The sequence below is a fragment of the Patiria miniata genome, unplaced genomic scaffold, assembly GCF_015706575.1.
Source record: "Patiria miniata isolate m_02_andy unplaced genomic scaffold, ASM1570657v1 HiC_scaffold_29, whole genome shotgun sequence".
Classification (NCBI taxonomy): domain Eukaryota; kingdom Metazoa; phylum Echinodermata; class Asteroidea; order Valvatida; family Asterinidae; genus Patiria; species Patiria miniata.
The window spans coordinates 18,249,113-18,520,797 of record NW_024037068.1 but is presented as its reverse complement, the minus strand read 5'-3'; the positions used below and the strand labels follow the sequence as shown (position 1 = coordinate 18,520,797).

At 41.5% G+C, this 271,685-nt stretch overlaps 10 protein-coding genes, 1 long non-coding RNA gene and 1 other non-coding gene across 24 annotated transcripts; 4 read left to right on the top strand and 8 right to left on the bottom strand.

Annotated features, from left to right (window-relative positions):
* Positions 1-2,508: 2,508 nt before the first annotated feature.
* On the bottom strand, positions 2,509-27,576 carry LOC119735717 (fibroblast growth factor receptor 3-like). Its single transcript, XM_038209614.1, has 17 exons — positions 27,000-27,576; positions 19,120-19,236; positions 16,785-16,907; positions 16,191-16,313; positions 15,234-15,368; positions 14,699-14,797; positions 13,777-13,875; positions 12,410-12,511; positions 11,172-11,270; positions 9,119-9,282; positions 8,318-8,549; positions 7,718-7,828; positions 6,892-7,091; positions 6,026-6,260; positions 4,498-4,594; positions 3,625-3,724; positions 2,509-2,641 (listed from the first exon to the last, which is right to left on the bottom strand). The coding sequence occupies exons 1-17, from the start codon at positions 27,049-27,051 to the stop codon at positions 2,549-2,551; spliced, it is 2,181 nt and encodes a 726-aa protein (XP_038065542.1). The 5' UTR covers positions 27,052-27,576; the 3' UTR covers positions 2,509-2,548.
* An 8,554-nt stretch (positions 27,577-36,130) lies between these two features.
* LOC119735425 lies at positions 36,131-57,160 on the bottom strand. Its single transcript, XM_038209126.1, has 10 exons — positions 56,696-57,160; positions 51,491-51,607; positions 49,954-50,071; positions 46,937-47,118; positions 43,851-43,960; positions 40,112-40,222; positions 39,778-39,853; positions 38,432-38,536; positions 37,050-37,214; positions 36,131-36,598 (listed from the first exon to the last, which is right to left on the bottom strand). Exons 1-10 carry the CDS (start codon positions 56,745-56,747, stop codon positions 36,582-36,584), a joined length of 1,053 nt encoding a protein of 350 aa, XP_038065054.1. The 5' UTR covers positions 56,748-57,160; the 3' UTR covers positions 36,131-36,581.
* A 1,014-nt stretch (positions 57,161-58,174) lies between these two features.
* LOC119735714 (tyrosine kinase receptor Cad96Ca-like) lies at positions 58,175-87,184 on the bottom strand. 8 transcript variants are annotated; one of them, XM_038209602.1, is made up of 17 exons: positions 86,785-87,184; positions 82,689-82,802; positions 80,856-80,978; positions 75,439-75,558; positions 73,237-73,350; positions 71,468-71,581; positions 70,757-70,873; positions 70,378-70,494; positions 69,244-69,419; positions 68,236-68,437; positions 66,975-67,085; positions 66,372-66,565; positions 65,260-65,382; positions 62,173-62,284; positions 61,493-61,589; positions 60,624-60,723; positions 58,175-59,821 (listed from the first exon to the last, which is right to left on the bottom strand). In XM_038209602.1, the coding sequence occupies exons 1-17, from the start codon at positions 86,837-86,839 to the stop codon at positions 59,735-59,737; spliced, it is 2,076 nt and encodes a 691-aa protein (XP_038065530.1). In that variant the 5' UTR covers positions 86,840-87,184; the 3' UTR covers positions 58,175-59,734. The 8 variants fall into 8 exon arrangements, with proteins under 8 accessions (XP_038065530.1, XP_038065531.1, XP_038065532.1 ...); XM_038209603.1 differs by having other exon boundaries at positions 59,397-59,821; positions 71,468-71,575; positions 86,785-87,183; XM_038209604.1 differs by lacking the exon at positions 70,757-70,873 and having other exon boundaries at positions 59,397-59,821.
* Positions 87,185-90,948: 3,764 nt separating this feature from the next.
* Positions 90,949-107,736, top strand: LOC119735755. Of its 2 annotated transcripts, none has more exons than XM_038209674.1 (4): positions 90,949-91,182; positions 92,446-92,511; positions 98,906-99,097; positions 107,410-107,736. In XM_038209674.1, the coding sequence occupies exons 2-4, from the start codon at positions 92,463-92,465 to the stop codon at positions 107,661-107,663; spliced, it is 495 nt and encodes a 164-aa protein (XP_038065602.1). In that variant the 5' UTR covers positions 90,949-91,182; positions 92,446-92,462; the 3' UTR covers positions 107,664-107,736. The 2 variants fall into 2 exon arrangements, with proteins under 2 accessions (XP_038065602.1, XP_038065601.1); XM_038209673.1 differs by lacking the exon at positions 90,949-91,182 and adding an exon at positions 91,255-91,338.
* Positions 100,959-102,642, top strand: LOC119735757. Its single transcript, XR_005272223.1, has 2 exons — positions 100,959-101,331; positions 101,749-102,642. It is a non-coding gene; the product is annotated as an uncharacterized LOC119735757 (long non-coding RNA).
* An 8,623-nt stretch (positions 107,737-116,359) lies between the features above and the next one.
* Positions 116,360-159,672, bottom strand: LOC119736305 (fibrillin-1-like). Of its 2 annotated transcripts, XM_038210348.1 has the most exons (22): positions 159,541-159,671; positions 158,168-158,275; positions 156,577-156,696; positions 147,286-147,386; positions 144,799-144,897; positions 143,334-143,459; positions 141,747-141,875; positions 140,028-140,147; positions 139,593-139,721; positions 138,321-138,440; positions 135,893-136,018; positions 134,767-134,889; positions 133,860-133,973; positions 132,066-132,188; positions 130,283-130,390; positions 125,677-125,805; positions 123,713-123,853; positions 122,686-122,729; positions 121,336-121,426; positions 120,608-120,664; positions 118,620-118,774; positions 116,360-116,904 (listed from the first exon to the last, which is right to left on the bottom strand). In XM_038210348.1, the coding sequence occupies exons 2-22, from the start codon at positions 158,233-158,235 to the stop codon at positions 116,899-116,901; spliced, it is 2,229 nt and encodes a 742-aa protein (XP_038066276.1). In that variant the 5' UTR covers positions 158,236-158,275; positions 159,541-159,671; the 3' UTR covers positions 116,360-116,898. The 2 variants fall into 2 exon arrangements, with proteins under 2 accessions (XP_038066276.1, XP_038066275.1); XM_038210347.1 differs by lacking the exon at positions 116,360-116,904 and having other exon boundaries at positions 117,984-118,774; positions 159,541-159,672.
* Positions 159,673-162,722: 3,050 nt separating this feature from the next.
* On the top strand, positions 162,723-166,937 carry LOC119736304. The gene is made up of 2 exons (XM_038210346.1): positions 162,723-162,908; positions 164,571-166,937. The coding sequence occupies exon 2, from the start codon at positions 164,643-164,645 to the stop codon at positions 166,047-166,049; it is 1,407 nt and encodes a 468-aa protein (XP_038066274.1). The 5' UTR covers positions 162,723-162,908; positions 164,571-164,642; the 3' UTR covers positions 166,050-166,937.
* Positions 166,938-169,767: 2,830 nt separating this feature from the next.
* Positions 169,768-204,030, top strand: LOC119736302 (glycerol kinase-like). Of its 4 annotated transcripts, XM_038210342.1 has the most exons (17): positions 169,768-170,203; positions 172,050-172,123; positions 172,941-173,125; positions 173,512-173,591; positions 175,594-175,731; positions 176,981-177,090; positions 180,422-180,524; positions 182,265-182,332; positions 183,336-183,459; positions 185,064-185,142; positions 185,758-185,854; positions 186,447-186,531; positions 187,052-187,172; positions 189,606-189,743; positions 192,282-192,368; positions 202,505-202,540; positions 203,325-204,030. In XM_038210342.1, exons 1-17 carry the CDS (start codon positions 170,129-170,131, stop codon positions 203,390-203,392), a joined length of 1,668 nt encoding a protein of 555 aa, XP_038066270.1. In that variant the 5' UTR covers positions 169,768-170,128; the 3' UTR covers positions 203,393-204,030. The 4 variants fall into 4 exon arrangements, with proteins under 4 accessions (XP_038066270.1, XP_038066272.1, XP_038066271.1 ...); XM_038210344.1 differs by lacking the exon at positions 202,505-202,540; XM_038210343.1 differs by lacking the exons at positions 202,505-202,540; positions 203,325-204,030 and adding an exon at positions 192,995-193,223.
* Trnas-aga lies at positions 183,679-183,751 on the bottom strand. The gene has a single exon. It is a non-coding gene; the product is annotated as a tRNA-Ser (tRNA).
* Positions 204,031-213,009: 8,979 nt separating the features above from the next.
* Positions 213,010-222,363, bottom strand: LOC119735240. The gene is made up of 6 exons (XM_038208945.1): positions 222,132-222,363; positions 219,452-219,505; positions 218,019-218,399; positions 216,596-216,900; positions 213,968-214,142; positions 213,010-213,644 (listed from the first exon to the last, which is right to left on the bottom strand). The coding sequence occupies exons 1-6, from the start codon at positions 222,361-222,363 to the stop codon at positions 213,157-213,159; spliced, it is 1,635 nt and encodes a 544-aa protein (XP_038064873.1). The 3' UTR covers positions 213,010-213,156.
* A 4,538-nt stretch (positions 222,364-226,901) lies between these two features.
* LOC119736301 lies at positions 226,902-247,144 on the bottom strand. Its single transcript, XM_038210341.1, has 17 exons — positions 247,040-247,144; positions 242,658-242,711; positions 241,210-241,593; positions 239,787-240,082; positions 238,776-238,950; positions 238,040-238,459; positions 237,151-237,323; positions 236,503-236,614; positions 234,822-235,038; positions 234,525-234,712; positions 233,696-233,836; positions 232,664-232,810; positions 231,878-232,095; positions 231,321-231,483; positions 229,876-230,005; positions 228,816-228,986; positions 226,902-227,327 (listed from the first exon to the last, which is right to left on the bottom strand). The coding sequence occupies exons 1-17, from the start codon at positions 247,077-247,079 to the stop codon at positions 227,189-227,191; spliced, it is 3,168 nt and encodes a 1,055-aa protein (XP_038066269.1). The 5' UTR covers positions 247,080-247,144; the 3' UTR covers positions 226,902-227,188.
* Positions 247,145-251,521: 4,377 nt separating this feature from the next.
* Positions 251,522-271,417, bottom strand: LOC119735237. Its single transcript, XM_038208943.1, has 17 exons — positions 270,986-271,417; positions 268,700-268,756; positions 266,170-266,550; positions 264,156-264,460; positions 263,381-263,555; positions 262,645-263,064; positions 260,865-261,037; positions 260,210-260,315; positions 258,558-258,780; positions 258,261-258,448; positions 257,879-258,019; positions 257,252-257,398; positions 256,472-256,689; positions 255,914-256,076; positions 254,493-254,622; positions 253,430-253,600; positions 251,522-251,941 (listed from the first exon to the last, which is right to left on the bottom strand). Exons 1-17 carry the CDS (start codon positions 271,125-271,127, stop codon positions 251,803-251,805), a joined length of 3,279 nt encoding a protein of 1,092 aa, XP_038064871.1. The 5' UTR covers positions 271,128-271,417; the 3' UTR covers positions 251,522-251,802.
* Between the last annotated feature and the right edge of the window lie 268 nt (positions 271,418-271,685).

Sequence of the window (271,685 nt, the reverse complement as noted above, 5' to 3'; positions counted from 1 at the left end):
ATCAATTCTGGGCCTATTTACAGGTCTGCATCATGGGATCGGGGCTGGCCATGTGAAAAAGCCCGCCCTCTCGTGGATATGAAGGCGGTATCACTGCAGTAAGGTGTGAACCAATAATTAAAGTCTAGTTGTGTGTGACATTTCTAGTTGTTTGTGACATTCATTTCGAGATCATCAAAACAAATGTTTGTAATTGTTGACCAAGTAAGCTGTCTTTCGATATAGTTTCGAATGTCGTGGTATTCATTCGTTCAGTCATTCATTCTTTTATTTTCCACATAATAAATCTTGGGTTTTTTAGCCCACATCTGACGCGACAGCCATTTATATGTTTCGAGTAGTGGGAGTGGAATAAGTGTCATCTGTTCAGCGGAGCTGGGCCGCGAACTTCACGACGAACTGAATGTGCACCTCGGAATACTTTACGCGACACTGCACTTGCAAACCAGAGCTGCAGTAACAAATCATGAGGCAGTCTAATATTTAAAAGTGTCGACGGCTCTTGGTTGGACGATAGCTCCCCCCCCCCGAATAAAAATTGCTTCTTTGTCATTTCCAAAGCACAAACGAAATTAATACAATTTTGCATGAGCAATACACAAACCGTAAATAGCCTCACAATAACAAGCTTTTTTTCATCAGAATGTGGATTTCTCTTTTAAATGTTCTGTTGGCCCAACCATGTATGGTTTCAAACAAACGGTTCCAAAACATCAAAACAAACACGTTTCACTTTTTTCTTATCTTTTATTACAGAACATCAAATGACTATCAAACATCTGAGTATACAAATAAAGACAATACATGTATAAGTAATAACAACCCGTCTCGGAAGTTTGCGTATGTATCCCTAAAAGCGACGTCAATGAGAATTTTTAAAACAAATTTTATTATAAGCTTTACATGCATAATTAAATAGAAAGCGAAGGCAGTTAAAGTAAAACCACACAAATGAGAACTGTTTATAATATTTATTTAAATTCAAATAAAAAAGGTGATTTCGAGGCAAGTAAAGGCCTATCATTTCCATGGTAGAGAGTACACTAAATCAACTTTAGTTGGCAATGGTAAGGCAAGAACAGGACCCCATTTCCTGGCTCTGCTTACCTTTAGTGGAAAATCCCTGCTTACTGTAGCAGAACATTACATGCTTAAGGTAAGCATATTTCACGGGTTAGCAAGAATCTTTGCTTCTGCGCATGCGTGCATCCCGCAACTAAGGATTGTGTGCTTACAGGGTTAGCGCAGAACTTTTTTGCTAGCGCGGTTAGAAAAGAGTGACGTCATCAGTACAGAGGCTTATTAAGAATGTGTTGTAGAATACCATTGACAATGCGGCAACTTTATTTTGTGTGTGTCCTGTAACGCAGTGATCATGTGACTAGACTCTGTTAAGATGGATTATTACGATGACGCCTCACCCGCTATAGAGAAAATATTGATAAAATGATGTAAATTCAATATTGGGTGTTTTGCCCTTCACCGACGTGTTTTGTTAACACTTTAGGACCTATACTCATTTGTCCCGAGTGGCTATGTGAATCTGATCACAAACTCCACCTTCTACAGTGAGCAGGATGTTGTTGGTTCGAGTCCCACCCGTGTAGATTGTGATTTTTTCTTCACAATCACTCGGGACAAATCTGAGTTCACAGTGTTTATACGTTGGTAAAGGGCTAACCCCACTATATTGAATATTGAATAAAAAAATACTTTTAAAGCTAAATGGAAGAGAACCTCGTAACTGTCAGTATTAAGTCTTGTAAAGACTGAATGTTCATAATCTTATTAATTATCATGTCTTTCATTTCTGAGTACTGTAACAAGCGCTCACATTTTTTGTTCTAAAAAATGTCAGCACCTTCGAGTACTTTGGCACTACAGGCATTACGGGCCTTATTCACGAGTTGGCCATTATTGCCTAGTTCTCTGAACTTATATTATGAAGTGTTATCTGTTCAATGGGATGGCGCCAGACTATTTATGCAGGCACAATGCAGCCATATTTTACTGTCTTTCTTTTAATCTAGCTTTAAACATCAGGGAATTTTTAATTTTCCAAAATTTAAGATTTTATCTCACTTTCAATTCAATATGGCCGACTCGTAAATAAGGCCCATTGGAGCATTCGTTTTTATAAACACTTACCTTTTCGGGGTAAAAATATAAACAAAAACTATGCTACTCGATTTAATACTAGATACTTTACATTCCTAATAAAACGTACGTGTTAAAATCGTAAGTTTCAAAAACAAAAAGGCCACATTCTTGATTAATCTAATCTATAGCGCCCTCAATATCCGGAATAATCAACCCTTAACTATACAATAATTCCTCATATACTTCCTCTAATAAAAGTTTGGATTAACAAAAATACACTGTAAACATTTCAACATTTTTACACACTGCATACAGGAAGTGCTTTTGTGCGCCATATTTCGCAAATCAAATTCTTATATCATTTTGACAGTTAAAACTAAACTATTCACCTTGCATACGAAATATTTGTTTTTATGTTGACAAATATATACATGTACATTCAATGCTTTCAGTAGTCATCAGCCGTGTTGACACTCTTAGTCTGATTAGGCTCAAGATATAAGTAGTCGTCCCTGTTTAGATCCGACATGACGAGGTAGCCCTAAAATAAGACAAAAAAATTAAATGAAGAAAAGGTCATAATTATACCAGTGCCTATGGGATTTCATACATTTTGAGAATTGTGAATTGTGTAATTGCTCACAATTTTTTATTATACCTTGATATGAACGAATTTGAGCACGTGATCACTCTGCACACACGCGGCCCCCACCTATGGCAGAAGCATTGTGCAAAGCTTTGCTACCCATGACTGATCACCTGAACAATAGCTAGCACAAGGTTTCCGCCATTGATGGGGGTCTTCCGTGATAGAATTGATAGCGTGCCGAATTTGTCTATGTATTGCACGTTTCTCGAACGGTGTTCAGTGTTACTTTAAATAATGAAAGGTTTGCGGAAACACCATGTGCGAATAATTTCTCAACTAAGAGAATGATTCTGAAAAGAACCAGAGGTATAAACTCGACGTTCCGGTCAGTATGCTCTGACGTCTTCTCCTGAAGAAATTATTCGCACATGGTGTTTCCGCAAACCTTTCATTATTTAGTATCTCCACCATGCAAAGCCTCAAATCTTACTTGTTACTTTAAAGTTGTAGCAATGAATGCACCAAAAACCTACTCACGCCTTTCCAAGTCATAAGCAAATTTTGCCCATTAACCCCGCCTTAATGCATGAGGTCTAGAGATACTCAGGCTTTTCCTATAGTAGTCATTCTAATTTCACCCTTTCATAAAAAAAATGATTCCAAGCGACCAAAATATCTTCAGTCTCCAAAATTGTGAGTTCAAAATGTTCAAAATGTCTGAGATTTGATAAACTTCGTCACAATTCACATCCTCACGAGGACTTTGCAGCATGTCCTTTTTTTCTGTTTTACTTTTGCATTTTTTTCTTGTTTGCTTCTTCAATTTGCCTGTTTGCCTTTTCGTGTTTGTTCGTTTGTCTGTTTTAAATGAACGGCAATGTCTTTTGGTCAGTTGTTTGGTGTAAACAGAGGTGAATGCATTATAATATACTTACACTAGCGTCTGCTAGCATGTTGTTTAGTAATTTACATATTTCAGTGAAGGTTGGTCTGTCCGCTGGATCTTTGTTCCAGCACCGCTTCATCATGTCATATCTATAGAAAAAGAATAAAACACGGCGACCATATTAGTATAATTATTCAATTCAGATAGGAATTGCAAGGAAACCCTAGTCCGAGTATCATCCGTTGTCCAATAGACCTTTTCCAATTGCTGCCATCTTGATTTTACCCATTCAAATCAAAGTAAACAAAGCGAGGCAAGGAGGAGAAATAGTCTGGTTCCTTTTTTGAACGAGCCATTATCATTCAGTACTGTTATTGGATACAGGCAACATGATAAAGGTCCATGGAGGCCTCTTTGTCTCCAGTCCAAGGACTGATATATCGAAGCATGCAAATCTATGCAACCCGCGCGCCAGCCAATCAGAGTCGACTTGACGTCATATCATACCGAAATTTGGACAAAGCTGTTGATTGGCAATTGAATGCCATGTTTTAGTAACACAACAACAAGCACGGAGAACCCGGCATTGTCTTTCAAAACGGGTTACCGAAGACCCGATATAGAAGGCGCCCGCTGAATGGTCAGAATCTCGAGGGCATGACGCAGTCTAGTTGCCTAATTTATCGCCCAATCAGTTCGGATATCATAGGCCCTTACTGCGTAAGGGGATATTCCATTGGCCACGCCGTTTAGTGCTCTACCACCTGAAAAGCAATCGACAGCCATGAGGGCGCATGGCCAACGCTGCGCACACATGGTGGCGTCCATGCTAGGAAAAGACATGAGTGTGAATGCACGGCAGCATTATAACTCCTAAAGCTAGCAGATGGAATGATTGGGGTTTTTTTTTCGTTTGACTTACATTTCTTCGCTGCAGCTTTCTGGTTTAGGCAGACGGTATCCGGCACTTATTTCGTCAATCACCTTCTTCGATGACATGCCCGGGTAGGGATGGGAACCTGCAACACAGGGGAAAACATATAAATGATAAAGATGATGTAAATATTCCCGTTTTACTCTTATGTTTCATTGAAAAAAAATCAATCCATTACGACACCATCTCTCAGAGATGTAGTCGAGTCCATCACAAGTCCAGTCTCAAGTACATATAATAATCACAATTCCACTCACAAGTAACACTGATTAACACTTACAACAGAATGCCTTTGTCGAAGCTCATTTGAATAGCTTGTGATTTGAATTTGAGATCCCGTGATGGATATGCAGGGACTTGTGGTAGACATCGATCCTGACCCTACAGATTTTCCACATAGGCCTATATACTACGATTGTGGGCACGTCTGACCTAGCGGTAGCGCACAGGCCTCTTGATCATGAGATTGTGGGTTCGAGCCCCGCCGTGGCCATGCTTGTTGTGCCTTTGAGTAAGGTGCTTTACCTCAATTGCTCCTCTCAACCCAGGTGTTAAATGGGTACCGGCACTATTCAATGCTGGGAAGGTACCAGACTCGCTGTGGAGGAGGTGGCGATTCCACCCACATCAGCAGCATCACATTAAGTCTGGCCCAATTGCTTTGAAAGAGAACTGAGAACACAGGTTCGCCCCTTACCTTTACCTTAAAGGGAATATACATCATTTGCTTTTGCTGTAATTTTCAGAAATGGATGGAATTGGGGGGTTGGAAATATATAGCAAATATCGTTACACTGACTTTTTTGAGGTTTTGGGTTCGAAAATGCTATAAAAACCAAGAAAAACAATCATTTTCCTGTAGTCTGGCTCCCTGACTCCATTTAAGAAGAAACAGAGCAGTTTACATATATTGGGGAATTGTAAGGTCAGGGAACCAGTCTAGCTGGCTTGTACCCGTTCATAGGTGTGTAACCGATTGCAAACAAGTGCGATGGTCAACTGGGGCCAGTATTTGGAAAAAAAAACAGTTTTTTCCAACGCTGATCGGCCGATCAGCGTTGGAAATTGCTACAAAAACACCACTTTTCTTGAAAATGACATTATACCAGGTGCCATGATTTTACAGGATGCTTTACACTGTCATTCAATAACAGTCAAGCAAGGTATTTCAAAATGATTTGGTAGTTTTATTTTTTGATGTTTGCAAATGTTGTATTTTCCCTTTAAACTACTCCATGCTTGTTTGTAACCAACAGCCAAATCCTAGACGGGTTGTCTCGGTAACGCAAGAAAGTACCAAAAGCTAGTCTTGCTTTCAAAGTGTAATTTTGAACGTAACAGACAGTTTTGATTTGAAGTTGGGTATGGCTATTTGAAGAGCTTCCTTTCTTTGAAACTTGGGGCTCATTTTCGTGGAGCACTAAAACATAGTGGCAATCAGGATTGTGTTTTTTGTGATAGGCCCAAAGTGGAATTAGATAATAAAGTCAGTTCCGTTATTGATAAGAGTACCTACCCAAAGTCACCAGTTCCCATAGCAACACAGCAAACCCCCAGACGTCACTCTTGCTGGTGTAGATGTTGTCCAGCAGCGACTCGGGCGCCATCCACCGGACTGGTACCCGGCCATGTGACTTCATCTCATACTGGCTCGAGTCCTGAATGTCCCGGGCGAGTCCGAAATCAGACACCTTGGCAACCAGGTCATCACCAAGGAGAATGTTGCGCGTGGCGAGGTCACGATGAATACACTGAGATTTTTTAAAAGGAAGACAAGTTCAATTTGCAATTTACTAAAGAAAACAATTGTCATATTTTAAAATTATCATAAATAGCCTAATTATAGTTCGGCACTCGGCAGTACCAGCTTCAACGCACGCAAGCACTATAGCATGTTTGTTTATCATGTAAACCGAGGATTTTCTCTTGTTCCTCTTTCATTTTCCTTTGTTTGTACTCTAACTTTTTCGCAACAGCTCTCATTGGTTTTGTTCACGTTTTTTAATCGAGGTCGTCCTCGAGTTGGTTCCTGTCCTGGATTCACCGATGATATTGTACGTGTGTGCCCTCGATTTACACCATAAACAAACGCATCCAAACACAGTTTGGCCGCGGATACTTGTTTTCATTTGCAAGTAGAAACTGCGCTTACCAAATCTGGGCTTATTTTCTATTCGGCGTGAAGTCAATACGGCCCGTGTTCCAGCAAAATGTCCTACTTCCCAGCGAATCAAAGCTTTCAATGTGTTTGCTGCAACTAATATAGCAACGATATATTTGAATGTAAGACACGTGATTGCAGAGTCATTAGATGTCCGATGCAGCTTGGTGTGTGTTTTTTTCCCGAGGACAATATTCAAAGCACAACAGCCAAACACTAACCGATTTGGAGGCCAGAAACTCCATTCCATCAGCGATCTGGATGGCGAAGGACAAGATCTCGTCGGGAAGGAGAAAATTCCTCTTCTCTTCCCGGAGTTCCTTGAGGGCGAAGTACTGCTCCTTGGACCCAGTCCGTATGTGCCGAAGGTAGGTCTGCAGGTTGCCGTTTGATAGATACTCCATGATCAGGTAGAACGGTTCTAAAGTGACCCAGATTCGTACATAAGTAGTTTACATTACACATTTGAATATGGTCCAAATACATGGCAACTGTTTGCTGTCTGTCAAAGTTAGGTTTTGTAGAAGTCGGTCGACTGCAAACAGCCGTCATTTGAGCTTGCTGACTGCAGGGTTTATTTGACAGGATGATTGACCCGGATTCGTGCATAAATATTTTATTTTGATGTGTTTTGGTAACAAGTGCGCAACACTATCATTTTTTAACACGGTCTCACGGTCGTACTGTAAACTGCAGTAAACGTTTGAAAGGGTCCAAATACACTCCAACTGTTTGCTGTCTGTCAAAGTTCGGTTGTGTAGTAGTCGAACGACTGCAAACAGCCGTCACTTGAGCTTGCTGACTGGTTTCCTTGACAGGAGGATTGGTTATCATTGCCCTGCGAGGATGCATGATAAACTCATTATAATAATTTTATGACACAACCATTATGGTTGTTGTCAGGGGCTGCTGTTTGGCTGGGATTTTCACGGTCGATTTTTGTTCAATTTACTTTGAAGGGGTATTCACAAAGGTAATTGGCTAGGTTTGAATGAAGAAACTTGTGAAATATATAATTCTTAAAAAGTTCATTCTCTTTTTATATACCTTTCTCTGTGCAGAAGCCCAGCATTGTGACCACGTTGGGATGACTGCCCAAGGTCAGGTACATACTCCTCTCCTTCTCAAAGTCACTCTTGTCTCCTTCCGACGCCGTGGCTGTCGAGATAAAAATGACAGATTAAATCAAAACGGATGCAGACACACATTTAAATAAAACTAATTGTTATACCTTTGTCTTGAATACTGTATTTTCATTGGCCTAGAACGATCACGTGTTAAGTTTATAAAAAGTAATGGCACGTGATACCCCACAGGGAGTGTGCTGTATGGTACGTACGGTGTGCAACGCTTGTATCGTTGGTACCCACGCCACTTTCACATGTTTTCACACATGAGTGGGAGCATCGAGCTGGCAGATGATCAACTGTTCCGAGCACGGTGCGCGACATGCATGTGAGTTCACGTTCGATTGTCATGAGTGTTGTGTTTACTGCTGTTTATTTTCGTGTTTCAAAGTGCAAAGAATCCAAGACAGAGGTATAACAAAACGATTGATGACTGCTGTGATGTGGGATATGACGTTTTGAACACCCGAGGGCGCATAGCACGTTACAAAGGAGAAGAAACAAACACATAATTATATACTTTTGAGCATCTTAACGGCAACTGTTGTCATGCATCCCTTCTTGATGATTCCATCGGCTTCGGCCCTGTGGACAGTCGCGAACGAGCCTGCTCCCAGCTGTTCCATCACGTGGAGCCACTCCCTCGGAAACTCTTTGGGCTTACTTCCCGGTTCGTAATTCAGCTCGTTGGGTCGTCTGGCCACCGGGGGTCTGTCCCCGTCATTAACACCGACGTAGGAGTTACTCCCCCTCTATGAAAACAAAATACGAATATTAAAATAATTGAAAAAGCACTACCAAGACAATATAATGAAAAAGTTATTAATGATAAAATTGATTAAAATTGATCTCACAAAAACGAAGGCATTTGAGATCGTGTACCCCAGACATGGCGGAAGTAGGGGGAGGCTTAATATAGGTCCATTTTGTAAGTCATCAAAATAATATTCCATGGAACTTATTCACGAGAAAGCCATTTTGGTCGGGTTCCCTGAATGTATTTTACTCATTGTGAACTATTGAATTTGATGGTGCCAGACTATTTATACATTCTAACCTCTCTTTCCTTTTTTGTGGCTTAAAACATTAGGGTATGTTTTATCACAAATTTAAAATTATTCATTAGAGCAGACAGGTATTATGTGTAATTATCATGTCATTGCTTTCATTTCTCTTTCCAAGTTCAAAAAATGAAGATTTTACCTCACTTTCAATTCAATATGAACAAGGCCCATAGTTCAGAGTATTTGAAATTAAAGGCTTCCTACAGTAAATATTGATCAAACTATTTCCAAATCAGTCAATATTGGCAATGGTTTACCACATTACGGCCGCCCAGTTCCAGTTCCCCGTTCACTCTGTTTCTGCGGAGCCTCTTCATGGCAAGACGCCTCCTCAACAGCAGAAGAACAATGACGATTATGAGCAGTAGGATTACTACGACGGCAACAACGGCGACAATTATAGTCACGTTTGATGCAGGACCTATAAGAAGAAAATAGAAATGCACTTCGAATGTCAATTGGCGTGTCATCTATCATACCGACAAGAAGAATAATGTATGCATTTCTACTTTTATGGTCACCAAGGGCGGATCCAGGCGGGGGGCCAAAGGGGCCAGCCCCCCCCCCCAAACGAAACCAATTTTTTTTTGTTTATGTGACATCGCAATAAAGGCAGGCAATGAGTACACCACCATCTTTTCCTCAAAAAAACATTGGTTAAAATGGTCAGAAATTGCCTCAGATCGCACCACAGAGCATCTAGAATCCAAGCGGGCCCCGAACCCCACGCCGTAATTTTTTTGACCCACCTTTTTGGGGGACCAAATTTTTTTTTGGCCCCCCAAAAAATTGTGTTCTGGATCTGCCCTTGATGGTCACCCCATTGTACTGCTTTTTGATATACCTGTCTTATGCAGGACCCACATTGCTGCCGTTTTAACTGTCTACAAGATAAAGGTTAGGACAACAAAAAGTACATCAGTGCCTTCACAAAATTTGTTTATTGTTTGGATTATATCAATACGCATGGTGAAGACATAAATAGGGATCTTTCTTGCCAAACCTTGCATCAATTAAAGGAGATGTTTTTAGTTAGCTTGTTTAATGTACAAATGTGTTCATGGGCTTGCACCTAGCAGACTATGTGATGATATTGAAATGTATTTTGCTAGACACGGTATTAACATAAGAAATGCTGATTCCTTAAATGTACAGGGTGAGTAAAAAGAAAAAAACGAAACCCAAATGTCGGGACTGTTGTTTTATTGACGTTCTGCATGTAGCACTTTCAAAATCTAGGATATGAAAGCCCAATTCATAAGCTCTCTTTTAGTACATGTACAAGAATCATTCAAATCACTCATGTATTTTTCAAGTTACGGATTTTTTAAACGCAACCACTGTTATAAAGTTCTGTCCACGGATCACAAAAAAGTGTGCGTTCTTTCAGCAAAACGAAAACAACTTACACACACCCATATGTGATTTGTTTTCGTTTTGCTAAAAGAACACTGAACTATTAGTGATCATTGGACAGAACCTTAAAACGGTGGTTGTGTTTGAAATTCTGTAACTTAAAATGTACTTGAGTGTTTTGAATGATTTTTATACTAAAAGAATTGAATTGGGCTTTTATATCCTAGATTTTGAAAGCACTACATGCAGAACTTCACTAAAACAATGGTCCCAACATTTTGGTTTCTTTGTTTTTGACTCACCCTGTAGTTTGTCCTAAACCAAAAGTGGAATGTTTTAAACAATCATATAAGTATGCAGGTACTAAAATTTGGAACAATATTCAGTAAACAAATCAGAATGCTCCCTCTGTTGATAATTACTCTCTTTTTTGTGTATAAGAAGCCGCCATGTTTTAAGTAATCGATTTTGTCTTCTTTTGTCGTCATTGTTTGATTAAAAACGAATGCTTAGGCATCCGTGGCCACAGATACACAATCAAAGTGTCACTTGAAAGAGGACACATTGGCGTTTTACATGATATCTATTTTATTTGAAAATATTTAATTGATTTGTTTTGGTAAGTTACAGTTACATTTTAGTTTCTTTTTTTATACAGCGTGTAGACTGAAATTCATTCAATACAATAGATCGAGGTTTTATAAGAGTCTCAACAGCAGTGTTTTTTTTTGTTTTGTTTTTGGTGCAGAGTATTTGAATATAGAGTGATTCTCACTCAAAATCGTCCACAGTCCCTAGCTTAATTGATATCGCCGTTTGCAAGTTAACCACGCCCCTTAGACAACCCTATGGAGTTTTTGTACACTATGTTTTGTTGTACAAAAATGCCATAGGGTTGTCTAAGGGGCGTGGCTAACTCGCAAACGGCGATAGGTCAATGGTTTAGGATCTTACCGTTTTGGCACCTGGAGCCCGTATAACTGTTGACGCACTCACACACTCCAGATGCTTCGCAATGTCCACCATTCTGGCAGTCGCTGTCAGTCGCACAGGCTGTTAATAATTGATAGAATGATCAATTAAAGGGAATATACATCATTTGCTTTTGCTGTAATTTTCAGAAATGGATGGAATTGGGGGGTTGGAAATATATAGCAAATTTAGTTACACTGACTTTTTTTTTTAGGTTTTGGGTTCAAAAATGCTATAAAAACCAAGAAAACAATCATTTTCCTGTAGTCTGGTTCCCTGACTCCATTGAAGAAGTAACAGAGCAGTTTAAATACATTGGGGAATTGTAAGGTCAGGGAACCAGTCTGGCTGGCTTGTACCCGTTCATAGTGTGTGTAATCGATTGCAAACAATCGCGATGGTCAATTGGGGCCAGTATTTGAAAAAAAGCCAGTTTTTCCAACGCTGATCGGCCGATCAGCGTTGGAAATTGATACAAAAATAGCACTTTTCTTGAAAATGACAGTATACCAGGTGCCATGATTTTACAGGATGCTTTACACTGTCATTCACTAACAGTCCAGCAAGGTATTTCAAAATGATTTGGTAGTTTTATTTTTGATGTTTGCAAATGCTGTATTTTCGCTTTAACAATATCCAATCGTTGATATCGATGGCAAAGTCATTCGAAACATTGCAGAGGTACATTTTGATGAATGGAAGTCGTTGGTCTGAATCAGACCAGTAAATGACTTATTACAAAAAAAATGAACATAAAACGATGGCTGGTAAACCTTGACCTAGGATTGTAGGTTTTCCAGGGGAAAAGGTTAAGTGGTTATTAAGGTACTCGAGAAAACTTTTAGGCAATTTCATTCACAAGCCACAGTCTGCCCCTGAGATTGTTACAAAGAGTACATTAGGCTGGCACTCTGGGACCTGCAATCAATAAAGATTACTCGAAAACAAAAATACTTAACCACATCATCATTTCATAAACAAGCCCAATATCTACAGACTATTTCAAATTGATTACGAAGCATGTCCGTGAAAACCTTAGCGTATTTCCAGTTTTTTTTACAAAATGTTTAGGATAATATTGTGTGAAGATGTTATTATCTGTATAGTAGTTTAACTTCGCTCTAACCACTACGTTACATTTCACTTTGTTATACAAAATAACTCTTCCCGTGTATCGTTTAAATGAAAGCCCCCCCCCCAAAAAAAAAATAATTCTTTACCAATCTCGCAATTGGGCCCTTCATGGTTGGCTACGCACTCGCAAGTTCCATCTGCATTACAAGTGCCTCCGTTCAAACAATCCATGTTTGCTGTGCAAGGCTCTGAAAGAAAAACATGCACCAAGAAAAAAACGATAAGTCAATATTTGTTCCAATGGATACATTTCATGTTTGTTTTTGTTTTTGGTTATTTAATTTTCTTTTTGTGCTATTTTTATATTTGATTTTATGTTTATATTTTGTAGCTGTTTCGGTGTACACACCGCCGAAACAGCTCTTGTTTTCCTTAAAGTTTTTTTTTCTTTTTCTTTCCTTTCAGATTGCTATCCCTACGCTTTGTACATGATTTTCTTCTACCCATACACCTGGGTACTTTCGTAAGTCCAATCAACTTCACATTTGGCAGACACTTTGACAACCACCCGAAGATGGAAGCCGAAGATTTTCGTCACGATGACGTCAGTCGGTGTCAAGTCACGTTACATTAAAGGTGCATTTTCCATTGACCTCAAAGCCACTAGAGTTTGCTTGGACTGTGGTGGAGAGGTCTTAAAGTTAATTTCCAACAGAGACAACTAACTGCACGCTGTACTTGGAGAATGGTTTGCCCATTCAAGGCTGATGTGACGTCACTTTCACTTGGGTTTTCTTTACTTTGGCCTTAATCATTTATGTTTCATGGACTATAGTCCAATTGCCTTGAATTTGTGTGAGCACACTTTTAGTCAGGGAGTTCTTTGGAGTTCTTCGAGTCGTTTGTCTTTCCAAAGGTATCTGCTGGTATGGACCATCTGTTGGTTGTTCAGTTGAAAAAAAACCGTGAACCTATGTATACGGGTGTGTTACAGACGTAAATCCAACTGAATTCAATCATTTCAAACATCTGAAACAGCTTGTGTTTGTTCACAAACAATTTTCTAGTTCTTTTTCTTCAACTATGCACAACTGAAAAATAAGACTGGTTTTAAACAGTTCAACTAAAAATCAATTTATTTTCTTGTTCAAGGTGATTCTTGCGCAGTATTATCTCTGTTATGTACAATGTTTTCGGTGCTGATGCTTCAGTATTGCTTCCTCTCAATAAGTTCACAAATGGGTGTCATCGTCTTTTTGTCCCCTTCATAGTTGTCATTTCGTCAATGTCGTTTATGTCATCAATCTCGTGTGTGGTTGTCAATATCTTTAAAATGGTCTGGTTGATCATCCTGCCCCACATATTACTGTTTAATTACGTTTCACTCATGCCCATGACCGTATTACCGCTTTTTTGGTTCTTGGACGTCGCTAATGTCACAGATATTGCTCCATGGCATTGTCAATTTTCGTTGTAACTGACTGTTATTTGTTGGGGTTAAAAATTTACCTACCCAATGCACACTTGGTCCCGCTGAAGCCATCTGGGCACATACATGCACCCGCAGCCGAGCAGGTTCCCCCGTTCATACACGGAGATGCAAGCGAACAAACTGGCAGAAATTAAAGAGAGCAATTGTGTCTTTATTAAAGGTATATAGCTTCATTTGCATTTATCCCAATGGTCGCCTTATTAGAAAGCAAAGATCGTATTGGTACCAAACACCCCACCCCCCCCCCCCATGTTTCGGCCTTGCTTGCTGTCGTTAATAGAAGAACGCAGGAAAAGGACGTGATGTTTCCAACGATCAGTCATTTGACTGATATTTGGAATTAAAGAGTTACAAGTCAAAACCTCGGCCTATGATGAACAATCCATATATACAATTTCAAATTTTAGTACAAGGATAATCAATGTGGACATTTGAGATGCCCTTTCTTATTCTGCATTGTATGTTATTGCCACGCTGGATACCTCCAGACGGCTTGCATAAGCAAAGACTAGACAAGTCTAGTAAAGCTGGGCCCAGAGCCATTTGGTCTTAGAAGTCAATGTAATAACGTGAGTCAAATTTGTAGGTCAAGGTGGTACTTATGCAAGTCTAATTCACATGTGACCGTCAGTTAGTGAGTCAGTGAGGTAGGTATAAAGAGCAGTAGGCTGGCCCTCTGGGACCAGCAACAATAGACCATCATCGTGTTGCGGCCATCTGGGTTGTTTTCCCATTTAAATCAACGCAACCAAAGCGAGGCTGGAAGGACAAATAGTCTGGTTCCTTTTTGCACCAAAATAGTATCATTCAGTATTGTTAGTGGATACAGGGAACATGACTGAAATGGTGGCAGCATGATAAAGGTCTATAATTTCACCAGCTGATGGAATGGGTAAAGTCTTTTGGGCGGGGATAAGAGGAAATGGGGGGGGGAACAACTCACCTCTTTCGCACAGAACTCCGACGTATGGGTTGACACAGTCACAGGTCCCGGCCCTACACGTACCGCCATTACGACAAGTATTAACGCCTGAGCATATATCTGGGTAAAACAAAAACAAGAAGATACAAAAGTACAAGCAGATTCAGACTTTAATAGCAGGACCTCGGATGTTGATGCGTTATTTTAAATTGACAAACAATAATCATCAGATGTTATACACTAATCCGATTTTGAAACTACAGGGAAGGTTCTGGTGACCATTATGCGTCCATGCCCGAGAGTCCATCACACAGCTCTGAACACGTCACCTAAGATGACTTTGGGAGGAAACACGCAAGTGAGCTTTGAAGTGTCGAAGAATTGGCAGAAATCCAGTCAAGTTATCTCCAAAAGTTGCGAACTTCGCATAATGACGGGTACCCATAACAGACAGTCCCCCTTACAATGTGGGCATCCCTGAGCCCCCCCCCCTCCCCCTCGCCGCCCGCCCCCTCTCCAGTTGAAAATAAAGCGAAACATTGAATAGAGGCATTACCGTATAATTCGCAGAGAGGTCCTACGTAGTTGTCCGGGCACTCACACATGAAGCCCTGATTTGGCCCCATCCGAGGCATACATGTGCCCCCGTTGAGGCAGAGTCCATCCACCTGCCCACATAATTCGCCAAAAGCTGACCGGTAAAAAAAGGTCGAAAAGGACGAACAAATGTCATTAAAAACACAGAGGCATTGTTATCAGTCTTGTTGGACGAACACAGCAAGAAAGCGCAAAATTTGGCTTCAAGTTTATTCAAAACTATTGTGTGTCCCAAAAGTGTTTTAGTCTCTATTTAATTTCAGGTTTTACCCAATGACCGACACAATTATTATTTCATTAATGTTCATCTTTGTACGAGTGCTTCGAGTTTCACTAGTCCACATATATTTTAGATTTTCGAAAGTGAGAGGTCAATTTTTGGCACGATATTTCTCTTTCAAGTCTTTCGAATCTCTGTTTCTATCAATGGGCCTTATTCACGAGTTGGCCATTTCTGTCGAGTTCCCTGAATGTATTTCATTAATCGTTGTGTATTTCATTAAACTGTTGAATGGGATGGCACCAGACTATTTATGCAGGCACAATGCAGCCTTATTTTACTGTCATTTTTTTTTAATATGGCTTTGAACATTAGGGAATGTTTAATGACAAACTTAAAATTATTCATTGAAGCGGACTGGAATTTATGATTAATTAACTTACTTTCATTTCTCTTCGCAAGTTCCTAAAATTTAAGATTTTACCTAACTTTCAATTCAATATGGCCGACTCGTGAATAAGGCCCATTGAGATGCTAGTGGCAAGTTTCCAAATGCCTTTTCCATGGGTACTTTTCTAATAAAAATGTATGTTTAAAACATTTTATTTAAAAAAATCCGACTTTTACAAGCTTATTTCCTCAGGCTTTACTCGCATTATTAACTGGTGGCCTTGCCTCCCATACGTGTTCACTTACGAGTTTGGCATAGTGGACCAGCGAACCCATCCGGGCATAACACGCATTCAGAGTCCAGAGCCGATGACGTTGATGAGTAATTCATGCATTCTCCGCCATTACAATCCGCGTCTACTTCGCACACTATAATTTATAGAAAAGAACTTGTTTTAAATGGAATGCATACGAAAGGTGGAACGCCTGGTAATCCGTTATTAAAGTGGAAATTGTGGTTAATTGCTGCTGTTATTGTCGTTACAGTTGGTGTTGTTGCACTTGTTAACGTTGCCCAATCAGATTTCGTTGTTGTTGTTGTTGTCGTTGTTGTTGTTGTTTTTTTATGATCGTCATTGCTTTTGATGTTATTGTTGCATGATGCTTGTGTACGGTTGTTGTTGTAATTGAGGGCTGGATCTAATTCCCCCGCCACTACCCTTTGGTTTTGTAATCGTTCTTGTTTGTTTCTTTGCTTTTCTTTCGAACAGAAAACCGCGTGGTCTCTCCAAACTTGGTATGATCATCAACCCTTATACGGAGATGCTTATATAAGTGTGACATCATGATGACGTTATCATAATATCAAACTACAAGTTCAAAAAGCACCTGAACACTAACCATCTGTTTCGCAGAAATACCCTGTGAATCCATCGAGGCATGCACAGACGACATCTTCTGCTATGCCCGGGCAGACTCCACCATTCATACACATTGACGGCTCGCACCTTTCCTCGCCGGTTACTGTAATGATGAGAAAATCGGAAATTTGGGGGTTGAATCATGAATTGTCACATCTTAACGTGAGCAACAGCGGCGGCGGAACGGTTTTCAAAGGGGGGGGGGGGGGCAGCATCAAAATGGGATGAGTCCTCAGTGAAAAGCAACTTCCGATGTGCAGCAGCGTATCCAGCATTTTGGGTTTTTTTTGTTTTTTTTTGGGGGGGGGGGGTGGGGGGCACATCCGTGCTGAAAAGTCGACACGTTTTTCACTGGACACTTGGCCTCCGTAAAATCAGATGGGTGTGTGTGTGGGGGGGGGGGGGGCGGCGCTGGTACCATCTTCCTAAATAGGGGGTGCTCTTCAAAACCGGCCATTACACAAACGTAATGGCCGGTGTGCCAACTTTTAGGGCGCACTGTAAGGGCTGGGGCTTATTTTTCGTATTCCTCGTTCATATCACAACTCTCTATAACATTTTGGGAACGATTACTGAAAAAAATATCCGAAATGTTATGGCAAGTTCTGTTTTCATCTGGAGGGGGCACATTTATGTCCACACAAGGGGCACTTGGGTATATCGGGGAATGGGAGGGGCCTGTCCCCCCCCCCTCCGGTTCCGCCGCCCCTGGTGAGAAATAAAAAGAGGATATAAAGCCCGAAGGAGAAAGCGACAGCGCATCAATGTTTTCATGCGATTATTTAATCCTTTAAAGTTTATTCACTAGTGTGCTTGTTATTGATTAAACGAGGCTATTATACTGACACATCCGTGCGTGGGGCGCGTGATATTCGTAAAAGTATCTTTACTTATACACAAATTGCATTTCTGCTAGAGCTGTGCAATACATAATGAAGTTTAAAGGGAATATACATCATTTGCTTTTGCTGTAATTTTCAGAAATGGGGGGTTGGAAATATATAGCAAATATAGTTACACTGACTTTTTTGAGGTTTTGGGTTCGAAAATGCTATAAAAAAACAAGAAAAACAATCATTTTCCTGTAGTCTGGTTCCCTGACTCCATTTAAAAAGAAACAGAGCAGTTTACATACATTGGGGAATTGTAAGGTCAGGTCAGGGAACAAGTCTAGCCGGCTTGTACCCGTTTATAGGTGTGTAATCGATTGCAAACAAGTGCGATGGTCAATTGGGGCCAGTATTTGAAAAAAAAGCCAGTTTTTTTTCCAACGCTGGCCGGCCGACCAGCGTTGGAAATTGATACAAAAATACCACTTTTCTTGAAACTAACAGTATACCAGGTGCCATGATTTTACAGGATGCTTTACACTGTCATTCACTAACAGTCCAGCAAGGTATTTCAAAAGATTTGGTAGTTTTATTTTTTGATATTTGCAAATGTTGTATTTTCCCTTCAATTATCACCGTCATTATCATCATCATCACCATCATATAGCCGAGAGCCTTTTTGCCCGTAGACGCTTCGAATAGTCTGTGACAGACGATATTAAATTTGGGTTCTCTGCAGTGCAATGGCCTTTAGTTCATCAACTGAGAGGCCTCTCCATATCATTAAGTTGGCTACCCAGCTAGCAGGAGGTTGGCTGTGTCCTCTCCTGGTGTGCACCGGGAGCGCCGCGATCACTGCAGCTGGGAGACCGCCGCATCGCACGGCGAGCATGATGATCGCACCAGCTCGACTTGCGCGCAAATAGTGTGTCACAGGAAAAAGGTTCAGCGACCTCCTGTGTGTCGTTCTAAACAGTGCCGTCCCGGGGGGGGGGGGGGGGAGGGGGGCATTTAGGCACCCCCCCCCCCCAGGTTGTCTTTTTTTAAAATTTATTTTTTAATCCCACCATTTGATCTTGGTGATATGTGTATGCGGCATATTTTCAAGTAGTATAGGCCTAATCGGGGTGTAGGCCTAAGAGGCACCACCAACGTTAAACGCCCCCCACCCCAAAAAAACCACATTTTTTTCTGCGGCCAAAAATTTGTGGGCAAGATTTTTGAAAATAAATTAACTTCAAAAACTTGAAAACAAAACAATTGTGAGCCTCCTCCCCCCCCCCCCCCCAGCCAAATCCTGGGTGCGCCACTGATACTAGATCCTCGTTTGTTACCATGATGATAACGTCAAAACACAACATTGCCGAAAAAGTGACTTGCGGTGTTGTGATGGCATGATTTCGGCAAACTTGTGTCAAAAATTATAGAATTTAAAATCAAATAAAAAAACTTGACCGGTATTTTGGCGAGTAATTTCATACTCACGTGTTATTTCGCAGTAGAACCCAGCGAAGCCGTCCGGACACACACAGCTGAGTGGATCATCGTCACATGTCCCGCCATTCAAACACCAGCGAGGAGAGCAAGTCCCTTGCACACTCACTGTTGGTTGGGAAAACACGCGTCAATGCATATCAGGAATAATTGGATAGATTAATCAGCCTTTTCACCAACACAAAAATGTAATTATTTTTGTATGCACAAAGACCGGTTCATTCTCAGCGCGAAAGCGAATGTGAACACAAATTTGTGACGTCAGGGCAAGTATTCGCGCTGCGATCTCGAAAAAAGTTGAGCACATTTCAACTCAAGCGAATTTTGCAGCGAATATTTCAAGACTTCAAATTCGTTTCGCATTTCGCGTGGGGAACCGGCCTTAAGGCAAGACGCGAAAGCGGGCCGTTGAAAATGTACAGGGTACAAACATTCTGGTCATTTTCTCTCAATTTGTCCAAGAGTTCTCACTTTTTTTCTTCAGTAAAAGTCCCTAAAATCATCACACACATTACTTGATGGCCTAAGTAGGTTGTTTGTTGTTGTTGTTGTTGTTGTTGTTGTTGTTGTTTGGGGGAAGGTCACATAATGAACAATAAATATGACCTGTCATGATGGCATAATGAGGAATAACGCCCACATTGACTTTTCAAGTAATGCACATCACGATAAAGTGCAAATTGTTGGCTTTCCAATGGTACCAAATTTATTTGTGTAGCTTAATTTATTCCAAAGATATCACGCAGGAACTTCAACGATGTCCTGCCAAGTTTTCTCTAACCTCATTTCATCAGCAGTGAAAAACTTGCTTCAGTTTTTCCACTTTTGTGGGTATTTTTTTTTCCAACAAAAACGTATAGTGTGAATCTTGGATACCTTGGGTACTCAAAAAATACAAAACAATCAATATCGATTTCACGATTTTTCTACTAACTAACCAACTTCCGGCGTCGGTTACCCGAAACAAGGTTTTGGGGGACATTCCTCATTTTGCCTCCGTAGGTAAATGTAATCACTTTTGTCCTATGCGCACGAAGGCAAAGAAAATAAGCAGGGCTGCTTTCCGCTTGAGTGAAAAAAACCTGTTCACCATCCATTAATTAAGTACGAGCCGAATCGCGGTGCTGATTCGCGTGCTGAATCACGGGCTGCGGGCCTCAAAAATGTTTCTCCTGAAGTAAATGTCGTCAAATCTGGACTTATTTAGGGGCAACTTAATACCGAATTGGGCAACAAACGGAACACATTCCAATGCGTATTCATCGAATTCCATGAATTCATCGAATTCCAATTTCTGACTTAGAAGACTAACACTAGCAGCAGCTGTGGGTTTGCGCATTTTCCCCAAAATACTTTCAAATTAATTTTCTCACAATTAGCTAGTCATAAGGCCAAAAAAAGTCTCCGGTTTCTGGTATGCGCGCGCGTCGCCGTAGCCATGCGCGTCGGCAAAATGAAAAGGTTTTTTTTTTCAATAAAAGATGATGTCTCAAAACCGCCAAACTCACTGGTTTGACTAGAATCCTGCTGCTGCACAATTTTAACGTGTTTTTAGATTGGGTTATGGTCGAGAATAAGCTTTATGTGGCCTCTCTAGACTCCCATAAATTTGCACTAAGTTTAGTCGGGCACCATTTGCAGTCATCAGCCGACATTTGAAGCAAAAAAATCAGGTAAGAAAAAAAAAGCCGCGTCGCCGCACCACTTTTTGGGCAAGCTCCATACCAGAAACCGGAGATTTAAAAAAAAAATTTGGCCTAAACTGACTACACACTCAAACCGTCGCTATGCCATTCGTTTTCCTTGCAGATCCGACGACAGTGCACAGACACTCCAGACCGGGTAAAACAAAATGAGCATGACCTTAATAACTCCAATGGGCCAGGAAGGAAACCGGAGGTATTCAATGGCCTCGGTAGAAAGACATATCTCCCACTCTCTCTGGGACTAAATTTCATCGGAGGTAGTACGGTTGGAATGTGTCTTTGCTTTTGGCGATGGGTGTCATGCATTGTATGTATACCTTGAATATTCAGTTGAGAGGCCAAAGTACAAACATTATAGTCAAGGCGCGTTCCACCTGGTCGCCTTGGCCCGTATTCGTCGCCCTATGGAATGATTTCTAACGTAACCGCTGCAAGAAACATTCATGATTCATGAAATGTTAACTTGATATTATTCACGCAAAATTGATAAAACAAGATATCATTTGGTGTTGGGTAAAAGCAAATTTCATTCAGTACGACCTTTCACATCTGGCATTTCGCTATCATTCCTCGTTAACGTTGGTTTCACATCGCGTACTTTGGTTGAAACATTGGTTTGAAATTACTTCATTGGGTTGATTTGGTTAGAAATTGTCCAACTATTGGGGAAAAATTGCCCAAGAGTTTAACCTGTTGGTATGTTGACCAGCACTGGTTCATATCAACCAATTTTGCCCAACGTTTTAACAGTGATGTAAGAAAAGTGTGTCTTGTTGCACAATGTGAAAATAAGCAGGACCAATTTTCTTGAAATCATAGTTGACCGTTAAATGTGATAATAGACTTCATAAACGTTGATGAAAAGCCAGTGACCAATTCATGAGAACATACAAGACACCATTGTTGTTGAAGTATAGTTGACCATTAATTGATTGAGTAAAATGTTCCATGTATTGGTCAAAGCCAACATGCCACGTAATTGTGTAAGATAATTTGACCAATAAAATGGAAATTATTACTTGACAAACTAATTGGGAAAGGCTGTCTGATCATCAGCTGGTCATCTTTATTTCTTCTGGTCAAAGTGGCCTTGCGTTTTTCTGGATTGATTTTTATAAGAAATCAGTGTACAAAAATAATTGCAAATCCTAGACCTTTTTTTGCATGTTAATTTTCCCATTCAAGGGTTCCAGACGCGCGCCACCAGGGGTCAACGTTCAGGCTCTATATCCAAGGACGCTGGCGACCTCTATTTTCTTTGACCTCTCATTGGACACAGCGTATAAATGTTACTCATCCGGTATATAACCCAGATTCCAACTTCCGTGTGCATCGAACGTGGCAGTAAACTACCCAGAATGCACTGCGACGTCGGTGTAACCTTCACCAAATCGTGTGGAGAAGATAAGAGGGCGGTGGGTGCGAATTGCCCAATTCTTCGTCAAATTCAAAATAGTACATGGCTCACAAAACTTTCGCCCTTCGTACAATCCGAGTGCATACTTGATGCATAATCGCGAAATCAAGTGTTCAAAATGCAATGCATATTAATTATCAACTCATAGTTAAACATGTTTAATAAGCAAGAGTTCTAATAATAAAACCTATATTGTACTCGGAAATACTCGGGCGTTATCCGATTGTCGACCAAACGAATTCGGCAAACTTTCCACATTTTCGGAAAAAGGAGAAATTCCTCCCGTTTTTGTCACATTTCTAATACAATGTATTACTGACGGCTACCTAACCTAAGATTCATCAGGAATAGTCAGAATATTGTGGTCTGGGAACCAGACTAGCCTCCATCAAAAACAAAGCTCCCAGTTTGTTCCGCAGTTAAAGGTCACGCGCAATTCTTTAAACGTCCTTCAATGTGCTCAAGGTGTTAAGCCTTGAGCACAAGGCTTTATCTCAAGAAGTTAACCATGATTTGATTTCTTTGAAGTGAAATTGTGTGCACGATCACCCATGTGCTTGAATATATCATTATTCCAAGAATGAAAGGTTATCTTGTTAAGAGGTGTTATGTCACGCCCTTGCGAGTATTTACTGATCGACAATTAATGTTCCTGAAAATATCGCCTGCAGACCAATAAACTGATCGACGAAGAAGCATATTTTGAATTTAACCCCACATCTCTAAAGACCTTTTATTTGGGGTACCAGGTACATCAGCGAGGGCGTCCTTTAGCATCACTAGACAAATAGCTTTCGTGTGTCTTTAGGGTTCTGAAAAGAACCGAGGGAAACGCGAAGTTTGAAAGGTATACTCTGTCCTTCGTCGACTTTGATAAAGAACAGTGAATTACGGTGTTCTACACATTTGCCGTGGTACATGGGTTCGAACCCTCACGGGAAATATGGTGCTTGTGTTCTTGGGCAAGAAAATCTACTAAAACTGCCTCTCTCCAACCAGGAGTATAAATCTAATAAGCACAAATACCCCTCTCGCAATAATAATAATAATAAGTAATAGAGAAATTTATAAAGCGCAGACAATCGCAGAAAAATCCACCTCAAGGCGCTTAAACAAAGAATAAACAGGAGTATAAATCTAATTAGCACAAATACCCCTCTCGCAATAATAATAATAAGAAGAACAATAATAATAGAGAAATTTATAAAGCGCAGACGATCGCAGAAAAGGCGCTTAAACAAAGAATAAACATACAAACTGTATTATTTAAATTAAAAAAACTAATTCCGATAGAACCTTAAGACAAAACAAAAACAATTCAAAGAGCTGCACGGGGGCCTTCAATCTAAAATTTAAAAAGCGATTTACAACACTCAAGCAAACATACTAGATAAAAACAGGAATAAAAAGGTATTTGCCAATAAAATACAACGATCAAACCTTTGTACATGGAAAACACCAATACTACTACTAATTCACTGCATTAAAATACTGTTTAAAAAGATGAGTCTTGTGCTCCTCTCGAGTTGGGAAATTGGCCATCAAAAACAATAGTACTCCTCTCGGGTTAACTTCTCAAGATGGAAAGTTGCACCTCGGAAGCCCCGCTCGCAACATTAAAAATTGTGCCCCCTCTCAACATGGAAAACTGGCCCCTAAAATATAATGGTGCTCCTTATGCGAATAAAATGGTCAATGGACGAGCCATCAAAAGCAACAGTGCCCCTCTCGCGATAAAAACATGGTATCTCCCTACATAACTAGGTCTCGGGTATTACTGAAACACAAAGAGCAAGATGGACAACGGATTCATAATTTATTCCTCGTCATAATAGGTTTATAGCGAAATGAACGGAACCATACTTTTCCTCCACTTTCACACCAACGGAAGGTGCCCCTTTTTTTGAGCAAGTGCTATTTTTGGTGTTGCTTCCCCCCCCCCCTCCAGTTTGAAAAGCCGCCGCCCATGCATGTTGCCACCCTGTTGTAACAAAATATTACAGCGCGGGTGATGTGTGTTTTGCAATATGTGCAATTTTCACGAAGAGCCACATATCTTTGTTACATTTTCAGCTGACGCGCGCCTATGGGAGCATACCTGCAAATAAACTCCCATAGACACTAGTGCTAAATGTCCATACTTCAAAATTCTTTTAAAAATACTCAAAACTCTCACAGGTATTCAAGCTGCACAGAAAAATGATGATCAATGTGTCATCTTTCATTTTCTTTTCAATTTATGGTGGGTTGACCATTGACTTTTCGAGATATTTTCACGCAAAGAAGACGACCCCTATTTTCCCCAAAGCGGAAAAGTAGCCATCTTGAAAAACGATCCCTCTACAACATGGCAAAATAGCGCCACTTTCGAGCCCAATAGCATCCAAAATGCTCAGAATTGGAAGCCCCAAGTCCGGGCCAGAGGTTCACTACCGTATCTCTTCAATTCCCCAATTTTACGGCGCTCAGAACTCTCTAATATAGAATATTTTGAGGGTATAACTTTTATTCATGAGCTTGACGGATCGATTTACCGGTGTGTACCCCTATGGGAATACACATTGAACAGAAAGGGCCAATAATATGTCGGAAACCTGAATTTGCGTTTTCACGAAGAGCCACATATCTGTAATAATTAATTTTCACTAATTAACTGCTGAATTAAGTCTTATTACTGGGTTCATGTAAAAATTCAGCTCACACAGAATAGTGTGATGGTTTCCTTGCTTCACAAAGTTGTTGCAAAGTGGTATTTTTTGCAGTTTTAAAATATGAGAAACTTCTTTTGCGATTATCTCGAAAACGCTTTTTCTTCAAAATCGACATATGTGGCTCTTCGTGAAAACGGTGACGATTTGTGGACCACTAAAATCGCACAACTCTTCCGCTATTGTAGGGGGCCTCCGCAAATGTATAGAAAGCCCAGATCGATTACTTTAATATTATTGTGTATTTACCAATCCCGCACGGTTTCAATTCTGTCACGATGGCCCCCTTTCAATGGCGCAAACAAAGCATTTTGCTAGCTTTTGTGCAGACAAACAGTCGCGGGCAGATTTGGTTTTGTACAATAACGTCCACAATAATGGTGTTGATCACCAGGGGGCCTAGTTTAATTGTGAGTGTACATGCAACGATATACTTGAAAACAATTCAACTTGAACATCAAATACATGTATATGATCCGTGTACCTGCTTTGCCCTATTACGCTGTGTGCATTTTGTTGGCGCACCGTGTACATGTGTACTACTACTCAGTACTACGGTGATTTCTTGTTTCCACACGATAGCCCTGACCTCATGTCACACGTTTTGTGTTTGATTTCCTTTGTGCTAAGGCCTTGCCGAGGTCATTGCATTTCCATGCCATATAGATGCCTGTTTGTAACTTTGTGAGTCGTGTCAAATCGTAGGCGTAGACTGTCGTTATTTTCATGAATAAATTTCAATCTGAACGGCAGATATAATAACCTATTGGCGAAGGTATAGGGAAAGTGCATTGATAAACCCACACGAACAACTTTTATAAAACCGTTGTCGTGATTCGATAAAACTTTAACGTATAGAAAGAAGTGTGTGTGGGTCGTGAATATAAAATTGTTTATATATTTGCGCGTGAAACATGCGTTCACCTACACTACCATTGAATTCGACATCAAATATTTAAGGTATAGCACTTTAAATGACTAACTACAGTGAAAGTATTAAGCTGTCGTAGCTATACAACTTCTTCATCAGATGCAACTACACCATGCATTGACATGTGAACAACAATATGATGGAATTGTGCGCTCAGTACATAATAATTCTAACGAATTAATGCCATGTTTTATGCACGACGACGATCTGTTCAAGCTAACAAAAGACCCAGAACTTCCGAAGTGTCATAGAGGATTCCGTTCAAAATACTGACGAGATATGTCCTGCCAGTCAAAACGATGACTTAAGCTCCTACTGTCGATTTTTGATCTTGTAACATCATGAGAATTTATTTTCTGTGCTCGCTGGTTTTATTTTTTTGGGGGGGGGAGGTGAAACTTTCACGTAGCTAGATAAATTTAAAACATTCATTCAATTTAATTGATTTTCGAGTCTTAATTATTTTAATAATTTCAGACTGACACAGTGACCACACCATTTCTTTGTCTTCACATCATTTTGTCATTTTTTTTTTACTATTGATATATACCAGTGAAAAAAATAATTAAGGTCAATTGTAATTTAACATCATTTTGCAATTATCCAAAAGCAAATTGATACTAGCAGCAAACCTGTGATCACAGATAGTACTGGTAGTTTCGTACCAGGATAAATTGTGCAAAAAATCCATTTTGCCTTTCGCCATTTCAAAAACTGGGCAATCTCCTTACATATGGTATCATCTTTTGTGAATTATTTTGTCTCGGTAAACGATTTATAGTCGATTTGCTCTCACGGACACAAGGATGTCAGAAACTTTGCCGATATCTAGAAAGATTCTTGAAATATAGATTGAGGATTTATCTTCAAGTTGGCACTATATGTTCGTGCAACGTGCAAAGGTTTATGCACCATCTGGTAAGGGACATTCTCATCATGGCCTTCAGAACATATTGACCGAAAAGTAAAATCCCATGAACATTTTTCCACATCACATATACTTCATCCGCACATACATTCAAAGTTTCTTGAGTTAATAAAAGAAAACTCATATGAAAACGTAAATCATTTTATAAACTATTAAAAGTGGAATGGAAGAGTGCACTTACCTAAACCGATGAATGAAAACACTACTATAATTGCATAAAGTGAATGGGCCATCCTCCAAAAAACAAACACCCAGAAACTTTTACAGCTGACGCAGAAAGTCTGGTGCACTCAATCGTGAACCCTAGTAGCTCTCCAGTCAATTGTAATCCAGTGCGTTCGTGAATAGTGTTCACTGTGAAATGCAGGTTGTCAGTTGGGTGCGGTGTGCGCTACTCTAAAACCGGACGAATGTCAATCCTTGAAAATGGAGTAGTCCAGTAGCTACCGTCCAGTACGCGGAGGTATGGTCAACACATCGGGAAGGAAGTTCACACAGCTTTGAGCCAAGTCGTGTTGCAATATCTCTGGAAAATCTGCACAAACAAAATTCACTCTTATGGGTACACTTTTCCTGTCCGCCAAACGTGTTTCCGGTCTCACTGTGAAACCACAGAACTATATAGTAACTATTTGCCAGTCTTCATGCAAAACACCCTCATTCACAAACGTGACTCGTGTTCAGAGCGATTCCCGTTTATCAAGGCCGTTTCTTTGCTGACGTCACGCGTTGGCCATTGTTGGCCCAAATCTGACCTTCTTTGTATGACAAGCTGTAGTATTAAGCGGTCTCGCCGTTTGTGAGACACAAAACAGCGCCTGGATTTACTACCCCGTTCATAATAATAGGCGTGTAACCTAAGCCAAGTACACTATTCATTTTATGGGAGGGGAGTATTTCTGAAGACTTGCATGAGTCAGGCATATCGGCACTTTTATCAAACATGCAAAGTCATGCCGCGTTTGACACTCTTCATGCATGGCGTCAGAGTGACGTCATCTCGCTGGTTTTCTGAGAAACAGCAATACTTGGAAATCGAAAATTCAATATAAAAAGGCACTATATACTGCTAAATTCCGATGAACATTATTCTTTAAAAATAGTTGACTAATAATACCCTTCCACCCCAAAATTGACATCATTCCAATCAGATCACCAGACAGACGACACAGTTCTGAATTGTTTTTATAAAAGTTTTTAATGTCGGATATCCATCCACGTGACTTGTACATTTATTATAGAAAAAGATGCTTGTAATCTATTCACCATCGTTTTTCTTTTCACTAAACTTCGGGTTTTTATTTTTTTCATTTTAGTCTATCATGTAGTATAGGTTTTCTCGGTCAATTTCGGCAAATGAGCAGCCAATTTAATTTTCGTGCGTTCGAATTGAAGCTATTTTGCCTCTCCAGTTGTTACTGCGTTTCAAATTCAGAATTCGGCCATTCAATTTCGTTTTGAGGCATTCAAATTCCTTTAGCACTGTGTTCAATTTAGCATATCGTCATTCTTTTTCGTGACACACAATCATCATTCAATTTAGCAAAGCTGGTTCGACTGGAGATTTTACTGATTTAATTTTTTTCAATTTCGTAAAGAGGCAATCAATTTCGCTTAAAGAGAATTCAAATAAGTACGACTAAAGAAATACGAATAAACAGATAAACTGTACTAGGCAACTGTTTCGTATCTTCACTTTAATTCAGGCAAACCTTGTTTTCTTTATTTATGCTTCCAGTAGACTTTACATGGAGCCAATGAGGTTTTTTCTTCTTCTTTGTTTTCTTCTTCATTCTTTTTTTTTTGGGGGGGGGGATCTTTATTGGTTAACTGACCAAGACCTAATTTTGTATTGTGTTTGAATGGGGTGTTTCTTTATGTTTTTCCTGGTTTTTTATTGTTTACGTTTCTTCCTCAACCATCAATCTGTTGGCGTGCCAGACATCTTGGCATATATGTTTGGGTATGGTTGTACCACTGCATGCACTTCACTTGGGTGATGACATCAACGCTCTGGATGGCTGCTTGTTGAAGGAGATCGCACCTCCACTGCTGCATGTTCATTCCTGCTTGCTGGGCAGCCTGTCTGTCTCCGACACGTTGTTGCCACTCAGGTAACCCAAGGATGCGTTTAACTGCAGCCTTGAATGCAGAGTGTGCCATCTCCGTGCTGTTCAGGAATGGGGAGTAGGGAGGGAGGCGCTTCAGCTGGATCATTGGGCTGGCACCTTCAGGGAGTTGGGCTCGCACATGAGGCCTCGCATTGTCGTATATGAGGTAAATGGGTTCGTCGTCTGGGAAAACTGCATCACACTCTTGAATTGTGTCCGCAAGAAACTCCTCGAATCTCTCTCGCGTCACAGTTTTGAATGCGATTCGGTGGTGCACCAAGCCTACTTCACTAGAAACAGCGAAGGTGACATTGCAATTTCTCCCTCGTTGTCTCGACGACTCGTCTTGCAGCGATCCCTCGTGGAGCTCTACCCTGGGAGCGTCGAGTCCAGACGTTATAACCTGTCTCGTCAATGAAGACTAGATGCGCCAGAACACCATGCTGCAGGAACCACTCACCATACTGGACGCGTTGATTAAGAACTTCAGGGGAATTTCTTGCATCAGGGACGTCCTCCACTAGTTTCAGTGTAATCATCATCCCATCCAAGGCCCTGGCTATGGTGGCAGTAGAAACCTGGGGCTTCTCTGGCAGATGCTCACTCAAACTAGCCTTCATTTGTTGAAGTGTCAAGACGGGATTAGCGTCAAGGATGCCTTGCAGATGGTTTCGCATGTCATCATCCATCTTGCTGTGGGTTGCTCCTCCTCTTGCCAGCGTCTCTCACCTTCCAGTCCTCAAATATGTTGCAACAATTGATCTGGCTGTGGACTTGTTGATGTTCAAATTGACCGCAAGCTGAAGGTAGTCTTGCTCGTTTCCCTCGCGAGCTCGAAGGCCTCAATCAACCTTTCTCGATCTACCTGGGCCACTCTAGCGTAGCGACCACGAGCTGCCATTTCTAGAAATATGCGTGTAAAACTGTAGCGAAAGCTCGTCTTCGAAGTACATCGGCAAAGTGACTCAAGTGCCAAAAAGTGAACCGTATTTATGCCTTCAACATTCTTAAGGAAACAAAAATTTAACAAAGCGTTTTTTAGATTGCCCAAATTCCAGAAATGACTGCCCAAAAATGAATTTGAATGACTAAACACACGCCTCAAAAAGCTCCTGCGAATTTGAATGCTGCTTTGTTGAATTGTTAAATTGCATGATTATTTTGTTAAATCGAATGACGCAACAGTACATTTGACTGGTCATAAAACGAAATCGAATGACCCTTTTCAGTAGCATTTGATTTCGCGCGAAATAGAATAGCGTAGTGGTTAAATTGGCTGCTCATTTGCCGAAATTGACCGAGAAAACCTATATAATTGTCACCTATTGGTCGAGAGCACGTCAATGAACAGGTGCGGATCCGGGGGGGGGGGAGTTGAACCCCAAGACTAATTTAGGGTTTTTTTTCATAGAAATGTATTAAAAATAAGAAAACCCCGGCCCCACCCCCACCCAGGGGTGTTAATCCCGGGGGTGGGGACATATATCCCCCCCCCCACTTTTAGACCAGGTGGAGATGGGCTATTGAATCATCCCCCCACTTTTTCGTGATGGGAAAACAAAATGCGGATTTTGAGGTATTTTTCGAACATCCCAACAACCCAAATGTATTCAATGGCATTGAAAAGTGAAGAAACAAAGTACAAAAGCTTTAATAATATGTGCTGTTTTGATGTATAAGCGCGAATATACATGTTGATCCAGAAGAACCCTAGTGTGATCTGGTGTCCAGACACCCCCTCCCCCCCCCCCCCCCCCCGCCCGCTTTTCAAATTTCCACGGCCGGGCAATTTGAGGATTTTGGACATCCCCCACACCCCCTGCACTCGCCGGCAAAGATTTACGCCACTGCGCCCACACCCACCCCCGAATGGATGTGACACCCAAACAAATTATGACAACTTGTAAAAATGTCCGCCTGTGCACAAAATCGGACGGAGCCAGCTGTGGTACGGGGATATGTGTACACTATTCTGTAATACCATGTAAAGTGGTCGTTATCGTCGTATTTGAACAGCGCCCCCATTGAAAGTTAGTCTGAGTATCGCCCGTTATCCACGGAGCCAAGTCTGTATAACGTCTGATATGTCAAAGCATGCAGATATATGCGATCTCGCGCCTCAGCCAATCGGAGTCAACTTTACTAAATAGTGACGTCATTTCATTCCCAAATCAGGACTAAAACTGTGATTGGTCAATTCGAAAGCAGTGTTTTGAAATACAACAACAGTCGGGCGCGTGTCGCGCAACATAATACAGAGCGCGTGACCACACCATTTGTTGGTGTGTCGAGGGTATTTTTTCTATCCATGTCTATGAAGCGACAACGGTGAATGACCAAAGACCCGATAAAGAAAGCGCCCGCTGATTGGTTAAAACCTAAAGGTCAATATGCGGTTGTGTTGCATAATTAATCAGCGAATCTGCTCAAATGTTAAAGACCATGGCGCAAAATAGACTAATTGAAAGTATGGTAAGCGCCCTCCCTCCCCCCCCCCCCCCCCCCCCCATCCCACCCTATTGTTTTGACGGAGGCCAAGTGTCCGCAGAAAACAAAAACTTTCTACATTTCAGCATTGATTTGCTGATAAACACCAACACTCCCTGCAGAAATTCCTGGATCCGCCCGCCGCGCGTGTGTGATTTTAAACAACCGCGTGTTCCTATGACCTGATTCGGTGAGTAGATTGTATGTAGCGCCCTCTACTGACAGTCAGAAACCAACAATCTCGTGCTGAGTTCCTGCTGCTGTATACACCTTATTCAAGAGGAACCCATTTTTTATCATATTCCCTGAATTATTTATATCATTTGTAAACTGTTGAATTGGAACCATCCAGACTATTTATGCGTTACAAGCATCTCTTTCATTATTTTCAAAATGTGGCTTAAAACATTAGGTTATGTTTGGTGACATATTTTTAATTATTTATCAGAGCAGACTGGCATTAATGTTTAATTCATGTTACTATTCGCAGGGCATCGATTCGCAAGGCATCAAAATACGCGTCGATTCTTTTGATTTAAAATAAATACTAAGTTAAATTACATTCATTTTATGGCACTGTCAGAGAATAAATTTTTTCAGCACAGGAGTGCGAGCTCTATATATTTCTCTAATATTTTCATGAAATTACGCCCTAAAATCGCTCTGTTTTGCAATGGAGCGCAGGCATCATTTTTCAAAATGACGATGGGCCACAGGACTACTCTGGTGATCATTGGATGGAATTTTATGTCAAAAGCTAACGGAACAAAACTTGAACAGAAAATGAAAGATTATGAAAGGTTTTGATGGATGTGTCGAACACCTTAGAGAGTTGTGACTATTTCTATTGATTTTTTGAAAGAACGCATAGTTATCACTAAAGTCTATGGGAGACAATTTGCAGGTCCTCATCCGAAAGGATGGACACTATCAAAACCAGAAACTTTAAAAAGCGCGCACTAGCTCATTAATATTTTGTGATCCAACTGGTAATTCTGAATAAGAGGACCATACCTGGGCATGTTGTAGACATTTTCTGGAGATCAAGAACTGATGACTTGTGGCTGCCAACTTTGGTGATTTCGTTTACAAAAAGCCTGAACTAGTGGGCATATCTCGCATAGAGGCGGGGGCCTACATTCAGACTTTGGCCTTGAAATAGGCCACCATTTTAGGGGCGGTTCGGGGGAGGGGAATATAAAAACAAATACTCGGCTACCACCAAGTAAGTTGAAAAGAAAAATGTCCTGGGGTCGCAATCTTTAATTATTATCTTTGAATTATTTGTGACTCTAAAACCATGTTATCAATGATTCCAGATAATCTAATTTGTAAAACAGCTCACGATGTCAAGATGAGAACTGTTGAACAGGTCTCTCACGTATTCAATTTCACAAATACATTGCGTGGTCCGATTTAGTTTGATCACATATTCCACCAATTTGTCAAATATTTCAATTTTTCACACCTTCACTTCTTAATTATTCTTAAATTCTTCAATTTCTCGATTTCAAAAATTTTCTTTCAAATTATGTTGATCTTTAAACTCAATTACTCAGTTTTTGAAACTTGGTGTTTTATTTACCACCGTAATCATTTTCATTAACATTAACTTCCAAGTTATAACAATTCACAACTTCAAATCACTATTTAACTCGTGGCGTTTCAAATGTTCACTTCTTAAGTGTCAATCACTAAATCCCAATGCCATATATTCACAATTCGTTCCTTAGATCTACATATTAATCACCGGATCTCCATTTAACATCAATATTCACAAGTAGAACTTCAATTAAAAATTTGATCAAATTTGTCTCATGTTCAAGTTGAAACCTTTCTGTTTCTATAGAAATCACACTTTACTTTTGTTCAAACACTTTTTTTCAATTTTTGTTCAATCACTTCTTTTAAATTTTGTTCAAACACCTCTATCCATTTTGTTCAAACATTTCTTTATTTTTGCGCTAAAACACAACTTTAAGTTTAAGCTACTTTTTCTGAGTAAATGTCTCTTCTTTAAATTGTCTTATGTAAAACTATTTTCTCGGTATCTATCACACCTCTTTAACCCTAAAAGGGCCGGGTTATTTTGACCATATCTCAGCCGGAGGGGGAGGGCGGATTTCGCCCCCCCCCCCCCAAAAAAAAAGATCTCAGCCATCCAATGACGAAAAATTTTGAAACTCAGTACATGCACAAAGCAATTCATCATAAATATACCCAAGAGATTACATGACCATAGGTCAAAGGGTTTTGGAATTATGGCTAATTAATTATTCATATGTACGAATGGTAATTTGCTCCGTATACACGACGTATATGGTAAAATTCAGTTTTCACGGCGCCGGAATTTTTTTTAATGTTTTTGGTATCAAAAGATGCGCAAGGCTCGAGGCTAAAAAGTCATAACAGCTCGGGTCGCGAAAAAAAAAACAATTCAAAGCTATTGCGGAAAAAGTTGAGGGTTCCGCCCCCCGCCCTTTTAGGGTTAACTTACCAACCTTTTCTTTCTGTATTAATATTACTTCGTTAAAATTGTGCATTACACATCAAATATTTATCTTCTGGAAAATCCAATCGTCTTATAAATCCATCCGTCAATCTTGTTGATTCAAACATTATTTACAACCTTACATTCAAAATCCGAACAAAACTGTGTAATTTGTTTACGTAAATTTAATACACAATTCAAAAAAAGAAATCAGACTGCCGCCAGGTCCTTGTTAGCCTATGCGAAATTACTTTGCAGCACCACTTGGAATTCCAAGGAGTCCTGTATAGAGTTAGGGATCCTAAACAAGAGCTGTGTAGTTCTGAGGCTCACTCTACTAGGTGGTAATATCTCCCAATTGTTTGTGCCATATGTAGTTAGCATCTTTGTAAATCACTTGGAATGCAGACAATATATTTTTATACAGACCACAGGCTTCCAGTGTAGAACTGTGGTTGTTGGCTGTTCAGGCTTAAGCTGGCAGTAAATCAGGGTAGATCATAATTATTTCTTCAGGACTAAATAGGTCTTCTCTCTAGCGTGTCTGGCGAGCAAATGGCTGTATTTCTGTAGTAGCTTAACATAGGCAAAACCCAAGCCACTCCCTTGCAATGGATTTTGAAGGCATTTGGAAAATTGTTCATATTCTACCAAGCACTGATACTGCTAAACTACGGCACACACGGGTAACAAAAGCAATGGACCGATCCAGTAAGCACCGCCCCATGGTGTTCTGACCAATCACAGCCGTCATCTATGTCCGACGTGCGTGCACTAAAGTCCGACATGCGTGCACGCGCGTATGATGCGCGCGGAAGGAAAATGCAGCGTGGCAGTGGAGAGGAGCGCGTGTTAATTTGCCCACGTGCGCACTGGGCGGAGCTTACTGGATCGGTCCATTGCCTTGGCATAGCCACATACTCAACACAATTACTCTATATTCATCACTGAAACTTCCAACCTATCACCGAATCCTCCCCCCCCCCCCCCCCATACACACAAAGTACATACGAAGAAACTTCATACGAAAGCCCTGTAGTGCCATCAAGTATATATTTTGTCCAAGTTCGTTTTTATGAGATATATTTTTCCCAAAGTTCGTTTTTATGAGATACATTTTGTCGAAGTTCGTTTTTATGAGATATATATTTCCCAAAGTTCGTTTTTATGAGATATATTTTTCCCAAAGTTCGTTTTTATGAGATACATTTTGTCGAAGTTCGTTTTTATGAGATACATTTTTCCCAAAGTTCGTTTTTACGAAATACATTTTGTCGAAGTTCGTTTTTATGAGATACATTTTGTCGAAGTTCGTTTTTATGAGATACATTTTGTCGAAGTTCGTTTTTATGAGATACATTTTGTCGAAGTTCGTTTTTACGAGATATATTTTCTCGAAGTTTGTTTTTACGAGATACATTTTGTCGAAGTTCGTTTTTAAGAGATAATTATTTTCGGGCGACACAGGATATCTTTCGGAGCCCCTAAAGGGACATCCAAAATTATTTTTTATCTCGTGCGCACGACATATATCTCGTGCGCACGAGATATTATGCCGTGCGCACGAGATAATTATGTCGTGCGCACGAGATATATGTCGTGCGCGCGAGATATTATGTCGTGCGCACGAGATAAAAAAATAATTTTGGATGTCCCTTTAGGGGCTCCGTAACTTCGAGAAAATATATCTCATAAAAACGAACTTCGACAAAATGTATCTCATAAAAACGAACTTGGAGAAAATATATCTCATAAAAACGAACTTCGACAAAATGTATCTCGTAAAAACGAACTTTGGGAAAAAGGTATCTCATAAAAACGAACTTCGACAAAATGTATCTCATAAAAACGAACTTCGAGAAAATATATCTCATAAAAACGAACTTCGAGAAAATGTATCTCATAAAAACGAACTTCGAGAAAATATATCTCATAAAAACGAACTTTGGGAAAAATGTATCTCATAAAAACGAACTTTGGGGAAAATGTATCTCATAAAAACGAACTTTGGGAAAAATGTATCTCATAAAAACGAACTTCGACAAAATGTATCTCATAAAAACGAACTTTGGGAAAAATGTATCTCATAAAAACGAACTTTGGGAAAAACATATCTCATAAAAACGAACTTCGACAAAATATATCTCATAAAAACGAACTTGGACAAAATATATACTTGATGGCACTACAGGGCTTTCGTAACTTCATTTGTATCCTTGTGGATACATCGCTTTGAATGTTTCCAAAAAAATGCTACCTTGTGGGGAGTCGGGTGTAATACGGAACAAAAAACTGTAAATGTCTCCATCAGAAGGAAATGTCTAAAGGTGAATATGTTTCCACTGGGATTTCACGAAATAGATGGATTTTACTCAAAATCTAGGAACTTCCAAGGTATACTTATCGGTCGCAAATTAAAGTGTTTTATGTAAGGGATATTTGGTCAGAAATTTGACCCAGGAAAGTAATTCTGGTTAAAATAGGAGCTTTTGGAAAATATCTTTTGATTCTCTAACCATTTTGTACACGAGAACAGACACTAAAAACTACTCCACCAAATAAATCAGTTCACGTAAGAAGTGAATAACCAATGCGAATATATACAGTCACACTTGTTACATCCTTGTAGGGTTCACTAGACTCCGAGGCCGATGCTTGAAGATTGTGAATCCCATCAACATTCGACTTTCTCTACAAAAAAAAAAAGGCCAATTTACTTTATTATTAGTTACAATATGATAATTTCTTTGTATGCATTTTGTTTATGTTTCTTTTAATAACTTTATAACGGTTTCCGGATTAAGGTCGGATCGCACTTTGACGACGTGCAAAACTTTCGCGTTGAGAGTCTGCAAAACGTCCAACTAGTTTTGCATTTGCATTATAATATTGGTAACTGGCCTTTACAAGGCATAATCATGCTGATTAAGAAAATGCGCAACATAACTTTATGGCATATTTACCGAAAATATTGTTGGACATCTTAACAAGAATTATAAGGGTGTCTTAAATGACAGGATGTCACTTGTCGCTCTCACATCTTGTTTGCGTTCTTGTCTTCTTTCTGTTAGAAACTGCATTTTGAAAACTGCGAAGCTGCAAATGATTTTCTGATCACTGTTATTTGGATTTGAGTAAATACCTTTTTGTGAGCTCCTATCCACCCTATTTTTCGAAAAAAGCAGGTTGACCGCCTCTGCGCTTGTGCTGTGAACTTTGACGAAGCACACCACGACAATCAGAACGACGATGACAGCGACCAAGACAATAATGATCGCTGTGGTGTTTGAATTAGCTGCGTCTACATCTTAAACACAAACATCATAATCGATCAGATTTCAATTTCAACAAGTTCAAAATATTGGGTTTTTATTTGCCTTTTTTGTTTTAATAACTTGATGGAGTACAACCTTAAACGTCCCATGTCAGAGTTAAACAAGCATCCGGATCATATTTGACGTGACACCTCTTAGGCTAAAAATGACACTTCCTGGGTCAAATTGACCCTTAATATTTCCGGGTCACAATGACATAGACAATGATCCAGAGAAGTGTCATTGTGACTCGGAAAAGCGACATTCCGACCCTGAAATTTAAGTATAAATCAACTTGGACTCGGTTCCAAAAAAAATATCTGACCCTGGATATTTAAAGAATGTACAGAAGCTTTTTTTTTTCTTCACAAAGGGGATTCCAAACATAGTTAAATGACTATGGCCTAGTATACCGAGGGGGATGTATTTTACTCACTTTGACAGCGTTTTACATGTTGCATAGTGGCATGAACTGTTCGCCATTCTGGCAAGGTCAGGCATACAAGGGTTTTCTGAATCAAAATCTGAAATGTTTGCCAACTTGGACGAAATCCTAAGCCATGTGCACAATGACCAACGGAAAGATATATCCAGCCTGCTTCAAACATACTAGCGAATTTGTTCTAACAAGCCAGGCCGTACGTCGGTAGCAGTTCATGATTATGATGTAGGAAATTCAAGATCTATGAAACAGACACCCTACCGACATAACGTGACAAACTATCAAAGGTTAGACAAGATAGCCTTCAGATCATGACATTTTAGAACCTATAATCAGATTTATTGGAGTTCTCCCATTGTAATGGTACCGAAGCCCGATTTGTTTTGATTATCGAAACTGACCGATTCGTATTCATCCCAAGGTTGGAAGACTGAGTTGATCGAGTGGGTCAACTGAGAAACACTATAAAGTCTCTGATCAGATTTGACCCGGAATCTGGGTTCTATGGGGCCTGACAATTTTCCAGGTCAAAACGATACTTCTTTGACTCAATTCTGATAGTTTTGACCCGGAAAAGTGTCATTTTGACCCGGAAATGTTTCAGGCCCCATATAGAACCTGATTCGGGGTCAAGTCTTTTAGACTGCATTATGGGTTAAATTTGACCCGGAAAGGTGTCCTTTTGACCCGGAAATGTGTCAGGCCCCATAGAACCCGGATTCAGGGTCTTTTAGAGAGCAATCTGCATTAGCATTATAGTGTACTCACTTTGGCAGTTTCTTCCACTGACGACTTTGCAGTCATACAAATTACTGTTGGTCGGTGGAATACATGCGCCGGCATATTGAAAGGGGTTCAGGTTACATTTAGTATCTTGGCAAAAAGAAAAATACGGATTCAATCGACACAAATGATAGCAGCACACTGAAATGCCTATAATCACAAAAAAGTGATCTGACTACGTGCAACCTACACAATACGGTAATATAATGCCAAAATGCGTGTTTTGAACGTTCATTTTCAATCTTTAAGTACAGGGTTATTAAAAAAAAGTGACCTTTATTGAAGAAAAACAAGTCGGGTGATTTTGTTCAACAATTTTATTTCATGCTTTTTTTCGGGACACCCTTCTAGCTATATTACGGTTTATATAACAGACGTACAGATCCTTGTCATTCGATTGGTGGAACGCACATCACGTGACATTCAGTATTGCTTCCTTTCACGTCGAGGCTCATAAAGTCCCATTCGCCCATGGTGAATGGGATTTACTTTTCAATTAGGATCGTCCTTGTTCCATGGCGCGGTATTTGTATGAAAACGTATGCTGGTGTGGCGGCGCGCGCTATAGAGTTGGATTCAAACATTTTCGTGAGAGAGAGAGAAAAATCCAATTTCCACCAATTTTGTATTGAAATAAAGTTCAAATATATCAAATGACAAGGATCTTTATGTCAGTTATATAAAACAAATATTGAGTGGCCTTAAATTGAGAAATGGGAGCAATATTATCGCTCGGTAAAATGTGGAATTTTCCAGTTCACACGGCTTCGACCTCGTGAAATGAAAAAGCCAGATTCCAATCTGAGCCACTCAATATTAATTTTGTATAATGTCCAGTGTACCGAGTGGTGGCACACGCGCATCGCACGTACTGCGCGATATGTAGCGCAGAGCGCAGTTGCAGTCTATGCATTGTGAATTTAGGACTATGAAATAACCACTACTTGTAGTATTGTGCATGCCTTCATGGGGATTGTGAACATCCGAGCAATAAAACGGAAAAAGGCACTGGATTTCATAGGAGTCAAAATTTCAGGTGACACTGCATGGAAAGGTGTTTCCGGCCACGTGACGGGCTCTTGACCAATATGAATGGGTAATCTGACTTCGGTATTTTATGAATGTGACATCAAGTTGCATAAGATGATGTAATCGTGTCATTGCTCTGCACATATCTCCAATGCATGGCCCATGCATGTGTCAACATTGGAGTATTCATCATAGTGCCCAGCATTGTGGGTAAGTGAAACAATCTTAAAGGAAGAATTAAAATGGGAAAACAACCAATTTTACGAAAACAAAAACAATATGCCTTTATAAAGAAACTTTACCGTGAGGGTTGGTCGATGTGAATATATCAACTATGGTAGAATCGGGGCCTGGTCCGTAACGATTTACTACCTGCACCTGCGATTAAAAAACAAATGGTTTGCATATCAGAACACCAGCCGATGACCCCTTTGGGCAACTGTTGAGGTTGAGGAGACTGAGCGACCTGGAGTCAGTTTGAAGACATTTTGGCTAAACAGAATGTTTTGACTTTCTGCCAGTGTCAAGTTCTGCTTTTTTTTCAATGTCAGATTCTGCCATCCTAATAACTCTCGCCCGTGCTGGTTTTTAAAATTGACATCCAATTGAGGGTAAAAACTGAATGGATACTGTTACCTTAAACCTGTAGAATGTGTTGGCAGTGAGGCCTTCAATGAGAGTTGACCGATTGTTGTACCAGGTGTACTTTTCCGTGTAATGTACGCTGGTTTTCATCCTGTACATGACCTTTTATAACAATAATAACAATACTAATGATGACATTTTTATAGCGCCATATATCCCAATCAATTTTGCTCATAGGCGCATTACAATCAAGGTAAAATCAAGTTAAAGTTTAACATTAAAATTAGGAATTAAAAACATGTCAGATCACACAGAAAAGAGACAGACCGACCACCACAGGAAAACCAACCAAACAACTGACCGACGACCAACAAACCGACCAACGAGAAAACAACCAACTGACTGACGGACCAGCCGTCAATAAATAAAAGTTCAAAATTACTAAGCACATCAGTAAAACGTTACTTTGTCGTCAAAGCAATTATTATGTCATGCACTGGCCCCGTCTGATTTGTGCTATTCGGTAAGATGAAGTAAAGTTCAAGGTCCTTATTCATTTTATACTCGACGCCCCACAGGTGCCTAATTTGCGGCGGCTTATTTGCTGTTCTCAGTCCCTGCTGCACAGTGCACCAAGGCTACGACTCGTTACAGTCGGCGATTGTTTTTCAGCATTTGTATGTAAATTTATGCTGTCCATCAGGCTGCCACTTAAAATGGCACGCCCCGGCACGCCCTGGCAAGCCATGAAGATAATTTAAGTGAGACTGGGTACTAGCTCATGAGACTTTGTATCAGTCCGTTCTTACCAAATTCTACGTCAGAGAGGCAATAGTATACAAATATTGAGTGGCTCAACGTGGAATGGGAGGAACATTATCGCAAGGTAAAATCTGGACTTTTCCATTTCACGAGGCGAAGCCGAGCGAACTGGAAAAGTCCAGAGTTTACCGAGCGATACTATTCCTCCCATTTCACAATTTAAAGCCACTCAATATATGTTTTATATAACTGACATATAGATCCTTGTCATTTGATATATTTGAACTTTTTTTAATACAAAACTGGAGGAAAATGTATTTCTCTCTTCCAAACCACCCCTTCACAAAAATGTTTGAACCCAACGCTATAGCGCTGGCTCTTTGGAACAATACGCGCTACGCGCAACGCTGAACGCGCACACCAGCATGCATTTGCACACAAATACCGAGTCATGATCCTAACTGTTGAATAGTATTATGTTATTCAACAGGTTATTACTTTGCTTATCATGACAAGAATTGATTACTGTAATGCATTGTTTGCTGGTCTTCCCCAGTCTACCCTAGCCCCCTTACAAAGAGTCCAAAACTGTGCCACCAGGATTCTCTCAGGTACTAGAAAGTTTGATCACATAACTCCGGTGCTCATGGAACTTCACTGGCTCCCAGTTAAGTACCGAATTATTTACAAACTGTGCTTGCTTGTTTATAAATGTATTAACGGTCAATGTCCTGACTACTTGAATGAATTAATTTGTAGTACCAGATCCGTCTCCCTCAGAACCACTCGCCAGTCCCAAGATGCAACAAGGTTGCACTGTCCAAGGAGTAAGTTGTCCCTGTATGGTGACAGAGCATTCTCATCGGTTGCCCCACAGGAGTGGAATAAGCTGAATATGACCCTAAGAGAAGTTGAATCTCTCGGTAAATTTAAATCAGGGCTAAAAACTCATCTTTTTAATCAAGCGTTTTTAACTTAACTTAATTGTCCACATGTCTTGTTCTTGCATATACTGATTTCTAAAGCTGTTTTTATACTTGTGTATTATTTTGCTTATTGCTATCGTATATTGTTCTAAGTATATACTGTTTTAGCAAACTGTTTGTGTAGAATGGTTTTAAATTGTTTAAAGCCGGTTCGGGCAACGCGTTGATGCTGGGGCGAGGCGGGGTTCCGTTTCTTTTTAAGTTTACATGTACATCTCGTTGTATTTTTATCTGTGTATGAACCGGGCTTCAATCTTCTTAAGTATACATTTCATTGTAATTTTATCCTGTGTCTTAACTTGTTATATAGAAAGCGCCTTGGAGCATGATTTTCTTCATGGACGGGCGCTATATAAATTTTAACTTATTATTATTATTATTATTATTATTATTATTATAGTATTTCCCATTCCCCATGGGCGGATAGTACTTTTGGAATTTGAGCCGCGGCGTGAATGGGAGCAATAACGAATGTAACGTGATGTGAGTTCCACCAATCAAATGACAAGAATCTGTACGTCGGTTATATAATAAACAAAATTTGAGTGGCTCAGAGTGAAATGGGAGGAATATTATCGCGAAGGTAAAATCTGAACTTTTCCATTCCACGAGACGAAGCCGAGTGAACTGGAAAAGTCCAGATTTTACCGAACGATAATATTCCCCCGTTTCACAATTTAAAGCCACTCAATATTTGTTTTATATAACTGACACATAAATCATTGTCTTTTTTTTCAATACGAAATTGGTGGAAAATGTAATTCTCTCTTCCAAACCACCCCTTCACGAAATGTTTGAACTCAACCCTGCAGCGCTGGCTCTTTGGAACAATACGCGTTACGCGCAACGCTGAACGCACATACTAGCATGCATTTGCACACAAATACCGCGTTATCAATAAACAACAAAAATTGGATAGTATACAAATATTGAATGCTTCGAGTGGTGTAGTAAAACTAGCCTCCCATGGTGATCCATGGACATTCTATTTTCCCGAGGTGAAGCCGAGGGAAAATAGAATGCTCCATGGATCACCGATTATTATATATAAAAGCATTCAATATTTGTTTTATAACACTTCACCCACAGATTCTGCTTGGTTTTAATATTTTAAATTATTTAAATCTGAACACAGATGAAATAAACTTCAATTTCAATACAAAAATGGTGGAAAATGTATTTCTCTCTTCCAAACTACCCCTTCACGAAATGTTTGAACCCAAGTCTGCGGCGCGCTCTCTTTGGAACAATACGCGCTACGCGCAACGCGCAACGTGCACACAAGCATCCATTTGCGCACAAATACCGCGCTAATGGTATAGTACTTTGGTTGCTACGGGTATAGTACTTTTGGCCGTGCACAGAAAGATAGCAACATTAGAAAGTAACATGTGACTCGCTCTCGGCCAATCAAGACACAGAATCTGTGGGTGAGGTGTTATAATATTTCCCATTACCTATGGGCGAATGGGAGCAATAACGAATGTCACGTGATGTGAGTTCCACCAATCAAATGACAATGAAGATCTGTATGCCAGTTATATAATAGTTAAAGGGGCACTAGGTCCTGAAATCCCCGAAAATTTCATGTTTTGGATTGTTTATTATCCTATTTCAAACATCTGGATGAAAGGAAACCAACCTTATGTCTTACCATTCCCGAGAAAAGACGGAAAAACCCGGTTATTTACATCGGACATGTCGCGGTTATAATACGTTTTTCCTGTCGTTCAGTGTACGATATACACGTTGTGTTTGTGTGTCTATTATAACGTACGTATACAGCACCGTGCTCGCGGACAGTGGTGACCAAAAACCAATGCACAAAATGTGGTTTCGTCCATGTCCGGAAAAAGCGACCGCCCGAAACAGTCCCCTCTATTTCTAATTTGTGCAAACGATGTAATTTGCACATTGTAAAATATCAATTAACATGTTCCAAACTACTTATAACCGAGAAATTAGGTTGCCACTAAAAAGTTAAGACGAAACTGCACGTTACAGGCTTTGGCCCTCGGCCTAGCTGGCAAGTTCACACATACCCGAAAATTTTCGACGTATTCACTCCCTTGTGCTTCCCATGTCCAGGAAACGTGAACCATGTTTGGTGATTTGACCTCAACTCGCACATTTGTTGGAGCGTGAGGCCCCCCTATGGGTATAAACACAATACCAACATTGAAGTACATTAGAGATGCGCTCACTTCAGGCTGTATGAACTCTTCAAATGTAGACTCGGCATCTCCACAAATATGCACTTAACCGACACTACAGACAATGCACATTCTTCAAACTGTATTTTCAAGGTACTGCAAATTTCACACTCCGTATACCATACTATAGGGTGGTTCCACAAAAAAAGGAAATCCAACTTCAAAGAATGAGTATGGACAGACGATATGCTTACTGGCTATAAAACTGGTATCATCTAAAAGCGTAATGCTTTTCTATGCTTTTCAATGATAATGCATTTAGGTTTTCTGAGTCATGCATCAGTGAGCATCATGTCTTGAAAACTGGATGCAAAAAATGCAGTTGGTTCACTTTCATAAAAAAAAAAAAACACTGGGCACGGTGTACGTATTGTTACGAAGATGTCTGTGAAATGGCTTGAAAATGCCTCGGGAAAATGGCACATTGTTTTCAGCCAAGGGCGGATCCTGGGGGGGGGGGCAAAGGGGGCCATCCCCCCCCCCCCCTCCGCAAAACGAAAGCAATTTTTTTTTTTATGTGACATCGCAATAAAGGCAGGCAATGAGTACACCACCATCTTTTCCTCCAAAATAAATTGGTTAAAGTGGTCAGAAATTGCCTCAGATCGCACCACAGATCATCTAGAATCCAAAAAATTTTCGGGGACCTTAAGCGGGCCCCGAACCCCACGCCGTAATTTTTTGGACCCATTTTGGGAGGGACCCAAAAAAAATTTTGGCCCCCCCCAAAAAAATTGTGTTCTGGATCCGCCCTTGTTTTCAGCGTGGCTTGGTCAAAACGAGAAATTCATGACTAACAATAAAATCCAGTTTTGAAACCAACCCGACTTGTTTTTTGGTTTCTTTTTATGCACTCGTGTCTTCTTCTTGACTATAACATATTCTCATGCACACCATGCCTATTGTGGTTGACATGAAAAGAACCAACTGCAATTTTGCATCAAAATTTCATGACAGTGGCGGTCAGTGATGCATGAAATGCAAACAAGGTATCATTGAAAAGCATATAGAGATTACGCTTTTCAGATGATACCAGTTTTATAGCCGGTAGTGGTTTTCAAAGTTGGGTTTCCTTTTTTATTGAAACACCCTGTAGAATAGGTTTACGGACCCAATTAACGCGCGCTGCAGACCTTGCAGACTTTGCAGTGTCAGCAGACTACCGTTTACAGACACTAAACAGTCAAAATTTTACACTGAACAGTCAATCTGCAGCTCAGACTTCAGATTTTACACTGAACGGTCAAAATCTGCAGCCAAGCCGACTTAGATTGCCCTACATATAGTGGACGGCATCTATGGAGTTGCAGGGTCATAATTCGTCACCGACACCACGAACTGACACCCGGTGGTCAGCGTTGCAGAAATACAAATCGGAAAAAAAACGCTTTAAAAGGTTTGACACAAATTTACTCAGTAAGATATTCCATATATATTAGATGTTTTAATATCACTTAAAGGGAATGTACACCATTGGCTTTTGCTGTAATTTTCAGAAATGAACTATTTGAGGGGTTAGTATAATAGATCAAATATTGTTTAACTGGCATGTTTGAAGTTTTGTGTTCGAAAATGCTTGAAAATCCAAGAAAAACAATAATGTTAAAGGAGTCTGGTTCCCTGACTCCACTAAAGATAAAATCGATTAATTTTATAGATGTCGGAAATTTGTAAGGTAAGGAAACCAGTCTAGCTGGCCTGCACCCGTTCATGAACATGTAACCATAAGCAAACAAAATTTGGACTTAAAACTTTTTTTGGAAATTTGGAGCAGTAGTTGAAAAACAGTTAAGTTTTTCCAACGTTGGTCGGCACAAATACCAAAATTGACCAATTTCTTGAAATTTCATTAGTAAAATTTGCTCATTTTAGATGATTTCAGCGATTTTAATTTCGTCATGTTAAACTTCATGATACAAACTGCTAATGTGTGCAAAAAAAGAAATTTGAATTTTTAATTTTTTTTTACACATGTGATGCAGAGGGTGTCAGTTCGTGGTGTCGGTGACGAATAATTGGGGGATAAAAATTTCTTCAAAAGGGCACTTGCACATCCATGCTGAAATGTAGGCACCTTTTTTTTCCTCCGGACAAAAAGTCGGGGGTGGGGGTTGGAAAAGGGTGTGGGAGTGCTGGTACCATCTGTCGATGGGGGCGATGTTGAAAACCGACAATTATGTACACTGTCGGAGAATGGCACTTACAGGGCAATATATACATGCGCGAAATGCAAAAAACGGCACCCGCAACGGCCAATGACACAAAAAGGGCATGACTGTTATTTTTAAGGGCACCTTTTTAAGAAAAAAGGCACTTAATTTAACAAAAGAAGGGCACTGTTTGCAAATATTGAAGGAGGTTAAAAAGGGGAATTTGAATGGGAATAGGCAGTCTTTACAAAATATTGTGTGTGTGTGGGGGGGGGGGGGGGGGGTAAATACCCCCTTACCCCCAGCCCTTGCTGGGTACGCCTATGGGTTCCCTTGGGTTTGTTCTTTTGATATATTATGAGATCTTTATCTACGGATCTCTGCTCACCTGGCAAAACTGTCTGGCTGTCTAGAGCTCCAATGGCAACACAAAGAAGCAATTATTATGTGTGCATTATAGTTGCGCACAGTAAAGTCGTGAAGAGCTACTTATAACAGCTACATTGAACACGTGTCTACAGTTTACCCTGATGACCACTCTGCAGGTAATCTGTCGGTGATATTGAGTCTTGTTGACTTATTAATAGGAGCCGTTGGACCCGGCTCAGTAACCTCTCTGCTTTAGCCGGCTCGGCCTAACAGAAGAAAAGGATCCAATATGGGAAACCCGAGAGGTGGAACCACAGTGAACTTGAGGGTTACCAAGAGGTTGAGTAAAGATATGCCCTCTAATTATGAAATGTGAGGTAATTTGGGAATTCTTACCATAGGGCAGAGTGACAAAGACGGGGCCAGATTTGTTGTACAACATATCATCCTGGGGCACATATACAGCCACACTGAACCCATGACGACCTGATCTCAGGTTGTGGATAAAGTAAACTGTCTGGGGACCCTCACTTGAAACATTGCCTATCATCGTCCCTGGCACACTGTAGTGAATCATCCTGGGGGGGGGGGGGGTAATATGTGAATCCAAATTAAATAATGATATAGTATTTGTAATCACAAAGTCATCACAAAAAAATTGTCATGGAATGGTCACAAATCAGCAGCAGCAACATTCAAAAGTCATCAAACGTATATTTTATATCAGGCCAAAACAAAAATATTCGGTCTCTGGTCAGACCAAAGTTCCGGAATTGACGCGGCGATGCAGCTTTTTTTTTGGCTTTTTTTTTTCTTCGAGCTTGGATTGTACAGACAAGGTGGGGTACTATTTTGCTTTTTTGGTGTCCTCATGTACATTGGTGTCCTCCATAATTTGCCTTGGTGCTCTCGATCATTTGCCTTGGTGCAATTTTCCATTCTTTGGTGCTCTTTGGTAAAAAAAAAATTGAGGAGGTGCGGCAAAACAGGGCGCTGTTGGAGCTACCGCAGAACATTTTGGGGAAAAAAAGATTGACGCGCATGATTAAAATCGACGCGCGCGCTGACCAGAGACTGACTTATTATTTTTTTTTGGCCTAACCGACATACAGATCCTTATCATTTGATTGGTGCAACTCACATCACGTGACATTCGTTATTGCTCCCATTCACGCCGCGGCTCAAAAAGTACCATCCACCCATGGGGAATGGGAAATACTATTAAACAGTTCGGATCATTTTTGTTCCATGACGCGTAGCGCTTATTGTTCCAAAGAGCCAGTGCTACAGAGTTGGATTCAAACAGTTTCGTGAAGGGGTGGTTTGGAAGAGAGAAATACATTTCCCATCAATTTTGTATTGAAATAAAAATTCAAATAATATCAAATGACAAGGATCTATTTTGTTGGTGTTAGTTATATAAAACAAATATTGAGTGGCTGAAATTGTGAAATAGGAGGACTATTATCGCTCGGTAAAATCCGGATTTTTCTAGTTCACTCGGCTTTGCCTCGTAAAATGGAAAAGTCCACCTTGCGATAATATTCCTCCCATTTCACTCTGAGCCACTCAATATTTGTATACCAACAGAACATTTGAGGCAATTCCTGGTTTCGCTCGCTTACTGTGCCTGCACCACGCACGCATAGGACATACACGAACGTCCGCACAGTACTGCGAATGGACTGATCCAGTAAGCACCGCCCCATGGTATTCTGACCAATCACATCCGTGATTTATGTCCCTGTGTACAAAAGTCCGACATGCATGCACGCGAGAAGGATGCGCGCGGCAGGAAAATGCCATGTGGCATTGGAGAGGAGCACGTGTTAATTTGGCCAGTGCGCAGTGGGCGGGGCTTACTTGATCGGTCCATTGAAAGCGCTATGTAGTACTGATCTGCATGAAAGATACTAGAGAACTGAAGAAAGGACAGTCCGCTTAAAAAAGGGGGTAAAAGTGTTTGGTTTTTTTTTTAAACAGTATTATGCTAATAAGCAATCTTTTTGGTTAATTAATTGTCGAATTAATTAAATTTATCTAATTGATTAAATTGATTATTTAAATTATTAATGAATTTGCAATTTTTTAAAGAAATGAGGGTCATTCCATGTCAGACCAAAGCACGTTTCTACAGTATGTCTCCCGATTTTGATAAAAATTGCTGTGCTTGTAGGTCCTGATGAGCAATGAATGCACACCAATTTTAAGCCCGCCCGATCCGACCTACCGTGTCGTCAGGGCAGAACATTAATGTGTTTGTTCTTATATACACAAAGGCCTATTTTAAATAGGCAAATGAAATGTTATAAGAGTGCACGGGACAGTAAAGGGAAACTTCACGTGGCACATAACATGGGATCTGGGCCCTTATTGGTTGGTTTATTTGTCTTAACAATGGGCTGTTTGGCACGGGCACAGCATGGTTCTGTGTGAATGTTCGTGTGACAATCATCAAAGTACGTTGAAAATGTTAATATGTAAGTTTTGGATGTGTATAATCCTACTTTATCAGGCAGTATTGGAATTCCCACATTGCCCAACCAGACAAAGTGGGAATTCCATCTTTGCACGGATTCCCACTTCGCCCGCGACAATTGCGTGTGTCTGTTTGCGTGTTCAAACACTGCCTTATGGGGTGCCGGAACAATGGGAGGTACCCCATAAGGAATGCCCATCGACTTGCGGGGTACCGTTTTGGTACCCCACAAGGAAATTAACTATGGTTAAAATAAGAGCATTTTGACATAAGTGTGCGACGTAGCAAAATTTTAGTACACGAGAACAAAGGAAGTACCCCACTTCTATGCCTGTGACCACAAATTCGTAGCCTTGTAGAGACTCACACACAGTACGGAACAAAACATTATAAAGGTCTCCACGGGGCAATTTCTATAGATGAATAGGTCTCCACGGTTTTCACGAAATAGATATATGGGTTTTGCTCCTAAACTAGGAATTTCCAAGGTGGGTTGATTGGTAGCAAATGGAAGAGTTTTAGAAAAGGGATATTAATTCCAAATTTCAGCCAAGGAAACTAATTCTGGTTAAAAAAAGAGCATTTTGAAAATTCCTTTCAAAATTGAACACTTTACTACACGAGAACAAAAAAATGTCTCCACAGGGATACAAATTTTGGAATGGGTGTGGGTGTGGGTGGGTGTGTGTTTGTGTGTGACTTTCCATGGGAGAAATGTTATCGTGCCTGAAGAATGGAACAAAAGATGTGAACCCACCGGAAGGGGTAACAGTATTTTGTTATATGCAAGCGCAGGGCCGGGCAAAACCAGGATCTTATTTGCATAAACTATATTGTTGTTTTAAGAAAAAGGTTAAGTGGGAGGATAGGCTCGGAACTGAATAGTTCGCCTCGTCCAATCTCTATAACAGAATACGGCCCAAGCAGAACTTACGAGTAGATGTAGTAATTATAGACACCTTGTGGCTCGGGTGAGGGTGCATTGAAGACAAGTCGTACTGTCCAAGTTGATTTCACGATACGGCCATCTAAGTTTCTAACAAGGAATTGGTCTGTCGGTAAAATGATGAGTTCCATAGATGTGATAATAATTCCCCAAATACCGAACTCATAACATAATCAGTGCTCATAAAATCCACAGAAAAATATAAAAGAACATTAACAAAATACTGCAAGTCAGTTAGTACGGATACTTGTCAGTGTCTCCAACCAAAATCGAACATTTCCATTGTTTTATCAAAAGTGGCCTTGACTTTTGGCCTGTCACCCCCAAAAGCAATAGGCCTGATGAGACTACCAAGACGAACCCACAAACCAAATTTGAAGTTCTTAAGCAAAGTATTTTGAAAGTTTTTGCACCAGCTGTGTTTCTATTGTTTTAGCAATAATGACCATTAAATTTAACCTGTTGGCCCCAAAAGCGACAGACTTCTACAGACTAGACTATCAAAAGTGGCCTTGACTTTTGACCTGTCAACCCCAAAAGCAATAGGCCTGATAAGACTACCAAGAACAACCCTCAAACCAAATTTCAGGTTTTTAAGTAAAGTATTTCTCAAGTTCTCGCGTTGACAAGATTTCCATTGTTTAAGCAATAGTGACCTTGACCTTTACCTGTCGGCCCCAAAAGCAATAGGCTTCTTAAGACTATGAAGAACAAATCACAAACCACATTTCAAGTTCGTAAGTAGAGTATTTCTCAAATTATCATGCTGACAAGAGTTAACCTAACCAAAACATAACACACGCACAGTACACAAACTAGCAGACAGATAGAAGGAATACGCTATCGCAATATCACCCTCCGGCTTACGCCAGGGTATAACAACTGAACTTGTGATCTTTCTGATGTATGTAGAGAAAGGGAGAATTATGCTTTTTGTTTTTCATACCAGCGAGTATGGAAGGCTAACTTATTAAATACAACAAGTCTGGTGTGTTGACAAACACTAAAGACCAGCCCCAACATGCTTCTTAGGATTACCAAGAGCACTCCACAAACCGCAGTTGAAGTTCATATATAAAGTATTCCTCAAGTTATCTCACTAAGGCCAAAACAAGTCTCCGGTTTCTGGTATGGAGCTTGCCCAGAAAGTGTTGCGGCGACGCGGCTTTTTTTTTTTTTTTACCTGATTTTTTTTTGCTTCAAATGTGTGCTGATGACTGCAAATGGTGCCCGACTAAACTTATTGCAAATATATGGGAGTCTAGAGAGGTCACATAAAGCTTATTCTCGACCATAACCCAATCTAAAAACACGTTAAAATTGTGCAGCAGCAGGATTCCAGTCAAACCAGTGAGTTTGGCGGTTTTGAGACATCATCTTTCATTGAAAAAAAAACTTTTTCATTTTGCCGACGCGCATGGCTACGGCGACGCGCGCGCATACCAGAAACCGGAGACTTTTGGGGGGGGGGGGGGGGGCTAATCGATCTGACCGGGGAATTGTTTGAGAGTATATTTATGTATACCATTGCAATACTGTCCGTTCCATCCGTCCACAGCGCACGTGCACACAGCATTTCCCGTTCCGTCCATGCATGTTGCACCATTCTTGCACGTATCGGGCATACAACATTGAGCACGCACTGTAGAAAGAAATAAAATAAAATGCAACACTCATGAACGTAACAACGTTTCAGATCAAAGTTGTTTTGAATTAAGTTCGATAAGAAATAGGTAGAGGTAAAGCGGCGAATGTTTTTCCTTCGGTTTGCCATGTAAATTTTTGGCAACCATTTGGGTTGTCGTCAGGGATTATATAAGAAGAAAAAAAATATGCTCTTTTTTTTGAGTATTTGTATTTATGTTTTTCTTTATTTTTTAAGCTTTAGTAGTCACATGTTTTCACTAACTTTGAGATATGCTAACACCCTTTAAAAAATCACGCTGTTTTTTGTTTGAAATCGAGCTTGTTTACTGTTACAAAAACTGAGAGTCGTCCTCGATTTGGTTCCTGTCCTCGAATCACCGATGATGTTGCACGTGTGTGTCCACGATTTACGCTATAAACAAACGCATTCCTTATATACCCTATGTGGACATTTCTTTGTTTTGGCACAGTTAAGGAAAACCGGAGGACAAAATATTTTACTTACAGTGTGAGAACTCTCTCAACCCAAGTTTTTTTTTTCTATGATTTCCTTGAGTGTTTCTCTTCATTTTGCGACGGATAAACCTAACCCAACAATGCCTCTAAACCCGTTTTCCAGAGAGGGGGGAACCTTATGTGGACCTGGCTTAGTCCACACAAGTGCTAGGTGGATTCATGAATGAGTCAGACATACATGTTTAGCCTACACCAGACTGCTCCGGGAGGTCTGTAAATTTATTTTTTGGAAAAGACGTATAGGCCTAACTTGACGAAAGTGGTGTCCTACCTGTCCTGATTAGCGCCCACTATCTTGTTTACGGTCTTCACAATTGGGAAGCCAGTGTTGTAGTCGAGTACTTGTTTTCCCGAGTACCGAGTACTGCCGAGTATGTTGCTGAGTACTAGTACGAGTACTTGTACTTCCGAGTGCAATTACAGGTCTCCGAGTACGAGTACTTGTACTTCCGAGTACGAGTACGAGTACGAGTACTTCTGAGTACGACTAAGAGTGCAAGTAATTATATTCCGAGTACGAGTACTTATATTTCCGAATACGGGTCGGGTACGAGTACTAGTACATTGTGCTTGAAGCCGAAAATATGTGTACTATTTATTACTTGTGAAGTTGTGATACAACATTGTTTTCAATAATTTGAAACATTATTTTTTTGGGGGGGGGGGTTAAATCTGCAACAGTGGTCTCTTAGGCCACTCTGCACGACAGTGAATACGGACGACATATTTCGTGATTTTTATCACAAGCAAGATACCACTTGGGCACAAAAGTGCTACAAATTCTTCACAGACCGACAATTTTTGACCGAGCGAACATGGACGGTTCAATGTGCAACGTGGCAGATTCGCGGTAACGTGTACGTGTACTACGCATGTAATAAAATTCTGCTTCAATGACGTGACAATAAGCCTGTGTGTTTATGCCTGTGGGCCTGACGCCGGAACCAGATTAGGGACCGTTTTTCCAAACCCCGGCTTCGGCTCTATTCATGCAGGTTGGCAATGGGGCTGGACCCGGATAGGGCCCCGAAACCAGTAGAAAAACGGCCTTGCTCCAATCACCCAGGTTAATCGAACGACCATTTTGAGGAACACCTCGACGATTCGCGTACATGATTGGCCATTGTGCCCACAATTCCGCTACCAAATCAACCATTTCAAACTGAAAGTATCGATAAAATGAGCTTTTGCAAGTCAAGCCATACCATTTTTTCGAGGACTGCTATTCGAATACGAGTGCCTTGATAATCGAGTACAATTTCGACATTTCGAGTATGAGTTCTTTCCTACCGTCGTTTCGAGTACGATTACTTTGACATTCGAGTAGTACGAGTACGCTAAAAAAAAAAAGTACTCGAGTACTAGTACTCGAGAACGAGTGCCGAGTACGAGTACTACAACACTGTGGAAAGCCCCCCCCCCCCCCGTTACATCTGATAATGTAGTTACCAACGGATAATGTATCACCAACTGATAATATTGTCACAAAAAAATTAACCGCTACTGTATCACTAACCGATGACGTAACAAAAATTGACTGATAGTGTAGTACAATTTACTACACTATCGGTCAATTGTCGTTACATTATCGGACGTGACCGATAATGTAACAACAAATGACCGATAGTGTAGTAACATTTATACTATCAATCAATTTTTGTTCCATTAGGCCTATATCGGTATTAAAGTGAAACAATATTGGTCAATTAATGTGACACTATCGGTTGGTAATACATTATCCGTTGGTTAATTACTACATTATCAATTGTAACACTCCCCCCCCCCAAAAAAAAAAAAAGAAGGCCGTTCAAATAACTTGGGTGGTTTAAAGATATCGACAATGGTGCTTTTCAAGACGGCTAATTACCTAATTTCATCCCCCATGGGAACATGTCCTTAATTGTAATCATGTTAATGAAGCATGGTCAATGTCACTCTCTGTTTATGAGCATTATTATTAAACCATACACGAGTGAAAGCATAACGAATTCGTAGTGCAATCCGTAGCAAGAAAAGCGAATACTTTAAATCAACCATCGAAGAAAATAAAGACAACTCATCCATTCTGTGAAAAAGTACCTAAAAGAGGTTCTCCCGGACAGAGAATTAATTCTTTTCTTTCTCAAGATTGGGAGTTCGTTGATGATCTCACCGAAATTGCTGGTACATTGAACAAACATATTTCAGCAATCGGAACACGCATAACAAAGTCTTTTTTCTTTCGTACGTGTCTATATACAGTGGTTTGCCACTGCTGTACACATCGTTGCGCCATTGTCTGGGGATGTATGCCACGTACAGTCACATGCTGTTGTACTTGTACCCTCAATGTTTAGCAAATCTGTACAGTGTCACCTTTGACCGCCCAACACTACTAGTAGCTCGTAGTCGGTTGAGGCACAATGAATGACTGTGCCAAAGTCTTGGTAAGGTCCGTAATAACAACCCATGCAGCTGGGAATACCACAATAAATATACAACAAAGACCCAGACAGCTTATTCGCTTCACTGCACGCGGTGGCTATCGAATTTGCAGGAGTCTGCGCTTGATCTGGTATATTTGGGTATATTTCTATTTTTTATATTTTTGTTAAGTGTATTTTGGGGATTCTACTTACATATCTTTACTTAAATAACATTTTTCAACGCATATAAGTGACTGAATAATTATGAGGATTATAGTAACGATCCAAAATGGCTACTATTATGCCCTAAACTTGCGCGCATTTACCTTGTCTCCCGATATCATCAATTAGTCTTGCCAAAGCATTGATGAACTTTAAATTCACCAAGTAGCTTACTGGTACAGTTACCCTATTAAAACCTTATGCAAAATCATGTGAACAATGATAACATTGTGATATTTAGCCCAGAAAACAAAAACTGGGAATAAAACGAGGTGTCCATAAATTAGGCCAACAAGTAGGTGAAGGGTTGCCTAACATGGAACACTGGAACAAGTTCAAGGAAATTCCCAAAATTATTGTTGAGAAAACGTTTTGGCGTAGACAAAATTATTGTAAACAACAGTAATCTCTTATTTAGGGGGATTTCGTTGAACTTGTTCAAGTCCCCACGTAATTACCCTTCCCGTACTAGCCCAATTTACGGACACCACATTTTCTCCCCTTTTCTGGTCTTTTGGGCTAAACATTAAGATGTTATCAATTTTCACTTGATTTCCCACTTATTTTTGTTAGGGTAACTATGCCAGTAAGTAACTTTGTGAATTTGAAGCTCATTAATACCCACCTTCGGCGAGACTAGTTGATGATATCTGAGGAAAAGGTAAATGCGCGTAACTTTAGGGTAAAATAGTAGCAATGTTGGTTCTTTACTATGTCCTCCTAATTATTCAGTCACTTATATGTTTTACAAAATGTTATTGAAGTAAGAATATGCAAGTAGAATCACCAAAATACACTTTTCAAAAAAAATATAAATAAAATATACCCAAATATGGGAATAAATATATTACACGGCAGGGATTAACGATTTATGCAAATTAGGCACCCTTCCCAAAAGAATTTCAGGTGTCACTCCTTCTAAATATCTTCTGTAGGGCTATAAGATTCTATCTGCCAAGTTTGGTGCTTTAGACTAGTCGGTCACGATTCCGACCATATGCCACCTGACTATAGTACTCCCAGCACGAAATGAGACGGAGGGGTATCCCCCCCCCCCCTCCAATCTACATATATACCATATTGTTACCTAAAACACATCCCCCGATATATCTCAAAAGAACTGTTGAGATTCTGGTAACACAATGATCAACACAAAGGAGGGGGGTGTTCCCTTCGTCTCATATCGTGCTGCATATGTGATCTGGGGGTATCGAATTCTGCTAAGCCAGCTAATTATATTTTGTGTATATTCATGATCTTATAATTATAATAAGCACTTTTCACCAAGAGTTTTTGGCCATTTTCTTTGATGCAGTCCTGTTTTGATAATGTTTTGTTGTGACTGCCTCACACAGCAAAACAGGAGGAAAAGTGGCTTCGCTGTTTTGGGGAACTTAGAATAATATGGAAAGCTGACTGTCTATTTTAAAAAATTTTTTGGACTGCTTTGGGGGGTTTTAGGACATTTTTGAAAACTGTTGGGTTTTTGGTATTGTTTTTTGTATGACTTCGATAAATCCATATAATTTATGACTGTTTTCTTGCTGTTTCCGGAGAGGGATCCTTTTATCCTTGATGACCTTGCATGGACTGCTGGGAAATTTTAATTCAGCTACTTTTGTGAGTTATTTGGTCTCGGTGAAGGTATTAGGCCTAGGGCAGATTTGCTCTCACAAAAACTTTGCCGACATTTAGAAAAGTTATTGAAACGTAATTTGAAGACTTCTCTCTCTTGGCACCGGATGAAGAGTGCAACCTTTCAAAAGTGTACAAATGCATCATCTGGAAGGGAGTAAATTTATCCTGATAGATGTTAGAGCATATATGTATTGACCGAAACATCGAATTAATGTCCGTAATCGTTTTTTTTTCTCGTACGAAAAAGTAAATCGTGAGTATAATTGCTGAAGAGGCCTGGAAGAGTCTCTGTATACACTTACCTAAACCGATGAATGAAAACACTACCGCAAGTGCGAAAAGTGAATGGGCCATCCTCCAAAAACGAACACACGGAAACACCTACAGCCGATCCGGAAAGTCAAGTGTACTCAATCATGCAACCTAGCGCACCAGTTGATTGTAATCCCAGTACGCTCGAGAATACGATGAGTTCACTGTAATATGCAGGTTGTCAGGTGTGGTGCGCTACTCTAAAACCGGACGAATGTCCAACCTTGAAAATCGAGTAGTGGCAGTAAGCAGTGGTATGGTAAACACATCGGCAAGGAAGTGAGCATTCAAGACCACGGTGAACACCAAGGACCAAACAACCCCTGATTTTGGTTCACAAAAATGGCGCTGGAATCAAAACTACTGAACCGAATCGGGAGTGCCTGGTATAATTTCCTTCTAACAAAAGTTCATAGCCATACATATCAATGGATTAGGTCCCTGCAGGAAATTGGAAGAATGGGGTTGCGTTTTTGTTTGTTTGTTTGTTTTTTACCACCCTGTATATAAGGCCAAAAAAAAAAAATTCGGTCTCTGGTCAGACCAAAGTTCTGGAATTGACGCGGCGACGCGGCTTTTTTTTTTCTTCAAGCTTGGATTGTACAGACAAGGTGGGGTACTATTTTGCTTTTTTGGTGTCCTCATGTACATTGGTGTCCTCCATAATTTGCCTTGGTGCTCTCGATCATTTGCCTTTGTGCAATTTCCCATTCCTTGGTACTCTTTGGAAGAAAAAATTGAGGAGGTGCAGCAATCGAGGGCGCTGCTGGAGCTACCGCGGAACATTTTGGGAAAAAAAGATTGAGGCGCACGATTAAAATCGACGCGCGCGCTGACCAGAGACCGACTTATTTTTTTTTTGGCCTAAAGGCACGTAACCAAAGTCATGTACACTGTACTGTATTTATTTCAGGGGAGGGGAATATTTCTGAAGGTTGCATGAGTCAGGCACATCGGTTCTGTCAACATGCAAAGCCATGCCGTGTTTGACAGTCTTCGTGACGTCATTGTGACGTCATCTCGCTGGTTTTCTGAGAAAAAAAGAAAATACCTGGGAATCGAAATTTCAATAAATAAAAATTTATTGATAAATTCCGATGAGTATTATTCACAAACTTCGTTGATTAATGCCCCTTTCATCCATATCAATGACATCATTGCAATCAGATCACCCGTTTAAAATGAGATTTATTTTGGTTTGATGAAAGTTCTTAAATGTGGCATATTCATCCACGTGGCTTGCACTTCGATTTGAAAAAGAAGCTTGCAATCTGCTTGTAATCTGTTCGTAATGCTCTAAATTTTTCTATTCACTTTTTTCCAGGTTAGCCTTTTCTTATGGTCGAGAAAACGTCTCATGAGTGATTTAGAACAACACGCATTCCAATAACATGACTCGATAAGTAGCCTGTATGTAGCGCCCTCTCCTGACAGTCACAATCCAACAATCTCGTGTTACTAGTTCCTGCGGCTGTGTATTGTATTGGGATCGTCCTGAATCCAAAACAAATAAAGGCACCGCGATATCTTTGATTTAAAATAACTCTTCAAAGAGTTTATTTTTATGGAGCTACAAGCGAACACATTTTCCCCCACAAAACATCATGTGACTAATTGCTATAAGACCATTATCATGCTGCCACTATTTCAGGCATGTTCCCTGTATCCAACAACAGTACTGAAAGATAATGTGTTTTTTGTGCAAAAAGGAACCAGACTATTTTTCCTTCCAGCCTCGCTTTGGTTACATTGATCCAAATGGGAAAAAATCAAATGGCTGCAACATGATAATGTTCTATTGCCTGGTTCTCACATGACATAAATATTAAGCCTTTTCGGTGCGATTTCGTCAATAACATCGGGACCGTGTCCAGGCATTTCAGCTAAAGCTGGAAGGAGTACCGTGTATAATTATATCACTTCGAAAATCGAACATAAACAATACCTTATTACTATTAAGAGATTGAGTAACCAGTGGTGTAGCCAAGGGGGAGCCTAGGGGGCACGTGCCCCCACAAATGTATACTCCTGGGGAGAGAGAGGCAAGTGGGGGTGAAGTGGCGTGCCCAAGGACACAATGTATGGCCAGCAATTGGATTAAAACCCCTGAACCTCTGACCATGCCACAAACCGTAACCGCTTCCCCAGCACGGCTTTATGAATGTTAAGAAATTTTTTAGGAAAAGACCTCCTTCTATCGTCAAAAGAGGTCCAGTGTTCATAATACAAAGAGAAGTTTAAGAATATAAGTGCATCTTATCGACATACTACATGTACAAGAAAATGAGAATGTTGGTTATAAAGTTGTAGGACATCAAACTACTTTAAAAACAATTAAAAAAATATGTTCAAGTTACTGAAACTTACAATGATTTGTTAATTTGTACATGTACAAGAATATAAAATGCTTCGGTATTTTAAGAATAATCATAATTCGAATGCAAAACATACATACTTTACAAATAATTTCATTACATGTGACATACTGTACAATGCAGCCACTCAATTTACATGAAAAGAGACCAAGCAGAATTAAAAACAATGTCGGAATAGTTGATAAAAAGTTTGATGATTAAGACCTGATAATACCGCAAATTAAATGAGTTAACAATAAAACAAAATTAGGAAATCAATCAATCGTAATTAATCATGCTCCGCTGAGCAAATCTATTTAATGAGTTCCTTTTAAACAAAAAGTGTTACGAAACTAAATGTACAAAAAGTATTTTAGAAGCTTAAGCAAACCTAATACACCCTGTTATTTATTTGGTCCTGCAACTTTACAGGTGTCAATATAAAACATAGCGAGGAGATCAAAACTAGCGCGAGAACCTGCTGTGGGGTCCGCTTGCCAAAAGTCGGCTCTATAAGTGCAACTATTGGCCTTGGCTTCATCTAGGAAAGACAGTCGAAGTATGGTTAACTGCAGTTCTCACTCGAACTTGCCCTAGGGCATTTCACACTGAACCAGCGATATTGTACAAGTCTCACACCACTGTGAAACTTGTGAATGTGCGCGATCTCATGTCTTACGCGGACTCGTTGCTACTCGAACTTTGGCCAGGTTCCAAGTACACGTACTCATCTTGGTTAAGATTGCCCATCTCGAGATAGCCCTGCACGAAAAATAGGTATTAAACCAAAGAAAAGCAAACCATAGTTAAAGGCAGTTTCAGCTCAGTGAATAAGGCACTTTTGTGAAAGCAGGGGGGGGGGGGAAGGCACAAATGTTTGGGCACTCTTTATTCCTAAAATCAGTAAATTATTGACTGATCGTTGGAAATCTTCCACTTTTTTAAAAAACAAAATTCTAAATGATAGCACGCCGGTCGGAATAATTCACTGGGTGTTTTGTACCAGAGAAGACATTCAATCCTAGTAAACGTTTTTGATAATTATTTGGTAGGTTACTTTCAGGACAGACGTAAGTGATCCTAATAAATACTTCTCAAACATTGTTTGTGCAACTCAAAACAATACAGTGCGCCACCAAGAGCGCCACCAAGACATTATTTTGTTACGGCGCATTATGGAAAAATCTCAACATCTCGCCGATGAACATTTTTTTGGCACAAGGAAACTGCACTTGCTCCTTTTTCGCATGATTTAAGGTACAGTTTATTGGTTCGTGTAGAACGATGAATTCACGTACGAGGGTTTCAAATGCATTACATGCTTGGCTCATACTTCACATCAACAAGGAATTATTTACCCTACGACTTGACAGTATTATGCAGAAGTCAACCGTGAAGTTGAATCTGAGATAATTGCCACCTCGGTCGTACTAACTGGAATTGCTTATTAGATTTAATTTCCTGAGTGTGTTCAAGTTTGCAGAGCGAACAGTATAAAGGCAGAAAGTATGGAGAAATAAAATAACAGGTGATCAGTACACCTGCTTGGAAACTGAATACCCACCGCTGCATCTGCAAGGATGTCGTCTATGGTGGTGTGAAGACCAGCGAAATCCGGCCTGTCTTCAGGTTTCTCCTGCCAGCAGTCCACCATTACCTTGTATCTGAAAAGAGCGTCGCGTTCAAGCTTACGTCAGTGTATACCAATTAGGAAACTGATCCCTGATTTACAATAGAAACGGAAGAGGGAGCGCTTGTTGCAATGTGACGTGGGTGGTGATTGTGTCTGGCAGTGGTGCTGAAAAGAACCTGACGGGTTAACCCGACATTTACTGTCAGTATAACAACTGACTGCCATCGAGGGCCGGTCCTCCCTTTGATGACTAGGTCGACTAACAATCATTTGTTCTTCTCAGAGCCACATCTTGTTTTACAAATGTATTCACTTTCCATAGTTTTTGCAAACTTCCCACAGGTTGAGTCCACCCTGCAAAGTCTTTTGTTTTAAAGCGCACTACCGATATCGAGTGGTGAAGGTGTGCCACAGCCTCAATAACCCTCAGTAACCGGCAGCAAATATTCCCAAGATCATCTATCAGATCCCTGACTAGTATACAAGCTATATGGTGCTGATTCGGCAAAGGTAATAATAATCTCTGGCCACACAGGTTCCCATTATTATCCTCGTCCCAGATGTTAAGATTATTTAAAACGATGTGCAGCTACGCAAACGTTCGTGAAATCGATAGTAAGTTTATTGGGCAGCTGCGCAACAAAATGTGTTGCATGGCACAAGCTACGCACTTTTCCGTGAAGTCGGCTGCAGCAATATTTTTAATAGCTACAAAAAATCGCAACCAATCGCAGATAATTAGCGACTGCTTAAATACATCGTTCGGGAGTTAATGACCCAAATTGACCTCTTAGACTTACATGTCGTCACTGCAATGCTCTGGCTTGGGTAGTCGGTAGCCCTTCTTGAGTTCATTGATGACTTTCTGCGATGACATGCCAGGATATGGATGCGATCCTGATGAAAACAATTAAGCATTGTAGTATAAAACGGTACCTGAATATACTGTCACATGACTATAGACGGATCCAGGCACGTGATCATTGCACACTCACGAGGCCCCCTTCAATGGAGAAACCATTGTGCATGCTATTGTACAAAGTAATTTCCCCGTGAGGGATTATCTGAACAGAAGGTAGCGCAATGCTTTTGCCAATGAAGGGGACCATCGTTACAGAATTGTTAACGTGCTCGAATTAGTCTTTATAGTTCGTATTGGCAATTTGTTGAGGGCGCTGTTACGACTCCATATTGGGGTGAACTAGACCTGAATTCAATGTAAGTGATGTCAGTTTACATTTTGCTAACAATCAATAGTTGTTTTTCTTAACTTTTCGAAAGGACCTTGAGTTCCTTAGGAAGTTTGCTTCAACTTAAAACGTGACGTAGCCTAATGTACTGTTTATACCCCTAAAATGTAGTCATTCATGGAGGACAACCTCATTTGAAACTAGATGCAGTATAAACATAAGAGAACGGACCCCCCCCCCTCCCCCTCAGAAAATATATATAACACAGAATTTGAAGAACATTGACTCACCTAATGTAACAAGTTCCCACAGAAGAACACCAAAAGACCATACGTCACTCTTGCTCGTGTACATATTACTAAGCAGTGACTCAGGAGCCATCCAACGAACTGGTACCCTGCCCTGATGAGTACGAATAAACAACAGTCTGATGAAGATCGTTCCATACCTTGATGGTCGGAAAGAACGAGTATTCGAGTGCTGATGTTGAGATATGTTTCTCCCAAATCGTTTGTTGTTGCCCCTCCCTGGCCTCCTAGTTTTTGGTTTCACTGTGATGTGATAAGGATATATTGTGATGATGTGACGAGTGATTTTGAATAGGTTTGTAATCTGGTGGTTATCACGTCTCACTTGGATCGAGAGTGTTTCAATTTAAGATTGTCAGCGTGTTAATCACACTACTGTTTCTTGAGTAAAGTCACCACAAACAAAATCTTGCATCTCTCCTGGGAAACTTCTCAAGAGATAATATGTGGTTCACTCTGTATGGATTCCAAGCAGTAATGATATATTCCAGGACTGGTCGCACAAATGTGAAGTAGAACCTCTCTTTGATTGGATTTTATAGAACACAATGTGGAAATTATACCTAATGAAGTTCAGAGCCCTTGATGCTTTTGTAACTGCATGAGGGGCACCATCGTTGGTTTTTTTTTTATTACTTACGTGCCTCTCTGGAGATTTCATGAAGTGAATATTACTTAACTAAAACTTTCGGAATCTGCGCTGACGGCTTCCCCTATTATTTCTGGATGTATCAATGGAAAGCCGCAAGGCGCCGGCGTACGCAGGATTTTTTCAAGGGGGGTGTTTCAAAATTGGATGTCGTCATTTATGACGCTAGAAATGAAGATGGTAAATCAGTGGGCTAAACTTTACGCTAAAATAAAAGTCAGGAGTTTGTGTTGGCGCCAGAAATAAAAGAGGGTATATTTGGACGGGTTAAACTCGAAGGGCCGGGAACCCACGACCATCAGTTATCTTTTTGAGCTAAAGCATAGTAAATCGGGAAAAAAATGTTCTGTGTCTTTAGAGTATGATGAACATATGAGTAAAGGGGTCAATGTGGGCAGTCCCCTCCCTCAACAGCATTTAAACAAAAAGAAGAAGAAATTCAAGAAAAAAAGTGACACGGGCTGCGGAAGTGCTATGATCTGTTCTTGTTATTGGCTAAAATCACTCAGCTTCGTCCTCTGGATTTAATGATTCTCATCCGTTGGGAATCTTAGTGTAACCGCCCCCACCCCTAAGGCCAAACTTCAGATACAGGATACATATGCGCTCTGGTCACAGGAGCGGATTCAGACTGCCATTTGCCGGGGGGCCTAGAATTATTGTAATGAAGGGTCCAGGACCTGCGAAGGCCTTACGGCGTGGGGTCCGGGGCCCGCTTAAGGGCCCCGAAAAAATTTGGATTCAAGATGCTCTGTGGTGCAATCTGAGGCGATTCCTGGCCACTTCCACCGTTTAGAAAACGTTTTAAACATCGAAAATTCCATTTAAATTTGTTATTTTTTTTTTTTGGTTTATAAAGTTTGTTACGTACTCAAAGTTGAGAACCATGTTCCATCTCCGTATTTTTTCACAATTTTCTATTTTGGAAAGGGATTTATGCCACTTGTAGAGCCATTCGCTGCTGAAGGTACAAAATGGTGGGGGCACCGCTAGGGTGAAATTATAGCATAGAGGGAATTTGAACCCGGGACATACCGTTATTTCGTTTTATCGTTTTGGATTTCTTCAAAAACAAAAACAGTAAACGAATCATCGACCGTTTTGTCGTTTTACAGTGTTATAAAACGACAAGCGGTATTAAGATAAATACGGTTTCTCCGTTTTATAAGTTTAGTAAAATTCATTATAGCATAACGATCAATGATTTTTGTTTTACAGATTACACAAATACAGACTGTTTTTTTTATTCCAGTGTCATGGTTAACAGTCCGTGGTGCATTTTGTGGCGGTGGGCAAGGGGTTGGAGGGGGACCATGTTTTACACGAAGAAGTGTTACCTCGGCATAATTAATGCGTGATGTGATTCCTGGCGCGGACCCTGACCCCTTTCTCATGCGATTCAGTCAAGTTGGTGGGGCTTAAAGAGTTCCAAGCAAAATGGCGCTGGAAAACTTCAAGGGAGGACATTACTTTTCACAATGGAAACAGGATGGTAATAAGACATTTGATGAAGTTGCAGACATTTTGAAGGAAACTGGGGTTCAAGTCGACGCGGCTCTTCAATAGCCAATTCGCAAATTTTGTCGTGAGAACGAAATGTAAGGAGCGGGGCCCAGGCAATGACTCGATCCCAAGGACGCATTAATTAACATTCCGGTGCATTGCTTAATTGCCGAACCTAAAATAAAAAAAAAAAGGTCGGCAAGACTATTGACCGTTTTGTCATTGTCATGATTTTGTAAAACAACACTCTAAAAATAAAGCAACTAACCGTTTAACGCTTTCTACAATTAAAAACAACAACAAAAAGTATTTTTTGTGTGTGACTTAATACCGTTTGACCGTTTTTTACAAAACTGTTAAACGAGAAAACGGTCAATGGTTCGTTTACTGTTTTTGTTTTTGAGGAAATCCAAAACAGTAAAACTAAATAACGGTATGTCCCGGGATTAATTTGGCCGGAGGACCAATGCAAGCGCGGAGCGCGAAGCACTTACGGCGTGGGGTCCGGGGCCCGCTTAAGGGCCCCGGGAAATTTTGGATCGTAGATGCTCTGTGGTGCAATCTGAGGCGTTTCCTTGCCACTTTCCTCTGTTTTTTTTAGCAGAAGTTTTTTAAATTATGAGGGGATATTTTGTTTCACTTGTTTCAAATACATATAGGCCTATATACTCTTGCTCTTATAAAGTGTCTTCTGTATTCAAAGCTTAAAGTTGAGAACATGCACATAATTTGTAATTGTTCCGCGCTCGGTCACATAACTCTCTTTTCCCTCCATATTTTTACATGGCAAAGGGGGGTGTTTAACAGCCAAAACACCCCCCCTGCGTACGCGCCTGCGCCAACCTGATTCCTAGTAAGATCCAGCCACCAGAGGGTGGCCTCTAAAGTGCGTGTACTGAATGATAAATGTTGTATACCTGTGATTGCATTTCGTACTGGCTTTTCTCGGCCACGTCTCGAGCCAGTCCAAAGTCGGACACCTTGCATATCAATCCCTCGCCAAGGAGGATGTTACGGGTCGCCAAGTCCCTGTGGATACACTGTGAGAAGACAAGAGAATCAAATACATCAGACTACGGACTCAAGAAAATACATAGGGAAAAATCAATTTGGAGCATGATTTGGTTGAAATAAGTTATCGCGTCATGTGGGCATGTAGAGCGATCAGTTTGAGAGTGGATCTGCGTTGAAGAGAACTCGTCATCAGAAAAGTATGCCAGGATTTTAGAAACTGAAGGAAAGTTTTGAGTGGTGCGAAATAATCAGTTGAGAACCATGAGCTGTAGTTGATAGAGGGTTCCCAGTACGTTGCCAAGACTTTGACTTTGGTAAAACGTAGAGTGGGCCTAGTAACACTGCGATCAATAACATCTGTGTTGAAAGGGTTCAAACATATAAATTTCATACATGTAAATATCTTGGCGTTATGTTCAATAATAAACTTGATTGGAGTGATCACTTGGATTACATAATGAACAAGCTTAACTCTCGCATGCATTTTGTATTCAGTGTTCTTCCCTTTTTATAAGCTTTGCGAACCTTGTAATGTCTTCATCTGGAGATTAATGAAGTTTTCTTTTGTCTTATTGTTTTCAGGGTTTTCCCTGATATTTCCCTGAGAAAGTTTCAACAGTCAAGGCGGTTGAGATGTCTGGAGAGGTGTGCAATACTCACACTGCAGAAACACTAAGAAGCCACCATAGCCAGTCAGTCAATGGACACAACTTGGACACGTGGCCAAAGACACATATACGCAAAACTGGCCAAAACCTTTCCCTTCTTGGTCACTTTAACTTTAAGTTTTTCCAAATTTTTCGCATTTTGTCAATATTTCCATATTCTCGGTTCTCGGCTTCTTGTCGGTTCTGATTTGGCAAAATGTGGTTTTTTTTCACCCAAAAGAACAGCTGCTGGACGCAGAGAACTAAAACAGCATCACGGTGACGTTTACTCGACATTAAGGAAAAGTATTGGTGGCGCACTGTACACTGATTTATCCCCATTTACTTTGTTCTGCACGCGATCTCACCTGTTTCGATGCTAGGTACTCCATCCCCCTGACCACCTGAGATGCGAAAGTCAGGATCTCAGTCGGTGTCAGGTCCTTCTTCTCCTTGAACCCCGCCTTGTTCAAGTAGATGGGTTCCATGCCCGTCCGAATGTGTCGTAGGTAGGTCTGCAGGTTACCATGGGGAACGTACTCCAGGATTATGTACATCGGGTCTGTAGAAAGACATCAACTTAAATGAAAACGTTGAGTCCCTCCGGTTCTTTTCAGAACCACACATACTCACAAAAGAGATTTATTCACATGGTGCTACCGCAAACTTATCTTGTCTTAAATGAGTTTTATAAAAGCATCTCGGCTGCATGCCACCTGTTGGTGAATTCGCAGGGATGGACAAGGAATTTGAAAAACTGCTCTCACACACAGATTCATTCAAATAGTACACGTATTCACAAGTTAAAATAGACGCTTCGCATGACAGTCAATGTGATTCATTTAACTGTGTGGGTAACATACTCACTCACGCCACTTGACAGCGTATTTGCAGTCATCAGAGCTATATTGTTTTCAATCTTGTCAAAACTTATCAAATTGGAGATTCAACTTTTTCACATGTAGGCCTACCTTTATCAGTGCAGCATCCGAGCATAGACAGGACATTGGGGTGCTGGTCCAGCATGGAATACAGTTGCAATTCTTTCTTGAAATCACTCTGATCGTTGGGTGTAGCAGATTCTGAAACGGCAAAGGAAAAGCAATTGGAGATATTCTGTGAAAGCAATACATGTAGGGTATGTGCGCTTTGACGTTTTCACATTTGAAGGTACGGTGTGCAAAGTATATGATAAGTTCGATTATTAAGCGCCACTGACCCATGTAATGACGTACGTTTTGGCGGAGCGCTGTGTGCGGACGTTTCAATTTTTGAACGATAATGATCAAACGTTCCAAAATACTTCAATCCTGCTGACATTGCTTAAACTCATGATGCGCGGTATACAACCATCGGTATGACTAACCTCGGTAAGCGGGGACCGAATTGGAGACAAGACCAATCCAACCATTGTCGAGCGAGCGTGCGTTCAATTAAAATACACCACTCCGGATTTTGGCCATAAACTCGGCCCACCTTTGATTTGTGTACATTTCGCACATGTGACTGAAATTTGGCCGAGCTACCATGGTCACCTGTTCTAAAGACGTGATCTGATTGGTCAATGCGCCTAGTTTGATTGGCAGATAGGTATATCTAAACATAATAGAGCTCACAGGGCCTTCATCAAGGGCCTACGTAATGTACATTTCTTAATGCAGTCCCTGTCAATGCATCTTTGTGATTAACCTTATTTTGAATTTTGATATGGCCAGATTTAAGGTCATGTTGATGCCTTTTTGGCTTTCATGCTTAGGCGAATTTTCATTTTTACCAGCAAAAGTGTGAGCAGAAACCTCAATGTTACAGCCATTTCAGCACAAAAAAAAATTACCAGAAATTCTGAACATTTTGTTGTCGTAAATGTTTTTTTCTTTGGTAATTCGTTGCCAGTTGTTTCAGTACATTACAGTATAGGCCAATGAACAAACTTTTGCAATAAATGTTTTCAATGATTATGATTTTGGGATCACGATTTGAACAGAAAACCCCGAAACTGAACAGTGCCTTCTTGAAATGACGTCACGGCAACAGCGCCCTCATTTGTCAGGAAAAGCATGAACATTTTTATATGTTTAACGAAGTACACTTTTGCTAAGATTAAACAAAAGGGATGTTATATACTTTTCATACATTTAAGAGGAGTCGAAAATTTCTCAAAATATGCCCCCAAGTAAAATTCATGTCATGTATAGACCCTTTAATTACACTATTCTTACAGCAATGCCGTACCTTTCAACATCTTGACAGCCACCGTCGTATTGGTTCCCCTACGGACGATTCCCTCTGCCTTGGCCTTGTAGACCACAGCAAACGAACCGCTGCCTATCTGACCAAACATGTGCAGTTTGTCTCGCGGGAACTCCTTGGAGGGCACATTAGACTCCGAGGTCGATGCTTGACGATTGTCAATCCCATAAACATTCGACTTTTTCTGCAAATCAAAATAGGCCAATTTACAATAGGATCGTTTCTTTTGATTGCACTTTTTGCCAGTCCATTCAAAATCAAAAGACGGAAGTTCCAAACCTAGCATGTTGAAGTGTCAGCTCACTGGATATCACACTTCTCGAGAAAACAGTGAAAAACCTTGCACAACCTTTTGTTTAAAAACATGATTTCGTCCATGGAACTCTTTCTTTCCACAAATAAGTCAATGAACTAATCGTTGAAAATCGCCTAATTTTCTTGATTTCTTCTAAAGACAGAATAATTTCACGAGGTGTTTAGTATCAGTCAATGGACTAATTGTTGATACCAGAACGTACGATCTTTAATCCAGGTAAGCTTTTGATAACAAATCGTCAGGTAACATTTGGGGAAAACTGCGAATGACCTTATGTGCCTTTATAACGGTGTTCGAATTAACTTGGTCGGATATCACTTTCAAGCGTGATTTTTTTTTGACGACGTGCAAAGTTTTTGCGTTACGAGGCCGCAAAGTGCCCAACCAATTTCAATTACGGCGAATTTCGCTTTCGCATTATGAAATAATTATTTAAAACTGGCTTTTACAAGACATAATCGTGCTGATTAAGAAATATACGACATAACGTCTGGCATATTTACAAAAAAAAATTGTTCGACATTCTTACAAGAATTACAGGGTGTCTAAATGACAGGATTTAAGTTGTCTCTCTCACACATTATTTTGCGCTGTTGTCCTCTTTCTTTTAGACATTGCATTTTAAGTACTGCATATTTCTGCAGATGCTTTTCTGATCACTGTTGCGTGAATACCTTTTTCGTGAGCTCCTGTCCATGTCCTCCTTCGACAGCAGACGGCCGGCCACCTCTGCGCTTGCGCCGTGACCTTTTGACGATGCAAACCACGACAATGACCAGCACGACAATCAGGACGACGACGACAACGACCACGACAATAATGATTGTCGTGGTGCTTGAATTAGCTGCGTCTGAAGTATAGAAAAAAATGGTTTAGATTTCACTTCCAAAAATTTCTAAATATTGCATTTTTATTTCGCATGCTTTTTTTGTATTGGAGTACACTCTTATAAGTCCAGGGTCAGACTTGATCAGGAACCCGGAAAATATTTGACCTGATACTTTTTTTACACTTAACCGGGTCACAATGACACATATTGTTGATGTCTCCCAACGTGACCCCTTTATAATGGGAATAGGCCGCCACAAAAATGTGCAATTCCGAGGTGATGAGCTTCGATTTTTGCTGAATTCCAAGGTGTGTCTGGCAAAATCAGTAAAGAGAGGGAAATCACTGTTCAGTATTTAAAAACCCAGTATGCAGTTGAAATGCTTGAAAGTTGCCCTCAATATATAGACGATTTTGCTTGCTTTATGTGGTAAGACAAGAGTAAAAAAAATTGACAACCATGTGTTGAATCACTGTTCACGCGCAAAGCTAATAAGCAGCGATTCAAAAATAAACAATCATGATGTGCGCGCGCAGAGGTGATCCAATCAATGGCGTATTTTTTTCCTGGGAGAGCTGTGGGGGCAAAGTCATGCATAATTCAGTTTTTGAATTGAATCAGTGCAACCCTTCAATTAAATCTATCTCAAAGATAAATTTAGAGAAGAAAATAGTCGATGAAAAAGAGCAGCCACGACGTGGATTCGAACCAGGGATCTTTGAATCCATAGCTCATCTCGTTATCCACTAGGCTACTGTGTGGTAGTTTGACGACGACCGTACTTTAAAATGCTTTAATGTAACTGGTTGACTAAATAACAACAATGCTCTTGATATCATTGTTCTAATCTCATGAATAAACATGCTGGCCCCATCGAAACTACTGAATTATTCAATCGCCAATTGTCCTGGGAATATAAATTACGGCAGCGGTCCCCATGTTTTGCAGGAGGGAGGGGGTTGGTAAACAGTCCACTCACTTTGACAGTTGTTGCCCGTTGCGCCATTTTGGCACGTACAGTCATACGAGTTGCCTTGCCTCGTGCACTGTCCGCCATTCTGACAGGGGTTGGGCATGCAAGGGTCATCGGCTGAATCTAATTTAAAAAGGTAAGAAGTTTAGGTACATCGTAAAAGAGAACAAGGCTACGTCATTTTAATTATAAGAGGGGAAAATTGTCGTTTTCGAGAAGGTAACATTTTCCAAGGACTTTTCACCATAACAAGCACACTGACAGGCTACTGTGATGGAAGAAGAACTTTACTGTCACCAACTGTATATGCTGAAAGCACATCGAACATGAACATTTGTATTTATCGACAGTGTTGTAGGAGGCGCAGGGGTGCTACGCTACTTACTTTGACAGTTATTACCGGTGGCGCCATTTTGGCACGTACAGTCATACGAGTTGCCTTGCGGCGTGCACTGTCCGCCATTCTGGCAGGGGTTGGACATGCAAGGGTCATTGGCTGAATCTAATTTAAAAAGGTAAGAAGTTTAGGTACATCGTAAAAGAGAACAAGGCTACAAGGGCGGATCCAGGACACAATTTTTTGGGGGGGCCAAAAAAAAATTTGATCCCCCAAAAAAGTGGGTCCAAAAGATTTACGGCGTGGGGTTCGGGGCCCGCTTAAGGGCCCGGAAAATTTTTTGGATTCTAGATGCTATGTGGTGCGATCTGAGGCAATTTCTGACCACTTTAACCAATGTTTTTTTGAGGAAAAGATGGTGGTGTACTCATTGCCAGCCTTTATTGCGATGTCACATACAAAATAAAAAAATTAGTTTCGGTTTTTTTTGGGGGGGGGCATGGCCCCCTTTGCCCCCCCCCCCCGGATCCGCCCTTGCAAGGCTACGTCATTTTAATTAAGAATAAGCGGGGAAAATTGTCGTTTTCGAGAAGGTAACATTTTCCAAGGACTTTTCACCATAACAAGCACACTGACAGGCTACTGTGATGGAAGAAGAACTTTACTGTCACCAACTGTATATGCTGAAAGCACATAGAACATGAACATTTGTATTTATCGACAGTGTTGTAGGAGGCGCAGTGGTGCTACGCTACTTACTTTGACAGTTATTACCGGTGGCGCCATTTTGGCACATACAGTCATACGAGTTGCCTTGCGGCGTGCACTGTCCGCCATTTTGGCAGGGGTTAGGCATGCAAGGGCTGTCTGAATCTAAAATAAAAAGGTGAGAATTTTAGGTAGATCAAGGAGAAAAGTACGTCAAATAAAGCATCATCAACTCTGTCCCCTAGCTTAAACCAAGCGATTACAAAAATGAAAGAAAACGTTTCCTTTTAGAGAAGGCAAGAAAACATTTTTCACACACTTACAGGCAACATGCATGTACATCACTGAAAAATTGCCTGGGTTAATTTTACCCAAGCAAGGGTAAAAACTGCAACTACCCAAAATTGGGTTGTCCTTTACCCAATCGTTTGGGTTGTCCTTTACCCAATCGTTTGGGTTGAATTTCAGTTAAATTCAACTAAAACTTGCGGGCATACCAGACTAAATTTAATTTGGTCTTGTATGACCCCAAGTTTTGGTTGGATTGAACAGAAATTCTAAACCAAACAATTCGGTAAAGGACAACCCAATTTTGGGTGGTTGCAGTTTTCACCCTTGCTTGGGTAAAATTAACCTAAACCCGTTGCCCGATTCACTGGTACATGTATTACTCCCCTTGCTTACACAGAAGAAGGGCACCCTAAGAAGAGTTGCAGCCAGTCTTATAACAGTGTTGGTCAGACTTCACCTAGAGTCCGAATTCTATTTGGCCAAACACTTTTCCGTGTCATAGGAACTCTTTTCCGGGTCATGATGACACTTTTCAAGGTCAAAATTACACTTTCCGGAACATGGTAACATTTTTCGGGTCAAAATTACACAATCTCGGTCGAAATGACCTTGAAAATGAGTCAGAGACGTATCAGTTTGACCCAGAAAAGTGTCCTTTCACCCGGGAAAAGTGTCATTTTCACCTTGAAAATTGCCACCTTGACCCGGAAAAGTGTCAGGCCAAACAGACCTTGACTTCTTGTGAAGTCAGTTACGTCGGGTAAAGTCATAAGAAACAGAGTGCGAAGTGGTTGTGTGTTTGTGTTGACAGTTCATTGGAATTACAGCTTGTCACTTCATTACAGAGACTGAACGACTTGTGAGCGACTTTTGAGTATTTCTGATGACTTGTAATGATTTGATTATAATAAGTAGGCCTAGATGTAGCCCCATAAATGTGGCCTATTTACTGGACTGCCTCCGTAAACATAGGCCACACGTCCACATGTACAAAAATCGTGTCGACTTTGCCAAATTTTGATTTTCACATTTAGGCTTAGTTTGAAGGATTGTTTTGCTTTAGAAGCATACTCACCCACTTTATAGGCTAGTCAGAAAGTGCTACCTTTTTCAGATGTATATTTTTCGTGAAATTTCCAGATTCATTTTTACACGTTTGCGTATCAAAATTTCAACATGAAATTTCACAAAAATTAGCCATCTGAAAAAGGCAGCACTTTCTGACTAGCCTATAAAGTGGGTGAGTATGCTTCTAAAGCAAAACAATCCTACAAACTAAGCCTAAATGTGAAAATCAAAATTTGGCAAAGTCGACACGATTTTTGTACATGTGGACGTGTAGCCTATGTTTACGGAGGCAGTCCAGTAAAAAGGCCACATTTATGGGGCTAGCCTAGATGTTGACCTTGTGAAGTCCAAATTAAATGTGACTGGTAGTTTGAATCATTTCAAGAAAGGTAACAATCGTGATTATCCTATATCTTACACATAATGTCTTTTTTATTTCTTCCATAAAACTATGTACTCACTTTGGCAAACCCCTCCACTAAAACCGGCGGAGCAGGAGCAGTTATAGAAATTTCCGATGGTATCTGGGATACATGTGCCGCCATTGTGGCAGGGGTTTGGGTTACAAACATTATCTATAGGTACAATGAAAAGACTGATTTAAATGCCACAAACTTTGATGAGAATCATAGCCAAGAAATTTCACGACGATAGTTTAAATGGTTTAGGAATTATTGGCTAATTAATTATTCATATGCACCAATCGTGTGGTAATTCTGCTTAGCGTACACTACATGGTGGGACAATTTTTCAGGGCGAGTCAAAAAAGCGGAACCCAAACCCCCAAAAGTATGTTTCATATTAAAACAAATATTTAGCACCAAACATATATAATACTGACTGGAAAGCCAATTTCATAAGCTACTTTTAGATGAAAAAAAATACTGAAATTGCTGAATTCGTTCAAAGAATATCACCATTTAAACACAATGAACCTAAAACCTCTTTCGTCCAAAAATGCTATTTCATGAATCGTCGTCACAATTGTCTTCAAAAATCAACAGCGATAAAATCTCATTTTAAAAGTTAAAAATATTCAACAAAGTCCTTTTGAAGGCCCGTCTTTAAAACAAAAAGTGGATTTAATAAATCATATTGTTTAATGCCTAACCGGGGCTGTTAATAAAGATATTTTGTACTGCAGTTGTTGACAGTTTTGAAACAAGTATTCTGTGTCATTTTCTTTGTTGTTCCAAACAGTCAGAATACACAATAAACTGCTTTTTGGACGAAACATGTTTTAGGGTCATTGCGTTTAAATGGTGATATTCTTGAACAGATTCAGCAATTCCAGTATTTTTTTCATCTAAAAGAAGTTTATGAAATTGGCTTTCCAGTCAGTGATATCTTTGGCTACACATTTTTTGAAATATGAAATATATTTTTGGGGGGGGTTTGGGTTCCGTTTTTGACTCACGCTGTTTAACAGTAGGACCTAAAGTTGATCACAATATTAAACCAAAGTTACTTATTATAACATTAAAGTCTGGAAGCATGTATAATATATAATATTATGTTATTTAACAAGTTACAATTCACACATACAATCTCTGGCGCGTCCCCCTAAAAAAAAAATTAAAAAAATACAATAGCCCAACGAGCACAAAACAAAACAAAAACAAACAAACAAACAAACTCCCCCTTCCTTCCACTGCCCCCGCCCCCCCCCCCCAAAAAAAAACCCCAATCAATGATTGATGAAACTAGTACTATTGTGTCTTTGATGAAAAGAATACAGGTAAAATTACACCTCGGTTGTAACCCCTCAGTGATGCGTGACTTTCACTTCGTTCAATATAAGACTGCACCTACATCAACCTATTTTTGCTTGCTTAGCATTGAGTGTGTGTCATTGTCGATCAGATTGCAATCGTTCAAGTACCCTTGTTGCGATTTCATTTTGTTTAGTGTCCCCAATACTTGCTAATGGTGCATTACAAGACACAAAGTGAACCTACGAAAAGGCCATGTTCAAGTGATTGACTTGCTGGGCAAAAATACAAGTGGAATGCTAAAGTTTCTTTTTTTTTTTTTACTTAAAATGCAGGAGAAAGCATTTGGGATTTCAAAAAATGTTGGGGGGAAGCCATACCCCTTCCCCCTTTATATCAACTCCAACCCCGTTGAAAGCTAAATCCGTCCCCGACTTTTAGCCATTACCTTCTTTAATCCAAGTAAGATAATTCGGTAGTACTTTGGGGATAAATGAAATGATCCTAAATGTATGCCTTAAATCCGTCCGTAGGGCGGTGTTCTTATCAGCAGCACACATCGTCAATGGATCCTGATTATTCAGCTAGTTCGATACTTATTCATCAGAAATAACAACGAGGTCACACCATTGCTATTACTCAGTCATGCATGTACAGTCATAGCTGCCACAGTGGCCTAGCTAGTGGAATGAACTATGGATCGCAAGATTTGTGGTTCCAACCTATGTCCATTTTCATCAAATATGTTTGTTGGTTGGGATAAGTTTAATTGAAGGGCAAACACTACGCGAACATAAGTGCCTTCCATCCACACAGCCTGATAAATATTCATGTTAGCCTAGGGTGATGTGATTGGTTAAAATACGTCCAGAGGCAAGCTCATTCCATTCATTTCCCGCCTTCTTACGGACTGTGCATAGAGGTTCATTATGTCATACGCAGTGAACTCACCTGAACAGTCGGTGCCCGGATCGAAGCCCGGCGGGCAGATACACTCGTACATGTTCCCTGAATCCTCTCGCATGCACGTTCCACCATTGTGACATCGGTTCGGGTTGCCGCATGCATCCACTGTTGGTGAAACGGGAAGAATTTGGTGGAATATTATCAACATGGTTATCACAATAAACTTATGTTTGATAGTACAACCGCTAATCACTGTCATTGTGACTGTGTTAATTAACGGACTCTCCATTGACACCTTGTTTTAACCCCTGCGGCATGACTGAGAATCATTGATTTAAAAACATTGGCCCAAAACTTTTGGCGAAGTTGGCCTGGTGTCGTTTTTATTCAAATGTATTGTTGATATATCGTTTTCTGAGGACACTGGGACCGTTAGGATTGCGAGACCAAGATTTTCATTTTTGAACTGACACCTGAGACAGAGCACTATTTTTAATTTCATGGTAGTTTCAGCAAATTAAGTTCTTTGGATTTCCAATTTGGAAATGGGTGCTTGGTGCGCACGAGAGGTATTTTGCTTAAAGCTATATCGTCCATCATTATTTTGCAGCTATCCGAAAAGTAACTGGCGTAATTATTGTTCGAAAACATACTTGGTTGAAAGATAGTAAGGGGACTAAGCTCCCTGTGAAATTATTCTTTCTGGGAAGCTGTCATTTTGAAGTAATCAACGAAAGAAGGCCTTTCCAACGGTGCTTCTTTGTTATTCGGCGAAGCGCGCCGCAACCATTTGCACGACGCACACGCGCGCACGGTTGCTATAATTCGTCGGATCAGTGCGCGACATCGCCGTAGCTGCAATCGGCTCAGTGAGAATGCGTCTCAAACTATTATTCAGCAATTTTTGATTTGAAATTTAGATCCTAGACTGCTGTTTTGCTCAGAATATACAGCTGAAGCTGAGCTGAAACTTCATCAGGTTAGTTGTTCAGCACCCTTCTTTAGATTTTGAGCATTTTGTTGCTTCAAACGAACAAAATGCACAAATTACAAATGATGGACTATATCTTTAATATATTCAGTTGATGGAGAAGGCTGTCAAATCGCTCAGTGTCTTCAGTAGCGGACTCCTTCAGCTGTAACACAACCACTGATTTTATTCCTGACAGCGTTTTTCTATAAACAGCAGGTGCGAGATCACTTTGTCTTTATTATTTCCTCGCTTCAGTTATGTCAGGTAATGACAGTTCAATCGCAACGGCACCAGCGTTGGCTGACTTGGGACAATTTGAGTTGAGTGTGGATATAATTTGCTCTGATAAACGCTATCAGCCAACGTGCGAGTTGTAACAAAAACTCTGAATATATCGGAGATACATTGTTTTCTGTTCAGAAGTTCCATGTGCATTAATGAGACTTAATTCGGCTAATTTATGAGCTTCATTAACAGGACGGTAGGGACAATTAAGTATCAATAATTCGTTCGATCGGGCCAGTATGTTTATTCATGAGAACAATGATATCAAGAACATTGTTGTTATTTAGTCAACCAGTTACATTAAAGCATTTTAAAGTACGGTCGTCGTCGAGCTACCACACAGTAGCCTATTGGATAGCGAGATGAGTTATGGATACAAAGATCCCTGGTTCGAATCCACGTCGTCGCTGCTCATTTCCTCCATAAATTTATTGTTGAGATAATTTTAATTTAAGGGGAAAAGAGAACAAGAACCTAAGTGTCTCGCAATGATTTCAAAAACTGAATTATGCGCATGACTTGGCCCCAACTCTCCAAGGAAAAAAAACGCTGCCCAGCCAATGTCCGACGGAACCACGCATGCGTTATTATACAAATAACGAATGTTTGTGAGTGCGATGGTAAGAATAATTTCATGAGGTGACAGATTGAATGTTCTATTCCACGAGGCGAAGCCGAGTGGAATAGAACATTCAATCTGTCACCGAATGAAATTATTCTTTCCATCGCAAGAACGTAAAACATTCGTTATTTGTTTTATACAACACCTGAATAAATTCTCGTCATTTGATTGGTAAATTATAAGCTACAATTTATTTTGATTTTAAAGATGTTGAACTACCCCTTCACGAAAATGTTTGAACCCAACGCTGTATCGCTGGCTCTTTGGAACAATACGCGCTACGCTGAACGCGCACACCAGCATGCATTTTGCACGCAAATACCGCGTCATGGAACAAGCGCAAAGTGAAACGGTATAACGCATGGGTATAACGCATGGTCGCACCGTGCATTATACCGAATAATAATATGTCACGTGATCTACAATTCACCAATCAGATGACGGGGATTTATTCAGGTGTTGTATAAACTCACATACGCCCCTCTGAAGCTGGCGCCCCTGCACTGCATGAGTGAGTACATGGTACATACGGAATGCATATGGTAAACAATAATACATGTACATAATTTAGCGGTTGAATCTATAACTTGGGTGACGGGTGACGGGTGTTTCCCTATGTTTTCGCATGGGTTTGGAGCGTGTGCATCATCTCATTATGAAATCAAATTAATGAAGGGAGAATAGTTCTACATGAAACACGAAGCTTCGAAATCTGAGACGAGAATTGCGCGCATCACGCACTGATCCAAGGCACGGCCATTATGCCGTAGATAGCTTAAAGGTGATATGCAACAAAAGCAAACAGCAAAAACAAGACTACCAAATTATTACGTAATACCTTACTTGAGTATAATTCGTAATAGTCTCAGGTATCCTGTGAAATATTTACACCTGGTGTGCTGTTATTTTCAAGAGAAGTGGCATTTTCGTATCGTTTTCCAACGATGGTTGGCTTAGTATCGGTGGGGGAAAAACTGGCTTTATTTCAAATTCTGCCCGCAGGTCACCAAATTTAGTTAGTCCACATGTTGTTTGCAATCGGTTACACATCCGAGAACATGTGCAAGCCTACCAGTCTAGTTCCCTAACCTGACAGTTCCCTGACGTAATTTGTTCCGTTTCGTTTTAAACGTCGGATCAGGGAACCAGACTACAAAAATAGCCCTTTTTCCCCAGCATCCATGAACACAAAAATTTAAGCAGGTCAGTTAAAGGGAATAAACAACATTTGCAAACATCGAAAAATAAAACTACCAAGTTTTTACGAAATACTTTATTAGGATGTTGGTAAATGACAGTCTAAAGCATCCTGTAAAATTATGGCACCTGGTGTCAAGTCATTATCAAGAAAATGGTATTTTTGTATTCATTTCCAACGGTGGTCGGCCGACCACCGTTGGAAAAACCTAACTATTTTCCAACTACTGCTCCAAATTTGCAATTTTTTTCAGTCCGAATTTGGTTTGCTATTGGTTACATGTTCATGAACGGGTACAGGCCAGCTAGACTGGTTCCCTTACCTTACAATTTTCCGACATCTATAAATTGATCCATTTTATCTTTAGGGAACCAGACTACTTAAACATTTTAGTTTTTCTTGGTTTTTCAAGCATTTTCAAACACAAAACTTCAAACTTGTCAGTTAAACAATATTATTTTGATCTATTATACTAACCCCTCAAATAGTTCATTTCTGAAAATCATACAGCAAAAGCAAATAATGTACATTCCCTTTAAACGATATTTGGTATAACAAACTACCCTCCCTCAATCCATCAATTTCTGAAAATTACAGCAAAAGCAAATGTTGTACATGCCTTGTATATTACTTTTTAGCATAATGCCCGACGGAAAAAAACTAGACTTGTTCGTTATGGTAATTATGCATTAATCGCCCTCGAAATTAACTTCTACCATTGACAAACCGTCGGAACAAATTGCTTTACTTTACCCGAGCAAAACTGAAGGCCAATCATAAGCCACATTCACAATTCATTGCACTTGTCTTTATCTTTTCCATTCATTATCGCTAACTACCTTTCGCAAGGTCCAATCCAGTTTTGCAGGAAATATTGATCCGCTGTGAAAACAATTTGATGGATGTATTGATTGAATGACGCATGTCAAAACATAGTGTCAAAGCCGACGGCGGAAATTAGAAGGCACGAGGTTTGGGGTCAATGTTTGTGTTAGATGGTATATGCGGGCGTGGATATCCGGGATAGTCTAACGCCAACAGCGGAAAGTTAAAAGGCAGAATCATTTTCTTGAAACTCAATAGTTCTTGAGACGGGGCCGTATCATAAGTCCGACGCCTCATAGGTCCGACGCCTCATAAGTCCGAAATTTCGGACTTATGAGGCGTCGGACTTACGAGGCTTAAAATTTATTTATTCCGCCTCATAGATCCGACGCCTCATAAGTCCGACGCCTCATAAGTCCGACAACGGAAAAACGAGACGTTTAATTTGTCGGACTTACGAGGCGTCGGAGCTATGAGGCGTCGGAGCTATGAGGCGTCGGACTTATGAGGCGTCGGACCTATGAGGCGTCGGACTTATGGGCCTTTATTTGTTTGGGGATGCGATTTTGTCGGACTTATGAGGCGTCGGACTTATGAGGCGTCGGACTTATGAGCGGACCCCCTTGAGACTGGAGTGCTGAATGGATGCCCACAGCCCACGCCTGTATATCCTTCCGCCGATAACCACCAGACCAAATCACGTCTATGCAGTGTGTACTTTATTTTGGTATATCCGAAAAAGGGAAAATTATAAGACCTGATTTGATGAGAATCGAAATTTCAGCCGGAGAGTCAGTCAGTCAGCCAGACGGTGTCCGCTCTTAAGTCCGACGTACGACGCCTCATAGTTCCGACGCCTCATTTAGTCCGACGCCATGGCTCCGACGCCACGTAGGTCCGACAAGTAAACTTACTTTTATTTCTGTCCATAAGTCCGACGCCTCATAAGTCCGACGCCTCATGATGTCCGACAGCCATTATTAATTAATACAAACATTGCGTTAAATGTCAGACTGTTAGCGCCTCTAATTGTTAGAGTTAGCGATTAAACATTGACATAAAGGGATGCACCAGCCCCCCCCCCTCCCAGATTTACGTCCGTAGCATCACCCCTTGCGCCAAAAACTGTGCGCTGGCGGACTGATCTGCGGTCAGTTAGTTCATGCTATATGCACAGTGAGCCGTTCGTAAGTAAACAACCTAGAGGACTTTAAAATCGTAATTTTTTTTTTTTATCTCGTTCTTGCCTTGTCGGACATTTTGAACCTTCTCTGGTGCGGTCCATAGCTCCGACGGCTTATAGGTCCAACGCCTCGTTTTTTTCCGACGTCGGACCTATGAGGCGTCGGACTTATGAGGCGTCGGACCTATGAGGCGTCGGACCTATGAGGCGGAATAAATAAATGTAATGCCTCATAAGTCCGACGCCTCATAAGTCCGAAATTATGAGGCATCGGACTTATGATACGGCCCCAGTCAGACAGGCAGTCAGAGAGACAGGCAAAAGAGGACACTGGGCCGGCCCTCGGGGACCAGCATAAATCTGCAAATGTACTTACTCTCGCAATCCCTTCCTGAGAAGCCAGCCGCACACATACATTCGTACATCATCATACCCATCACTGGCATACAGCTACCGTTATTTTGGCACGGGGTGTTTGAACATGCATCTGGCATTGCATCTAAACAGGGAAGAATCCATCAAGAGACGCGTTATCGTTCACAACAAATATACACCGGTCAATAGAAAAAAATATAGTACAGAGGGACCCATTTCACGGAGATGCAAAGCGCAGGGTAACCAGGCAAAATGTCATTAGATACTACTTGCTTTTGACTGGTACTCAGCTGAGATTTGTTAAGACATTAAGTCGTTAACAAAACTTATCTGCTTAGATACTCCATCCATTGGGCTGTAAAGCTGAAAATATTACAAAGCAATTGTGACACGTGTGCAGCTATTCCAGCTAACCACGGTCGATCGTCTGATATATCCTAACATGCACATTTTTATGTGAGCCGGCGCGCCAGCCAATTGGAGTCGACTTTAAAAACTGTGACGTCATTCCAAGCAGAAATGTGGACTTAGCTGTTGATTGGTCAATATTTGGATGCCTTGTTTTGTGAATACACCGTCGTTTGTACCACTGATCCCCGTGTACATGTAAATACATTTGGATATCCCATTGGCTAGCTGTTAGAAGTGAAGTGACCGTCCACCATATTACCGGTGTTGCATGAATTTAGGTTTTAAGAAATACGAACTCATTGGTAGTATTGCGCATGCTCATGTATAGATAATTAGGAGAGGGACCGGTCACGTGAGAGGGTTTAACCAATAAAAGAGATAAAGAGTCCGATTTTCATTCGAGCCCGATTTTTATATGACACCGGTACTACTCCGAGAACAATATAAAACAATATCTTATTCAACTGGCATGTACACTTTTGTTTACTCAACGTACTATTTTGTGATTGTAATAAAAAAAAAATTAAATGTCAACAAAACATATATACATTTTCTGTTCAGACAAAATGGTGTACTTTAAGGCTTTATGGCCAACGAGCAATACCGAATTTTGTTTTTACATAGAGATCAGCAATATGTGATTATCAAACGATCACAGTGAACCAGTCACGTGTATTTGCATTGCATGGCAGTTTGGTTGGTTAGCTGTTTTTGTCAAGCCAATATTTCCCGTGTTTAGCCACTTTATGAGCTGTATTAGCATCTAGGAAATTATTTGCCACAGTGGTATAGGCCTACCTCCGCGTTTTCCCTGTTTATGAGCGGTGTCCGAATCCCTCTAAGGAATTTCAGTCCGCTCTCTTCCCCACCTGAATTGTTCCCAGTAATCTTTCCCTTGTTTACCCCATCTCTATATCTGATTTGGCAACGTTGCAGGCTTCCAAATGAGAGTGCAATTGTCTTTTTCAATAAATAATAAATAAATGCAATCTTTTTTTTATGATGAGCATGTTAACTTGGTTCCATGTTTGTTATTTTGTTCGGGCATGTTAATGTTACTTGATGAGTAATGAGTAATGTTACTTGATGAAATCACGACTTAGAAATATAACTTAACATTGAATTATTCAGTTCAGTTCAGTCGATTTTTTATGAGGCAAACAAAACAAGTCCATATACCCTAAAAAGTCCCTGGTCAGATTGACCTAGAGTCAGGGTTCTATTTAGCCTGACCCTCTTCCGAGTCAAAATGACACTTTTTGCCATTGTTACCGGGTCAAAATGACACGGAAAGTCCCATTTTTGACATGAAAAAGTGTCATGTTTGACCTGGAAAGGGGTTAGATCAAGCACTGACAAACAGGATCCGGATTTGATTTGTGACAATGGCATCGTTATTGTGTATGCTGTATATAGGGCCTACCTTCGCAATTCTGCCCGGTCCATCCCATAGCGCACGTGCACACAACACCTCCCATTCCGTCCATGCATGTTCCACCGTTCATGCACGTATCGGTCATACAAGATTGAGCACGTACTGTGGCATACAAATAAAAACAAAATACAACTGTCATCAATACTACAACAAATATTGGCGTTGTTTTGAATCGAGCTCGACATAATTATTTGAGACACTTTGGAGCAAAATTGTTGCAGTCATTCGTAACGACCCTTGGGTATAGTGTGTTGACAATAACACAAAGTTCTTTTGGCTGAAACAAAGTTGACTGGAGTTGCTGTAGTTTGCTTCTTTTTCCCCCTTTTTTTTGCTCGACGCGAGACATGGATGTCAGAGACGAAAAGAAATAATTATGTACACGCTCAGCCTATGAAATCATAATCACAAGCTTGCTCGTATATGACTCGAACCCACGACTCTGCCTACATCGGTAAAAGGAAAATCACACATTACAAATTTATATCGCCCCTATTGGGAAAAACACTAAAAGTATTAATATACGCAGTTGCTTCACATTCCGATTCGAAAGTAGACCTGCGCAACTTGGTTGAGCAGTTAGACGTCTACACTATAGTAAACAGGGGGTCGTTGGTTCGTATCCCACCCGGGTTGTGATATTTTTTTTTTGCTGGCAAACCCCCACACTGTGCTTATACGAAATAATTTGCATATTCAATTTATATCTCCTCTACGCCGAAACTCCATCACTGGAATTCACAACAAAATAGCTGCTATCACAACAAAATGGCTCTTAACTCAGACACTGGCAAACTGGGTGACTGGTTGGCAACACGCCTGCACATGTTTTCTATACAGTGGCGTATGAGGGGGGGGGGGGCGATTGTTTTGATCTTCTTCTTTTTTTAGTGAGTATTTACATGGTTACAGAGTTATGACATCAACCCAAACAAAGAGAACCATGCTGAAAAACCTTTACAATGCGCCATGAAAATCGGCATGTCCAGTATGCATAAAAACGGTCAGTTTTAAAGAGCGGCCCTATTTGGAAGATGGGTGCCAGCCCCCACCACCCCCCACCCCCCCCCCCCCCCCCTCCCTCACCCCCTTGATTTTACGGGGGCCAGTGTCCGAGAAAAAACATGTCTACATTTCGGCGCGGATATGCGCAGTTCCCCCCCCCCCCACATCAAAAGCTGGATACGCTACTGGTATAGGCCTTATGCACAAGTTGGTAATTTTTGTCGTGTTCCATGATTGTGTTTCATAAATTGTGAAATGGTGGTGGGATGGTGCCAGACTATTCATTTTAGCCTCACTTTCATTTTTTTTTTTACAATGTGGCTTAAATCATTAAAGTATGTTTAATTACAAATGTTAAATTATTCATCAGAGCAGACTGGTATTAGTAACGTCATTGCTTTCATTTCTCCACACAAGTCCCAAAATGAAGATTTTACCTCACTCCCAATCCAATATGGCCGACTCGTGAATAAGGCCCATTCGAATTGACATAATTATCAAAACCAAAAACAAACAACAAACAGTCAACGGAAATTATGGAGAACTTGAAACCGACGTACGAAATATTTTAACCTATATATGAGGAATACTATAGAGATATATTCTGGTTATTTTTAAGCATAATCGCCACACAAAAGTAACTGCTGCTTGAACAGCCCATCATTCTAAAACATTATCCACAATATTCGCTTTCAAACCAGTAATCTCATTTAAAACTTCACCCTTTCCATCCGCCAAATATTTACTCTCTAAAGATTGAACATGCAGGGAACAATCACAACCTCTACTTGCACTTCATTTCCCATGGACCATAAATCTCTAACCTTTCATTTCACTTCATCGTTATTTTCACAAATAGATTTATTTTTCTACGTGCCTCCTAACAATAGAAATGGCAAGCTTGCTCGGCCAATCGTGAAATTGGACGTGGGAGTAGGAATATTACAGTCTATATGTGGAGCTCGTTTGCATCGGCGTGGGAGCCATTACAATCGCGGGATACCGAAGTTGTGTTCAACTACAGGGTGATTCAAAAAAGCGGAAACCACACCCTCAACACATATATTTCATGTTTAAAAAAATATATGTAGCGCCAAAATAATAATGACTGGAAAGCCAATTTCAGAAGCTACTTTTAGATGAAAAATAAATGACTGAAATTGGTCAATCCGTTAAAAATTATCACCATTTAAACACAATGACCCTAAAACCTGTCTCGTCCAAAAAAATTGTGGTCTCAAGAATCGTCGTCGTCGCAATTGTCTTCAAACACCATCAGTGATAAAATCTCGGTTTAAACGTTAAAAATATTCAACAAAGTCCCTTTGAAGGCCCATCTTTAAAAATAAAAAAGAGTAGATTTTATAAATCATATTGTTTGCCTAACCAGGGTCGTTAATAAAGATATTGTGTACTACAGTTGGTGAAAGTTGTTGAAACAAGTATTCTGTGTCATTTTCTTTGTTGTTTCAAACAGTCAAAACACACAATAAGTTGCTTTTTTTTGGACGAGACAGGTTATAGGGTCATTGTGATTAAATAAAGATGTTCTTTGAGCGGATTGAGCAATTTCAGTAATTTGTTCATCTAAAAGTAGCTTATGAATTAGCTTTTTTCAGTCATTAATATTTTGGTGCCACATTTTTTTAAAATATGAAATACTGTATATTTTGAGTGTTGGGGTTCCGGTTTTTTTGTTTTTTTTTACTCACACTGCATTATGATCGTGCAACTCTCGACGGAATTAGCGTACCTGCAGATGACGTCATCGGGACAATTGGCGGTACAACATGATACCAGTTCAAGCGAGGACAATAGCTATAATGATCATTCAACCATAACTTCACTCGAATGCAGATTGGAAAGCTCCAGTCGACCATTTTGGAATCGGGGCCATGGGAGCGGTTCCATCACTGGTTACCAAGAACCGCGGGCATAATAATGCACAGCAGGGAGCCACGATTCAGGTGCTTTCGTTCAATTACGTTTTGGCCTTCATTTTGACTGGAGGCGTTCACAAGTTGTTGAGTGGTCCCCCAAATTGTATTGCTCTTTTTCAGACGCAGATTTCTCAAAACTGGGGAGACGCATTGAATTGTTTTATGTATGCTCTTAACTAAAAGGTCTTTGTGGGATATTGTGAAGATGGCATTGCAAACTAGCCTTCACTAAGAAATGACGGCCATTAACAGAGAAACGGTCCAAAACCAGTTTGTCCACATGCAAGTACATGTATATAAAACTTGGTCAACACAGTATACCAACGCGTGCACAAAGTAGGTCTACTGCCATAACGATGACCATATTTCATACACATGTGGACACACTGGGGTATTTTTTTTACCATTTGATGAAAATGGCCGTCATTTCTAAATTTAGAGGCTTGTACCATCTGTCGATGGGGCGCTGTTCAAAACCGACAATTATGCACACAAAGGGCCAATATATGGTGCTTTCCAGGGCGAGTATATGTGCGAAATTCTGATAAAGGCACCCAAAACGGCAGATTCCACAAAAAAGGGTACCACTTCTTTTTTGAAAAGGGCACTTGTTCAGAAAAAGGCACTTCGTAAAAAAAGGCACTCTTTACAAATTATTGGCGGTAAGCCCGTTAAAAAAAAGGGCACTTGAATGGAAAATGGCAGTCTTTACAAAATATTGGGGGAGGGGGAATACCCCCTTACCCCCCCCCCCCCCCCTCCCCCGCTGGCTACGCCTATGGTACCTGCGTAGATGTAGATGTAGAAATGTACGTGCATTGCAAATATACATCCCTGCCTAAAGTTTAATTGCATGCATATGTACACGACGATGGAGGATATTAAAGGAATAATACACTGAAAAAACTGTAGTGCTAATTTAACACCATTCGGTATCTATATAGGACAACACCAGTAAAATTAAACACCAGATGGTCCTATATATATATACCAACAGTGTAAATTTAACACTGCAGTTTTTGCAGTGTACCAATCTAGATCGAGGGACTACTTTACGCTGCCCATCATGAAGCTATAAATCAAAATAAATGATCGCATGGAATGAAGCCCAATCAGATCATCTCTTACATCAAACTCACCTGAAGGAACCGCTACAAAAAGCATAAAGAACCACAATATAATCCAAATCGCCATCCTCGTACGTATCGTGTGGTCCAAAGCACAAGTGGGAAAGTTCCAAATAGCTTTCGCCGGAAGTATCGAGTCAATTGTCGAACTTCTAAAGTACCACCTGCCACAAATACTAGCGGTTTGGACAGGTGTATAAGCAGATCAACAATACAAGGAATCCACGACAATACGATCTTGAAATGACATCGCCAAGTGTCAGTAATTAACACTACTTGCGGCTACTCAACTTCGCTGTTTCCGTCTGTACAACTACAAGATACATACATTTGGCACAGGAAAAAAAATCCTATTTGACTTGCATGTTTACATAGGGTTAAAGACTCCTCTGCCTAACACGGCTATCCAACTTTGATACGCATGGGTAAGCCCATTGTACCTTTGCGCCATGAGTTATGAATTATGCATAACTTTGGGTGTGTTCGTCGTGACGCAATGACTCGTGCTGCCTGGCGCGACCTTGCTTTCTTTGTGTGATTCCAATACGTACTTACTGGAGTGCAGCTGCTCAATGGGGGCGCTATTCTTGACATTATTGGCTTTAGGGGTGCGCGCCTGCAAATAAATTCCCATAGACACTAGTGCTAAATGTCCATACTTCAAAATTCATTTAAAAATACTCAGAACTCTCACAGGTATTCAAGCTGCACAGACAAATGATGATCAACATGTCATCTTTCATTTTCTTTTCAATTTTGGGTGGGTTGACCATTGACTTTTTGAGATATTCTCACCCAAATAAGAACACCCCTAAAACGAATGATGTTTCCCGAACTGGAAAAGTAGCCATTTTGAAAAAGAATCCCTCCACAACATGGCTAAATAGCGCCACTTTCGGGCCAGATTGCATCCAAAATGCTCAGAATTGGAAGCTCCAAGTCCAGGCCAGAGGTTCAGTGCCACATGTCTTCAATTCCCCAATTCCATGGTTCTCAGAACTCTCTAATATAGAATATTTTGAGGGTATAACTTTTATTTATGAGCTCGGCGGACGGATTTTTGGTCTATTTACAGGCGTGCACCCTTAGCCACCCCTGGAGTTAGAATTATTTGGATATAAATGTTATCATATCCAACTTTATGGCGTGAGCTTAATAAGACCGCACACACGAGTTAAATATGAGGACAGGCAACGGCCTTGTACTTCTGGTATCTTAGGTGTTATTACTAGCGGCGTAGCCAGCGTTCTTACAATAGGAGGGTGGGGCGAGTGAGAAGGGGGAGAGGCTAGATGACAAAGAGGGGGGGGGGCACCCATAGCATCCGGCATCCGGATGAAATTCGTCCTAAATTTAAATGGTCATTTAATAACTTTTTCTTGGGACCACCTTTTTGTGCAACTCGTTGTTACTCCTATACATGTAAGGAAATTATCTGGCATCCCTTTTTGATTAAAGGGAATATACAACATTTGCAAACATCGAACAGTTTTTACGAAATACCTTACAAGGATGTTGGTAAATGAAGTCTTAAGCATCCTGTAAAATTATGGCACCTGGTGTGAAGTCATTTTCAAGAAAATAGTATTTCTGTATACATTTCCAATGGTGGTCGGCCGACCAGCGTTGGAAAAAACCTAACTATTTTTGCAACTACTGCTCCAAATTTACCCTTTTTCAGTCCAAACTTTGTTTGCTATTGGTCACATGTTCATGAACAGGTGCAGGTCAGCTAGACTGGTTCCCTTACCTTACAATTTTCCGGCATCTATAAATTGATCCATTTATCTTTAGTGGAGTAAGGGAACCAGACTACTTGAACATTTTTGTTTTCTTGGTTTTTCCAGCATTTTCGAACACAAAACTTCACACATGTGAGTGTAACAATATTTGATCTGTTATACTAACTCTTCAAATAGTTTATTTCTGAAAATTACAGCAAAAGCCAGTGATGTACATTTCCTTTAATTTTGAGTGAACTTCATTTTCTAATTCTCCAAGCTTTTCCGGACAACTGAGGGTGCTGTTGCTGTGATGTCATTTCAACAGGGCAAGTTTAGGGGTTTCTGCAGGCGTGGTTCAAGAGCCTATATGGGAGGGGGGGGGGGCTACCAGGGGTGGATCAAGAAATTTTTGCTGGGAGGCGTGCTGAAATGTACATGTAGACCTTTTTTTCTATACGGACACCGAAAATCAATAGGTGGGTAAGGGGGGGGGAGGGGGCTCGTATTACATCATCAATGGGGAGCGCAGATAAAATCCTACAATCAAGCACACTACATTATGTACAAATGCCCCTTCTCATAACTGTTTTTTTTTTTGGGGGGGGTGAGACATGATTCGCAAGTGACAGAGACTTCTAAAATTGGCTACTGCCATTTTTGTAATGAATTTTTTTTTGGGGGTGGGGCTATAAACACAATTTTTTGGGTGGCTAAAGCCCCCCCCCCCCCCCCCCCCCCGTCGAACGCGCCTGTTTTTCGGTGTTCTAATTGCGAACTCAAAATTCGCTCATTGAAAACATTAAAGGTTTGCTCATTGACTTGGTGCCATATGCTGACACGACAGCGGATCACCCCCCCCCCCCAAAAAAAAGAAAATTTACGACAGCAAAACACCCAACAGCAACTTTATGTGCTGAAATAGCTGTATAACATGACGTTTTTAAGTAGCCCGGAATAATGACTCACAATTTTGCTCATGAATAATTATGGAAATTTGCATTAAAAAAAAGGCACCAAAATCATTTTACCCTTGAAAATGGTGAAACGAAAATTTCAAATAATATTAAATGGGACACAAAGGTGCATTTTCAAGGGTTGCATTTAAAAAAAAAGACCTTGCATGAGTCTTTTAAGGACTATACAGATAAGGTGGTGGCCTATGGCGATGCAACATAGGAGGCACTGACATGCCTATATTGATACCAGGATCCTCCAAATCGACCACATAGAAGCATTTTTATGAGAAAAATAGTTCTAAGGGGTGCACACCGGTAAATAGGCCTGAATCCATCCGCCGAGCTCATGAATAAAAGTTATACCCTCAAAATATTCTATATTAGAGAGTTCTGAGCGCCGTGAAATTGGGGAATTGAAGAGATATGGTAATGAACCTCTGGCCCGCCAATTCTGAACATTTTGGATGCTATTGGGCTCGAAAGTGGCGCTATTTTGCCATGTTGTGGAGGGATCGTTTTTCAAGATGGCTACTTTTCCGCCTTGGGGAAAATAGGGGTCGTCTTCTTTGGGTGAGAATATCTCGAAAAGTCAATGGTCAACCCGCCAAAAAATGAAAAGAAAATGAAAGATGACATGTTGATCATCATTTTTCTGTTCAGCCTGAATACCTGTGAGAGTTCTGAGTATTTTTAAAAGAATTTTGAAGTAAGGGCATTTAGCACTAGTGTCTATGGGAAATTATTTGCAGTGTTGCACCCTATAGGGGTCATTTTGGCGGCCATCTTAAAAAATGGCCGCCATCTTGGATTTTCAAGTGGCCAATCGGGCAGATTTGTGAAGTATACCCTAGACTCATTGTGCCGAATTTAGTGCTCGTATCGCCATTTGCACGATTCTGCTCCACCAATAGCCATGCTAACAAAAAGCTCAAAAATTATCACCGCGATGAAAACTTTAAAGTTGCGTTACTGTGCTCTATAACAAATTCGATTGTTTTATCTTTCAATACATTTTCAACTTGTAGCCTATGTCATATCCCTCCCCGCTTTTTGCGCGAGCATGCAGACTAGCTACCGGTCCGTGCGTTATCGATATTGATTGTAGGGCGGGAACCAGGCAGCCTTCACCGCGAGAAATTTGAAAATGATAATGCACATATGGGCCGGGTTTTTTTTTCAGTCGATGACTCATACAAAAGTGAATATAACTTTTGCATTTCAATATTAGGTTTTGCCCTTCGCTGACGTGTTACCTCAACTGGTAATATACATCCCCCGACCCAAATTCTTTTGTATTGCTAGAAAAAAAATCAAGCAATTAAGAAAAGAAATCCAAGTTTCGGCACGGGGAACGGTACGCAAGTCACCGCAAGTTCGCCACTCATTGTTGCGTTAACGGCCCAAATCCACTGAAGCCAAATCTGCGGACGAAGCAGACGATTGAATAACACCCGGTGGATAATCTGAAGAAGCGAACCACATTGAGGGCGCCATAACGTGCGGCCTGCTATGCTGATAGTTGTGCACATTTTATTTGGCTAACGTGAAAAAGCTGTCGTACAATTACAACAAGACTGGGGTGGAGGGTTATTTATGAACGTTTGAGCGCACTTGACCTTCCGTCGTTCTTTGTGTTTATTTGTAGTAAACACATCACCAGTGGGGGTATAGGCCTACATAAATTGAAATGTTTTGAGTGCAGATAACTACACCCAGTACGACTCGAGTTGGTAAGTTGCTCATCTTGATCTTGTTGCTGGACGTATTCTATTTCTAGTTATTGCGGGTGTAATCTACTACACTAATCACTATGTCCTTCATGTTCATTGTTCTTTGCAAGTTGACACTGTTGGACCATGGTCTTTTTGGAGGTGTTATGGACCATGGTTAGACTATTGAAATATAGTATGCTCTATTAATTGAATAATTACATTTTTACAAATTTGTTATTTCTGGCCAATTTACTGGATTAGGCTGAGGGAGGCTAATTTATTAACAACATGTCGCGTAATGGATATTTCAAAACAACTTGTAGGTAGCCCCATAAATTAGGCTTAAATACTGGAGGTCCTTTGCCTAGGGTAGCACTAGCAGTAAGTAAAATAAAAATCTAAACTATTTTGTCACTTTATCATGTTTATAATCACCAAAACCAATAGTGAACTGCTTATTAGCCCCCAAAATGTTGAAATCCGTACCTTCAGAGGTCTAGTTATCCAGTAATGTCGGGCAAAAGTTGGAAGGCTTTCGGGCAGAATAGAAATTGTACGTAGCGTCATGCCAGTAATCAGTTTGGGTCCTGAAACTCGTGGTTTCCACAGCATGCATCAACTTTTAACCAACGTGCATCGATAGCTAATGACCAGTCAATTCTGGTCACCAGCGCATGCAGTGGGCGCACTTCATCAGACCATGGAGGAATAAGAACACATGATTACAGAATGACAGGTAACAGTGGGTGCATACCTATGTCTCCCAATACCGATGTTCCCCCATGCCTAATCGTACTTCTAGAATTAGAAGGCTTCTCTCCGTCAGAGAAACCTTCTAATTCTAGAAGTATCCTAACCGTAACCCTAACCCTAAACCTAAGGATTTCGGGGAACATCAGTATTGGGGAACATTGCCCCCCCCCCCCTCAAGTATTGGGGAACATCAGGTAGACCCTGTAACAGTTTATGCATGCGCAGTGGAAATCCAGTCTAGGAAAGATTTCCATATAGGAAGTTCACTAATTTTCCTCTGTATTGACTAACAAGCCCCCAGATAGCAATTTCATGTCATCAAAGTCAATTTGACCAGTGAGAAAATACAAGCATTTTCTTAGAAAACATTTAGAAATTTTTCAGTCCAATCTCATAGGGTTTGTACACAGGGTGTTGAGTGAACTTCGTATGTATGGAAATCTTTCCCCAGTCTAAACTTTTTTCTTTTTTTTTCCGATCAAACAAACGTTTTATACAAGTGGCTTGTTTGTGTTTTTGTTGAAACAGATGCATGTAAATCAAAGATGACATTCCTGCTGCTGTGTGCCTCAGTATTCATTCTCTCAGGGAAAGGTAACCATTGTTATAAGTAACTTTCCTTAACCCTGCTGAATCCAACAGGATCCAACTATATCATAAACTCGTTGGAGCCTGTTGGATTGGGCAGTAAACCCCTTGTACAAATGTACATATTCAGAGTCGGATTCTGTTGGGTACTGATAAATAACGCCAAGTTGGACTCTGTTGGCTCCAGCAGACAACTAAAAATTAGGCACAGTTGGATTCTGTTGGATTGAGCAGGAAGTAACTGTTGGACCCTGTAGGATTTAGCAGGGTAGTCCTCAGACTGGGACCGTGAGTGCATAAAAACGTGCAAAATTACTACTGACGTTTTTTTACTCACCATTAGGCTAATTAATGCCCACACAACACATACATCAAAATGATAAAGTTGCAAGCATGTCATCTGCGAAATTTGAGACCTTAAATCCAATTTTAAGGCAAGTTTTTGGCAGTTCAAAAACCATCCACGTCAATGCTCTGGAAATGGGTGTGTGATTCCCAATGTATTCTGGGTAGGTGTAGGTAGAGCCTTGCAGCTTACTTGTTTTTTAATTGATGGCCAAATGAACACAGCGCCCTCTGGTAAAAAATGAAACATTCTACATTCACTCAGATCAACAAGAGGGCGCTGCTTTATCTACAAGATGAAAATGTTCTAGCTAGGGAGTTTTTTTGCACAATGCATTGCAGTACACATCAACGTGATGTCTCACGTTTGGATTTAGATAACTCTCTGCAAAATTAGAATTAAAAGCTGAATTTTTGGTGATGCAATGCTCACAACAGCAACTTTGCGAGGCAGAAGTTTTGGGGATTATTGAGGAAACTGTAGTGAGTAAGAAGCTTGCAAATTTGATTCACACTGGTTTTATTATGCAGCACAAACTTTTGCATGATATTGATACATGTACCTTAAGTTTTGGGACTCTCATACACAGTATTGAGAGTCCCATATTTTCGGACTAGGTAGTCCTCAGACAGGGCTCTGGAGTGCTCTGAAACGTGCAAAACTAAATCAGGCCCACTTTACTCACAGTTTAGCCAGCAAATTTCTCCAAAAATTCCACTGGGGCAAAGAAAATGTCCTCAGTATTTCACCAACCAAGTTTGCAGACTCAATTCAATTTTTAAAGGAGACTTTCCTTCAACATTTTGCATATGATGAGAGGGAAGTCAAGTGATTTCAAAATGGGGCTAAATACTAGACTGGTACATGTCCATCCATGGTCCAACTATTTGAAAAGACTGACCTCTTCATTCAGTGTCAATAGTCTGGTGGCTTGACTACATGGACTATGGAGAAATGTGTAGTAAAATGAGACTAGTTCCCGCTTCATGCCGCATGTTTCTTCAATTCTATTGGCATGGTTGATTGATGCAGTACTGAAGCTGTGTTGGACTGGTTGTTTTAGGTGCCAGTCTATTTTCTTGTTTTGCATGTTTTCAGTTAGCCCGACTGCGTCTGGCCGTACAGTACTATCGCAAGCTCTGTAGTACGGCCAGACGCTGAATGCTTCCAAAAAGACTGAATTTTTTTGGCCGCCGATGTAGCGATGTAGCGTGTTTTTGGACGTGCGTGCGGCGGGGCCGTACGTCCAAAAACACGAGGTCGTACGTCACAGACTGTTTATGCATATTGTGGCGGTCGCGCCGACAGCAACCCCGAGTCGTCCTCGGCCGACGTCAGCGAGCGGTCAATTCTGAGAAGGCCAAGGGAGCAGGCCCGTTTTGGGGCAGTCTACCGCCAGGCGCAGCAGGGGAACAACTTTATTCGCGGGCGGTTCTTACGCCAGCAGCTCTCGCGCCAGCTCACACGGGAACAGGGCAGGGGAAGGGAAACGGGGCACCTCCAAATCAAACACGGGACTCTTCTCTTTAGGTTGACATTCCTTTATTATAATCTACTCAGACAGACTGCAAATCATCTCTAGACCTTGACAGGTGTTGATCACCTTCCCAGGTGCCTCCCCTAAACAGGTGCGGGTTTCCTTAACAGGTGCGAGTTTCCTAAACAGGTGCGAGTTTCCTGTACAGGTTATAAATCTTCCACACTAAGTTAACGTCCACTCACCACTACGGCCTCGCTACCTATTCCCGTGGACGGAGTTCCTCCCCTCTTCAACTGACCGAACAAGCCCCCGCTAAACTTATCCCAGTAAGAGCCTCACTTACGGACACAGCTGCCTACTACCGCTAATCTGCACGGGCGAGGGACTGAATAAACACGCTCAGCAACTGCGACGCACTACTGGTCACCCGTGTCTCTCTACTCTGGTACGGGACTGGAACGGTACTGCAACGGAACTTGAGGAACTGCCGCACTGAGCGCGCGCTCGCGCTTTTATACCCACGCGGCAAATAGACTGGCGCCGCGGCGCATTACGCGCAACAGCCCTGGCTGACGTCTAGGTCCTTGTCTACTTTATAGGTACGATAGCCCCTGGCTACCACCAAACTGCTATTGCGCCACACAGCCGCGCCTTAAGTTTCGGTCAGTCCCTTGACCGATTAAACTTACAAAAACTAAAAAAGCAATACAGTTTGTGCCTAATAAGGTGCACAATGTTTGTCCGCAACACTTTTAAACTCGAAAAGTTATAAAACTTGAAAACTAGAGCACTTTATAAACTGTTACAAACTTTAGAAACTTTTCAAAACTTTACAAAACTTTATAAAACTTTAGCTGAAACCTCTCAGGCGCAAACACTTCAATAACTTATATTTACAGTTAAACCAATAAGGGCTTCTTAATGGTTCCTTAGAAGGTGTTATAAGCTGCTGGAGTTCTTTACTTGTTCACGGCCACCCCGGCAGTGAATGCGACTTCGTACACCCGTGTGGTCTTGTCCTTCATGATTTTCTGATCATCCTGGTACACCACTCTCGATGAGGTTTCGGTGACTCTGGTGACCTTCCCTGCCATGGCTTGTTCCAGGCCTTCTTTACTGTATTTCCCCCGGTCTCCTCCACAGGTGTTACTGGTACATCCACCTCGGTTGACACCGTCGAGCCGCGCCTAGCTGTGGTCCCTCCGGTGGAGCTCCCTCCACTTGTCTCGTCCGTGTTGGACTATGCGTCACAGGTGTCCCCTTCTCAATCCACATCTCTGGCGTCTCACCTAAGTAGGGTTTAAGCCGATCAAAACACACCACTTTCTTGCCCCTCGGCTTCCGCTGTATCCGATAGGTGACATCTGACAACTTGTCAACAATCATGTATGGTCCCTCCCAGCGCCTTTGCAGCTTCGGCGATAAGCCTTTCTTCTTACTGGGATTATGGAGCCATACTAATTGTCCTGCGTCCAGCATTGTTGTCATTGTCTTCTTATCGTAGGTCCTCTTTTGTCTTCTTGCTCTTGCTTTCAGGTGCTCTCTCGCCCGCTCATGGGCCGACCGCATTGCTTCCCTCAGGCTCGAGTTTCTCATAGACTGCAACGGGGATATTTCGCCTTCCCTCAGGCTTGCATCTCTCATAGACTGCAACAGGGATATTTCGCCTTCCCTCAGGCTTGCATCTCTCCTAGACTGCAACGGGGATATTTCGCCTTCCCTCAGGCTTGCATCTCTCCTAGACTGCAACGGGGATATTTCGCCCTCCCTCAGGCTTGCATCTCTCCTAGACTGCAACGGGGATATTTCGCCCTCCCTCAGGCTTGCATCTCTCCTAGACTGCAACGGGGATATTTCGCCCTCCCTCAGGCTTGCATCTCTCCTAGACTGCAACGGGGATATTTCGCCCTCCCTCAGGCTTGCATCTCTCCTAGACTGCAACGGGGATATTTCGCCTTCCCTCAGGCTTGCATCTCTCCTAGACTGCAACGGGGATATTTCGCCCTCCCTCAGGCTTGCATCTCTCCTAGACTGCAACGGGGATATTTCGCATTCCCTCAGGCTTGCATCTCTCCTAGACTGCAACGGGGATATTTCGCCCTCCCTCAGGCTTGCATCTCTCCTAGACTGCAACGGGGATATTTCGCCCTCCCTCTGGCTTGCATCTCTCTTAGACTGCAACGGGGATATTTCGCCCTCCCTCAGGCTCGAGTCTTTCATCTCACGCACCTCCGCCTGTAGCTGCAATACCAAATCTGCCAACCGACTTGTTTCCTCCCTGTAGCTCTGAAGTTCCGTGGATTCTCCTTCGACATCTACCACCACGTCATCCAGCGGCAGCAGTCCCCTTCCTTCCATCGAGTGCTGACCCATGGCTAAAAACTAGTTGTTCTACCCACGACGCCTATCCCACTTCTGACACCATTTGTGGCGGTCGCGCCGACAGCAACCCCGAGTCGTCCTCGGCCGACGTCAGCGAGCGGTCAATTCTGAGAAGGCCAAGGGAGCAGGCCTGTTTTGGGGTAGTCTACCGCCAGGCGCAGCAGGGGAACAACTTTATTCGCGGGCGGTTCTTACGCCAGCAGCTCTCGCGCCAGCTCACACGGGAACAGGGCAGGGGAAGGGAAACGGGGCACCTCCAAATCAAACACGGGACTCTTCTCTTTAGGTTGACATTCCTTTATTATAATCTACTCAGACAGACTGCAAATCATCTCTAGACCTTGACAGGTGTTGATCACCTTCCCAGGTGCCTCCCCTAAACAGGTGCGGGTTTCCTTAACAGGTGCGAGTTTCCTAAACAGGTGCGAGTTTCCTAAACAGGTGCGAGTTCCCTGTACAGGTTATAAATCTTCCACACTAAGTTAACGTCCACTCACCACTACGGCCTCGCTACCTATTCCCGTGGACGGAGTTCCTCCCCTCTTCAACTGACCGAACAAGCCCCCGCTAAACTTATCCCAGTAAGAGCCTCACTTACGGACACAGCTGCCTACTACCGCTAATCTGCACGGGCAAGGGGCTGAATAAACACGCTCAGCAACTGCGACGCACTACTGGTCACCCGTGTCTCTCTACTCTGGTACGGGACTGGAACGGTACTGCAACGGAACTTGAGGAACTGCCGCACTGAGCGCGCGCTCGCGCTTTTATACCCACGCGGCAAATAGACTGGCGCCGCGGCGCATTACGCGCAACAGCCCTGGCTGACGTCTAGGTCCTTGTCTACTTTATAGGTACGATAGCCCCTGACTACCACCAAACTGCTATTGCGCCACAATATTCATGATTTGCGTGGGCGCGCCTGCATGTTGCATACATTACAGCGCGGCCGCCATTTTGAAATCGCATGGGGGATCGCATGGGGGACGATATTTGTGGAATCTGATGACTGAAATTCGTCTTGTGGCCAGATAGATGAAAATATTGAGACCAAACAACGTTTTTTCAAAAAGGTATGAGTTGCTCTACGACTACAAACCTTAACTTTGGACATTTGTGTCCTGGATGAAAAGATAATTGCGATCGAAAGATGTAGCAAAATCGCTACATCGGCGGCCAAAAAAATTCAGTCTTTTTGGAAGCATTCAGCGTCTGGCCGTACTACAGAGCTTGCGATAGTACTGTACGGCCAGACGCAGTCGGGCTAGTTTTCAGTACCTTAAAGGGAATATATACATCATTTGCTTTTGCTGTAATTTTCAGAAATGGATGGAATTGGGGGTTGGAAATATATAGCAAATATAGTTACACTGACCTTTTTGAAGTTTTGGGTTCGAAAATGCTATAAAAACCAAGAAAAACAATCATTTTCCTGTAGTCTGGTTCCCTGACTCCATATAAGAAGAAACAGAGCAGTTTACATACATTGGGGAATTGTAAGGTCAGGGAACCAGTCTAGCTGGCTTGTACCCATTCATAGGTGTGTAATCGATTGCAAGCAAGTGCGATTGTCAATTGGGGCCAGTATTTGAAAAAAAAGCCAGTTTTTTCCAACGCTGGTCAGGGGGGGGGGGGTGATTGATAAGGCCAAAAAATAAGGCCTTGTATTTGGGGGGTGGGGGGGAGGGGAGAAAATCCAAAACCATCAATAACTAGCTTTTACCCTTGAGTACATGCAGACACCCAAATATGATGAACACAAAACAAATTCCCTACCCTATTTTCAAATGCCATGTAATCGGAAGCAGAACTACTCTTTTTTTTGGGGGGGGGGGGGGGCTAAGGTAGAATGAGATGAGCTATACAGTTTTGACTGATATTGTGTGCAGTTCAACTCGTTCAATGATTTCACAGAAAGTTTCAAGTTATTATCTTGTCCAACTCTGGTGAAATTGCAATGAATATTTCATGACATCAAATATGCTCTGCATTTGTATATACACGTCAAGAATAACCCAGGTAATGTGAAATTCTGTATGAAAATGGACTGCATATGTCACAGTCGACAGAACTATAGAACAGATCAAGTGTCAAAATACAATGTAGATTTTAAATCACTGTTCATTTAGTACATACATGTTTGTTTTGTCCCGAAATAGCCAGCTGTTCTTTATCCCCCATCCATATTACAGTAGTGTTTGCCTTACAATGTCACACATGTGCTGACGTCAACCGCCACACCGGCCAGGCCTCGCTAACCTGCGATGATTTCTACGTGAAAAATCACACCAAGGAGCTGTTACAAGGATGCAGCGATCCTCCCTCTGGGCACACCGTTCGATGCACCAAATTTGGCGGTCATGCGCAAAAAATGGAAGACTCTGGTATGTTGGTGATTTCTAGTTCCTAGGCAGATTTTGGACAATAACAAAGGAATGCATCCGTCACAATTCATGTACATAGTGTGTCACTATGGGCGTCATGTAGCTAAATTTGGACTCCTCCGTTGCGTACACGCGGCAGAGTCCAGAGTATGACAGTAAAAAAATTACAACAAATATTGCTTATATTTTTACCTGATTGAGGAAACTGAAATTTTGTTTACGTATTCCTTGTGTCTAGAATTACAAAGATCCTTGGCAGGCTCGAAATATCCACTGGACCGTGTCTAGTGATTTCAGTGTCGGTCTAGTGCTGTGTGTGACTGCACTAGTCCGGCTGTCTAGTGTTTTTTTCTTGCACTATATAAACAAAGTGACACCCAAATATACTAGCAGTTGAGGTCTGCGTGCTTTGAGTTCATTACTTGATTGATTAATATAACCGACAAAAAATACAAGCTAAATCCCTGTAAAGACCGTGCCCGCTGGCAAGAGAATGAGACTAATTTTCCAGGGGAACTTCCCAAGTGCACACACATGAAATGGGTGACTCGTATAAAATAGCATTTTGTTGTATTCCTGTCACATAGTGCAAAATGTTGTTTTTTCTTATGACACAGGTCTTGTAAAAGTAGTTCAGGTCCAGTAAGATTCTTCAGTTACTAGACCTGCTGTCTAGTGTTTTTATGCCCCGCGGCGAAGCCGAAGGGGCATACTGTTTCCGCCTTGTCCTTCCGTGGGTGGGTGGGTGGGTGGGTGTGTGGGTGTGTGTGTGGGTGGGTGAGCTTGTCTTACATACGCAGTGTGGACTTCCGAACAAAAGACGTCCACATAATGTAGGTAGCACCGACGTTGTGTGGACTTACCCCACGTCCACACAGTGTTTCCCCATTTCTGGAAAACAGGTTTAGAGGCATTTTTGGGTTAGGTTTATCTGTAGCAGAATGAAGAGAAACACTAAAGGGAATCATAGAAAAAAAATTGGGTTGAAAGAGTTTTCACAGTTTGAGAAAAATGAGTTTTTTCACTGGTTTTTCTTAACTACACGAAAGCAATGGAAAGTCCACACTAGTCATGTGAAACAAGTATGGGTGGGTGCAGTCAGCGCGCAGCGTGCTCGATAATGAGGCACACAGCGAAGTTTTATTTGCAGCGAGTTGTACGGTCTCGGACCTTCGAGAATTCACGAGGTTTCGCGAGCGTTCGGCAGTGCCCCTGGAAGACGGACAAGAAAACCCGTTTTCGCGGCAGTGTTGGGCCAACATGGAGGGGTGAGTGAAAGATTATTATTTTCGGCGTCGAATGATACCATTTTTTAGTGATTATATTGTTGTAAAGGTGATTAATTAGGCTTGCGAAATGAGGTATGAAAACCCTTTTTTTCAATACTACCTGCACGTTTTGAGTGATCCTGACTACCTCGGGATATTGTTGGATACAATTTGTCGATTCCTGGACTCTTGAAAAGTTATGCTTTCGAGCCGTACTATTCCCATCTCTGCAGGTTTCGTGGGCGATTTATATTTTGATGCGAAATATACGCGAAAATTGCATGATTTTGGTCGGCAACGTCTGATTCGGATGACGTCACTCGTGTATGCAGTGTGTATTACTAACCGGCACTGTACATGTTCGTACGTGGGTGCATCGCGACCGATGTCGACAATAGGTTCCTACCCGTTACTTTGCATGTCGCATCAAGTACAAAACAAATACATCCCATGTGCATCTAGGCTATGCATTAGGAAAGAATGTAGTATCCAGGCGCCACTTAATTCAGCGGTTGTGTACAAAGTCTATGAGTGTCAAGTATGAGTGTGAAGAATCAAGAAAATTAATTTTCTAAGTATTTCCTATGCCAGTACGGGCGCACGCACTAACTCGAGGATTGTCCCAGTCTGTAGAGAATGTCCCCCAAAACAGGGACAGTCGACCCCCGAATTTATTTTGGAGCAGCGCTGTCTCCCGATTTGGATACTGTCCCCCGATCGGGGGACAAACGTTTTGAGCGTGGTGTCCTGACTTAATTGACCTGTATGTCATAGTAGGTTTAGTTAGGCTGGAGAATAGCCTTGGGCACGGCAGATTCGTGTTTTGTTTTGCACGATGTGAATGTTCCGTTCTTAAAATTGTTTTCTTCATATTTAGCACCTTTTGTGAAATCTTTTGAGTGATGACATGGTTTTGGGCTAGTCTTTACAGATGACCTTGTTGATTGTGTTTGAATTTGATGTTGGGTGAGTACAGGATTGGTTTCAATTTCAGAACTTTTTAAGTTTTAAAATAATTTTGCATGCTCATGATGACCGAGAATGCTACCCAACTCACCCCCAATTATATGATACATGTAATTTATAAACCAATATTATTCAGGCTAGATTGTTGAAAATGAGCTGTATAATTTTTTCTGCTTTTTTCATTGTTATAAATAAATGTGACTAAACAAATTAGGGACAGGCAATAGTTGAAAAGATCAGCTGCTTTTTAGAAATGAACTCCTTTTGCTTAACCATTAAATTAAAAAAAAAATGTTTGATAAGATCAAAGTTGGCCAAATTTTACTCATTCGTTCATTGATAAAGTGGTTCATTGTAACAATTAATCAGTTGTCATTTGTTCCGACTTACCTTTATGTGTTTTTTTTTTCATTCTAGGATTACCAACCTTCCAACGGTGCTTCTGTGATGGCAGTGCTAAATTCAATGCATCAAAGAGTGAACAAGCTGCTAGATATTGTTTTGGCTTTTGTTCAGAAGAATGCTAATTCAATATTACTTTGAAATTATTGAAGAAATATGAAACCTGCTTTAATCATGTTCAGGCATGTCAGGAGAATTTTTGGCACAGAAAAGTTCCCTAAAATGCTTCAAAATGCTTTATTTGTAAGGACTCATTCAACCAAGTAATTTCTGTAGGTGAAAGAATATTATACCAAAGGACAATATTGTTGACATCGTTGTCGGACAAATTCATGATCGTGATATGAATCTTATTGCTTTAAAAGGAGGAGTTAATATGTGTTACAAGTTTCAACTCTACTGGTTAGAATGAAACCTACACAAAACTGAAATAAGATGTACTGAATGGAATTAATTACAAACAACAAAGCAATGTTGTAGGCAGAAAAACTATACAAAAGCAGCATCGGAGAAAACAAAACACATTACATATTCCATAACCAATATATATAGTTGGTAGATTGACAAATACATTGAATGTAATTAGATGTAATCCCTTGTGATTAATTTTTGAGTGCCAAAAAAGAAGGAATATTTAGTCATTTCTCTTGTATTATTTTAACTGTTAGTTTGATTTTTGAATCGAAAGAATAAATACAAATAGAGCCAACAGGGAAATACTTTTAAAATTTGTGAATACTGGTCTTTAATTTTAAATACAATGTAGTTTTATTTACCATCAGATAAGACAGGAATAAGTATCTTCACTTGGCATCTTCACATGTTGATTTATGTTTATTCAACTTTCATGCATTAAAATGTAGAGATTGCGCATCATAATGAATTAGAATCGGATATAATAAAAAAAAAGTCATAAAAAGGCAAGCAGTCGTCAGGCATCTGAAGTATTCAGGTAAGTTCATTAAGAGCCATCTACACTAAAGTGGTTAAATAAAATAACTTTTCACGCCAATTTGAATTTTGTTTAATCACAGACATGACAGAGAACTGCCAAATTACAAAATGCCCATCCATTAAACAGCGGTATTTAATAATTTCCCACTTGGTGATTTTGTCCAACTTCCCTCTGCAATCACCACTGACTGTGCTTGCTTTTCCTCATTGGTCATCCTCACCTGACAATATGGATATAAACAGTTAATTTAGTAATATAGAATTATGTGACTAGCCCAAATTAAAGTTGGGGAAAAATATTGTTTAGTTCGTCATGACAATTCATTTTATGTACAGGTAGGTTGGTCTATGGTCGAATGTCGCACGTGCAAAACAAAACAAACTTTACCGTTTTCGATACCAAAAATCGATTCTTTGCATTGTAATATTCGACTTCAACAATGCTGTACCAATGGTACTGCCAGTATCGATACTATTGATATATTTGGTATCGATACTGGAACCATGAGGTTTGCAGCGCTGGAGGCCGAAATATTCTCCGGCCTGTAATTCGAGATTTATACATTGGATTACGTAAGTGAAACACTGGAAAGGGGTGTCTTTCGACAAGGAATCCGATTTTAGCATCCTTGACATGCGCCAGACATCCCCTGAGGGCGCAAGATCTTATCTTCGAAAACTGTCCCTATAAACAGAGACATTCCGTGTTTACAGGGACACATTTTGTCCCCCGATCGGGGGATTTCCGCGTTATTGAGGACAATCCGCGAGTTGGTGCGTGCGCCCGTACTGTATGCCTAACATGCCTAACAAAATTGGAAATAATTCTCACTTTAATCTCAGTCCCAGATTCATGTCTTTTATTTAACATTTTTGCAATGACTAACCTAATTTAATATTAGGTCTTTCCCTGTAAATGTACATTTATATTGATTGATTATAATTTTTCTCTCCTTTCTCTTTTCTTCAATATACCCTCTAGGTCAAGTACGCAAAGTGATTTACCCATTTTCCCTGTCAAGATAGTTGGAGACAACATCCGCACTGGAAGATGAACATGACCAATTTCAATGGAACTCTATTATTTTACCATGGATTGAACTTTACAATTTTTGTGGTACAACCAGATTTTGCATGTTTAATTCAATGACGTGTGATCAACAACTCATAAACTGATGAATCAGGCGCCGGGGATTCTTACGCCATGTCGCATGGAACATTGCATGTATTGTTCGTTGATAAAAACCTGAGGAATAAGCACTTTCATGGTACATTTAATATGCGCCATCTTGTTCACATAGCAAGAAGAACAAGCATTGCTAGATGCGGACACATTTTGTAATGTACACATTTTGGAATGAACGCATGATGACTTGGAAGCACAAAAGGTTTTGTTTGATGACGTGTAGACTGCAACGCATGTAAATTTGCCTGGTAAGAAAAATGACGCATAACAGTGAAAAAAAATAATCAGTTCAATCAAATTTCTCTAAATATCAACTTCCAGTTTTATTTCACAAATTAATGAATTTGTCAGTAGCCTTTATGCTGTATATTGAAAACCGATAATACAATACAAACCTCTGCGAACGACTGTACACTGCACTCGACGTCCATATCGATGTTCTGAAAATACGCAGACTGCGTAACATTATGAACCAATGGCAACTTTGCTGATCGTCTGCGAAACAGTTTGCATCTGTCTGAGTTGTCGGCGACACTTCCAGATGAAATATTTCCATATTATCTGTTCTGCAGTTTTGGTCCCTTTTTTTTTGTTTCACTTTGCGTTTCTTACGTTGAGATGGAAACTAGCCAGAACAGAATTGATTGCTTGTTAGTTTGTAACCATTGCAATCTTAAATATTTATTATTTGTTCTTATATGCCTGCATTCTTACCCTTGTAATTATTAAGAAATACAATTTATTGTTATTGCCAAGGGCTGGTGCGGTTGAATAATCTTGCATCAAAACAAATTGCTGACACGTGGAATTTTATAAGCTCGTGGTCTATACATGTCGCAAGAGTATAGTTACTTAACATGTAAATGTACATTGCACATCAGTGTTTTCCAGAGCATTAAAAACCTTACCCAATAAAGAAAATGTGCCTTAATTTTCATGTTCACTTTTTTCAGATCTATATTTGTAAGTCATTCCATGTTGTGAGAAACTTTCATTTGTAAAGTTTTTTTTCTTGGAAACTGAAAGTGGTTCAAATATTAAAGTGTTTCAGTATACCTTAATGTTTAACTAAATGCAGCTGAAAGTATGTAATTGTGATTTCATGAATAAAGTGTTTCCCAGAATTTCAGTCAAGAAAAGAGACGACTTGATTCTTTATACATGTTTTGTATTTGTTTTCAGGTTTATGTCCACTTTCCTACTTAAGATAAAGCCAAAAATATAGTTTATTTTGCGAATTTGTACTCCCCCACCCCTCCCAATAAATCCCCACAATGATTAAGAAATAGTTATTGCATTGCCAGCATAAACACTTAGTAGGACCCCCCCCCCAAAAAAAAAACCGACGAAGTCTTATTTTTAATGGGTTTACATGAAACATCGTTTTACTTCCCTGTTTCGAAAAGACACGCAACCAGTTTATTATAGTCGGGTGCCTTTACTCCGCGTTTACTTATTGTGATCCTGTGTACGTGTGGAGCAGGGCACGAAACCGCCGCGCACTTGCTTTCAGAGCGGTGTTATTTTCGCGACCTGGGCACTCGGAATAGACATCCTTTTTGAGTGATCCTGACTACCTCGGATACTCAAGAGAACCAAAGTTATAAAATAAAGGTAGCTTAATAATGTCGCTTTTCATCAAATTGTCAAAACATTCTGCCCAACTTCGTTTGGTATAGATAAAAGGACGATTTTCACCGACCGTAAATTCACCACAACAACGGTCATATTTCCTTCCCCATATTTCACAAAATAGTTGCTTAAAACTTAATTATTATCATTTAACAATTAAACTATACCCTTTTTAATCTCTATTTCAAATAAAATCCTACTTTTAAAGACACGTTAAGCGGAAAATGAATTTCGAAGATTGGATCTCCTATCTCATGAATATTCATATTTCCAGTGTGTTCGTGCATACGCTGCAAATAAACGAAAGCACTTTCGGGCATGCTGCGCGCTGACTGGGTGTGTGGGTGTGTGTGTCCGGACAAATCTTGTCAGCGCGATAACTTGAGAAATACTTAACATATGAACTTCAAATTTGGTTTGTGGATTGTTCTTGGTAATCCTAAGAAGCCTTTCGCATTTGGGGCCAAAAGGCCAAAGGTCAAGTTCACAGTGGCTAAAACAATAGAAATCTTGTCAGCGCAATAACTTGAGAAATACTTTACATGTGAACTTCAAATTTGGTTTGTGGATTGTTTTTGGCAATCCTAAGAAGCCTTTTGCATTTGGGGCCAAAAGGCCAAAGGTCAAGTTCACAGTGGCTAAAACAATAGAAATCTTGTCAGCGCAATAACTTGAGAAATACTTTACATGTGAACTTCAAATTTGGTTTGTGGATTGTTCTTGGCAATCCTAAGAAGCCTATTGCATTTGGGGTCAAAAGGTCAAGTGTCAAGTTCACAGTGGCTAAAACAATAGAAATCTTGTCAGCGCGATAACTTGAGAAATACTTAACATATGAACTTCAAATTTGGTTTGTGGATTGTTCTTGGTAATCCTAAGAAGCCTATTGAATTTGGGGCCAAAAGGTCAAGGGTCAAGTTCACAGTGGCTAAAACAATAGAAATCTTGTATTTATTCTGAGATTATAGGGATTAGGGATTAATTCATATAAAACGTACAGAAGACACTAATGCTGACAATGAATGTTCCATGTGACCAAGGTACATGTAAGTTGATGTTAAAAGAGTGGTGTTATGTCATGGGAACAGTCACGGTTGCGGGGCATTTGTGTTTGTAAACACACCTGACTTGTTTTTTCATGAAATTTGAGCCCTGCTTGGTTTAGAAACAGTTAATATGTACATGTATGTGGGTGACGTGTTTACCCAAAATAAATCACAGATCCACGCTTTCGTCGTAAACATCCTCAGTACAAACTTCTCGGTGGGAAGACTTAAGCGCGCATATGTGATTGACTTGTGATTGACTTGTGATCGACTTGTGATTGATTGTAATACATTGCGATGACTGATGACTTGATGACAAGGAGGGCTGTGCATCGGAACCGGGTACCCGAGTACCCGACCGTTGGTGTCAGGAACCGGTTCCAGATTATGAAACCAAGTACCCGTAACCAACTTGACAAAATACTTTGTAACTTCTCAGTCAAGGAAAAAAGAAATGTTTCGAATGTCGGTGGGAAAATTACAAAATGAAAAACAGGATACATGGAAAACCAAAGCCAATTTCACGTTTTATGATGCTTGCGATAACTGCAGTTTTCACCACATAGCTAAAGAGCTCACTGTACATGTATGCACCCTATCTTGCTGTATTGTTGCACCGATGTGGAAGTATTATCATGCGGACCTTCATGTACAATCTGAACAGCAACTTCCCAGATTCGAGCTTTTAGTTTGGGTTTCTTTAACGGGTACCCGTATTTTTTTCAATCGGGTACCCTGTCCTGAACTACTCATAAGTGCACATCCCTAATGACAACTGTGTTCTGCATCAAGATTTATAATCAAAAAATAGCTGCCGTGTATATTATCCCGATATATTTTGTTAAACTATTCCTCCAGGATCCAGCATTCTCATGGATGGCATTTCCAGAGGTTGCGTCACCTTCAAGGAAAACAGTCTTCCCCGGAGTACGTGCTACTATGGAAAAGAGGCTAGTCCCTGGCTTTCATCCCTGGTTCCCGGCACAGAGGGTGCATCAGTCAATGGCCTTATATGTTTCTGTGAGGAGACCGGTTGCAATGGTGTAGCCTCCGTCCAGCCGTTCGTTTCACATTTGCTATGCACACTGATTATACTGTATGCAGTTTTGTAAATCGTTAATTGTCAACACGGAATCATCTTGAGGAAAGTCTCAGAAAACGTTGCTGATTAAATTATCCAAAAAGGGCGGATTTTTTTTTTCCAAAAAATTTATCCTATCTCGGGGGAATATTGCAAAAACTTTGTGGAAAACCCTAACTCCCTAGGCATTTTTGCATACAGTCTCAAACCTGCAAAATCCTCCGTTTATTTCTTGAATGTGTTCCTTGGAGGGGTGACCACTGCCTCAATCCTGCAAAATCCTCCGGCAATCTCTGTCAATATGTTGAGGCAGAGCCAGTGACATCCTGGAGCAGTGCGGAGGATTTCAAGTATAATCTCCATGTAGGCCTAAATTTATGCGAGGCCGAGCATAAACAATACGTGGTTCGGTCCAAGACCTTGACACAGTGCAATCCTCCAAAATCAGCTTCACATTTTTTTTCCAAATAGCCTCAATCCTGCAAAATCCTCCATTTTGCAAAGAGAAGGTTAAGGTTAAAGTATGCATAAGAGATCTCGGAAATCGTCGCCCGTCAATACAATAAGCCCATTTTTATTGGGGGGGGGGGGGAATTTCTCTGCAACTTTTGCCAGATAATTTCCGAGATGATTCTTTAGGTTTCTGGTATGGAGCTTGCCCCAAAAGTGGTGCGGGGACACAGCTTTTCTTTGTTTTTTTTTCCTTTTTTTCCCCTTCAAATGTCGGCTGATGACTGCATATGGTGCCCGACTAAATTTAGTGCACAATATATATGGGAGCCAAGAGAGGCCACATAAAGCTTATACTCGATCATAACCCCATCTAAAAACACATTTAAATTGTGCAGCAACAGGATTGCAGTCAAACCAGTGAGTTTGGCGGTTTTGAGACATCATCTTTCATTGAAAAAAAAAGTTTTTCATTTTGCTGACACGCACGGCTACGGCAACGCGCGCGCGCATACCAGAAACCGGAGAGGTTTTTTTTTTTAGCCTTAGTAGGTTATTTTTTTTGTTCTTTAATGAGGTGCGTGTAGGGTTTTCAACTCTATTTCAGGTTTGACTTGAGGCCTTATTTATTATGCATGAACAAAATGAAAAGAATGACGACAGCAGTTGATAGTTAACTACTGTGATGTTAAACTCTTTTTTTTCCCCCACAATTTCATTTTTCCAATCCGGAAAAGGAAATTGCAGAATCTAAAATCTATAACCGACAATTGTCACATTTGTTACCGTAATACTACAATTTATCATTCTAGATCGTATTGAAAATCAAACTGACTTCTTGTTTTGACAAGACCTAGTCCGTCTGAAAAAAAAAAATCATCTGAGCAGTCTAAAAAAAAAGGTTTCTAAGTTCCTAGTTTTATCTTCTTTTTACTTTCCTCTACAGGGTTCTTCTTACAAACATTTTCCAAGTATCAGTATTGAATTCTCAAAAAGTGTGAAATATAGGCCTAGATATTTTTCTATTTCCTTTATTTTCAGTTATCTATGTTTTTTTGTATCATGCTTTCCCTCCCTTGGATACTAAATCAAAGGCTTTTTGTGCCTGTTTTTCCAAGCCATTTGAAGAGCACCCTCTGTTTACAGAGGGTGCTATCACTATGCAATAAATTAGAATGGGGGATTTTTCTATAAATCATTGCATTTACATTTTCTTATACATTACTATACTGTGCTATGAAATAACGCACACATTTTGTTGAACTGTTCATTGAAACATTCCTGCCTTGTAAGGATCAAAGGCGATGTACATGTATAATGACCAAATATGTGCTGCAACGTCGCCCGATGTTAAAGATCATTTACCCCGTGAATTTTTTTGCCAACGAATATTCAATTTGTATGTACTGTTTAAACGATAAACTATTTTATTCCGATTTTTTTGCAAAATGTGGCCCCCTCCATCCCAGTTGTCATAATGCTTAGGCCACATTGACCAAAATCTTAATCATGTGGATTTTGTCTGATATAAAGTTGTCCATGTATACTCTGATATCATTTGAAATTGAAAGCAATACTTGTAGTTAAATCCATCACCAGTCAATTTACTAAGAAACTTGGCAAAGTTCATTTGAATACAGTCGAGTCTCGTTATAACAAACTCCTTCGGACCTAGCCAAATTGTTTGTTATATCAGAATTTTGTATTAAGAGGAACATCAGTCCCATTCATCGTGCACATAAATGCACAGTCGAGACCAAGGCTTTATGTTTGTTATAACCAGAAATTTGTATTAACAGAGTTTGTACTAACGAGAGTCGACTGTAGATTGTGATTGGACTTGGGACTGCAGGACTTATGATTGACTTGTGATGACTGAATTGTGATTGACTTGATAACTACCAGTATAAGCCTCTGTACCGATGACGTCATGCTTTGTTTTCTGTGTGCGTTCTTACGGGAGCTTGGTGGGGAACACGGTTTCGTCGCCCCATAGAAAAGGCACCCCCCCCCCCCAAAGTTGGTCTCTGGTCAGCGCGCGCGTCGATTTTAATCATGCGCTTCAATCCTTTTTTTTTCCCCAAAAATTTCCGCAGTAGCTCCAACAGTGCCCTCTATTGCCGCACCTCCTCAAATTTTTGTACCAAGGAGCACCAAGGAATGGGAAATTGCACCAAGGCAAATGATCGAGGGCACCAAGGCAAATTATGGAGGACACCAATGTACGTGAGGACACAAAAAAAAGCAAAAACAGTACTCTTACTTGTCGGTACAATCCAAGCTAAAAAAAAAGAAAGAAAAAAAAAGAAACGCGTCGCCGCATCAATTCCCGAACGTTGGTTTGACCGGAGACCGAGTATTTTTTTTTTTTTTTGGCCAAAGCGCACTTAAGCAAACAAAGTGTGACGTCAACAGTGTAGAAGCCTATTCTGACAGCAAATCAGTCGGGTTTATGGTCCATACATTGTATTGAAATAGGGTTGAGACATTATGACATATCACGCTTTGTTTACATGTTCGCTTTCTTATGTGAGCGTGTGGCTCTTGTCCGCACTGGCTCCCGTCCGCACTGGCTCCCATAAGTAAGTGCACTTGTTAAAAGCGTGACGTCATCATGTCTCGGGGCGATTCAAATAGGACATCAGCACCAAGTATTAAACTTAAAAGAGGCTTCAGAATTCCATTATGTTTTGTACATAATATAAGTCACATTAATGTAGAACTTGTCTTCACTATGCACTAGTCACAGTTCATGAAATATACCATCAACGAAGCTAAACTTGACTGCATCAGTGTGTTTTGTATACGAATGGAATCCTTTACCCAGTGTCCGTTTGTTAAAGAGAATATACATCATTTGCTTTTGCTGTAATTTTCAGAAATGGATGGAATTGGGGGGGTTGGAAATATATAGCAAATATAGTTACACTGACTTTTTTGAGGTTTTGGGTTCGAAAATGCTATAAAAAACCAAGAAAAACAATCATTTTCCTGTAGTCTGGTTCCCTGACTCCATATAAGAAGAAACAGAGCAGTTTACATACATTGGGGAATTGTAAGGTCAGGGAACCAGTCTAACTGGCTTGTACCCGTTCATAGGTGTGTAATCGATTGCAAACAAGTGGGATGGTCAATTGGGGCCAGTATTTGAAAAAAAGCCATTTTTTTTTCAACGCTGGTCGGCCGACCAGTGTTGGAAATTGATACAAAAATACCACTTTTCTTGAAAATGACAATATACCAGGTGCCATGACTTTACAGGATGCGTAATTTACACTGTCATTCACTAACAGTCCAGCAAGGTATTTCAAAATGATTTGGTAGTTTTATTTTTTGATGTTTGCAAATGTTGTATTTTCCCTTTAAGTGTATAACCATATTGGTCAGATGGCAGTTTGCGATTTGTTCTGGCTGGCTTATAAGCCCGTTACAAAATTTGACGAATCCATCAGGCCACGCCCCCAGCAAACATGTGCAACAACACATGCACCTTTGTACTTTCAAGTGGTGCGCGTCATACGCATGTGCACATGTCAGACACGTCAGGGATCGTTCTGTTGGCGATTGGATTACACACATACGCGATTTCGTGGCAACGACTTTCTTGCGCAGACATGTCACGCTCAGACATGTCACAGACTTGCACGTTTCCAACCGTACCCACACATCACACGATTTTTGAAATTATCTCACAGTTGCCAGTGAAAATAGTATGTGACGTTTTGTGTCGCGCAATACAATCACTTCAGATTTAAATAATGAAAGGTTTGCGGAAACACCATGTGCGAATAATCTCTCAACTAAGAGAATGGTTCTGAAAAGAACCAGAGATATAAGCTCGACGTTCTGGTCAGTATGCTCTGACCGTCTTCAGGAGAGTGAAGACGGTCAGAGCATACTAACCAGAGCTCCTGAAGACGGTCAGAGCGTACTGACCGGAACGTCGAGCTTATACCTCTGGTTCTTTTCAGAACCATTCTCTTAGTTGAGAGATTATTCGCACATGGTGTTTCCGCAAACCTTTCATTATTTAGTATCTCCACCATGCAAAGCCTCAAATCTTACTCACTTCAGATTTGTTTTAAAAAAAAACGTATGATAAGCCACGCAACTTTGTTGCGCATATGTGATGCGATCAAGCTAACTGAGTCGTTTGTCGACCCTGGTCAATTTGTGTTTTTATTACAGATTTGGAAAGAGCACAATCTCAGCATTACTGCTGTGAAAACCGCATGCTGATACCATCTTTAGTTCAAAAATTATGGAAGTGGGAACACCAAGAGATGTAATGAAGTGATGTGATGAAGTGGCCCTATTTTGGCCTGTATCTCCAAATGAAAATTCCTGACAAATGACTCATTTAGCCTGATCGCATCACATGTACACACATGTAGACAAGCACAAACATAATAAGACTCATGAGAAGTTTTTTTTTCCAATTGCAGTATTTATTTATTAAAGCTGTTTGCACTGACATACATGCTCTGTCTGTTATCTCCAAGTACATGTTTATCAATTACTCTTCGCACATTTAGTCTTACGCTATATACCAATGAGGGTGGATAAAATCCCAACTTATATAGACCCCATGCATTAGAGCACCCTCACTATGGACAAGTCTTTGGTCCACTGTGATGCACATGAGAAAGACACCCTTGTACTTTCATTGTCATTGAATCGATGAGTAAAACCCATTTTCCATGGGGCCCTTGTTCATTTCTGCATACAATGTATATGTTTATATACATGTAGATGTTAACCATTTCACTTAAAACTGCATCACTTGCACTTAAATAATAAAAATGCATTTTTTCCCCTCCTAATTATTCAATCTTTAATGTTTATTTTTGTAAAAAAAAAAAAAAAAAACATCTTTTTCCAAATGTTTAACGGCTTACGTTTTGAACATTGTTCTTTGGATTTTGAGTGGTGTTATTATTAGAAACAAACAAAATGCATGAAAAGCAAATGATCCTAGAAATTCCTACAACCAGAACAATTCACCAAATTTGGTTTTTCGTCAAAGTGAAACTCTCGTAGCGACCGAAACTTGACTACAAATACTAATAAGTCAATCTTGTTCTACAAACCACCACATTGTAAAAGGCAAAACTGCAGTTTGCCACATATTCAAGCAAAAACATGATGGTATTCCTACGAAAATTCTTTTGTCTTCGGAGACACACTTTGTAGAATTGTAGTAAATTCTTTGACATTAGGAAGTCACTGGGCATTTGAGAGACATTTGAATGTCCCTTTGTATTTTAACGACCAGATCAAATTTTTATTTGCATGTTGCTTTAAACGATTGCTTGGGTCGAGGATGGTATTAAAAAGTTCGGGGAGTATTTTCAAATGGATTTATGAGATGGTTTTTGCTTGTGAACAAGTCTATGGGAATGTCTCCTTATGATGATCCAATGATTACCATGATACACAATAAAACATACATCTTAAAGCTACACGTACACCATATGTCTTGCATGCATTTTTAAATATTCAAAACTAGAACCAACTTCAACAAGAAAAACTAATTTTTTAAAAATCGTTAAATATTAAGTGCATTATAAAAACTTTTAAACCATAATATTTCAATAAGGAAATTACAAGTATTTGGAAATACGCATTTCAGTTTTTTTAACATGAAATTAAGCATGCAACTTAAGGCATTTTTTTAGGCCAAAACTTTCAACTAAAAGTAGAAACAAACAGTTTCACTCTTTATTTGCTTCTTATAAAAACCTGTGGTTGAAAATGATCTTGGTAATTTTTGTTAGACAACACAGAGAGCTTAAATCTACAGTCCTCTTAGTAATGACAGTCAGAATCTCCTGCTCCTGCCCCCCCCCCCCCTCCCGCCATACCCCCTGCTCCCCATACCCCACCGGCGAAAGAATGTTTTTGGTTCCTCTGACACAACCCTAGCCAAAACGTGCCTGACTGTGCAGCAGAGGGCGCCCGTTCACCGGCAAGTCAAGCCCGGCGGACCACTGAGCCAGTGATGGTAAACGTGCTCAATTATCCACTCTTTTTACCTCAAAAGATCCGCATACCGGTGTGGACAGTTACACCAGCTTAACAAATTTGGAGCGCTTTAAAAAGTTTTACTGTGGATGTATGTTTTTCACCATCAAAATAGACCTTTGAAAACATTAGGTCTTTTCTAGCCATTTGAAGAGGTTCGTGTACACCATTTCATGACTGGCTTTATAAAAGGCATCATAATGCTATAAGTTGCCCAAAAGAAAAAGATAAAATAGTTTTTGTCGGACATGTCAGATGTAGCCTATTGCAAACACACTATGTAATTACTGTAAGGTGGCAAGTTGGGCAATTCTGGTTATACGACACGAAAAAAGTCTTTACAATTTACCCTTATAGACTCTTGAATGTGCGGAAATCACCATGTATTAGCGCAAGCCCTTTCACATGCAAATGATACGCAGAATGCACAACATTTGTGTGTACGGACCTGCCGCGTCCTCATGTAGGCGCCTGGCGTAAAGGCCTGGTTCACACTTCACGCGAAGGTGAAACAAATTTCAGGACGTAAACAAAGTTTCATTGTGACATTTGCTGTTACTCTGACGAATTTGCTTTGCACAGAAATTCGTGTGAAGTATGAACTGGTGTGGTGTGAAATATGAACTCTCATGAAAAACGGGCTCATGGTTGTTTTGCCCATGCCTCGGTCAGTGGACAGAAATAGACCAGTTGCTAAGTCACGGGTCAGGGTTACATTCCATATAAGGTAAAAGCAACCAGATTTCACAGGAGTCCAAATTTCAAATGACACCGGCCCTGAAGGTTCATACTCTGCACGATAAGTACGAATGCAAACGGGCGGGAAATTTGACGTCCCGAAACATTCGCTATAAAATTCGCAACAGATGAAAAGTGTCCACTTTTGCAAATTTGTAGCGCAAAAACTTGTCATGACTTCATAAATTCCCGTTCGCATTCACTTGCGCGCTGAGTATGAACCTTACGGCTGGAAAGGCGGCATAACGTGATAGTACTTTTGAACAGAGTCCAAAGTCTTGAAACAAATCCTACATGTATATATTCATTATTTTTTCAAGTTAATATAATTCTATCCAACTATACCAATTTAAACTATTGATTGACAAGCCTTGCGAAGATACTCTACAATCACAGTATCGTGATAGATCATTACATTTTAAAGCTAGCAAATTTCAAGTCAATATGAAAATTTCGCATTTTATATTAATTGATGTAATTAAAACAATCAATAATCGTATAACTTGACCATCCTTCTCCTTGTGAATTTAACCTTGTCTAATTTTATTTTTATTTTTTATAATGCATGCAGGGCCCCAATGGAAACCAGTTTTTAACTGTTCGGGCATACCCTGGGTAACGAAATGTGGCCTATCTCTCTGAGTACATGACCATCAATACACAAAAAAGATACATATTTCATGTTCAGGTCAAGAAGCAAAACATTGATTGGATCTCTAAAGGTTATGGACACTGTTTGCCAAAAAAAAAAAAATGTGTTGCCAATTCGACAATTCAATAAATCTGAAGCAGGTTATTAAAAAAAACTAACCTGTAAAACTTTCAGCTCAGTAGACATTTTTTTGAGAAAACTGAAAATGCTTCTTCAGTTTTCCTGCTGAAAGCATAGTTTTCCTTTGAAAGCGCGATGGCTTGGTCCTGACCATCGCAAGGAAATGATGGAAATTCCTTTTTTTCTCAAAAATGACAGCATGCTAGGCGCAACGATTTTGCAGGATGCTTGATCACGTTATTTACTTAAAATCTATTAGGATGTTTCATGATTGTTCACAGTTTCATTTTTGACTGTTTGCAAAATGTGTCCATAACTTTAAACATGTGAAATGACATGCCAGTGAATAAATAGCAAAAAAAAGTAAAATGCACAAGGCCACTGTAAAGTAATTACTATCTAAGCAATACTGAGTTTCTGTTGTATTCTTTGCACTATCGCGCATGAGCCAGTTCGGCATTCCAACTGCGCCAGAGCAGATCACGATCTGATGATGTTCATTTGGCCCCCTCTATTTGGCCCCCCACCCCACTCCCCCCCCCCCCCCTCCTCAAAAAAAAAGGCCTCTCATAAATGGTACATCTATGGTGAATCGGTAACCAAATCTGCATGTTTGATGCATTCAATAAAAAGATAGAAACCTTCATTCGCACTTGAGAATAAGCAATTATTTTTGGAGTCGGGGGCGGGGGGGGGGGGGGGTTAATAAAAGATTTTTTTGTTTATCTATTTTTTTTTATATTAAAATGTTGCGAATTTCCCTCGCAGGCCAACAGCTACAAAACTAAAATACTCGAGCATTCTCGCCCCTCCCCTGGAAATTTGATTCTGGTTCCGCCCTAAATGTTTGGAGTTTCATTTCAGTTATACCTCTCCCATATTGTTGGTACCGGCTGTAATTTTTTACACGTGATGAACTGTTTATCCGGAAAGGAAACATTGTGAAATCTTGATGAGTGAACGCGCAGTTGGAAAAACCGAATTGCCGTCACCCATTGCCATGAGAATACTCCACTGAAATATTAAATGAGCATTATTTGGTACAATGAGATACAAACATATGAGCAAACTACCAAAGCACAAGCACAATGTCACAGACTTTGCTAATAACATTCAACAATTATGGCTGTAAAGTACACTGCGTAACATACAATGCGAAAGCACATGCGTTATATGGCTCAGTAGAAAGACGATTAAAAAATTAGTCACTATAGAAAGACGTTACATACCTACGCCGGCGTTATTGACAGGCGAAACCATACCGATGCTATGGCCATCAAATTCACATCTGAAACGGATCAAAAGCTGAACTAAGACTGTGATTGTTCGCAATTTTTGTTCGCACCCAGATCTATTGACGTAGATCTACGATGATTTGTAAAATTGATGTAATGACAATGCAGGCAATAAATCAAGTCTCCATGCCAATGGCAAAAAGTGGATTTTCATTTCCATCAAGTTTCTACACCACCTTATACATGATGAGTAAAAAAAAAAGAAGAAACCCAAAAGTCACGACCCTTGTTTTAGTGAAGTTCTGGGGTGGATTGCAATAACCGGTCTTAAAGCTGTCTATGCGCATTAGACGGTCTAAAAGTTCTGGCTGTCAGTCAGTCTATAAGTTAGACCATTGCAATGACATGGTATAAGTATTAAGACAGTCTTAAAATAGTTAGCCTGGGTAGGGCTGGCTTAAAATGGTCTATAGTTGGGATTTTTGGAATTCACTGGTGTGTTGAATTATTCTTTCCTAACATGTTTTTTTCAGTTGATGATCAGTGTGTGATAATCTTAAAAAAGAAAAAAGAAGAGAATACTGCTTGGAGGGAGGATTCTCCAGGATAGAAGGAATCTTCTAGAATTTTTTTTAATGACACCGAGTTGTACTGCAAATGCAATATTCTCTCAACATAAAATCTTGGAATTGACAGATTTGATTTCGTATGATTTGAATCACACAAACCTACAAAAAAATGTGTGCAGTCTCTCCGGTACTTGCTCGTAACTATGGAATGTTTGTTTGTGAATCATTACTCTAAGCGGGCTTTGTAAAGACCAGCTTATTGCAATGGGCTAAGTTTGGTGTCTTAACCAAGACCGTCTAAGAGCAATAGCAGGCTAAAATCGGACTGGTTTAGCCAGCCGACTTAGACCGCGTTATTGCAATCCGCCCCAGCATGTAGCACTTTCAAAATCTAGGACATGAAAGCCCAATTCATAAGCTTTCTTTAAGTACAAGAATCATTCAAACCACTCATGTAATTTTCAAGTTACGGAATTTTAAACACAACCACCGTTTTAAAGTTCTGTCCACGGATCACAAAAAGGTGCAGCAAAACGAAAACAAATCACATAGGGATGTGTATGAATTGTTTTCGTTTTGCTTAAAGAACGCACACCTTTCTTGTTGAAAATAATATCGTCAACAACAAGATTTATGAAAATAGTATCAACAGTGGTGATCAATTCCAAAGATACTGAACACAAGGTGCACATGGATGTCAGAAACTATGAAGGACATTCTATTAAAGACATTCAGGAACTTCTGAAATCTCTTTATCTTGTTCCCGGACCAATTTTCACAAAACTGAACAGTTCTTGATGAGTCGGGATTGCTGAACCAAACACGTAGCAACCAATGAAACACGTAGCAAACGATTAAAACGCACGTGCTACTGAAAAGAGTTTTGTCGCCAGCTTACGTAATGCCGCGCTGCCCTATCACCCCATCATTTCTAAGTACAGGTCTTCGTTGTCCACGGCTGCCGGTGGAATTTCGTAGCTTTCATAAAGCTCCGTGCCTTCGTTATTCGGTTTGGATTCTGGCGCCCCGAATTCCTCAAACAGATAATGCGGTTCGTCATCTACCACCGCCGCACTCGGGACAGGTTCTTTGGGAACTGATTCCAGCGTGCCACTGACTGAGTGTAAGGCAGTCGGTACCTGGTACACATCGATGTCGTCTGCCACTACCGACCCTGCCAGGACCCTAGTACCACGTACCTGGCCTACGGTGTTAGGGGTGTAGACGGCGTCATCATTCATGGGATCTGCTGCCCCGCCGCCCGGCTCTCGGCTGGGAGTCGCCATGTAGACGTTGGATTGGCCACCTCCACTGGAGCGGCTACGTGTCACGCGACGCTGAAGCGAACGCATCGCTGAAAAGAAAAACCAAAATGACACAGACTTGCGCTTAAATCAACCCTGCTATGCCCAGTGCAGTTGGCAGAGAATTATCAGACCTTTCAAAACATTTTAAGTTTGCCTGACTAAAAGGGTTTTGAAAGGTGAAATAGTGCTGGAACTTTGAAACTTTTCGAAAGGTTTCGGAAGGTGAAGCAACTCTGTGGGCAAATTCAGTTAGTTGCCTTTCAATACCTTTCGAAAGGAATTGAAAGGTGTGGTAGTGCAGTAACAATAAATTCTGGAGGATTTTAAAAGGTCCTGCATTTTTGTCCTCCTATTTGCCAGAACCCAGATTTTGAGGTGTTTTGAATGGTCAAACCACAGGAGAGTTAATACATCTCTCCGCTGTGGAATTGAGCTCTAAAACAAAAGACTCATTTGCTTCATATTTGAATTATTTTTTCGGCACTAAAATAATCAAGTTCCTTCTTGAAACCGTATGTTGAAACATAGCCAGATAACACTGTGAGTGCCCCTTTGAGGTACCTCTAGCTGTTGACCCTCAAAATCCTAGCCAAACAACAATCCCTCTAGCAACCACGTAATATTATTTGTGTGATAAAATCCTTACGGTGAGTTTGTTGGGGTGTTTGGTTGTTTGTTTTATTTCCATTCATACATGTACATACATAAGCAACAGTTTACATAGTTTAATATAAATAAATGTAGTCAAATAATAAGCAGAATTGAAGTATGAATGGGGGTGCCATCCAGAGAAGGACTAGCCTTCTGTAATCGGAGCACCCAAAACTGTCGTCAACAATCATCATTATGGTCACATAGCATTTCAATATACAAAAAGTAATTATAGTATAGGAAAGGTGTATCAAGAGGACAATCTAAATGATAATAAATGTCTACAAAAATTAGACTAAATACTGCCTCGCTGATTGAAGAAATGAATAGCAATTGGGTTTCCTACACACAAAATTTGCATATTTTGACAAATAAAATTCCTTGATATGTTTGACAAAAACAATTCTAGAAGAATTAACTTAATTTCTAACATCCTGAGGTAGGGAATTGAAAAATTTCAGGCAAATTGTATTGATAATTAGCAGATACAACATCCACTCCACAAGAACTGGATGTGAATTTTCCTGTCATGACTGCAACAGCCTTTCAAAGCCAGAGCCAATTAAAGGGAATATACATCATTTGCTTTTGCTGTAATTTTCAGAAATGGATGGAACTGGGGGGTTGGAAATATATAGCAAATATAGTTACACTGACTTTTTTGAGGTTTTGGGTTCGAAAATGCTATAAAAACCAAGAAAAACAATCATTTTCCTGAAGTCTGGTTCCCTGACTCCATATAAGAAGAAACAGAGCAGTTTACATACACTGGGGAATTGTAAGGTCAGGGAACCAGTCTAGCTGGCTTGTACCCGTTCATAGGTGTGTAATCGATTGCAAACAAGAGCGATGGTTAATTGGGGCCAGTATTTGAAAAAAAGCCAGTTTTTTTCCAACGCTGGTCTGCCGATCAGCGTTGGAAATTGATACAAATATACCACTTTTCTTGAAAATGACAGTATACCAGGTGCCATGATTTTACTGGATGCTTTACACTGTCATTCACTAACAGTCCAGCAAGGTATTTCAAAATGATTTGGTAGTTTTATTTTCTGATGTTTGCAAATGTTGTATTTTTCCCTTTAACACTAGCTCAAGTACGTGTAATAGGCTTTGACGTTTCAAGTCAGTGTCAATGAAAGTAAAAGATTTCCATTCTTGCCGTCACAGAGGAACAAAGACCTGTCCTCAGTGAGGGCGCTCTACGTAAATTCTATGAAAATGCTCACCGTTCAGTGGCACGTCTGTCCCGTGTCGGAATCGTTCAGACTTGTTCCTCCCGACAACTTCAACATAGAATAGTATTTAAGAATAAATCTTTAAAGGATGTTTCTGTTCATTGTTTCTTGCAAAGTTAGATACACATGCGGCCATCAAAACACTTCTTTTTTTTTCATTTGTGGTTCAACAATCACTATTTGTCTCTGAAGAACAAAATTTGTCACCGGGCACGGTTCAAATTCATGCAGATGGCTGCACGTGAAATAACACTCAAGGTTTAACGTTGCATTCCCCGCGCTTCAAGAAAATAGATTCCTTTACTTTAGCAATACAAAAAGTTCGACACTGAATCCCCAAAAAATCGGCCAAAATTTCAACAGTGATTGAATTATTAGCCTACAATTTCAAATTATTGGGTTATTTGAAGCGAGATACGACCTTTTGACATTCTAAAACTCACGTTTTGCATTCATTACGCCATTCTGCAACAAAGTCGTATCTTGCGCGAATACGCTCCGTGAAACAAGGTCGTATCTCGACGTCCACTGACTTTGTGTGTACATCCGGGTTATTTTAAGCGAGATACGACCTTTCGACATTCCAAAACTCGCGTTTTGTGTCGTTCATGCCAATTTAGGAGATACGACCCTGTTGCACTGACGCGACGATGCGTCTGGATTAGTCAACATGGTCAAGTAAATCGCAGAATAGATTTTTCATCCATGTTGATTCTTACCTGTGATAGCAATGATGGCAATACCACAGACCATGCCAAGCGGGAACAGCCAGCCTTGCGATGACACACTCATGGACGACGACATTTCCATCTGGAACAGAAAGCAACAAATTATTTTGTTAAAGGGAATGTACATCATTGGCTTTTGCTGTAATTGTAAGAAATGAACTATTTGAGGGGTTAGTATAATAGATCAAATACTGTTACACTGACATGTTTGAAGTTTTGTGTTCGAAAATGCTGGAAAAACCAAGAAAAACCAAAAATGTTCAAGTAGTCTGGTTCCCTGACCCCACTAAAGATGAAATGGATCAATTTATAGATGCCGGAAAGTTGTAAGGTAAGGGAACCAGTCTAGCTGGCCTGCAGACGTTCATAAATATGTAACCAATAGCAAACAAAATTTGGACTGAAACTAAATGGTAAATTTAGAGCAGTAGTTGAAAAATAGTTAGGTTTTCCAACGGTGGTCGGCTGACCACCGTTGGAAATTTATACAAAAATACCACTTTTCTTGAAATGACTTCACACTAGGTGCCATAATTTTACAGGATGCTTTAGACTGTCATTTACCAACATCCTAGTAAGGTATTTGGTAAAAATTTGGATGTTTTGTTTTTCGATGTTTGCAAATGTTGTATATTCCCTTTAATACCTATAAAAGGGAAGATACATTTGCAAACATCACAAAACGAAATGATCCAATTATCACAAAATACCTGACTTGATTGTTAGAGAATGGCAGTCTAAAGCATCCTGTAAAATTGTGGCGCCTGGTGTGCTGAGATTTTCAAGAAAAATTGTATTTTTCCAACGCTGGTCAGCCGTCCAAAGGGCGTCCAAAGGGCGTCCAAAGGGTGTCCAAAGGGCGTCCAAAGGGCGTCCAAAGGGCGTCCAAAGGGCGTCCAAAGGGCGTCCAAAGGGCGTCCAAAGGGCGTCCAAAGGGCGTCCAAAGGGCGTCCAAAGGGCGTCCAAAGGGCATCCAAAGGGCGTCCAAAGGGCATCCAAAGGGCATCCAAAGGGCATCCAAAGGGCGTCCAAAGGGCATCCAAAGGGCGTCGAAAAGTTTTGCGAGTGTCATCTGTGGGGCCTTAAAATGCACATAAACTGGACTTCTGTTTTGGCTTTTCATGTAGCCTGGTTTTCATATTGAAAATTCTCGACAAATGGCATTCAAAATATTTCTTTTTTTCATTGTCTATGAAGTTTCTTAGTAATTTGTTAAGTTGGTTACGGGAACCTGTTCCCATAATCTGGAACCGGTTCCTGACACCAACTGTCGGGTACTCAGGTACCCGGTTCCAATCCACACCTCTAGTAAACAAACATTTTTTTTTGAGGATTCCATACCGGTTCATCGAGTCCCTCCTCCAGTGAAAGCGCTGAGTAGGCCTCTGCGATAAAAGGAAAAAAATCAGAGGGAAATTTGTCCTGGTGTCATCCTCAAAGGTTAAGCTTTAACAGGTAGTGACTGGATCATGATTTTCATTCTCAAATGAAAATGGAGATTAGAGAATGGTAATTGGCAAGTCATGATGGCTGCCATAGAAAGGCACACTTACTTTGTCACACTCATTGTGCCATTTGGCAGATTCATCTTCCCATTCGGTGAAATTGTTAATCTATTCAGCTAATAACGTCAGTCAATTTTGGGAATTTTTGTGGAGTGGAGTGCCGAATTGGCCGAATAGAGTGATGAATTTGCCCAATGAAACGATGAATTTGCCATGTGTACAATGATGAATTTTCCCGATGGAATGACGTTTTTGCTGTGTGTAGGAATGATAAATTGCCAAAGAGAATTAGAAATCTGTTGAATGGAATGATGAAATTGCTATAAATGGAATGATGAATTTGCCTCTGTTGATTAGTTGGAAGGACAAATTTGCCGAATGGAATGATACATTTGCTGAATGGAATGATCATAAATTTGCCGCATGGAATGATGAATTTTGCAAATGAATTTGACAAAGCAAGTAATATAATTTACAGCTAAGGTGTTCCATAGACTGACCGCAGGGGTTTAACTGTTTCGATCAAAAAGATCAAGGGTGAACATTCTGTGTCCGCAACCGGGGACAATATGATGAAAATCATTCTTACATTGTATCTACCAGAATCAGACATTTATAAAACATGATGTTACTGATCAGCGTTGGTAGAACTCCAATGGCTGCCTGAACAGGCTATTTTCAAGATGGCCGCCAGCTTTATATGGGCTAGATGCAACAGACAAAGAGGCCAGAATGATGGCACTGTTTAAAATGTATCATATTTTCGTATTAAAATTTTTTTTTTTTAAAAGCGGCGGCCTCCAAAAATTAGGAAGTGGCGGGGATGCTAAACATGTTTTTTTTAAATTTGGCCTAGCACTCACCGTAGAGGCCCATACGCATGCGGCACGTGTAGCCGTCTGGATCCAGCATGAAGCCCTCCACACATGTGCAGGAGTAGTTGCCAACGTTGTTCATACACAGATGGTTGCACAGGGCTGTTTCATCATGACACTCGTTCACGTCTACACATTTCAGTTGCAAACATACATGTAATAAGAAATAATACTTTGGGCCAAAAAAGAAAAGTCTCCGGTTTCTGGTATGCGCGCGCGTCGCCGTAGCCATGCGCGTCGGCAAAATGAACAAGTTTTTTTTTTAACGAAAGGTGATGTCTCAAAACCGCAAAACTTACTGGTTTGACTGGAATCCTGCTGCTGCAAAATTTTAATGTGTTTTTAGATGGGGTTATGGTCGAGAATAAGCTTTAGGTGGCCTCTCTGGACTCCCATATATTTGCACTAAGTTTAGTCGGGCACCATTTGCAGTCATCAGCCGACATTTGAAGAAAAAAAAACAGGTAAAAAAAAAAAAAAAAGCCACGTCGCCGCACCACTTTTTGGGCAAGCTCCATACCAGAAACCGGAGACTTTTTTGGGGGGCCTTGAAGCGGGCTTTTTTCTTTCACACAAACGCATGAAGGGCTGCTTCTTCTCCTCTATGTACATGTAGCTCTTGCATACGTCGGCAATTCCACACTTATGGGCCAATTAGATAACTGTATGGACGTTGCATATAAAGAGTAAAACATGAGCCAGTGTTTTCTTTTAGTTTTTTCCTATACCTTGCTAAAGTTGAAAGTGACTAGGACAAGACGAGACAAAAGATGATATCTTTTTTATTTGAGAAAATAACAGGCATCTTTTCTGTGTGATACGTATGTAACGTGGACAGACACACTGCTAGGAAAAGGGTGCTTAGGACAAAATCAGTTTCTAATAGGCACTTTCAGTGACATTATTAAGCCATTTTACATTGTTATCAATAGAAAATATGTGAGTAGGGTTACGTACGAACAGGGACAGCCATTTTGTGACCAATGTCCAGTCTGTTCGTTTACAAAAAATATCCACTATATTTTCTAAAATACAAAACCAGTTATATCATTTGAAGGTGAGGATATTCTCAAATATCACACTTTTGGGCCCAATGGTGTGGAATTGCTCACATATTTAAATTATTGCGAGAGAACATTAGCAAGAGTATCAGTACGACTACAGGTACTAACTGTCATGAGTATGAGTATGAGTACCTCCTTCCGAGTATGAGTACAAGTACATCATATCAAATCCTTTGTGGTCAAAAGGACCCCGTGTAAACCGGCCAAAGCGCACACCCAGATGACCTTGGACACATAGAGATAAGAGCTCCCGGGCTCTGTGTATATACAGTAGCGCTGCCTAGCACGTGTACAATAAACAGATCCATGAGCAACAGCAAATTTTATTGGAGTTTAGATGAACAATTCTTTTGTAAATGAATACACGCGAGCAAAAACCTCAACCAATCACAAGGTCTGTATTGTTGAAAAGCTGACGAGACGAAGACAAATAAGTCGGGAGATCTAAACTCCCAGGTGGCGCTATTGAACGTTGTGACTATATTAATGGACCAGTTCTTGGCTGAACGCGTGGTTTATCACAAAACAGGGAGATTTTTGACTAAAAATGCAATGTTTAACATCATTTCGTGAGTGAAACTCAGTGTTTTATTAAGTTTTTCTTTCATTTTCTCTCAGAGTATATTGTTAGGGTCATACTGTAGTGAGATCTAAGGTATACTCTGAATAATGAAGTGGTGGCGACAAATGTGAAAAAGGGCCCATTTGTAATGATTTTTTCGCCATGTTCTCTCATAGAGGTTGCACACAAAAACCTGCCCGGTGGGTTAGTTCCCCAAAGGAATCCATATGTTCCACAAGTACGAGTACAGGTACCAAAGAAAATGTACTCGCATCGTTACAGCGCCCAAACTCACAGAAAGATATGACATTTTGTCTTTTCCTCACCTTTGCAAGTTCCGTTGACGACGTCCTCCCTGATGTAGCCCTGCATGCATGTGCAGTTGTACCCTCCGATGGTATTCACGCAATTCTCCATCTCGGTGCAATCATGGATCATTTCCCCACATCCTCCTCCTGGAAAAGAAACGGCAATTGAAGCAAAACTGAAATGGGAATCATAATTCCATAAAGTTAAAGTAGATTTAGTGGAAAACAAGTCAGGTGTGTTTACAAACACAAATGCCCCGCAACCGTGACTGTTCCCATGACATAACACCACTCTTTTAACATCAACTTACATGTACCTTGGTCACATGGAACGTTCATTAATTGACAGCATTAGTGTCTTCTGTAGGTTTTATATGAATTAATCCCTAATCCCTATGATCTCAGAATAAATACAAGATTTCTATTGTTTTAGCCACTGTGACCTTGACCCCTGACCTTTCGGCCCCAAATGCAATAGGCTTCTTAGGACTGCCAAGGACAATCCACAAACCAAATTTGAAGTTCATATGTAAAGTATATCTCAAGTTATCACGCTGACAAAATTTCTATTGTTTCAGCCACTGTGACCTTGACCCTTGACCTTTCGGCCCCAAATGCAATAGGCTTCTTAGGATTACCAAGAACAATACACAAACCAAATTTGAAGTTCATATGTAAAGTATTTCTCAAGTTATCGCGCTGACAAAATTTCTTTTGTTTTAGCCACTGTGACCTTGACCCTTGACCTTTTGGCCCCAAATGCAATAGGCTTCTTAGGATTACCAAGAACAATCCACAAACCAAATTTGAAGTTCATATGTTAAGTATTTCTCAAGTTATCGCGCTGACAAGATTTCTATTGTTTTAGCCACTGTGAACTTGACCCTCGACCTTTTGGCCCCAAATGCAATAGGCTTCTTAGGATTACCAAGAACAATCCACAAACCAAATTTGAAGTTCATATGTTAAGTATTTCTCAAGTTATCGCGCTGACAAGATTTCTATTGTTTTAGCCACTGTGAACTTGACCCTTGACCTTTCGGCCCCAAATGCAATAGGCTTCTTAGGATTACCAAGAACAATCCACAAACCAAATTTGAAGTTCATATGTTAAGTATTTCTCAAGTTATCGCGCTGACACGATTTATCCGGACACACACACCCACACACCCACCCATACTTGTTTCACATGACTAGTGTGGACTTTCCATTGCTTTCGTGTAGTTAAGAAAAACCAGTGAAAAAACTCATTTTTCTCAAACTGTGAAAACTCTTTCAACCCAATTTTTTTTCTATGATTCCCTTTAGTGTTTCTCTTCATTCTGCTACAGATAAACCTAACCCAAAAATGCCTCTAAACCTGTTTTCCAGAAATGGGGAAACACTGTGTGGACGTGGGGTAAGTCCACACAACGTCGGTGCTACCTACATTATGTGGACGTCTTTTGTTCGGAAGTCCACACTGCGTATGTAAGACAAACTCACCCACCCACACACACACCCACACACCCACCCACCCACCCACCCACCCACGGAAGGACAAGGCGGAAACAGTATGCCCCTTCGGCTTCGCCGCGGGGCATAAAAATTATGTCAAAATTCCTAAAGTAACAAGTGCTTGTGCTTGTTTTTTGCAAGTCTGACTTAAAACAAGTCAGGTGTGTTTACAAACACAAATGCCCCGCAACCGTGACTGTTTCCATGACATAACACCACTCTTACATCAACTTACATGTACCTTGGTCAAATGGAATGTTCATTGACAGCATTAGTGTCTTCTGTAGGTTTTATATGAATTAATCCCTAATCCCTATGATCTCAGAATAAATACAAGATTTCTATTGTTTTAGCCACTGTGACCTTGACCCTTGACCTTTCGACCCCCAATGCGATAGGCTCCTTAGGATTGCCAAGGACAATCCACAAACCAAATTTGAAGTTCATATGTAAAGTATATCTCAAGTTATCACGCTGACAAAATTTCTTTTGTCTTTGCCACTGTGACCTTGACCCTTGACCTTTTGGCCCCAAATGCAAAAGGCTTCTTAGGATTGCCAAGGACAATCCACAAACCAAATTTGAAGTTCATATGTAAAGTATATCTGAAGTTATCGCGCTGACAAAATTTCTATTGTTTCAGCCACTGTGACCTTGACCCTTGACCTTTCGGCCCCAAATGCAATAGGCTTCTTAGGATTACCAAGAACAATACACAAACCAAATTTGAAGTTCATATGTAAAGTATTTCTCAAGTTATTGCGCTGACAAAATTTCTTTTGTTTTAGTCACTGTGACCTTGACCCTTGACCTTTTGGCCCCAAATGCAAAAGGCTTCTTAGAATTGCCAAGGACAATCCACAAACCAAATTTGAAGTTCATATGTTAAGTATTTCTCAAGTTATCGCGCTGACAAAATTTCTATTGTTTCAGCCACTGTGACCTTGACCCTTGACCTTTCGGCCCCAAATGCAAAAGGCTTCTTAGGATTACCAAGGACAATCCACAAACCAAATTTGAAGTTCATATCATAAGTATTTCTCAAGTTATCGCGCTGACAAAATTTCTATTGTTTCAGCCACTGTGACCTTGACCCTTGACCTTTCGGCCCCAAATGCAAAAGGCTTCTTAGGATTACCAAGGACAATCCACAAACCAAATTTGAAGTTCATATGTTAAGTATTTCTCAAGTTATCGTGCTGACAAGATTTGTCCGGACACACACACCCACACACTCACACCCACACACACACCCACCCACCCACCCACGGAAGGACAAGGCGGAAACAGTATGCCCCTTCGGCTTCGCCGCGGGGCATAAAAAACCTACACACTCTCAGGAATTTTGTTGATGACAGAATAAGATTTCAAATCACAGGATATTTTCCATTTCAAAGTTCTCATGTGAGACTCTCAGTGAATCAGTCAGTCGGTGAGTAAGTCTGTCAGTCAGTCAATCGAACAGTCAATATTAAGGAAATAAATATGTGTTTCGGAGGTATTATAACACTCTGTTTAAAACCGGTGTGAGTCTGGATGAGTGATAATTACCCGAGGCGAAGCCGAGGGTAATTATCTCCCATCCAGACTCACACCGGTTTTAAAAAGAGTGTTTAATACCGACCGAACACATATTTATTCCCATTCATAAATACCTTTTGGTCAAAAAACAAATCTTTTCGGTCCAAAAATCAAAACAAGTCAAAAACTAGACGTTGTTAACCATTTTGTTCAACATTTAACTTCATGTTTTACAAAACACCCCTCTGACTATAATATGGAATGCCCCTTCACAATTGCGTGCACGTCGGACATTCCACCTCCATGGTTGCGCGTACTGCGCAATGTCGAGCAAAACGCAGTTGGGCTGGTGTAGTGTGAATATCGGACTATGAAATAATCATTCACTGGTAGTATTGCGCATGCATACGTGGGGAATTTGAACGTTCAACCAATGAAACGTGAAAAGGCACCGGATTTCATGGGAGTCCAAATTTCATGTGTCACTGCAAAAGTGTTTAAGACCAGCCAGCCATGTCTTTATCATCTGTTTAAGACCGGCCACGTGACGGGCTCTCGACCAATAGGAATGCCTAAACTGTCTTAGGTATTTATGAATAAAGATTAGGGCAACTGCAGCGTTATGAAAGGAAATATATGTGACAGATAATGTAATTAATGATTCAGAGAAATGATCCAAAACTCCTAGTCTGTGATCTCCGTGATCGTTGCTGAGCTCTTAAAAGTTCTGTCATGAACATTACATGAGGCCAGCCACACTTGCGAGCTACGTACTGAGCAAAAAGTCATTCCAGGCCGTTTGGTCAGCAGCTCACAAAATATCCCTGTGTGCGGTGAATTTTTGCTGAGTTTTCTGCCTTGAAAGGCTGTGAGGCAAATACCTCGCCTGTTTGATTTTTTTCACGCGAGGCGAAAAAAATCACCATGTATGTGTGCGGGCAATCTGAGCTGTGTGCTGAGCCAAAACAAATAACTAGCCAATGAAATCATGTACTCTGTTCACGTGATTTTATGATTTTTTTTTTTCTGCAATTCTTCTAAAGACTTCTGGTGACCAATATGTGATGTGATCAAGCTAAATGAGTTGTTTGTCGGGAACTTTCATTTGGAGATTCAGGCCAAAATAGGGCCACTTCATCGCATCACTTCATCACATCTCTAGGTGTTTCGACTTCCATAATTTTTGAACTAAAGATGGTACCAGCATGCGATTTTCACAGCAGTAATGCTGAGATTGTTTTCCTTTCAAATCTGTAAAAAATAAATTGACCAGGGTTGACAAACAACTCATTTAGCTTGACCGCATCAAATTTAAACAAGAATACATGTAATGTGCTTTCGTTGGCTATATAGTTAATCTTTTTAGCTCAGCACGTAGCTCAGATTGCCCACAGGAGAGTGTAGATATTTGCCACACAACACCGCGAGGAAGCAAATTTGACCGCACACGGGAATGTTTTGTGAGCTACGTGCTGAGCAAACGGCCTCGAATGACTTTTTGCTCAGCACTTACGTGTAGCTCTTGAGTGCAGTGGACTTAATGCTGATACTGGCACAAAGAGGGCGCTGTGCTGGCTCTCTCGATCGGACAAGAGAAATTGCTTACCTTTGCAAGGTTCGTTGGCGGCGTTCAGAAAGAATTGCCTGTGGCAGGTGCATGTGTTCTCATCACTGCATACCCGCACACCGCCCTCACACAGGTCGCAATTATCACCTGTCATGAAAACATCACCAAATCGTTAATTGAGTTTTCGCACAAATCTTTTGAAACAACAACCGGATGAACGGTTGTGGACACAATTTGCAAAGCATTCAAAAATGAAACTGTCAAAATATTATACAAATATTGAATGCTTCGAGTGGTGCAGTAAAACTAGCCTCCCGAGGTGATCCATGGACATTCAAATAGAATGCTCCATGGATCACCGAGGGAGGCTAGTTTTACTTCACCACGAGATAAAGCATTCAATATTTGTTTTATAACACTTCACCCACAGATTCTGCTTGGTTATAATATCTTTAATTATTTAAATCTTAACGCAGTTGAAATAAACTTCAATTTCAATACAAAATTGGTGGAAAATGTATTTCTCTCTTCCAAACTACCCCTTCGCAAAATGTTTACTCTGTGACACGCTCTCTTTGGAACAAAACGCGCTGCGTGCCACGCATAACGCGCACACCAGCATGCATTTGCACACAAATGCCGCGCCGTGGAAATAGTACTTTGGTTGCTAATGGTATAGTACTTTGGTTGCTACGGGTATAGTATTTTTGGTCGTGCACAGAAAGATAGCAAAAATAGAAAGTATCATGTGACTCACTCTCGGCCAATCAAGACACAGAATCTGCGGGTGATCGAGGTGTTATAACATGAAATATCCTACTGGAATGTTAGTCAATAATAGGATCAAGCATCATGTGATGAAACCATTCCTAGTATGTTGAATTACCATCACATTCTTGCGACAGCTTGAACCAAACCATCGCACTTTCAATCGACGGAAACCTTTGCGTCAAGAAAAACAAATGAAGATGCATTTTCACATTTTTCTCAAAAGGTATTTCTACTGAGCTGCAAGTTTGGCAGGTTAGTTCTTTAACAACCTGCTTCAGATTTATTGTATCGTTCTTCCTTTGATTCAGCAAAAACATATTTTGTTTTGAAAATGGTGCCTGTTACTTTTAAATCTGGGCCCATTTTCATGATGCTACACGCAACTTTCTGTTTTAACAGAGCCTCCATCTATCTACATGTACTTGACAGAGGATATTAAGCAGTAAGCACAGCAAAAAAATGCATGATGAGGCCACACAAAAAAAATAGTCGGTCTCTGGTCAGACCAAAGTTCTGGAATTGATGCGGCGATGCGTTTTTTCCCTTCTTTTTTTCGGCTTTTTTTTCCTTCAAGCATGGATTGTACAGACAAGGTGGGTACTATTTTTTGCCTTTTTGGTGTCCTCATATACATTGGGGTCCTCCATAATTTGACTTGGTGCCCTCCATCATTTGCCTTGGTGCGGTTTCCCTATTCCTTTGTACAACAATTTGAGAAGTTGCGGCAATAGAGGGCTTTGTTGTAGTTACCGTGGACAATTTGAAAAAAAAAAAGAAAAAAAAAAAAAAATTGACGCGCATGATTAAAATCGACACGCGTGCTGACTAGAGACCGAGTATTTTTTTTTTGGCTTAACAACAGAGGAATTTTCTTTAACAAAATAGTATTTGTTACAAGAGAATTAAATGTCCATGTGCATGTAACCCTTAGCATGTAGTGAAATACATTGTACAATTTGGCCCTTGCTCTAAAAGCTGCTGTGGTATAACTTTAAAATTTCTGTAAAATTAGTTTCCTCTTATGCCTGCCTGAATTTTGGTTTTTATTTACCGCCACACTCTTGGAGCGTTCCCTCCACGCACTGGCATTCGATGGTCCCGTTGACGTTGGTCTGACAAATCTGGACCGTTCCCTCCGGACAGTTCATGTAGTCAGTCGAACACTCGTCAATATCTGCAAGTGGACAAAGCAAAAAGCCCATGCTGATCTCCAGCTGCTTTTTGTTTCCAATAATTGAAACTCGGAACCACAACTCAAGTGAAAACATGATTGAATAAATTACACTCCAAGTGTCTGGTCCCTAGTCTCAATGGTGTGGAGTACATTTTCCTTGAATGTCCCTCCCAGTGGTCCCCCCAACTCTCCCTTTGTAACCGATGAAGGGGTACTTGTGCACGCAACCCATTTGAAGGTTTTATATCTTTGTGCATGGGCTCCGTGCGCCAACAAAAGAGGGCGCGTTTTTACCTCTTTTGAGAGCTCCGTGGACGGGACACACAGCATGCGCGTACTGTACTGTACTGGTTCGCGCGCAAAGTACGCATGACTTCCTGAATGTGTAAAAGCTATAGCCACCGTGTCTTCGTGTGAGCGTCAGGTGTCGTCGGCGCGCGATACCTTTGAATTCAACTTGTGATGGTCTCCGAGACCAATCCCCACCTCCAATAACTCGAGACATTCAAAATATGCAGTGGATGGATCAGGAACCAGTCCTTTTCTGACCGTTGATGGGGTGCTTGTGCACAGAGCCCATCATCTGTCCTTTTCTGAATTTCACTTGTATAATAGACGGCCTTTCAGTATATATATATACCACTCAACAGAGCTGTATGACTCGTGACTCAGACATTTTCCATGACTCAGACTAAAACTCGAGTCACGATGACAAATGACTCAGACTCAAACTGAATGACTCGGGACTTTACCAAAAATACCACAAACTACCTATTTTTTTCAACAACATGATTACAAATTATTTTGAAAACGATCCTTTCCCTGAGCAAGCGCCGTGTGGTACAGAAGAAACACATCTATGTACTGCATATACATTGTACACATGGCTTGTTTTTCAATATATTGTACTTAAATGTGACTTATGTCTCAGACTCGGACTTGACCTTTGTGACTCGTGACTCGGACTCGGACTCGACCTGCATGACTCAAGACTCAGAAGAGGTGACTCACACTCGGGCTCGATGTCTGGCGACTCAAATACAAGTCTGCCACTAATAGGCCTATGTGCATGATATATGCAGATAGTCAATGAAAACGCAATTGCAATTAACTGTTACTGTGCAAGATTTGTTTTAAAAAACTAGTTCCGAGTTCTGACAAATGGCGAATCTTTTAGTCAGGTTTGGTCACATTTATATTACCTCCATTTCTCTGTAAAGGACAATCAATGAAATTCAAAAGGGCAATTCCACGGTTACTCATCAAGTTACAAAAATGTAACGTGAGTAACCGATTTTGTGCATCTTGCTTATCATACATGACACATTTTTCTGGATGCCATCTTTGGTGCTTAGGTAGGTCTAGGTCTACTCTATCTACCATGGGGATAACGGTTGTTAAACCTTTTCAGTAAGGTAATTATAGCCCAAGGAATCTCAAAAGTACATCAAAAATGTAACGTGAGTAACCGTGGAATTGCCCAAAAAGGAGATCATTTTTTTTATCCAATAAACCTCCCTGCCTTTATTTCAAAGTGAAGTTCTCAATTTCACAAAGATCAGCAAACATTTGCTTATAAGAGAGTAGCTTTGATCAACAGCAGTTTTACTCTAAAAATGTTTTAGATTTCTTTAGAATTTTCTTGGCAACACACACGACCGCGGCTCTTACCATCGCATTCCTGGGTGTCGTTGTTCATGATGTAGCCAGCTTTACAAGGACATTCATAACCGCCCACCGTGTTTCTACAGACTTCCATCTCCGTGCAGTTATGTTTAATCCCGTCTTGCAAGAAGGAAAAACACCAGAATGTTATCATCAATCAGGTGAGCAATTAGTAAACAATGTTCTTCCAAAAGCATAGTGGGATACGATATGTAAAACTTCACTTTTAGAACTGAAAAAGCGGGCTCGTTAATATTGTAATATTTTATCAGCATCTCAAAAATGACCTTAAGTTTTATGTTTGTTTTTAGTTTCAACCAAAGCCGTAAAACAAATTGTTGAGGAAAATATTCAATTTACGCACTTCGATTCTCAGCAAGCATGACAATGATATCCCTGGCCTGCTCCCCCCAGAAAACTGCGAGTTTTGAATGAGTATGTGTTCCATGCATAAGTACGATCTTGTTTTGAAGAAGTTCACATCTTTGCTGCAATTTGGAGGGCGCTGCATCGTATAGCAACGGTACAACTTCAGCTAAGCACCCACTTTTCTGCTAACAAAGCCTCTTTCTTGGAGATCGTCAGTAAGTATGCACAGCAAAGGACACCTAACCTCAAAGGAAATGTGCTTATAGAAGAAACAATAGGCTGAATGTCATTGCGTGGCATGCGCAACTTATATCGTTAGCACATCCATTTCGTGTATTCAGTGCCTAAATTAGCGTGAGTTTGTGCTGACTGGCACAACTGTCTCTCAGGCTGTGCAATAGCGCCAGTAAGAAACTTCCATGGCTGTACAATGCCATACATCTATACATCAGCTTCTGCACGGACACTATAGAATGGTGTGTTTTACGTGCTGCTTTATTCCAAACAAATAAGCACGGAAAAAAGACATATTCTTAATACTCACCCTCACAAAATGTGTCGTCAAGGATGAGTTGGTAGTCTTGAAGCAAGTTGCAATGGAAATGCCCATTCACAGTCTCACAGCGTCGTAGCAAGGATGGGTCGGTCGAGGGACTGCCAGAAACAGCTTGAAGGGACAAAAAATAAACGTGGTCTACAGCTTTATCAACAACGAACAGGAAATGTGCTCCTTTGTGGACTAAGGTGTGAGTTTGTTAAATCAAAAACGCTTTAGTTAACAAATCTGGTTCACATAATTTGGAAATTTTGAGGTTCTGTTATCTCGGGAGCTCAGCATTATTACGCAGTTCTACACTCTGCAGGTCAGTCTTGACTAGCTAACAATCATATTTTACTACTGTCTATAGACCAAACCAGGGAGACTATTAATTCATGAAGGCCCCTTTCAATGACAAAAGCATAGAGCTAGCTATTGTTCAGAATATCCGTCATGGACCACTTGTTTTGAACAATAGCAGACACAATGGTTTCTCCATTGAAGGGGGCCTTGTAGGTGTCCAGTGATCAGACGCTCGGATACATCTATACTACAAAGCAGCAAAGATGTATGTATGTCTGCTCACGAGTTCCTAACGCAAATTATGCTTCTACGGTTGATTGCCCGGGGACTTGCCGGCGAAGTGGGTGACAGGCGGCGAGTCCCACCTCCCCCAGCTAGCGAGCTAGGTGAAGCCTTGTCACTTCTATCATGGAACCCCCTTCAATGACGAAAGCGTTGTGCTAGCTATTGTTCTGCTAGCTATTGTTCCGTTACGGGGCAGTCGCTTTTTTACAATACAATGCATAATTGACTTATGGTCGTTTGCGAGTTAGCCACGCCCCGTAGACAACCCCATGGAATTTTTGTGCGCTAAGTTTTGTTTGTCTCAGATGTTGCGCCTGCCGCGTCCATTTGTGTATCATGTAATTGGACAATATTTCACAAGCTGCGTTGACGCAATTCTAATGCGATTCTACCGCGATACGACAATAGTGAAGTGGGTCTGATGAGTGTCCAGTGATCAGATGCTCGGATGCGTCTACAGCAGTTGTTGACTATTTTCTGATTAAATTGTTCTAGGTTTTTGTTTTTTCATTCTTGTCTGCATCTGTAGATACAAAACACTCACCTCCTCTACTGTCCGTCAGGGCGTGTCCATCACGTTCAATGCATGCACAAGTGAGATTCTGCGATATGGGCTGGCAGACCTGCAACTCGGTGCAGTTGTAGTCTACGAGTGAACATGCATTAACATCTGCCAAGGAATATAATTCACAAAAGATAAGTTAACAAAATGTAAGCCTATGCATTCATCATGTTCAATGCCTATAGATGTACTGTCAGTTGAGTTCCAACCCCCAAAATACAGAGATGAAACTGGCATATGGCCCAAAAAAAAATCGGAAAATAGGCCGAACAAAAATACGTGTTCGAAATCTGGGCCGCGCTGCAGTTACACACATGTGCATGCATGTACAATACACTTCATGCCCAATTTCCGGACACCAACTCCTGCTTTATTTTTTATTCAAACAAAATTTTACGACCAAAAAAAAAATGGTCAGTGCTTTTATTGGATAAAACGCCTGAATTACGGCCAGAGTAATGGAGTCATCAACAAAGAAGTTCACTTCTTACTTGAGAAAGTCGAGGAAAAACCACACAACTCCACTACTCCACTTGCATTCGTACGTGGGGAAAAATCAGGCATTATCGTCTTTCTCTTCCAACAAATGCCACTGAAATGTTTCGCTAATGCTCTCTTCGCTATCCTCGAGATAATCATCATAATTTTTAAAGCATTGCATTTTGTACAACTAAATCTGAAACCTCCAAAAATCGCACAACATAATGATTTTATCCACTGGATCGTTCACAAGGCTACCCGTTCCCGACCGGCCATGTGTTAGCGGATGGTACGGCGCGGATCGTACGCTGCTACCATTGCATATCATTTTTGTACATAATGCACGCACGTGCGACACAGTCAATTTTCCATGTCACCCGTCAATGTTTAACCTTTTTTCCAGCCGTAAAAGGCTCCGATCAGTGTCATGGCCAGTGTTTCTACTGTTGAAACACTCCAATAACGACTGGTGAAAGAGATTAAAACTATGTTCACGATGATTTTAACGTGCCATTTTTATCGACTTTAATTTTGATGGAAATAAAATGACATTTTGTGAAAAAAAATTGTTACAAAATCAAATTTTGTGGGACACATCGTAAGAAATCGGAAATTTCGTTGGAAAATTCAAAAAGTCTGATTTCCGATTAAAATCGGAAAAGTTTCATCTCTGAAAATAGATGTTTTCAACCGCTATTTTTCTGGCAATACCATATCCACCTCTGAATGAGACAATGAAGCAAAACGAATCAGGTTACATTGGGAATGATTTGTGGACAAATTGATTCCCACCAAGACCGGTTCCCGCCAACCTATCAGCATCAATAATGTAGGATCTGGGAACCAGTCTATCCGTAGGACGGCTCTTGCACAAAAGCAAGCCACATTAACAACTTTTGTTAAGGCTTGCACATGCCTAAAATAAAATAAAGTAATGATTTACAGCGTTTTTTTTTTCTTTGTTACAACATACAAGTTGAAAAACCATTTGCAAAAAAAATGAGTTTGCTGTCGACTACAGGATATTGAATTGCATTGAAGAAAGTACCCTGATTTTGTGGGGAGTGTGGCCTGGTGGTTAGGGCTCATGACTCATGATCAGAGGGCCAGGGGTTCCAATCCTGCTGCTGGTCATATGTTGTGTCCTTGGGCAAGGCACTTCATCTCTACGTGCCTCTCTCCACCCAGGAGTATAAGTAGGTAAAAGCATTAGCTGGGGAGTAACCTGTGATGGACTAGCATCCCATCCAGGGTGAGTAGAAATATTCTGAGTCGTTTCAGCTCATAACAGGCTTTACTACTACCCGGATAGGCTAAGGGGTCAAGTGGGAAGGCATCTGCACTAGTTACAAGAAGGTCGTGGGTTCGAGTCCCGCTCGAGTAAGCTTGTGAATTCTGCTCTCAAGCTCTTGTTCTGCACTCAATGTACTGTGCTCAGAAATGCAAAAACCCTATATAACAATGCACGTATCTTATCGTCAAAGAAACGCATCATACATGATAAACAAGATAATGTAAACCTCGTAAAGCTGGTCCCAAAGCACACAAAGTACCATCCAGTTGATTCCGACTAACTTATCGCTGGAAGGCCCCTCTGGCACCAGCAAATATATCCTATCATACATGTACAGTATCCAGAGCTTTATGACATGTGAATATGCACTTTGATCGCCGTGTTATTTAACCCTAACTCCCTAGGGTGATTTACTAAGAACCTTCCTCATCCTTGCAAATCCCAACATCATATGGGAAACTGTGCACATAAACAGTTGGACTCTGTTTATTTGTGGTATCCCTAATCCCACGTAAAGCACAGTCAGTTTACTAGTGCAGTACTCATTCTAACAGATCCCAACAAACCCTGGTGTTGGAGTTTGGCTGGTTGGGGATCGCTAAGGTTAAGAGGGTGTAATATTGGAAGTAATCATACCATCACATTCACCGATGTCAGTCAAGTTACCGCTGACGTAAGAGCAGTTTGGTTTTTGACCTGTGATGTCACATATTTTGATCATGTCACAGTTCATAGGGGGTGCACACTCATCTACATCTGTTAAACAATCAGAGAAGAAAAAAGTTGTGACGTTTCTATCAATATTACGTTTTGTTGGCAATCTTTAAATGATTGAGATCAAGTACAGTAGTTGTAAGTACATAAAACATGAACACAAACATAACTTTATTTTTAAGTGCATAAACAGTAGACACGATACTTTCATTTACGCGATGAAGCAACTTTTCATCTGAAACCTAAACATTGTGCAAAGGTAATTTTTTTACCATAGCAACAGGTGAATTTTAAAAAGAAAACCTCAACCTCGTCCCCAGGGGTTACTTTATTGTCAACCTCGTTTCCAATAGTAACCACTGAGTGTGAAACTTGCTTCCTGTATCCTGATTGGATACAGCAATAGCAAGTAATGGATTTATATCGTGTACTTAATGTTTATTATTTCCAACGTGTAGTACCTATTTTAATGTTCAATGTGAATTATTACGTCCGAACCTCTTATACAGTCCCCCATTTTCATTTTGCTTATAATAAGCAGATACGCACGAATGAATCGCGTCTCATATGCAGGGACGACATCGCATCCGAGTAACAGCCAATCACAGGGCGCCTCGATTACTTATGCTGAGTAGGACATAACTGCCGCCGGGTCAGTATTACATTTTGCATACACAGTACAGTCCGTAGACCAAGGTCTGTCGGATGTTCTACTCGGCATTAATAATCGAGGCGCCCTGTGATGTGGCTGTTCTGAATGATTCTCGGATGCGATTATGTCCCCACATAATTTATGATACGGCCATACCGCAGGCGCGGCATGTGTGTACGTTAATGGACCGGGTAGTTTTTTTGTACACACCCGGAGTTGCACCAAAAATATCTGTTTTTATCTTGTTTGACATGATTCTTTTCTCATTTATTTGCATGGATCCTCTGCTGCATAAAGGATAAATCTACAGTCATAGGTGACTTTTTCTTTACAATTTGAACGGAAATTGAAAATATCGGCAAAAAAAAGCGAAAACGCCGCCTTAATCAGGGTTTGAGAGAGCAGGTTGTGGTAGGAGCGTACTGCTCGACACCATGGGACGAGTTTGAGAAAACCTGGGATTCACATTTTGTTTGCAAAATTTGTTTTAACGACCTCATTAGCAAATAAAAAGGGGGGGGGGGGCCCTGTTGTATCCTCACCAAGGCACGTTTTGCCGTCCATCCCAAGTTGGTAACCATCTGCACATGAGCAGTTGAAAGTGCCCACGGCATTGGTGCAACCCTGATCACAGTCGTGATGCGGTCTTCCTAGTTCACATTCATCAATGTCTGTTAATTGCAAAAATAAACAGAAAACAGAAAATTTCAAAAAGGGTCTGAAGTACAAATAATTCTAGCAGACTCCTATGGAAGATACGCTGTAGCCCCAAAAACAGTAGCAGTTACATTTTCCACATCATCATAAATCAACTCTCAAGAAATATCGAACCTTTCAAAGAAAATGCATTTGAATGCACGACCTATGCAACAAACACCTCAGATGTAAGGATCACTGGTTGGCGATTGTTCCTTTTCCTTTGAATTTTTAGTTGTCTACATCTTGTCTGAGTTTTAATAAAAAGCTTTGATCTTTACCGCGACATCGTCTACCAGAGAAGAGCTCATATCCCATTGAGCAATCGCAGCTGTAGCTTCCTCCTACGTTCATGCATAATTGGTCACAGCTGTCAGTCATTCCGGCGCATTCGTCATTATCTTAAAACCAAGAAAAATGTTGGAAACAAAGATTAATTACTTGGTAAATAAACTCTTGATCTATCGGACAGTTGGTCGGTTGGTTGCTTGGTGGATTGTAGCCCTATTCCATGGCCACACACTGGGGCCATACAAACGTGAGCACAAAAAGTTCGTTAAATGATGGCACTTTTCCATGGAAATATTTCGGCCATATACTCAGGGGGGGGGGGTGCTTTTACCCAAGCATCCCACTTTTTCACCAAATAATGAATTTCCAATGGTTCCTTTTGGTGAAATCTGTATCTTAATTTGCCACTCTTAATTTACACGTCAAATTCACCTGAAGGAACAATTAGGAAGTCCTAATTTATGTTTAAAATATTGGATGCTGGTGTAAAAGAACCCCATGCCGAGTATCAAGCAGAAACATTTCAATGAATTTTACCAACTTTATGTGCTCACATTTGTATGAACCTTAGCACAGAGTTTACTCCAGTGCGTGGCCATATACAATGTAGTAGGGCTAGGTGGATTGCTGTGTTTGTTGGTTAGTTGACAGATTTAAAAGAGCATAAGACCATCAAAATAGAGAGATGATAATATATTTGTGTCAACTGTTTATATCAATTTATATAACCGACATACAGATCCTTGTCATTTGATTGGTGGAACTCACATTACGTGACATTGGTTATTGCTCCCATTCATGCCACGGCTCAAAAAGTACTATCCGCCCATGGGGAATGGGAAATACTATTCAACAGTTAGGATCATGACGCGGTATTTGTGTGCAAATGCGTGCTGGTGTGCGCGCGTAGCGCATATTGTTCCAAAGAGCCAGTGCTAAAGCGTTGGGTTCAAATATTTCGTGAAGGGGTGGTTTGGAAGAGAGAAATACATTTTCCTCCAGTTTCGTATTGAAATAAAAGTTCAAATATTTCAAATGACAAGGATCTATATGTCAGTTATATAAAACAAATATTGAGTGGCTTTAAAATGTGAAATGGGAGGAATATTATCGCTCGGTAAAATCTGGACTTTTCCCATTTACTCGACTTCGCCTCGTGAAATGGAAAAGTCCAGATTTTACCTTGCGATAATATTCCTCCCATTCCACGCTGAGCCACTCAATATTTGTATACCATTCTCTGGTTGGCTCTTCAATTCTCTTGACACTTTGGTACAAAACCCCAACAAAAACCAAAATTTCTGCAGTGTCACTAGGTCCAATTTATTGTAAAATGTGTGTAATTATAGCTTTGGCATCATTCTACGAATGTCCAAGAGCTCGGCACGAAAAAAACACAACTTTGAAATCCAAAAAAATAAGACCCAAAGCAAGCCTAGTAAGGCTGGTCCAAGAATGCACATAATCATGTTCAACTTGATTGCGGCTTTACACTGCAAGTCATCTGCTCTTCTTGTGTACACGGATTTAAGCCAATTATGGGGTAATCCTTTACAATAGCACTGCCCTGCTCTCTTTACCAGCCAACTGCAACGTCTCATCACAGAGGACAGGTGCAAGCTAGAAGACAGGCTGGCCCTCTCGGACCAGCCAAAAAGTACAGAAATGGGGTTGATTTCACCTCTGGTTCGGTTAGGAATAAACCTCACCTCGACATTCTTTCCCATTAGCTTGATTTAGGTCGTAACCCCAATAGCATTCACATCTGTAGCTGCCCGGCGTGTTCACGCACCTATGGTGACAATCTTGGGTGCGAGACATGGAACACTCATCGATGTCTGTGAAATAAAACAAAATAAATTCCAACTCACAAAGTAAAGTTTGCCTTTATTTCCAACAAAAACTGGGGAAAAATGTTGGGCAGTTCAAAATTCAACAAAACGCTGCTCGTGAGGTGCCTTTTCCCACTTGGTAATGTTTGTCAAAACAAACTGCAACATTTATCTGTCTTGATGTCCCTTCTGTGTGTATACATGGTATAGCCCCACTTTGAAGGCCCTTAAAGCTATAGTCCGTTTGCAGCCACCCGTAAAGTAACTGGCGTAGGAAACCATAGGAAAATTTAAATTAGTAGTTCGTTTTGTGATTTGGCAAAAAGCGCGCAAGCATATTGGCACGACGCACACGCGCGCGCGGTTGCTATAATTCGTCGGATCAGTGCGCGACATCGCGTATAGCTGCAATCGGCTCAGTGAGAACGTGACTCGGATGCTGAATTCAGGCCCAATTCAAAACATGATTCAGCAACTTTTGATTTGAAATTGAGATCCTAGAATGCCGTTTTTCTCGGGATATACAGCTGAAGCTGAGCTGAAACTTCATCAGGTTAGTTGTTCAGTATCCTTCATTAGATTTTGAGCGCTTTTGTTGCTTCAAAAGAACAAAATGCACAATTTACAAATGATGGACCATATCTTTAATTGCTACCGTATTATGATGGGAAACTAAAAAAACAAAAAAAACTGCACCCATTATAATGACAGTCATCCATCTTTTTCCGATTACAACTAATTTATCCACAAAATAAATGTTCTGTATTAATCCAATGTCCAATATCTGCGAGCAATGCAAATTGAACCCGTCATTGCAATTGACTTTAGAAATTGTGACGTCATTTCGATCAAACATGTGGACTAAGCTGTTGATTGGTCAATTTGGATGACATGTTTTTGTACTACAACCGGTTCCCAGAAGACCAGATAGAATGGTCAGAATCTCGAGGCAAGATGCAGTCTTGTTTTGCATAACTAATCGCCGAAACTGCTCGCATCATAGACCCTTGCTGTGCAAGGGGATATTCCATAGACTAGCTTTAGGCCAGATGCCTGTTGAAATATCCGAATAATAACTATAAAGCTTACATGTAATCTTTTTTTCTAGACAAAGAGTATAGTACATTCTAATTTCAAAAGAATGACAAGTGACTACACGATTTAGAGAGGAAATCTATCCAATTTCAAATTGAAATACTCTGAAAAAAAAATCATTCCAGTGGAAACTAGAGTGAAAACTGGATCTATTCAATTGAGTAAATGTCACACTAAAATGTCTGGTCCCAGTTTTCAGTTTTGGCCCCAAAAAAGTAAAAATTCACTGTATCCGGCTGAAACAGAGGACAGGATTAAAAAGTTATTTCACTCATTGCAATCTCCTAAAGTGACTGCAGTCAGGGAATAAAATAGTGTGTGAGAATAATGAAAAGAAACTCCAGAAAGCAAGAGACCACAATATCGTACCGGTGCAGCTGCGACCGTTGCTGGCCAGAAGGTATCCTGTGTTGCATTCACATCGGTAGCTCCCGACCGTGTTGATGCAAATCTGTGAGCATTGGTTGGACGACTCACTCTGACATTCATTGACGTCTGTAACAAGAAATGAAGAAAAAAATAACAGCATTGCTGTTGAAGCCCCTCAGCAAGAGTCAAGTTATCATCCGGAAACCATTAACCTTTATCCCATCACGGTGACCTTGACCTTGGACCTTTTGACCCCCAAACCATTCCCAACTTGTCTACTCCCAAGGGCAACCCCCTACAGAAGTTACAATCCCCAACAACATTTCTAACTCAAGTTATCATCCGGAAACTAAGCTGCCCGGACGGACAGAACAGACAGACATGACAGACAGCCCGCCGGACGGACGGGCGCCGTAGGCGATGACAATACCCCTCAAAACTTTCGGCTGAGGGGTGAAAAAAATATGAAGGAGTGAATACCATGAGCGGGAAGATAAACCTGCCATCGTTTTATAAAATGTTAAATTAATTTTTGTTTTTAGATGAATTTACAATGTGACATGAATTTGAGGACCGACGTTTATATCCCAAAAATGCCCAGGCGTGCTGAATAGGTCATCGCTTTTCATTTTTATTATCTCATATTGTGTTTCGCTCTGAGGTAGGGTCGGTCGGTCGGCAACAATTTAAAAAACAAAATTTAAAAAACAATGCAGTTGATAAGGTTCGGTCGGAATGGAAACCAAACAATATAGAAAGAAGGTCATTCCACAAAAAAAAACACAGGTGTTTTTGTGTGACATGTACATCTTTACAACTACCAACATTTTAATATTTACATGTATTTATAGCCAGAAAGGGTGTGCTTCCCACACAAAATATATGTCTGGCTGTCCGCAACAATGGAAAATGAAAAAAATCGGATGAGCCTGTTCTGTCAAAAGCAGACGCTTCTGGGCAGAGGTTGAAATTGAGATAGGGCCAAACAACGCTGTGGGGGTGACTTTTATCGATTTTCAAATGTTTGCATATTTGTAATCCTGAACATGTCTAAAATATATTATAAAAGTTTGAAACCCTAATTTGAACTCTACATACACTATTTTTGATGATTTTGATAAGGTATATCAGTTAAAGAAATAACTGTTCTGTGACGTTCGTGGCCATTTTCTCCGTTTTCTACTTTTCGACACAATGAACTTCAAAATAGCATAACTCTGCCCAGGAATGACCGGTTTCAAAAATTAAACCACCTATTAAAAGGAAAAAGAACATATACATTAATTAACAATATGTAAAAATATCATTTTCGACCTTATGCCCAGAAAAGTCTGATTTTGACAGAACAGGTCACATACATGTGTATGCACGCTACATGTATGAGTGAACTGCAAGCAGCCAGGTTGGCCTATAAGGACAAGACCGAAAGTAGACCTATACGGGTGTGTTTGTGACTCGTACTCACCATATTGGCAGGTTCTACCATAGTATCCGGGCCTACACCGGTACACGTTAGGTCTGACGCATGATCCACGTGATGATGGACAATAAGTGCTGCATATGGCTGTGAATTAACATTCAATTGGCATGTTTAGTACAACTGATTCGTGAATAAGAATTTTTTTTTTAACTTAAGAAATGAAATAAGAAAAAGTCTTGGGTTTTTTTCCCCCTGGTACATGTACCAGAAGAATGATTGTGATTGGTCAATGTTGGAGGGGTGAGCTTAAAATCTTGATTTTGACTGGCCAATATTGGCAGGGTCATATTAGGGCCTAACAATACATGTTTAAAGGGAAAATACAACATTTGCAAACATCAAAAAATAAAACCAACCAAATCATTTTGAAATACCTTGCTGGACTGTTAGTGAATGACAGTGTAAAGCATCTTGTAAAATCATGGCACCTGGTATACTGTCATTTCAAGAAAAGTGGTATTTTTGTATCAATTTCCAACGCTGGCCCCAATTGACCATCACACTTGTTTGCAATCGATTACACATCTATGAACGGGTACAAGCCAGCTAGACTGGTTCCCTGACCTTACAATTCCCCAATGTATGTAAACTGCTCTGTTTCTTCTTATATGGAGTCAGGGAACCAGACTACAGGAAAATGTTTGCTTTTCTTGGTTTTTATCTAAGCATTATCGAACCCAAAACCTCAAAAAAGTCAGTGTAACTACTATATTTGCTATATATTTCCAACCCCCCAATTCCATCCATTTCTGAAAATTACAGCAAAAGCAAATGATGTATATTCCCTTTAATATAATGAGTAATGAAACTGGTCTCTAACAAGGGATTCTGAAAAACTTTCTTCATTCCAATAAGCTTTTAAAATAAAATTTATATTACTTGTCTTCAGCTGGCAATAACATGAGTGCCAGTCATAGCCCAGTTGGACGTAGCCTAAACATTTAACACACAAATTCATATTTCAAAATAGGGGGCCTATGGCATGTATGGGATCAATGCACAAGTACCCCATCAACGGCCAGAGAAGGAGAGTTGGGGGTGACCTAGACTGGTTCCCGATCCATCCACTGCGTGTTTTGAATGTATCCAAAGTTATTGGAGGGCGGGGATTAGTCTCGGAGACCATCCCAAGTTGAACGTATTTGCGCCCCGACGACGCCTGATGCTCATGCGAAGACGCGGTGCAGCTTTTGCACATTCAGGGAGTCGTGCATACCTTACGTGCGAACCAGTACAGTACACGCACGCTGTTTGTCCCGTCCACGGAGCTCTCAAAAGAGGTAAAAACGCGCCCTCTTTTGTTGGCGCACGGAGCCCATACTGAAGTAACAATGTGTGGAGAGACGATCATCTAATTCTTGATAATGAGGACGACTTAGAAAGTTGGTGCACACATTGCCTCATCAATGCATCCGTTATTATCCAAGATGCATTGCAAATATCGAAAAGTTTTACTGAGTTTTCAGTCCCTACATAACTGCATGAGTTTTCCCCAGATCTGGTATTCCTTTACCCCACATCTAAAACTGGGCAAAGCCATTTGGGTGAATTCAAGGCCAAATACCAGCGCCCACTGTTGTGTCTATCATATCTGCAAACGCTGTGTCAAATATTTAGGCTATTTTCAACTGGGCTACAACTGGCACACGTGTTATTGCCAGTTGTAGACAAGTAATACACAATATTTAACCCTCCTATGCAAACATACATTCTGTGCAAAATTGTTGTTTCAGTCCAAATCAATCAAGTGACTATTTTCAACAGTTAAGGGCTCCTAGCCTACATAAAACAGGATTGACTGGCTGTGACTGTTGATGTAACATGATACAACTGTGCTTTGAATGTAGGTGATTGATAAGCTAGCTGAGCCTACTTTTTGCCTGCTCTTGTCTGACTGAATTTGACTAGTCACAGTGCTTGCTTGACATATGATCTGACCTTTGATGACTAGCCTGTGAAAGGCGTGGCAGGGGAAGAGGATTGATTTTTGGACTGTCTGTGACTGTTCAAACAGCAGTTGAGTTAATTAATATTCGTACTGCATCCAAAATAGAAGGAAATCCTCTTGCATTGCCTGCTACCTGTCCCTACATTCAAAGTCAGAAGGATAATGAAGGGACAAAGAACCAGTAGGCCTACTTGGTACTTGGTTGGTTCTTCTCCTAAATACTCCGCAGGGGAGTTTTAACAGGAGGCCACAAACACTGGGGCAAACCCCTTCTCTTAGCGATAAGTGTTACTAGGTTCTTTTACCTGCATTGCATTACACAACACATGGGCCCTACGGCTTTACGTCCCATCCGAAGGACGAAGCAATAATGGTTAAGTGCCTTGCTTTAAGTTTAAGTGTCCAGCCCCGGGCTCAAACCCACATTCTGCTGCCTCTGAAACACCAGGACATGCGTCCGGTGCGGTGCTCTTAACCGCTAGGCCATGACACTCCAGTAGCTTTTAGTATAAAAGCCCACCTACCCATAGAGCACCTTCCATAGCGGTCTCTACGCCAGCCAGGGCAACACTCATTTCGAATGCTGGTGTACAACTTGCGACGGTAGGCATCACAGGAAACTTGCCTGTCAGAAAAATAAAGACAAACATGTGGAATAGACGGGGTCCGCTCTTAAGTCCGACGCCTCGTAGTATTATGGAGGACCAAAAGTGGACAACCCATTTTCTCAAAAATCTGCTAGAACAAAAACAGAATTATGGTTGAAATGAAGTCCTGTTTTCTGAATTTTTATTTTTCTATTATCAAAAATTAGGATTTTTTAATTTCTTGTACACAGGCGGTCCAAAAAAGGACCAACCAAATTTCTGAATTTCTACCAGCAGAAAATCGGAAATTGCATTTACGACCAAACCAAATTTCCGAATTTCTACTAGCAGAAAATCAGAAATTGCGTTTACGACTAAACCAAATTCCTGAATTTCTACTAGCAGAAAATCGGAAATTGCATTAACGACCAAATCAAATTTCCAAATTTCTACTAGCAGAAAATTGGAAATTGCGTTTACGACCACACCGAATTTACACCAGCATAAAAAAATGGAATGTACGTTTGATACCCAACAAATATCGCATCATTGACGTGTTTCCGTGTTCTGGAAGTTAACTCCTGTATCAGAAATAGGGTGTAGAATGGATCATAACTTCACGTATAACTGATGCAGCTTTGTGCATCTGTGTCCTGTTTGATTGATTGCGATAATTTGGGGCCGTCATAAGTCCTATGAGGCGTCAGGCCTATGAGGCGTTGGACTTATGGGCCTGTATTTGGTTGGGGATGTGATTTTGTCAGTCTTATGAGGAGTCGGACCTATGAGGCGTCTGACTTATGAGCGGACCCCGATAATATAGGTGTACCAACATTGTGGTTCAGTGTTACAGACAAAATCGCATCCCCCTACCAAATAAAGGCCCATTAGTCTGACGCCTCATAGGTCCAACGCCCCATACATGTAAGTCCGATGCCTCATACAGGTACGACGCCTCATAGCTCCGACGCCTCATAGGTCCGACGCCTCATACGCTTCGTTTTTCTGACGTCGGACTTATGAGGCGTCGGACTTATGAGGCGTCGGAACTATGAGGCGTAATAAATATTGTATGCCTCACAAGTCCGACGCCTCATATGAGGTCTCGGACCTAAGAGGCGTCGGACTTATGATACGGCCCCGAATAGACAGGGCTAAAGTAAACTACATTATGAAGTCAATTGGTCAGTGATGCCGTGAGGCCAGCACCTGACTTCATGAAGTACAGTAGAGAAGTCCAAGTAGCCTTGTAGTTGTATAGGCCGCATGCATCACGTCAGTCGGTGATAACATCTTTTCAATTCAATTCACCACGTGCATTTTCAACCTATACTGGTGTTGTTATGCAGGCGCGGATCCAGGGGTGGGCCGCGGGGGCACGTACCCCCCGTCAAATTAAAATGAATAAAACAGGGGGGAAAGGAGGGGGAGGTGAGAGAAATGGCGGGAAGGAGAGGGCAACCTAACAAAAATACCGGTGCCGATATTAAACATCAGCGGCCTGCAAACCGTACGTACTCCATACGTAACCCTGCATAGTATATCGGTTTATGCGATTCATATGAGCGTACGTACCGTACCGGCACGAAAAACACGCACGTGTGACAGCCGATGTGCTGTGTTTGGCGCGATGAGCGTGACATACACGTTGTACGCTGCTCTTTGTACCACACTATTGGTCAAGAGTACGGTTTTCGTAGGAACACTTTGCCAGCATTCCTTCGGCGCTTTTAAGGAGTCCAAAACATGTCCGTTTCCGTAGAAAATTTCCATAGAAAATCTTATCTTATTGATAAACTGAAAATTTAAACTTGATACAAAACATTAGAAAGCATCCTTGCAAAAGTTTACAAACTAAGTCTATACAATTCCCTTTCAAAAATAAAATGAACGAAAACAATTAGGCCCCCCCCCAAAAAAGTCTCCGGTTTCTGGTATGGAGCTTGCCCAAAAAGTGGTGCGGCGACGCGGCTTTTTTTTTTTTTTAAACTGTTTTTTTTTTTTTTTGCTTCAAATGTCGGCTGATGACTGCAAATGTTGCCCGACTAAACTTAGGGCAAATATTATGGGAGACCAGAGAGGCCACATAAAGCTTATTCTCGATCATAACCCCATCTAAAAACACGTTAAAATTGTGCAGCAGCAGGATTCCAGTCAAACCAGTGAGTTTGGCGGTTTTGAGACATCATCTTTCATTGAAAAAAAAACTTTTTCATTTTGCCGACGCGCATGGCTCCGGCGACGCGCGCGCATACCAGAAACCGGAGACTTTGTTTTGGCCTTATGCAGACGAAAATGGTTATCAAGTGAAAAGCAGAAGAAACTTAAAAGGCTTGTTAAAGCATGAGTATATATTAAACCTATGAAAAAATCCTTATTTAACTTTAAAAAAATTGCTCAAATAACTCAGGGAAAGAGGGGCAAGGAATCGCCTCAGATTGCACCACAGATCATCTAATTATCAAAAAAATTCCCGGGGTCCTTAGGCGGGCCCCGGACCCCACGCCGAAAGACATTCGCGCTCCGCATTATTAGTCCTCGGTGCAGATCTGCCTAGCCCTACGCATCCTTAAAACAGTTTACAAACTAAGCCTATCCAATTCCTTTTCAAAAATAAAATGCAAGAAACTGGTTATGCAGTCGAAAATACTTGGTTATCAAGTGAAGAACAGAAGAAGCACAAAAATTTAAAAAAAACACATGGTGTTACCGCAAACCGAAGCGATAATGAAAAAAAAAAAAAACATTTTGCTGAAATGGGGCCAGATATCGCCTCAGATTGCACCACAGAGCATCTATAGGATGAAAAATTTCCCGGGGCCCTTCAGTGGGCCCCGAACCCCACGCCGAAAGACACTGCTTCACGTTCACATTAGTCCTTGGAGCAAATGCCCCAGCGCCATCGCCCATTGCAACAGTTTTCTAAGTCAATACAATTCCTTTTTTTTATTTTAATACAATGCTTGAAATTATGCAGTCGAAAATACATGGTTTGCAACTTTAGTACACAGTAGCTTAAAATTTGTAAAAACAAGAGTATATTTAAAAAGAAATCCTTATAAGCTTAACAACTTTTGCTCAAATAATTCAGGGGGAAAGGGGCCAGGAATCGCCTCAGATTGCACCACAGAGCATCTAGAATCCAAAATTTCCCGGGGCCCTTAAGCGGGCCCCGAACCCCACGCCGTAAGGGCTTCGCGCTCTGCGCTCGCATTAGTTCTCGGAGCAAATGCTCTAAAGGTGTGCCCCCCGTCTAAAGAAATCCTGGATCCGCGCCTGTTATGGAACATGTTTTACGTGTTTTCACAATCATTTTATTTATTTATGTCCACACCTTCTCAAAAATAATCCTTTCTTCTCCAATTTGCTCATAATATTAACATGAATGATCCCGCATATTGTCTGTTTTAGATGCACTGTGAGTGCACGCTCAGTCATAGTGCATCATAAAGCAGCCGTCGGCTGGCGCCCGCGTGGTGTCACTGGTATGCACCGTTAGGCTACGTCAGAATAGTCAGATCGTTTTGGTCTAGTCTGGCAACTTGCTAGCCAAAGATTGTATAGTGCCGTGTAGCGGCGCAGCACTTTACATTGTACATCTGCACACAGATCAAATGACGTGACAAACTTAAAGGTTTTACACACCGGAAGTTCCACTAAACATGCCCCCAAAAAAATTGTTTAAGGGTTCAGCGTTAGCATGTTGTCATTTTGAGAGGATGCTGCGCGCCGCGTGAGTGACAGGTGAACGATCCCTGTAGGCCCTATATTGCACGAGAGCATTGTTCAGTTGGAACATAGTGCAGTTGAGTTACACATAGCCCCATAAATGTGGCCAATTTACTGGACTACCTCTGTAAATAAAGGCCACACTTCCACCACGTAGGCCTACAAGAACATGTAGAACTTTGTCCAATTTTGACTTTGACATTCAGGCTTAGTTTGTACAATTGTAGTTTATTTTTGCTTGAGAAGCATACTCGCCCTAATAGGCTAATCAGAAAGTGCTGCCTTTTTCAAATGTCTATTTTTCGTGAACAAAAAATTCGGCTACCCGATCACCACTTTTTTCAATTAATTTTCTAGCGCCAAAAGTTACATCTTTTATGGTTATTCCCTCCACTTTCCCTCCTCTACTTACTCCTAGAACTATGAGGCTCCGCGTGAGCATAGATCTAGAAGCCCGCAAAATTGTCTGCAGCACAAAACACTAATAAAGTACAAAAACGTCCATCAAAATGGAGACATTTCACACAGAACCGCTGCACAGTTTACCCCTATACTCCGTACTTTACCTCTTGACATACTCACGTATCATGCGCAGAACTAACATAGGTGGATTCTGTCGGTTTTTAGGCCAAAATGATGAAAAATATGCCCTTTCCACACTGAGCCAACCTGACACTTGAAACGTGCACGCATATAATCGAGCGATGATTTTCGGTTCGCTCGAAGCGCCGCGGGGGGTACGGTACATGCACTTGTACGCATGCACATACTATCATTTCGCCTGTACCGTACCCCCCGCGCGCGGCGCGCTCCGAGCGAACCGAAAATCATCGCTCGATCATATGCGTGCACGTTTCAAGTGTCAGGTTGGCTCAGTGCGGAAAGGGCATATTTTTCATCATTTTGGCCTAAAAACCGACAGAATCCACCTATGTTTGTTCTGCGCATGATACGTGAGTATGTCAAGAGGTAAAGTGAGGAGTATAGGGGCAAACTGTGCAGCGGTTCTGTGTGAAATGTCTGCATTTTGATGGACGTTTTGGTACTGTATTAGTGTTTTGTGCTGCAGACAATTGTGTGGGCTTCTAGATCTATGAGGCTCCGCTAGTTCTAGGAGTATCCTCTACTCTCACCCTCTCCTTTCCTTAATTTCTATTTATCAATCAGTCACTTACTTCATCGAGATTCGAACCTCGGACGCTTGCTATACACGAGACTCTTAACTTGCACGTACTTGCACTTGTACGCATGCGCATACTATCGTTCCGCTCCTACACCATACCCCCCGCGGCGCGCTCCGAGCGATCGAACCGAAAATGACTGCGATCATTCTGCGCGCGTGCTCGTTTCAAGTGTTAGGTTGGGTCAGTGCGGAAAGGGCATATTTTTCATCATTTTTGCCGAAAGCAGACAGAATCCACCGATGTTTGTTGGGTGCACATAGCGTGAGTATGTCATGAGGTATTGTACGGAGTTTTGGGGCAAACTGTGCAGCGGTTCTGTGGGGAAGAGCTTGCAATGGTTGGGATGGACGTTTTTGTACTTAATTAGTGTTTTGTGCTGACAACAATTTTGCGGGGTTCTGAACCTATGAGGCTCCACTACGTGGAGCCTCATAGTTCTAGGAGTCAAGGGCGGATCCAGAACATAATTTTGGGGGGGGCCAAAAAAATTTTTTTTGGATTCTAGATGCTCTGTGGTGCGATCTGAGGCAATTTCTGACCATTTTAACCAATGTTTTTTTTGAGGAAAAGATGGTGGTGTACTCATTGCCTGCCTTTATTGCGATGTCAAAAAGTGGGTCAAAAAAATTACGGCGTGGGGTTCGGGGCCCGCTTAAGGGCCCTGAAAATTTTTTGGATTCTAGATGCTCTGTGGTGCGATCTGAGGCAATTTCTGACCACTTTAACCAATGGTTTTTTTTTGAGGAAAAGATGGTGGTGTACTCATTGCCTGCCGTTATTGCGATGTCACATAAAAATAAAAAAAATTGATTTCGTTTTGGGGGGGGCCATGGCCCCCTTTGGCCCCCCCCCCCCCCCCCCCCCTGGATCCGCCCTTGCTAGGAGTACGCTGTTTCCTGGATTCCTCTTGGTTGAATTCACAAGGTGAGGTGAAAATTTGGATGTTTGGCGGCAGCAGGTAAGTGGTGATCGGTTAGCCGAATTTTCCCGCATTGGGCGTCTGGCCGTACTACACAGAGCTTGTGATAGTGTGTACGGACAGATGCAGTTTAGTTAATACAAGCCACGTTAATTGTGCGGCCGCCTGCCTTACTCCAAGAACTATGAGGCTCCGCGTGAGGTTAAGTTCTAGGAGTACGCCTGCCTGGCATGGCATGCCTGGCGCGGCAGAAAATTGTCAATTTTTCCAACCTCCAAACTCTCCTGCTGTGAAATGTCCGGCCCCCGTAATTCACACGTATTATTTTGGCATGGTGAGGTACCTAGAGGGAGGGTTCAAATCTCTGAACATGCTGAAATGTCAAACAAAAAAGTGAAATTTACCTATCACAACACATGCAACAGAACAGAGAAGTACACTACGGCGATTTACATGTACGCAGGGTGACCGTAAGGTCAGAGCCAAATTCTGCTAAATGCGCATCAAAAATCCGTCAGATTTATCAAAAATCTGCCAAATTCCCCAGAATTACTCGAAATACACTATACATACTTAAAGTATATAGTCCATCATTTGTAATTTGTGCATTTTGTTCGTTTGAAGCAACAAAAGTGCTCAAAATCTAAAGAAGGGTACTGAACAACTAACCTGATAAAGTTTCAGCTCAGCTTCAGCTGTATATTCTGAGAAAAACAGCATCTAGGATCTCAATTTCAAATCAAAAGTTGCTGAATCATGTTTTGAATTGCGCCTAAATTCAGCGTCCGAGACACGTTCTCGCCACTGATCTCTATATAAAGACTGGATAGCGGATATGCATACAACATTCACGCAGTAGACTTTGCATATTGACCAATTCGCCCCCGGTCTCACGAAGATGGCCGCGTATAATACGAACGTTCTACGCGTAAAATACGCGCGCGTTGTATCAACAGTTGACGCGCATTTTGGTCACGTACACATATTATGATGTTCTAAAAGGAACACATTTCCGTAGTGATTATTATTTCAAAAACGCCGAAAAAGTGATTTGCGGCATTATAAAAGTAACCACTACGTTAGAAAAATTGTAGTAAACCTTGGTCAGTTGGTCAGTGGTGGTGGCCAAAATATAAGTCAAGTGAGCCGCGACGTTACAAAAGAAATCAAGCTGTCTATAAAGACGGCAACTTGTCCTTTGTAGATCACCAGCCGGTCTCACCAATATGGCGTCAAATTCGTACATTGTGCGGCTCTTTATTAGCTATCCAGTCTTTATATAGAGATCAGTGGTTCTCGCTGAGCCGAATGCAGCTATACGCGATGTCGCGCACTGATCTGACGAATTATAGCAACCGGAGGTGCGTGTGCGTCGTGTCAATGCTTGCGCGCGCTTCGCCGAATAACAAAACGAACTCAGTAATTTAAATTTTCCTACGGTGCGTCTTAAGAAGTACCGTTGGAAAGGCCTTCTTTCGTTGATTACTTCAAAATGACAGCTTGCCAGAAAGAATAATTTCACAGGGAGTTTAGTCCCCTTACTATCTTTCAACTAAGTATGTTTTTCAACAATAATTACGCCAGCTACTTTTCGGATAGCTGCAAATGATGGACTATAGCTTTAAAATCACATGCAGATTGGTATCTAGTCATCTAGCCCGACTGCGTCTGGCCGTACAGTACTATCGCAAGCTCTGTAGCTTGCGCTAGTACGTACTGTACGGCCCAGACGCAGTCGTACGAAACGTACTAGTCATTCGCTACGTACTACGGTCATCATAAATATGTTGTGAAATTATTGGTAAATTTCGGGCAAAACGCGAATCCGGCCACGACGAAGTCCGCTTCCCAGTGAACAGCCAACCTGTCCCATTATGCAAGGATTTGCTTGAAAGGATTGAAGCTTTTTTTAAACAAATGTACTGGTTCAAATTTGCTGTTTTTCTGTCAAATAACCAAATTTGCAGAATTTTGCCAGAAATCTGAAAAAAAAATCCATTCTGTCAAATTTTTTGTCAAATTCGTTTTTTAACGAAAAATTCTGTCAAAGTTAGCCGAAAATCGGCTAAAACGGTCTCCCTGGCAATAGCGCTGCTACGCGCGCCCTCAATCGACAACCAACGAAGTCGGCGCCTAGTAACGTTTCTTAAAAGTTAAAGTTCTGTGACCTCGATCGGTGAGTGAAATTCTTGTTAAAAATTTCACATTTTCTATATTTAGTTTTTCCACAATTTCTCAATTTTCACAACTTTTTTCACATTTTAATTTCACATTTTCACCCCTAATATAAACGTCACGGTGGCGCACTTCGACGTTTCTCAAGGCATGCAGTGTACGTTGCCAAATCTCCTTGTTGACAAACATGGGCGTCGCGGGGGGGGGGGGGGGGGGGCGGTTGCCCCCAGTGGAAAACGAAAAAAAAAAAGAGGAAAAAGAGGGGCGAAGCCATTTTGCTATTAATTTGATGGAGGGAGGGCAAATGCTCACCTGCTCACGTTCGGAAAAATGATAAACTGAGAATATCATAATGAAAAAGTTAATGAATTTTTGGGGCAAATTTCCTTTGCTCTCCCCCCCCCCTCCCGCCCCCCCCCCCCCCCCCGCCCCCACCGCTGAAAAAATCCTGGCGACGCCCATGTAGACAAACTTTAAAGTAATTCAGTTAATTGCTGGTTTAATAGTGTTAAAAAAGGACATTATGGCCCGGGAATTCGCCCAATTAGTCTACACAATGCGTTTTGAATGAAGATCTATTAAATGGAAAGACCGTTTAAAAGTTGAATTAAAACTTTCACACAACCATATCCTTTAAAAACTGGGCGTTTAAAGTTGTTCTTGCGAGGGAGGGGCAGGTACCATCCGTCGATAGGGGTGCTGTTCAAAGCCGATGAGTACGCGCATTACACAACTAACGGACAATATATGGCGCTTTTCAGAGCGATACATGGGCGCAATTAAAAAAAAAAAGGCACCCGTAAAGGCTGCTGCTACAAAAAGCCACGACATTTTTTTTTCTTCAAAAGGGCACTTAATATTGTTCAGAAAAAGGGCACTAATTGTTAACTAAAAGAAGGACACTCTTTATTAATATATTGTGAAGGGGGTATGCGCTGGTGAAAAAAAAACATTTCAATGGAAAAGGGCAGTCTTTACAAAATATTGGGGGGGGGGGGTAAATAAACTCAAGACTTAATGAATGGAAAAAGGTTCAGAGCTTGATGAAATTCTACTTAGTGTGAAATTTGGGTTACAAATGGTGCTCTAGGCTAGCAAGGTACTAAAGACGAAAGATCAAAGTGCATCACGTTATAGGGGCCGTGTCACGTAATTAGGGAACATCAGCAATCATAGGCTCCAATCACATGTAATCATTTCTAGTGGGTTGATAGAAGTTACCTGTATCTAGTGCACCGCGCCCATCCACAAAAGCCACAGCTCACGGAGTAACGCTGTTTGTAGTACGAGGTGTACTTCTCACTTCCCCACGTCTTGTATACCGTTCGACATTTATTATCCCTGCGGATGAATACAAAAAGTTGGAGTGCTGTGGCCTCGTGGTTAAGGGCACTGATTCGTGGTCTGTGGGTAAAGCTGCAGGCCGTGGGTTCGAGTCCTGGCGGGGTTATGATGCGTGTGCCCTTGGGCAAGGCACTTTGTCACTCATTGCTTCTCTCCACCCAGGAGTAAATGGGTACCTATGAGGGCAGTGATGGTTATTGTGATTGAATTAGCTTCCTTGCGCCTAACAGGCAGCATCGAGCTGTATACTCCCCAGGGAGCTGAGATGGTATATGGAATGTTTAATTGGCCCAATGATTAGGGGTAATAATAATGTAAAGCGCTTTGATCTTAGTTAAAAGCGCTATATAAGAACCTGTTATAATTATTATTATAAGTGATGAGTGAGAAATGTCCTATTAACCCATGCATATAGTCTGGTTGCCAAACAAAAAGATGTTAACTCCTATGAGTCTGACGAATCTTAGGTCAGGTAGCCGCCACGGCTAAAAAATAGACACGGTGGCCCTTTCTCAAAGCTCGGCTTCGTTTCCGGTTGGGCTTTATCATTGCCTTTACGTTCCGATCAAACGTTTTTAAAAATCGCTTGTTTAATTATCAAAACTAGTGATGTTTCTTTAAGAAAACAGTGACTGACATGTTGAGCTGGAATCTCCACAGTTAGGGACCCAAATATCAGTCACAGCCGAGCTTAGCCTTTCAAACCTAGGCATATGCATGCAGGCTTTTCGTTAGCAAGTTGCTAACATTAATGTGGGTACGTATATTTGGCCAAATAGGAAAAGTTTTTTTCCCACAGCAAATAGTTTCCACTTAATGTTTTCACCATACTTTTCTGAGGGCTACGTCGTCGGGCAATTCTGGATTTTGCAAAGCGAAGCTTATCAAAAAAGGGTAGGGTTGAGCATGCACCCACTTGAAAGTAGCACATGCATTTACCAAGCAGTATAATTAAATTCCTTCTTAGCAGGTAAATGGAATGGACCGATCCAGTAAGCCCCGCCCAACTGCGCACGCACGTGGACAAATTAACACGTACTCCAATGCCACACTGCATTTTTTTCTTCCGCGCGCACCATACGCGCGCGCGTGCACGCATGTTGCACTTTTTTGTGCACGCACGTCGGACGGACATAAATCACGGCTGTGATTGGTCAGAATACCATGGGGCGGTGCTTACTGGATCGGTCCATAATGGGCCCGTCTTGAAAAGTTTCGTTTTCGAAACATCGGCTTCGTCTTGCCTTCGGCTCCTGGGACAAATATAGGGCCAACTCTTGCCCCATATGGGACAATTTTCAGCTTCCGAAAGGCATCGGGTTGTAATACAAAACTTAAGCATAGAGGTTTCTTTCGTTGGGTTCCATTAAAACGATTCTAAGTCCTGGGATAAGCCGAAGCCAAAATAGAACATGAAAGATTCCAAAAAGTCACCGTACGGTGGGGGAAAAAGTTTTTTTTTTCTTACGCTGACTCGACGGCTGTTGCCACACATAAGATCAGCACTACTGCCAGGATGCATCGTAACGCGTCCATCTCGTCTTGACCACTGTGTGAGCCGTATTTCGATAGTTTTCTGCATGCAGGGTATAATCAATGAAGATGTGTTACAAAATAATGGTAGCAATCTTTGATTCGTTATGCACTGCTCAAGTACGAGGCCCTAAATTGATATCTTAAAAGTACAAGTTCAGTACCAATTAGCATCCTGTAAAGGATGGTGTAGCATAGTGTCAATTCCAAGACGCCGGTATGTTGTTTTCAGTACTGATAGGCCCATCAAAAAAAAAAAAACGTGAAGACGATCACTACATCATATCCTCTGTAGAATAGTGTAGCTAGCATGGTTTGTCGTTGGTTGAACCCTCTTTTCAAATATTCGTTTCGCCTGAAATCAGCGAATTGCGCCCGAAATCAACGTGCGGGGCACGTTCACCTTCAGCCGATTTCAGCTATATACGAGATGTTTCGCACTGAACCAATGAATTTCACAGGGAGTTCATTGCCATTACTATCTTCACATCAAGTATGCTTTTCAACAATTTATTATGCCGTCATTTACTGTTTTAGTGTTTGGATAGCTGCAATGATATATACATGTACTCTATCTTTAAAGTTATAGTCCATCATTTGTAATTTGTGCATTTTGTTCGTTTGAAGCAACAAAAGTGCTCAAAATCTAAAGAAGGGTGCTGAACAACTAACCTGATAAAGTTTCAGCTCAGCTTCAGCTGTATATTCTGAGAAAAACAGCATTCTCGGATCGCAATTTCAGATCAAAAGTTGCTGAATCATGTTTTGAATTGCGCCTAAATTCAGCGTCCGAGACACGTTCTCGCTGAGCCGAATGCAGCTTTAAAATTTAAATTTTCCTACGGTGCGTCTTAAGAAGCACCGTTGGAAAGGCCTTCTTTCGTTGTTTACTTCAAAATGACAGCTTGCCAGAAAGAATAATTTCACAGGGAGTTTAGTCCCCTTACTATCTTTCAACCAAGTATATGTTTTTCAACAATAATTACGCCAGCTACTTTTCGGATAGCTGCAAATGATGGACTATAGCTTTAAAGATGGGGCGCGCGCGCATCGTGGTCACCCTATTGGTCGAAAGAGACCGGAGCGGTGTCACTGCAGAGTTTAACTGCCGCAGGATTTTTGGCATACACCATGTGAAGAGACGGTCTCAAAAAGTAAAAATGAGAAAAGTTGTTCTTACTCACTGGACTTGTTCTACAAACTACTCACTGTTTAACAGATACCCTACCGTCAGCGCAACACAAAACTCCTTGATTATTTGGGATGGCAGGCACACTGAATTAATATTAATTTATATGAACAATTTACCTTTATTTCTGTCCTTTCCTCTGGCGACCGGTCAATGTTGCGAACTTTGGTTGATGACGTCACGAAAGAGTTCCCTCCTCCGAAGACCAGCATCCATCGAAGATCAAACCGTACGAAGAACTGTGAGAATTTATACGCCGACAAGCTTATATACTTCTTGAGGACACCAGGGGAAAAAAAACAAGGAAATCAAAAAGGAAACTTCATAAAAAGAAAAAAAGAAAAAAGACTTATCCGGCTGGTGTGTTTTACTTCAAAATAGATAAAGTACATTGAAAGCACATATGTCATATCTTGTTACCTGACCAAACAAAGCGATCTCACGCGAAAATTGGTGCCAAAATACAAACTACAACTTGAATAAGGAAACTACAACGCCAAAATTACAATGTTTCTTGCATTTCTGTTTGCTGAGAAAGCCAATACCCGGATTTGATTTCACGTCACAAAAATGAGGCAATTTATATTATTTTATTGCAACACGTATCATGAAGCCTTTGTCTTTGCAATAACAAGATTTAGTAAGGATTATATCTGCGTTATTTCCTGTAGTTTGAATTGTACATATTCACATGTAACCCTCTCGCTTGGTCTGTTGGATATAATATTGAATTCTTTTTTTTTCTGGGGGAAAAATGTTTAATAGAGACATGTAAATTTTTGCCAAGTTCATGCAATTTATTTGAATTCACAACTTGAATGGATGTCTCTTTTATCGACATTTTATGCTTCTTAAAGTTGTGTATAGGCCTACGTGCTTTTCGGGTGTGGCACCTTGAATAATAGATTTTGAACTGAAAATTTTCTAGCACTACATTAGTTATGAGCTGTCCAATAAGATATCGCATAAAAAAAATCGACCCATAACAATAATCAATTAATTCTTTTCAACTTTTGAAAATTTTGAGCAGGGGACACTCCTAATTCGTTATGAATACTGTGCGCAATTTCTGAACTGCAGCGCGCCATTTTAAACCATGTTTTTAAAACTGTTTAAAGGCCTGCAAAAACAAGAACAAAAATAATAATTTTTGCAGGACATAACATTCCTTTAAATGTCGTTTGGAAAAGAAACTCGAAATTTTGAAATAGCACGTATACCATAATTATACAACTTCAATATTAAATGCGCTTTCAAAAACGCAAAGGCCTATAGTCCATGCCTTAAGTTACAGCGAGGCTCCGCCTCCGTCCCTTACCATATTTTCAACCTCGTTTACGATAGTAATCCACGGATGGGAAACTTTCATCCTGCATTCCAACCTCGTCCCCAGAGGGTACTACATTTTCAATTTCCTTTTTCAATACCGTGCAAATTGATTATTGATACGATAATACCGCCCTCTTTTGTTACTCTATAAACAGTCCAGTCACGAGGTTACTCACTAGAAATGGAACATGAACCTAAATTCTCATGAAAATCGGATGTATGCCATGTAACGAACTGTCTCTGTGTCGTTGATTTTTTCCCTAGAACATAAACGAACAATCATCACGTTTTTCGCTCTCATTCTCCCCTTATTGTTAATCTGATTATATTCAGCATTTGTTGTTGTTTCTACGTTCTTGTTCTGGAGTGACTGGTTACTTAACAACTTATGCTACATCAAAGCAACAAAGCATCAAAGATTTGACAGTTTGACACTTTGAAATTGAAATAGAAAACGTGAATTTAAAGTAGATCTTCAATTTGCTATTCAGGTGTCACATGGGGAACTTACAAGTAGAATGAATGCTGTTTATTCGGACTTTCTTATTTCGTTTGCACATAATTTGAAAAAAAAAAGTTATTAAAATGAGCACATGCTCGTAAAAGTAATGCGCCTACAGAGTCGTAGTACGGTCATTTTTGTGGGGGGGGGGAGTTTAAACACTTGTTCAGAAAAAAGGGCACTTTGTAAAACAAAAAGGGCACTCTTTAAGAATTATTGGGGGGGGGGGGGGTAAGCCCGTTGAAAAAAAAAGGGCATTTGAATGGAAAAAAAGGCAGTCTTTACAAAATATGGGGGGGGGGGGGTTAATACCCCCCTTACCCCCCCCCCCCCACCCCCGCTGGCTACGCCTATGACCTATCAATTATCCCCCCCCCCCCCCGGGGTGCCCCATCCAAGACGTGGGGATTGTCACTTTCGAAGTGACAAAATTCCCACCCCTCGGGCAAAATTTAAGTGACAATCACCGACCATGCCCCGACATACGTATATACGTAGGGCGCACTAGTCAATGCATTTCCATGTAGCACGTCCAGTGGCGTAGCCAGGGGGGGGGGGGGGGGGGTGCGACAGCCCCCCATGAAACCTTGTCGCCCCCCCCCCAAGTCGCCCCCCCCCACTGAGATTTTGAGTTTCTTAAAAAAATATTATTGATCTACATGATGCCCCCCATGAAATTGTCCAGCCCCCCCCCCCCCCCATGCAGTGAAAAATTCCTGGCTACGCCACTGAGCACGTCAATGGTAACAATGTAATTTGAGTGACCAAAATCCCCACCCTGGGGCATGAAAAACGTGACCAAATCCCGACATCGGACCTGGGGCAGCGCGGGAGGGGGGGGGGACATTTGATAGGCGCATAATGGCCGTACGCTACAATATGATTTAAATGCCTCGCATGGAAAGCAGACACTCAACTGAAACCATCATTGGAGGAAGGGAAACATCTTAGTCGCAAGGTGGCGCCGTTTAAATAATGGAAAACGGTGGTGGCTGGATAACAAGCTATTTGTTGAGGGTCATTCAATTTCTCGCCACAGTAAATAAAGACGCAAAAAGCCATGCAAATGTGATGATTTCGGCCGGGAAAATTAATTTAAATTTGTACTAATTTCCCATTCATCAGCGTTACACATGCAATCACGTGCATGAAGCGTGGAAACTCAGTGACCTCTTCCCTCTAATGATGTTGGCCAGTCGGCTGATCCGAAAGGCAAACTTTTGTCAAGAGGAAAGTGTTTTTAGGCTCCGCGCCTTTAGTACACACGGCCATTGTGGTGCTCTGCCAATACTACCGTACGACTGTTTGATGAAGCACCAACAATGATATGCTCATGCACTAATTGGATGGTCCTTGCATCAGCATGAAACATGCAACAGCCGTCCTCTTGATGCTCGACCCACCCCATCGGCTGATGGGGTTATCATATCTACGTCACATCTTAAGCAAGTTGGTTTTCTTAAATAACTTCAGGATAATGTACTTATTAACACAGGGGGTCTGGGTTGGGGACCGAGACGTTATGAGAACCCGCCATATAACTGCATACGTTGGGTTATGATTTTTTTCTTTTCTCAGACTCATCAACCGAGTCTAACACTCTTCTCATCATGCCGCGTTTATAGTGGACTGCTTTGAACAGCCGGTAAGCGTAAGGTGAGGATTTTTCTTGTTTAAAGTTGTTGTATTCGGTGTATTTTTTTTGACCTGAGACAAACACGTAGGCGATACTGCTGGGATGTTAAATTGATGTCCACAAATGGTATCAAGAACAGACAAAATAACTAGTATGAAAATACAATATTATTATCTCTTAAACAAGCTTTTCATGAAATTGTACAGTGCTCATGAAATTTGTACAGTACATGGAAGGATTTCTTACTTCATCTTTTTTGTAAATAGCATCATATTGATTTTTCCTCAACGTACACGTAAACTCTTCTTTGCTCAAAACTATTCTTACTTCAAACAACCGTTCTATATTCTTGTATCATCTTCCTGGTTAAACTGCATCTTCCTGGTTAAACTGTCTTGTATACATTTTCTTAATAATTTTGCCCAGGGATTGTAGTACGGTGTGGATATCTGAGATAAAAAGAGAGATCATATTATCAGACGGAGTAATTCTCAGTTCACATCACAATTCATATTGATGATGTCATGCTTACTGCTGTCGATAGACGAATCAGCTACGTGGCATGCTCGCCTTCGGCATGCAACAAAGCCACCGTATTTAAACTTATCGTGAACTTAACGATCAGAGTAGCACACAATTATTTGTTTCGTACTGATATTGGCGTCCACGCTGCAATTCTGTTTTACACGCCCTGGACCTTAAACTATTTGTACAGTAAAGACCAGGGCATGCTCTTTTAATTAACATAAAAACCTTGCGAACAAGTACATTCCCCGGGATTATTTTGTGTGTGTTGGATATCAGTTTTCGTTAAAAGTGCTTGATCACTTTTGAGATCAGCCAGCTTTAGAGCGCGCACTTAGTGGCTTATGGAATCATTCGCTCCAGAGTCCAGGAAATAACGTTGGTCATACCATGGAGGAAGTTCATACATTAGCCTAATCAAGACAATAGCGGTCATCATAATGTTTATATTGTTTCAATTCAGTAACAATGAATGCACCAAACGTGCACTCATGCATATCACAGCAAAACCAAGGCATTGCCCTCTAATATGGCGGCTAATGCTGCGCATTAGGTCTATTGTGAAGCATTGCCACGGGAGGAAGCTAATGTCAGACTGTGTAAACACTGCGGTTTACGCAAGTTTTTTTTTTTTTCGTCGAGAATGCCGGGATTGCATACAGCAAAACTGTGTCAACACGAGCGATGCTGTTAAAGTCCTTAAGCCAAAAATGAGTTCGGTCAACATCTTTACACGGAGTTTTCCTTAAAGTGCGAAATGTCAATTGAAATAGATGTAGTTTCATTATTATCACACAGAGTAGTCAGTGTTTATACGCCGGTGCAGGGCAATATAATGTTGAATTTACATCACCCCGACCAAAAGAACAAAAATCCATCTGATGAATAGTTTCATTGAAGTCATTTATTTTCCCAATTACGATTTTTTTTTTCAATGGCATGCCAATAACACAGGGTCATAATCAAGGATCAAGGGGCGGGGTCTCAGGTTTTCCCCTTCCGAATTCGAACATCAATCATGCATTTTATAAGCGCACACTTGTTTGCCCCAGTGAATGTTGCCGTTTTATTGATTTTAGGATTGATTATTTCAACTATTTTTCATATTATTTTCCATTGATCCATATCAACTTGTTTTGGTTGTATATTCCTTGTAGGTGGCACTATGTAATAAGGTGAAGTTTGGGGTTTACTATTGACTTTTTGTCGATAGCAACTTTCCTTTGAAGATGGAAGCCACTTCACCAATTCCAAAGAAACAGCGCCACCTAAGCATCTCCCAGCCATCGACCCCAATGAGCAAGTGCTTTGCCCTTCTCTGTCTAGCGGGAACAATGTACGTGTTCTTCCTCAACCACATTGTGCTCCCAGGTTCCGGTATGCACCATCGGGCCCCTGGACCCCACGACATCGCTCGACACAAGAGGGCGCTTTTAGTGGATGACAGCTTCTACATTCGTGGTGATCCTTTGCAAGGGGACCACACCTGTTATCTGCGCGATAAGCTTCAGTCTCTATGGATGCCGGACCTTCACTCGGTCTTTTCCGATCCCATCTCGGGCCAGGTGGTATTCGTGGGGCTGAAGCTGCTGAAACACCGCTGGCACGGCGACGAGTTCCGCTGTGAGTTCCCAGATGGTCAGGTCAGCCGGACTCACGTGCTCCGAGACGGCCGGAGCTCGGGATACTTCCCCCAGTACGTGGTGGTTCTCACCTGCCCGATTCCGGACACGTTCCGCTGGCGCGCCCGGTTCAGGTTGAACCTGCGTCGGGTGCCAACCAATACCAGCTACGTCAACGTGACCGTGTGCACGTCAGGAGTCTCGCCCGAGAAACGATACAAACTTGCTATCTGTACAATGGTAAAAAATGCCGATAGTTTCATTCCCGAATGGCTGACCTTCCACAGATACGTGGGTGTGGAACACGTCTTCATCTACGATAACGAACAAGTTGAAAAGTCAAACCTCACAAGAACTTTGAATGATTTTATCGATGAAGGCTTCGTGACTGTCATTCCTTGGGCGCACTCGGTATCTCCGTACAAGACTTACCTGGAGGTACAGATAGCTCATGAGAACGATTGCATCTGGAGACACAAGCACGACGTTGATTGGATGATCAAGATTGACGTAGACGAGTACATCCAACCAATGGACGCCAACCGGACTCACGTGATCACCGACTATCTGAGCGAGTCCATATTCGACCACGTGGCCGCCGTGCGCATTCAAAACTGGTTTTTCGGCCATCCACCACGTATCGCTCCGCGCGGCGACTCGGTCATCGAGCGCAATCGGTGGCGCTCGAAATTGCCTACACTGCAAAACACAGGGCACGACAAGAACATTCTCCGGCCAATCAACGTGCACTACTTCAAGATCCATAGTGTGAAACTCGGTGGTGACGTCATATCAGCTGACCCACACACCGAGCTGCGATTGGTCCACTATCGCTCTGACAATCTGAGAGCACGACGGTTTTCTTTGCCAGACTTTAGCGTGAAAGACGAGTCGATGGTAAAGCTAAGGAATGCCGCACTGTCATCGCTGATGGGACAAGATTCTACAACAGTTGAGTGTTTTACATCAGAGATGGATATCAACATGAATACTACCTCAGATGAGGGCATTTAATAAATGTCCAGATAATTGGTCCGATTGGATAATCATTTTTTGGAGGTTAGCAGTTCCCAGAAGTTTTGACCATCGATTAGCGCGCCGAGTAAAACAAATCTAACTTTTTCGGTAATTAAAACGGAGATGGATTAACAAAAAAACCCAAAATAATTGACAAGTTCGATGGTTGGCTTTTGGACTTGCCATGTGACCGTCCATAAAACATTTTGCACACTTATTTCTGCACTGGTACCGGGTAAAAGTCAGTACCGGTACTTGGTTATCAGTATTCGTTAGTTGAAAAAATGAAGAGGAAAAACAAAGCATCATAGCAACCAAATGCAATAGTCGAAGGCCGTGAAATGCCAGGGATGGTGATGGTCATGCTTCCTCCAAAAAAATCTTGGAATCATTATCGGCATCAAATCGTGTATTCTAAAGATATACGCTGGCCGCGTTTTAATATTCGCTCTTTGCATAGATTCTCAAGGCTAGGGTAGAGTGGTCCGTCCATGTTTATCGAGACTGATTAATAGGTCAATAATGTAAAACTGTAGGAGGCATAATATCTTTTCCTTTCAAAAGAAATTGTATTCTGAATTCCATATATCGCTCGAGGCCTTCCTTCTGCCGTCCTCGCTACTGTTCAGACCTTTAATGAACTGTAGTAAACTCAGAAAGGTTGGGCAATCGGGTTGGTATTTTTCCCAATGTTGGTCAACATATATACCGATTTACTGCAAACATTTCGGGACACATTCTGTCCAAAAAGTTTGTCAAATTGCGGTAGTTTGATACCGACATTTGGGCAAATTTAAAATTGCCCAAAATTGTCACCGAACTTTGTTTGAATGTATTCAAGACATGTATTATTAAATTCATGAACAGTTAATTTTTATTTGTAAATTTGTTGACAGTGTATATATTATTCACTCTTTATAAGTCTTATTATTTTATTTATATTCTTTATATGAAACCAAGGATTCCACAAAAGCGCACGATACAGCACTGTGGTTCGCAGGCCTGCATGATACATATAGAGAGAAGGCAATGAAGAAATTGCAGTGTTATAAGCCGAGCCCAATCCACATGTGGACCAGGGCAGGAAATCGAACCTGGGCCATACTCCAGGAAGCTTAGGCGCGGAGGACCACTGCGCTGTTGGGCCTGTCTTTTCATAAACGAAAATGTTACCATTATATCAAACATAACTAGGGCTGGAATCCATTCTATTGGTGCTTCGTGACGTTCTAGGAGTTGGCTAATGAAATGAAAAGTGAGAATTTTCACGTACCTTTAAGAAGAGATCCCTGCTCACTGTAGGTCCATAATTATTTGCTTCATGAGCACCAAATCTTGATATACGAGACCTAAGTTTCTATAATTTCCACTCGAATAAAAAGGTTTGAGGGTCTAACATTTCGATCCTATATCAGGCAACATCACATGGCAACATCACAGGGGTACAAAAACAAACAAGGGACACACGGGCATGCATGGGTGGGGAAAACACAACGGAGGAATTAAAAGGATTCCAAGTTGGAGCACAATGAGCAGAGAAGGAATCAGGGTTGGGTGTGAGGGGATGGATGGGGGGGGGGGGGGGAAGGGAGCGTGCATGGCGTCATTTTGGAGCCATGTTCTCTGAAACTCAACGTGTGAAGTTATACAGGGTGAGTAAAAAAAAACAAACAAAAAAATGGCAGGACCAATTTTTGAATAAAGTTTTGCCTGTAGCACTTTTAAATCTAGGATATGAAAGCCCAGTCATTAAGCTTTCGATCACTCCTCTATTTTTTTTTAGGAATTTTTAACACAAAAGAAAAGTAAGTGTTCTTTCAGCAAAATGAACAGTTCTCATAGGGATGCATGTGAATTATTTTGCTGAAAGAACAAATACGTTTTTTGTGATCCATGCATGATGGACTTACAAAGTACTACTAAAAGACTAATGACTGGGCTTTTCATGTCCTAGATTTTGAAAGTGCTGAAGGAAATATTTCATTCAAAAATTGGTCCTGCTATTGGCTTTTTTTTTTTGGCAACTCACCTTGTATAGAATCAGTCGACGATTTACAGTGAAAAAGTACTCAACTATACTCTTGACTCAAAAAGAATCGCTTCAGTCGAAGCCGATTGAAAATTCGTTGGGAGTAAATTTTCACTCTTTGGTGTTACGAGAGTATGAAACCATGCAGAGCTGAAGACAAAGGCAACTTGGACGAGGTTTAGAAAACAAGACAAAAGGCAATTAACCTTGCAATCATTGCATGTCCGAAAGTTTGCTTCCATGAATTGTTTCAGAATAAACCCCTTGCACGGGGCGCCCTCACCGAAGGCAGGTTTTGTCATTTTCAAATCACTGACAATGAAAAGACACTGCGTCTACTGATCACAGAGGACCAAAGACCTGCCCTCAGATGACGTCAATGACGAGGCGTCTATGGCTTCAACGGTCATAGAATAAGCTAATCATACAGGGTGAGTAAAAAGGAAAGTGACCGAGTTAGAAAAATATTGAAAAGACATGATATGCGGCTCACAACAAGTTTACTAAAAATAAGTACATAAGAATTAGGAACATAATGTTATTGACCAGTAACTTTGAAAATGTCAAAGAATTTCTTCTCCATCATAGGCCCAGTACTCAATTCAAAATTCAGCTGCCCCTCTATATTTCACTGATACGCATTGATGAATACCCTTTTATAACAATGAACCATGGGGTTTTCCTATACCTCCATGAATTAACAAAAACTCAGGCTTGCCAAGGAAAACAGGCAAAAATCATCATTTGCATTTCAGAAATTACTTGCTTGCTTTTTTTCCTCACATAAAAAACACAAAGCTGACAGTAAAAATTAATGTTTCAGTCTTGACTCATTTTTTAAAACTCATTTTGAATTTGAATGATGTGTGTAGTCTCGGATCTCTGGTTCTCACTCAGCTGAATAGCTTAAAAAAAACATTCTCCACTGCAGGACAGCTGTAAAAATTGGTTCATATAGTAAAACACTCATACTAGTTTTGATAAGGATCTTTTTCAATTCTTTTTCTCAGATGTGTGGAAGACCATGCTCGTTCAATACGTACTCTATTTGTGTGTCAAATTTCATTGCTTTTGAGGGGAAAATAATTAATCCTGGTCACTATTCTTTCAGACTCACCGTGTAGTCTTAATGGGATGAACATTCATGTTCGCCGCTTGCATGGAGACTTGACTTATTGCCTGCATAGTTTGTATCGAAAGTGCACGACACAAGCTGCGCCTGACTAATCGCACATACATGTACAAGGTACCTGTATAGATGTTACATACAAAACATACATGAACATGAACTTGAATGTTATAGACGTATCATGCCTCGCCCATATACAGGCATATCATACATGTATACATGTCATACAGAACGTGGAAGCCACGAAAATGACCTCAGTCAGTGAGATAGGTGACCAAGTCTCATTCACACGTATCAGTCAGTCAGTTGGTAATTCAGTCAATCAGTCTATCATTCAATCAATCAGTCAGTCATTCAGTCAGTCAACTCAATGAGTAACAAAGAGCTAAGACTCGAGGCCGACCCTCGTCATGATCTGGGATAGCGCAAAACACCTTATTTAATCACCATATTTAATCGACAGAGGGCGCTTTCGCAGGCAGGTGTATGTCTTGCACCTAGAAGTCCCTAATTGAATCCCCACGCTCTGTTTCTCACGCTTGAGAGCAGGGTCGCAGACTCGTAAATCTGGACACGCGCACACAGCACAGGGTGGTATGGTTATGTTTACAGATGGTGGGAGGTCCTCGTTAAGATCGTGTTTATCCCCTCGAAAAACAAACAAAATCCGGGGTCAACTGGGGGCCCGGTCCAACACGAAACAGTTTTAAGGGTGTGACAATCTGCGACCTGGCATCAATCCATTTCAGGCACATGCAAGCGCTTGACGGCAGGCCTGCTTGACGGGCCATTTCCATTGGTACTTGGCGCACCGGAGCTAGCGCTGCAACTGCAACTTGCAAGTTTGTAGAAGCCTAGGCATATCTGTGGGACAGTTTTTGGCTAGTTATTTATCAAACATTAGTAAATAACAATACTATGGCGGAGAAAGAGACTGATTTTGGACCCCTGGTTGGCGCGATTGATCAAGGAACAAGCAGCACAAGGTTTCTGGTAAGCAAAAAGTGAAATACTTTATTGCCGGCTTGTCTCATTTTGTAGTGATTTGTGAAACAAACATTATTAGGCCTATATAAGTCCTTGTTTATAACGTAATACTCTTATTATGATTGTGAATATTATGGAAAGATTTGCATATCTGGCCATCACAAATTTGTCCCTTCAGTGACCTATCGGCAATATGTTCTAAAAAGTCAAAAATGGCAGGGAAAATAAGGAAGTATTTACTGAGAAAACACTTGCAAATTTCACACCAGTCTCATACTAGCCTGCAGGTTAAGTGGTTTATGGACAGGATGACAAGTGATGGCCAGATATGGGAATCATTCCGTTCTGTCACTGACTATTAATATTAATAGTCAGGTGATAGTGTATTTTCAAGTTCAACACAACCACCATTTATTTTGAGTCTTCAAATTCAAATTGATGTTTTGTTTTGTCTTGTTTTGTCAATTTCTTTTTCATTTTGGAAGTTTTGTCAATTTTTTTTTGGTTGAATTGGGAAGGGGTTGGGGGATTATGGAGCATGTGGAGTGGGAATACTCCTAGAACTATGATGCCCCGCAGAGCAGAGCCTCAGTCATAGACAACTTACCCCGCACAATTTTTTGCCTCCACAAAACACCAACTAAGTACAAAAACATCCATCACAACCAAGCCATTTCCCACAGAACTGCTGCACAGTTTGCCCCGAAACTCCGCACTATACTTCATGACATACTCACGTTACGTGCACCAAACAAACATTGGTGGATTCTGTCGATTTTTAAGTTGTCTATGAGGCTCCGCTCCAGGAGTAGAGTGGGAATTGTTGGCAAGGTGAGGTTAAATATAATCTGATGCTATTGCTATTTTACAAATGCATAACTTCAGTAGGCCGAGTTAAACGGATAGGGCCTATGTAGTTTCTCGTCCGGTTATTTGTAAAAATTAAAGGAGCGGGAGTTTCCCCCCGTTTTTGTTCCAAAATGATGGATTTTCCAAGATGGTGGATGGATTCCTCAATTTTCTGGACTCTTTTGCTAATTCGAAATTGTCTCCAAAGGAGCCGTCTCGATTTTGTTCACATCATGGCTACAATTTTGTTGGAAACAATAAAAAGACAATTTAGTGACAAAATTTGCAAAATTATATTGCAAATGTATGAATTTAAAGGGAATATACATCATTGGCTTTTGCTGTAATTTTCAGAAATGAACTATTTGAGAGGTTACTATAACAGATCAAACATTGTTACACTGACATGTTTGATGTTTTGTGTTCGAAAATGCTGGAAAAAACCAAGAAATACACAAATGGTGGAGTAGTCTCGGTTCCATGACTCCACTAAAGATAAAATTGATCAATTTATAGATGCTGAAAAATTGTAAGGTAAGGGAACCAGTCTAGCTGGCCTGCACCCGTTCATGAACATGTAACCAATAGCAAACAAAATTTGGAGTGAAAAAATGGTGAATTTGGAGCAGCAGTTGAAAAATAGTTAGGTCGGCCGACCACTGTTGGAAATTTATACAAAAATACCATTTTCTTGAAAATGACTTCACACCAGGTGCCATAAGTTTACAGGGTGCTTTAGACTGTCATTTACCAACATCCTAGTGAGGTATTTTGTTAAAACTTGGTAGTTGTATTTTTCGATGTTTGCAAATGTTGTATATTCCCTTTAAAGATAAAAGGAGGCGGGTGGAAATACGGGAGTGGGCAGGACAAGAAACTGGTCCTTTATTTTTACCTAGCCTAACTTGGATATGTACATGTGTAGAAGCCAGGATCAAAATGATGAACGTGCAAGTGAAATCGACTTTATAATACACAGTGATAATATTTCATACCACTGCAGGTATTTGCCAGTAAGACTTCAGAGCTGCTCAGTTACCATCAGGTTGAAGTTAAACAGACATTTCCTAAAGAAGGGTAAGAAATATATTGAGAAAGCTGTCATCAGTCCATTTCTGTAACTATGTTCGTGTTACATCCTGAAAAATAGATTCCTTTAATCTACATTGCTATTTCTAGCAATACAAAAGTAAGTCACCTTTGAATGAGATTTCGACCAATATGTTTGAATGTGTCATCAACCAAAAACAAATTGGTTTTTAGTTTTAGTTATTGAATTACAAAATGTATAACTTTACAATTTCGAATTATTGGCTGCCAGACAATGATTCTGTTCTCGCAGGAAAGGGTGGTTCCTGATCAACAGTCAGTATACATTATGTATGTGTGGACCAGGTGCCAGTCTGCTAGTAAAGCCGATCTGTTTGTGCCAAACACAAAACCTCTTTTTTCAGAGGGTGACATTGAAAATGAGGTCTTTTGGTTGGAATAAAACATACAAGTTGAAAATGTATTAACCCTAACCCCTTGGGTATTTTTTACCAGAAAGTATCCTGAATCCGCCAAAATCCATTTTGCAATGTAAACAAAAGGTTGGTGGCCAGTGAGTCCATCAGAATCCACCAGTCAGCCGGGAGTAAATCTGTCGAGATCCTGAATCCATCACAGTCCCCCAACTGCTCAATATGGAGGTATCCGGAATCCATCAAAATCCTGCAGAACTGCAAGACAAACCCCCAACTTTTTTCAATATGGAGGTATCCTGATTCCACCGAAATCCTCCCAAACAGGGGTGTGGATTTTGATGGATTCAGGTACGTTAGGGTTAATAAAAAAAAATAAAAAAAGTTGATGAACAGCATCAGGGAACCCAACTTTCAATTTCCCTCCTCAGATGGGTAGAGGAAGATCCCAACGAGATCTTGGCCACGTGCTACGAATGTTTCAATCGCGTCGTGGAGAATCTACGCAACATGAGCATCGACCCGGCCAACATCAAGGCCATTGGAATAGCCAATCAGAGGGAGACGACGGTAGTCTGGGATCGGGTCACCGGCCAACCGCTGCATCCAGCTATAAGTAAGACCCAGGGGCAAAAGTCATTGCTTAGCCAGCTACATGTACATGTACTGCATTCTGCACTTACGTTTACCATTCTGTGCCCGAAGTAGGAGTGCAGAATTTCTACCTTGACAAAGTTCATCCTACGAAATCAGTAACTCACTTTTGCCATATGTAACCTCAATCTTCCCAATTCCTCCACTTTGGCAAAGAGGATTTTAAAGGATTCAGGGTGGTTAGGTTAATATTCTTTTTGCACCAGATGACGGGATGTTCCTCTTCCTGTTGATGAAACTAACAAATTGAGACCGCCTTAGAGCAGTATCATACATGTAGATGTATTTTTCTTAATGTTTACATTTTGATAAAAGGTGACATTTCTTTTTCCTTTTCTTAACCATCAGTCTGGCTTGACACTCGCACTGGGACCACGGTGCAGAAACTGGTCGACAAGACCCCCGGCCAAAACAAAGACCATCTGCAGGTAGGCAGTGGAACCCCAAGAACCCCATCACCCCTCCCCCATCCCTACAAGTCCCCTCCCCATCCTCCCCACCCCAAATTCTGCTCGGCCTGTGCACCCACTTCTGAAATGATTTTGTACACATCCTTGACAGTGTCTCACAATAATAACTAATAATTGTGCTTACATAGCGCTTTCCATCGTATCAACAATCTCAAAGCGCTTTACAATTATTATAATTAGTACCCCGTTCATCAGGCCATGGGACCACGCGGCAGCCGATATCAGCGCTCAATCGGTCCTCAACCCTCACAGGTACCCATTTATACTCCCGGGTGGAGAGAGGCAATTGTAGTTAAGTGTCTTGCCCAAGGGCACAAACACCATGTTCCTGGTACGGTTCGAACCCATGTACCTTCGTACATGAGTCAAACACCGTAACCACTGGACCATGGCGTTCTACAATACAATACATGCATAGCCATTTAAAGAAAAAAGATTCACAAAATGTAATGTTGCTTTACATTACAATGTAAATGTTGATTGATTCCTCTTTAACCAAAAGACAACGACTTTCTTCATTCAAGTGTTCTTTGTTTCCTGACAAATTTCAATTATTTTCCATACTGAATGCATTTTTACTGTTTCTCTCAAACTATGGCCAAATGCCAGTTGTCCCACAGCTAGTTCAAGCACATTCCGTCCTTGTAGGGCACCTTATGTCAACAGGCTTTTGTGAGCCTAGTGCTGATATCCTTGTTTACTTGAGATAAGAGCCAATATTATGATTGCAAATATTGAAATGGGCGATACATGTAGTTCCTTGTGAAGAGTACTGAAAAATACACTCGATTCTCGCATTGTGATATGATATGGCAGTGATGCAGTGCGTTCTGCACAAGACAATCACCAGTCATTCCATTCCATTCCATCATAATTCAAACCTTAAGCAACCTCGTCCCCGGGGATTACTTACTTTGATTTCAACCTTATTTCCAATAGTAACCCCTGGGTGGGAGGCTTTCTTCTTGTATCCTGATTGGATACAGCAGTAATGGATTTTAATCGTGTCCTTGGTGATTTGATTTCCAACATGTGTTGCGTATTTGAACGTTCGCTGTGAATGGTTACATCCACTCCACCTCCAAAGCAACGCCCCCTTTTGAATTTTGCTTATAAAATAATAATGTCATGTGACACTGCATATTGGCAGGATAAGTTAACACCTTAACTTAAAAAAAAAAAGTAGGGTTTTTACCCTAGACACCACACACAAAAACATACGTTGATTTTATTAAATTAAGTAAGATTGGAGGCTTTGCCTGTTTCTGGCTTGATTTTATTAAAGCATAGCCAGGCACCAGACTATTCCTAATTTGCATACATGTGCAATATTTTTGAATGTGCAAATGATCCAATACCAGGGTGAGAGAGCAGGTAGTACTTGGTACTTAGTTGGTTCTTCTCCTAAGGACTTCCACAAGGGAGTATAACTAGGAGGCCAGAAACAGTATAACTAGGAGGCCGTGGCAAACCCTTTCCATTAGCGATAAGTGTTACTGGGTTCTTTTACGTGTGTTAGGCCTTATACAACACACGGGACCTCCGGCTTTACGTCCCATCCGAAGGACGAAGCAATAATGGTTAAGTGCCTTGCTCAAGGGCACAAGTGTCCGGGCTCGAACCCACGCCACTGTGCCTCTGAAAACCCAGAGCATGAGTCCGGTGCTCTTAACCGCTAGGCCATGATGACAGTCCAGTGTCATGGCACTCCAGTGGTGGGAGCGTACTGCTCGACACCATGGGAATGAGGTTGAGTCATAAGCTATTCAAATGAGCTTTGACAAAGGCATTCCTTTGTTATTGTTCATTCCCTGTTACTGGTGATGGGGCTTGTGATTTACCTTGTGATTATATGACTGGATGGTAGAAACAGCAACTACAAAAAAATTAAGCAAATTAATTATCATGTATGTATTGCATTGATAAGGGCATTGAACATGGCATGTGGTCTCTTTTCCAGCCGCTGTGTGGGCTGCCACTCTCCACATACTTCAGTGCTGTGAAGCTGCGTTGGATTCTTGACAACTCTGCGGACGTACGAGCGGCTGTGGAGGAGAATAGGTGTTGCTTTGGGACCATTGACTCTTGGCTGATGTGGGTAAGACTTGGGCTTTCCATTCAAATCCAAAGTAGATTTTGTTTCCTTCAGATTCAAGAACCATGAATTGCGAACTACTTTAAAGGGAAAATACAACATTTGTAAACATCAAAAAATAAAACTACAAAATGATTTTGAAATACCTTGCTGGACTGTTAGTGAATGACAGTGTAAAGCATCCTGTAAAATCATGGCACCTGGTATACTGTCATTTTCAAGAAAAGTGGTATTTTTGTATCAATTTCCAACGCTGATCGGCTGATCAGCGTTGGAAAAAACTGGCTTTTTTTCAAATACTGGCCCCAGTTGACCACCGCACTTGTTTGCAATCGATTACACACCTATGAACGGGTACAAGCCAGCTAGACTGGTTCCCTGACCTTACAATTCCCCAATATATGTAAACTGCTCTGTTTCTTCTTAAATGAAGTCAGGGAACCAGACTACAGGAAAATGATTGTTTTTCTTGGTCTTTATAGCATTTTCGAACCCAAAACCTCAAAAAAGTCAGTGTAACTATATTTGCTATATATTTCCAACCCCCCAATTCCATCCATTTCTGAAAATTACAGCAAAAGCAAATGATGTTCCCTTGAACAGTTTCTGTGCATGACTTTTGAATACAAGGTAGCTGTAATTAGGCAAAAAAAAAAATAGTTCTGCTTCTGATAACATGGCATTTAAAAAAAGGTTAGGTACATTGTAGGTAGGGAATTGTTTTTTTTTTGGGGGGGGGGGCAATTTTTTGTGTGTGTTCGATCATATGGAGGTGTCTACGTGCAGTAAATGGTAAAAGGTAGTAGTTGATGTTTTTGTTTTGTTTTTATCCTTATTTTTCCCGCTACAAAATTTGGGTAGGGGCTGTCAAAATAGGGTAGGTAGGGTAACCAGAACCAGAACTTTTTTTTTTTTTGCCTTGTATTTAAAAACAAACGAAATCCCGACAAGTAAATTTTTCATTTTGAGACCGTTTGCATCGTCTTTTTCAAGTGCTAAAGGGAGATTGCCAGATCCCTATTTAAAAAAATAAGAATAGTTGGGAAAAAATAGTTGGGAATTTCTCCTCGCAGAATTATGTATTTCTAAATACGTTTGCACGAAACTGATCAGATAAATACATACATTTTTTGAGTAATCCCACAGTTATTGTTTCAAGGTGTCAATGTTTAAAGGTTCTTTTTCAAATTTTGCCAGATTTTCAGTCCAGAACTAAAGTGGAGTCTTTTTTTGTGTGTTTTTTCCTGGTCAGAATTTCACAGGTGGTAAGGATGGCGGTCTGCACATCACAGACGTGACCAACGCTAGTCGTACCATGCTCATGAACATCAACACACTAAAGTGGGATGACAAACTGTGCAGGTCTGTGTCATGTAGCCAGATATAATCTGCCTGTATTATTAACCCTAACCCCCTAGGCCCTTGTTTGCTTTTCAACTCCGCCTAAATTTTTCAAAATTGTCAGACAGTCCTGCCTCAAAATGCATTCATCCTCAATCCTCCAAAATCCTCCTCATCCCAAAACTTTGCACTCGTGTTTAAATGAAGGATAACCAACGCCAAATCCTTCAAAATCATCAGACAGTCCTGCCTCAAAATGCATTCATCCTCAATCCTCCAAAATCCTCTGGTGCTTCATTCACCATTCATCCTCAACCCTCCAAAATCCTCATGTGCTTCATACAATCACCATTCATCCTCAATCCTCCAGAATCCTCATTTGATTCAATCACCATTCATCCTCAATCCTCTAGAATCCTCCAAAACCGCCAGGAGGATTTTGGAGGAGTGAGGTGGGTTAGGGTTAAGTTTAGTTTATTTCTAAGATTTCTGTAGTAATGTGAATGTCGTCAGGCGATCCTCTATTCGAAGAGTTGTCACTTTTGCTGGTGTCTCCCTCGCTGTTGATGACTGGTCTCGTGGCTATATAGTCTCAGCCGAGACCGTATTGGTCGTCCGCAGGTTGAGCAGGAGAACTGCAGGGTTGAGTAAGGCTGAGACGCCCGTTCCTTCCTTCTGCGTCCTTTCTCGTCCTCCTGCTGTAGGCGTGAGGTCTCGAAAAGCTGAGCTCCACGTGTGATGGTGGAGCCCCAGGTGGAGCGGTTAGCTGCTCTGTCCCCCCAGGTGTCAGTGGGAATTCCACAGCGGTGCAGGTTCAGTTTGAGGAGGTCCATCAAACGTCTTTTGGGTCTTCCACGTGGGCGCTTGCCAGAGCTGAGTTCACCGGAAAAAAAAGTTGTTTCGGTAGATTCAGGAAAAAAGCAAATCGTTGGATATTATCATAGGATACTTTTGAGGCCTTTTAACACTATCATATCTTGCATACACGTGTTGAAATCAACAAGGGTCCACAGTACCCGGAACCGGGTCCAATCAAACACGGATAGGCAAGGCGTTTCGTTCAGACTTACACATCGGTGCATACATAGGTCGGCTGTAGATTTTGGATTTTCTACCTAGGTAAAGCCTCTCAATCCTGATCCTGACCAGGGTTGGATGTTACCTGTGTGGAGTGCCAGACCCGTGTTGCAGACGTGTTGGATTCTTGCTAGTGTAGAAGGGCTTCCTGAAATCTGCGTGTTGGACCCAACACGCAGATTTTGGATTGTGTCAAAGGCCCTGGTCCTGACCAGGGTTGGATGTTACCCGTGTGGAGTGCCAGACCTGTTGGATTCTTGCTAGTGTGGAAGGGCTTCCTGAAATCTGCGTGTTGGACCCAACATGCAGATTTTGGATAGTGTGAAAGGCCCTGGTCCTGACCAGGGCTGGATGTTACCTGTGTGGAGTGCCAGACCCGTGTAGCAGACGTGTTGGATTCTTGCTAGTGTGGAAGGGCTTCCTGAAATCTGCGTGTTGGACCCAACACGCAGATTTTGGATAGTGTGAAAGGCCCTGGTCCTGACCAGGGTTGGATGTTACCTGTGTGGAGTGCCAGACCTGTGTAGCAGACGTGTTGGATTCTTGCTAGTGTGGAAGGGCTTCCTGAAATCTGCGTGTTGGACCCAACATGCAGATTTTGGATAGTGTGAAAGGCCCTGGTCCTGACCAGGGTTGGATGTTACCTGTGTGGAGTGCCAGACCTGTGTAGCAGACATGTTGGATTCTTGCTAGTGTGGAAGGGCTTCCTGAAATCTCCGTGTTGGACCCAACATGCAGATTTTGGATTGTGTGAAATGCCCTGGTCCTGACCAGGGTTGGATGTTACCTGTGTGGAGTGCCAGACCTGTGTTGCAGACATGTTGGATTCTTGCTAGTGTGGAAGGGCTTCCTGAAATCTGCGTGTTGGACCCAACACGCAGATTTTGGATAGTGTGAAAGGCCCTGGTCCTGACCAGGGTTGAATGTTACCCATGTGGAGTGCCAGACCTGTGTAGCAGACGTGTTGGATTCTTGCTAGTGTGGAAGGGCTTCCTGAAATCTCCGTGTTGGACCCAACATGCAGATTTTGGATAGTGTGAAATGCCCTGCTCCTGACCAGGGCTGGATGTTACCCGTGTGGAGTGCCAGACCTGTGTAGCAGATGTGTTGGATTCTTGCTAGTGTGGAAGGGCTTCCTGAAGTCTGCGTGTTGGACCCAACATGCAGATTTTGGATAGTGTGAAATGCCCTGCTCCTGACCAGGGCTGGATGTTACCCATGTGGAGTGCCAGACCTGTGTAGCAGACGTGTTGGATTCTTGCTAGTGTGGAAGGGCTTCCTGAAATCTCCGTGTTGGACCCAACACACAGATTTTGGATAGTCTGAAAGGTCCATTCGTGTCATTACTGTAGGAGACTTGAGTGTGTAGAGTATTTGCTTGATGAGTCTTGGCATGGGTATGAATAGGAATTGGATTGTAATGGACCGATCCAGTAAGCTCCGCCCAGTGCGCACGTGGGCAAATTAACACGTGCTCCTCCCCAATGCCACTCTGCATTTTCCTTCCGCGGGCATCATACGCGCGTGCACGCATGTCGGACTTTAGTGCACGGCTGTGATTGGTCAGAACACCATGGGGCGGTACTTACTGGATCGGTCCATTGAGCATGTTACGCATGAACAAAACCCCTGCACTTTCTGTTGTGTATTTCAGATGTGTTTTTAGTGTGGGTCTGGAACTACACTCAACCAAAAAAGAAAGTCCCCCTTAATACTTTTTCGTCTAACTCAAAAACTACTGCGTACATCTTGCTCAAATTACGACTGATCAGTGCAGAAATTCCTTAGCAATCCAGCCATACTCTTTATTTGGTCCAAAACAGTGATAATGTGTACAAATTTATGCAATTTATGACAAATGGTACCGAAAAAAAGATGCACTTTTGTGTACGTGCAAAGTGAGTGCCAACCACAAACTACACGTATACAAAAGTCCTACTGTTTTCGGTACCATTTGTCATAAATTGCATAAATTCATACACATTATCACTGTTTTGGACCAAATAAAGAGTATGGCTGGATTGCTAAGGAATGTCTGTACTGATTAGTCGCTATTTTAGCAAGATGTGCCCAGTAGTTTTTGAATTAGACAAAAAAGTATTGGAAGGGGGGACTTCCCTTTTTTGGTTGAGTGTAGCAGTTTTTGTCATGTGTACTGTCTTTGAAATATTTTCTTGTTGATGTGTTTCATAGACGAAACCTGGAATATAGAAAGTAGATCTTCTACATTGTCTGAAATTGAAACTTCCTCCTCACTTTTTATTTTCCTGTCCAGCTTTTTCGACATTCCAAAATCTGTTCTTCCAGAGATTCGCAGCTCTGCCGAGGTTTACGGGCACATGAGCGAGGGTGTGCTGAAGGGAGTGCCGATATCTGGGGTAAGTTAAGCTGCGTGTAATTCCCTCAGACCATCATTAACCCTCCGACGCAGAAAGCCCATTTACTAACACACTTACAGTAAGGGGTTCCCCGGGGACCCAAATATTTACCGCCACGGTTTGAGGCTACACAACACTGTATCCACATGAACACAATCTTGCCATGTCTGTGGACTAAGGAGGTGTATTGTATACATAGTCTGTGGTCAAGCCGTGCACTGTCTACCCGCAAGTGACCTTGTTTGTGCTCGTGTATATGGTGGGTCCCCGGGTGGGCAGAAATTGCGTCGGAGTTGTTTTGTGCGCGTGTATATGGTGGGTCCCCGGATGGGCAGAAATTGCGTCGGTCCTTAGCCCAGGTTGTCAGGCTCAGATATGCCTGACCAGGGGTCACACACTAAAGGTGACTGCATATATCCGTAGTGGGTGTCTCTGGCTAGGATTAGATGGAAGATCACCAGAATTGGTTTGAAATTTTTTTTTTAATTAAGGTAATTAACCAAATTGGGTCCCCAAAAGGGCTAGTTTCTGCGTCGGAGGGTTAAAGGGAATATACATCATTTGCTTTTGCTGTAATTTTCAGAAATGGATGGAATTCGGGGGTTAGAAATATACAGCAAATATAGTTACACTGACTTTTTTGAGGTTTTGGGTTCGAAAATGCTATGGAAACAAGAAAAACAATCATTTTCCTGTAGTCTGGTTCCCTGACTCAATACAAGAAGAAACAGAGCAGTTTACATACATTGGGTAATTGTAAGGTCAGGGAACCAGTCTAGCTGGCTCGTACCCGTTCATAGGTTTGTAATCGATTGCAAACAAGTGCGATGGTCAATTTGGGCCAGTATTTGAAAAAAAGCCAGTTGTTTCCAACGCTGATCGGCCAATCAGCATTGGAAATTGATACAAAAATACCACTTTTCTTGAAAATGACAGTATACCAGGTGCCATGATTTTACAGGATGCTTTACACTGTCATTCACTAACAGTCCAACAAGGTATTTCAAAATGATTTGGTAGTTTTTTTTTGATGTTTGCAAATGTTGTATTTTCCCTTTAAGTGCAACCATTTATTTATTTATACCCATAAATACTCCTGGGTGGAGAGCATTAACATGCGTGATTCGCAATGCAGTGTGATTCCCAATACAGCGCCACACCAAGAGGTTGCCGAAGAGAGTCCATTTTATTCAAGTTTACGGTCGACAGTGTCTTGCTCACGACAAGAAGACAAGCACCAAGTGCCCAATCAGGGTTTGAACCCTTGCACTGTGGCACATTAGGCCAAAAAAATAGTTTTGCTTCCGATTATTTGCCATTTTTTGTGTGTACGATCATATGGAGGTGTCTGCGTGTAGTCAGTGGTAAAAGGTATAAAGTGATGGTTTTAGGTGTTTTTTCTCTTTTCTCCAATAAAAAAGTTAGGGTAGAGGCTATCAGAATAGGGTAGGTAGAGAAACCGGAAGCAGAACTACTATTTAAGTTGAACGCCGCAATAATTGGACGTTGAACCCAGGGAGGCAGACCACCACATTCATTGATCTTCTTCAAAGAGACACTGGGCTGAAATCAACATCGGACATACAGTGATGCTTGAAAGAGACACCTGGAGAGACTTCGTTTCCTTGGTTGGATCGGAAGATTGACCAAGGTAGGTAGGTAGGTCAATTCTTTACAAGGAACTTCACCCGAAGAGAAATGCAGGAATTGTGAAAATTGTGGACCTTTTCCCTCTTTTAGATTCTTGGTGATCAGCAAGGGGCTTTGGTTGGGCAGACCTGCCTGAAAAAGGGCATGGCCAAGAACACGTAAGTACACAACATCTTTGTAGTCGTCCAAGTACTTGTGATTGATCACAAATTCATCACAAGTCCGGTCACACATGTAAATCACAAGTCCAGTCATAAGCATCAAGAGATGAACAATGACAAATGAATGCCGTTGGCTATTCATGTGAATAGCTTAAGACTTGACTTGAGACTGGATGGTTTATTGAGGACTTGTGATGGACTTGTTAGGACTTGTAAGGACTTGCAAAGACTTGTGATGGACTTGTTAGGACATGTGAGGACTTGTGAGGGCTTCTGAAGACATTTGAGGACTCGTGATGGACTTGTTAGGACTTGTAAGGACTTGCAAATACTTGTGATGGACTTGTTAGGATATGTGAGGACTTGTGAGGACTTCTGAAGACTTGAGGACTTGTGATGGACTTGATAGGACTTGTAAGGACTTGCAAATATTTGTGATGGACTTGTTAGGATATGTGAGGACTTGTGATGGACTTATGATGACTTCCGAAGACTTGTGAGGACTTGTGATGAATAGCAAAGATGTGTGAGGACTTATGGTTGGGCTTGTGAAGATTTGTAAAGACTTGCACAGACTTGTGAGGACTTGTGAGGACTTGTGAGAACTTGTAAGGATGTGATAGGATATGTTAGGATATGTGAGGACTTGTGATGGACTTATGATGACTTCCGAAGACTTGTGAGGACTTGTGATGAATAGCAAAGATGTGTGAGGACTTATGATGGGCTTGTGGAGATTTGTAAAGACTTGCACAGACTTGTGAGGACTTGTGAGAACTTGTAAGGATGTGATGGACTTGTGATGACTTCTGAAGACTCGTGACGAATTGCAAAGACTTCTGAGGACTTGTGAAGACTTGGGCTTGTGAAGATTTATAAAGACTTGTTAAGACTAGTGAGGACTAGCTTGTAACAACTTATGAGGATGTGAGGACCTGTGATGGACTTTTGAGGACTTGTGAATGACTCCACCCTTTTATCATTTTCACTTTCCTTCAAGGTATGGCACTGGCTGCTTTCTACTGTACAACACCGGTGAGGAACCTGTGCTATCCAAGCACGGACTACTGACAACCGTTGCCTACAAACTAGGCAAGGAGGCTCCTGTAGTCTATGCATTGGAGGTAAAACAAACAAAATTAAAAGTAGCCCCACAAGGTAGAGCACGGGCTTCATTTTATTCAACTGCCAAAGAATCGTTCACAAGTTGTACAAATCAAAAGTGATTTTGGCTGGTTACATATTTTTCACTAACTTGTCACTTCAAATTAGGTTTTGCCCTTCACCGACGTTTAAACGCTGTATACTCAGTGTGTTACCTCCCGAGTGAAAGTTGGAAAAAATCACTCGGTTGGGACTTGAACCCACGACCTCCTGCTTTCTAGAGCAGATGTCTTACCACTCGACCACCGAGCTAACGGGATTGGTTGGCTGGTTCGAATCTGATGTACATAGCAGCGGGTACCGCAATAAGACTGATTGCATGCAGCAGCCATCTATATATCACCCCGACACAAACAAATTCCATCATATTAATAGTTTATGCGGTACCTGCTGCTATGTACATCAGATTCGAACCATCCAACCAATCCCATTAGCTCGGTGGTCGAGTGGTAAGACATCTGCACTAGAAAGCAGGAGGTCATGGGTTTGAGTCGTAACCGAGTGATTTTTTCCAACTTTCACTCGGGAGGTAACACACTGAGTATACAGTGTTTAAATGTCGGTGAAGGGCAAAACCTGATTTGATTTATATCACCCCGACGCAAAAAAATTCCATCTTATTAATTTGTCACTTGTTTATGACATTGCGTGTTTCAGTATATAGTCCAAGTGTCCTTTATCGTGTGTGTACTTTTATGTATTATGCACATTAGTAGACCTCTTGCGTATTCATTGTTAATGTATTAACATAAAATGCACCTCCAATGGCTGCCGAATGCAATCAGTCTATTGCGGAGCGAGCGACAAACGGTGGTTTGCAGTGACTTGCTGACAATGTCATGGCTGCTCAGCACAGGAAATACTTGCTCAGCAAAAACAGGTGACCAGCTAAATTATCATACAATGTATATTGCTTGTGGCTGGTCCTCCGCTGAGTTTTGCTTAGCACAAAAATTTGCCAAGCAACATTTTCTATTAACCGTAACGTACCTGAATCCATCAAAATCCACAGCCTGGTTTGGGAGGATTTCGGCGGATTAAGGATACCTCCATGTTGAAAAAAGTTGGGGGATTTTGCTGGATTCAGGACAGTAAGCCTAGCGGTACTGCAGGATTTTGATGGATTCAGGATACTTCCATATTGAGCAGATGGGGGACTTTGATGGATTCAGGATCTCAACAGTTTAACTCCTTGACCATATGTTTGGTGTGTATGAGGTATATGTACTACACTGGTGGGTTTGTGTGGGTAGGCATACACCGCGTTATGGGGAAGTTTTTTTTGTTAGGCAAATTAGGACCGAGTAATGGGGACTTTCTGCTGTCCCCATAGCATTTTCGGTCCCCACAAATACCTTGCACAGACGAGTGTAAGTCCCCACAATTACGGAACAAGAATGTGTGGACTCACTAGCGGATTCTGATAGACTCAGGACACCAACATTTTTTTGCATGACAAAACTGGTGGATTTTGGCAGATTCAGGACACTTATAAAAGTGTTCAAAGGAGTTAGGGTCAATCGGCTCCATAAAATCATACCCTGATTTTCTTGCAATCTGCCAGGGTTCTGTGGCCATCAGCGGGGCAGCAGTCCGATGGCTGAGAGACAATCTTGGAATCATCAAAGAAGCCAAAGATATCGGTGAGCAGTTTCCTTGACTTTTTCCCCCAAACAGGTGGCACCATTTTATTAGTCTGACCAGTTTTAACATGATTTAAAAAAAAATGTTTTGAACATTTGTATTTAAGCCATTTGCTCAGATGGAACCCACAGTGCAAGGCCCCCTATCCTCTTTCTTGTGTAACCTACATTATGGGGCATTCGATTTTCCCTTTGAAAGCACGTTTTCAGAAGCACCTCTTCATGTAATGAAACCAAGGATTCCTCAAAAGCATCCTAGGCACTGTGGCTCGCGAGCCTGAAGAAACCCCTTGTGCGAAGACCGTGAAGAAGTTACCGTCTTAAAGGCGGGAGAAAAACCCTAGAAGAATAGTTTGGGGGGGAGGGGACCAACGGAAGTAGGGACTGAAAACCCAATCCACTTGTGGCCCAGACAGGAATCGAACCCAGGCCATAGCGGTGGAAGGCAAGAAAAGAATTACTGCGCCAACCTGACTCCCCTATCTCACTTACTGTCCCGGCGGACTCTCCGTGGTAACCTCTTGACGGCGCACTGAATTTGTGAAATGTCCGTATTGAGAATTCAATAACTTACAAATCGTTTGCACTGGATTAAACTGCTCTGTTTTCCTGTAGAACCCCTTGCTGCTAGTGTGGACAACTGCGGAGGTGTCTATTTCGTCCCGGCTTTCTCGGGCCTCTACGCACCATACTGGCAAACCGATGCCAGAGGGTATGTTCAGCAAATCCCCTTTGCGAGTTACCCATGCCCCTTAAGCCGCCCTTAGGTCAACCTTGCGACGACACAGATCAGTCGGCGACTGACTTCTCACCTGGATCAATCTGCGTCATGGATCGTTGTGTCGTGGGTGACATGAGCATCAGGCATGCAACTTTTCCTCGGATCAGCTGATTTGCTCGTTTTTCACTTCAGACTTTTGCCATTTAAAATTAAAAAGCACTGTACAAAGTCCTGTAAAATTTGGTATTTCCTCGTTTTTGTTGATTCCAAGTTGCATGCCTGGAGCATGGTTGCAATTATTTTGCGTCGGGAAGCCACTTGTTTAAAGAGAATCAGTTTCTCAGTTTTGTGACCGGAGCATTATTTCTCTGCTTGATGCTGATGGTTCCATCACGGCGCAAACAAATCGCAGGTCGACCTGAGGCTGGCTTTAGACAACCTTACAGAATTTTGTTAGTAAAGTTTTGTGTGTCTAAGATTTTGCACAATAATCGTCCATTTGTATATCATGTACAATATTTCACAAGCTTTGCGTTGACGCGATTTTACTGGGTTTCTTTTTTTTCACCAATCTTTCTTTCAGAATCATCTGTGGCTTGACCCAGTACAGCACCAAGGCCCACATTGCCAGGGCTGTGCTTGAGGCCGTCTGCTTCCAAACTAAAGAGGTAGTAAAAAAGTAAAGTCTGTCTCGAGCCAATGTGGCTCATCAGGCCGGTGTTTATCTCCGGTTTCCTTGGCATGAAACGACTGAGAATATTTCTACTCCCCCTGAATGGGATGCCAGTCCATCGCAGGATTACTCCCCAGCTAATGCCGGTACCCATTTATACTCCTGGGTGGAGAGGGGCAAGTGGGGGTGAAGTGCCTTGCCCAAGGACACAATATATGGCCAGCGGCTGGATTCGAACCCCGGACCCTCTGATCATGAGTCACGAATCCTAACCACTAGGCTACACACTCCCCCACTAAAGAGGTAACCTTTGAGTAAATTTGATCATGGACAGTTGGTCAGCTACTGGTTCATAATTTATGCCTGCGTACAAATAGCAACAAAATAGCAGATGTGTCGATGCAGTGAACAACACAAAGCGGTGGTATAATCAGAAAGGTTTCATGAGCTGCATGTTTCTTATGGTCCCTTTTGTGTAAGCTACCGTACTCAACCTTGTTTTATTTTTGCCCTAGTTGTTAGAAGCCATGGACCAGGATTCCGGCATCCCATTGGTCAGATTGCAGGTGGACGGAGGCATGACAGCCAATCAGCTGCTAATGCAGCTTCAAGCAGATCTGCTGAACATCCCTGTCGGTAAGACAGTAACACCTGTTTTTTACCATCCAAAGTCCTCAACTATCCCTCACAAATGTGACCTGTTCTGTCAAAATCAGACTTTTCTGGGCATATGGTCACAAATGAGTTGTTTGCATATTGTTAAAGTATGTTCTTTTTCCTTTTAATAGGTGGTTTAATTTTTTAATCCGGTCATTCCTGTGCAGAGTTATGCTATTTTGAAGTTCATTGTGTTGAAAAGTAGAAAATGGAGAAAATGGCCACGAACGTCACAAAACAGTAATTTCTTTAACTGATATATCTTAACAAATCGTCAAAAATACTACATTTAGACTTCAACTTAGGGTTTCAAACTTTTATAGTGTATTTTAGACATGTTCAGGATTACAAATATGCACAAATTTGAAAATAAAAAAAAATCACCCCCACAGCGTTTTTTAAGCCCTATCTCAATTTTAATCTCTGCCCAGAAGCGTCTGCTTTTGACAGAACAGGTCACATATAGGGGTGTGCATCAGAACCAGGTACCGGAGAAATGGACCGCTGATGTCAGGAACAGGTTCCAGATTATGGGATCGGGTACCCGTAACCAACTTTACAAAGTACTTAGTTACTTTTCAGACAATGAAAATGAAAGGTTAAGAATATGCCATTTGTGGGAATTTCCAAAACGAAAATCATGCTATATATTGAAAATCAAAACAGATTTCACGTTTATATGCAGTTAAACGTGCAACAGATGACACTTGTGAAAGTTGCAGTTTACACCGTTAAACATATACAAAATGTAAAGCCCTTTAGGTAGTTTCAAGGATTTGAATTTTGGGGTTGGGTTTCTTTTACAGGTACCCGGGTACCTGTGTTCTTCAATAGGGTACACCGTAGTGTTACGTATAGCAGTCTCAAGGATTTGAATTTTGGGGTTTGGGTTTATTTATGGGTACTTGGGTACCTGTGTTCTTCAGTAGAGTACACCGTAGTCTCAAGTATAGCAGTTTCAAGGAATTGAATTTTGGGGTTGGGTTTATTTACGGGTACCTGAGTTCTTCACTAGGGTGCACCGTAGTTTTACGCAAAGCAGTTTCAGGGATTTGAATTTTGGGGTTTGGGTTTATTTATGGGTATCTGGGTACCTGTGTTCTTCATTAGGGTACACCGTAGTCTCAAGTATAGCAGTTTCAAGGATTTGAATTTTGGGGTTGGGTTTATTTACGGGTACCTGGGTTCTTCACTAGGGTACACCGTAGTTTTACGCATAGCAGTTTCAAGGATTTGAATTTTGGGGTTTGGGTTTATTTACGGGTATCTGGGTACCTGTGTTCTTCAATAGGGTACACCGTAGTCTCAAGTATAGCAGTTTCAAGGATTTGAATTTTGGGGTTGGGTTTATTTATGGGTACCTGGGTTCTTCGCTAGGGTACACCGTAGATTTACGTATAGTAGTTTCAAGGATTTTAATTTTGGGGTTGGGTTTCTTTTACAGGTACCCGGGTACCTGTGTTCTTCACTAGGGTGCACCGTAGTTTTACGTATAGCAGTGTCAAGGATTTGAATTTTGGGGATTGGGTTAACATATGGGTACCTGGGTACCTGTGTTATTCAATAGGGTACACCGTAGTTTTACGCATAGCAGTTTCAAGGATTTGAATTTTGGGGTTGGGCTTCTTTTACGGGTACCTGGGTACCTGTGTTCTTCAATGGGGTACCTGGTTCCCATACTAATCGTAAATGCACGTACACCACTACTCACAAGTCATCCAGTCCCAAGTATTAAAGGGAAGATACAACATTTGCAAACATCAAAAAACGAAATGATCAAATTATAACAAAACATTTTACTGAACTGTTAGTGAATGACAATCTTAAGCATACTGTAAAATCGTGGCTCCTTGTGTGCTGACATTTTCAAGAAAACTTGTATTTTTCCAACGCTGGTCGGCCGATCATCGTTGGAGAAAACTGGCTTTTTTTCTAAAAGTGCTCCTAACTTTTCATCTTTAGTCATTCTGCATTTTCTTTGCAATTGATTACGCATCTGTGGAGGGGTACAAGCCTGCTAGACTGATTCTCTTACCTACAATTCCCCAAAGTCTATAAATTGCAACGTCTCATCTTAAGTGGGGACTATAAGAACAGGGTTGCTTTTCTTGGATTTTCCAGCATCTTCGAACTCAAAACGTGAAACAAGTCAGTTTAACAATATTTTCGATAGCACACTTATCCTCCAAATCCATTTATTTCTGAAAATTGCAGCAAAAGCAAATGTTGTACATTCCCTTTAAAGTCAAATGCTGCTTAAATAAATCATGACCCAGGCACTCCTTTGATTCTTCCAATGATAAACTTGGGATTTTTCTGTTACCACATTTTGATGGACTCCAACATAACACTATGCTTGACAAATTTCTGTAAACAGTCTACATTGCTATGATGTTCTTTTAATGTCTGCAGTCCGCCCATCCATGCCCGAGACCACTGCACTAGGAGCAGCCATGGCAGCAGGGCACGCTGTAGGAGTCTGGAGCCTAGCAACAGAAGACCTGACTGCCATCACCACGGATACCTTCTCTCCATCCATCTCAGAAGAAAGTAAGGCTGCATCCAAAATGGCTGGCTATGGCTAGAAGTAACAGGGGTCTATGGCAAGTGGCTGTCCTAGGCACGTGTGTAATTTTAAGCCATAGCCTGGAGTAATTCGGATACGGCTATAACACTGCATCTGAGATATTGAATATAGCTAGTCTAGGTTCTGGACCGGGTTTGGATTTTGTTCCAATAATATGCAGCTGGTCTCCAAACTCGTGCCCCATGGGTACGATCTTGCTGCGCCATGTTGTTTCCCATCATGCCTTGTGCAATCGTAACCCCTGGATCTGTGTAATTTAAATGTGTCAAAATATGGCACATTATAATTAGGCTGCAGTTTATCCGTTTTACGTGCCGACACCATCTTTAAAATGTTAAAAGTTGTGATTTTGAAGAATCAATCCTTTCAAACAAAACATTTGGACTTTGCGTTATTTAGCAAAGATTTGTATTAAATGTACGTACCCCTTTCATCCCTTTACAACCGAAGATACAGGGTTTTTTTATAGTGCAAAACGAGGCTGCCATAATCCATATCGTACAGGCATCGCGACTTTTGAATAACAAACTTTTTTCGTGCGTGATGTAACGTGCAAAGCACGTGAGCGCATTATGGGCGCGCCCGGCATGCAATCTTCGAACTGGGCACGCAGTACGCTGTGAATAGCCAATCAGTGTCACTTACGTCATCATCACGGCCAGGGGTTAGTGTAAGGAACGCGCACGCGCCAATGCAGTCGAGGCTGGCTGGCCTCTGGCTAGCACGGTCAGGTCGCCATGCTGGTAAAAGGCATTATCAACAAGATGAGCTAAATGCAGTCCTTGGAATTTCAAAAATTTGTGCCACGAAATTCTGAGCGTTCCTCACAGACGCTGCAATTTTAGTTATCCCACAAGTGGAACTCGGAATAATGTAGTGCATCTGTGTCTCATATGCCTCAGGGGCGAAGGCCGAGTGTTACAGATGCATTACATTTTCTGTGTTCCACGAGCGCGAGAGGGATAAGAAATTTATCTTCAAGCAAACTTGACCTATCAAGATTCACCTGCCTACCTGCCAGGCCTTCAATACACATTGTGCATAAATTAACGTACATTGGCACAACCAGCTGTTCATTTATACAAATTTAAGGGCAAAGTACATGTACAGTAGTTAAAGGGCAAATTAGCATACTGTTCTAGTTTCTATTACATGTACAAACTCTGAAGCTGATTTAAAAAAAAGAAAAGGATTTTGGCCATATGGTATTTTATGTCTGCATAGTAATACATACGTGTACGTACATACATGTACATGTACCGGTACATGCACATGTTTACTGTATGAAAAGATACATGTCCTGTATATGATTGCAATTTTGGGGGGCATTAGAATTCGCAATAATGTGCCAATAATGTGTCAGTTAAACACAATGTACGCAATACAAATTATTTGGCCAATGTGGTCCAAAATGGAACACGTTATTAGAGAATCTACACGCGAGCTCTTCGAGTAAGGCATTAATTGCGTAGAATCAGGCATGAGATTTTTCAAAATCTGAGGGATAGACATTATTAGTATCGAACATCTTTCAGACATTTCTTCGATTTTCAGACTCAAGTAAAGTTGAATTGAGCGCGCTGTGTACATGAGCTTTTCAGTAGTAATCCTATTGCACGTGTGTGCAGCAGGAATGGTGCGCGTCCTAGAACAGCGCGATATGTGGAGTGTGATATGGACCGTGGCGTATTGCCATGGAATCAACCAATCAGGTTCGAGGATTCAAGTTTGCTTGAAGATAATCAAGCTACCGGAATGAGTGAGGTACATGTATGCGCGGAATTTCTCGGAGTTGAGTGCCAAGATCCCCAAGACTGAATTTTAATTTACAGTTCCCCAAATGACATCCACTGTAAGGGTTCAACTCTGCCACTTGTTCATAGATTCACTTTTGATTGTCTTGTATAGTGACATGTGATTTTCATGTGCTTTACATGTGATGACTTGTGATAGACCTTTGGTTGATAGAGGGCTCAATCATGTGCATTAACTCTCCGATGTGCCACTGTACTATTTTTCATAGTCGCTTCGCTGTAAAAAAAGCAATTACTTTTTCATCCTGCGTTAAAAAAATCTCATATTACATGTATTCCTAGTTCAAAGCAAGCCAAATAACATGGTAAGTGCCGCTTGAACCCTGGTTGAACCGGTGACCCAGCTTTTTGCAAAACAAAGTGCTGCCCCAAGAGTCTCCCATTACTTTGTATACATAAAGGGGCCTTCGAGGTCTGGGTTTTACCGCCAGACCTACCCAAGCAATTAATAGTCATCGATGGCCAAATAAACAATCGACATGCTGGGATCGGAATATATTCAGACACTATGGGAAAGTACTGTGTTGACATATAAAGCTATAAAACCGAACAGCATTGGGATTATTACATGAAATACAAGCGACTATGAAAGATAGTACGGACGTGCGTTCGTGTAAAAACAGTACAAGTGGCACATTGGAGGTTTAATTGATGAGCATGCAATTTGTTGTTATCTATCACTATCAGACCGCAGTGCCCGTTACAGCAAGTGGAAGTTGGCTGTGCAGAAATCTATGCATTGGGAAGGAGGCCAGACTACGGGACCATCTCAGGGTAAGATTTAGATTGTCTTGTCATGACTTGATTGTCTTGTGATGACTTGTGGTGACTTGTGATGACTTGTGGTGACTTTTGATGACCATGTTGGCTTGTGATGACGTGCGGTTGGCTTGTAGTGACTTGTGAATGTCTTGTGATCACTTGTGATCACTTGTGATTGCGTGAATTGTGAGTGACTGTTTACTACTTGTGATGGTTTTGTGATGAATTCCTTCTCTTGTGATGACTCCTGATTGGCTTGTGATGACATGTGATTGGCTTGTAATATCTTGTGTTGACTTGTGATTATCTTGTGATGACTTATGATTGTCTGTGAATATTTTCTTGTGATCAATTGTTATTTGCTTGTGATAACATGTGATTGGCTTGTAATATCTTGTGTTGACTTGTGATTATCTTGTGATGACTTATGATTGGCTGTGAATATTTTCTTGTGATCAATTGTTATTGGCTTGTGATGACTTGTGGTTACTTGTGATCGTCTGTATGTATATTATCTTCTGATAACTTGTGATCACTTACGATTGTCTTGTGATCACTAACAATTGTCTTGTGATCATCTTGTAACGACTTTTAACGACTTGACTCCAACTCTTGTGATACTATTTTGGATAGGTTAGGTGGCCTCCTGAGGACCCTACCTCCAGCCCTGTACCTCATAGGAACCTTTGGTATGTTATGCCTTGCCCAAGTCGTCTCTTCAAGAACGTGACACTCTGTCCTGCCTAGAGTTTACTCAAAACTAAAAGTGCACATGTTTGAAGTACACTGGTCGTCTGGAATGTCCCTGTCATGGTTATACCCACTGATCTCTATATAAAGACTGGATAGCGGATATGCATACAACATTCACAACGGTCTCACGAAGATGGCCGCGTATAATACGAACGTTCTATGCGTAAATACGCGCGCGTTGTATCAACAGTTTACGCGCATTTTGGTCACGTACACATATTATGATGTTCTAAACGGGGCACATTTCCGTAGTGATTATTATTTCAAAAACACCAAAAAAATTATTTGCGGCATTTTAAAAGTAACCACGACGTTAGAAAAATTGTAGTAAACCTTGGTCAGTGGGGGTGGTCAAAATATAAGTCAAGTGAACCATGACGTTACAAAAGAAATCATGCTGTCTATAAAGACGGCAACTTGTCCTTTGTAGATCACCAGCCGGTCTCACCAATATGGCGTCAAATTCATTCATTGTGCGGCTCTTTATTAGCTATCCAGTCTTTATATAGAGATCAGTGGTTATACCTCATGCTTGTGAAAGATACTGTAAGAAAGCACTTCAAAATCCCAGAGGAAACTTTGGCTGCGAAGCCAAACTCAAATGTCAACGTTCATTAGAAAGCTTGTTCAAGCTTTGAATCCGATTGAACTCGACAGGATCGCTTGCAGCACCGATGCGTGGTTCCAGATTTGTCAATTCCTTCTAAAGGGGCTTTGCTGAATAAGAGGTTTGACTATGATTATTTTCCATGTTGCATGTATACTATCAATAGACGCAACAGTAGTATTGATGATTGATATCATTTTTATGGCATGCTTCATGATAAACTTGTTTAAAATATTACAATTAAAAAAAATGCGCTGTGAGTTTTTATAATGAAAATACAAATGCCGTTCAATCACACCAGTAATTTTAATGAGAGAGAGTATATGATGAACATCGAGACAACTTAAATATGATTTTGTTTCTTAGACTTCTTTTGATTTTTTGGAATGTACTTTAAAGACTTATTTTATTCAAATGGAAAGGGGTGTCACAGATAGAATCGTGAATTTTAAATGACGGTGGTCAGAAATAGATTTAACACAACTTGGGACAGTACTAACAAATTGAATCTTGACGCCAGATTTCAGATAACAAACAAAAAAGAATTAACTTTTTAATTCTTTAAACTGTTAACTGAACAAAAATTAACCCAATCATAAAGTTAGCCATAGATTAAATGGTTGTGAGAGATAGACTTGAAACTGGAATGAGTGAATGGGTGTTGGCAAATTGCCAAATGAAAGCAAATTAAAAATTAAAAGCAATGAAACTACAAAACTTAAATTAATTTATACAAAAATAACGAAAATTAAGTTTCCTCAAATGTGAGCTGAGCCCAAGCCTGAAAACCCTGTGTGACAAAGATGATAAAGATGACATTAAAAAAGGCTTCAAAAAATTACGCAAATGACAATGCCTTCTATGTCCAAATCCAACAAGCATTGTTATGTAATTTTGCAGACTAATAATTTATCATAATTTCTGTTTGATGATAATCTTGCCTTCACTATTTGTGACCTGTTCTGTCAAAAGCAGACGCTTCTGGGCAGAGGTTGAAATTAAGATAGGGCCAAGAAAAGCTGTGGGGGTGATTTTTTTCTATTTCCTAATTTTTGCATATTTGTAATCCTGAACATGTCTAAAATATAATGTTAAAGTTTGAAAGCCTAATTTGAACTCTAAATATAGTATTTTTGATGATTTGTTAAGGTATATCAGTGAAAGAAATTACTGTTTTGAGACGTTCGTGGCCATTTTCTCCGTTTTCTACTTTTTGACACAATGAACTTCAAAATAGCATAACTCTGCCCAGGAATGACCGGTTTCAAAAATTAAACCACCTTTTTAAAAATCTCATTTTTGACCTCATGCCCAGAAAAAGTCTGATTTTCACAGAACAGGTCATATTTGAATACAAAAGTTACACACAGCAGAAATTTCTACTCTATGAAAATTTCATAATAATTATGAATTTAAACTACTGTAAAAAATACCAATACAATGAAAAAAAGTTTAAAAAAAAAATAATGTATTTGTCTGATCACCTGTCAAATCAAAATTGTTTACATTTAATCCTTTGTATTCATTTATTATAATATATGAAAAAAATATGTACAAATAAATTGTCACCTTAAAGTGAAAATACAAATTTTGCAAACATCAAAAAATAAAACTACCAAATCATTTTGAAATACCTTGCTGGACTGTTAGTGAATGACAGTGTAAAGCATCCTGTAAAATCATGGCACCTGGTAAGCTGTCATTTTCAAGAAAAGTGGTATTTTGTATCAATTTCCAACGCTGATCGGCTGACCAGCGTTGGAAAAAACTGGTTTTTTTTTTCAAATACTGGCCCCAGTTGACCATCGCACTTGTTTGCAATCGATTACACACCTATGAACGGGTACAAGCAAGCTAGACTGGTTCCCTGACCTTACAATTCCCCAATGTATGTAAACTGCTCTGTTTCTTCTCAAATAGAGTCAGGGAACCAGACTACAGGAAAGTGATTGTTTTTCTTGGTTTTTATAGCATTTTCGAACCCAAAACCTCAAAAAAGTCAGTGTAACTATATTTGCTATATATTTCCAACCCCCCAATTCCATCCATTTCTGAAAATTACAGCAAAAGCAAATGATGTATATTCCCTTTAAATGTGTATGCGCTACTTTATGCCGTAGCACACATCAAGCGATTATATTCACACTGGATTGTACCTCAAGGGCCAAAGAGTTTGTTGACCTTGATGTACTGACAGTCGTCGTTGGCGGCGCCTTCCGGTTCGAATTCATCCTCAAAACCTTCGGCCCCAGCTCTCAAGCACGAAATGGTCGTATTTCGCGGCGCTCCAACACACCTATGTATTTGCATACCAAGAAACAAGGACAGAAATAATCTGATACATGAAAAAAAAGTATGGAGTACTTCAGAAGAAAGCTTTCTGGTACTAGTCTTTCTATTAATAACTATACATGTTGTCCACAGTTGCACCACCAGACTATTGAATGGTGCCACGAAGACCGAAGACCCACTCGAGAACAAATACCCACTTGAAAACGAAGACCTGTTTTCGAGTGGGTCCTCATTTTCGAAATGGGTCCTCGTTTTCGAGTGGGTCCTAGGTCTTCGGTCTTCGTTTTAGGGGTCTTCGATTTCGATACTACCCACGTTTTGTACGAAAAAGTTGGGCAAATTTAATGTTGAACAAAGCTTTGCAGCCCGATGTTGGCAGTTCCCCATTTCGTCAATGTCTTTGGGCGCTAGGCAGAAGCCATAAAGCCGTATATAGCCTGGTTCACACCGTGAGTCAAGATGCTATGAACATTAGTAATGGTGCCAACCAGGGCTCACTCGGAGGGATACAACTTTATATTACATTTTTTTTTTAATAAACCACAAAGAGAAACTGACTAGGTGCATTGTAAGATCTATTAAGCTGCACAAAGAAATTGACTGGACCGGGCTAAAACCTACGACCTCCGAATTACCGTTCCGGTGCTCTACATGGGCGTCGCGGGGGGGGGGGGGAGGGGGCGCTTGCCCCCCCCCCCCCCCAAAGCAAAAAAAAAAAAAGAGGCGCGAAGTCATAGTGGTGTTAATTTAATGAGTTGAGGGGGGGGGGGCAACATGTCCCTGCCCCCCTCTAAAAAGTGATAAATCGAGAATATGTTGCAAAATACAGGAATTTTTTGGGAAAAATATGTTTTGCCCCCTTTAGAAAAAAATCCTGGCGACGCCCATGGTGCTCTACCAACTTAAGACTATTATATTTTATGCTCTGCTCCTAAAGTAGAATTACGAACCCCGAGTCGGGTTCCTACAAGCTCAAGCCAAAGCCAGTGACGAAACAAATGTTTCAAAAACCAATAAAACAAGATAAACGGTATATTGGAGGTTAAAATTCAACTGACCTGCAGTAATCGTCCCTGCCGTCGCCATCTTGGTCCCTCATGTACCACGTGTCAGTGTGACCCAGGTCAAGCCAGGCCTGGGTATTGGACGAGTTGTAATTGTACTGGTTCTCGCCCTGTGTACCAGCCAGAGCGCATGACAGCACCTTGAACGGCGCAATGGAAACCACCCTGAGAAGTGCAAGATATTATAGAAAAATACAGCAGCGGGATTTTAAAGGCCCAGGCCTATGGATCATTTGCAAACCTACCGAATTATGATCAAAAAATTACTGCAAGATCGTACTGGTACGGTACTAAACACACCCCGTGAAAGTATTCCAACTGTCGTGCTGTCATTTAGAAGAAATCAAGAAATGTAGGTGATTTCCAACAATCAGTCAATTGACTGATTTTTGGAATAAAGAGTGCTATAGACGAAATCGTGTTTGGTGATCAAAAGTTATGGTATGGTATGGTATGGTTTGGTTTTGGTTTTGTGATTTCCAACAATCAGTCAATTGACTGATTTTTGGAATAAAGAGTGCTATAGACGAAATCGTGTTTGGTGATCAAAAGTTATGGTATGGTATGGTATGGTTTTGGTTTTGGTTTTGGTTTTGGTTTTGGTTTTGGTTTTGGTTTATTACCCAATGACGGAAAGAAATATACACAATAAAACTCACAAGATTCAACAATAGATCTACAATAGGTAAAAGGACTAGAAAATGGCATTCTTGATAATCAAGCCTAGCCCTTGACACACTGCCAGGCGTGCTTTCACAAAAGAACGATCGAACAATAATTAATATCAGGATTGATACATTTTATTGTTCGATCATGGTGCATGTTTTTGTTTGCACTGTTTTCTCGAAAAGTGTAATATCCAAGGAGGCTGAAACAGGTAATAGGTCTTGTACATTCTTCTTTGGATATTTAGTGGAAACGAACAAAATGCATGAAAAGCAAAGACCTCGATTACAGGATAAGATTGCAGGCTTCTTATCGAGATGCAGACAACATGTTTTTTTGGTATACCTCAATCCTACAAAAATGTGACATCCAACGACGTCCCTGTAATCAAATGAATAACGGAGTTAGTCTGCCGGCCTATTTTGTAATACAATTTACAGTTGAAAAGTGTGTCCATGTTGCCATAAAACTGTATTTTACAGAATGCAGCATGTCGTGAAAAAAAAATGTATTTACTCAGGCTAACTCATTTAAAAATAAATTCAAGGCAAGTTGATCATTTTAAGGATCTTTGAACTGTTTCCCAAGCAATCTAAAAGACAAAATCAATATCAGTTTATCACCCTTAAAATGACAACTAACTAATGTGTATCAATGATGTATCTTGTGACATGTAAACCTTCTATTGCAATGCACCCACACATCATGGATATGACTTGCCTGCAGAAGTCGTTAGCAGCACCCTGTCCCTGTACGTCTGCCCAGCCGTAGAATAGATACTCGATACCGAGGTCCGTGATGTCATAACGGCGGAGGTTGATGCAGTCTTTCTTCCTTGGGCCAATATGCTCTGTGGGGGTATATTTTTATAAGTAGTGTATTTACCCTTCTACTAAGGGAATAACAGTGTGAGGAGCCGGTCTTCACTGCGTGATAATGACCGGGTGTGGGGGTGACCGCTGTTAATGGACCGAGACGAAGTCGAGGTCCATTAACAGCGGTCACCCCCACACCCGGTCATTATCACGCAGTGAAGACTGGATTCTCACACTGTTATTCCCATTAATAAATACCTTTTAAACGAAATAAACAGTTAAAATGCTCCAATTTTGTGACTTTTTTCGGGGCGATATTTCCAGACTTTTTGTGTTCATGTTCATGGGCCATATTTTAGCTTAACAGCTATAACGACGTAAACTCAACTTCAGAAACTGCTGCCGTAGCGAAACAAATTACAACAATGTTTCCATATCTTTACCTGATGGAGGAAGCTGAAATCTCGTTTACACATTCCTTGTGTCCGGAATTACAAAGATGCTTGGTTTAGGAAAGGTAAATATGTCGGTGGGTGAAGTGTTCAAAGAAAATAAATCGTAGATCTACGCTTTCGTCGTAAACATCCTCAGTATATACTGCACTGCTGTACGATCCCGATGTCGTTTCAAAACTTCCTTACGCGCGCGCACGCACGCATCCCTAGCAACTGTGTTGCGTACGCGCGCGTCAGTCTCACGCGATGGGGGTTGAGCGCATGTGCAGTGCTCTATTGTTACAAGCTACACCGCAGGACTGTTACTATATTTTGACCAATCATTGGCTTGCATGGGGCTGAACGGGGCTTGATCAATGCTGGTTCAGGGGCCATTTATTCGCTTGATCTTTGAAGCCGGTCCATTATCACCGTTAATGCCCGGCCACGTGATCGAGTCTCGACCAATCAGAAACCATCAACTCTCCAAGGTATTTATTAATGGTACATAACAGTTACATAGTGACCCATTCCCATAGACTTGTGCTAAAAAAAAACACTGTTTAACCAGTTCGCGCCGTGATAACACGCAGGCTGGCTGTTTTGTGCACTTGCACGGCTGACGGATTATTAAAGATATCAAGATTGCATCAAATCGCCTCCGGGTGACGTCTAAACAGGCTAATCCCTCGTGCCTTTTGTACAAAGCACAAAGTCCATATAGTCTGTGGAGGCGGACCGTGTGTTGATCTTGAATTGGCCGTTGTCTATTGTACAATTTACGCTCCAGTGCACACCCCGGAGTATTGAAACATAATGAGGTGACCGGCAAGAAATATTGTACAAATACTGTTGAAATCACTCTTGCGAATCAGTATTTGTGACCGTTTTCTGTATATCAGAAGTTGACGTTGCCTTTTGAAATAATTCAAAATTTTCGACAAAATAAACCCGGCGCGAAGTGGTTAATATTCTTGAGGTAGGTGTTGCATCACCGTAACGAGGAATCGATTTGTGACAACACAGTTATGCCTAGAAATAGAACGTAAACCAATCTACGGTTGCCTCCCCAAGCTACAATTCTTTCTGTAAAACATCCCTCCCAAAAGCATGGTCATTATTTGCGGGAATATACGGACCCGTTTGTACTGATATATACAACTCATATAGACCTCAAATAATAATATAGGCGTACCAAGCTATATGGACCCTTTTACTGATACATACATTGTATAAAGTAAACCCATATGTTATCTATTGACTCTTTGAACGATTCATCGTAAGTATGCAGAGAAGGTACGTTGCATCACGGGGCACTGAGTTTACTGGTATGGTGCCATTTTCCCACAATGCAGCACTATATATACCTACACTGTGCACTTCCGGTCCGTCGGCAATCTGTAAAAGGGTCTTTTTGAAAGTAAACGCCATGTGAGTGCTTTAATGTCTGCTCAGTCAACGGAAATAGCTTACATTTCATACCTACCAGAATTGGAAAAAAACAGGTTTGGCCAAATTTGTAAAATTGTTGTCAACATGTACGAAACATACCACAAAAATCCTGGCGGGTAAACAACTGTGGTGGTCAGGTTTTACAAATGCTTAGTTAAGTAACCGATTCCGTTTCAATAGGGGTACCTTTGTCTCCTACTGAAGGGTGCCGGTATCATATACAGCTAAAAATATGAGCATTGAATCCTTCAGTTTGGTTAAAAATTGGGATTCCTATGACATCCGGCCAGTTAGGCTTTATTTATGGACACTCGTTCGCTTAGCCATGCGTGGGACGGTCAAAAGAGCCAACATTTCACAGTAGGCTATCGTGTTGAGGTACGTACGAAGCATGTTTGGCCGAAGCCGGAGACGAGATCGATTTTTGGTAAATTGCCAATGTCAAATATCTCCCACCTTTCATTAGACCATCGTTCGTCAGATCGGGCGCCATTTTATCACACTGCACTTCCCGGGGCCATTCGAAACCGATGTCGGCTGCCGCCTCGGCGCATGCGCTTTTCACCTTGTGACACAATCCCCGGGAGGGCAAGTTCATCTGCTGCATCCGTGAACCTCTCTATAAAAGACCGGAAAATTGTGTTCGGGTTTTAATTTTAGAGATGGTATAAGGGAAAAAAAACATGTGCATATCCAACATGATATGAAGCCTTTTTTGATAAAAGTGTGGCCCTTTTGGATGACAATTTGATATTATGTAGGCCTATACGTACCATGCTACGTGTTTCATATTAGAAATGCCACTCACAAAGCCCATGCAGCACGTCCTAAAATACCCGCAACTCCCTGGCGAGTATTAATGGTTTGATTTTTTTGAAAGAGTCTTAAAATTATTCATGTTCAAATAAAGTCATGTCGAAAACAAACTCAACCGATTTCAAGGAAAATCAATGATGCGGTACATCAGATGCAAACTGGAGTCAACAAGCTGTTGAAATAACATTTAAAAAAACCTTGAACTTGAAACGAAGAACAATATTGTGAATTTCCTTAAGGTGTAATCTACGTGGATGGAAAAGAAAAGGAAAGTAAAAGGCAACGTGATCGTCACATCATGAACATGATGAAGCATTACCACATTAGAAAACATGCGCATTATTGATTTTCCTTGAAATCGGTTGAGTTTGTTTTTGGCATGCCTTTATTTGAACACGAATAGTTTCAAAACCCTTTTGAAAATCAAACCAGTACTTACCAGGGATAAAGTTCAGATTCCAAGCTTAAAAATGATATAAAAAATAATGGCGGTAGGCGTGTTTCCGCGGCGACGCTGGAGCCTAGCAAAAAACGAAGTTGATAGACTTACAAAGTCTGGACACTCTGGGGCGTAGAGGGCGCACACCAGCTCAAGAAGGTCGGGGGAACAACCGGTGGCAAGGAGAGGCAGGAGATTGTAGGAGGCGACCTCGGCTTGGTACTGGGTGGTGTGACCCAGGACATTAGGGGACAGCACGGAGTCGCTTCGTGAGAAGGAGTTGCATAGGGTGTGGTTGAACGATGGCATGCATTTCGCTTGAAGTGAGAACAATATAAGCTAACACTCTAAAAACTTTGTTTAGCAATTTAAACAAAATCTTGCTATCACTTTGTGAACATGTTTAGAAGGTAACAAAAACCCACTAGTATTCAATTCCTTAACATCGATGTTAAATCGTTAAACACTTTTCCCATCATCAGATGAGATTTGAAGGTTTGTGTGTTCTGAAAAGAACCGGAGGGTACTCGCAAAAGAGATTCTGCCACATGGTGCTACTGCAACAACTTATCTTATTACTAGCTATCATAACTCTAAACATGTTTAGTATTTAAACATATCGTCAGCAACACCACGAAGTAACACCCGTGTACGTACCAGTAAAAACTAGCAATCGGAGAAAACGGCATCTAAAGTTGAACGCCTTCTAAAACAACACTTTGCGTCAAAACGGCAGAGTATTTTCAATTGGGTTTCTCGTTGTGAACACTTGATGAATTGAATTTATTAAATCTGTTTTTTTTTCACCAGTTTGTGTATTAAATCAACAAGAAATAAGAGAAAATGGTAAGTGTTAGTTCGTGAAATCGAAAAGCTGCGAAACTGTAAATTTTTGTTTTCTCAAAGTAACACTCTTCAATGTATATAACACGAGGAAAGTGCAACTTCAGGTCAGCGCGCGCGCGCTCATACAAGGAGAGTGTTACTTCGTGAAAACGTATCTGCTCACATTTGAGCAGAGTGCGCGCCATGCATTGCAATGGTAAATGGAACTTGAGTGTTTACTTCGTGAAAACGACAATTGTCACTTTTGCCATGGACAATAATTAGCGTAGCCTAATTATTTAAAGTAAAGCTCTTGAAGCTTTGAAACTTCGTGCAATGGTAGGCCTTGATGAATAATGTTTAAAAAGGTAACAATCTGAAAATCGAAAAAAAATATGGTTTAACACGTGGAGTGTTACTTCGTGGTGTCGATGACGACATTAATCTGATAGCAACTTTCTAAGTAAAAATCCGTAATCCACCAACAATCTTTTACAACTTGGTTTATATCGTACATTGGGTATGAATTTGCGTATATGCCCGGGAAAAATCCAGGAAAATCGCCGAATAAGCGCTAATATGGTCGGCGCCTTGGTTTTTCAAAAAGGGAGGAGGGGGCCAAGCATTCACCAGAAGCAATCGGGGGATTTGTCAACCTTCCCCGTTCCCCTTCCCGCTTCTCTGCCGACTTCATGTTGTTAAATATACATTAAATCAACAGTATAAAATGTTGACATCGCTCCCTTGTCTTTTTTTTTCTGTCTCTTTTTTTCTGTTTAATTCCCCCCACACCCAACTCTCAAAGTTGACCTACCCAAGGGCCTGATTTCAGTCGTGCGAAGCACTCTCCCGCCAGCTGCCTTACACGTGTAGGTACCAACATCGTCAATGGGAACCTTCTTGAAGAACAGCATTGTCAATCTGGGTGAAAGCTGGATTACATGTCTTCCAGACGAGTACGCTACACGTCGTAAAAAAAAGGCTGATGCGGTGAACTGAACATTCTCACGTATAGTACGTAGCTTTATAGTAAGTTCATCTTTTACATTTTGTTTGGCATGTTCAGCCTTGTTTTGGATTTAATATGGCGATATCTTGGAAAGATCAAACAGTGGTGGCAACCACTTGTACCAATGTGTGTCTCGGTTACCGCTCATAGTCCGAAGATTCTATAGTCAGTTCGAAGGTTCGCAATGAAGGTTCGGACTATTGCACCCAATAGGATTAAAGATTCTAATTTCATTTTCGGACTAATAAACCCCGGGTGTGAGAAATGTGTTTGTTCGGACTATCGAACGTTCGGAACTATCCAACCTTAGGACTACCGAGCGGACCCCGATACTCCAGCTTGTATGTGGACATTGTTCTGAACTCTCACAATTCATGGGTTTCATTTAATCGGGACCGAACTGATACCGTATTGATCAAAACTTCGAGTCAGGATGGGGATCATTCGGATCTAAATGCGAATAAAGGGGATGCCAATTCTAATTTTAAGATTCCAGAAGTTTGATATTGCATACAGTTTCAGTTTGAAATAATCAAAGTTGTGGATAAACGTGCACAAATCGATATATAATGACTTGGTAATTCACGTCTGAACGACAATTGATTGAATGAATGGGCACGTACCATTGAGTGACGTCACAGGGATGAGGTTACCATCTGGGCCGTAGAATTCTGGCGGTGCTTTCGGTCTGTCTTCGGTCACTAAGCAGTACACCTTGACGCTCTCATCCTGATATTGATCGTTATCTCTCTGAATGACAGCCTCTACAGAAGAAAAAGAGTAAGTTGGAAAAAGGGGTTTCAATTATTAGGACTTGCTAGTTTCATCAGAGGTTCAGGAGTTTGAAGACAGTTTCTCGGCTGCTTGTTTCATGTACATCGAAGGCAAAACTCAAGTCTCCAATGTAAATACCTAATCTTAAGCCCGCCGCACACGAGAGCCACGTGCTGAGCAAAAGTCTGAGGCCATTTTGCTCGGCACGTAGCTCACCGTGTGCGGTGATTTTTTTTGCTCAGGTTCGCTGGACACGGTGAGACTTTCGCCTCGCGAGGCGAAAGAAATAAAACAGAGTAGAAATTAGCCTCACAGCTTCGCGTCGAAGCAGAAAACTCAGCAAAAATTCACCGCACACGGTGAGCTATACGCGCTGAGCAAACGGCCTCAAAAGAATTTTTGCTCAGCACGTAGCCCTCGTGTGCGGCGGGCTTTACATTTTGAATATTCCTTGTCACCTTTCGAAGCAAGTCATTTAAACAAAAAAAAGCAGACCTAATTGCGGATAACTGTAGAAGGGTTTACAATATAACACACCGGATGGATCCCAGTCGGACTCTCCGATGCATCTATATTCTGAACTACGCCCCAATCGGTTACACGGCAGGGACTCTAAGAGCCAGCTGAGGCTGTGTGAGAAAGTATTGCATTGCTTGAGGACGCTCTCGCAGAACTCTTGACAGGTTCGGTGCATTCGGAGGGAGTACCTATAATACTCGGGCGATGACAAGCACCTGGGAAAGTAAATATAATGCACGTGTGTTTATATACAAAACTTATAGTAATCGGTGCAGATCTGTAAATAGGTTACGCGGGCCAAATCAAAATTTGCATGCCTTCAAATTCTCAGGGATTAGAACATGTTGAGGGCTGTGAACTCGAGGATTTCTAAAAAAAAAAAAAAAAAAACATAAAAAAGGTGGAAGCCGTGCAGAGGACTTGTATTTTCTGTGAAACTTTGATGAAATTAGGCCCTAAAATGGCTCTATTATTGCAATGGAGCGTAGGCGTCCATTTTCAAAATGGCAATTGACTTCAGGACTTCTTTTAGGGGTGATTATCTATTTGGATGGAATTTTCTCCCCAAAATCATCAGTATAACCCCCCCCCCCCCCAAAAAAAAGAAATGAACAGAGAATGAAACATGATGAAATAACCTTTAATTTCATGGGTGTCTCTAACACCTTGGAGAGTTGTGAGTATTTTACATATTTACCATTGGGGTCTATGGGAGTCGATTTGCAAGTCTGTACCGTAGATAGAGTGTATCTGCTGCCAGCAATAGTCTGAGCGGGGGTTACTTACGGGGGCGCCAGTAGGCCGCAGAGTACCTCATGCAGGCGTGGTAAGCACCCAACCCCGGACTCCACCGTCTCCTCTGTGAAGTAGTCTCGCCAGGAGTCGAGGAGCTTATCCGGGGGAGTCCAAAACGGATAGTCCTGGGAGTAGGTAGTGTTGTAGCCCAGTTTGCTGCAGTACATGATGTCGACTCGCTCACAGTGATCGGGAATTGATCCTGTTGGTCAATGCAATAATGTACGATGTAGATGTACATTGGCGTGGACAATATCACGGAGGAATAAGAAATTGAAAGCGCTGTTATGTGATGCGTTGTCCCGGGATTCCGGGAAATAGGGAGTGGCGTATTTAATGACAAACACTCTTTGCAACACCACCTAGACGGTTCGTGTGCTGTCACTTTTTTTTAGTGGCGTCACCTTTTTAAACCAAACGTCGGAATGACCTTTTTTCTTTAATAAAGGGTGTTTTTTTGGTTTAAATATCTCGCGAGTCACGAGTCATTAGCGTCAAGTCTGAGTCATAATGGTCGAGTCCGAGTCTTTTGCCGATGTTACCCGAGTCGAGTCCGAGTCATCGAAACTGCGACTCTAGATGAACTCGACTTGAGTCATACAACACTGAATATCACCGTTTATTTCCATAGTGCTACTAATTCTGTAATGGCGGTAATTACGTAATTAACAATAAAATATAGATTTTACGTTAAAAGCAAACTCAACAAGTACAAGGCAACTATGGGCCTATCGTGTGCGCTGTCTTTATTAAACGATACCATATTGGCTAAAAGAGTGCACAGTTTTGCGATATTTCTGTCTTTTCATATGAACTGCTTACCCCTATTGTGAGGAGGAATCCAGACGACTGTTGGCTGATTTCCCCACCCGTATACAGTCCGGGGCCAAATCATAACGTGATATCCAAGTAGGTCAAACAGCTCAAAGTAATTCTGCAGTGCAATCATATAAAAAAAAAAAAAAATATCGACGGCGATGACAGCAGCAGCGACAACAACGGAACCAACGACGGTCAACGGCAAACCCAAAACGACGACAACTACGACAGCAAACACAGAAGCAACAACAACAACAAAAGCAGCAGCAGCAGCAGAAACAACATTAAAAACAACAATGATATCAAGAAACGACAGGGCAATAACGAAAGCGACGGCAATGCAAAACAGTAGCAGCAACATGAGTAGCAATAGCATAATCAAAATTAACGAAAACGACAACAATGACAACGAAGAACAACAACAAAGAAAACGATGGCAACAAAAACAGCAGCGCCAGCAGCAGCAACATCAGCTTCAACTGCAGCGGCAGTTAAAGGTATAGTCCATCATTTGTAATTTTGTGCATTTTGTTCGTTTGAAGCAACAAGAGTGCTCTAAATCTAAAGAAGGGTCCTGAACAACTAACCTGATGAAGTTTCAGCTCAGCTTCAGCTGTATATTCCGAGAAAAACAGCATTCTAGGATCTCGATTTCAAATCAAAAGTTGCTGAATCATGTTTTGAACTGGGCCTGAATTCAGCGCCCGAGACACGTTCTCACTGAGCCGATTGCAGCTACGCGATGTAGCGCACTGATCCGACGAATTATAGCAACTGCGCGCGCGCGTGCGATGTGTCAATGCTTGCACGCGCTTCGCCGAATAAAAAAAAAACGAACTACTAGCGGAAATTTCCTACGGTGCTTCTTAAGACGCACCGTTAGAAAGTCCTTCTTTCGTTGATTTCTTCAAAATGCCAGCATGCCAGAAAGAATAATTTCACAGTGAGTTTAGTCCTCTTACTATCTTCCAACCAAGTATGTTTTCAACAATAGTTACGCGAGTCACTTTTTGGATAGCTTCAAATGATGGACTCCGGCTTTAACAACACACTATTTTTATAAAACTAATATACCAATAATGCCATGGTTCACATGCATGTGGAATAATGCCATTACCTCACGTGTTCCTAATATTTTGCCCTTGGGATCGTATATGAAACTGTGGAGCACTCCCCACTTTGAAACTTTGTCATATGATGTAAGAAGGCCTCCCGTAAACTCCACAAAGCCGTGAGTGGCGTTAACACGGCTTGAATTAAGGATGGTGATAGGTTCCAGGCTCATATCTGAAATGAGTAATAATTATAAACTTAATACTGACACATTACTTAAATTCAATATTCTAGGCCCTACATTAATATGATCAATGGCCTATGAAAAACACTGCACTGCAGACTTCATGATATTGGCGTCTGCGATGCACACACTGTTGTGGATCTACCTGCAAAGACGGCATGTCACTTCACAACAAGGCGATAATTAAGACGACAAAGCGACAATTTACGTTTTGTAGGTGCATTTAAGTGACAATGAATTTCCACCAGAGTTGTAACGAGTCACTGATTTTTGTGACTCGAGTCGAGTCGAGTCATTTTTAAAAAGTGCCTCGAGTCGAGTCGAGTCATTAGGTCAAGAAGGTCGAGTCGAGTCGAGTCACAGTGTGTAGTCGAGTCGAGTCGAGTCAAGTATTTAGCTCGAGTCAATTCGAGTCACAAATATTTGAGCACTAAACAATGAATAAACACAAGAGAGAAAGTTATTGTTTGGCTTTTTAAATTTTACATTCCGGCTACAACATGTGGCGACACCACATTTGACTCTTAATGAAAATAAAAAGGGGGTGCCAGCTGATCGTCATTCAACTAATGGGGACACTGATCAAACCATGCATGTACATGTTTATGTATACATTATTTGCGAACATGCTAACGTGACGTGAACAAAAACCGGCACCGGCGTAAGTAACCGCAAATATAAGTTTTGCTTTTATTTTTTGGGACTCGAGTCTCATTAGCCTTCCTCGAGTCGAGTCGAGTCATTTGCTCGCAGTGACTCAAGTGAGTCGAGTCATTTGCCCTCAGTCACTCAAGTCGAATCGAGTCACCAGAAATTGTGACTCGAGTCGGACTCAGTCGAGTCATTGACTCGAGTCATTCAAGGGCGGATCCAGAACACAATTTTTTGGGGGGGGCCCAAAAAAATTTTGGTCCCCCAAAAAAGTGGGTCAAAAAATTACGGCGTGGGGTTCGGGGCCTGCTTAAGGGCCCCGAATTTTTTTTTGGATTCTAGATGCTCTGTGGTGCGATCTGAGGCAATTTCTGACCACCTTAACCAATGTTTTTTGAGGAAAAGATGGTTGTGTACTCATTGCCTGCCTTTGTTGCGAGGTCACATAAAAAAAAATAAAAAAAATTGGTTTCGTTTTTTTTGGGGGGGGGGGGGGGCATGGCCCCCTTTGCCCCCCCCCCCTGGATCCGCCCTTTGAGTCATTACAACTCTGATTTCCACACTGGAACCTAGCTGGTACCTTTATTACAGTCAAGACTCGCATGATGTTTAGCTGTTTCGGTGACTCACCGAAACAGCTATTGTTTTCGTTAAGATTTTTTTTTTTTTTTTTTTTTTTTTTTAGCTGTTTCGGTGACCCACCGAAACAGCTCTTGTTTTCGTTAAGATTTTTTTTTTCTTTTTAGCTGTTTCGGTGACCCACCGAAACAGCTCTTGTTTTCGTTAAGATTTTTTTTTTTCTTTTTTTTTTTTTCTCCTTTTTCAGACTTTTTCTCCATAGGTTTAACACACGTTTCTTCCACCAGTCCACTTTGCCATTTTTTCAAATCCGATTGATTTCAGACTTGATACATACTTAGACCACCACCCACAGATGGTCCTAGAAGAAATTCGTGACCGTGACGTCATCAGGTGTCGGGTTACGTCACATTAAAGATGCATTTTTCCCTATAGGGTTTGTACACGTTATAAAACACTCCACTTTGGCACTTTTGTAAATCCGATCGACGTCAGACTTGATACATACTTAGACCACCACCCACAGATGGTCCTAGAAGAAATTTGTGATCGTGACGTCATCTGGTGTTGGGTTACGTCACATTAAAGATGCATTTTTCCCCATAGGGTTTGTACACGTTATAAAACACTCCACTTTAGCACTTTTGTAAATCCGATCGACGTCAGACTTGGTACACACTTAAACTACCACCCACAGATGGTCCTAGAAGAAATTTGTGATCGTCACGTCATCAGGTGTTGGGTTACGTCACATTAAAGATGCATTTTTCCCCATAGGGTTTGTACATGTGTTAAAACGCTTCATTTCGGCACTATTGTAAATCCGATCGACGTTACACTTGGTACACACTTAGACCATTACCCACAAATGGTCCTTGAAGAAATTCGTGATCGTGACGTCATGAGGTGTCACGTTACTTCGCATTAAAGATGCAAATTTTCCCCATATGTTTTGTTCACGTTTTAAAACACTCCACCTTGGCACCTTCATAAATGCGATCGACCTCAGACTTAATACATACTTAGACCACCACCCACAGATGGTCCTAGAAGAAATGTGTGATCGTGGCGTCATCAGGTGTTGGGTTACGTCACATTAAAGATGCATTTTTCCCCATATGTTTTGTACACGTTTTAAAACACTTTACATTGGCACTTTTGTAATTATGCGACCGACGTTAGACCTGGTACACACTTAGACTACCACCCACAGATGGTCCTAGAAGAAATTCGTGATCGTACCAATGCCGAGATGGGTTATAGATGAAAATTCATGTGATGTCATCATCAAATGTCATGTGACGTCCCTTAAAGGGGCATTTTGTTTTTTATAGGCCTATATTTACAGACCTATATGTTCGATTTGGTTATACCTTGACATGTACGTATAATGTGCTGTTATAGATGACATTTTTAGTGACGTCAATGATTGTTCATCACGTGCAAAGAGTATATCGAATAACCGAAACAGCTTGTGTTTGTCCACAAACACATCTCTTTTTTTTTTTTTCTCCTTTTTCAGACTTTTTCTCCATAGGTTTAACACACGTTTCTTCCACCAGTCCACTTTGCCATTTTTTCAAATCCGATTGATTTCAGACTTGATACATACTTAGACCACCACCCACAGATGGTCCTAGAAGAAATTCGTGACCGTGACGTCATCAGGTGTCGGGTTACGTCACATTAAAGATGCATTTTTCCCCATAGGGTTTGTACACGTTATAAAACACTCCACTTTGGCACTTTTGTAAATCCGATCGACGTCAGACTTGATACATACTTAGACCACCACCCACAGATGGTCCTAGAAGAAATTTGTGATCGTGACGTCATCTGGTGTTGGGTTACGTCACATTAAAGATGCATTTTTCCCCATAGGGTTTGTACACGTTATAAAACACTCACTTTAGCACTTTTGTAAATCCGATCGACGTCAGACTTGGTACACACTTAAACTACCACCCACAGATGGTCCTAGAAGAAATTTGTGATCGTCACGTCATCAGGTGTTGGGTTACGTCACATTAAAGATGCATTTTTCCCCATAGGGTTTGTACATGTGTTAAAACGCTTCATTTCGGCACTATTGTAAATCCGATCGACGTTACACTTGGTACACACTTAGACCATTACCCACAAATGGTCCTTGAAGAAATTCGTGATCGTGACGTCATGAGGTGTCACGTTACTTCACATTAAAGATGCACATTTTCCCCATATGTTTTGTTCACGTTTTAAAACACTCCACCTTGGCACCTTCATAAATGCGATCGACCTCAGACTTAATACATACTTAGACCACCACCCACAGATGGTCCTAGAAGAAATGTGTGATCGTGGCGTCATCAGGTGTTGGGTTACGTCACATTAAAGATGCATTTTTCCCCATAGGGTTTGTACACGTTTTAAAACACTTTACATTGGCACTTTTGTAATTATGCGACCGACGTTAGACCTGGTACACACTTAGACTACCACCCACAGATGGTCCTAGAAGAAATTCGTGATCGTACCAATGCCGAGATGGGTTATAGATGAAAATTCATGTGATGTCATCATCAAATGTCATGTGACGTCCCTTAAAGGGGCATTTTGTTTTTTATAGGCCTATATTTACAGACCTATATGTTCGATTTGGTTATACCTTGACATGTACGTATAATGTGCTGTTATAGATGACATTTTTAGTGACGTCAATGATTGTTCATCACGTGCATAGAGCATATCGAATATCCGAAACAGCTTGTGTTTGTCCACAAACACATCTCTAGTTTTTTTTTTTTCTCCTTTTTCAGACTTTTTCTCCATAGGTTTAACACACGTTTCTTCCACCAGTCCACTTTGCCACTTTTTCAAATCCGATTGATTTCAGACTTGATACATACTCAGACCACCACCCACAGATGGTCCTAGAAGAAATTCGTGACCGTGACGTCATCAGGTGTAGGGTTACGTCACATTAAAGATGCATTTTTCCCCATATGTTTTGTACACGTTTTAAAACACTCCACTTTGGCCTCTTCGTAAATCCGATCGACCTCAGACTTGATACATACTTAGACCACCACCCACAGATGGTCCTAGAAGAAATTCGTGATCGTGACGTCATCTGGTGTTGGGTTACGTCACATTAAAGACGCATTTTTATCCATAGGGTTTGTACACATTATAAAACACTCCACTTTGGCACTTCTGTAAATCCGATCGACGTCAGACTTGGTACACACATAGAATACCACCCACAGATGGTCCTAGGAGAAATTTGTGATCGTGACGTCATCAGGTGTTGGATTACGTCACATTAAAGATGCATTTTTCCCCATAGGGTTTGTACACGTTTAAAACATTCTACTTTGGCACTTTCGTAAATCTGATCGACGTCAGACTTGGTACACACATAGAATACCACCCACAGATGGTCCTAGGAGAAATTTGTGATCGTGACGTCATCAGGTGTTGGATTACGTCACATTAAAGATGCATTTTTCCCCATAGGGTTTGTACACGTTTAAAACATTCTACTTTGGCACTTTCGTAAATCTGATCGACGTTAGACTTGGTACACACTTAGACTACCACCTACAGATGGTCCTAGAAGAAATTCGTGATCGTGACATCATCAGGTGTAAGGTTACTTCACATTAAAGATGCATTTTTTCCCATAGGGTTTGTACACGTTTTTCTTCAAATCATACTTTGGCACTATATGTCTGATTGACTTTTCACTTGGCAGATGACACTCGAAGTGACTTCATCAAGTGTTCATCACGTGCACAGAGTATTTCAAATATCCGAAACAGCTTGTGTTTGTCCACAAACACATTTCTAGTTTTGTAATGCTTTTGTTCGAAATAGCATTGAGTGCCTGCAACAATCTGTACGTGCAACTCTGTAGTTAGTAATGACATCTAAAGCCGGCCTCAGGTCGACCCACGATTAGCTTGCGCCACGACGGAACCGTCGGCAACGAGCACAAAGATTATGCTCATGGTCACAAAACTGAGAAATCAGTTTTTCTACTCTTGCGACTGGTGATTTTTGTGCGCGCCAACTGATGCCGATCGTTTTAATATCGTCGCAGTTACACTCAGGTCGCACAAAATCGGTGACTGCATTGTTCTCGATGGTCGTAGCTCAGACGCAGCTTGATCCTGAAAAGTTAGTCGCCGACTGATCTGTGTCGTCGCAAGGTTAACCTGAGGCTGGCTTTAGAATCATGGCCGAATGGGCCGGCTCACACTCGCTCAGAATGTAGCCTATACCTTCGCAGTTCTCTGTAGGGTACAGCCTGCACGTCATCAGCCGGGGTCGTTTCTCAAACAGCTCCCCTGCAGTCCCGCGGCAGCTTTTCCAAATCTCTTGACAGGCGCTCTGGCACGGCAACCGACCGCTGGCGTGATCGGTCGTGCTCGGGGTGACGAAGAAGGCGTAGCAGGCGAAGACCTGCAGCTTGTCCGAGCAGCCCGAGTCAATGAACGGCACCAGGCGGTCCAGATCGTCCAGGGCTTCCTGCATGTTGGTGTGCCCGAGGAGGTTGGGGAAGGTGACCATCCAGAACCCGAAAGAGTGACACTTGCCGTGCAGCACATTCTCGCAGCCAGTCGTCTTGCACTGGTATGTTAAATCGGTTGTGATCACTGGTGGTGGGGACCAGTACTTCAAAGGGTCATATCCTGCCCCTGCGGATTATAAAATGACATCTTCCAGTATATAGATCAACGAAATGGCGATACATTAAAATAAAGGTTCTTTAAAGGAGAAGACTTGTTTTGACGAAACTCAATGGTGCTTTTATTGACTTCCTAAATACATTGCATGGTCACAAAATGACACTTCTCTGAGTCAAATCCACTCTTACAAGTTTTCCGGGTCAAAATGATCCAGAAATCTCACTGACTTTGAAAGTAGTCATTTTTTTCTCTAAAAAGGTATTAGGCCAAATCGAACGCCAATTCCGGGTCAAACTGACCAGGAACTAATAGGTTACAAATCTGTGTCATACCTGGAATGAAACATGTGGGGTAGGAATCACTCTGCTTCGGGTACATGGAACAGTCGCTTAAGGTGGACGGTAGTTCCATCTTGAAGGCAGCCAGAGCGCCTATGCAGGAGTCGGTCAGAACCAGTTCACAGAGCGCCTTGCAGGGAGGAATAGGAGCAGCAACCTCCTCCACAATCTGAGGATGTCAAGAACAAAATCAGAGGAGGCGTTCTGTCCATCTGCAAAGAGAAGCCTTACTTTTCTCCCCTCCTCCCCCTCTCTCTGTCTCTCTCAGTTTGGTTGCCTTCCAATTCTGTAATCCGGGTTCGAATCCTACTCAGTCCAGGAAATATCCCGCGGTTTTCTAAAATTTTGTCTTCAATGTTAGGGTTGGCTGATTTTACCAGGGAGGAAGAAATAGCTGACTATCTCCCTCAACTTCGAGTCGAGATTCGAAGTAGTCAATGTTCACACTTCTTACCCCTAACCCATTCCTGTACTAAATCGTATTACATTGTATTGATAATTTATTGCCCGATTAAAACCATTGAGTGCTCAGGCGGTCTGGGCGGGACACAGGGAGTAACAGGAAGGGCGGTTTAGGCCGGTGTCATATAAAATGTGGACTCCTGTTTTATATCTGGTTTTTGATACCTTATATGGACTCCAACTTTAACACGTGACATGGTCCACTGAGTTCAAATTCTTAGATTTCAAATTTCACACTACCCATACAATGTGTTGTAGTTGAGTCCATCACAAGCCTGGTCAAAGAGTAAATCACAAGTCCTTTCACATTGCTATGAGTCACACTATTGTTAAAAGTGTGGATTCGGATCTACGAATCTCTTACACTGGTCACAAAGTGTGGATTCGGAACTACGAATCTTTAGTAATGTGTGGATTCGGAATTACGAATCCACACTTTGAACACGTCGGACAATTGTTCTCCATAATGAGCATGAATAGGACCGTCTGCATGAAAAGTTGCTTTCCAAAAGTTGCCAAGGCATCTTCACCAGTGGCGTAGCCACGGGGGGCGTGGGGGGCGACAGCCCCCCCCCCCCGAAACCTTGTCGCCCCCAGTCGCCCCCCCCCCCCCCCACTGAGATTTTGAGTTTCTAACAAAATTATCATTGATCTACATGACGCCCCCCATGAAATGTTCCAGCATATGGAGAACTAGGGAGCATTTGCTCACTCGTCACTAGTGCAGCTCTGTTTACGTGGGAAGACTGGCTCATGTCTAGGCGCTCTGAGCAAACTTTCGTAAATATGCGGAAAGTGTGTTGTTGTTGGTTAAACTTACTTCCTCGCATCGCATCACAAAATACAGATTTTTCTCTTTCACATGTATATAATTTCTTCTTGATTAAAGGCGAATAATTATGTGCATTTTTCCATCGAAAAACGGGCAACTCAGTGAACATTTCGCGTTTCCTATGGAGGTCACGGCACATTTCCCCGATTTTTGAGGGTGCGGGTTTACTTCTTCGAACAGCACACGTGTGTACCCGGTCGCATACAATTACCTCGCACGGTTTCTGAAAGAGAACACAATAAGCTTTCCTTTCATGTAACAACCGTTTTGATTGGTTGAGAAGAAAAAGGGGCACTTTTCTTGTCAAATCAGACATCGCTTTTGTTCTGAGGATCGACCTGCTGTTTATGTATAGTCCGGTCTACGCAGTGGGGCTGTGCAGGTCGCCGGGTCAATGCATCCTGTGTGTGACCGCAGAGCACAGTGCTTTGATTTTCTGCACATATGGGTGGCAAAGTTCTCCATATGCCCCCCCCCCCCCCCCACCACCACTGAAAAATTCCTGGCTACGCCACTGATCTTCACTGTCAGATTCTCCGCCGTCACTGCAAAATCTACTTTTAGTCAGAAAGAAATCGTCGTCTGAACTATCCATTTTGACATTAGGAGCCTATACACACAAATGACTTGGTTGTACGGGTGTGGCGATACACATGCTAAACACGCCAGGAAAAAATGTTGCAACCTGACGCCACTTCCGCGCTTTTGTACAAAGTCTATGGAGAGTCATTTCAAGTATTTCCTAACAAAACTGGAAACATTTCTTGATCCCAGATTCATGTCTTTTCATCATTTTTGCAACGAATGACCGTCATGATTTCATGATGATGAGATATGATATATTAAGAAAAAGTGGCCTCAGCTGGCAACATTTTTTCCAATACTTCCGTTGACGCAATGGCTTAAGTCGAAGAATACACTCTTAAGTGTGGATTCTTAATTTACGAATTCGGGCGCTTCGCGCCTCGTGAATTCTGAACTTCAGACATGATTTGAGACCGGAGGACCTGTGATCAGTGTTTCACTCGAGTCTCTGACAATTAAGTACCGACTCGTCCTCACATATCCACCAAAATCCATCACTCTCAATTCAAGTCACAAGCTATTCAAATGGATTGTATCATTCCTTTGTCGTTGTTCACCCCCTTGTTATTTGCGGCTGCATGGACTTGTGGACAATACTTGTGATTTACCTAAAGGACTTTGATGAACTTGATGGAATCGACTGAAACACTAGCTGCTAATGATGGACTTGTGAGGACTTGTGGTCTGCATGCACCTTCAAGGGACTATGTTTGTTTTTTCAAGCTGATTGTATTTCATCATACCTTGCAGGGTGGCAGATAGGCAAGACACAGGTAGGTTCTGAGCAGATCCGAGCAAGGACCCCCGTCCGACATGAACGCGCTGTACCTGTGCAGCTCGACCAGCGCATCACTGTGGTTGCCTTGCCCGAGTATGTTGGGGTAGATGACGGTAGTGTACGGCATAGACTGACAGATCGGGTCGTCTGGGAGAGGCTGGCAGTGTTCCGATGGGTCGGGACGAGGGGTCGGTGGTGGGACGATGGTCGAGGGAAGGTTGTCTTCTCCATTTCCTTTATCCTCTTCCGAATCAGGTTCATCTGGTTCACCTGTCAAGGTGTTTCACCATCGATTCAAGGTTCATTTTCTAGATTCCTACAACTAGAACTACTGTGGACTGATTCATCTCAAACCTCTTATGTAGATAGACAGGGAAGTGTTATAGATGAAAATTGATATGACTTCATAAATACGTCATCACATGTTACGTAATAGTGAATTCAAGTCCATACTATTACTCATATATCTTGAGATATGTCCACCTGTTTGTCCCTCACATATCAAGAGACAGCCTAAAGTAATATATATTTTTTTAAAGTAAGGTGATGATAAATTACGTAATTCTCTTGTCATGACGTCATGAATATTTAATGAGGCAATTTTGTGGCCACCATATCTCAACAATACGATAAGGTGAGTTCCAGTTGTTACATTGCATTATATTGGCCTGAAAATATGCCTCCGGGAATTTCGAGGTCATGTGACTCTTACTTCCGGTGTTACCAGAAGTGTCAATTTCAGACCCTATAGTCATTATATCTCACTTAATTTATTATCAATCTGATAATAACCTTATATTATTCAAAGTTAAAAATGTTGTATTAACATTTCCGTGTAGTTATTTGATCTAAGTTTATGACGTCATGAATACGTAATTAGGCAATATTGTGACCAATTTATCTCAGCAATATGGTTACAATTGTAGGTATGATACCATATATTTCCATGTTGCATGCATTTGCATGTTGTTCATTAAGAACCACACTCTAGTTTTGAGTTCGTCTCTCTTCTCTGAGGGTAAGTTTCTTGATTTACAATTAGAAATGAGGCTCTACAAGAACGCGTACTGTGGAAATGTTCGTTAGTAGTCGGTCAAAAATTTGTCAAGCTCTAAAAAGCCCCGGGTAAGATTTACCCGGAACCTGGATTCATCGAGCCTCATACTTTTCCGGGTCAAAAAGGCACATTCCTGGGTCAATATGACCCAGTAAATGAGCTAGAGAAGTGTCATGTTGACCCAGAAAAGCGTCATTTTGACCCGGGTAATATCAGACCCGGGAGTATAAAAGTCGCCAAACCACCATTTTAAAAAGAACCTTAAAACAAATAGCAACGGGTAAACAACCTGGCGTTAATATATCTCCGATTATAAGGCGCAGGCCTTTACCTGGATCACGGATGCAGAAATGGTCACGGCTGTCGATCCAGAAATCGTTGCAGTCCAAACTGTCAGGCCAGGCGGTGCCAGCGCGTCGGAAGGCCCAATCACAGTCGTCTCTGACACGCTCACAGAATTCCCTGCATGGGAAAATGGGGTAGCCTATCACTTCGCACCCCCATGTAAAGTACACGGCACACAGAAACTGCTGCAGGTTCGGCGAGCACTGGACTTGGAGGTACGGGTAGAAATCGTTGAATCCCCCGATGGCCTCCTGCGAAGTCTGATGGCCCAGAAAATTGGGGAAGTACGTGATGTTGTTTACGTTTCTGTGGATGCCCCCGGACAGACAAGGAGCAACAGTCAGGTTTTCATGGCGCAAGCAATATTCTAACAAGACACCAAGAAATAATAGAAAATTAAATGATATTATACATTGCTGTGTCAAAACAAGGAATAAATCGCCTTACGATCGCTGTACTAATCCCTAAAGTAAAAGATGCACTCCAGCCGTTCTTTTCAAGCTTCACTTAAAAAAAAAAAATCAATTTTTCAATTGCTTTTTTCCTAGCAATATAAAAGTTATTCACTTTTTCTGAATTATCGACATCCAACGAAACAAATCCAGAGAGGTTTAGTTTTTGAATTATTTTATCACAAAATTCGAATTAGTGGCTGCAATTAGACGATAATTCGAATCTCGTAGGGCCGGTTCATTTTTGCGCAAAATGAAAGCCATTCTTCAGACAGTTACAGACGCCCCAAATCGGAATATACAGTGGCTCTTTCACGCTAAAATAAACAATACAAATTGAAAAGTCGTTTATTAGCAGGAAAAAAAAACAAGAATTTTTTTTGAAGAGCACGGGGCAAGCAGCTTATAAAAGCAATAATCTTTTGGGGCAAAGGTCACGTTTTCCTCCCACAAGCGATAGTAGCTAATTACGGCACATAGGAATAGGATCGATACAATATATTCAGTATTCGTTCAAAAGAGGAACACGTTGTCGTAAAAATATTAACCCTTTAACAGATTGTGCAATGGATTTATAATAGAAAGGGTACCGTAAATCTCCACACTTTAAACACATTTTCAGTAATTTACTTTGTATACATTTTCAACCAATTTTTCAACAATAAGCATAATGAGAAACCCATTGAGTGCCCCCTCCACATGATAGCCCCGCCCCACCCTGCCTCCTGTCAAAGAAGCCTTAAATGTTACGTCACTGGCATCAATTTGCAAACAAATATACTGTAAATTGGCAGGATTTCATTTTTGTTGCAACCGATAAAAGTCGCAAAATAAACCCCGACCCAATATCATAGTTATCATCATGCGGAACATCACACGTTTTCGACATTTTATTTTTATTTTATTTCATTCATTTATTTTCCTTCTTGCCCATAATTACTAAAAATGTTAACCGGTTATCACGTACCTCGTGTCATCACGCTTGACGACAAATCCACGTAGTGCACGAGGAGCATCATTACTGTGCAAGAATGGGGTAAAAGGGCAAACAAATATCAGACCACAAACAGAGCCCCCCCCCCCCATAACAAACAAAATTACTTTGGATTTAAAGAACTGGACACGACCTCTGCAATGTAGCATAGCCAACTATGTCTACGCGTAAATACAAAGTTCGAATTTAAAGGGAATATACAACATTTGCAAACATCGAAAAACAAAACTAACACATTTTTACAAAATACCTAACTAGGAAGTTCATAAATGACAGTCTTAAGCATCCTGTAAAATTATGGCACCTGGTGTGAAGTCATTTTCAAGAAAACTGGTATTTTGTAAAAATTTCCAACGGAAAATGTTCAATTTTGTCCCCGTTACACACTAATTGCAACTGCAACTCACCCCAAACTTGCCTGGTCGGAATAACCATTACACAGGTCCTTGAAGTAAAAAACGATCCACGATGAAGATTCAGCCTACAATTGCAGTGAAAAAAGGAGGAATAACCGCTAACCTGACAACCTTGCACGCATGGCCAGGACCGCAATTGGTTTGTGCACAAAAACAATTGTGTACAATGAATGGCGGTCGGTTACCAGGCACAGCGCGCTGTCAACTAGTCGTTTTTGCCGGCTGCGCTGGCTGTTGGCGCATGACGTCACGCGGAAGCGTAACACCCGATGACTGTTTCATGCACTAATATGAGGTTTACCCATTGATCTCCATAGTCTGTGTATATGGAGATCAATGGGTTTACCACTCGCATCACAGCTGCGGTACTGGAACCGCAACCGACAGCCAGCGCAGCCGGCAAACACCACTAGTTGACAGCGCGCTGTGCCTGGTAACCGACCGCCATTCATTGTACACAATTTTGTGTGTGCACAAACCAATTGCGGTCCTGGCCATGCCTGCAAGGTTGTCAGGTTAGCGGTTATTCCTCCTTTTTTGCACTGCAATTGTAGGCTGAATCTTCATCGTGGATCGTTTTGTACTTCAAGGACCTGTGTAATGGTTATTCCAGGCAAGTTTGGGGTAAGTTGCAGTTGCAATTAGTGTGTAACGGGGACAACTTAATTGAACATTTTCGCAATTTTTTTTGGGACCTGCCTATACGCTGCTGAAAAATTAGCTCCAGCCCTAGACGACAACCCAATGATAACATTTAGAGCTGGGTAACTCCAGCTAATTGTAAGTAGGACCTCATTGATTCTGAGCTAGGCAGTAGCCATATTTGGACGATTACTTTCCCTTTTGTATTTTTAGGCAATAAATCACTTAGTTGCAATATAAAAATGCCGTACCAAATCGATCTCAGTATAAATATAATCACACCCAGCATGCCCAGATTTCAAATTCAAGACCTCACTCCAAAAAATGTGTTTATAACAATTAACACAATGTTACTATCACTTTATAAACATGTTTAGAAGCTTCAACATACGGGGTGTCCAATTCCTGAATATAAATCTTCAAATGCCAAACACTTTCCACCAATGCTTAATACATGTTTCAAGTATTTAAACACGTTCCTATGGTGGCCCTGAAGGGACATCGCATATCGCAAACGTGTGCGCATACGTATGCGATGTTGCGAAATTTATCGCGAATGTGTGCGCACACGTATGCGATGTCGCAAAATTTATCGCGAATATGTGCGCACACGTATGCGATGTCGCGAAATTTATCGCGAATATATGCGCACACGTATGCGATGTCGTGAAATTTATCGCGAATATGTGCGCACACGTATGCGATGTCGCGAAATTTATCGCGAATATGTGTGCACACGTATGCGATGTCGTGAAATTAATCGCGAATATGTGCGCACACGTATGCGATGTCGTGAAACAATTCGCGAATATGTGCGCACACGTATGCGAATTCGTTTGCAATGTCGTGAATTTTATTGCATACCTTGTCGCATACCTTACAGTAAAATTCCTAATGAACTGGGGAGTTGTAGCAGCTAGTCTGGAATCTAGACGTACTGTTAGATATCAATAGGGTCTGACTAATAAACCTTCGCGCGCACGCTGTTCCTCGTGCAATCGTTACTACTAGTACTGTCGAGCGCAAACTTGCTACTTGCGCAACTTTGAAATTTGCGCGTACAAGTTTGAAACTTAGGCTGCATCCGAATCAGTTGTCTAGAGCTAGGTCTAGGTCTACGCCCATTGAAAATACGTGGGGACGCGCTGACAACAGACGTAGCCATAGCTCTGGAAGCCCGTTTCGGACACGGCCTTACGTCTAGATTCCAGACTAGCTGCTACAACTCCCCAGTTCATTAGGAATTTTACTGAAAGGTATGCGACAAGGTATGCAATAAAATTCACGACATTGCAAACGAATTCGCATACGTGTGCGCACATATTCGCGAATTGTTTCACGACATCGCATACGTGTGCGCACATATTCGCGATTAATTTCACGACATCGCATACGTGCGCGCATATATTTGCGATAAATTTCGCGACATCGCATACGTGTGCGCACATATTCGCGATAAATTTTGCGATATCGCATACGTGTGCGCACACATTCGCGATAAATTTCGCGACATCGCATACGTATGCGCACACGTTTGCGATATGCGATGTCCCTTCAGGGCCACCATACGTTCCCCCAACATTGTCATCACTTACCTACAATGCACATACCACAGCTAGACCAAGTACGCTCCATGCTGCGACGTTGCTTCGTGCTCTTATATCCAACGAGCCGGGAGTACAGTCTGCTACCTTCCAACACAACGGGCGCCAATCCGTAGAACTGAAATGCTAGCTGGAGATCAAGCGAGACAACAGGCCAATGCCGAGTTGTACTCAATCGAAACACCAGTTGACTGCCGCGGCTAATAGTTATAGCCTTGGCCATTTATAATCTAAGCTCTAGCGAGGGATAATTTGAGATCAGCCACATGCGCAGTTCACACCTTTGACGTATGGGTCAACTGAATTTAAACATGGAGCTAGGACCTTGTCTCTTGCTTGGACCATATAGGAACCAGCTCGAGCTCGGTGGTACCTGTTTATGCAGCACCGATATGTTGAACGGTGCATGTTGGTGATGTGTTCCTAGCTCCATGGTAAAACAAACAAGCAAACTTGACAGTGATATGGTAAACACACATAAATCTTATTCATATGATGGATTTTTTTTTGCGTCGGGGCGATGTAAATCAAATTAGGTTTTGCCCTTCACCGACGTATAAACACTGTATACTATACCTCCCGAGTGAAAGTTGGAAAAAAAATCACTCGTATGGGACTCGAACCCACGACCTCTGCTTTCTAGTGTAGATGTCTTACCATTCGACCACCAAGCTAAAACCTAATTTATTCCCCAGTTATAGGCAAACCTTTCTTTAATTTAATTACTTATTCACCTGTAAATTTGAATTCAATCACAAATGTTTCCCTTAATTGTGATCATAGAGGTTACCAAGAATATCAATAATTTTTATGCTGACCGTGGAAAACTTTGGATTTTCACCAATTGAACACAAAGAGATAGACACCATGGAAACCATGGGAACACCATGGGAACACCATGGAAAATGTTTGTGAGAATCGCTTCAATAACGAGTGTTGTAATTGCAAATTTTCGAAAATGTCTGTTGATAAGTGAAGTAAAATGAAGCATACAGTATTTTGTTATGTGGAAAATGTGTCATTCAAAGAACTTTGGATAATATTGATTCATTTGTTATTATGGTTGGAAACATTTATGAGAAAATAAATTGTGCAGACTGTGATAATATGGTACAACTTGGTACGTAGTATGGAAGCAATAATGAAAGTATTGGTCATAGAGTGCACAAGCCACTACTACTTAAGTGGAACAACCCCCACCGGAGTTCCATGATGTGCTTTACCTATTTGGTGAATAGCACAAATTACACAGGGTTAAATATATTAAGAAACTTGATATTGAAAATACCATGGAGCAATTTGGAATCTTTTGAGAAATGATAAGAAACCATTGGGAAAAACCCATATGAAATTTCCCATGGGAAAAAGCCAATGGGAAAACTCCCATGGTACATGGTGTGCAATTCCCATGGGGTCCCATGGGAAAATGTCCCATGGGGAACTACATGGGAAATTTCTGTAAGTGTAAGGGTTGATTTACATCACCTCGACGCAAAATTCCATCTTACGATAGTCCGAGTAACTAGGACTCTACGAATCGCCTTTTTAAACATTTGGACATGGTTGGGCGATAGTAGAGTCCTAGGTACATAGCCTTATTGCGTTACTAATAACTTTTTTTGACCATTTTCACTCGTAACCCAATCAAAATCTTCAGATTTCACACCCAAAACAGTCTTCAAACTGCCTAATACGCGACCCTGTAGGCTTCAGTGGGAATTGGAAATACAAATAGTGGTGGTTAGGTTTACATATACTTTTTCAATTCGGGAAACATCCTTGTCACACATGCCTTGTTTGAGGCATGGCATTTTGAATTCAGGAAAAGTAGACTGGTGCATGGCTGGCTAGACTGTTTCCTGGCAAACATCAGACAGACCCATCACAGGGCACTTTCAAATGTCACCTGACCAATTACGGGGCACTTTGATTGGTCATAATCCAGGTGACCAATCAAAGTGCCCTGTGAATGGTCTGTCTGATGCTTTTCCTGAATTCAAAATGGTAGCCTCAAACAAGGCGTTTGTGACAAGGATGTTTCCCGAATTGAAGGTGAAATTTCTCTTTTCTTCCAAAAGGTATGTAAACCTAGCCACCACCATTTGTATTTTCCAATTCCCACTGACATAGCCTGCTGGGGTTATGGGAGAATTTGTACACTATCCTGTAATACCGTGTTAATAATCGTCGGATTTGAACAGCGCCCCCATTGAAAAAATGGTACGAGCCCCCCCCCCCCCTTCGCCCCCCTCAAACATTCCTGGATCTGCTCCTGTAATGCTCCCAGTCACACCCAACCCTCCCTTCATCTTCTCTCCCCTCTCTCTCCTACTTAGAATCCCTTTTTATCCCTTCTTTATGCTTTTCCTTCCACCCACGCACAAACGTGAGTATTTGCCTGTAATCGGGGACCTCCTATTGTCCCTCTTTTGTTTGTACTTGCACTTTTTAGGAAGACCTCCCATAATGGTTTGTACACGATCCTCAATTGTGGACCTTCGGAAATTGTGGACCCTGTTGTCCTCTGTTGTTCAACGTCCCCTAACGAAAGCAGAAACAAACTCACACATACCGCCTGTGTGTCCCTTACTTGTTTGTTTCAGTACCCGTTTTATTTCGCCTTTTATTGTCCGTCCTGCTAAGATGGAAACATTAGGCCCTCAAACCTCTTTGGTTAGAATGGAAATGCTACAAACTTAGGTCTTGCATCACAAGATTTGGCGCTCATGATATATGGACCTACATCGAGCCGGCATCTCAGGGGCGGATCCAGGAATTTTCGCTGGGGGGGGGGGGGGGGTCATCAGCAAACAAAATCTGAAAATGTACACAGGTTTTTTTCTCCGGACACTTGGCCTCCGTAAAATAAAAAAAACTGGGGGGGGGGGGGGGGGGGGAGGGGGGGGGGTACCTGGTACCATATTTCAATAGCGGGCGCTGTTCAAATTCGACGATTATTAACACTACATTACAGAATGGTGTACCGTATTTTGAACAGGCGGACATTATACCAGTATAATTTTTTTTGGGGTGTCACAGCAGGGGGGGGGGGGGGGGGTTTTAAACGTATTTTTTGGGAATTTGTATGATAATTTTTTTTTTTACAGAGCTGGGGGATTATGTTCAACAGCTTTGCTTCATTTAATGTGAAAGTAACCTTTGGCCATGTTTATGGCGCCTCGCGCACGAAGTGCTAAGAATCTCCTTATTTGGTAATTGGCGCGTGCACGAGACGCGTACTGCGCGCTGGGGCGTAAAACGCAGAGGTGCTTTACCGGAAGTTTAAATTCACCCACGCGAGGTACTCTCGACTGTTTCATGTATTTTTGAATAGGTATCATTGACATAGACGGTTAATACTCCACTATTTTGAATTGATGCATACGGCGAAAATCGGCCAAGTACCTCTTGAAACAGCCGAAAATGTTTGTCTTTAGTTTGTTTGTTTGTTTGTTTGTTTTTTGGAGGGGGGAGCATTTATCGGCCTTCGGCTTTTCTATTTGGTTGCTATGCTTTTTTCCCCTTTTAATTTTGATTCAACTAACGAATACTGAAAACCGGTACCACCAGCTAGTACCAGTGCTGACATGTGCCTTGATAGTGACAGTGCAGTCAATATTAAAAGCTGCAAAAAATGTTTTATCTAGACGGTCACAATATACGGTGCACGTTTAAAGCCGGAGTCCATCATTTGCAGCCATCCAAAAAAGTAACTGGCGTAATTATTGTTGAAAACATACTTGGTTGAAAGATAGTAAGGGAACTAAACTGTGAAATTATTCTTTCTGGCAAACTCGCATTTTGAAGTCAACTAAAGAAGGCATTTCCAACGGTGCGTCTTAAGAAGCACCGTAGGAAAATTTAAATTAGTAGTTTGTTTTGTTATTCGGCGCACGCGCAAGCATTGGCAAGACGCACAGGCGCGCGCGATTCAAAACAATTCAAAACATGATTTAGCAACTGTTGATTTGAAATTGAGATCCTAGAATGCTGTTTTTCTCGGAATATACAGCTGAAGCTTAGCTGAAACTTCATTAGATTTTGAACACTTTTGTTGCTTCAAACGAACAAAATGCACAAATTACAAATGATGGACTATGTCTTTAATGATAAACAATCGGCGGGCAAAAAATCCTAAAAACTGTTGAACTTCGGACAAAACAGTCGTAACACAAACGGTAGCACGTCATTTTAATTAGTCTCATGTAATGTTGCAGATTAATAATGATATGATTTCTATTTGATAATAAACTTGCCCTTGTCACTATCTGAATACAAACATTACACACATAGCAGACATTTTCTACACAATGAAATTTCATAATGATTATGAATCTACACTACCGTTAAAAATACATTTACAATGAAAAATCGAAATTGTAAATCAGTTGATTACTGTGAAGTGGAAAATATTTAAAAATCAGTGTTGTGCAGTTCATTCAGTGCAGTTTTTTTTTCAGATACAACTGTGTTCGTATAAAAAAATTACCATCCGACTGGATTAGCTTAAACCTTGTCGTGTTCCTCATCATCTCAGAAATTGTGTCCTTCCAATTTTTACCGTATTTGTCCGATCACGTTTTCACATCAGAAATGTGTACATTTAATCCTTCGGGCAATTCCACGGTTACTCACGTTACATTTTCGTAACGTGAGTAACCGATTTTTCTGGATGTCATCTTTGGTGCTTATAGGTAGGTCTATGGGTCTACTCTATCTACCATGAGAATAACAGTAATTTAACCTTTTCAGTAAGGTAATTACAGCCCAAGGAAACTCAAAAGTACATCAGAAATGTAACCGTGGAATTGCCCCTTTGTATTCAGTTATTACAAGACGTACAAAAAATATGTACAGATATATGGCTACCTAAAAATGTGTATAATAAATCAGTTTGCATGCGCTTGATTCATTGTATTTTATTACTTGTAGTAGGCCTACATGTACTACTTTATACATTAGCACCATGCATTGGGCGATGAGAGTTGTATCCTCATTGTGAATCGCCCGCAGAAACGAACTACATTATTTTCACACTGGATTGTACCTCAAGGGCCAAAGAGTTTGTTGACCTTGATGTACTGACAGTCGTCGTTGGCGGCGCCCTCCGGTTCGAATTCATCCTCAAAACCCTCGGCCCCAGCTCTCAAGCACGAAATGGTCGTATTTCTCGGCGCTCCAACACACCTATGTATTTGCATATACCGAGAAACGAGGAAAGAAATAGTCTGATGCCTGACACAAACGGTACGGTAAGGGAAATATCTGGTACCTAGTCTCAACCATACATTTGGTCCACAGTCGCACCACCAGATTTTTGAGTGGTGCCGCTTTTTGTCTGAAAAAGTTGGGCAAATTCAAAGTTAGAAAAAAGAAATTGACTGGAGCGGGGTTTGAACCTGCAACCTCCGGATTGCTGTTCCGGTGCTCTTCCAACTTTGGACTCAAAATATTTAATGCTTAGTAAAGTAACTAGAACACGAACCCATAATTGAGCCGGAGTCCCCCAAGTCGGGTTCATAAAATTTCAAGCCAAAGCCGGTGACGAAGATTAATAATTCGGGAGGCTAATCATCCTTACTCGCAGCTGAGATGCTGATCGCAGTTACTAAAGACGCGGCTACAACGTGGTCGAGCCGTTGGCATGTAAAGGCGCCTTCGGCAGCCAGCCACATCGACCCATAATGACCACGGAGCACAGCCTGAGATCGAAAGTGTTTGGTTTTTCCGGAGGGAGGAAAACCGGAGGGCCCGGAGAAAAACCCTCATGCACAGGAGAGAACCAACGCACAACTCTACGACCCCTCTCACACCAATACGTGAAGCCATTTCGTGGCCACTTCGAGGTGTCCGTGGCCGCAAACGTTTAAAAATCGAAGTAACCACGAAATGGAATCGGATCTCACGGGTTGCCACGACTTAAAGGACGTGTCGATTCCTTCTCACGGATGCTCCACGGATCACCCAACAAAATATGTTGAAAAACTGAAACGTGTGCACTTCGGAAATTTATTTCCGAATTGAAAACGTGTTCAATACGTCTTATTCGAAGTACTCTCGTAGTGTTCTCGAGGTTGGGCTGAAGTTACATCGGATTTTACGGGATGGCCCCGGATTGATTGTTGGCCTGTTTTACGGCCGTTTTCATTACGCGGTACTCGATGGTACGTCAGAGTGAGCTCCGGAGTCCACGAAGTGTCCACGAGTGGGCCACGAAGTGTTCACGGACTACACGTAGTACTCTTGAGCTGGCGCCGTAGTCACCACTGACACCGCGTAATAGTCTCGATTTGGCGACAAAGTCATCACGGGATGCAATCGGGATGGCCACAAGATGTCGCCGGCGTGCAATCCGTGAATTCCGTGAATTCCAGGAAACGGACATGAGCACGGGTTGGTCCCGTGGTGTTTCCGAGGTGGCCACGGATTACTCACGAAGTAAAAACGGGTAACACTTAATAAAAACGTGCTGGCATCAAAAAACGGACCAAAAAAAAAACGGAGACCACGGATACTGTTGAAAAAAAAATTGCATTTCCGAAGTGACTTCGCACTGGTCTTGGATTGGTGTGAGAGGGGCATACTCACATTATGGTCGGCAGCCGGGAATCGAACCAGGGCCACAGTGGTGTGAATACTGAAATGAAATGGGTCGGAGGTTAAAGCTCAACTGACCTGCAGTAATCGTCCCTACCGTCGCCATCTCGGTCCCTCATGTACCACGTGTCAGTGTGACCTAGGTCAAGCCAGGCCTGGGGATTGGACGAGTTGTAATTGTACTGGTTCTCACCCTGTGTACCAGCCAGAGCGCACGATAGCACCTTGAATGGCGCGATGGAAACCACCCTGAAAAGTGCAAGATATTAGAAAGAGAGAAAAAAGACAGAGGCGGGATTTTAATGGCCTATGGATCATTATTTTGCATTTATCCAAAAAACAACCTACCGAATTATCATCAAAAAGCTAACTTGTATTAAAGGTCAGTATGGTACTAAACACGTGAAACTTTCCCGTCTGGCTTGCTGTCATTTAAAAGAAATCGAGAAAGATAGGTGATATCCAAGGATCAGCCAATTGACTGATTTTGGGAATAAAGAGTACTATTAACGAAGTCGACTCTTTCGTTATCAAAATGTTGTGCATTTTTTCAGTGTTGTCCCTAAAAGTGTAATATCGATCTAAAACGTCAACAGGTTAGGTTTTAAATAAAATCTAAAAATGGATATTTAGTAGCTTTATTGGAAACGAACAAATGATCCTATATGTCTTTATTAAGTTCTGCATTGCGGGATATGATTTCAGGCATATCAATCGAGTTGCATATAACATAGTTTTGGTGTACCTAAAATGTCCTACAAAAATGTTAGACCCCAACAGCATCCGTAAAATTGAATAACAGGGTTACTTACCGACTTACTTTGTAATATAAGTTATAGTTATTAAACAGTGTGTCCATGGTTTCTCCCTTTTGGTTTATTTTGTTTTGTTTGTTGGGTTGTTTGTTTTAAACATCAAATTGGTGTACAAGTCAAGCATGACTTCACCAATTTGTATCAACACGGAGTTTGAAACCACATCATTTGAGGCTCATTGAACAGCTTAGAACTTGAGCAATCAAAACGAAAACCTGGATATCGGTGTATGTCCCTCGAAATGGCGGCAACTACTAAAGGCATCAATGACATCACGTGTAAACCTCAGCACATGTACTGCCATGCACATGGCCATGACTTGCCTGCAGTAGTCGTTAGCAGCACCCTGTCCCTGTACGTCTACCCAGCCGTAGAATAGATACTCGATACCGAGGTCCGTGATGTCATAACGGCGGAGGTTGATGCAGTCTTTCTTCCTTGGGCCAATATGCTCTGTGGGGGTATATATAATTAGGTATTTACCCTTTTACCGGCATATATCAAAGTTACACATTAACCCAGTTTACTAAATCTGGAAATGGTATCTTTGGGCGACACAACTTGTGCTGAAAACCAAGTTATGCTTAACAATATAACTTAAACCATCATAGGGAGACATTCAAATGTCTTCCTTATCTACCGTTGCCTCCCTATTGAAGGCAGGGTTCGAAATTAGCGGTAGCCCGCTAGCCAAATGCTAGACAAAATACGGCGGGCTAGTCAAACTATTCTTTAAGTAGCCCGGCTGGCGAAAGAAAGATTATTGGAGTCGGCAAAGAAGTGAACGTACAGGAAGAAATAAATCATGAAATTCAGAAAGAAGCCATCAATTTGTGTTAATTTAATCAACTGTTTTAAAAGGTTAAGTTAGTAGATCTGTTAGTTAAAAATACTGACAAAATTGCCTCAGAATTGAGCCTGAAAATACGCCATTTTGTGTTTGAGATAAGAAAAAATGCGGGCTAGTGAAAATGCCCGCGGGCTAGTTAAGAGTCCGTTTCAGTAGCCCGACTGGCTAGTGAACAAAAAAGTTAAGGTCGAACCCTGCTAAGGTACATTTCTTTAGCAAAACGTCTCTCACCAAATGGGCCATTTGCAAGAATATATACACAGACCTTGTTTTTTACTGATACATATGCATCTTATACAGACCACCATAGAGCTAGGACCCAAGCAGTTCGAACTCCAATACTCCAAAAGTAAAAGGATGGTCGCCGCACTCGAAAACAAGCGCCTGGCGGCCAGCTTGCTCAGTTGCTTACCAACCTAATCTCTACACAGTAGAGATGCGCGTTCACTAATACTATAAGAAAGAGTTTGCCTTGCTTTGTAGAAAGTACCATGGTGAATACGCATGCGCAATCGTCATACATCGCCAAACATTAATAATTTTGAAGTGTTTGTTCGCAGTTGGATGACACTGTATTTCAATGTGGTGAACATCACCGAAACAATCATTTCATGGCGAACAAAATGCTCTAAACCTTTAGTATGAAAACTTGTGAAATGTCCCAAAACATTAATTTGTTGTCAAAAGGATTAGCCAACGTGACTGATTCTGGTTCAATACGGTTTTTTTTTTGCCTGCTGCCGAAAGGTGTAACATTCTGTAGGCCTCAATGAGACGGCCAAAGAGTCTGTATTTCAATTCACAAGAGTCACTATATCACAGTACACCCTGTCCGGGTCGCGGTACGAAGCCTGTTCGACCGAAGCCGGAGACGAAATTGAGTGTTGGTACAAATAGCAAACGTTAAAGTTCTCCTACCTTTAATTGGACCCTCGCTCGTCAAGTCGGGCGCCATTTTATCACACTGCACTTCCGACGGCCATTCAAAACCGATGTCGGCTGCCGCCTCGGCGCATGAGCTTTTCACCTTGTTACACAATTCCTGTGAGGGCAAGTTCATTTGCTGCATCGGGAAATCTATCTGTAAAAAGGGGAAGAAAAAAGTTTGTGTTCGGGTTTGGAGATGCTACTCGGAAAACTGAATGTACGTGAACATAATGGTATGGAGCTTTTTTTTTTTTGATAAAAGTGCGGCCCTTTTGGATGATAATATGATATTTTGTAGGCCTACGTTCGATGTTACGTGTTTCATGCTGTAGATGACAGTCACAAGGCCTGCATTATTTCAAGAAAATAGAGTCGGGTTTTAGGCAACCTTGCACCCGGCTGACCGGATGCACGTTTGCCTGGTTTCCTGTCAAATCCCATCAGAGTACATGATACACTTCGCTTCAGATCAACCTTCCCAGGGTCTATTATTGAGATCAAATTAGAGCTATAGCCCCTGGGAACAAAACTGAAAATGATAAACTCACAATGACTCCCTGGTGCTCTGCGCACTCTGGGGCGTAGAGGGCGCACACCAGCTCAAGAAGGTCAGGGGAACAATCGGTGGCAAGGAGAGGCAGGAGATTGTAGGAGGCGACCTCGGCTTGGTACTGGGTGGTGTGACCCAGGACATTAGGGGACTGCACGAGGCTGCTTCGTGAGAGGGAGTCACACAAAGTGTGGTTGAACGATGGCATGCATTTCACTTGAAGTGAGAGCAAAAAATTAAATACATTAAGAGCTACACTCTAAAAACTGGTGTTCAGCAATTAAACACGATCTTGTTATCACTTTGTAAACAGGTTTACTTTAGGCTAAACATATGATGCGTGTCCCATTCCTAAACGTCAATGTCAAATCTTTGGACACTATCCATCTATACTCTAGGCATGTTTAGGATATATCTTTACAAAGTGATAACAAAAAAGTGTTACGGTTTTAGGGTTTAAACTCGGTAATCCACCAAGAATCGTTTCCAACTTGGTTTTTATCTTACAGTGGGCTGGCCTTTACTGTATATATGTGTATGCCCTATGAAAACGACTAACTCCGCATTCACCAAAAGCCTTCGGGGGTTTACCAACCTCCCCCACTCCTCCTTCACCATCCTCTGCCGACTGCATGTTGTTAAATAAAAGGCTGACATCGCTCCCTTGTCTCCCCCCCCCCCCCCAATTTGTTTGTTATTTCCATGTTTCCCTTCCCCAACACCCCGGCACCTGTCAAAGTGCTGACATCTACGAACGTGCACTACCGAGTATAAGTTGACCTACCCAAGGGCCTGATTTCAGTCGTGCGAAGCACTCTCCCGCCAGCTGCCTTACACGTGTAGGTACCAACATCGTCAATGGGAACCTTCTTGAAGAACAGCATTGTCAATCTGGGTGAAAGCTGGATTACCTGTCTTCCAGACGAGTACGCTACAAGTCGATAAAAGAAGGCTGATTCTTGCGTAGTAGCTTGAGCAAGTTCATCTTTTACATTTTGTTTGGCAAGTCTAGCCTCGTTGTAGATTCAATATGGCGATTTCTTGGAAAGATCAAACAGTTCCTCCTATACTTGTACCAATGTGTGCGAAGGTGTCTCGGGCAACTACTATTAAAATGATACTTCGGTTACGCTCGAAAGTCTAAAGGTTTGTTAGTTCGAAGGTTCATTAGTCCGAAGCTTCAATAGTCCGAATCGCACCAAATGTTCGGATTAAACAACCTTTAATTTTCCTCTTCGGACTAATGAACCCCGGGTATGTGGGATTTTTGTGTGTTCGGACTATCGAACGTTCGGAATGATGAACCTTCGGACTATCCAACCTCCGGACTATCGAGCGGACCCCGATACTTCAGCTTGTATGTTTGGATAACATTTTGCAAATTGTCTATGCACTTCAGTCGACCCTGCTTACTTATATTATCCACATCATCTCATTGTCAATGAAACATTTGATATCGTGATTTGTACAGCGGGTTAGCATGAAATGGATAGCCTATAGCTATGTAGGCCTACTACATTGTACTATGTGCAGTGCGAACATTGTTCTGTAGTACTCCTACAATTCGTGGGTTTTATTTAACTGGGACCGAATCGAACCGTATTTATCAATTGGAGGCAGGATATGTGATCCTTCGGATCTAAATACAGTCAAAGGTGATGCCAATTCTAATTTGAAGATTCCAGAAATTTAATATTGCATACAGTTTCAGTTTGAAATAATCGAAGTTGTGGATAAACGTACACAAATCAAATAATAGTCCATGACTTGTTGATTTACGTCTGAACGACAATTGATTTAATGAATGGGCACGTACCATTGGGTGACGTCACGGGGATGAGGTTACCATCTGGGCCGTAGAAATCTGGCGGTGCTTTCGGTCTGTCTTCGGTCACTAAGCAGTACACCCTCACGCTCTCATCCTCGTATTGATAGTCATCTCTCTGAATGACAGCCTCTACAGACAAAGTAAGAAACTTGAGTAAGTTTGGAAAGGGGCTTAATGGTTACGATTTGTGACTTGAGTTTCAGAGGGTCAGGAGTTCGAATCAAGTTTCTCAGCCGCTTGTTTCATGTTCACCAAAAGTACAACTCAAGTCTCCATCGTAAATGATTTCACATCTGAATATTCTTTCACCCTCAAAACGCTGGTTAAATTTTTGTTGGTCCAAAAAGTTAGTTAAAATTTTAACCAACGCTGTGTAAACTTGTCCAATTTTGCCCAACGTTCGCCCAACGTTGGGCACATTTTGCCCAGCGTTTGTTAATTTCTTTAACCAACCGTTGGGCTGTTCACGTGTTAAGCATCAGTTGGTTAAAAGTAGTCCTTTTACCCAATACTGATTAAATTTACCCGATTTTAACCATCGTTGGATAAAAGGACTACTTTTAACCAACTGTTGCTTAACAGGTGAACAGCCCAACGGTTGGTTAAAAAAAAATAACCAACGTTGGGCAAAATGTGCCAAACGTTGGGCAAAATTGGACAATTTTACACAACGAACTTTGAGTAAAATTTTAACTACATTTTTTAACAAAAAAAAATAATAACCAGCGTTTTGAGAGTGTTGTTACATTTCTCAGCAAATTATTGTTAAAAAAAAAAGCGGACCGACAACATTAAAGGAGTTTACAAAATAACATACCAGATGGATCCCAGTCGAATTCTCTGGAGCACGTGGCTTCTGAACTGGACAGCATTACGTCGCACGGCAGGGACTCCAGCAACCAGCTGAGGTTGTCTCTGTGTGCCGAAGTGTTGCATTGCTTGAGGGCGCTCTCGCAGAACTCCCGACAGGGAAAGGTGGCGTCAAATTCGCGCGAAGATGAACACCTGGGCAAGCAAAATAATGCATGCGTGTTATCTACCAAACCCATAGTGATAGGTAGGCGGTGAGTGTCTGCTGCCTCCAAGAGTCTGAAATAGGGTTAGTTTCACTTACGGGGGCGCCAGTAGGCCGCAGAGTAGCTCATGCAGGCGTGGTAAGCACCCAACCCCGGACTCCACCGTCTCCTCTGTGAAGTAGTCTCGCCAGGAGTCGAGGAGCTTATCCGGGGGAGTCCAATACCAGAAGTAGTCTCGGGAGTATCCGGCCGTGGTGTAGCCCAGTTTGCTACAGTGCATGATGTCGACTCGCTCACAGTGATCGGGAATGGATCCTATAAGTTGGCCAATGCAATGTATGGATGTACATGGGCATGAACATACCACGGAGGACTAAAAACAAATGTTGTAAGCTATATAGTATTTGATGCGTTGTTACGGGAAATAGGGAGTGGTGTATTTGACAACACGCATTATTATTTGCAACGCCACTACGGTTCTTGGGCTATAATGTTATTTTAATTAGCGTCTTTAATTAAGTGATTGGCAATAAAAGATAGACATATTGTTTGTATTACGTTAAAAGCAAACGCAATAAGTAAAAGGTTATTAACCTATCGCGGTAGAATCGCGTCTTTTTGTTCTATATCTCTATGAACTTAACCTAAAAACATTCCATATGGATGTCTGAGGGGCGTGGTTAACTCGCAAACGATTATAGGTTAATTGTGGGCTTATCGTACGCGCGCTGTCTTACATGACTTCGTCACCGTTTTCACGAAGAGCCACATATGTCCAAAATTAAAAAAAAAATGTTTTTTTTTTCAATATCTCGCATCGAAACAATGTACTTAACCATTTTGCGTGTTTCTGTAAGCAAAACATCATTAATTTTTCAGTTAAATTAATGTTGTAAGAGGCAGAAATCTCGATAAATGCATTTTGGGTTTTCACGAAGAGCCACATACATTTTGGGCCTTTGAACGCATACAAAACCCATTACACGGAAATACGTAAAAGTACATGTAGGTCTAATGAGATTTGCGTTTTCACGAAGAGCCACATATCTTTGTTACATTTTTAGCTGCGCGCGCGTACTCACGCGCGCCTATGGAAATACACGTTGAACAGAAAGGGCCAATATCTCGGAAACCTGAATTTGCGTTTTCACGAAGAGCCACATCTCTAATTAATTTTCACTAATTAACTGCTGTGTTAAGTGTTATTACCGGATTCATGTTAAACTTCAGCTCTCGTAGAATTGTGTGATTGTTCGCTTGCTGCACAAAGTTTTTCCAAAGTGGTATTTCTTGCAGTTTTAAAATATGACAAACTTCTTTTGCGATTATTTCGAAAACACTTTTCTTCAAAATCAACATAATATATATAGTATGTGGCTGTTCGTGAAAACGGTGACGACTTGTATTAAATGAAACCATGTTGATTGAAAGAGTTCAAGTTCACATTTTTGCGATACCTCTGTCTTAAATTTGGGGCCGTATCATAAGTCCGACGCCTCATAGGTCCGACGCCTCGTAAGTCCGAAATTTCGGACTTATGAGGCGTCGGACTTATGAGGCACACAATTTATTTATTCCGCCTCGTAGGTCCGACGCCTCATAAGTCCGACGCCTCATAAGTCCGACGTCGGAATAACACGGCGTTGAAATTTGTCGGACCTACGAGGCGTTGGATCTATGATGCGTTGGAGCTATGAGCGTCGAACTTATGAGGCGTCGGGACCTATGAGGCGTCGGACTTATGAACGGACCCCTTAAATTTCATTGGACCTGACTTACTGTTATCGTGAGGAGGAATCCAGGCGACTGTCGGTTGACTTCCCCGCCCGTATGCATTCCAGGGCCAAAATATCACGTGATGTCCAAGTAGGTCATACAGCTCAAAGTACTCCTGCAATGCAAATTATCACTTAAAGAATGAACAAAATATCGACGGCGGCGACAACAGCAACAACAACAGCAGTAGCAGCAGAAGCAACATTAAAAATGACACTTAAGCAACCAGAAGGGACGGCAACGACGACAGAAAAAACAGCAATGACAGCGAAAAACGACGACAACGACAAACAACAACAACGAAAACGATGACAATAAAAAGAGCAACATCAGCTGCGTACAGCATCGTCGACGATTGGAATAGCCTGTCAGAGAGTGCTGTATCTGTATCCACTCTCAGTTTCAAAATCCAACTAAGAACACACATGGGTTTGTAAGAATAGAGCAAAAATGCCCCCTCTCTAACCCTGCCTTAGAAGCTGTAAGAAGAGGACAGAAGTGTGGCGCCCCAAGGTAATTCAAGGTTATACAGCAGCAACAGCAGCAATTAACAACTTCATTCCTCTTTAATTTTATTTTGTCAAAAACTAATATACAGATATGCTAGGCATTTAATGGTTGATGTGCATGCAAAATGACGACATTAATTACCTGCTGTGTTTCTTTCCCCTCGAAATCGATTACGAAATTGTCGCGTACTCCCCACTTTGAAACTTGGCTGTATGATGTAAGCCTACTTCTTCCCGTGAACTCCACAAATGCGTAAGTGGTGTTAACACGGCTTGCATTGAGAATGGTGATAGGTTCTAGACGTTTGCCCATCTCTGAAATAAGTAATTATTATATACTACATTCACACACTTATCTACCATAATAAAAGTTATCAATGGCCCTATTAAAGAGGTTGTGGAATGCTCCAAGACATTTCCGTCATTTTCCGGGTTAAATTAAGGTGTGTAGATAAAAACGACTATTGTGTCTGTCATGAAATAAATACTAAAGATACTTTTGAGAGCTGTGTTTCAGGTCCTGTTTCGACCCGAACGTGCATTTGTGTAAAAGTCGTCGTTGGGGGCAGCAAACAAAACATAGTAAATCGTGACGTAATAAACAGGACTCCCTATGCAGCGTAGTATAAACGAGTCCAGTTTATCACGTCGAGTTTATAAAGAAAAACATAAGAAATTCTTTACAAGTTGGAAAAGGCCTCGTGGCTTCGCCACTCGCGTGTGTGGTCTCCTGCTCCAGTCGCCTCGCGTTATCGCCGCTTTGTCTTTGCCGGCAAGTTAAGCCACAATGGCCTTGCTTGGCGAAAGGCTACAAGACGGGGGAGTTGGGAAGACCACAAGGAGAGACATCGAACGCATTGCCAAGGACGCCTGACGCTGTCAGAAGACGCTATGGCTTTGTACATTTGTTGTGGGTCATTCGCGCTATATACGCGCGAACCAATTTTCGCACGCGGTGCTTCCTAGCCATGCAAGGGGCTCTCGAAGGGGTACATAAGTGCCGTCTCTTCGAAAGTACACAGAGCCCATACCTGAGTCGCAGTTCTCTGTAGGGTACAGCCTGCAGGTCATCAGCCGGGGTCGTTTCTCAAACAGCTTCCCTGCAGTCCTGCGGCAGCTTTTCCAAATCTCTTGACAGGCGCTCTGGCACGGCAACCGAACGCTGGCGTGATTGGTCGTGCTCGGGGTGACGAAGAAGGCGTAGCAGGCGAAGACCTGCAGCTTGTCCGAGCAGCCCGAGTCGATGAACGGCACCAGGCGGTCCAGCTCGTCCAGGGCTTCCTGCATGTTGGTGTGCCCGAGGAGATTAGGATAGGAGGTTACCCAGAACCCGAAAGAGCGACACTTGCTGTGCAGCACATCCACGCAGCCTTCCTCCTTACATGCGGCTGTGAAATCGCTTGTGACCACTGGCGGTGGGGACCAGTACACCAAAGGGTCATATTTTGCCCCTGGAATAACGAGAAATTGAGATACTTTAAAATTAAAGTTCTCGATAGGAGAAGTTACTTTGAGAAATGGTGCTTCTATAATTGACTTCCCTAATACATTTCATAATCACAAAATGAATGTGTGTTCTGGGTCAAAATGACAATTTAGCAAATGTTTCCCGGTCAAAATGACAGAGAAAACAATTCGAAGAAAGTTGACCCCGAAAGGTGTCATTTTTGTCAACTTTAAAGTGCGACGCTAGATAGAACTCGGGTTCCAGGTCAATCTGACAAGGGACTTTTTAGATTGATAGGTGAAGTCAAATCTGTGACTTACCTGGCATGAAACATGTGGGGTAGGAATCACTCTGCTTCGGGTACATGGAACAGTCGCTTAAGGCGGACGGTAGTTCCATCTCGAAGGCAGCCAGGACGCCTATGCAGGAGTCGGTCAGAACCAGTTCGCAGAGCGCCTTGCAGGGAGGGATCGGAGCAGCAACCTCCTCCACAATCTGAGGATGTGAAAAAAACATAATCACCAGCACGTGTTTTGTTCATCTTAAAGACAAAAGTATCTTTTCTTCTCTTTCGGATATCACAGAGAGTCAAATTAGCTAGTGGTACTTTCCTCGCCTTCCAATTCTGTGATATGGCTTCGAATCCTACGTAGACCGTGGAGTGCCCAAAGGTCTTCCAAATAGAAATTTTATGAGTGGGGCTGGTTTTTGCTTCCACCTTATGTTTTGCGTCGGGAAGTATCAAAACAGCTAGGCCTAATCCTCGGGATTATTACCTCATTTTTCGAGTTTACGGTCGACAAAACACGGCCCTATTTCAACGAGTCTCAGTAGACAACTTGTCTAATGAGCCAATTTGTTAAAGATTAGGGCATAGCGTTATGCCGCCTTACAATAAAAACCCACCATATTGATTAAACGAAAAGGAAAGGGCACAACAGATACTCGAATCATACGCTTACGAAACTACTGACCGGACAAACTAACAATTTCAAATGTCCCGCGCTCCGAATTTGTCGACCATCTCCCACAATGCACTGGGAAAAAGCACTCTCCGTGGCAAACTCTTGGTGGTGCACTGCCTTGTGAATCACCGAAATAATTCAAGTCACAATTATAGCATTCCTTTGTGATTGTTCACTCCTTGTTACTTGCGACTTGTAACTGATGAAACACTAGCTGCTTTTGATGGACTTATAAGGACTCGTGAAGGATTTGTGAGGACTCGTGCTGGACTTGTGAGGACATGTGGTGTACTTCTCATCAACACTGCCCTACACCACGAAGGGACTTCTTCTTTTTTTCTTCAAGCCGATTGTATTTCATCATACCTTGCAGGGTGGCAGATAGGCAAGACACAGGTAGGTTCTGAGCAGATCCGAGCAGGGACCCCCGTCCGACATGAACGCGCTGTACCTGTGCAGCTCGACCAGCGCATCACTGTGGTTGCCTTGCCCGAGTATGTTGGGGTAGATGACGGTAGTGTACGGCATAGACTGACAGATGGGGTCGTCTGGGAGAGGCTGGCAGTGTTCCGATGGGTCGGGACGAGGGGTCGGTGGTGGGACGATGGTCGAGGGCAGGTTGTCTTCTCCATTTCCTTTATCCTCTTTCGAATCAGGTTCATCTGGTTCACCTGTGAAGGTGTTTCACCATCAATTTAAGGTTCATTTTCTAGATTCCTACAACTAGAACTACTGTGGACCGATTCATCTCAAACCTCTTATGTAGATAGACAGGGAAGTGTTATAGATGAAAATTGATATGACTTCATAAATACGTCATCACATGTTACGTAATAGTGAATTCAAGTCCATACTATTACTCCTATATCTTGAGATATGTCCACCTGTTTGGCCCTCACATATCTAGAGACAGCCTAAAGTAATATTTTTTTTTAAGTATTGTGATGATAAATTACGTAATTCTCTTGTCATGACGTCATGAATATTTAATGAAGCAATTTTGTGGCCACCATATCTCAACAATACGATAAGGTGAGTTCCAGTTGTTACATTGCATTATATTGGCCTGAAAATATGCCTCCGGGAATTTCGAGGTCATGTGACTCTTACTTCCGGTGTTACCAGAAGTGTCAATTTCAGACCCTATAGTCATTATATCTCACTTAATTTATTATCAATCTGATAATAACCTTATATTATTCAAAGTTAAAAATGTTGTATTAACCTTTCCGTGTAGTTATTTGATCTAAGTTTATGACGTCATGAATACGTAATTAGGCAATATTGTGACCAATTTATCTCAGCAATATGGTTACAATTGTAGGTATGATATCATATATTTCCATGTTGCATGCATTTGCATGTTGTTCATTAAGAACCACACTCTAGTTTTGAGTTCGTCTCTCTTCTCTGACGGTAAGTTTCTTGATTTACAATTAGAAATGAGGCTCTACAAGAACGCGTACTGTGGAAATGTTCGTTAGTAGTCGGTCAAAAATTTGTCAAGCTCTAAAAAGCCCCGGGTAAGATTTACCCGGAACCTGGGTTCATCGAGCCTCATACTTTTCCGGGTCAAAAAGGCACATTCCTGGGTCAATATGACCCAGTAAATGAGCTAGAGAAGTGTCATGTTGACCCAGAAAAGCGTCATTTTGACCCGGGTAATATCAGACCCGGGAGTATACAAGTCGCCAAACCACCATTTTAAAAAGAAGAACCTTAAAACAAATAGCAACGGGTAAACAACCTGGCGTTAATATATCTCCGATTATAAGGCGCAGGCCTTTACCTGGATCACGGATGCACCAATGGTCATCACGGCTGTCGATCCAGAAATCGTTGCAGTCCAAACTGTCAGGCCAGGCGGTGCCAGCGCGTCGGAAGGCCCCATCACAGTCGTCTCTGACACGCTCACAGAATTCCCTGCATGGGAAAATGGGGGTGCCTATCATATCGCACCCCCATGTAAAGTACACGGCACACAGAAACTGCTGCAGGTTCGGCGAGCACTGGACTTGGAGGTACGGGTAGAAATCGTTGAATCCCCCGATGGCCTCCTGCGAAGTCTGATGGCCCAGAAAATTGGGGAAGTACGTGATGTTGTTTACGTTTCTGTGGATGCCCCCGGACAGACAAGGAGCAACGGTCAGGTTTTCATGGCGCAAGCAATATTCTAACAAGACACCAAGAGATAATAGAGAATTAAATGATATTATACATTGCTGTGTCAAAACGAGGAATAAATCGCCTTACGATCGCTGTTCTAATCCCTAAAGTAAAAGATGCACTCCAGCCGTTCTTGTCAAGCTTCACTTAAAAAAAAAATCAATTTTTCAATTGCTTTTTTCCTAGCGACATAAAAGTTATTCACTTTTTCCGAATTATCGACATCCAACGAAACAAATCCACAGAGGTTTAGTTTTTGAATTATTTCATCACAAAATTCGAATTAGTGGCTGCAATTAGACGATAATTCGAATCTCGTAGGGCCGGTTCATTTTTGCGCAAAATGAAAGCTATTCTTCAGACAGTTACAGACGCCCCAAATCGGAATATAAAGTGCCTCTTTCACGCTAAAATAAACAATACAAATTGAAAAGTCGTTTATTAGAAAAAAGAAAAACAGGACATTTTTTTGAAGAGCACGGGGCAAGCAGCTTATAAAAGCAATAATCTTTTGGGGCAAAGGTCACGTTTTCCTCCCACAAGCGATAGTAGCTAATTACAGCACAAAGGAATAGAATCGATACAATATATTCAGTATTCGTTCAAAAAGAGGAACACGTTGTCGTAAAAATATTTACCCTTTAACAGATTGTACAATGGATTTATAATAGAAAGGGTACCGTAAATCTCAACACTTTAAATACATTTTCAGTAATTTACTTTGTATACATTTTCAACCAATTTTTCAACAATAAGCATAATGAGAGCATTCGCTCGAAACCCATTGAGTGCCCCCTCCACATAATAGCCCCGCCCCACCCTGCCTCCTGTCAAAGAAGCCTTAAATGTTACGTCACTGGCATCAATTTGCAAACAAATACTGTAAACCGGCAGGATTTCATTTTTGTTATACAACCGATAAAAGTCGCAAAATATACCCCGACCCAATATCATAGTTATCATCATGCAGAACATCACTAGTTTTCGACATTTTATTTTTATTTTTTATTTATCTTTTTTCCTTAATTCTTGCCCACAATTACAGACAAATGTTAACCGGGTATCACGTACCTCGTGTCATCACGCTGGACGACAAATCCACGTAGTGCACGAGGAGCATCATTACTGTGCAAGAATGGGGTAAAAGGGCAAACAAATATCAGACCACAAACAGAACCCCCCCCCCCCCATACAAAAATGGATTTAAATGAACTGGACACGACCTCTGTTAAACTATGTCTACGCGTAAATACAAAGTTCGAATTTAAAGGGAATATACAACATTTGCAAACATCGAAAAACAAAACTAACACATTTTTACAAAATACCTTACCAGGATGTTCATAAATGACAGTCTAAAGCATCCTGTAAAATTATGGCACCTGGTGTGAAGTCATTTTCAAGAAAAGTGGTATTTTGTATAAATTTCCAACGGTGGTCAGCCGACCACCGTTGGAAAAACTGTTGCTCCAAATTTATCATTATTTTTCAGTCCAAATATTGTTTGCTATTGGTTACAATCATGTTCATGAACGGGTGCAATCCAGCTAGACTGGTTCCCTTACCTTACAATTTCCGGCATCTATAAACTGATCCATTTCATCTTTAGTGGAGTCAGGGAACCAGACTACTCGAACATTTTTGTTTTCTTGGTTTTTCCAGCATTTTTGAACACAAAACTTCAAACCTGTCAGTGTAGCAATATTTTATCTATTGTTGCGTTCCCTAATACAGGCATGCAACTGGGAAATCACCAAAAAAAGAGGAAATTCAAAATTTTCCCAGACTTTGTACAGCGTTTTTCTATTTTCAATGGCACACATGGGAAGTAAAAAAAGAGGAAATCAGCTGATCCGAGGAAAAGTTGCATGCTTGCTAATAGCAGTTCATGAAATATTTATTAGAGTCAACAATAATTCAATAAGTTGGAGGGAAACAGAGCTTTGGGGTGACAGTCACACATGTCAATACACTGATTTATTTATCTCATCACTTAAAAAACTTTGTTAGATTTCATCAACCTATAGGGTTTCTCCTTTTGGTAGTCTTTGGTAGCGTTATAGAGATAACAGGTCGGCGTCTACAAAGTCTATACATGTACTATGTACTATGGCAAAACCATGTCAACCAACACGAACTGAGTGGGCACCGGCACGGTACGGATAATCGACGGTCAGACCGAAGCAGGAGCGGTCCGCTACGGTGACCGGGGAGGCAACGGCAACTGGACGGGGCCAGCAAGTGTACCAGGCCGCACTACAGTTCGAACCAAAGTGTGCATGTGGCGTATTGGGTATCCAAGGTCAATCGAGGCACTATGCACCAAGGATAGTGTTTATGACAAGACCGAGCTAGCATAGCTGAACTACGGGGGGCATGGCTACGGGGAGCCGGCTGGCCACAGCGGGAGCGGTCCGCTGTGGTGACGGGGATGAACTAGCTCTGGCTGGGCTAGAACACCAGACAACCGCACAACATGTTCAAGCTAAGACTAGCAGTCCAATGACCATTCGAAACCGCACAGCACCATTGGGACTAGTGTATTACTATTTCACCAGCTTCTACACACTCCTCGAGGGATCTAGGAGAAGGATGCTTCATAATAACACTAGTACTAGTGATTGCACTATTACTTCACCGCGCCTCAACCACCGAGGGAGGCCGATGCTTCGTAGTGACTAGAGTCGCACAACAATTGGTCTGTCAGAGTCGAGTTCGTCGCACATCATACGACTTACCGCACAATAAGTTCGCCGCACAACTTTGGGTTTAGGGTTCGTTCGCACTACATTGGTTTCGTGGTTCGCCGCACTGCACTGCCGACTGAGGAACACCTCCGGTATTTACAGGCAGTAGAAGTCTCGGGATTAAATAATGCATGAGCACTGATTTAGGAATTAACCAATAGTAATATCTTCCATGTCTAAGGGTCACATGACTAGTCACATGATTTACTAAGATTGCCTAGTGCAAGAGACTAGAAACGTGTGCATTTACATGAGGGAAAACATGGAGAGAGAAGTGTGCAAATACAGAGAGAGATGTGTGCAAATAGTTAGATCAGAGTGCAAAAGTGTTTACACAACATCTTGAGCAACCTTGATGGAGTGAGTGACAAGCTAAAAAGTTACTGTGTCACAGGTTATTGACACCGCAGGATGTCTTACCACGCCCAGCTACGCGACCACGCAAGGGTAACATTCCATTCCCTCGAGCTAAGGCCAAAAAAAATAATAAGTCGGTCTCTGGTCAGCGCGCGCGTCGATTTTAAGCATGCACGTCGATCTTTTTTTTTTCCAAAATGTTCCGCGGTAGCTCCAACAGCGCCCTCTATTTCCGCACCTCCTCAATTGTTTTCCAATTGCGGTCCTGGCCATGCCTGCAAGGTTGTCAGGTTAGCGGTTATTCCTCCTTTTTTCACTGCAATTGTAGGCTGAATCTTCATCGTGGATCGTTTTTTACTTCAAGGACCCGTGTAATGGTTATTCCAGGGAAGTTTGGGGTGAGTTGCAGTTGCAATTTTTTTTGGGACCTGCCTACGCTGCTGGGTTACGTGAAAAATTAGCTCCAGCCCTAGATGACAACCCAATGATAAAATTTAGGGCTGGGTAACTCCAGCTAACTTACAATGGCCTTGCAGAGTGATCGAGTTATGACTATATTGTACGTTACTTTCCAATAATACTCTTGCACGGTGGTGAAGTTTGATGCCTGTTATGTTGCTAGCTGAAACAAATCCCTTCAAAATGTCCGTTTCCAAATTCCCATCCATGTTTCGATGTGATGAAGGACTTCAAAGGATATGTAATTATATTTTTAAGATCCTTAAGGGAATGTACATCATTGGCTTTTGCTGTAGTTTTCAGAAACGAACTAATTGAGGGGCTAAAGTATGATAGTGTTACGAACCCAGAATGCTTGATTATGGAAATCTAGCGCCCTCTGGATTCACTCTGTCCATGAAGTACACAATCTTCTTGTTGTCTTTTATAGTTCCTGTATTTTACCCAATTTTATCGTAAATTGCCAACTGGCACTTTTATTCCCAGGGTCTCTTACCAAGCACAGCGCATGATGCAATACCACGCGCGCTACTGTATGCATTATTCATGTAGCGATGTACATGTGCGCGACTGACCACACCTCCCTTCACCCCAGCGAGCTAAGTTCCTTTCCCCAGCCCCATAGCATGCGTGCTTTGGCGTTCTCCGAGAGACTGCTCAGCGGCACGGAGCGTTTCTATCCCCCGTGTGTTACCCATGAACCACTAACTGGAGTTCTTGGGCCAGTTTTCTAGTCCCGTACTTAGGCCAAAAAAAGAAATATTCGGTCTCTGGTCAGACCAAAGTTCCGGAATTAACGCGGCCACTCGGCTTTTTTTTTTTTTTTTTTCTTCAAGCTTGGATTGTACAGACAAGGTGGGTACTATTTTGCTTTTTTGGTGTCCTCATGTACATTGGTGTCCTCCATAATTTGCCTTGGTGCTTTCGATCATTTGCCTTGGTGCAATTTCCCATTCCTTGGTGCTCTTTGGTAAAAAACAATTGAGGAGGTGCGGAAATAGAGGGCGCTGTTGGAGCTACCGCGGAACATTTTGGAGAAAAAAAAAGATCGACGCGCATGCTTAAAATCGACGCGCGCGCTGACCAGAGACCGACTTTTTTTTTTTTTGGCCTTAGCTCGAGGGAATGGAATGTTACCCTTGCGTGGTCGCGTAGCTGGGCGTGGTAATTAAGACATCCTGCGGTGTCAATAACCTGTGACACAGTAACTTTTTTAGCTTGTCACTCACTCCATCAAGGTTGCTCAAGATGTTGTGTAAACACTTTAGCACTCTGATCTCTGATCGGTCCTGGCCATGTCTGCAAGGTTGTCAGGTTAGCGGTTATTCCTCCTTTTTTCACTGCAATTGTAGGCTGAATCTTCATTGTGGATCGTTTTTTACTTCAAGGACCTGTGTAATGGTTATTCCGACCAGGCAACTTTTTTTTTGGGACCTGCCTACGCTGCTGGGTTACGTGAAAAATTAGCTCCAGCCCTAGATGACAACCCAATGATAAAATTTAGGGCTGGGTAACTCCAGCTAATTGTAAGTAGGACCTCATTGACTCTGAGCTAGGCAGTAGCCTTATTAAGACGATTACTTTCCCTTTTGTATTTTTAGGCAATAAATCACTCAGTTGCAATATACAAATGCCGTACCAAATCGATCTAAGTATAAATATAATCACACACAGCATGCCCAGATTTCAAATTCAAGACCTCACTCCAAAAATTGTGTTTATAACAATTAACACAATGTTACTATCACTTTATAAACATGTTTAGAAGCTTCAACATACGGGGTGTCCAATTCCTGAATATAAATCTTCAAATGCCAAACACCTTCAATCAATGCTTTATACATGTTTTAAGTATTTAAACACGTTTCCCCCAACATTGTCATCACTTACCTACAATGCACATACCACAGCTAGACCAAGTACGCTCCATGCTGCGACGTTGCTTCGTGCTCTTATATCCAACGAGCCGGGAGTACAGTCTGCTACCTTCCAACACAACGGACACCAATCCGTGGAACTGAAATGCTAGCTGGAGATCAAGCGAGACAACAGGCCAATGCCGAGTTGTACTCAATCGAAACACCAGTTGACTGCCGCGGCTAATAGTTATAGCCTTGGCCATTTATAATCTAAGCTCTAGCGAGGGATAATTTGAGATCAGCCACATGCGCAGTTCACACCTTTGACGTATGGGTCAACTGAATTTAAACATGGAGCTAGGAACTTGTCTCTTGCTTGGACCATATAGGAACCAGCTCGAGCTCGGTGGTACCTGTTTATGCAGCACCGATATGTTGAACGGTGCATGTTGGTGATGTGTTCCTAGCTCCATGGTAAAACAAACAAGCAAACTTGACAGTGATATGGTAAACACACATAAATATTATTCATATGATGGATTTTTTTTTGCGTCGGGGCGATGTAAATCAAATTAGGTTTTGCCCTTCATCGACGTATAAACACTGCAGTGCAACTTTCACTCGGGAGGTATAGTATACAGTGCACTGTATACTATACCTCCCGAGTGAAAGTTGGAAAAAAAATCACTCGGACGGGACTCGAACCCACGACCTCCTGCTTTCTAGTGCAGATGTCTTACCATTCGACCACCGAGCTAAAACCTAATTTACTCCCTAGTTATAGGCAAACCTTTCTTTAATTTAATTACTTATTCGCCTGTAAATTTGAATTCAATCAAAAATGTTTCCCTTAATTGTGATCATAGAGGTTATCAAGAATATCAATAATTTTTTATGCTGACCTTGGAAAACTCCTGTGGATTTTCACCAATTGAACACAAAGAGATAGACACCTTGGGACACCATGGGAACACCATGGGAACACCATGGGAACACCATGGACACTTCGCTTCAATGACGAGTGTTGTAATTGCAAATTTTCGAAAATTTCTGTTGATAAGTGAAGTAAAATGAAGCATACAGTATATTTTTTATGTGGAAAATGTGTCATTCAAAGAACTTTGGATAATATTGGTTCATTTGTTGGAAACATTTATCAGAAAATAAATTGGGTAGACTGTGATAATATGGTACAACTTGGTACTTGGTATGGAAGCAATAATATGTAAACATTGGTCATAGAGTGCACAAGCCACTACTATTTAAGTGGAACAACCCCCACCGGAGTTCCATGTGCTTTTACCTATAGCACAAAACACACAAGGTTAAATGTATTAAGAAACTTGATATTTGAGAGATTATAAGAAACCATTCATAGGGAAAAAAACATATAATATTTCCCATGGGAAAAAGCCAATGGGAAAACTCCTGTGCTACATGGTGAGCAATTCCCATGGGGTCCCATGGGAACTACATGGGAGATTTCTGATTTACATCACCCCCACGCAAAATTTCAACTTATGATAGTCCGAGAAACTAGGACTCTACGAATCGCCTTTTTTTAACATTTGGACGTGGTCGGGCGATAGTAGAGTCCTAGATACAATTAAAGCCTTATTGTGTGATACTAATAACATTTTTATACCATTTTCACTCGTAACCCAATCAAAATCTTCAGATTTCACACCCAAAACAGTCTTCAAACTGCCTTACGCGACCCTGTAGGCTTCAGTGGGAATTGGAAATACAAATAGTGGTGGTTAGGTTTACATATACTTTTTGTAAGAAAAGAAAAATTTCACTTTCAATTCGGGAAACATCCTTGTCACACATGCCTTGTTTGAGGCATGGCATTTTGAATTCAGGAAAAGTAGACTGGTGCATGGCTGGCTAGACTGTTTCCTGGCAAGCATCAGACAGACCCATCACAGGGCACTTTGATTTGTCACCTGACCAATTACGGGGCACTTTGATTGGTCATAATCCAGGTGACCAATCAAAGTGCCCTGTGATTGGTCTGTCTGATGCTTTTCCTGAATTCAAAATGGCAGCCTCAAACAAGGCGTTTGTGACAAGGATGTTTCCCGAATTGAAGGTGAAATTTCTCTTTTCTTCCAAAAGGTATGTAAACCTAGCCACCACCATTTGTATTTTCCAATTCCCACTGACATAGCCTGCTGGGGTTATGGGAGAATTTGTACACTATCCTGTAATACCGTGTTAATAATCGTCGGATTTGAACCGGCGCCCCCATTGAAAGTATTGTACGAGCCCCCCCCCCCCCTCCCCCTTCGCCCCCCCTCAAACATTCCTGGATCTGCTCCCAGTCACACCCAACCCTCCAACCCAGGGGGGAGGGGGAAAGGGGGGCTGGTACCATTTTTCAATAGGGGGCGCTGTTCAAATTCGACGATTATTAACACTACCTTACAGAATGGTGTACCGTATTTTGAACAGGCGGACATTATACCAGTATAATTTTTTTTGGGTGTCACAGCGAGGGGGGGGGGGGGGGGGTTTAAACGTATTTTTTGGGAATTTGTATGATAATTTTTTTTTACAGAGCTGGGGGAAGGGGTTGACTTCCCCCCCCCCCCCCCTTCTGGATCCGCGCCTGCATCTCTTCTTTCAGGTACACTGAAAGTCCAATTTTTAATTTCATTCAGAAACAGTAATTATCTTCTCATGGCAAAGAACAAAATAATTAGTTTGCCAACTCCCAGAACGTGACGAAGCATCAATAGAACTTGAAACATGTATAATAGTTGTTGGGGACCTGTCAGGCCCCAACAAACAAGTTGGCCTAGAAAAGTCAGGTTGGCGGCGTGGTTCTTTCTTCGCCTTCCACATCGATCGATGGCCTGGGTTCGATTCCTGCCCTGTTCCACATTTTGGGTTTTCAGTCCCTACGTGATTCCTTGGGTTTTCCTCTGTATATTGTTCTACTAGGATTTTCCTCCCACGTCTAAAATGTAAATCATTCACTGTCTCTCTCTGTCAAGTTTCTTCACGAAAGCTTGCGAAGTACAGTGCGATATTAATAGGGCACGTTTGAGGAATCCTTGATTTTATTACCAAATATAGAATACAAATAAAATAATAACAATGAAAATTAAATATATACGGTCAAAAAATTCAAAAATAAAGGGAAAAAAATATGTGCTTGGCCCGTTTTAAACAAGTACGTTAAAACCAGCTTGGGGCCTGGACTCTGCGCTGACCGGGCACAAGCCGGTTTTAAACGTACATCTTCTATACTGGCCAACTTGAAACATATTCCCATTCGTAACTACCTTTCGGTCAAAAGTCAAAACAAGTCCAACATTCACGCATTTCCAACGATTATGTTCAACAGCTTTGCTTCATTTAATGTGAAACTAACCTTGCGCCATGTTTATGGTGCCTCGCGCACGAAGTGCTAAGAATCTCCTTATTTGGTAATTGGCGCGTGCACGCGACGCGTACTGCGCGCTGGGGCGTAAAACGCAGAGGTGCTTTACCGGAAGTTTAAATTCACCCACGCGAGGTACTATCGACTGTTTCATGTATTTTTGAATAGTTATCAATGACATAGACGGTTAATACTCCACTATTTTTAATTGATGCATACGGCGAAAATCGGCCAAGTACCTCTTGAAACAGCCGAAAATGTTTGTCTTTAGTTTGTTTGTTGGGGTGTTGGGGTGTTTGTTTGTTTGTTTGTTTTTTGGAGGGGGGAGCATCAGGTTAGTTGTTCAGTATCTTTCATTAGATTTTTAACACTTTTGTTGCTTCAAACGAACAAAATGCACAAATTACAAATGATGGACTATGTCTTTAATGATAAACAATCGGCGGGCAAAAAATCCTAAAAACTGTTGAACTTCGGACAAAACAGTCGTAACACAAACGGTAGCACGTCATTTTAATTAGTCTCATGTAATGTTGCAGATTAATAATGATATGATTTCTATTTGATAATAAACTTGCCCTTGTCACTATCTGAATACAAACATTACACACATAGCAGACATTTTCTACACAATGAAATTTCATAATGATTATGAATCTACACTACCGTTAAAAATACATTTACAATGAAAAATCGAAATTGTAAATCAGTTGATTACTGTGAAGTGGAAAATATTTAAAAATCAGTGTTGTGCAGTTCATTCAGTGCATTTTTTTTTTCAGATACAACTGTGTTCGTATAAAAAAATTACCATCCGACTGGATTAGCTTAAACCTTGTCGTGTTCCTCATCATCTCAGATATTGTGTCTTTCAAAATTTTTACCGTATTTGTCCGATCACGTTTTCACATCAGAAATGTGTACATTTAATCCTTTGGGCAATTCCACGGTTACTCACGTTACATTTTCGTAACGTGAGTAACCGATTTTGTGCGTCTTGTTTATCATACATAACACATTTTTCTGGATGTCATCTTTGGTGCTTATAGGTAGGTCTATGGGTCTACTCTATCTACCATGAGGATAACAGTAATTAAACCTTTTCAGTAAGGTAATTACAGCCCAAGGAAGCTCAAAAGTACATCAGAAATGTAACCGTGGAATTGCCCCTTTGTATTCAGTTATTACAAGACGTACAAAAAATATGTACAGATATATGGCTACCTAAAAATGTGTATAATAAATCAGTTTGCATGCGCTTGATTCATTGTATTTTATTACTTGTAGTAGGCCTACATGTGCTACTTTATACATTAGCACCATGCATTGGGCGATGAGAGTTGTATCCTCATTGTGAATCGCCCGCAGAAACGAACTACATTATTTTCACACTGGATTGTACCTCAAGGGCCAAAGAGTTTGTTGACCTTGATGTACTGACAGTCGTCGTTGGCGGCGCCCTCCGGTTCGAATTCATCCTCAAAACCCTCGGCCCCAGCTCTCAAGCACGAAATGGTCGTATTTCTCGGCGCTCCAACACACCTATGTATTTGCATATACCGAGAAACGAGGAAAGAAATAGTCTGATGCCTGACACAAACGGTACGGTAAGGGAAATATCTGGTACCTAGTCTCAACCATACATTTGGTCCACAGTCGCACCACCAGATTTTTGAGTGGTGCCGCTTTTTGTCTGAAAAAGTTGGGCAAATTCAAAGTTAGAAAAAAGAAATTGACTGGAGCGGGGTTTGAACCTGCAACCTCCGGATTGCTGTTCCGGTGCTCTTCCAACTTTGGACTCAAAATATTTAATGCTTAGTAAAGTAACTAGAACACGAACCCATAATTGAGCCGGAGTCCCCCAAGTCGGGTTCATAAAATTTCAAGCCAAAGCCGGTGACGAAGATTAATAATTCGGGAGGCTAATCATCCTTACTCGCAGCTGAGATGCTGATCGCAGTTACTAAAGACGCGGCTACAACGTGGTCGAGCCGTTGGCATGTAAAGGCGCCTTCGGCAGCCAGCCACATCGACCCATAATGACCACGGAGCACAGCCTGAGATCGAAAGTGTTTGGTTTTTCCGGAGGGAGGAAAACCGGAGGGCCCGGAGAAAAACCCTCATGCACAGGAGAGAACCAACGCACAACTCTACGACCCCTCTCACACCAATACGTGAAGCCATTTCGTGGCCACTTCGAGGTGTCCGTGGCCGCAAACGTTTAAAAATCGAAGTAACCACGAAATGGAATCGGATCTCACGGGTTGCCACGACTTAAAGGACGTGTCGATTCCTTCTCACGGATGCTCCACGGATCACCCAACAAAATATGTTGAAAAACTGAAACGTGTGCACTTCGGAAATTTATTTCCGAATTGAAAACGTGTTCAATACGTCTTATTCGAAGTACTCTCGTAGTGTTCTCGAGGTTGGGCTGAAGTTACATCGGATTTTACGGGATGGCCCCGGATTGATTGTTGGCCTGTTTTACGGCCGTTTTCATTACGCGGTACTCGATGGTACGTCAGAGTGAGCTCCGGAGTCCACGAAGTGTCCACGAGTGGGCCACGAAGTGTTCACGGACTACACGTAGTACTCTTGAGCTGGCGCCGTAGTCACCACTGACACCGCGTAATAGTCTCGATTTGGCGACAAAGTCATCACGGGATGCAATCGGGATGGCCACAAGATGTCGCCGGCGTGCAATCCGTGAATTCCGTGAATTCCAGGAAACGGACATGAGCACGGGTTGGTCCCGTGGTGTTTCCGAGGTGGCCACGGATTACTCACGAAGTAAAAACGGGTAACACTTAATAAAAACGTGCTGGCATCAAAAAACGGACCAAAAAAAAAACGGAGACCACGGATACTGTTGAAAAAAAAATTGCATTTCCGAAGTGACTTCGCACTGGTCTTGGATTGGTGTGAGAGGGGCATACTCACATTATGGTCGGCAGCCGGGAATCGAACCAGGGCCACAGTGGTGTGAATACTAAAATGAAATGGGTCGGAGGTTAAAGTTCAACTGACCTGCAGTAATCGTCCCTACCGTCGCCATCTCGGTCCCTCATGTACCACGTGTCAGTGTGACCCAGGTCAAGCCAGGCCTGGGGATTGGACGAGTTGTAATTGTACTGGTTCTCGCCCTGTGTACCAGCCAGAGCGCACGATAGCACCTTGAATGGCGCGATGGAAACCACCCTGAGAAGTGCAAGATATTAGAAAGAGAGAAAAAAGACAGAGGCGGGATTTTAATGGCCTATGGATCATTATTTTGCATTTATCCAAAAAACAACCTACCGAATTATCATCAAAAAGCTAACTTGTATTAAAGGTCAGTATGGTACTAAACACGTGAAACTTTCCCGTCTGGCTTGCTGTCATTTAAAAGAAATCGAGAAAGATAGGTGATATCCAAGGATCAGCCAATTGACTGATTTTGGGAATAAAGAGTGCTATTAACGAAGTCGACTCTTTCGTTATCAAAATGTTGTGCATTTTTTCAGTGTTGTCCCTAAAAGTGTAATATCGATCTAAAACGTCAACAGGTTAGGTTTTAAATAAAATCTAAAAATGGATATTTAGTAGCTTTATTATTGGAAACGAACAAATGATCCTATATGTCTTTATTAAGTTCTTCATTGCGGGATACGATTTCAGGCATATCAATCGAGTTGCATATAACATAGTTTTGGTGTACCTAAAATGTCCTACAAAAATGTTAGACCCCAACAGCATCCGTGAAATTGAATAACAGGGTTACTTACCGACTTACTTTGTAATATAAGTTATAGTTATTAAACAGTGTGTCCATGGTTTCTCCATTTTGGTTTATTTTGTTTTGTTTGTTGGGTTGTTTGTTTTAAACATCAAATTGGTGTACAAGTCAAGCATGACTTCACCAATTTGTATCAACACGGAGTTTGAAACCACATCATTTGAGGCTCATTGAACAGCTTAGAACTTGAGCAATCAAAACGAAAACCTGGATATCGGTGTATGTCCCTCGAAATGGTGGCAACTACTAAAGGCATCAATGACATCACGTGTAAACCTCAGCACATGTACTGCCATGCACATGGCCATGACTTGCCTGCAGTAGTCGTTAGCAGCACCTTGTCCTTGTACGTCTGCCCAGCCGTAGAATAGATACTCGATACCGAGGTCCGTGATGTCATAACGGCGGAGGTTGATGCAGTCTTTCTTCCTTGGGCCAATATGCTCTGTGCGGGTATATATAATTAGGTATTTACCCTTTTACCGGCATATATCAAAGTTACATATTAACCCAGTTTACTAAATCTGGAAATGGTATCTTTGGGCGAAACAACTTGTGCTGAAAACCAAGTTATGCTTAACAATATAACTTAAACCATCATAGGGAGACATTCAAATGTCTTCCTTATCTACCGTTGCCTCCCTATTGAAGGCAGGGTTCGAAATTAGCGGTAGCCCGCTAGCCAAATGCTAGTCAAAATACGGCGGGCTAGTCAAACTATTCTTTAAGTAGCCCGGCTGGCGAAAGAAACATTATTGGAAACGGCAAAGAAGTGAACGTACAGGAAGAAATAAATCATGAAATTCAGGAAAGAACCCCATCAATTGGTGTTAATTTAATGAACTGTTTTAAAAGGTTAAGTTAGTAGATCTGTTAGTTAAAAATACTGACAAAATTGCCTCAGAATTGAGCCTGAAAATACGCCATTTTGTGTTTGAGATAAGAAAAAATGCGGGCTAGTGAAAATGCCCGCGGGCTAGTTAAGAGTCCGTTTCAGTAGCCCGACTGGCTAGTGAACAAAAAAGTTAAGGTCGAACCCTGCTAAGGTACATTTCTTTAGCAAAACGTCTCTCACCAAATGGGCCATTTGCAAGAATATATACACAGACCTTGTTTTTTACTGATACATATGCATCTTATACAGACCACCATAGAGCTAGGACCCAAGCAGTTCGAACTCCAATACTCCAAAAGTAAAAGGATGGTCGCCGCACTCGAAAACAACAATATAAAGCGCCTGGCGGCCAGCTTGCTCAGTTGCTTACCAACCTAATCTCTACACAGTAGAGATGCGCGTTCACTAATACTATAAGAAAGAGTTTGCCTTGCTTTGTAGAAAGTACCATGGTGAATACGCATGCGCAATCGTCATACATCGCCAAAAATTAATAATTTTGAAGTGTTTGTTCGCAGTTGGATGACACTGTATTTCAATGTGGTGAACATCACCGAAACAATCATTTCATGGCGAACAAAATGCTCTAAACCTTAATTTGTTGTCAAAAGGATTAGCCAACGTGACTGATTCTGGTTCAATACGGTTTTTTTTTGCCTGCTGCCGAAAGGTGTAACATTCTGTAGGCCTCAATGAGACGGCCAAAGAGTCTGTATTTCAATTCACAAGAGTCACTATATCACAGTACACCCTGTCCGGGTCGCGGTACGAAGCCTGTTCGACCGAAGCCGGAGACGAAATTGAGTGTTGGTACAAATAGCAAACGTTAAAGTTCTCCTACCTTTAATTGGACCCTCGCTCGTCAAGTCGGGCGCCATTTTATCACACTGCACTTCCGACGGCCATTCAAAACCGATGTCGGCTGCCGCCTCGGCGCATGAGCTTTTCACCTTGTTACACAATTCCTGTGAGGGCAAGTTCATTTGCTGCATCGGGAAATCTATCTGTAAAAAGGGGAAGAAAAAAAATTGTGTTCGGGTTTGGAGATGCTACTCGGAAAACTGAATGTACGTGAACATAATGGTATGGAGCTTTTTTTTTTTTTGATAAAAGTGCGGCCCTTTTGGATGATAATATGATATTTTGTAGGCCTACGTTCGATGTTACGTGTTTCATGCTGTAGATGACAGTCACAAGGCCTGCATTATTTCAAGAAAATAGAGTCGGGTTTTAGGCAACCTTGCACCCGGCTGACCGGATGCACGTTTGCCTGGTTTCCTGTCAAATCCCATCAGAGTACATGATACGCTTCGCTTCAGATCAACCTTCCCAGGGTCTATTATTGAGATCAAATTAGAACTATAGCCCCTGGGAACAAAACTGAAAATGATAAACTCACAATGACTCCCTGGTGCTCTGCGCACTCTGGGGCGTAGAGGGCGCACACCAGCTCAAGAAGGTCAGGGGAACAATCGGTGGCAAGGAGAGGCAGGAGATTGTAGGAGGCGACCTCGGCTTGGTACTGGGTGGTGTGACCCAGGACATTAGGGGACTGCACGAGGCTGCTTCGTGAGAGGGAGTCACACAAAGTGTGGTTGAACGATGGCATGCATTTCACTTGAAGTGAGAGCAAAAAATTAAATACATTAAGAGCTACACTCTAAAAACTGGTGTTCAGCAATTAAACACGATCTTGTTATCACTTTGTAAACAGGTTTACTTTAGGCTAAACATATGATACGTGTCCCATTCCTAAACGTCAATGTCAAATCTTTGGACACTATCCATCTATACTCTAGGCATGTTTAGGATATATCTTTACAAAGTGATAAAAAAAAAGTGTTACGGTTTTAGTGTTTAAACTCGGTAATCCACCAAGAATCGTTTCCAACTTGGTTTTTATCTTACAGTGGGCTGGCCTTTACTGTATATATGTGTATGCCCTATGAAAACGCCTAACTCCGCATTCACCAAAAGCCTTCGGGGTTTACCAACCTCCCCCACTCCTCCTTCACCATCCTCTGCCGACTGCATGTTGTTAAATAAAAGGCTGACATCGCTCCCTTGTCTCCCCCCCCCCATTTGTTTGTTATTTCCTTGTTTCCCTTCCCCAACACCCCGGCACCTGTCAAAGTGCTGACATCTACGAACGTGCACTACCGAGTATAAGTTGACCTACCCAAGGGCCTGATTTCAGTCGTGCGAAGCACTCTCCCGCCAGCTGCCTTACACGTGTAGGTACCAACATCGTCAATGGAAACCTTCTTGAAGAACAGCATTGTCAATCTGGGTGAAAGCTGGATTACATGTCTTCCAGACGAGTACGCTACAAGTCGATAAAAGAAGGCTCATTCTTACGTAGTACCTTGCAAATTGTGCACTTCAGTCGATTCCTGCTTCCTTATAATTACTATCCACATCATCTCATTCGCCATGAAACATTTGATATCATGATTTGTACAGCGGGTTAGCATGAAATGGATAGCTATGTAGGCCTACTACATTGTACTTGTCAAAAACTAATATACAATGTACAGTGCAATGCGAATATTGTTCTGTAGTACTCTTACAATTCGTGGCTTTTATTTAACCGGGACCGAATTGAATCGTATTTATCAATTACTTCAGGCAGCTAGGATGGGGATCTTTCGGATCTAAATACGGTCAAAGGTGATGCCAATTCTAATTTGAAGATTCCAGAAATTTAATATTGCATACAGCTTCAGTTTGAAATGATCAAAGTTGTGGATGAATGTATATAGGCCATGGCTTGGTAATTCACGTCTGAACAACAATTGGCTCGTACCATTGGTTGACGTCACGGGGATGAGTTTGCCATCTGGGCCGTAGAATTCTGGCGGTGCTTTCGGTCTGTCTTCGGTCACTAAGCAGTACACCTTCACGCTCTCAACCTCGTATTGATAGTTTTCTCTGTGAATGACAGCCTCTACAGAAGAAAAAGAGTAAGTTGGAAAAAGGGTTTCAATTATTAGGAGTTGCTAGTTTCATCAGAGGTTCAGGAGTTCGAATCAAGTTTCTAGGCCGCTTGTTTCATGTACATCAAAAGCAAAACTCAAGTCTCCAACGTAAACGATTCACTTTTGAATATACCTGTTGCATTTCTCAGCAAATTATTGTAAAAAAAAAAGCGGACCGACAATTGTCAAGGAGTTTACACAATAACATACCAGATGGATCCCAGTCGAATTCTCTGGAGCACGTGGCTTCTGAACTGGACAGCACTACGTCGCACGGCAGGGACTCCAGCAACCAGCTGAGATTGCCCCTGTGTGCCGAAGTGTTGCATTGCTTGAGGGCGCTCTCGCAGAACTCCCGACAGGGAAAGGTGACGCCAAATTCGCGCGAAGATGGACACCTGGGCAAGCAAAATAATGCATGCGTGTTATCTTCAAAACCCATAGTGATAGGTAGACGGAGAGTGTCTGCTGCCTCCAAGAGTCTGAAATAGGGTTAGTTTCACTTACGGGGGCGCCAGTAGGCCGCAGAGTAGCTCATGCAGGCGTGGTAAGCACCCAACCCCGGACTCCACCGTCTCCTCTGTGAAGTAGTCTCGCCAGGAGTCGAGGAGCTTATCCGGGGGAGTCCAATACCAGGAGTAGTCTTGGGAGTATCCGGCCGTGGTGTAGCCCAGTTTGTTGCAGTACATGATGTCGACTCGCTCACAGTGATCGGGAATCGATCCTATAAGTTGGCCAATGCAATGTTTGGATGTACATGGGCATGAACATACCACGGAGGAATAAAAACAAATGTTGTAAGCTATATAGTATTTGATGCGTTGTTACGGGAAATAGGGGGTGGTGTATTTGACAACAGGCATTATTATTTGCAACGCCACTACGGTTCTTGGGCTATAATGTTAATTTAATTAGCGTCTTTAATTAAGTGATTGGCAATAAAAGATAGACATATTGTTTGTATTACGTTAAAAGCAAACGCAATAAGTAAAAGGTAATTAACCTATCGCGGTAGAATCGCGTCTTTTTGTTCTATATCTATGACCTTAACCTAAAAACATTCCATAGGGATGTCTGAGGGGCGTGGTTAACTCGCAAACGATTATAGGTCAATTGTGGGCTTATCGTACGCGCACTGTCTTACATGACTTCATCACCGTTTTCACGAAGAGCCACATATGTCCAAAATTTAAAAAAATTCGATTTTTTTTTCAATATCTCGCATCAAAACAATGTACTTACCCATTTTGACATGTTTCTGTAAGCAAAACATCATTAATTTTTTCAGTTAAATTAATGTTGTAAGAGGCAGAAATCTCGATAAATGCATTTTGGGTTTCCCGAAGAGCCACATACATTTTGGGCCTTTGAACGCATACAAAACCCATTACACGGAAATACGTAAAAGTACATGTAGGTCTAATGAGATTTGCGTTTTCACGAAGAGCCACATATCTTTACTAATTAATTTTTACTAATTAACTGCCGTATTAAGTCTTATTATCGGATTCATGTTAAACTTCAGCTCTCGTAGAATCGTGTGATGGTTTTCTTGCTGCAAAAAGTTGTTCCAAGGTGGTATTTCTTGCAGTTTTCAAATATGAGAAACTTCTTTTGCGATTATCTCGAAAACACTTTTCTTTAAAATCAACATAATATATATAGTATGTGGCTGTTCGTGAAAACGGTGACGACTTGTATTAAATGAAACCAGGTTGATTGAAAGAGTTCAAGTTCACATTTTTGCGATACCTCTGTCTTAAATTTTGGGCCGTATCATAAGTCCGACGCCTCATAGGTCCGACGCCTCGTAAGTCCGAAATTTCGGACTTATGAGGCGTCGGACTTATGAGGCACACAATTTATTTATCCCGCCTCGTAGGTCCGACGCCTCATAAGTCCGACGCCTCATAAGTCCGACGTCGGAATAACACGGCGTTGAAATTTGTCGGACCTACGAGGCGTTGGATCTATGATGCGTCGGAGCTATGAGCGTCGAACTTATGAGGCGTCGGGACCTATGAGGCGTCGGACTTACTACGGGCCTTTATTTGGTTAGGGAATGCGATTTTGTCGGACTTATATGAGGCGTCGGACCTATGAGGCGTCGGACTTATGAACGGACCCCTTAAATTTCATTGGACCTGACTTACTGTTATCGTGAGGAGGAATCCAGGCGACTGTCGGTTGACTTCCCCGCCCGTATGCATTCCAGGGCCAAAATATCACGTGATATCCAAGTAGGTCATACAGCTCAAAGTACTCCTGCAATGCAAATTATCACTTAAAGAATTAACAAAATATCGACGGCGGCGACAACAGCAACAACAACAGCAGTAGCAGCAGAAGCAACATTAAAAATGACACTTAAGCAACGAGAAGGACACAAACAAAAGGGACGGCAACGACGACAGAAAAAACAGCAATGACAGCGAAAAACGACGACAACGACAAACAACAACAACGAAAACGATGACAATAAAAAGAGCAACATCAGCTGCGTACAGCATCGTCGACGATTGGAATAGCCTGTCAGAGAGTGCTGTATCTGCATCCACTCTCAGTTTCAAACTCCAACTAAGAACACACATGGGTTTATAATAATAGAGCAAAAATGCCCCCTCTCTAACCCTGCCACACAAGCTGTAAGAAGAGGACAGAAGTGTGGCGCCCCAAGATAATTCAAGGTTATACAGCAGCAACAGCAGCAACTCACAACTTCATTCCTCTTTAATTTTATTTTGTCAAAAACTATATACAGATAGGCTAGGCATTTAATGGTTGATGTGCATGCAAAATGACGACATTAATTACCTGCTGTGTTTCTTTCCCCTCGAAATCGATTACAAAATTGTCGCGTACTCCCCACTTTGAAACTTGGCTGTATGATGTAAGCCTGCTTCTTCCCGTGAACTCCACAAATGCGTAAGTGGTGTTAACACGGCTTGCATTGAGAATGGTGATAGGTTCAAGACGTTTGCCCATCTCTGAAATAAGTAATTATTATATACTACGATCTCACATATATACTATAATAAAAGTTATCAATGGCCCTATTAAAGAGGTTGTGGAATGCTCCAAGACATTTCCGTAATTTTTCGGGTATGTGGCCTAAGGTGTGATGAAATAAAAACGAATATTGTGTCTTTCATGAAATGAATACTATGGGATCTCCTTTATCCCCGGTCCTAGCCGACATCTTCATGGAGGAGTTCGAGTCTTCCTCCCTACTCACAGCGGATCTTCGGCCGAGCCTGTGGCTACGCTACGTTGATGACGCCTTCGTAGTGTGGCTCCATGGCCCGGCCACACTCCAAGACTTCCTCCAGTACCTCAACAAGCAACACACCAGCATCAGCTTCACCATGGAACAAGAACAGCACGGCACCATTCCTTTCCTGGACGTCAAGATCTCCAGGAATCCGGATGGCACCCTGGGACACAGCGTCTACAGGAAACCCACCCACACCGATCGCTATCTCCACCAGCGGTCGTTTCATCACCCCAGCATAAAGTCATCGGTCAACCGCACCCTAGTACAGAGAGCCTTTGAGGTCTGCGACCAAGACAACCTCAAGCATGAACTCAAGCACATCCAGACGTCACTACAACGGAACGGCTACAAACCCAACCGCATCAAGAACAGCAAACCTGACCAACGGGTCTCCTATACCCAAGGTCCTTCCACTGTATCTCCTTCAGTCACTCTTCCTTACATAGGTCCATCTTCTCATCATCTGCAACGCATCCTCCGACAAGCCGGCGTCAAGGTGTACCACTCATCTGGCAACAAGCTCCAAGACAGCCTCCATACTCACAAGGACAAGCAGGACTCCTCTTCCAAGCCGGGAGTCTACCGCATTCCATGCGAATGCAGCAAAGTCTACATCGGCGAAACCGGTCGGAACCTTCCCACTAGGCTCAAGGAACACAGAGCACATGGACGGCGAGGGGATTTTGACAAATCGGCCATTGTCAAACATTCCCACATCAACGACCACAAACTTGATTGGGATGCGGCCGAACTCATCGCACTGATCCAGTTCTGGCATCCAAGACGCATACGGGAAGCCATCGAGAATCGCAAGCACAACACAGTTCCGCAAGACATTGGGTTTCACCTCAACGACATCTGGTTCCCACTTCTCCAGACTGATGGGTCTCCTATACCCTAGGTCCTCAGCTACTACCTTAGACTGATGGGTCTCCTATACCCTAGGTCCTCCCTGTACTGACACTGCAACCCTACTGTTCCACCTCAGTGGGCACCAAGCTTGCTCTAGGATCCTGTCTACTTGGCATCCTCACAGGATGCAACTTCACACTTCATTGATTTCGCCTTTTGCTACTTAAGTTTTCACTTTCTTAGAGTTTAGGCACTCTCCTGAAGACGGTCAGAGCATACTGACCGGAACGTCGAGTTTATACCTCTGGTTCTTTTCAGAACCATTCTCTTAGTTGAGAAATTATTCGCACATGGTGTTTCCGCAAACCTTTCATTATTTAAATGAATACTAAATACTAAAGAGCCATGCAAGGGGCTCTCAAAGGGGTACATCAGTGCCGTCTCTCCGAAAGTACACAGAGCCCATACCTGAGTCGCAGTTCTCTGCAGGGTACAGCCTGCACGTCATCAGCCGGGGTCGTTTCTCAAACAGCTCCCCTGCAGTCCCGCGGCAGCTTTTCCAAATCTCTTGACAGGCGCTCTGGCACGGCAACCGAACGCTGGCGTGATCGGTCGTGCTCGGGGTGACGAAGAAGGCGTAGCAGGCGAAGACCTGCAGCTTGTCCGAGCAGCCCGAGTCGATGAACGGCACCAGGCGGTCCAGCTCGTCCAGGGCTTCCTGCATGTTGGTGTGCCCGAGGAGATTAGGATAGGAGGTTACCCAGAACCCGAAAGAGCGACACTTGCCGTGCATCACATCCACGCAGCCGTCCTCCTTACATGCGGCTGTGAAATCGCTTGTGACCACTGGCGGTGGGGACCAGTACACCAAAGGGTCATATTTTGCCCCTGGAATAACGAGAAATTGAGATACTTTAAAATTAAAGTTCTCGATAGGAGAAGTTACTTTGAGAAATGGTGCTTCTATAATTGACTTCCCTAATACATTTCATAATCACAAAATGAATTTGTGTTCTGGGTCAAAATGACAATTAAGCCAATGTTTCCCGGTCAAAATGACAGAGAAAACAATTCGAAGAAAGTTGACCCCGAAATGTGTCATTTCTGTCAACTTAAAAGTGCGACGCTAGATAGAACTCGGGTTCCAGGTCAATTTGACCAGGGACTTTTTAGATTGTTAGGTGAAGTCAAATCTGTGACTTACCTGGCATGAAACATGTGGGGTAGGAATCACTCTGCTTCGGGTACATGGAACAGTCGCTTAAGGCGGACGGTAGTTCCATCTCGAAGGCAGCCAGGACGCCTATGCAGGAGTCGGTCAGAACCAGTTCACAGAGCGCCTTGCAGGGAGGGATCGGAGCAGCAACCTCCTCCACAATCTGAGGATGTGAAAAAAACATAATCACCAGCACGTGTTTTGTTCATCTTAAAGACAAAAGTATCTTTTTTTTCTCTTTCGGATATCACAGAGAGTCAAAGTAGACAACTTGTGTAATGAGCCAATTTGTTACAGATTGGGGCATAGCGTTATGCCGCCTTACAAAAAAAACCACCATATTGATAACACGAAAAGAAAAGGGCAAACAGATACTCGAATCATACGCTTACAAAACTACTGACCGGACAAACTAACAATTTCAAATGTCCTGCGCTGCGAATTTGTCGACATCTCCCACAATGCACTGGGAAAAAGAACTCTCCATGGCAAACTCTTGATGGTGCACTGCCTTGTGAATCACCCGAAATAATTCAAGTCACAATTATAGCATTCCTTTTTGATTGTTCACTCCTTGTTACTTGCGACTTGTAACTGATGAAATACTAACTGCTTTTGAAGGACTTATAAGGACTCGTGAAGGATTTGTGAGAACTCGTGCTGGACTTGTGAGGACATGTGGTGTACTTCTCATCAACACTGCCCAACAACACGAAGGGACTTTCTTTTCTTTTTTCTTCAAGCCGATTGTATTTCATCATACCTTGCAGGGTGGCAGATAAGCAAGACACAGGTAGGTTCTGAGCAGATCCGAGCAAGGACCCCCGTCCGACATGAACGCGCTGTACCTGTGCAGCTCGACCAGCGCATCACTGTGGTTGTCTTGCCCGAGTATGTTGGGGTAGATGACGGTAGTGTACGGCATAGACTGACAGATGGAGTCATCTGGGAGAGGCTGGCAGTGTTCCGATGGGTCGGGACGAGGGGTCTGTGGTGGGACGATGGTCGAGGGAAGGTTGACTTCTTCATTTTCTTCACCCTCTTCCGAATCGGGTTCAAATGGGTCACCTGTGAATATGTTTCGGCGGTACTTCAGTAGTTGTAATGGTAATGGAGCATTTTGCTTTCTTTGCATTTGTTGTTTCCTTTGAAACAAACAACTGCTCAAAATCTTAACCTTGCGCAGAGTGACCTGTTGCCCTTTGGGCCCCAGGTAACCGATTTTTTTGAAAAAAAAAAGACATTGAGGGCCAATGCCGGTCACCTTCCATCTAATACTCCTTCGACCCTTGCCAAATAAGCTGGTTCAATGAACTTTGCAGCCAGGGCTTCACCCAGGCCGTGTCAACAAACTTCGACCAGGCCTCCTGCCAAGTCTCATTGAAACATCAACAAAGACCTGTTACTTGACACAGCCATCTCCCTTCATAACTGCATACCACAGCCGCCAATCAATTATCTTTCCAGCGCACTGTCTGGCAACTGTCTGGACACTGTCTGGCACGTGGTTTTTTTGTTGTATTGCTATGAATAGGGTCTTGCGAAGTGCGAGAAAGTACCTGCTGCCCAGAGGGCAGCAGTTGACGAGTTTTTGTAAAGTTTTTTGTAAACGCTGCGCAAGGTTAAGAAGGGTGCATGACAACTAACCTGCTCAGTGGATATTACACATATTGAGAAAACATATGCACAAGTTATTGGTGTCTGGTAACTGGATGCCGTTGCTAACGCACGTAATAATCCATACCAGCGGGCGCAGTTTCTATAGACCCCTTCAATGATTGTATTTTTTTTCTGAATAATGCAATTTAAGGTCAAATAATTTCACAGCGTGTTTGATATCTGTCCTATCTTTACTTTGAGCAAGCATATTCTCGTGAAATCGCTAGGTACATTTCCGGGTACTTGCAAAATCCCTCGGTGTTTTCAATAAACATGTCATCGTGGATTTGTTTTGTGTTTTGGTAGGCTAATGCTTTTTATCATGGCATAAATGCCGTTGTGTATTTTGACCACAGGGTTCTCTCAACGGTGGAAGTGCCGAGTGCCTGTACTGAATGACGATTCTTTCTTGAGCCCACGCTTATTTTGTGTTCGTATCTCTTCTCTCACGGTAATTTTCTTGGCATATAATAAGTCGATTGAAAATTGAAATGAGACTCTATAAGAACTGTCGAAATGTTCGTTAGTAGTCCAGGCGCGGATCGGGGGGGGGGGAGGGGGGAACCCCAGTTCTGTCAATTTTGTTTTCAAAAGATTTTCATTAAAAAAATGATGGTAACCCATCCCCCTACTCTGACAATTATATTAAATACGGACAGAACCTGCTTGGCTACTCGGGTATTTTTACACTATCCTGTAATACAGTCATACTCGTCGGATTTGAACAGCGCCCCCATTGAAAGTATGGTACGCCCCCCCCCCCCCCCCCGCCCCTGTAGTCGGTAACAATCTGTCACAGCTCTAAAAAGCCCTGGGTCAGATTTGACCCGGAATCTGGGTTCATCGAGCCTCATACTTTTCCCGGTCAAAAAGGCACTTTTCCAGGTCAAAATGACACTTTCCCGGATCATTTGGACCCTTGAAAAGTGTCATTTTGACCCGGAACAAGTGTCAGGCCCCAAGGAACCCGGATTCCGGGTCAAATATGACCCGGATCTTTTGGGAGTGTACAAGTCTCCAAACCACCTTTAGAAAAAAAAAGCTATTTCCCTGCTTGCCTAAAAACAAATTGCAACGGGTGAACAAATCTGACGTTAATACAGTCTAAGGCGCAGTACCTGGATCACCGAAGCAAAAGTAGTCATCACGGCCGCCGGTCGAGAAATTGTTGCAGTCCAAGCTGTCAGGCCAGGCGCTGCCAGCGCGTCGGAAGGCCCCATCACAGTCGTCTCTGACACGCTCACAGAAATCCCTGCACGGGGAAAGGTGGGTGTCTACCAGATGGTGCCGCCATGTGAAGTACACGAGGCACAGGAACAGCTGCAGGCGCGGCGAGCACTGGACCTGAAGGTACGGGTAGAAATCATTGAATCCCCGGATGGCCTCCTGCATAGTCAGGTGGCCCAGAAAATTGGGGAAGTACGTGACGTTGTTGGTGTAGATCAGGCCCTCGGACAGACAAGGAGCAAAGGTCTGGTTTTCTTGCCGCACAACATATTCTAACAAGACACCAGGAGATAAAAAATAATTGATATTAACCCTAAAAGGGCCGGGTTACTTTGACCATCTCTCAGCCGGGGGGGGGGGGGGGGAATTACCCTAAGATCTCGGTCATCGAGTGACGAAAACATTTAAAACTCAGTAGATGCATAGAGCAACTCATCGTTAACATACCCAAGAAATTTCATGACTATAGGTCAAAGGGTTTTGGAATTATGGCTAATTAATTATTCATATGTACGAATGGTAATTGTGCTCTGTGTACCCGACGTATATGGATAAGTTCAGTTTTCACGGCGCATGGCGCCGGGCCGTGGTGCGATTTTTATGTTTTTGGTATCAAAAGATGCGCAAGGCTCGAGGCTAAAATGTCATATTAGCTCGGGTCGCGAATTTTTTTTTAAGGCTTTCGCGGAAAAAGTTGAGGGGGCGGATTCCGCCCCGGCCCTTTTAGGGTTAAACATTGCTGCGTCAAAACGAGGAATAAATCGCCTTACAATCGATGAGCTTGCCGCTTTAGTTTCAAGATGCATTCCAGGTGCGAACTATTTGCTATTTTTCTTTTCAATATAAAAGTTATTCAATTTTGTTTTTTTTAATGAGACTCCAAACAACGAATGCACGGACATTTAGTTTTTGAATTATTTCTTCTCAAAATTCGAATTATTGGTTGCAATCAGACAATAATTCGGGTCTCGTATAGGGCCGGTTCATTTTGTGTTCACATTGAAAGCCATTTTTAGAGGGTTGCAGACGCCCTCAATCGGAATAAAGTGCCTCTTTCTCGCTAATACCAAACCATACAAATTGAAAAGTCGTTTACTAGCAGAACAAAATAACATTTTTTGAATAGCACGAAAGTTTAAAAGCAATAACCTACGGTGGCAAAGGTCACGTTTTCCTGCTGTAATCAATAGTGGCTAAAAGAGAATCGATCAATATATTTGCTCTTTCAAAAAAAGAATACATTGTCTAAAACTATTACCCTTATAGCTGCTAAAAAGATTTCTTAGTGGATTTATAATGCGAGGGGCAAATCTGAACATGTTTAATACATTCAATTTCAATTATAGTTTAATCACATTTTAACCTTTTTTTTTCAATTTAGGTTTTGCCCTTCACCGACGCAAAATTCCATCTGATAACATTTTTTTTTCAATAAAGAGCATTGTGAGCATTGGTTTGAACGGCATAGGGTACCACCTCCACATGATAGCTCCGCCCCCACCCCTTCTTCCTGTCAACGTAGACTTAATTGTTACGTCACTGGCATACATTTGTAAACAAATCCCGTAAATCGGCAGGATTCTAATTTTGGTTACAATTGCCATACAAAGCGAGAGAAAAAAAATACCACCCCAACCTAATATTATAGTTATTACCATGTACAACACCATACATTTTTGACTTGTTTTGTTTTTGTGTTTCTTTGCTCTTTTTATTTATGTAACCGGTGAAATATTTCAAACATATTTCAATCATATCTTTTTGGCACCCTTTGATTTTTCCCATTTCTACTGAAAGCTTATTAATGTTTTATATCCCAATAGTCAGTGCATGGGTTTCTTTTTCACAAGTTTTGGATTGTTTTTATGCTCATCTATTTTCCAAGTATTGAAATCATTATTATCTTCATTGTTTTATGTACATGTTATATTTTTGTTCATTTAAAGACCACTGTGAGAATGAGTGAGAGAATCGATCCTTTCGCCCTGGGTGGGTCAGCCACAAGTTTCTGGAAAAATAATCAACTCCAGGCAGGAGGACTGAGTGCATATACCTCATTATCATTCATTAGATAGACTCTAGCTTTTCTACACTAGTTACTTTGTTTTATCACCCCCTAATTATTAGCTCTGTTTATTCATGGTCCCTGTGTGGTTCGCCCAAGAACGTGAGGCACTGGCCAACATCCTGTGGTTTAGATTAGCTTGGTTCGTTTTTGTATTAGCCACCAACAAGAGCACACACATGTTGTAAAGTCTCGTGATGTAAAGAAAGTTTTACAGCGCTGGCTGCGCTTTGCTTCCATGCGACCACTGATGAGAAATAAAAACAGTACATTTTCAATATAAACTTGAAGAGCCTGTTCCCCCGGTGAGTTTATATGTCTTTCCCATAAATCAAATGTTAACCGGTATCACTTACCTCGGGTATATATTATGCTTGATGACAAATCCACGCAGTACACGCGGAGGATCATTGCTAATGAGCAAGAATGGAGAAAAGGGCAAGAAAGTGTTAAGAACAAAACCAGACGCCCCCCCCCCCCAACGCACACACACACACACACACACACAGTCGTTTTTTGCTATGCTTCCGAGGATTGGCTTTGTGTTTTCCTTTGTCCCTGTAATATAACACTCTCCCATAGACTAAGCACACAAACCTGCGTTCGAGGACAATAGGCACCTTCCTTCGAGGATCAATGGCCCCTTTGTGCTCCTTTTGTTGTCTGTCCTCAGGCGTAATGCCATGCAGGAACACAATGATCTATTATGGTACACGACTTCTGCCATAATAACACCGACTCTTAAATTTGTATCCTTGTGGAGACATTTCTTTGTTCTCGTGTAGTAAAGTTTTCAATTTTGAAAGTGAAGTTTCAAAATGCTCTTATTTTAACCAGAATTAATTTCCTGGGCTGAAATTCGGACTTAATATCCCTTTTCTAAAACTCTTCCATTTGCGACGGATCAACCCACCTTGGAAATTCCTTGTTTTTGAGTAAAATCCATATATCTATTTCGTGAAAACCTTGTGGAGACCTATTCATCTATAGAAATTGCCCTGTGGAGACCTTTACAATGTTTTGTTCCCTATTGTGTGCGTGTCTCCACAAGGATACAAATTTGAGCACACATCGACCTTAAACGGCCAACGTAATGAAATTTGTTTAATGCAATCCTTCAAAATGCAGCTTTCGCACTTAACCTTATTTTCAACTTTCATTGTGCCATTCGGTAACTTTAAAGTTTGAATGCCAATGCCAATTTTCATAATCATGAGCAAAAGTGTGATGTCTCTCCGTGTAACAGGCATCTCAGCAACAAATATTGCCAGAATTTTGGATATTTTGCTGTCGCGAATTTTCTTTTCTTTGGTGATTTGTTGTTGTTTTGGCAAATGACAGTAAAAGCCAGTAAGCAAATATTCTCACACATGTTTTCAATTAGCAAATTTTGGGTTCACGATAACAGAAAACCCTTACTTCCTGAAATGGCATCACAGCAACAGCTCCCTCATGGAACATTTTAAATGTTAAAAAAACCCGCACGTTTCGATAAATTTACCCAAAGGGGTGTCAAATAGATGTCATACTTTTAAGAGCAATAGAAAGTTGCACAAAGTATGTTCCCAGGTAAGATTCATATCATGGGCCCTATCAAACTCTAAAATGTCCCGGGTCAGAGTTGACCCGGAAAAGGGTCATGTGGGGCCTGACCCTTTCCGGGTCAAAAATGACACTTTTCTGGGTCAAAATTACACTGTGTGACTCATCTTCCGGGTCATTTTGACCCAGAAAATTGTCATTTTTGACCCGGAATAGGGTAATTTTTTGACCCGGAAAAGGATCAGGCCCCACGTGACCCTTTTCCGGGTCAACTCTGACCCGGGACTTTTTAGAGTGTATAGGTTGATAAACTTTGGAAAAGACTCACAACATTTATTTTGTCGAGAGAGCTATATACAGTATATATTCGAATTTAAGGATCTTCAAAATATTATTTATAGGCCTACATGTTTTTGAAGTCCTTTATCACAATGAAATACCACTAGATGGGAAGTTGGAAACACAAATTTAGACGGGATTGTTTCAGATAGCAACAACGGGCACCAAACATTGTCACTGTACAAGAGTATTATTGGAAACGAGTCATAACCCAATCACCCTGCAATTAAGGCCATTGTAAGTAGGACCTCGTTGATTCTGATGAGCACCAGTGGCCCAATTATAAGACGATCATGACGATTACTTCCCCTTTTTTTTTATTTATTAGCCAATAAATCACTTAATTGCAATATAATAATGAGGTACCATGTCCATTAAATCGATCTCTATAAATAGAATCACACCAAGATTGCATATTCAAGACCTCTCTCCAAAACCGCACATTACTCACAAAAGAGATTTATTCACATGGTGCTACCGCAAACTTATCTTGTCTTAGTATTCACCTTGCAAAGCTTAATTCAAATCTCATCCAAAAATTGTGTTTAACAATTAAAACAATCTTGCTATCACTTTTGTAAAAATGTTTAGTACTTAACAACTTCGAAGCTATATATACATCTTCAATTGCTAAAACGCTATAATACGCTAAACGTGTTTATTATTTAACAAGAAAGTGTTTAGAAAAGTGCTTAAAATTGCTAAACTCAGTTTTTGCAGTGTTGTTTTCCCCGTCCTGTATCCACATCGTCATCACTTACCTATGATGCAAATACCACAGCTAGACCAAATACGCTCCATACTGCAACGTTGCTTTGTGGTCTTACATATATCCAACGAGCATAGAGTACCGTCTGCTTGCACTGCATGAAACGAAACTCCTCCAGCAACCTTCAAACACATACAACCGGGCACCAAACGCTAGCTGGAGATCAAACGAAACAATATCTGCAAGGCACGCTATATAAGACTGTTTAAGGCCGATGTTTACGGATCAGCTGATGCATGCACTGTGCCGCTCTCACCTTTGACGTATGGGTCAATATCCGCAGGATAGGACGCAGCCCAACCACTTGGCTTCACGAAGTTGTGTGCGAAACCCCAAATGCTAAGTGTGTCTGTGGGTACTTTCCTTGTGCGTATGTGTCCTTACTGCCCACACGGTATGCAATGTGTGCAGGAAGGCGCGGTAAATGGTTGCACTGATGTTACCAAAAAAAAGGACAAGAAGACACTTTCCAATGTCGAAATTTCACGAAACGGAAATTGTAAGAAAGATGACACAACTACGCATTAAACATGTCTCTCAGTATTTGGGTTATAGAGCATCCCGGGGGTTCTCTAGCTTAATTAGAGCATCCCAGGAGATTTTCTTAGAGCAACACACCAACACTGCACCGATTGCATGGGAGGTCTCTCAGAGCAACCTGGGGGTTCTCTTGGAGCATCCCATGAGGTTTT

Excerpts from the sequence above, each read along its gene's own strand:
- LOC119735717 (XM_038209614.1), bottom strand. The coding sequence starts at position 27,051 with ATGGCCCATTCACTTTATGCAATTATAGTAGTGTTTTCATTCATCGGT. Across the intron at positions 7,829-8,317 it reads TGCCGTTAAGATGCTCAAAA|CCACGGCGTCGGAAGGAGAC; the intron begins GTATATAATTAT and ends TTATCTCGACAG. Across the intron at positions 4,595-6,025 it reads ATGGGAACTGGTGACTTTGG|GTTCCCATCCCTACCCGGGC; the intron begins GTAGGTACTCTT and ends CCTGTGTTGCAG.
- LOC119735714 (XM_038209602.1), bottom strand. The coding sequence starts at position 86,839 with ATGGCGATTTGGATTATATTGTGGTTCTTTATGCTTTTTGTAGCGGTT. Across the intron at positions 75,559-80,855 it reads CTCAGGAAGGGATTGCGAGA|TGGATGCATGCGGCAACCCG; the intron begins GTAAGTACATTT and ends TTTCACCAACAG. Across the intron at positions 70,874-71,467 it reads CACCGGTAATAACTGTCAAA|ATTCAGCCAATGACCCTTGC; the intron begins GTAAGTAGCGTA and ends TTTTTAAATTAG.
- LOC119735240 (XM_038208945.1), bottom strand. The coding sequence starts at position 222,363 with ATGGCCAAGGCTATAACTATTAGCCGCGGCAGTCAACTGGTGTTTCGA. Across the intron at positions 219,506-222,131 it reads CTGTGGTATGTGCATTGTAG|TAATGATGCTCCTCGTGCAC; the intron begins GTAAGTGATGAC and ends ATTCTTGCACAG. Across the intron at positions 218,400-219,451 it reads GTCAAGCGTGATGACACGAG|AATATTGCTTGCGCCATGAA; the intron begins GTACGTGATAAC and ends GTGTCTTGTTAG.
- LOC119736302 (XM_038210342.1), top strand. The coding sequence starts at position 170,129 with ATGGCGGAGAAAGAGACTGATTTTGGACCCCTGGTTGGCGCGATTGAT. Across the intron at positions 170,204-172,049 it reads CAAGCAGCACAAGGTTTCTG|GTATTTGCCAGTAAGACTTC; the intron begins GTAAGCAAAAAG and ends ATACCACTGCAG. Across the intron at positions 182,333-183,335 it reads AAGGGCATGGCCAAGAACAC|GTATGGCACTGGCTGCTTTC; the intron begins GTAAGTACACAA and ends CTTTCCTTCAAG.
- LOC119736301 (XM_038210341.1), bottom strand. The coding sequence starts at position 247,079 with ATGGAGCGTACTTGGTCTAGCTGTGGTATGTGCATTGTAG. Across the intron at positions 240,083-241,209 it reads TTGGTGCATCCGTGATCCAG|ATGAACCTGATTCGAAAGAG; the intron begins GTAAAGGCCTGC and ends CAGGTGAACCAG. Across the intron at positions 228,987-229,875 it reads GCTGCTAACGACTACTGCAG|GGTGGTTTCCATCGCGCCAT; the intron begins GCAAGTCATGGC and ends TGCACTTTTCAG.
- LOC119735755 (XM_038209673.1), top strand. The coding sequence starts at position 91,263 with ATGTCCTTCATGTTCATTGTTCTTTGCAAGTTGACACTGTTGGACCAT. Across the intron at positions 92,512-98,905 it reads ATTCATTCTCTCAGGGAAAG|TAGTGTTTGCCTTACAATGT; the intron begins GTAACCATTGTT and ends TCCATATTACAG. Across the intron at positions 99,098-107,409 it reads GCAAAAAATGGAAGACTCTG|GATCCAGCATTCTCATGGAT; the intron begins GTATGTTGGTGA and ends CTATTCCTCCAG.
- LOC119735237 (XM_038208943.1), bottom strand. The coding sequence starts at position 271,127 with ATGTGTTTGAAGGTTGCTGGAGGAGTTTCGTTTCATGCAGTGCAAGCA. Across the intron at positions 263,065-263,380 it reads CCCCACATGTTTCATGCCAG|GGGCAAAATATGACCCTTTG; the intron begins GTAAGTCACAGA and ends TCGTTATTCCAG. Across the intron at positions 260,316-260,864 it reads AGGGGAAAGAAACACAGCAG|GAGTACTTTGAGCTGTATGA; the intron begins GTAATTAATGTC and ends TTTGCATTGCAG.
- LOC119735425 (XM_038209126.1), bottom strand. The coding sequence starts at position 56,747 with ATGGCCCATTCACTTTTCGCACTTGCGGTAGTGTTTTCATTCATCGGT. Across the intron at positions 50,072-51,490 it reads GAACGGACAGTATTGCAATG|ACCAATTCCTTGTTAGAAAC; the intron begins GTATACATAAAT and ends TTTTACCGACAG. Across the intron at positions 39,854-40,111 it reads ACACATTCTACAGGTTTAAG|GTGCAGGTAGTAAATCGTTA; the intron begins GTAACAGTATCC and ends TTTTAATCGCAG.
- LOC119736304 (XM_038210346.1), top strand. The coding sequence starts at position 164,643 with ATGGAAGCCACTTCACCAATTCCAAAGAAACAGCGCCACCTAAGCATC.
- LOC119736305 (XM_038210347.1), bottom strand. The coding sequence starts at position 158,235 with ATGGACGCGTTACGATGCATCCTGGCAGTAGTGCTGATCTTATGTGTG. Across the intron at positions 134,890-135,892 it reads CCTGACGGACAGTAGAGGAG|CTGTTTCTGGCAGTCCCTCG; the intron begins GTGAGTGTTTTG and ends TGTCCCTTCAAG. Across the intron at positions 132,189-133,859 it reads CGACACCCAGGAATGCGATG|ATATTGACGAGTGTTCGACT; the intron begins GTAAGAGCCGCG and ends GTCCACTTGCAG.